Source organism: Hyla sarda, chromosome 1 (assembly GCF_029499605.1).
Source record: "Hyla sarda isolate aHylSar1 chromosome 1, aHylSar1.hap1, whole genome shotgun sequence".
Classification (NCBI taxonomy): domain Eukaryota; kingdom Metazoa; phylum Chordata; class Amphibia; order Anura; family Hylidae; genus Hyla; species Hyla sarda.
In genome coordinates, this window is record NC_079189.1 from 409,812,161 (window position 1) to 410,061,624 (window position 249,464).

The 249,464-nt window shown below is 44.1% G+C and overlaps 1 protein-coding gene and 1 non-coding gene across 2 annotated transcripts; both read left to right on the forward strand.

Annotated features, from left to right (window-relative positions):
- The first annotated feature begins 85,002 nt into the window (after window positions 1–85,002).
- LOC130279165 (acyl-CoA dehydrogenase family member 11-like) lies at window positions 85,003–241,691 on the forward strand. Its single transcript, XM_056528680.1, has 15 exons — window positions 85,003–85,383; window positions 153,977–154,253; window positions 156,226–156,458; window positions 180,603–180,702; window positions 188,510–188,627; window positions 188,705–188,847; window positions 202,442–202,591; window positions 209,875–209,969; window positions 210,055–210,154; window positions 232,216–232,356; window positions 232,443–232,535; window positions 232,612–232,719; window positions 232,896–233,067; window positions 237,705–237,771; window positions 237,868–241,691. Exons 1-15 carry the CDS (start codon window positions 85,364–85,366, stop codon window positions 237,992–237,994), a joined length of 1,944 nt encoding a protein of 647 aa, XP_056384655.1. The 5' UTR covers window positions 85,003–85,363; the 3' UTR covers window positions 237,995–241,691.
- TRNAK-CUU (transfer RNA lysine (anticodon CUU)) lies at window positions 139,872–139,944 on the forward strand. Its single transcript has one exon. It is a non-coding gene; the product is annotated as a tRNA-Lys (tRNA).
- Window positions 241,692–249,464: the final 7,773 nt, after the last annotated feature.

Below are 249,464 nucleotides of genomic sequence, written 5' to 3' on the forward strand. Positions count from 1 at the left end.
ATCCCTTCACATGAGCTCCTTATTGCTTAAGCTTGTCCATCCAGACCAGACGGGCTTTATCAAAGGTAGGGAAAGGAAACACAATGCCCTTAGAATGCTCCACACAATTCATTTTGGCAAAACCTCTAACACCCCACTCATCCTTCTCGGCACAGACGCCGAGAAGGCATTTGACAGAGTCTCATGGGAATATCTAACACGCACCTTAGTCGCCTTAGGATTCCCACAACCTTTTATCGACGGAGTGATATCCCTTTATTCCACACCAAGCGCCCGCATTAGTATTAATGGTACATTATCCCCCTCCTTCCTTATCCGAAACGGGACGAGACAGAGGTGCCCTCTGTCCCCCACATTGTACGTCCTCGCAATGGAAACACTACTGCAAGCCATTAGACAGCATCCGGAGATAATTTAGACAGCATCGTTCGATTTCGCGAACAAGGTTACGATGAAGCGTGTATCAAGAGAGCATATAAACGTGCCAAATACTCGGATAGGGACTCCTTACTACAACAGAAACGATCACGCATCGACGACAATCAGGTGAGATTTATCATGAAATACAACTCACAATCAGGACATATACGCCAGATTCTGTCGAAATATTGGGATATACTTACTGTGGATCCTGTTCTTAGATTATACCTGAAATCACACCCGTCCATTACATATAAAAGAGCACCGAATCTTAGAGATGCTCTAGTTCAAAGCCACTATGGGGGTAAGATACCTCAAAAAATATTCGGATCACGTGGCCCAAAATGGGGATGTAAACCATGTGGCTCATGTGTGGCATGTTGCAATGTAGTGGTGGACACACAATTCTGTGACTCGAAAAAAACTAGAGAATACAAGATCACACACACTATCTCATGTAATACGGCTGGCGTTATATATCATGCTACCTGCCCTTGTGGTTTGATTTATATAGGTCTCACCACAAGGGAATTTAAGAAGAGGATTCGTGAACACGTTTTGGGCATCCGGTCAGCCAAAGATGAAGAAGATGAAACTGCATTGACTACAATACCTCGTCATTTCAAGTCTCTTCACTCCTGCGATCCTTCTGGTCTTCAATTCCGAGGTATTGATCGAATCTTTCCTGGCCAACGTGGAGGAAATTGGAAAAAATTATTGGCCCAAAGGGAGGTTTTTTGGATTTTTAAGTTAAAAACCATCTATCCCCTCAGGCTTAATGACTCACTTAGTTTTTCCACCTTTTTGTGATCCCCTTTTTTCCTCAACCATACCCGGAATGCCTCTTATGAGGTAGATCAGATTCCATTGCCCTCATCCGTTTTCCATCTGTAGTGGAGTTCTTTGATGCTAAATTATTCTTTTCACCCTGATCCGTCCTCTCTTGTTCTGTTGTGACCGTCCTAGGTTAGGCTCTCACAATATTTTTATTCTTGGTTTTTAATCTAAGTTTTATAACTAGTTCTTATTTTGCTTTTCTCTCTTTCTTGTTTTCTACTTTGCAGAGTCGTCTCCTGCGCCTTTGAGCCACCCTCAAGCCTTCTCCCATGAGTCTATCTGTTATGCAATATGCACTAGCACCTTATATTGCCCATATAGCCGTTCAGCCACTTAACCCTTGTAGAATATCAAATTTATGCATAATCTAATTTTGCATTGATTCGCATCTAGTTTACTCCTTCCTTATGTACCGTTCCCCATGCTTCTAGTCATCCGCCTGCTCATCCAAGTATTGCCAGACCTCTTTTTTATTTTCAATTTCTCCTCTTGTTTCCTGTTGTATTTTTTATGATATGTTACCTGGCTCTCACAATGTATACTTACTATGTTTTAACATTTTAATTAACCATTATATACTATTTGTTACACACATACACATATATAGATTTATATATATATCTTTTATACATCTATTTTTGATACTTTTTATAATGTATTTATTACACTTTCATTTTTATTTCACGTTTCAATCACCAGTATCTCAGTGTGTCTTACTTACATTCATACATACACACACGTCTGTTTTTTACCTATTAATTATTATCACACTTACTTACCTTTAGCACATTTCCACTAGCATCTCCAATTTTGGATAGTTGCTTATTTATTCTTTATAATTATTTAAGGCTAATTGATATATTTTACATTCACATTTTTTCACTATTCACACATTTATATTGTTATTCTAAACTTCTAACACTTTAATAATTTTTCCTTATTTATTTATTTTTTTCAATTTTATTTCATTTACTATGTATTTATTATTTATCATTGAATTATTCCATTAAATGAATGAATTTATTTATTCATTTAGGCAGCATTTATTCACTTATACTCTTTTTATTCTTCCTATCTTATTCACTGCATGATTATTATTTGGGTGCATTAGGTCACCATCTATTATATTTTCCTATGTTCACGTGTGGCTTGCTGTGTTTTACTCTTTCACTCACTCCCCTTCTCTCACTTCACTTATCCTCGCACTTTCTCCTTTTTTGATTTATTTCGCTTTGCTCACATGGTACACTTATCACTTGCTTTTACTTCTTCTTCCCCTCTGCGCCTGCGCGCTTTCTTCTCGATTTTTCGCTTGCGCCGTTAGATTCGGAGTGCGCCTGCGCTCTCCTGCTTGGGAGCCGATTGCGATAGAACTCAGTGCGCCTGCGCACGCGTTCTTTAAGCCCGGTCACGTGATCACATTGATCATGTGACTCGGCTCTTTACCGGAAGTACGCCAACGGCGTCCCGGATATGTGAGCTCTGGCGGACACTAGCTCCAGGTAAACCCGGAACATCATTGGATATAGCCGGATCCTATGGGCGGTGATACTTTTTAAGATGTATTGATTGGGGAAATTTATGTCAATCTTGATGTGATGAGATGTAATTGGCTGTGATGCGGCATATAAGGCCAGTGAGAAGGTAGGATAGCCACACCCCCTGAGGAAGCCATTTAGTGGTGAAACGATCGTTGGTGTTGGTAGGTAAGGTCTGGCATACTTGTTCCCTCTGGTCCTTGGGTTTGATCCCTTTGTTTATTCTCTCCCTGCCCTCGTGCTTGCGTTCAGCAGCCATTTGGTGCGTCTCCACCTCTGACATATACTTTGATTGCCCTTTGACCTCGTATTTATATCTATATTTATTACTTCTCTATACTCAGTTCTAGTCCTCACCTACCCATCTGCAGTATTTTCTGGTGCCTTGTTTTTATTATGTACTCGTGCTATCGTCTTTTAATTAATGATATACTTCAATAAAGATTTTGTTAACTTTCTTCCATTTCTTGTCCAGTTATTCATTTGTGCATAATTTTTTCTGTATTTTTGGTGGAGCATCCGGAGATAGTAGGACTCATGGTAGGCGATCACTGTCACAATACTGCAGCCTTCGCAGACGATCTCCTGATCCTCATCACAAACCCCGAGCAAGCTCTACCAGCTATTCAAAACCTCCTAGAGACTTATGGCTCATTGTCCAATTTTAAAGTTAATTATGCTAAATCAGAGGTCCTGAATGTCTCAGTACCCCAACACAGAGCGATGATCCTACAAAAGAATTCCCCATATGAGTGGCCCCCTAAATACGTCACCTACTTAGGTATTGCCTTCCCGCCATCCCTTTCTAACCTGTTTAAACTAAATTACACCCCGCTACTCCATAAAATACGTACACAACTAGAAGCTTACAAGCTGCCTTACCTATCTTTTATGGGTAGACCTACTTCAGACTTATATAATGCAGACCATTCTCTACACTCTACAGATGGTCCCTATCGCCCTTCCCATAACATACTTACTCCAATGGAAAAAGTTATTCATGTCATTTTTATGGTCAGGGAAGAAACCACGCCTCCCTCACAGTTTACTCATCAAACGGAGAAATCAGGGTGGACTGGGGCTCCCAGAAGAACAACAGTGGTACAAAATAATACACATGCAAAGATGGGCGGATATGGTTTCCTCTACCAGTCTCCTACAGGGCACCTCCTTAGAGACAATGCAACTCTCGATAGGGGGAGTCACACCCGAGAGGGCTTTGTGGTTACCAGCTGGCTCCTTTCTATCTAAACTTACTAACCCAACAGTGACCGGAATCCTGTTCCCCTCTTCCTCACTTCATGGGAGAAGGAGCTGGGAATCACTCGCACGGTCGAAGAACAGAAACGGGTCCTGTCATGCCCCTTTGGATTCTCGAGATGTGTTAAATTGCAAGAGGGCCATTACAAATTACTTTCCAGACGGTACCGAACCCCGTAACTTTTACATACCTGGGGTTTGGCCTCTGACGCAACATGCTGGCGTTGTCATAGCGCCGTGGGAACTCTCTCACACATATGGTGGTCTTGCCCTAAAATTACCCCCTTTTGGAGCGAGCTAACCAAACACTTATCAAAATCACAGGTTCACCTGTACAACTATCTCCAACACAAATTTTTCTAGGTTTAATCGGGTCCGACATGCAACCTCAACAGAAGTCCCTAATGCCTCACCTCTCCTCGCCGCAAAGGCCTTGGTCCCGATGCACTGGAGACAAGCAGACCTGCCCATGATATCAGAATGGGTAGGTAAAGTGTCACAAATTTGTAGAATGGAGGAGTTGTCCAGTTGGTCGACTCAGGATCATGACCTCTTCTTTGCCATCTGGCAGCCTTGGAACCTCATTATGTCCTCTCATCGGACACAACCTAGTAGCCCACTCCACTCCCTACATAAATTTCCTCATTGCACCATTACATCCTCATCTTATCCATGCTACTAAGCTTAATCCTTCCAATAGTTATTAGCTTCTGAAGTTGAGTTGTTGTTTTCTGTCTAACTGCTCTCTGATGACTCACGTCCCGGGAGCTGTGCAGTGAAATTCTTCCATTATGCACAGCTCCCGGGACGTGACATCATCATTGAGCAGTTAGACAGAAAGCTTCAGAAGGTAATAACTATTGGAAGGATTAAGATTTTTTAATAGAAGTAATTTACAAATCTGTTTAACTTTCCGGAGCCAGTTGATTATATATAAATATAAAGGTTTTGCCTGGAATACCCCTTTAAATTCTCCCTGTAAGATGTATATACCCTATGGGAATAAAAGGGTCAGAAATAAAAGAAAACCAATATGGATGAATAAAAATGTTAAGGGGGCAAAAAATGACAAAAATGAAAGCATTTAAACCACTAAAACAGGATGGCAGTGAAGAAGCATTAAAAAGCTATAGAGAAAAAGTTAAAATATGTAAAATACAGATAAAAGCTGCAAAAATAGAGACAGAAAGACTCATTGCCAAAGAGAGTAAAACTAACCCCAAAATGTTCTTTAACTATATAAATAGCAAAAAGGTAAAAAATGAAAGTGTAGGCCCTTTATCCCCTTAAGGACCAGGCCCATTTTGGCCTTAAGGACCAGACCAATTTTATTTTTGCATTTTCGTTTTTTCCTCCTCACATTCTAAAAATCATAACTCTTATATTTCCATCCACAGACCCATATGAGGGTATATTAAATGGGAGAACACTTGGAAGGACTGACGGGGAAAAGGACTTAGGGGGTCTTAGTTAATAGTAAACTTAGCTGTAGTGACCAGTGTCGGGCAGCTGCTGCCAAGGCAAATAAAATCATGGGGTGCATCAATAAGGGCATAGATGCCCACGACAAGGAAATAATTCTACCACTGTACAAATAACTAGTCAGACCACACATAGAATACTGTGTACAGTACTGGGCACCATTGTACAAGAAAGATATAGTAGAGCTGGAGCAACCAGAGTAATTCGGGGAATGGGAGGACTACAGTTCCCAGAAAGATTATCAGAATTGGGGTTATTTAGTTTAGAAAAAAGAAGGCTTAGGGGAGTCCTAACAACTATGTATAAATATATCAGGGGGCCATACAGAGATCTCTCCCATGATCTATTTATACCCAGGACTGTATCTATAACAAGGGGGCATCCTCTACGTTTAGAGGAAAGAAGGTTTCTACACCACCACAGACAGGGGTTCTTTACTGTAAGAGCAGTGAGACTATGGAACTCTCTGCCAGAGAAGGTGGTCATGGTGAACTCTGTAAAAGAGTTCAAAAAGGGGTCTGGATGCATTTTTGGAGAATAACAACATTGATGGTTATGTATACTAGATATTTAGGGACAGCATGTTGATCCAGAGATTTAGTCTGACTGCCATATTTGGAGTCAGGAAGGAATTTTTCCTCTAGTATGAGGGTTTTTTGCCTTCCCCTGGATCAACTCAGTAGGGACTCATTAGGGATATAGGTTGAACTAGATGGACTCTGGTCTTTTTTTAACCTTATGAACTATGTTACTATGTTGCTATCTCTGCAGCTCACTGGTTTCTATAGTTGAGCAAAGTTTATCATGTCCTGTGCACCTTTTTAGTAAACTTTGGGCAACTGTGCAAACAATACACCAAACAAACAGGGGTAAAATCTATTCTACCTTACACCAACATTGATAAATGTCCCCCTATGAGTCTAAATCTGATCCTTCTCCAATCATTTCAGAAATTTATAGTAAAAAGGAATGTAGGTGGGTTGAGACTTGTACTTGTGAAAATGCTTGATAAACATACTTCCCATGTGGTGTTTTAATAAAATCATTTTCCTTGGTATACATTCTGCTGTCTCTCCCAGGCACAGGATTAAGTCTACTACAACAGATATTCAGAGTTAATCTCTCTCTGTTTTTACAAAGCAGAGATTGTTCATAGGGAGGATAAGATTTATTTATTTCTGGATCATATTGGGTTCCCGAGGCTAATGGTGGATAAAATGGAGGAGCTTGAGACATCTATAACTTAAACATCAGAAACAAAATGAAGGCAATCCATTACCTAATACAGTAACCCCATTGACATACGATGCTTTTATTTGTCAAGGCCATCGCATTAACTGCTATCCGACAGCGCAAAATGCTTAAGCTGCTGTTGGATAGCAATTTAAGCATCCCGGACAGGTTCACTTACCTATCCCCGCTGCTCCGGGTCCACTTCGCAATCCTCCGGCGTCTTCTGCATCTTCCCCGGGGTCCGAGCCTCACTTTCCGGCATCGTTATTACGTCGCTGCGCACTCCGTCCCGGCGCAGCAACGTAATAATGTAACCAGAAAGCGAAGCCCAGACACCGGAGAAGATGCGGAAGAAGCTGGAGGATCCCGAAGAAGACGCCGGAGCAGCGGGACAGCATCGGGAGCCCCTGGGACAGCATCGGGAGCGGTGAGGACGCGGTCCGGACCGGCGGGGACAGGGGAGTATTAAATGCACTTTTTACATTGCACGAATCCCTCAACATACGATGGATTCAACAAACGATGGGTCGTTTGGAACGAATTACCATCGTATGTTGAGGGACCACTGTATGCATGAGCAATCCTGTGTCAAAGACTAAAATACATACCAAAAATAGCACTGATTACAATAACTGTATAGAAAAAGCAATAATTCTTTATTGAAAAGTTTATTGAATACGAAGACAGACAATCACATCACCCACTCACAACTCACAGTAGAAAGGTAAAACACATTGGCCCTGATTTATCAGTCTGAGACACAAACTGGAGTGATTTTCCCAAGCAACCAATCACTGTTCAGCTTTCATTTTACCAGAGCTCCCTAAAATATAAAACATGAGCTGTGATTGGTTGCTTGGAAAAATCACTCCAGTTTCTGTCTCAGACAGATTGATAAATCAGGGCCATTATCTAGTGGATATGTATCGACACTAAGGCTAATAACAGGGCATACATGATATATACGTCTACAACTCCTTACGAGAAAAGTACAAATGCAAATATATAAATATGGACATATTAGTAGACATAAAAAACAAGAAAAAATGGCCCAAAACAAATAATCAGCCACAATATCAACCATGTGAAGATTCCTATCCTGTAGTGTGTGACTCCAACGTATGTTTCAGTCCTACTGAGCTTTATCAGTTCCATGATGTCAGTAGTAGTAGTAGTACCGCAGAGACAGCGTTTGGCACCACTCACCAGGCTGAAGTAGGCAGCAGAATTCGGCACAGCATGTATGGAGAAGACAAGAGTCTGTTCCATGATGTGAGCAGTAGTACTGCAGCGCTGAGGGAGGGCTCCTTCACATACTCTGGCCCAGGGGCGGACACAGACAGCAGAGGGCCCCTGTGCAAAGAATGTGCCTGCCCCCCCCCCCAGCACTGTGCCCCCTTATGTACCTAGACCCCACCGGAGGGCCTCCACTTACCCCGCGCATGTAGTGTCGCCACTTGCCTTGTCCACCACAGGTGGATGGAACGGCTCCTGAGGTGGGCTCCGGGTGGCCCCTGTCCCTCTCAGTGTGCGGCCCAGTGAGTACTCCCCCGGGTCAGCCTGACCCGTATCTAGCTGGGAGGCAGAGGGCAGTGCTCCCCTTTACATTCACACCCCTGGACTTAGCACGACACCCCTTGGCACCCCCTGGTTCCTTGGCTTCTTATCCTTAGTGATAGAAGTGACTTACAGGCAGGGCCAGACTGGGACCAAAAATAGGCCCAGGCATTTTAAAATAAACAGCCCATTTTTATGGTGGGGGTCTGACTCATGGGACCCCCACCAATCACCTTGGTTCAAGTGGCTCCCCAGATGTTGGAAAGCTGCAACTCCCATAATGTCTGAAGTGACTACAGCTGATGGGACAGTCAGGAGACTACACAATGATATCAGTGACTACAGCTCTGATGGGACAGTTAGGAAAATACACAATGATATCACTGACCTGAGTGACGTCTTCTCTGTTGTCTTTACTTTTCTTCTTTATCTGGTCCAGACACCAGGATTTCTTCCATCTTCTCTGCAGAGTCTGATACCTGGACATCATTGGCTCCTTAATTTGTCAGTAGATCCTCATCCTCTGTATGATGACAATAATAATTATAACCTTGCCAAATACTGTACCCCCTGAATATAATACTGCCAACCACTGTACCCCCTGAATACTGCCAACCACTGTACCCCCTGAATATAATACTGCCAACCACTGTACCCCCGAATATAATACTGCCAACCACTGTACCCCTGAATATAATACTGCCAACCACTGTCCCCCTGAATATAATACCGCCAACCACTGTACCCCCGAATATAATACTGCCAAATACTGTTCCCCTGAATATAATACTGCCAACCACTGTACCCCTGAATATAATACTGCCAATCACTATACACCACTGAATCCCCCCATACACCCCACGCAACCCATCCTCAGTCTCCTCATCTCCCCCATACACCCCACGCACCCCTTCCTCAGTCTTATCCCCCCATACACCCCACACAACCCATCCTCGGTCTTCTCATCACCCCAGACTGCTGAGACACAATTAGCTCCTAGCAGGCTATAACTACCCCTCCCCCTTACTACAATAAATACTTAAATAATAACTGACACAACAACTATTTAACTTTTCCGTGGGTGGGGATCGGCCACAGCTTTATTTATAAAATTACTTATATAAATAACAATTTAACTGTAACAAAGACACCGATTGGCTTCTTACCAACCCGAGAGGTGCTGCCACACCGTCCTGTGTGGAGGTCTACCCCGGGTTGACCCCGCTTTCACCGTCTTCTTACCGCCAAGCTGTGACTTACAATAAACAGATACAAAAAAAAAGAAGGGAGGGAGGGAGGGCAAAACTCCGGGTCCTGGGCAGATGGAGGGGGGAAGGGAGGCACCACAGCTATAAATACCCAGGGGAGGGCCTCTGAAAGCCCGGGAAACTATTAAACCCCTGATTGGTGCATTCCTTCCCCCCCACCCATGGGACATACCACTGTAGCCATTGGCAAGTTTTACAGGCGGGGGACGGGGGCTAAAAACCTTGCCTGTATATTTCTTAACCTCTTACTGCTCACCAGTCAGGGGGCAAGCTAGTTATGCACAGCTTGCCCCTCCATACACCCCACACACTCTATCCTCTGTCTCCTCATCACCCCATGCACTCCATCCTTAGTCTCCTCCTCACCCCCATATACCCCATCCTCAGTCTCCTCATCACCCCATACACCCCATCCTCAGTCTCATCACCCCCATACACCCCACGCACCCCATCTTCAGTCTCATCACCCCATACACCCCACAGAACCCATCCTCGGTCTCCTCATCACCCCATACACCCCATCCTCAGTCTCCTCATCGCCCCATACACCCCACACAACCCATCTCCAGTCTCCTCATCACCCCATACACCCCACGCACCCCATCCTCAGTCTCCTCATCACCCCATACACCCCATGCACTCCATCCTCAGTCTCCTCATCACCCCATGCACTCCATCCTCAGTCTCCTCCTCACCCCATGCACTCCATCCTCAGTCTCCTCATCACCCCATACACCCCACACACCCCATTCTCAGTCTCCTCATCACCCCATGCATTCCATCCTCAGTCTCCTCATCACCCCATTCTCAGTCTCCTCATCACCCCATACACCCCATGCACTCCATCCTCAGTCTCCTCATCACCCCATACACCCCACACACCCTATTCTCAGTCTCCTCATCACCCCATACACCCCACGCACTCCATCCTCAGTCTCATCACCCCATGCACTCCATCCTCAGTCTCCTCATCACCCCATGCACTCCATCCTCAGTCTCCTCATCACCCCCATACACCCCATGCACTCCATCCTCAGTCTTCTCATCACCCCATACACCCCATGCACTCCATCCTCAGTCTCCTCCTCACCCCATACACTCCATCCTCAGTCTCCTCATCACCCCATGCACTCCATCCTCAGTCTCCTCCTCACCCCATGCACTCCATCCTCAGTCTCCTCATCACCCCATACACCCCACACACCCCATTCTCAGTCTCCTCATCACCCCATACACCCCACGCACCCCATCCTCAGTCTCCTCCTCACCCCATGCACTCCATCCTCAGTCTCCTCATCACCCCATGCACTCCATCCTCAGTCTCCTCCTCACCCCATGCACTCCATCCTCAGTCTCCTCATCACCCCATACACCCCACGCACTCCATCCTCAGTCTCCTCATCACCCCATACACCCCATGCACTCCATCCTCAGTCTCCTCATCACCCCATTCTCAGTCTCCTCATCACCCCATACACCCCATGCACTCCATCCTCAGTCTCCTCATCACCCCATGCACTCCATCCTCAGTCTCCTCATCACCCCATGCACTCCATCCTCAGTCTCCTCATCACCCCATGCACTCCATCCTCAGTCTCCTCATCACCCCCATACACCCCATGCACTCCATCCTCAGTCTTCTCATCACCCCATGCACTCCATCCTCAGTCTTCTCATCACCCCATGCACTCCATCCTCAGTCTTCTCATCACCCCATGCACTCCATCCTCAGTCTCCTCATCACCCCATGCACTCCATCCTCAGTCTCCTCATCACCCCATACACCCCATCCTCAGTCTTCTCATCACCCCATGCACTCCATCCTCAGTCTTCTCATCACCCCATGCACTCCATCCTCAGTCTCCTCATCACCCCATGCACTCCATCCTCAGTCTCCTCATCACCCCCAAACACCCCATGCACTCCATTCTCAGTCTCCTCATCACCCCATACACCCCATGCACTCCATCCTCAGTCTCCTCATCACCCCATACACCCCATGCACTCCATCCTCAGTCTCCTCATCACCCCATGCACTCCATCCTCAGTCTCCTCATCACCCCCAAACACCCCATGCACTCCATCCTCAGTCTCCTCATCACCCCATGCACTCCATCCTCAGTCTCCTCATCACCCCCAAACACCCCATGCACTCCATCGTCAGTCTCCTCATCACCCCATGCACTCCATCTTCAGTCTCCTCATCACCCCATGCACTCCATCCTCAGTCTCCTCATCACCCCATACACTCCATCCTCAGTCTCCTCATCACCCCATGCACTCCATCCTCAGTCTCCTCATCACCCCATGCACTCCATCCTCATCACCCCATACACCTCATGCACTCCATCCTCTTCACCCCATACACCCCACGCACTCCATCCTCTTCACCCCATACACCCCACGCACTCCATCCTCATTCTCCTCATCACCCCATATACCCCACGCAACCCATCCTCAGTCTCCTCCTCACCCCATGCACTCCATCTTCAGTCTCCTCATCACCCCATGCACTCCATCTTCAATCTCCTCATCACCCCATACACCCCTCGCACTCCATCCTCAGTCTCCTCATCACCCCATACACCCCACGCACTCCATCCTCAGTCTCCTCATCACCCCATACACCCCACGCAACCCATCCTCAGTCTCCTCCTCATCCCATGCACTCCATCCTCAGTCTCCTCCTCACCCCATGCACTCCATCCTCAGTCTCCTCCTCACCCCATGCACTCCATCCTCAGTCTCCTCATCACCCCATACACCCCACGCACTCCATCCTCAGTCTCCTCATCACCCCATACACCCCACGCACTCCATCCTCAGTCTCCTCATCACCCCATACACCCCATGCACTCCATCCTCAGTCTCCTCCTCACCCCATGCACTCCATCTTCAGTCTCCTCATCACCCCATGCACTCCATCCTCAGTCTCCTCATCACCCCATACACCCCACGCACCCCATCTTCAATCTCCTCATCACCCCATACACCCCACGCACTCCATCCTCAGTCTCCTCATCACCCCATACACCCCACGCACTCCATCCTCAGTCTCCTCATCACCCCATACACCCCACGCACTCCACGCACTCCATCCTCAGTCTCCTCATCACCCCATGCACTCCATCCTCAGTCTCCTCATCACCCCATACACCCCACGCACTCCATCCTCAGTCTCCTCATCACCTCATATACCTTAAGCACCTCATCAGTATTACAAAGCTGACACCCCCTCGGTTCTTCTCATCAACATTAAACCCCCTAATCACTACACCCCTGACCCCCTTCTGGTCCTCCTTATCAACACTACGCTCTCCCAGACCCCCAATCCTTCTTATCATTACACCACCAACCTCTTCAACACCCCTCCTGTCCTCTTCATCATCATTACAATCCCCTCCCCCACCGCCCTGCACCCGACCGTCGCTCTCCTCACCTTATCTGCTCAGCGATGCGGCCGTGTGAGGCGGGAGGGTTTGCTGCTCCTGTCGCTTCTGCCGGGGTCAGAGGCCATGACACGTGACGTCAGGGGCTTGGAACAGACGTGCGTGCCTGCGCAGGGCACGTCTGTTCCCATCAGTCCCTGGCCTGTCCTCTCGCCCGGCCGGTTTAAAGGTAAATTACTGCTGTCAGAGGCAGGTCCGGGACCTGTTGCTGCAGCATATAGTATGAAGTACTGGCAGGGGGCCCTACAGGGGCCCAGACTGTGAGGCCCAGGCTGTGACCTGGGCTACTAGGTGGGCCCCCTAACACGCTGGGCCCCTGTGCAGCCGAACCGGCTGAACAAGTGATATGTCCTCCCCTGCTCTGGCCCCTGAAGGGCCTCTACACCGTCCGGCTGCAGGAGCCCAGGCTCCTTTTTTCATATTACACTGTAATTTAATTCTCCCCATCGGGCCCAAGCAATCACGACTCCCATCGGGGAATATGAATACTGTATTCCAAAGGCAGTTTTGTAAGTCAGGTCTGGGCTGATGTCGATTTGCAGTGTTTTGGATAGGTTTGCGACTTTTTCTGCCACATACGCATTTGATACATTATTTACCACTGCAAAGTAAAAACTGAAATTGCCTTTGGTAAGGCTGTTTGATTTTTTTAGCGTACAGACAAACGTCGCAAAAAAAAAGTTGCAAACAAGAGCTCTAAATCCTTGATAAATCCCCCCATAGTGTTAATTCTTTTAAAAAAAACAAAAAAAAAACAAAGACCCATTACATTTTAAAGGGGTATTCCATGAAAAAAACCTTTTTTTATATCAACCTGGTCCAGAAAGTTAAAGGGGTATTCGAGGCAAAAACTTTTTGTTATATATCAACTGGCTCCGGAAAGTTAAACAGATTTGTAAATTACTTCTATTAAAAAATCTTAATCCTTCCAATAGTTATTAGCTTCTGAAGTTTTCTGTCTAACTGCTAAATGATTATGTTACTTCCCGGGAGCTGTGCATGATGGGAGAATATCCCCATAGGAGCTGGACAGCTCCCGGGACGTGAGTCATCAGAAAGCAGTTAGACAGAAAACAGCAACTCAACTTCAGAAGCTAATAACTATTGGAAGGATTAAGATTTTTTAATAGAAGTAATTTACAAATCTTTTTAACTTTCCGGAGCCAGTTGATATATAAAAAAAAGTTTTTGCCTCGAATACCCCTTTAAACAGATTTGTAAATTACTTCTATAAAAAAATCTTTATCCTACCAGTACTTATCAGCTGCTGAAGTAAAGTGGTTCCTTTCTCTCCGACAACAGAGTAGCAGCAAATCCCCATAACAAACCTCTCCTGTTCTGGACGGTTCCTGAGACAGAGGTGTCAGCAGAGAGCACTGTTGTCAGACAGAAAAGAACTACCCAACTTCAGCAGCTGATAAGTACTGGTAGGATTAAGATTTTTTTGTTAATAGAAGTAATTTACAAATCTGTTTAACTTTCTGGAGCCAGTTGATATGAAAAAAATAAAAAAATATATGTTTTTTCATGGAATACCTGTTTGAGTCATATAAGCCTATTTCTTTGATGGGTGGGTGTGCAGCCAGAGGGACAATAATTTGTGGAGGAGGGGGGGGGGGCAGATATGTATGCAGCCGGAGGGACAGTAATTTGGGGTGGGTATTGAGTTTGGGGTATGTGCAGCCAGAGCGACAGTAATTTGGGGTATGTGCAGCCAGAGCGACAGTAATTTGGGGTATGTGCAGCCAGAGGGACAGTAATATGGGGTGGGTGGAACCAGACATGATGAGGCATAGTAATGTGGGGTTAAAGGGGAGGGGGGGTTGATAAAGCTGATATGAATCATATCAATCTTAATAACCCTCCCCCCAACATCACACTTCTGTCCCTCATCATGTCTGCATCATCACCCTCCCATTACTGTGCCTCATGTCTACATCATCACCCCCCAACCCCATTATTGTGTCTTATTATGCACAGTAATGTGGGAGTTAGGGTAGGGTGGGGAGTAATGCAGACATGAGGCACAGTAATGTGAAGGTTGGGGGGGGGCGCATTGTTTTTATGGGCTACAGCATGGCACTGTATTCGTAGGGTACAGTGTGTGGCAGTATTATAATCAGAGGGCACAGTCTGTGGCAGTATTATATTCAGAGGGTGGAGTCTATGACAGAATTATATTCAGAGGGTACAGTGTATGAAAGCATTGTATTAAGAGGGTGCAGTGTGTGTCAGTATTCTTGTGAATACGGGTAGAAAAACAGACATGGCGCACATCTACAATCTTGTATAATGATCTGTTTGCTTCTCAGCATAATATCAAAAACTAACAGGTTGTTAGTATACATTTTTGATCAAAAAGTACAAGCCCACTCGCCACGTCAAGGCCACCTATCCAGAGTGGGTCCCTAACGTCCCTAGCATAAAATGGCGCAGCACCGGGCGGCGACCACCACCGCCGCGACGCCAATGCCCACAGGGGGGAACAACCCACTGGCAGAGCAGCCCCAGTGCCACTCAAACCAGTCTATGGGCCGCACCCCCCCGCAGACACGGCGCCACGGCAGCAACGGACACCGCACAGCACCACACCAGTGTGAACAGGGATGTAATAGCTCACTTACCATACTCTCCCAGTCAGACTGGGAGGCAGCTAGGAAAGAAATGGCCCATGTGCAGCTAACTACTGCTTATATAGGGTTGGGCTGGGGGGTGGGGAAGAGTGCAGCACAAGTTAAAACAAAGAAAAAGGAGGGGATAGAAATATTAATGTGAATACGGGTAGAAAAACAGACATGGCGCACATCTACAATCTTGTATAATGATCTGTTTGCTTCTCAGCATAATATCAAAAACTAACAGGTTGTTAGTATACATTTTTGATCAAAAAGTACAAGCCCACTCGCCACGTCAAGGCCACCTATCCAGAGTGGGTCCCTAACGTCCCTAGCATAAAATGGCGCAGCACCGGGCGGCGACCACCACCGCCGCGACGCCAATGCCCACAGGGGGGAACAACCCACTGGCAGAGCAGCCCCAGTGCCACTCAAACCAGTCTATGGGCCGCACCCCCCCGCAGACACGGCGCCACGGCAGCAACGGACACCGCACAGCACCACACCAGTGTGAACAGGGATGTAATAGCTCACTTACCATACTCTCCCAGTCAGACTGGGAGGCAGCTAGGAAAGAAATGGCCCATGTGCAGCTAACTACTGCTTATATAGGGTTGGGCTGGGGGGTGGGGAAGAGTGCAGCACAAGTTAAAACAAAGAAAAAGGAGGGGATAGAAATATCAATGTGAATACGGGTAGAAAAACAGACATGGCGCACATCTACAATCTTGTATAATGATCTGTTTGCTTCTCAGCATAATATCAAAAACTAACAGGTTGTTAGTATACATTTTTGATCAAAAAGTACAAGCCCACTCGCCACGTCAAGGCCACCTATCCAGAGTGGGTCCCTAACGTCCCTAGCATAAAATGGCGCAGCACCGGGCGGCGACCACCACCACCGCGACGCCAATGCCCACAGGGGGGAACAACCCACTGGCAGAGCAGCCCCAGTGCCACTCAAACCAGTCTATGGGCCGCACCCCCCCGCAGACACGGCGCCACGGCAGCAACGGACACCGCACAGCACCACACCAGTGTGAACAGGGATGTAATAGCTCACTTACCATACTCTCCCAGTCAGACTGGGAGGCAGCTAGGAAAGAAATGGCCCATGTGCAGCTAACTACTGCTTATATAGGGTTGGGCTGGGGGGTGGGGAAGAGTGCAGCACAAGTTAAAACAAAGAAAAAGGAGGGGATAGAAATATCAATGTGAATACGGGTAGAAAAACAGACATGGCGCACATCTACAATCTTGTATAATGATCTGTTTGCTTCTCAGCATAATATCAAAAACTAACAGGTTGTTAGTATACATTTTTGATCAAAAAGTACAAGCCCACTCGCCACGTCAAGGCCACCTATCCAGAGTGGGTCCCTAACGTCCCTAGCATAAAATGGCGCAGCACCGGGCGGCGACCACCACCGCCGCGACGCCAATGCCCACAGGGGGGAACAACCCACTGGCAGAGCAGCCCCAGTGCCACTCAAACCAGTCTATGGGCCGCACCCCCCCGCAGACACGGCGCCACGGCAGCAACGGACACCGCACAGCACCACACCAGTGTGAACAGGGATGTAATAGCTCACTTACCATACTCTCCCAGTCAGACTGGGAGGCAGCTAGGAAAGAAATGGCCCATGTGCAGCTAACTACTGCTTATATAGGGTTGGGCTGGGGGGTGGGGAAGAGTGCAGCACAAGTTAAAACAAAGAAAAAGGAGGGGATAGAAATATCAATGTGAATACGGGTAGAAAAACAGACATGGCGCACATCTACAATCTTGTATAATGATCTGTTTGCTTCTCAGCATAATATCAAAAACTAACAGGTTGTTAGTATACATTTTTGATCAAAAAGTACAAGCCCACTCGCCACGTCAAGGCCACCTATCCAGAGTGGGTCCCTAACGTCCCTAGCATAAAATGGCGCAGCACCGGGCGGCGACCACCACCGCCGCGACGCCAATGCCCACAGGGGGGAACAACCCACTGGCAGAGCAGCCCCAGTGCCACTCAAACCAGTCTATGGGCCGCACCCCCCCGCAGACACGGCGCCACGGTATCAGTATTCTGTTTAGAGGGTGCAGTGTGTGGTAGTATTATATTAAGAAGGCATAGAGTGTCGTTTTACTTTCAGAGTGTGCAGTGTGTGGCAGTATTATATTTTTATATTCAGAGAGTGCAGTGTATAGTAGTAGTAGTAGTAGTATATTCAGTATTATATTCAGAGGCACAGTGCCTGGTAATGTTATATAAAATTATTGGTTTTCTGGACGTCAAGAAGATTTAGCTGGAAAAAGTCCCGGCGGTATGTACCATCTGAATTAGATAAGGAAAGACTATAGAGAAGACGTCACCTGTAGTCACTGATATCATTGTGTATTCTCCTCACTATAGAGAAGACGTCACCTGTAGTCACTGATATCATTGTGTATTCTCCTCACTATGTCCCATCAGAGCTGTAGTCACCAGTAAGTTTTGCAGTGACGTGTGAACAACAACACCCAGTATACCCTTACCCTTAGGCCACATTGGGAGCTGTAGTTTCACATGTTAAGAACTTCTTCAGCATACTCCGCTTACATGGTAATTGGTATATTCCATTATTATACTTCAAAAAATTTTCACTGACATACAGTCATGGCCGTAAATGTTGGCACCCCTAAAATTTTTCAAGAAAATTAAGTATTTCTCACAGAAAATGATTGCAGTAACATGTTTTGCTATACACATGTTTATTCCCTTGGTGTGTATTGGAAGTAAACAAAAAAAGGGAGGAAAAAAAGCTATTTGGACTTAATGTCACACCAAACTCCAAAAATGGGCTGGACAAAATTATTGTCACCCTTCCAAAATTGTGGAAAAATAAGATTGTTTCAAGCATGTGATGCTCCTTTAACAATCAAACCAAGACGCTTTATTAGAACAGTCAATATAGCAGTTGACATTATAACAGTCAAAATGAAACAAGCAAAGATCCCCAAGGGGAAAAAACTAAACAACAAAAGGCAATAGTCAGTCTTAAAATGAGGAACTCAATGTTACACGGCTTGGCATTATACAGTGTATACCTGACATGTAAAATAAAACCTTACAATCGTATGGTAGCAAGAATACAAGAAACGGGATAGGGATTCATCATAGCCCAACTCTCTAATACAGAGAGAAACTGTGAGACATAGGTGGGCAATAGGTAGAAGAAATCCATGGTTCCCAAACAACATAGCAGAGAGTTTTTCATGCAGCATAATGGAATTAATTCTAGCTATAACAGGGGAAAGGGCTAGGGTGGGCTGTTTCCATTGAGAGGCAATATAAATATGGGCCGCCAGAAGTATATGCTGAGCTAATTTGAACACTCGAAACGGCATTCTGCTTGGTCTATGACCCAAAAGACAAAACATGGGAGTAAAAGGTACAATACACGGAAAAACATCAGTCAACACTTTCATAATTTGGTGCCAAAACGAGACTACTACTGGGCAGCTCTACCATGTGTGATACATGGTTCCCCTCGCACCACACACCCTAAAGCAGTAGGGAGACACTGAAGGATAAATCCTATTCAGTCTCATTGGGACCATGTATGTTCTATGGAGGACCTTAAGGGAAGTTTCGGCAAGGGAGACCTGCCAACTACCCCTACTAGCGGAGTCGCAGCAGGCATGTCACTGAGAAAGAAAGTTCAGAATGGAAATCAGCTTCCCATTCAACTATAAATTTAAAGTTTCCGATCACCGGGTACAGGAGAGTTAATTGTAGCATATAAGGAGGACATAAGGCCTGGACGACTCGGGGTGTAAAGGGCGTATGCCTCAAAAGATGGATGAATCTCAGATCGAGGTCCAAGAGAGGCATAAAAGGACAAAATCTGTAGGGCCCTGTAGCGTTCAAGGGGAGGCACGGAATATTTACTAATGAGGTCTTCCAGAGACATGAGCCGCATTTGGATTAAAAACTTCAACAGGCAAGTCAGATTGGCCTCTATCCACCATTGAAATGCAGAGATTTGAAGGCCAGGTAGAAACAGAGGGTTAGCTAAAAAAGGAAGGAGAGGGGACGCTTGAGATTGAAGAGACAGCTTGAAGCAAACTGCGCGAAACAGAGAAAGTGCCTGAAGGGCAATCCATGCAGAGGAGGGGAGCAGCGAAGAGATAGGGCAAGAAGACCAAAGTAAGGCTGAATAAGAGTAAGGGGAGAAAAGGTGAGACTCGAGGCGAACTCAACGAGGTGCATCCCTAGGGACCTGAACCAGAGCCAACTGGGCCAATCTAGCAGCATAATAATACCGTTTAAAATTAGGAACGAAGAATCCACCCACTCGTTTATGGTAAAACATAAGAGTTCTATTAATCCTCAGGTGGTTCCTCCTCCATATAAATGCAAAGACGTCTCCTTGTAGGAGACTTTAAGCACCTAGAGGAACAGGGATGGGCAAGGTGCGAAATAAGTATAATAAACGCGGTAAAATAACCATCTTGACTACATTTATTCTACCCAACCAGGAGATATAAGGGAGATCCCATTTGCAAAGGTCCGATCTGATGGCCTTAAACAAAGAAGGGTAATTAGCCTGATATAAAAGAGGCAGCGACGGAGTAAGTTTGACGCCCAGATATGGTATGCCTCTACTAGAATCCTTAAAGCCAAAATTTTATAGAATAAGATGTTGCATGGAAGGGGGAACGTTACAGAATAAAACCTCCGATTTGGAGATATTGACTCGAAGACCCGACTGCTCACCAAAAGTAGACAAAAGTTGAAATAAATTAGGGAGGGAGACCAGAGGATTCGTCAAGGTTAGTAACAAGTCGTCCGCAAAAAGACTAGTTTTATATACAGATGGGCCCACCGACACACCCCCTATATCAGGGTGTTGGTGTATAATGGCAGCTAGGGGCTCCATCACAAGGGCGAAGAGTGCAGGTGACAAGGGGGAACCCTGCCGCGTGGCCCGTCGTTCAGAATTGGCTTCGGGCCAGTGGAGGGTAGCTTCAGGTAAGCAGCCGGGTGCGAGTATAAGAGACTAAGGATGTAAACAAACCTGCCAGAAATCCCAAATTAAGATAGGACCGCGAATAGAAACGGCCATGTGATGCTCCTTTAAACTCCCCTGGGGCAAGTAACAGGCGTGGGCAATATAAAAATCACACCTGAAAGCAGATAAAAAGGAGAGTTCACTTAGTCTTTGCATTGTATGTCTGTGTGTGCCACATTATGCATTGACAACAGAAAGAGGAGAACTGTCTGAGGACTTGAGAACCAAAATTGTAGAAAAACATCAATGCAGGATTTTCTGGATGGTGGATAAGCAGCCCCAAACAAGTTCCAAAGATATTCAAGCTGTCCTGCAGGCTCGGGAAGCATTAGTGTCAGCACAAACTATCCGTCGACATTTAAATGAAACGCTATGTCAGGAGACCCAGGAGAAACCCACTGCTGACACAGAGACTTAAAAAAGCAAGACTACATTTTGCCAAAAGTAACTAGAGTAAGCCAAAATTCTTCTGGGAAAACATCTTGTCGACAGAGGAGACCAAGATAGAGCTTTTTGGTAAAGCACATCATTCTACTGTTTACCAAAAATGGAATGAGGCCTACAAAGAAAAGAACAAAGTACCTACAGTGAAATATAGTGGAGGTTCAGTGATGTTTTTTGTTTTTGTTTTGCTGCCTCTGGCACTGGGTGCCTTGACTGTGTGCAAAGCATCATGAAATCTGAGGATTACCAATGGATTTTGGGTCACAATGTACAGCCCAGTGTCAGAAAGCTGGGTTTGAGTCCAAGACCTTGGGTCTTCCAACAGGACAATGACCCCAAACATACCTCAAAAAACACCCAGAAATGAATGGCAACAAAGCGCTGGAGAGTTCTGAAGTGGCCAGCAATGAGTCCAGATCTAAGTCCCATTGAACACCTGTGGAGAGATCTTAAAATTGCTGTTGGGAAAAGGCGCCCTTCCAATAAGAGAGAACTGGAGCAGTTTGCAAAGTAATAGTGGTCCAACATTCCGGCTGAGAGGTGTAAGTAGCTTATTGATGGTTAGAGGGTGTGCAACCAGATATAAGATAAGTTAAGGGTGCCAATAATTTTGTCCAGCCCATTTTTCGAGATTGTTGTGATATGTCCAACTTGCTTTTTTTCCTCCCTTTTTTGGTTTATTTCCAATACACACATAAACATGTGTATAGCACATGTGTATATTATCTGTGAGAAATACCTCATTTTCTAGAAAAATTTCAGGGGTGCCAATATTTACGCCCGTGACTGTACTCCACTGTGGAAGTCCATCACAAAAGGCAAACAAATAACTTTAGGGGGTGGGGACGGCTTTGCTCAGGGGGGTTATGGGTGACACCAACCTTAGCAATGCCACTGATTATTTATCAAATCTGTAGCTATTTATATCAGTGACTCCTAATGTTTTGATGTTTTTGTATAGGAGAAAGTAGTAACAAAATCATTCTGTACACTGATGACATTTTGTTGTTGGTTAGGGATCCTTAGAAGCATATACATCATATTATTAAATCTACTGAAAAATGTTGTGAGCTACAAGGCTACTGCAAATTGGAAGTCCCTCTTAATAAGGACATTGTGGAAACTATAGGAGATCTAAGACTTAACAGGTTTAGGAGTATAGAATATCTGGGTAATAAATATCTCCTTTTCAATGGCTGAATAAATTGTGTTAGTAACGATAGTTGTTTTATGTCCTTAGACGTACATTACCCCTTAACGACATTGAACATAAATGTATGTTCTGTTGCCCGTGTACTTACATTTGTACCATTGATCTATGCCAAGTGTGTTAAAACAACAGGTACACTTTAATTTCTTCTGAACATATTGAGGCAGGGGCGGATCCAGAGTCGAGTCTCTGGAGGGGCACTATTAGAGTTTTTTGTGTTGGCGGACAGAAAATAAGATGTTGCTTACGGAACTTACAATATTATTAAATGTATTATACAGTCCTAACCTTGTTTAAGACTTTTTGGCCGTGCTCACATGTCAGAATAATAATCAAATATACCAATTGCCACAGAATGGGAAAGCGCTAAAGAGGTTTTTACCATTTAAAACTACAGCTTCCAGTATGACCTAAGTAGTGGTAAGGGGATGCTGGGAGTTGTTGTTTCACCCATCATTACTGCAGAACTTACAAGTGACTCCAGCTCTGATGGGACACACACAGGAGGATACATAATGATGTCAGTGATTACAGGTGACGTCTTCTCTATAGTCTTTCCTTATCTAATTCAGATGTACTTACCACGGGACTTGTTCCAGCTAAATCTTTGCAGAACTTGACGCCCAGATAGCTCTTCACTACGATTCTGATCCTCTATATGAAAACAATAATTATTATAAACCTGCCAGACACTGTATTCTTCGAATATAATACCGCCACACACCCTCCGAATATAATTCTGACATACTGTATCCCCTGAATAAACAACACACTGTACCCTCTGAATATAATACCGCGACACACCGTACCCTCTGAATATAATACTATCATACACTGCACCCTCTGAATATAATACTACCACACACTGTGCCCTCTGAATATAATACTACCACACTCTGCACTCTCTGAATATAATACTACCAAACACTGCACTCTGAATATAATACTACCACACACTGCACTCTGAATATAATACTACCACACACTGCACTCTGAATATAATACTACCACACACTGCACTCTCTGAATATAATACTACCACACACTGTACCCTCTGAATATAATACTACCAAACACTGCACTCTCTGAATATAATACTAGGACACACTGCACTCTCTGAATATAATACTACCACACACACTGCACTCTCTGAATATAATACTACCACACACTGCACTCTCTGAATATAACTTGCTGTGCAGTGCACCCTCTGAATAAAATACCCAAATGTATTGTTGCCCATAAAAAAAATGTACCACCCCAGAAATTCCTCATAATCTACAATATACTTCTGAAATACAAAAAACACTCTGTGCCTTCACATATAGTAATAATGCCCCATCTTGTGCCCCTACATATGATAATTATGACCCGTCCTGTTCCCTCCACATAATAATGCCCTGTGCCCCTAACATATATTGCCCCCTGTGCTGTGCCCTTCACATATAATTCCCCCGTTCTTTGCCCCTCACATATAATACCCCCATCATGCATCCCTCACATATAATGCCCCCATCATGTTCCCCTCACATATAATGCCCCCCGTGCTGTGCCCCTCACAAATAATGCTCCTGTTATATGCCCCACACATATAATGCCCCCTGTGCTGTGCCCTTCACATATAATGCCCCGTTCTTTGCCCCTCACATATGCCCCGATCATGCGCCCCTCACATATAATGCCCCCATCATGCACCCCTGACATATAATGCCCCTAATGCGCCCGTTCTTTGCCCCTCACATATAATGCCCCCATCATGCGCCCCTCACATATAATGCCCCCTGTCCTGTCCCCTCAGGGGGCATTATATGTGAGGGGAACAGCACAGGGGGCATTATATGTTTGGGGCACATGACAGGAGCATTATATGTGAGGGGCACAGCACAGGGGGCATTATATGTGAGGGGCGCATGATGGCGCATTATATATGAGGGGCACAGGATGGGGGCATTATATATGAGGGGCGCATGATGGGGGCATTATATGTGTGGGGCACAGCACAGGGGGCATTATATGTGTGGGGCACAGCACAGGGGAAATTATATCATATAATGCCCCGTGCTGTGCCCCATACATATAATGCCCCCTGTGCTGTGCCCCTCACATATAATGCCCCCTGTGCTGTGCCCCACACATATAATTTATATGTGTGGGAACAGCACAGGGGGCATTATATGTGTGGGCACAGCACAGTGGGCATTATATGTGTGGGGCACAGCACAGGGGGAATTATATCATATAATGCCCCGTGCTGTGCCCCATACATATAATGCCCCCTGTGCTGTGCCCCTCACATATAATGCCCCCTGTGCTGTGCCGCACACATATAATTTATATGTGTGGGAACAGCACAGGGGGCATTATATGTGAGGGGCACAGCACAGGGGGCCCCCTGTCATTTGCTCTTCACATATAGTGCCCCCAGTGCTTTGCCTTGCAGCCCCTCACATTAAAAATTCCCCTAAGTTTTTAAATCCCCCTCCCCCTGTACGATATAGTGCCCTTAACAGTGGCACATATTCTGTCCCCCAAATCCCCTGGGCCCTGAGCATACTCTTAGTACTTACAGTATGCAGGCCGCGGGGACGGGATTTCCGGGCGCCGGCGCGATGATGTGACGTCATCGCGCCGGCCTGCAGTGGATCGCGACCCCGCAGCTCACACGCTGTGTACTCACAGCCAGTGGCGTTGCTAGGGTGTGTGTCACCCGTTGCGGTAAAAAATGGTGTCACCACAACATGCTGAGAGTTGTAGTTTTGCAACAGCTGGAGGCACACTGGTTGGAAAAAACTGACATAGATAGATAGGGAATATATATATATATATATATATATATATATATATGACCAGGGGTTCTCACCTATATTTAGTGAGGGTCCGCTTATCCAGGTCTGCCATCCGGTAACGGCCCAAGCTGTATGCTAATGCTTGGTGCACACCTAGCGGCCTCAGCGCCATGAAGGCAATAGCAAACTAACAACAGAAGTGTGGAGGATGTATAACCTGAATACTGCTGCACACTGTAACCACTGGATATAATACTGCCACACACTGTACCCACTGAATATAATACTGCCACACACTGTACCCCCTGAATATAATACTGCCACACACTGTACCCCCTGAAAATATTGCCACACACTGTACCCCCTGAATATATTACTGCCACACACTGTACCCCCTGAATATAATATTGCCACACACTGTACCCCCTGAATATATTACTGCCACACACCACTGGGCCCCTGAATATAATACTGCCACACACTGTGCCTCTGGTATATTACTGCCACACACTGTACCCCTGAATATAATACTGCCACACACTGTACCCCTGAATGTAATACTGCCACACACTGGGCCCCTGAATATAATATTGCCACACACTGTACCTCCTGAATATATTACTGCCACACACTGGGCCCCTGAATATAATACTGCCACACACTGTGCCTCTGGTATATTACTGTCACACACTGTACCCCTGAATATAATACTGCCACACACTGGGCCCTTGAATATAATACTGCCACACACTGTACCCCCAAATATAATACTGGCACACACTGTATCCCTGAATATACTACTGCCACACACTGTATCCCTGAATATACTACTGCCACACACTGTATCCCTGAATATAATACTACCACATATTTTGCCCTGAATATAAACCTGCCACCCACTGTGCCCCTTAAAATAATACTGCCATTCACTGTGCCCCTGAAAATAATTCTGCCACACACTGGGCCCCTGTTATATTACTGCCACACACTATTCCCCTACAACATTACTTGCAGATGCTATGCTCTAACGCTGACTAATTGTACCTCTATGTCTCTTAAAACAATAAAATGAAGCCACTGTGACTATAGAATGAATGACGCCACTGTGACCCCAGAATTAATGATGCCGCTGTGACCACAGAATGAATGATGCCACTGTGACCAGAGAATTAATGATGCCACTGTACCCACAGAATTAATGATGCCACTGTGACCACAGAATTAAAGATGCCTCTGTACCCACAGAATTAATGATGCCACTGTGTCCCACACAAATAATGACACAACTGTATCCCCAGAATTAATTATGCCACTGTGCCTACAGAATTAATGATGCCACTGTGCCCCACAGAATTAATGATGCCTCTGTGCCCCACAGAATTAATGATGCCTCTGTGCCCACAGAATTAATGATGCCTCTGTGCCCACAGAATTAATGATGCCTCTGTGACCACAGAATTAATGATGTCTCTGTGACCACAGAATAAGTGATGCCACTGTGACCACCGAATAAGTGATGCCACTGTACCCATATAATTAATTATGCCACTGTACCCACAGAATTAATGATGCCACTGTACCCACAGAATTAATGACACAACTGTATCCCCAGAATTAATTATGCCACTGTGCCTACAGAATTTATTATGCCATTGTGCCCACAGAAGTATTGATGCCACTGTACCTCCAGAAGTAATGATGCCACTGTGACCACCGAATTAATTATGCCACAGTACCCACAGAAATGATGATGCCACTGTGCCTCCAGAAGTAATGATGGCACTGTGCGTACATAATTAAGGATGCCACTGTGTCCCACAAAATTAAGGATGCCACTGTGACCACAGAATTTATGATGTCACTGTGACCACAGAATTTATGATGCCACTGTGCCCACATAATTAAGGATGCCACTATACCCACATAATTAAGGATGCCACTGTGTTCCACAAAATTAATGATGCCACTGTACCCACAGAATTAATGATGCCACTGTGCCCCAGAATTAATGCCACTGTGCCCCCATATGAACTTTGCCACTGTAACTCTCCATCTGTTGTAAAACTACAACTCCCATCATGCACAGACAAAAGGTCATGATGGTAGCTGTAGTTCTACAATAACTGGAGAGTCACAGATGGGGGAACACAAACTTTTACCTGAGAGCTTAGGCTCGCCCTCCCAGGTCCCGCACTGCTCCGCTGCTCTGGCCTCTTCTAGTCAGGCCTGGCCAGAGCAGATGATGCAGGCAGCTAATCGTGCTGCCTGCATCAAAGGAGAAGCGCAGGGCAGGGACACAGCACTCCTTTGCTCTGGGCCGCGGCTATTCATTTGTATTGGCGTCTCAAAGACACAGGTACAAATGAATAAGGGGAGATCCATCCGGATCTAGACCGTGGTCTGCCAGTTGAGTACCCCTGATATAGGACATAGATCAATGTTTCCTAACCAGGGTGACTCCAGTTGTTGCAAAACTACAAAACTTAGCATGTTGTAGTTTTGAACAGCTGGAGGCACCTTGTTAAGGAAACACTGACCTATGTCCTATCTCAGTGTTTCCCAACCAGAGTGCCTCCAGCTGTTACAAAACTACAACTCCCAGCATGCATGGACAGCATTGTAGCTTTGCTTTGGAGACACCTTGGTTGGGAAACACTTATGTCAGTGTTTCCCCAACCCTCCAGCTGTTGCAAAACTACAACTCCCAGCATGCTAGGAGTTGTAGTTTTGCAAAAGCTGGGGGCACCCCTGGTGAGAAAGGGGTGTGGGGGGGGGGTGAGCAGGGATTGTGCTGGGAAGGGGGGAGGGATGATGCTGGAAAAGGGTGGGAATGAATGGTGGGGGGTAGTTTACCTTATCTGCCTTAGAACACTGCTGGGCTCCTGTATCCTCCAGGCACTTCCTGCTTGCTGGGGTCATGTGATGTTTTGGTGTCACATGACCCAAGCAGAGCAGTAGAAAGCTGCCAATCAGGAAGCAGAGAAGCCGAGTAAGTGCCCAATAACTCCACAGACTCGCTGTGTGCACGCTCCCTCTGCACTGCAGACTGACTACAGTATACAAATATAACTTGTGACACCCCATCACCCCACCCCACCGCACCATTCTAGGGGGCAGCAATCTCGGGGGGGGGGGGGGGGGGGGGGCGCAATTGCCACGTTGCCCCCCCCCCCCTGGATCCGCCACTGTATTGAGGGAGATTTATTAAAAACTGTCTAAATGACATACTGTCTTTGTTGTCAATAGCAACCAATTACAGTGTAGCTATCATTTCTTAAAATATAAAGTCCATAAGAAGCAGCACATCCAGTTTAGGCGAGGTGGGTGCAGGCACAATTGAACCTCGGTGCTCTGGTTCCTCTTGATAGATAAAGTATAACTGCAGCACACCAAAGTAGTGAATCAATATAGTGTTATTTTATTCCAGGGATATAGAGACAATGTTTCAGCGGTCTCTCAGCGGTCTTGAAAATGGCGGTGAGAGACCGCTGAAACGTTGTCTCTATATCCCTGGAATAAACTAACACTATATTGATTCACTACTTTGGTGTGCTGCCGTTATACTTTATCTATCATTTCTTAAAGGGGTTTTCCAGTGGAAAACAAATTTTTTCATATTAACTGGTTCCAGAAAGTTAAGCAGATTTGTAAATTACTTCTATTAAAAAAATCTTAATACATATCAGCTGCTGTATACTACAGAGGAAGTTGAGTTGTTCATCTCTTTTTGACCACAGTGCTCTCTATTGACACCTATGTCCGTGTCAGGAACTGTCCAGAGTAAGAGCAAATCCCCAGACCAAACATCTCCTGTTCTGGACAGTTCCTGACATGGACAGAGATGTCAGCAGTGTGGGCAGACTGAAAATAACTACTCAACTTCCTCTGGAGCATACCACTGGAGTACCCCTTTAAACTGCTCAAGTAAAATGAGGTCCATTGGCTGAGATTTAATTGCTGCTTTTTTTCAGATTACGTTTTAAAATAAAAGAAGCAATCTGATTGGTTGCTATTGGCAGCTGTAACAATCCTACTCTACACAGGTTTTGATAAATCGCCCCTATTATTTAGTGAAATCATCTGGAATGTTGCATTAAATGTCTATTTTGGTGACTGATGCAGTTATTTCTTTCTTCTTGTCAGCAATTGAGAATAAGATGTGTGGGTTGCACGTACTCTAAAAGTTACGCTTTCTTATTCTGTAAAGACTCCTAATATTTATCTAGTCTTTCCAACAAGCATAAACTGTTTCTTTTTACATTTGAACTACAAGCCATTAATCATGATATGTTAGCCCCTTTTATTGAGACAACAGCTCCATTGCCTCACTGTTTCCTGTTAATAATGACTGATAACTAGAACTGCAGTATCTGTTTAGCCTCTGTTCACATCTGCCTTATGACAGGGAAGCTTTCATGATTTGCTGGATCTGATGGATGACAGACACTGGTGAAACCAAACAGACCCAATTTACCTAACAGCATCTGTGAGGACTGCTTTAGGGTGCGTTCACAAGCTTTGTTTTTGCGGGTTTCCCGCTGCGTATTTGAAAGGGGCGGGCTCTTCTCAGCTGTCCATAGCAGATTTTCCGCCCCTGAATTTACGCTGCGGAAAATCTGCCGCAGTCCCTACTGACTTCAATGGGGCTTGCGGCGGATTTCCACAGCGTAAATTCCTCTGTGGAAAATCTGCGGCAGATAGCCAAGAAGAGCCCGCACCCTTTCAAATATGCAGCAGGAAACCCGCAAAAACAAAGATCATGTGAACGCACCCTTAAGGGGTTATCTACCATAAGGGTGACTTTAGTACTTTCCTGCCAGATAGCAATGGACATGCTCAGGAAAGATCTGTGTTTGTCTTGGGCCTGAATGGCTGTGTTGTGAGTCCACTATAACGCTGCTGCTTTCTTTTTTGTGAAATTTCCTGTTGGAGTTCCCCCTCTCCAACTACAAGTCCCAACATCCCTTGTTTGTAAATGTGAGATCAATTTTCTTCCTCCCACATATCAGCCATCCTATTGAAGCACACCTGAGCTATGTGTGGTGTTCATGAAACTACAATTCCCATGCAGCCCTATGATCTCCTTTCCACCCATCAGTCACTCTAACCATTGAAGCAGACAGGTTCCCTTTCAACACCTGACTAGTGATGAAATGTCTTGGGCTGCACTGCAACCTGCGAAAACCTGACTCAATGCTAATTTTGTATGCTGCTAAAAAATAAACAATGGAGCATGATCACATCAGAATTGCAAGACCTGCCATCAAACACAAGTACAGACACTATATTATGAACTACACATGTGGTGTCCCAGTACCAGAGTGCATCCTGTCAGGTAAACATTGCTTCAGGTGCATGAGATAGGCCCTGTTGCTCAGGTGATGCTGTAATATTAATTATGTTTTTTGTTAATTTATATTGTTTTGCACTGTACCTTTAAGAAATGTAAAGGAAATGTATTAGGAGGCATGATGCAGAGTACTCATGTGACCCTGCTTGCTCAATGGGAGGGCCCCCCTAGCTAGGCCATATAAAATGTAGGGGGGGAGGAGTTATTCAGTTTACAAGTTTGAAGAGTCTGTGTGCAGAGCTCAGTGTGAGCTGCAGTGTGGAGAAGAAACAGCAGGAGTGTGAGGTGATTCAAGGGAAATGGGAAGACAAAAATGGTAGCAGTCCTGCTAGGCTAAGGGTGAGTACTAAGGGTGAGAAAAATTGGAGAAAAAGAAAATGGGAGAAAAGAAGATACAGGAGCAGCTGTCCAGTATTAAAATAAAATTTATTTAAATAATGTAATGTGAGGTCTTAAGCAGGGGCCCTTGTTTCAGACGAGTCACAAGATATAATAAAACGTGCTAAAATGTAATCGATAAAGTAAAAAATACATATAAAAGAATGTGAAATAGGTGACACTTGTAATTCCCCTGTAACAGAGTAGGTTAGGACACAGAGTATTTTAGTCTCTGCGCTATGGTTGGCACGGTGTGCTGGCAAGTACTATGGCGATCCTTCCCCGCAAAGAATGAAAGGTGATAATGTCAAAATTTTAGCATGGCATATTCCTGGCACAGACAGCGCTGTGCCTATGTAGTGGATTAGATGCAGAGCTGGGGTGAGATCAGTAACAGTGCTCGTCAGCGCTGTTGCCCACTCTTCCCTGCACAGGGCTGCTGTATGAGTGGTTTGCAGTATAGTGGGGGTTAAGGCTGAATGTCGATCATGTGCGCTTTGCAGCCCTGGAGTCCTCCACTTTGGGACCCTCTTTACCCTGACGGCACAGGGATAGAATTAAAAGTTGTGAGCGAAATAAGTTTGGCACAATGTGCCTCTTACTGGCTTTGCCGATGGTAGGATTGCTGGGCTGTGCTTGCTGTGGCTGGCCACGGTGCGTTCATGTTTAGTGGAGCGTGCTTTCAGTTCTCAAATGAGACGGCAATGGCTCCTGGATTGTGGGGACTCCAATGCGTTCACAATTGGGGTGTTGATGGATGCAGTCTAAGGCTAGACACGTTTCGGGGAACCACGTTCCCTTTTTCAATAGCAATGAAAGTGGGTAGCTGGATTCAAGGGAAGCCTAAAGTAAATCTTCAAGCAAGCGACCACGCCATTCTGCAGGTGTTCCCCGCCCAGGAGGAGTCGGAAATTCCTACCTATGAGCATAATACCCAGTTAGTTGACGGCCACACAGATATATTTTATACCCTGGCAGTTAATTGGACACTATCAGAACCCTAGTCAGTGTGGGAGGCCTCATAATTAAGTCTAAAGTCCCAAGTAAAATACTACAAATCACTGCAAATCTCTAATCTGCACTATGAGGATGATAACATGTACTCCTGCCTCAGTAAAGACAGTTATCTATAACCTGGCATCGGTGTATTTATTATCCTGCACCTGGCCCAGGAAAAGCTGTCCTATTCTCGGACCATGTAGGTTAACAGTGCCCTGGAATCATAAAGTGATACATTTCACCACCCCCGAGTAACGTACTATACAACAGCCTGACTAACTCTCTGTGGCTGCCACACCACACACTAATTGTACAGCCGCTGTAGCAAAGTCAAATAAAAAAAATCCTAGAATACACCTTTAAGTGTCATTTCTGTCAAATGTTACCGTATATACTCGAGTATAAGCAGAGTTTTTCAGCACGATTTTTCGTACTGAAAACACCCTCCTCGGCTTATACTCGAGTGAACTCTCCGCCCTCAGTGGTCTTCAACCTGCGGACCTCCAGATGTTTCAAAACTACAACTCCCAGCAACTCCGACTCCGGAGTTTTCTGTACTTCCAACTCCGACTCCTCTGTATTAATATGGGAATGTATCTTATACATTTCTTGAAGGAAAGAAAGGTAACATACCTGTCATTACCACAGGACTACTGGCTGGGAAGCCAACAGTCTACTGTATTGAACAGTTTGTGTGCTGATCTGCTGCTGAAGATAGGGCAATGGGAGGATCAAGGAAGGGGCATTTATTATAAAACATGATTTCCCTAGTAGAATCCCATAGTCATGTTTAAAGTTTAAAGGGGTACTCTGCCCCTAGACATCTTATCCCTGGGGTCCCGCTGCTGGCAAGCCCCGGGATCGCCGCTGCGGCACCGCGCTTTCATTACTACACAGAGCGAGTTCGGGGGACGGATACAGAGCGATACAGTGTACTGAGCAGCGTAATGTCATAGCTCCACCCCTTGTGACATCACGGCCCGCCCCCTTAATGCAAGTCTATGGCAGGGGGCTTGAAGACTGCCACGCCCCCTCCCATAGACTTGTATTGAGGGGGCTGGCCGTGACATCACGAGGGGCAGAGCCATGACGCAACGGTGCTCCAACCCCTGTATCGCCCCGTCATTACGCACAGAGCGAACTCGCTCTGTGCAGTAATGATAGCGTGGTGCCGCAGCGGCAATCCCGGGGGTCCCCAGCAGCGGGATACCGGCGATCTGACATCTTATCCCCTATCCTTTGGATAGGTGCGGAGTACCCCTTTAAGCTTACAATCAAGTTTACAAGTTTTTATAGCCTTAGCTGAATGGCAGCAGTTTTTCCAATGGTTTACAGCTTCAGTCTTGAATTATTGACCCTCCATTCCCTTCACTTATACAAGTGTCTCTAGTCCTGCAAAAAACATATTTCCTTAACCCCTTATCAATGAGAGGCTAGGTTACCCATGGGTTCCCTGTAACAGCAGAACAACACTATGGAAAGTATAAGTATTGTCGCTCCTAATTGTGCATTGTGTGCCATATAGTAAAACACATGCTTCATCACGGTCACTTAACGTGTTCGTTTTGCGGTTACGTGAGGCACTGCATGCATTGGTCTTTATTCTTAAAGTAGAGAAGTCATTCATTATAAACTTTTCGTGAATTGGGACATTTAAACTTGTTTTTTTTTTTATTCCAATCTAAATTTAGTAGAAGTCGGAGTCGGTGCATTATTTGCCGACTCCGACTCCAGGTACCCAAAATTTCGTCCGACTCCGACTCCACAGCCCTGGTGGCAATAAGGTTTGCTGTGTCTGTCAACGTAGTGGAGACAGGCCAGTACATCAGGAGACGTGGAGGAGGCCGTAGGAGGGCAACAACAAGGCAGTAGGACCGCTACCTCCGCATTGTGCAAGGATGAGCACTGCCAGAGCCCTGTAAAATTACCTCCAGCAGGCCACAAATGTGCAAGTGTCCACTCAAACGGTCAGAAACAGACTCCATGTGGGTGGTATGAGGGCCCGACGTCCACAGATGGGGGTTGTGCTTACAGCCCAACACTGTGCAGGACGTTTGGCATTTGCCAGAGAACACCAAGATTGGCAAATTCGCCACTGGCGCCCTGTGCTCTTCACAGATGAAAGCAGGTTCACACTGAGCACATGTGACAGACGTGACAGAGTCTGGAGACGCCATGGAGAATGTTCTGCTGCCTGAAAAATCCTCCAGCATGACCAGTTTGGCGGTGGGTCAGTAATGGTGTGGGGTGGCATTTCTTTGGGGGGCCGCACAGCACTCCATGTGCTTGCCAGAGGTAGCCTAACTGCCATTAGGTACCAAGATGAGATCCTCAGACCCCTTGTGAGACCATATGCTGGTGCGGTTGGCCCTGGGTTCCTCCTAATGCAAGACAATGCTAGACCTCATGTGGCTGGAGTGAGTCAGCAGTTCCTGCAAGAGGAAGGCATTGATGCTATGGACTGGCCTGCCCCTTCCCCAGACCTGAATCCAATTGAGCACATCTGGGACATCATGTCTCGCTCCATCCACCAATGTCACTGTCACAGTGTGCGCTCCGGTCCCCTCCCCCAGACTGGAGCGCCCACTTCCCCGGCCTCCCTGTTCAGGATCCCGGCGCCTCCCGGTCAGATGCGCTGACCGGGGGCACGGGTTCCCTTGTGTCGGGGACGTGGCTGCCATGGCGGCTGGTCCCCACTCACGTGCCGCGTCCCTGTCTGTCCTACCTGGCTCCCTGCGCCGTCTGTCCCTGCCTCCCGGCTCGCGCGGCCCCGCTCTCTAGGGGGCGCGCGCGTGCCACCTTCTGTAAATTTAAAGGAGCGCCCACTACCATTTTTGTATTGATCAGACTTTTTGATCGCTTTTTATAAATTTTTTCATGATATAAAAAGTGACCAAAAATACGCTATTTTGTACTTTGGATTTTTTTTTTGCACGTACGCCATTGACCGTGCAGTTTAATTATCGATATATTTTTATAATTCGGACATTTTCGCACGCAGCAATATGACATATGTTTATTTTTATTAACACAGTTTTTTTTTTTTTTTAAATGGGCAAAGGGGGGTGATTCAAACTTTTATTAGGGAAGGGGTTAAATGATCTTTATTAACTTTTTTTCACTCTTTTTTTGCAGTGTTATAGCTCCCATAGGGGGCTAACACACAGCACATACTGATCTTTTACATAGATTTTTTTTTATCCCATAGGATAACATAGATCAATGATTCTGCTGCTTGACTGCTCATGCCTGGATCTCAGGCACTGAGCAGTCATTCAGCGATCGGACATCAGGAGGCAGGTAAGGGGACCCTCCTCGTGTCCTACAGCTGTTCGGGATTCTGCGATTTCGCCCCCTGAGCTAACCGGCAGAAGTTTAGTTTCACTTTAGACGCGGCAATCAACTTTCATCGCCGCATCTAAAGGGTTAATACCCCCGCAATCAGTGCTGTGCGCTATTAGCCACGGGTCCCAGCCGTTGCTAGGTGCCGGGCCCCTGCATTATAGTAAGGGAGAGGATTCTTCCTTGGCCCTTAAGGGGTTAAAAATTATCATTTTTTTTAAAGTTGTAAAATAAAACAAAACCTATATGAATTTGGTAATCGTATTGACCTATAGAAAAAAAGTAACATGCAATTTTTACCCCCAAAATTACAGGATTTAAAAAAAAATTTGTTTCACTGTAGATTTTGGAGTAAAATGTAATTATCTTTATAAAATTACAATTGGTCCCACATATGGCTATTATGACAGATCTGTGCAATAGTATGCATATGTCCTACTGATTTCCTGCGCCCCAGGACGCAGTGCAGAAGATTTGTGGTGGGACTCGGCTGTCAATTGCAGCTGAATTTTTATTTTAAATGTGAAAATAAAGGTGATGCCTATGGCACAACATTACACAGTGTAATCGATAATCCACTGATACAACCTAGCTAAGGCAGGTTGCATTAGCGAATTGGCGGCACATAAGTGGACCCTCCTCTGCTATCTTAGCTTATCAAATCCCCGCAATCATGTTGCAGGGGTACTATAAGCTCCACTGAGCTAATTGGCAACTTCGACTTTCACTTTAGACACCATCATTGATCACAGTGTCTAAAGGGTTAATGACAAGCAGTGGCAGGATTGCCGCTGACCGTCATTAGCACTGAGTGTTTGCTTAATGCGTTAAGTCCCAGGCAGCAATGGCGTACCTGTACACCCTATGTCTGAAACAGGTTAAAGGGGTACTCCGGTGAAAAAAAAAACTAATTTTTTAATCAACTAGTGCCAGAAGGGTAAACAGATTTATAAATGACTTTGGTTTAAAAATCTTAAGGGGGTACTTCGGTGGAGAACAATATTTTCAAATCAACTGGTACCTGTAAGTTAAACAGATTAGTATCCTTCATCTGCTGTATACTACAGAGAAAGTTGTGCAGTTCATTCCAGTCTGAACACAGTGCTCTCTGCTGACACCTCTGTTTGTGTCAGGAACTGTCCAGAGGAGGAGCAAATCCCCATAGCAAACCTCTCCTCCTCTGGACAGTTCCTGACACAGACAGAGGTGTCAGCAGAGAGCACTGTGGTCAGACTGGAAAAACTACACAACTTTCTCTGTAGTATACAGCAGCTGAAGAATAATACTGGAAGGCTTAAAGGGGTACTCCGGTGCTTAGACATCTTATCCCCTATCCAAAGGATAGGGGATAAGATGCCTGATCGCAGGAGACAGCTATCACCCCCCTTCCGTAGGCTTGCATTGAGGGGCGGAGCGTGACGACACATGGGGGCAGAGGTGTGACGTCACACGCCGCCGGCGATCAGCCGCCGGCCCTGTGGTCGCCGGTGATCAGACCCGGAGCGAACACGCTCCGGGGACTGATTACAAACGGGGTGCCGCGTGAAAGATCACAGGGGTCCCCAGCGGCAAGACTCCCGCGATCAGGCATCTTATCCCCTATCCTTTGGATAGGGGATAAGATGTCTAAGCACCAGAGTACCCCTTTAAGATTTTTAAACAAAAGTAATTTACAAATATTTTGACTTTCTGGCACCAATTGATTGGAAAAAAAAAAATTCCCCACTGGAGTACCCCTTTAACCCCTTAATGACCAAGCCCAATTTTTTAATCTGGCATGTGTCCACTGCCCCAGCGTTCTGAACATTTTCAGGGGTCGTGACATCAATGTAAGTCTATGTGAGGGGGCGTGGTACAATTTTTGCGAATCATGCTACCTTTTGATCTTTTTTCGACATTTTGGACCAAAATTTGCGATTTTTAGTTGGGGTTTTTTCCGGCGTTCACCGTGCGGGACAAATATGCCATGCATAAGGGTCCTGTTTGACCCGAAACACGTTGGTTTTATGTGCTGACCATTTTTCCTAATTAAAGAATCCTGTTTTGCATCCTACCTCGGACATTCCTTGCTTTGTGCAAGACAAATACCATTATCTTTTATTGTACAAGTCATTACAGATGTGGTATTACCTATTATGTATAGGTTTGAGTGTTATTTTTTTTCTTTTTTTGGGGGGCGATGATAATACATGCTTTTAACACTTTTTTACATAGTAACAGATAGTTCATAAGTTTGAAAGAAAACCAGAGTCCATCAAGTTCGACCTATAACCCTAATGAGTCACTCAAACTCCTGCAGCACATCGTGCTGAGCAGGATATGACCAGGACTTATGCATACCTCCAGTTGCACCAGGATGTATGCATACGTCCTAGGATGGGAAAGGGTTAAGCTTTCTAGTACTTAATGCTTACATTAAAGGGATACTCTGGTGGAAAACTTTTTTTTTTTTTATCAACTGGTGGCAGAAAGTTAAACAGATTTGTAAATTACTTCTATTAAAAAATCTTAATCCTTTTAGTACTTTTTAGCAGCTGTATGCTACAGAGGAAATTCTGTCCTGTCCTGCTGAGTGTGAAATATTTTATCTACTGGAATGTATCCATACTTTGCTTTTTTAATTTATTTTAAAAAAAAAGTGCTATTGTAACAATCAGCTCGTAGTCTGGATAGCAGAAGGTCAGGGCAAGCAGTACAGTAGCGTAGTCAAGACATAGCAGGAGTTCAGTAGGCAGGCGACAGAGGAGCAAGATCAAAGTCACAAAGCAAGGGATCAGATACACGGCAAGGCAATACTGAAGAACGCTTTCTCTAAGGCACAAGGCAACAAAGATCCGGCAGGAGAGTAAGGAGGGTGGAGGAATTCATAAATGAGCCACAGGTGAATTACGCTAATGAGCATACTGGCCCTTTAAATCTTAAAGCTCTGTTGCGCGCACCCTAGGGGACGGGGACACGCGCGCAGGAGAAACACCTGGAGATTGACGGACTGGGGCTCGCATGCGGGCACGTCCCGCAATGCGAGACCACACCCCGTCAGCAGCAGGTAAGGGGACCATGTGCTCACGGCCATAGTGTGCAGGCGGAGCGCATAACATCACAGTACCCCCCCCCCCTTTGTTCTCCCCCTCCTTTTACGAGGGAGGAAACTCCTGAGAAGGTCACAGGCACATGTTTCACAGGACTGAACTTAATCAGAAACATCACGTTCAAGATGGGGCCACCAGTAGTGCCGGGAAATAAGAAGTAGAGTCTTGTGTATTCCAGGATGTCCTGCTGTCAAGGAAGAATGGCCCCATTTCAGGACCTTGCGTCTCAATCTGACGGGCACAAAGGATTTTCCCGGAGGAACTTGCTGAATCTTGGATTCAAACGGTCAGGAGGAATAATATGCCTAGGCGTGGAGTCCAAACCAATGACGTCATAGGACCTGGAGGGAGCATCAGACCTGATGTTCTTGTCTGCTGGACGGAAGTGAATGAAGAAGTTGAACCTAGAAGAGAACAGTGACCATCTTGCCTGGTGGGGGTTCAAACACTGAGCAGACTGAAGATTCTTATGGTCGGAGTAGATGCGGACCTGATGAGAAGAACCTTCCAATAAATGTCGCCATTCCTCCAAAGCTAGCTTAATAGCGAGGAGTTCACAATCTACAATGGAGTAACTCCTCTCAGCAGGAGAGAAGGTCTTGGAGAAGAACCCACAAGTTACACTCTTGCCCTTGCTGTTTTTCTGAGTGAGAATGGCACCCGCTCCAATAGATGAGGCATCAACCTCCAAAAGCAAAAGGCCTCTCCAGATCAGGTCTTGTAAGCACGGGAGCAGAGGCAAACACAGACTTTAAATGGGAGAAAGCCTCTTCAGCCTCTTGAGGCCAAGATTTAGGATTAGATGCCTTCTTAGTGAGAGCCACAATGAAAAATGTGGGATAAATTGACGATAATAGTTAGTGAATCCCAGAAAGCGTTGAATAGCACGTAGGCCTGAAGGACGAGGCCAATCCAATACTGCTGACAACTTATCTGGATCCATCTGCAGGCCATGATATGGAAGACTAGATTTCTCAAACAGGCATTTCTCCAGTTTGGCGTAGAGATGATTCTTCCGTAGTCGCTGAAGAACCAGACGAATATGAGAATGATGCTCCTCTAGGTTGTAAGAGAAGATCAGGATGTCATCTAGGTATACGACAACACAGGTGTAGAGAAGCTCACGGAAGATATCATTGACAAACTCTTGAAATACGGCTGTAGCATTGCAGAGACCAAAAGGCATTACAAGATACTCAAAATGTCCGTCACGAGTATTGAAGTCCATTTTCCATTAACCCCTTCCCGCTATTGGACGTATGCATACGTGCAGGCGAAATACACATTCGCGCAAATGGACGTATGCATACGTCCAAGCGATCTCCTGCTCTGCCACGGGCAGCGCAGGAGATGGCCGGCGGGACTCAGCTGTCAATCACAGCCGGAGTCCCACCGCAGCTGCCGGGGCCGCGATCGCGCCGGTCCCGGCAGCATTAACCCCATAGATGCCGTGATCAGCTCTGATCACGGCATCTATGATGTTTGCAGGGGGAGCCCTCTCCCCCTGCCCACTTACGGCGGCGCCACGATAAAATAAGGGGGAATCGACACCCTCGATCCCCGTGAAGAGATAGGAGTGAGGTGGCAGGGGTGCCACCCCCTCCTATCCCTGCTATTGATCGTCGGAGTGACCGACCAATAGCAGACTGGGGGCAGGGGGATTAAAGTTCGGTTCCCCCCGCTATGCCCTCCCATGGGTGTCCGGGCACAGCGGGGGGGGAACCGTGTAGTAGCAGCGGCGGCGGCGGTCACTTACCCGGCGGCGGAGCTCCAGATGACGACGGCGGCTGTGATCATGGCGGCGGTGGAGGAGAGTATGGCGGCGGCGTGTCCGGGAGTCTGTTGCCTAGCAACATCTGCAGGGAGACAGTTTGGAGAGTGGTCTCTAAACTGTGGCCCTCCAGATGTTGCATAACTACAACTCCCATCATGCCTTGACAGCTGTTTGCTGTGTTGGCATGCTGGGATTTGAAGTTTTGCAAGTCGGGGTTCAGGCTAGAGATCACTGACAGTGGTCTCTAAACTGTAGCCCTCCAGATGTTAAAAAACTACAACTCCCAGCATGCCCAGACAGCAGTTTGCTGTCTTAGCATGCTGAGATTTGTAGTTTTGCAACATCTGGAGGGCTACAGTTTAGGGACCACTGTCAGTGATCTCCAGCCTGAACCCCTCTAAATCTTGCAAAACTACAACTCCCAGCATTCAGGAACAGCAAAAGGCTGTCTCGGCATGCTGGGAGTTGTACTTGCGTGTCTCCAGCTGTTGCATAATTACATCTCCCAGCATTCCCTTTGGGAATCAGTACATTGAGGCACACTGGTTGGGAAATACCGAGCTAGGTAATAGGTTCTATTACCTAACTCAGTATTTACCAACCAGTGTGCCTCCAGCTGTTGCAAAACTACAACTCCCAGCATGCACGTTCTGTCAGTGCATGCTGGGAGTTGTAGTTTTGCCCCCCCCCTCCCATGTGAATGTACAGGTTACATTCACACTGGCGGCGGATTACAGCAAGTTCCGCGCTTCAAGCTTGAGCTGCGGCAAATTTTCCGCCGCAGCTCAAACTCCTAGCGGGAGACACACAGTGTATTCCGCCGTCAGTGTGAATGCAGCCTAAACACTACACTACCACAAAATAAAGAGTAAAACACTACATATACACATACACTGCCCCCCCAATAAAAATGAAAAACGTATCCTACGGCAGTGTTTCCAAAACGGAGCCTCCAGCTGTTGCAAAACAAAAACTCCCAGCATTTCCGGACAGCTATTGACTGTCCAAGCATGCTGGGAGTTTTGAAACAGCTGGAGGCACCCTGTTTGGGAATCACTGGCTTAGAATACCCCTATGTCCACCCCTATGCAAACCCCTAATTTAGGCCTCAAATGAGCATGGCGCTCTCACTTTGGAGCCCTGTCGTATTTCAAGGCAACAGTTTAGGGCCACATATGGGGTATCGCCGTACTCGGGAGAAATTGCCTAACAGATTTTGGGGGCTTTTTCTCCTTTTACCCCTTATGAAAAGGTAAAGTTGGGGGTCTACACCAGCATGTTAGTGTAAAAAAAAAAAAAACATTTTTGTACACTAACATACTGGTGTTGCCCCATACTTTTAAATTTCACACGCAGTAAAAGAAAAAAAGCCCCCAAAATTTGTAATGCAATTTCTCCTGAGTACGGAGATACCCCATATGTGGGCGCAAAGTGCTCTGCGGGCGCACAACAAGGCTCAGAAGGGAGAGTGCACCATGTACATTTGAGGTCTAAATTGGTGATTTGCACAGGGGTGGCCGATTTTACAGCGGTTCTGACATAAGCGCAAAATAAATACCCACGTGTGACCCCATTTTGGAAACGACACCCCTCACGGAATGTAACAAGGGGTATAGTGAGCATTTACACCCCACAGGTGTCTGACAGATTTTTGAAACAGGGGTCTGAGAAAATGAAAAAAATTTTTTTTTAATTTGCACAGCCCACTGTTCCAAAGATCCGTCAAATGCCAGTGGGGTGTAAATTCTCACTGCACCCCTTATTACATTCCGTGAGGGGTGTAGTTTTAAAAATGGGGTCACATGTGGGGGGTTCACTGTTCTGGCACCACGGGGGGGCTTTGTAAATGCACATGGCCAAATTCTCTCTCCAAAAGCTCAATGATGCTCCTTCTCTTCTGAGCATTGTAGTTCGCCCCAAGTGCACTTCACGTCCACTTATGGGGTATTTCCATACTCAGAAGAGATGGGGTTACAAATTTTGGGGGGGTATTTTCTGCTATTATCCCTTGCAAAAAATGTAAAATTTTGGGGAAAACAAGCATTTTAGTGTAATTTTTTTTTTTTTTTTTTTACATAAGCAAAAGTCGTGAAACACCTGTGGGGTATTAAGGTTCACTTTACACCTTGCTACGTTCCCCAGGGGGTCTAGTTTCCAAAATTGTATGCCATGTGTTTTTTTTTTTTTTGCTGTCCTGGCACCATAGGGGCTTCCTAAATACGGCATGCCCCCAGAGCTAAATTTGCTTCCAAAAAGCCAAATGTGACTCCTCCTCTTCAGAGACCTGTAGTGCACCAGCAGAGCACTTTTCATCCCCATATGGGGTGTTTTCTGAATCGGGAGAAATTGGGCTTTAAATTTTGGGGGGTATTTTCTGCTATTACCTTTTTTAAAAATTAAAAATTTTTGCTAAACCAAGCATTTTTGGTAAAACTTTTTTTTTTTTTTTTTACATATGCAAAAGTCATGAAACACCTGTGGGGTATTAAGGTTCACTTTATCCCTTGTTACGTTCCTCAAGGGGTCTAGTTTCCAAAATGGTATGCCATGTGTTTTTGTTTTTTTTTGCTGTCCTGGCACCATAGGGGCTTCCTAAATGCGACATGCCCCCCCGAGCAAAATTTGCTCTCAAAAAGCCAAATATGACTCCTCTTCAGAGCATTGTAGTTCGCCCGTAGTGCACTTCAGGTCAACTTATGGGGTACCTCCATACTCAGAAGAGATGGGGGTTACACATTTTGGGGGGAATTTTCTGCTATTAACCCTTGCAAAAATGTGAAATGGGGGGGGGGGGGCACATTTTAGTGAAAAAAAAATATTTTTTTTACATATGCAAAAGTAGTGAAACACTTGTGGGGTATTAAGGCTCACTTAATTCCTTGTTACGTTCCTCAAGGGGTCTAGTTTCCAAAATGGTATGCCATGTGTTGTTTTTGCTGTTTTGGCACCATAGGGGCTTCCTAAATGCGACATGCCCCCCAAAAACCATTTCAGAAAAACGTACTCTCCAAAATCCCCTTGTCGCTCCTTCGCTTCTGAGCCCTCTACTGCGCCCGCCGAACAATTTACATAGACATATGTGCTTACTCAAGAGAAATTGGGCTAGAAATTCAAGTATAAATTTTATCCTTTTACCCCTTGTAAAAATTCAAAAATTGGGTCTACAAGAACATGCAAGTGTAAAAAATGAAGATTTTGAATTTTCTCCTTCACTTTGCTGCTTTTCCTGTGAAACACCTAAAGGGTTAATACACTTACTGAATGTCATTTTGAATACTTTGGGGGGGGGGTGCAGTTTTTATAATGGGGTAATTTATGGGGTAATTCTAATATGAAGACTCTTCAAATCCACTTCAAACCTGAAATGGTCCATGAAAAATAGCGAGTTTGAAAATTGTGAGAAATTGTAAAATTGCTGCTGAACTTTGAAGCCCTCTGGTGTCTTCCAAAAGTAAAAAACACGTCAATTTTATGATGCAAATTATAAAGTAGACATATTGTATATGTGAATCCAAAAAATATATATATTTGGAATATCCATTTTCCTTACAAGCAGAGAGCTTCAAAGTTAGAAAAATGCAAAATTGTCAACTTTTTCATCAAATTTGGGGATTTTTCACCAAGAAAGGATGCAAGTTACCACAAAAATTTACCACCATGTTAAAGTAGAATATGTCACGGAAAAAACAATCAATCAATCTCGGAATCAGATAAGTAAAAGCATTCCAGAGTTATTAATGTTTAAAGTGACAGTGGTCAGATGTGCAAAAAAGGGCTGCGTCCTAGAGATGAAAATGGGCTGCGTCCTTAAGGGGTTAATCTGTGGTGTCCCGGTACAGGACCTGGTCCTGTTCCTGTCTAAAGTCCCCTCATTTCCATAGGGCTCTCCTGCAGGGCTTACTCCTGATTGCCTCATATAAATTATGTTGATATATTATTAAATGTATAAGATATATAAATGTATAGGACCTTTCCCAGGTCATGTGATGTATAATTGTTTAAAAGGACCTTACTGGTCATGTGATGTACCCAGAGTTCACTGGGTTCAGGACTTACAGGTTTGCTGACCAATGAGCTTAGTCCAGCCCCCTATTATATAAGGGGCTGTAGTCTAAATTCTCTCTTGGTTCATGCACTCTCTTATCTCCTGGACTATCAAGCAAGCACAATCAGCATAACTTCATTCAATTCATCTAGGCCAAAGCCTGAAAGAACCAGCAGCCACTAAAGCCGTGAGTTATCAAGCTCAACCTATCAAATCCTGACTACTATCAGCTAAAATCTTATCATTAGTAGCACAGTGGCCTGCATAAAAAAGCTCATTATTTCAAGTCCCAGCAAAACCTGTGAGGAACCTGCATCCTGGTTCTCTCTGAAAGACTGCATAATTGTAAAGGCTGTTGCATATAAGTTAAAGTAAAGTTTTCCGGTTACTTCATAAAATCTGCTGTGGACATTCCGTTTATTATCCCCGCCGGTTGTGGGACAGTTGGCGGCAGAAACATTACTATTAAGCAAACCTCACCCTGGCGTCACGACAACTAAGGGTTAATACCACCAGACCCTGTAATACTATTCCAACAACCCTACACTACAAATCCTGAGGACCACCACACATCTCCCTTGCGGATACGAATGAGGTTATAAGGACCATGTAAGTCCAACTTGGAGAAGACCTTGGCACCATGTAGAAGGTCAAAAAAGTTCTGAGATAAGAGGTAGAGGGTAACGGTTCTTGGCCGTGATTTTGTTAAGTCCCCTGTAGTTAATACATGGACGGAGTGAGCCATCCTTCTTCCCTACAAAGAAGAAACCTGCTCCAGCAGGAGAAGAGGACTTATGGATAAATCCTTTTTGGAGATTCTTCTGGAACTGATAGAGGGTATATCCTTCCACGAGGAGGAGTGGCACCAGGCAGACAATCAATAGGGCAATCGTAAGGAGGATGTGGAGGCAGAGACTCAGCCTGTTTCTTGCAGAAAATGTCAGAGAAATCTTGGTAAGCTGGCGGCAGGCCAGGAAAAGGAAGAAGATGAGAAACAACTTTACGCAGAATTGGTTGAGTCAAAAATTTTGACAGGATTGTCCCAGGCGAATTATTTCTCCAGTTCTCCAATCCAGTTGCGTGGAATGGTGATGCAGCCAAGGAATGCCAAGTAGAATCTCAGAAGTGCAGTGTGGCAGAACATAGAATTAGATCTTTTCTTTATTTGATACTCCCACTTGCATGACGAGAGATTCAGTATCGAAGATAACCTTACAGTCCAGATTTTGTCCATTAACAGAGGAGATGAACAAGGGCTTGGCAAGCCGAGTAAGGGAAACATGATACTTGTGGACTAGAGATGAGCGAACTTACAGTAAATTCGATTCGTCGCGAACTTCTCGGCTCGGCAGTTGATGACTTTTCCTGCATAAATGTGTTCAGCTTTCAGGTGCTCCGGTGGGCTGGAAAAGGTGGATACAGTCCTAGGAAAGAGTCTCCTAGGACTGTATCCACCTTTTCCAGCCCACTAAAGCCTCATCAATAAAGTCACCTGCTAATCCAAAAATGCTGTAGCCCTGAAGGAAAACTTGGCTGAAGCGAAGACTTTTACAGGAATAGTTAAGCGTGGAGAGGTAGTTTTCACACCCAGAGATGCCTCTCCCATGTACCCTAGGTGCGGGCGAACTGTACAGTCCTTGAGGAAGTTCTCCGGGCTAGCACAATACAAGCACAAATTCTCATTGCGTTGTTGAGATCTCTCCTGTTGCGCAAGACGAGAACGATCTCCTTGCATAGCCTCTTCGCCAAGAGGCACAGGAAACTGAAGAGTTGGACGTTGAAACATGGGTGTCAGGCGGGCAGGTTCCCTCCCTAAGCGCAGTTCCTGTTGTCTCAGCAAAACGCACATCAATGCGTGTGGCCAAGTGGATAAGTTCTGTCAAAGAAGATGGAGGATCACGTGCAGCATCATGGGTTCTTCTAAGCAGTTGTCTAGAAATCTGAAACTGAAAATAGTTGACGATCGCAAAGCAGGAGAAGGCTATAAGAAGATAGCAAAACATTTTCAGATGTCAATATCCTCTGTTCGGAATGTAATTAAGAAATGGCAGTCATCAGGAACAGTGGAAGTTAAAGCAAGATCTGGAAGACCAAGAAACAATATCAGAACAGCTTGCAGGATTGTGAGAAAAACAATTCAAACCCCACGTTTGACTGCACAATCCCTCCAGAAAGATCTGGCAGACACTAGAGTTGAGGTACACTATTCCATAAAGCAATACTTGTACAAATATGGTTTTCATGGAAGAGTCATCAGAAGAAAACCTCTTATACGTCCTCACCACAAAAATCAGCGTTTGAACTTTGCAAATGAACATATAGACAAGCCTGATGCATTTTGGAAACAAGTTCTGTGGACCGATGAGGTTACAGTGGGGATCAAAAGTTTGGGCACCCCAGGTAAAAATGTGTATTAATGTGCATAAAGAAGCCAAGGAAAGATGAAAAAATCTAAAAAAAAGGCATCAAATTACAGATTAGACATTCTTATAATATGTCAACAAAAGTTAGATTTTATTTCCATCATTTACACTCAAAATAACAGAAAACAAAAAAAATGGCATCTGCTAAAGTTTGGGCACCCTGCAGAGTTAATATCTTGTACTGCCCCCTTTGGCAAGTATCACAGCTTGTAAACGCTTTTTGTAGCCAGCCAAGAGTCTTTCAATTCTTGTTTGAGGAATCTTTGCCCATTCTTCCTTACAAAAGTCTTCCAGATCTTTGAGATTTATGGGCTGTCTGTCACGCACTGCTCTTTTAAGGTCTATCCATAGATTTTCAATTATGTTGGGTCAGGAGATTGTGAAGGCCATGGCAAAACCTTCAGTTTATGCCTCTTGATGTAATCCCCCGTGGATTTCGAGGTGTGTTTAGGATCATTATCCATTTGTAGAAGCCATCTTCTCTTTAACTTCAGCTTTTTCACAGATGGCATCAAGTTAGCATCCAAAATGTGCTGAAATTTTATTGAATCCATTTTTCCTTCTACTCATGAGATGTTCCCTGTGCCACTGGCTGCAATACAACCCCAAAACAGGATTTATCCACCCCCATGCTTAACAGTTGGACAGAGGTTCTTTTCATTAAATTCTGTTACCTTTGCTCATTCCGGCCAAAAAGTTCAATTTTAACCTCTTCGGTCCACAGAACTTGTTTCCAAAATGCATCAGGCTTGTCTATATGTTCATTTGCAAAGTTCAAACGCTGATTTTGGTGGTGAGGACGTAAAAGAGGTTTTCTTCTGATGACTCTTCCATGAAGACCATATTTGTACAAGTATCTCTTTATAGTGGAATAGTGTACCACAACTCCAGTGTCTGTCAGATCTTTCTGGAGGGATTGTGCAGACAAATGTGGGTTTTGAATTGTTTTTCTCACAATCCTGTGAGCTGTTCTGTCTGATATTGTTTCTTGGTCTTTCAGATCTTGCTTTAACTTCCACTGTTTCTGATAACTGCCATTTCTTACTTACATTTCGAACAGAGGCTATTGACATCTGAAAACGTTTTGCTATCTTCTTATAGCCTTCTCCTGCTTTGTGATCGTCAACTATTTTCAGTTTCAGATTTCTAGACAACTGCTTAGAAGAACCCATGGTGCTGATTGTTGGGGCAAGGTCAGATGAGTCTGGGCATATAAAACCTTTGAGATTGACATCACCTGGTCTTTCCAGATGATGATTGCAGGATAAGACTTCAAGGTGCGATGGGATTCACTGGCGCTGAGCAGGAGCAGACACGTCAGGTAAGGTGGAGGATGACTTTATTAAAACAATGCTACGCGTTACACCGCAGGTGCGGCTTCATCAGGCATGGTTAACAAGGAAGGGGTTGGTCTTCATATACAGGTAGGGGAATTAACCCTTACCTGAACATTTTGGATTACACATATGGTACAAAATCAATTAACAGTCCACCAGCAGCATGCCTGGCAGGAATTTTTACATAATTAAGAAAAGGTTTCATATAAAAATACAAAATTTTACATTGAAAGAATCTTTTTTCATACACAATAATGATGGGCATTTTATTAGTAATATATGCAAATGCCTATGAGCATGGGCGATTGTACTATAATTTTAATTGTTGGCTTACATTTTTATCTTTTTTCTTTACTCATATCAATATTTGCTATGAGTTCTTATTTTTGTTTTTACGTGCAAATTATTAAGCACACATATTTGGACAACCAAATATGTGAGTGAAAAACTGTAAATGAATGCGCACCGGCATTAGCATTACAACCATCATAGCGATTTATAAAATATATAACTCCACGTGTGTATACGTGTGCAGATGCCCGCAAGCGCCTCCGGGCACAGCCACACACATACACACCTGAAAATCCACATTCACATATATAAAAAAAAAAAAGAAGAGAAAAACATATAAAATAAAAAAAATTTAAACGCATAGTGTGAACAGGGCACCAGGATATTTATCTTTTTCTTTTCAACGCACATTCTCTATGGTCTCATTAAATCCTCGCAGGGATAATGTGTCTAATTTATGGATCCAAAAGGATTCCCGATTAATCAAGCGTTGGTAACGATTGGGAACATTTTCTGGAATTTGTTCCAATATTATCACTCTTAAAGAACTAATATCACCCTTATGAGTAATGGAAAAATGTCGCGAAACACTATGTAGCAGAAAATATTTTTTTATATTAAACCTGTGCTTGTTCGTACGGGATCGCACTGTCTGAATGGTGCGACCCACGTATTGAATATTGCAACCACAGGACAATGGGTATATCGCAAACTGAATCGCAACTGAGATGATCTTTTATAATATACTAGCTGAATACCCAGCGTTGCCCGATTTTTCCTTCCTCATCCTTGTTGGGGAGGAAAATCAACAAAGGAGGAAGCTTTTGACTTCAAATTCTGTCCTCATATATTGTTGTCATATCTCAACCCCATATCCCGTCCTCATACCCCAACCTCCTACCCCGACCTCCTATCCCGACCATCCTGTCCTCCCATCTCAACCTGTAATATGTATACCAGGTATTGAAATATATCCAGCCATACAGAAGTTATGTGAGAACATACATTTCCCATTGATTTGCATGGGACTTTAAGCAAAACCCCCGACCCTCACAAATGGGGGTAGTTAAGGGTTAAATTAACTATCCTATATTTTAAGTGGACATATAACCAAGTAACATGTGACCAATTACTATCGAAATATCTCCAGCCGTTTGGAAGCTATGCAGTAACATGTATTTCCCATAGACTTGTATAGGACTTTAAACATAAACCCCACCCCTGGCAAATATGGGTGACTAAGGGTTAAATCACCTATCCTATGTTTGTTGCTGACATATAAGTAACATGTGTGCCAAGTTTCATGTTAATATCTTTAGCTGTTTGGAAGTTTTTGTGGAACATACATACACACATGTTGAGATATATACACACACACACATATATATATATATATATATATATATATATATATATATATATATATATATATATATATTTTTGTGTTTGAAAAGACATAAAACTATCTATCCTGGTGCTCTGTATGTAGCATACTGCAACATAAGCAGCGCTTTTTATTGCATGGCATACATCCTCCTGCTCTATCTTCACCTTTATCCATTTTATCTTTAGTACTTTTATCTTCTATATTTTTGAGTCTGCTAGGGACTATTCAATTTTTTTAAATTTTTTACGCGCCGATATGTAACCCGGGATGTTTAGGAATAATTTGATTAATAATGGATCCACCATTATGATGGGCCACTTTCTCGCTAGGATTTTTTTCATTTCACTAGCTTTATTATTATAATTTGTACTAAAATTGTGTCTAAATTTGTTCTCTACACTATAATTTGCAATCTTATGTTTATGTATCAAAAAATCGGATAGTTTTTTTCTTTTTACTTTGTTATATGCTGCATTTAATAATCTTTCATGGTATCCCTTTTCTCGGAACCGTTTTTTTTATTTTTTTTTATAACAGCTGCCTGCATTTTGACATCTGTCTCGCTCGTACAATTTTTTCTTAATAATTTTTTTTTACATTTTATATGTCTTTCTCTTCTCTTTTTTTAATATATGTGAATGTGGATTTTCAGGTGTGTATGGGTGTGCATGTGTGTGCCTGTGCCCGGAGGAGCTTGCGGGCATCTGCACACGTATACACACGTGGAGTTATATATTTTATAAATCGCTATGATGGTTGTAATGCTAATGCGCATTCATTTACAGTTTTTCACTCACATATTTGTTTGTCCAAATATGTGTGCTTAATAATTTGCACGTAAAAACAAAAATAAGAACTCATAGCAAATATTGATGAGTAAAGAAAAGATAAAAATTTAAGAAAACAATTAAAATTTTTGTACAAAAAAATTATAGTACAATCGTCCATGCGCATAGGCATTTGCATATATTACTAATAAAATGCCCATCATTATTGGGTATGAAAAAATATTCTTTTAATGTAAAATTCTGTATTTTTATATGAAACCTTTTTTAATTATGTAAAAATTCCTGCCAGGCATGCTACGGTTGGACTATGTTAATTGATTTTGTACCATATGTGTAATCCAAAATGTTCTGGTAAGGGTTAATTCCCCTACCTGTATATAAAGGCCAACCCCTTCCTTGTTAACCATGCTTGATGAAACCGCACCTGCGGTGAAATGCGTAGCATTGTTTTAATAAAGTCATCCTCCACCTTACCTGACATGTCTGCTCCTGCTCAGCGCCATTGAATCCCATCACACCTTAAAGTTTTATCCTGCCATTGTCTAGCTTGGATGGGAAGGCTGCAGACTGGACTTGTCTCTCACTCACTCTGACCACTGTTGTGTGTGAGTTTACACAACCACTCATGGTAAGGGCATTTCCTATTTTACCTGTGGATCCCTTACCTTGCGGTATTACGCTATGGAGCACTCTTTCCTTCTTTTTTTCCAGATGATGATTGAGAACAATCCATGACACTGGCAGGTCTCAGCTTTGCAAAGGTGCAGTGCATGCTATAAATTCTGCAGGGTGCCCAAACTTTTGCAGACGCCATTTTTTTGTTTTCTGTTATTTTGAAAGTGTAAATGATGGAAATAAAATTAACTTTTAATTACATATTATAAGAATGTCTATCTGTAATTTGATACCTTTTGGAGATTTTTTCATTTTTCCTTGGCTTCTTTATGCACATTAAAAGGGGTATTCCAGGCAAAACATACATACATACATCTTAACCCTTCCAATAGTTATTAGCTTCTGAAGTTTTCTGTCTAACTGCTCAATGATTGATGTCATGTCCCGGGAGCTGTGCATGATGGGAGAATATCCCCATAGGAACTGCACAGCTTCCGGGACGTGAGTCATCAGAGAGCAGTTATACAGAAAACAACAACTCAACTTCAGAAGCTAATAACTATTGGAAGGATTAAGATTTTTTAATAGAAGTAATTTACAAATCTTACAATGTGGGTTTGGAGAGGCTCTTGTCAATCAAATAACCATACGACCTGGGCTACCCAATTGTATCACCTATACCCAAGGTGATGAATTAGTTAAATGTAAATAGAAGGTAAATTGGGGCTCAAGGTCTTGAACAAATGGCCATAGAATATAGTTTGATAAAAAAAACTGTTTATTATATATGTAAAAAACTAGTGGAGATAGGTGTACCACAGGGCCCTTGTGATGGCACCACTCCAACAAGTATAACAATAAAATGGTATAGTAAATAATATAAAAATGTGACCACTATAGGAAGGTAGATAAATTCCTCTAAATGATGCGCTCGTTTTTTTCTTTTTCGATTGGCGCAATACTATAAAAATAGCAACTTAATGGCTGTAACCCGTAGCAACCATATGTGAGACTGTCAGCCGGCAGTAGTAATTCTTAATAAGTTCCTTCAGTCCTTAATCAACGATAGATATAAAAAAAGGATATAGAAAATGCTGGCCAGCATAAATATTTCGTTTCAACACATACTTTGAGTTCAAGTCTCTCGCGCAGTCAATTTGTGACAAGTTGTACAGATTTATACTGCTGCAGCAAATAAAGTCTATGATGTTTGTCAACTATGCAAGAGATACTGGCAGTTATGACAGGTAATTTTGTATCTCACCATTCCCGGGTATGTTCGGTTGCGATCACCTCTGCGATCCCTTCTAAGATGCAGTCCTCGCAGTATATTGTATACGCATCAGTGGCGGCGGATGCCGGGTCGCGGACCTGCAGCGCCTGCAAGTGGCGTCAAGACAGCGGTCTCACAGCTCCCACGTCCGGACAGCAGAAGGTGGCGGTGATCGCCAGATGGTGAATCCCCAGATGGTGAATTCGCAGCACCGCCGACAGCAGGTAAGTGGCAATGCTGGTAGCGTCCTCGTGGTAGCAAGGCGCGCGTAGAGATAGTAGGTTGATTGACAGGTATCTCTGCTACTCTCTGGTTGCTTTAGAGATGGAATGTAGCTATATGAATTCCATATGAAAATGGTCTCAGTGGTCACAGGGGGACGCTGGACGCGTTTCAGGACTGTCTCAGTCCTTTCTTCAGCAGCTATGTATATCAAATATAGGTACTAAGTATCGGAATATATACCTATAGCTCCTCCTCTACCGTTCTATGACGTCAGATCCAGAGTAAACATTATAGTATTTAGTAGATTTATCAATGAAATTTGTCAATGGCATTGTTAGAGACTATACAGCTTCAGTTACACACAATAAGATTGGTGTGTATATATATATATATATATATCTATATAACATGTAAAAAAAGAAAATGGCAGCAGCACACTTGGTCAACAAAATGGAGGCTCTTAGCGCACTTTTTGATCAAAACGTGTCCCCCATCCACCACGCGGAGGTGGCCTCTTATCGGATGGGTCCCTAAACACTCACCTACCTCAGGCTGGGTGACATGTTGGATCCACTAACGATCCAAACCACCTCCTGTGAAAATAGGGGAGGGGATGCACGGCTACAGAGGGAGCCACTCCCCCCAAATTTGCACAGCAAAGAAAAAAAACAAAAAAAAAAACTGAAAATGTAGCCAGCACCTAAACCCAATACACGGGTGCACGCTGCTGTGGCAAGTACAAAACATGTAAAAAAAGAAAATGGCAGCAGCACACTTGGTCAACAAAATGGAGGCTCTTAGCGCACTTTTTGATCAAAACGTGTCCCCCATCCACCACGCGTGTTACGCCTAGCGCTCCGGGTCCCCGCTCCTCCCCGGAGCGCTCACGGCGCCTTTCTCCCTGCAGCTCCCCGGTCAGCGCTGACCGGGAGCGCTGCCCTGTCATGGCCGTTGGGGATGCGATTCGCACAGCGGGACGCGCCCGCTCGCGAATCGCATCCCAGGTCACTTACCCGTTCCCGTCTCCTGCGGTCATGTGCTGGCGCGCGCGGCTCCGCTCTCTAGGGCGCGCGCGCGCCAGCTCCCTGAGACTTAAAGGGCCAGTGCACCAATGATTGGTGCCTGGCCCAATTAGCTTAATTGGTTCCCATCTGTTTCCTGGCTATATCTAGTCTACTCCCTTGCACTTCCTTGCCGGATCTTGTTGCCCTAGAGCCTAGTGAAAGCGTTTTTGTGTGTTTATACCCTGTGTACCAGAACTTTGCTATCTCCCCTGACTACGAACCTTGCCGCCTGCCCCCGACCTTCTGCTACGTCCGACTTTGCTTCTGCCTACTCCCTTGTACCTCGCCTATCTTCAGCAGCCAGAGTGGTGAGCCGTTGCTAGTGGATACGACCTGGTCACTACCGCCGCAGCAAGACCATCCCGCTTTGCGGCGGGCTCTGGTGAAAACCTGTAGTGTCTTAGAACCGGTCCACTAGCACGGTCCTCGCTATCCCTCTCTGGCACAGAGGATCCACCTCCTGCCAGCCGGCATCGTGACAGTAGATCCGGCCATGGATCCCGCTGAAGTTCCTCTGCCTGTTGTCGCCGACCTCCCCACACTGGTCGCCCAGCAAGCCCGACAGATTGCCCAACAAGATCACCAGCTGTCGTACTTGACCACCATGACTCAGCAACTCCAGTCTCAGCTACAGCAGATTCAGTCTCAGCTACAGCAGCAGCAACCATCTCCTCCGCCAGCTCCTGCACCTCTTCCGCAGCGAGTGGCCACTCCTAGCCTCCGCCTGTCTTTGCCGGACAAATTTAATGGGGACTCTAAGTTTTGCCGTGGCTTTCTTTCCCAATGTTCCCTGCATCTGGAGATGATGTCGGATCAGTTTCCTACTGAAAGGTCTAAGGTGGCTTTCGTAGTCAGCCTTCTGTCTGGAAAAGCCCTGTCGTGGGCCACACCGCTCTGGGACCGTGATGACCCCGTCACTGCCTCTGTACACTCCTTCTTCTCGGAAATTCGAAGTGTCTTTGAGGAACCTGCCCGAGCCTCTTCTGCTGAGACTGCCCTGCTGAACCTGGTCCAGGGTAATTCCTCCGTTGGCGAGTACGCCATACAATTCCGTACTCTTGCTTCTGAACTTTCCTGGAATAATGAGGCTCTCTGCGCGACCTTTAAAAAAGGCCTATCCAGCAACATTAAAGATGTTCTGGCCGCACGAGAGACTCCTGCTAGCCTGCATGAACTCATTCATCTAGCCACTCGCATTGACATGCGTTTTTCTGAGAGGCATCAAGAGCTCCGCCAGGAAAAAGACTTAGATCTCTGGCCACCTCTCCCACAGTCTCCACTGCAATCTGCGCCTAGGCCTCCCGCCGAGGAGGCCATGCAAGTGGATCGGTCTCGCCTGACCCTGGAAGAGAGGAATCGCCGTAAGGAAGAGAATCTTTGTTTGTACTGTGCCAGTACTGAACATTTTCTGGTGGATTGCCCAATCCGTCCTCCACGTCTGGGAAACGCACGCTCACACTCAGCTCTCGTGGGTGTGGCGTCTCTTGATGCCAAGTCGGCTTCTCCACGTCTCACGGTACCTGTTCGGATTTCCACTTCAGCCAGCTCTCCCCTCTCAGCCGTGGCCTGTCTGGACTCTGGAGCTTCTGGGAATTTTATTCGGGAGTCCTTTGTGAATAAATTCCATATTCCGGTGACCCGTCTTGTCAAGCCACTCCGCATCTCCGCGGTCAACGGAGCCAGGTTGGACTGTACCATACGTTTCCGCACGGAGCCCCTTCTTATGAGCATCGGATCTCATCACGAGAGGATTGAACTTTTGGTCCTCCCCAATTGCACCTCGGAAATTCTCCTTGGACTTCCCTGGCTTCAACTTCATTCCCCAACCCTGGATTGGTCCACTGGGGAGATCAAGAGTTGGGGGTCCTCTTGTGCCAAGAACTGTCTAAAACCGGTTCCCAGTAACCCTTGCCGTAACTCTGTGGTTCCTCCTGTATCCGGTCCCCCTAAGGTCATTAAGGACTCTGCCTGCCACAGGAAATGCCCCTCCCCCCCTCCCAGGCAAGCTTCTGTGTCCCCTCATGGCCCTCGTCCTGGTGTCACACTGCCCCGTGCCAGGTCTCGCCCTCTGCCCTCTCTCCCCATTCCTACTCCTGCGGTTCTGCCTGCCGTTGAGGAATCCCTCCTTCCTTTCCCGGTGTCCTCATCCCAGGGGAGGCAGTTACCCGATAAAGAGAAGGGGAGACCTAAGGGGGGGGGTACTGTTACGCCTAGCGCTCCGGGTCCCCGCTCCTCCCCGGAGCGCTCACGGCGCCTTTCTCCCTGCAGCTCCCCGGTCAGCGCTGACCGGGAGCGCTGCCCTGTCATGGCCGTTGGGGATGCGATTCGCACAGCGGGACGCGCCCGCTCGCGAATCGCATCCCAGGTCACTTACCCGTTCCCGTCTCCTGCGGTCATGTGCTGGCGCGCGCGGCTCCGCTCTCTAGGGCGCGCGCGCGCCAGCTCCCTGAGACTTAAAGGGCCAGTGCACCAATGATTGGTGCCTGGCCCAATTAGCTTAATTGGTTCCCATCTGTTTCCTGGCTATATCTAGTCTACTCCCTTGCACTTCCTTGCCGGATCTTGTTGCCCTAGAGCCTAGTGAAAGCGTTTTTGTGTGTTTATACCCTGTGTACCAGAACTTTGCTATCTCCCCTGACTACGAACCTTGCCGCCTGCCCCCGACCTTCTGCTACGTCCGACTTTGCTTCTGCCTACTCCCTTGTACCTCGCCTATCTTCAGCAGCCAGAGAGGTGAGCCGTTGCTAGTGGATACGACCTGGTCACTACCGCCGCAGCAAGACCATCCCGCTTTGCGGCGGGCTCTGGTGAAAACCTGTAGTGTCTTAGAACCGGTCCACTAGCACGGTCCTCGCTATCCCTCTCTGGCACAGAGGATCCACCTCCTGCCAGCCGGCATCGTGACAACGCGGAGGTGGCCTCTTATCGGATGGGTCCCTAAACACTCACCTACCTCAGGCTGGGTGACATGTTGGATCCACTAACGATCCAAACCACCTCCTGTGAAAATAGGGGAGGGGATTCACGGCTACAGAGGGAGCCACTCCCCCCAAATTTGCACAGCAAAGAAAAAAAAAAACTGAAAATGTAGCCAGCACCTAAACCCAATACACGGGTGCACGCTGCTGTGGCAAGTACAAAACATGTAAAAAAAGAAAATGGCAGCAGCACACTTGGTCAACAAAATGGAGGCTCTTAGCGCACTTTTTGATCAAAACGTGTCCCCCATCCACCACGCGGAGGTGGCCTCTTATCGGATGGGTCCCTAAACACTCACCTACCTCAGGCTGGGTGACATGTTGGATCCACTAACGATCCAAACCACCTCCTGTGAAAATAGGGGAGGGGATGCACGGCTACAGAGGGAGCCACTCCCCCCAAATTTGCACAGCAAAGAAAAAAAAACAAAAAAAAAAACTGAAAATGTAGCCAGCACCTAAACCCAATACACGGGTGCACGCTGCTGTGGCAAGTACAAAACATGTAAAAAAAGAAAATGGCAGCAGCACACTTGGTCAACAAAATGGAGGCTCTTAGCGCACTTTTTGATCAAAACGTGTCCCCCATCCACCACGCGGAGGTGGCCTCTTATCGGATGGGTCCCTAAACACTCACCTACCTCAGGCTGGGTGACATGTTGGATCCACTAACGATCCAAACCACCTCCTGTGAAAATAGGGGAGGGGATTCACGGCTACAGAGGGAGCCACTCCCCCCAAATTTGCACAGCAAAGAAAAAAAAAAACTGAAAATGTAGCCAGCACCTAAACCCAATACACGGGTGCACGCTGCTGTGGCAAGTACAAAACATGTAAAAAAAGAAAATGGCAGCAGCACACTTGGTCAACAAAATGGAGGCTCTTAGCGCACTTTTTGATCAAAACGTGTCCCCCATCCACCACGCGGAGGTGGCCTCTTATCGGATGGGTCCCTAAACACTCACCTACCTCAGGCTGGGTGACATGTTGGATCCACTAACGATCCAAACCACCTCCTGTGAAAATAGGGGAGGGGATGCACGGCTACAGAGGGAGCCACTCCCCCCCCAAATTTGCACAGCAAAGAAAACAAAAAAAAAAAAAAACTGAAAATGTAGCCAGCACCTAAACCCAATACACGGGTGCACGCTGCTGTGGCAAGTACAAAACATGTAAAAAAAGAAAATGGCAGCAGCACACTTGGTCAACAAAATGGAGGCTCTTAGCGCACTTTTTGATCAAAACGTGTCCCCCATCCACCACGCGGAGGTGGCCTCTTATCGGATGGGTCCCTAAACGCTCACCTACCTCAGGCTGGGTGACATGTTGGATCCACTAACGATCCAAACCACCTCCTGTGAAAATAGGGGAGGGGATGCACGGCTACAGAGGGAGCCACTCCCCCCAAATTTGCACAGCAAAGAAAAAAAAAAAACTGAAAATGTAGCCAGCACCTAAACCCAATACACGGGTGCACGCTGCTGTGGCAAGTACAAAACATGTAAAAAAAGAAAATGGCAGCAGCACACTTGGTCAACAAAATGGAGGCTCTTAGCGCACTTTTTGATCAAAACTTGTCCCCCATCCACCACGCGGAGGTGGCCTCTTATCGGATGGGTCCCTAAACACTCACCTACCTCAGGCTGGGTGACATGTTGGATCCACTAACGATCCAAACCACCTCCTGTGAAAATAGGGGAGGGGATGCACGGCTACAGAGGGAGCCACTCCCCCCAAATTTGCACAGCAAAGAAAAAAAAAAACTGAAAATGTAGCCAGCACCTAAACCCAATACACGGGTGCACGCTGCTGTGGCAAGTACAAAACATGTAAAAAAAGAAAATGGCAGCAGCACACTTGGTCAACAAAATGGAGGCTCTTAGCGCACTTTTTGATCAAAACGTGTCCCCCATCCACCACGCGGAGGTGGCCTCTTATCGGATGGGTCCCTAAACACTCACCTACCTCAAGCTGGGTGACATGTTGGATCCACTAACGATCCAAACCACCTCCTGTGAAAATAGGGGAGGGGATGCACGGCTACAGAGGGAGCCACTCCCCCCAAATTTGCACAGCAAAGAAAAAAAAAAACTGAAAATGTAGCCAGCACCTAAACCCAATACACGGGTGCACGCTGCTGTGGCAAGTACAAAACATGTAAAAAAAGAAAATGGCAGCAGCACACTTGGTCAACAAAATGGAGGCTCTTAGCGCACTTTTTGATCAAAACGTGTCCCCCATCCACCACGCGGAGGTAGCCTCTTACAGCTCCCACGTCCAGACAGCAGAAGGTGGTCTCACAGCTCCCACGTCCGGACAGCAGAAGGTGGCGGTGATCACCAGATGGTGAATCCCCAGATGGTGAATTCGCAGCACCGCCGACAGCAGGCAAGTGGCAATGCTGGTAGCGTCCTCGTGGTAGCGAGGCGCGCGTAGAGATAGTAGGTTGATTGACAGGTATCTCTGCTACTCTCTAGTTGCTTTAGAGATGGAATGTAGCTATATGAATTCCATATGAAAATGGTCTCAGTGGTCACAGGGGGACGCTGGACGCGTTTCAGGACTGTCTCAGTCCTTTCTTCAGCAGCTATGTATATCAAATATAGGTACTAAGTGTCGGAATATATACCTATAGCTCCTCCTCTACCGTTCTATGACGTCAGATCCAGAGTAAACATTATAGTATTTAGTAGATTTATCAATGAAATTTGTCAATGGCATTGTTAGAGACTATACAGCTTCAGTTACAGACAATAAGATTGGTGTGTGTATATATATATATATATATATATAAATATAAATAAATCAAGAGTGTCAGATGAGATTATGTTTTTTCTTTGGAATATAGAAAATAATGAAATATAAAAAATATAAAATTATATAAATTATATAAACTATATTAAATTGTGGTTGTGATAGTGTGTGCATATTAATATTAATATAAAATGAATTTTGGTTGTGATTGTATACATATATAAACAAATGTGTAATCAAATCTACCTAATAGAGAATGTTATGGCCTAAAAATTCAACTTTACACATATTAGACTAAGGGGTAATTTATGTGAACATACAAATAATATTAAAAGGAGTCTATGCATTTTTGTCACGATGCCGGCTGGCAGGTAGTGGATCCTCTGTGCCAGAGAGGGATTGGCGTGGACCGTGCTAGTGGATCGGTTCTAAGTCACTACTGGTTTTCACCAGAGCCCGCCGCAAAGCGGGATGGTCTTGCTGCGGCGGTAGTGACCAGGTCGTATCCACTAGCAACGGCTCAACCTCTCTGGCTGCTGAAGATAGGCGCGGTACAAGGGAGTAGACAGAAGCAAGGTCGGACGTAGCAGAAGGTCGGGGCAGGCAGCAAGGATCGTAGTCAGGGGCAACGGCAGGAGGTCTGGAACACAGGCTAGGAACACACAAGGAAACGCTTTCACTGGCACGATGGCAACAAGATCCGGCGAGGGAGTGAAGGGGAAGTGAGGTGATATAGGGAAGTGCACAGGTGATAACACTAATTGGAACCACTGCGCCAATCAGCGGCGCAGTGGCCCTTTAAATCGCAAAGACCCGGCGCGCGCGCGCCCTAGGGAGCGGGGCCGCGCGCGCCGGGACAGGACTGACGGAGAGCGAGTCAGGTACGGGAGCCGGGGTGCGCATCGCGAGCGGGCGCTACCCGCATCGCGAATCGCATCCCGGCTGGAGGCGGTATCGCAGCGCCCCGGGTCAGTGGAACTGACCGGAGCGCTGCAGTGAGGAGAGTGTAGCGAGCGCTCCGGGGAGGAGCGGGGACCCGGAGCGCTCGGCGTAACAGTACCCCCCCCCTTGGGTCTCCCCCTCTTCTTGGAGCCTGAGAACCTGAGGACCAGACTTTTGTCCAGGATATTGTCCTCAGGTTCCCAGGACCTCTCTTCTGGACCACAACCCTCCCAATCCACTAAAAAGAAGGTTTTCCCTCTGACCTTTTTTGATGCTAAAATCTCTTTGACGGAGAAGATGTCCGAGGAGCCGGAGACAGGAGTGGGAGGAACAGATTTGGGAGAGAAACGGTTAATGATAAGTGGTTTAAGAAGAGAAACGTGAAAGGCATTAGGAATACGAAGAGAAGGAGGAAGAAGAAGTTTGTAAGAGACAGGATTAATCTGGCGCAAAATTTTGAAAGGACCAAGATAGCGTGGTCCCAACTTATAGCTAGGGACACGGAAGCGGACATATTTAGCGGAGAGCCATACCTTGTCTCCAGGGGAAAAAATGGGAGGAGCTCTTCTTTTCTTATCCGCGAATTTCTTCATGCGTGAAGAAGCCTGTAAGAGAGAATTTTGGGTCTCTCTCCATATGATGGAAAGATCACGAGAAATTTCATCCACAGCGGGCAGACCAGAGGGCAAGGGGGTAGGGAGGGGAGGAAGAGGGTGACGGCCGTACACCACGAAAAATGGGGATTTGGAGGAAGATTCAGAGACTCTGAAATTATACGAGAATTCGGCCCAAGGTAGAAGATCTGCCCAGTCATCCTGGCGGGAGGAAACAAAATGTCGTAAATAATCACCCAAGACCTGGTTAATTCTTTCTACTTGTCCATTGGATTGAGGATGATATGCAGAAGAAAAATTTAATTTAATCTTGAGTTGTTTACAGAGAGCCCTCCAGAATTTAGACACGAATTGGACGCCTCTATCCGAGACGATCTGCGTAGGCAACCCGTGAAGACGAAAAATGTGTACAAAAAATTGTTTAGCCAACTGAGGCGCTGAAGGAAGACCAGGAAGAGGGATGAAATGTGCCATTTTGGAGAATCGATCAACGACCACCCAAATAACAGTGTTGCCATGGGATGGGGGTAAGTCAGTAATAAAATCCATACCAATCAGAGACCAAGGCTGTTCGGGGACAGGCAGAGGATGAAGAAAACCAGCGGGCTTCTGGCGAGGAGTCTTATCCCGGGCACAGATAGTGCAGGCTCGCACAAAGTCCACCACATCAGTCTCTAGAGTCGGCCACCAATAGAAGCGAGAGATGAGTTGCACAGATTTCTTGATGCCCGCATGACCTGCGAGATGGGAGGAGTGACCCCATTTGAGGATTCCGAGGCGTTGGCGTGGAGAAACAAAGGTCTTTCCTGGAGGAGTTTGCCTGATGGAGGCTGGAGAAGTGGAAATCAGGCAGTCAGGAGGAATGATGTGTTGAGGAGAGAGTTCAACTTCAGAAGCATCTGAGGAACGAGAGAGAGCATCGGCCCTAATGTTCTTATCGGCAGGCCGAAAGTGAATTTCAAAATTAAATCGGGCAAAGAACAGAGACCACCTGGCCTGACGAGGATTCAGCCGTTGGGCAGACTGGAGGTAGGAGAGGTTCTTGTGATCGGTGTAAATAATAACTGGAAATCTTGATCCCTCCAGCAGATGCCTCCATTCCTCAAGTGCTAATTTAATGGCTAGAAGCTCTCGATCCCCGATGGAGTAGTTCCTCTCCGCCGGAGAGAAGGTCCTAGAAAAAAAACCACAAGTAACAGCATGCCCGGAAGAGTTTTTTTGTAGAAGGACAGCTCCAGCTCCCACTGAGGAGGCATCAACCTCCAATAGGAAGGGTTTAGATGGGTCAGGTCTGGAGAGCACGGGAGCCGAAGAAAAGGCAGACTTGAGCCGTTTAAAGGCGTCTTCCGCTTGAGGAGGCCAAGACTTGGGATCGGCATTTTTTTTGGTTAAAGCCACAATAGGAGCCACAACAGTAGAAAAATGTGGAATAAATTGCCTGTAATAATTGGCGAACCCCAAAAAACGTTGGATGGCACGGAGTCCGGAGGGGCGTGGCCAATCTAAGACGGCAGAGAGTTTGTCTGGATCCATTTGTAGTCCCTGGCCAGAGACCAAGTATCCTAGGAAAGGAAGAGATTGGCATTCAAACAGACATTTCTCTATTTTGGCATAGAGTTGATTGTCACGAAGTCTCTGAAGAACCATACGGACATGCTGGCGGTGTTCTTCTAGATTGGCAGAAAAAATCAGGATATCGTCCAGATATACAACAACACAGGAGTATAGGAGATCACGAAAAATTTCATTAACAAAGTCTTGGAAGACGGCAGGGGCGTTGCACAGGCCAAAGGGCATGACCAGATACTCAAAGTGTCCATCTCTGGTGTTAAATGCCGTTTTCCATTCATCCCCCTCTCTGATGCGGATGAGATTATAAGCACCTCTTAAGTCCAGTTTGGTAAAAATGTGGGCACCTTGGAGGCGATCAAAGAGTTCAGAGATGAGGGGTAGGGGGTAGCGGTTCTTAACCGTGATTTTATTAAGACCGCGGTAGTCAATGCAAGGACGTAGAGAGCCATCTTTTTTGGACACAAAGAAAAATCCGGCTCCGGCAGGAGAGGAGGATTTACGGATAAAGCCCTTTTTTAAATTTTCCTGGACGTATTCAGACATGGCAAGAGTCTCTGGGACGGACAGAGGATAGATTCTGCCCCGGGGTGGAGTAGTGCCCGGGAGGAGGTCAATAGGACAATCATAAGGCCTGTGAGGAGGTAGAGTCTCAGCTTGTTTTTTGCAAAAAACGTCCGCAAAGTCCATATAGGCCTTAGGGAGACCGGTTACAGGAGGAACCACAGAGTCACGGCAAGGGTTACTGGGAACCGGTTTTAGGCAGTCCTTGGAACAAGAGGGCCCCCAACTCCTGATCTCCCCAGTGGACCAATCCAGGGTTGGGGAATGGAGTTGAAGCCAGGGAAGTCCAAGGAGAATTTCAGAAGTGCAATTGGGGAGGACCAAAAGTTCAATCCTCTCGTGATGAGATCCAATGCACATTAGAAGGGGCTCCGTGCGGAAACGTATGGTACAGTCCAATCTTTCATTGTTTACACAATTGATGTAGAGAGGTCTGGCGAGACTGGTCACTGGGATGTTGAACCTGTTGACGAGAGAGGCCAAAATAAAATTTCCTGCAGATCCGGAGTCCAAGAAGGCCACAGCAGAGAAGGAGAAGGCAGAGGCAGACATCCGCACAGGCACAGTAAGACGTGGAGAAGCAGAGTAGACATCAAGGACTGTCTCACCTTTGTGCGGAGTCAGCGTACGTCTTTCCAGGCGGGGAGGACGGATAGGACAATCCTTCAGGAAGTGTTCGGTACTAGCACAGTACAGGCAGAGATTCTCCATGCGGCGTCGTGTCCTCTCTTGAGGTGTCAGGCGAGACCGGTCGACCTGCATAGCCTCCACGGCGGGAGGCACAGGAACAGATTGCAGGGGACCAGAGGAGAGAGGAGCCGGGGAGAAGAAACGCCTCGTGCGAACAGAGTCCATATCCTGGCGGAGCTCCTGACGCCTTTCGGAAAAACGCATGTCAATGCGAGTGGCTAGGTGAATGAGTTCATGTAGATTAGCAGGGATTTCTCGTGCGGCCAGAACATCTTTAATGTTGCTGGATAGGCCTTTTTTAAAGGTCGCGCAGAGTGCCTCATTATTCCAGGATAATTCTGAAACAAGAGTACGGAATTGTATGGCATACTCGCCAACGGAAGAATTACCCTGGACCAGGTTCAACAGGGCAGTCTCAGCAGAAGAGGCTCGGGCAGGTTCCTCAAAGACACTTCGAATTTCCGAGAAGAAGGAGTGTACAGAGGCAGTGACGGGGTCATTGCGGTCCCAGAGCGGTGTGGCCCAAGACAGGGCTTTTCCAGACAGAAGGCTGACTACGAAAGCCACCTTAGACCTTTCAGTGGGGAACTGGTCCGACATCATCTCCAAGTGCAATGAACATTGGGAAAGAAAGCCACGGCAAAACTTAGAGTCCCCATCAAATTTATCCGGCAAGGATAGTCGTAGTCCAGAAGCGGCCACTCGCTGCGGAGGAGGTGCAGGAGCTGGCGGAGGAGATGATTGCTGGAGCTGTGGTAGTAACTGTTGTAGCATAACAGTCAGTTGAGACAGCTGTTGGCCTTGTTGCGCTATCTGTTGTGACTGCTGGGCGACCACCGTGGTGAGGTCAGCGACAACTGGCAGAGGAACTTCAGCGGGATCCATGGCCGGATCTACTGTCACGATGCCGGCTGGCAGGTAGTGGATCCTCTGTGCCAGAGAGGGATTGGCGTGGACCGTGCTAGTGGATCGGTTCTAAGTCACTACTGGTTTTCACCAGAGCCCGCCGCAAAGCGGGATGGTCTTGCTGCGGCGGTAGTGACCAGGTCGTATCCACTAGCAACGGCTCAACCTCTCTGGCTGCTGAAGATAGGCGCGGTACAAGGGAGTAGACAGAAGCAAGGTCGGACGTAGCAGAAGGTCGGGGCAGGCAGCAAGGATCGTAGTCAGGGGCAACGGCAGGAGGTCTGGAACACAGGCTAGGAACACACAAGGAAACGCTTTCACTGGCACGATGGCAACAAGATCCGGCGAGGGAGTGAAGGGGAAGTGAGGTGATATAGGGAAGTGCACAGGTGATAACACTAATTGGAACCACTGCGCCAATCAGCGGCGCAGTGGCCCTTTAAATCGCAAAGACCCGGCGCGCGCGCGCCCTAGGGAGCGGGGCCGCGCGCGCCGGGACAGGACTGACGGAGAGCGAGTCAGGTACGGGAGCCGGGGTGCGCATCGCGAGCGGGCGCTACCCGCATCGCGAATCGCATCCCGGCTGGAGGCGGTATCGCAGCGCCCCGGGTCAGTGGAACTGACCGGAGCGCTGCAGTGAGGAGAGTGTAGCGAGCGCTCCGGGGAGGAGCGGGGACCCGGAGCGCTCGGCGTAACAATTTTCATGATATCAAATACCTTCTATGTATATATAAAACCCACATACACTCCTGAAGAATATGTTGGTATCGGAATGTGAACTACAAATATTAAAAAATCCGAACTATCATTATTAAAAATAATAAAAAATTTTAAATTGAATCCAAGGTGGGGATGATGAAAAGGAGAGAGCCCGATAAAGGGTCTGTCGAGGTGCTGATAGACAGCCAGACCTCTACGGACCATCCAAAGGGACCTCACACATTTTAGTCCAAGAAGCCAAACAGTTCAAGATCATTATTCAGGCCCCTAGGTGCCAACGAGCCAAACTCAAAAATCTTGCGGGATTCTGCTCTTGACATCCTGCCAATAAAATTGCCGCCCCTCCAGTCTTGATGTATCCGTTGCAATGCTACATATTTTAATAGGTTAGGATTACCCTGATGGAAAAGTTTGAAGTGTGCCAACAGGGGATGTTTCTCATTCTGCTTTTTTATCTTATATCGGTGTTCAAGGATCCGTATTTTTAATGCACGTGATGTGCGCCCTATATATTGTTTACAACATGGGCATTCTATGAGATAAATCACACCCTTGCTGGCACAATTCAGAAACTCTTTAATGGAAAAAATATAGTCATTTGATGTGGATTTGATTGTCACTGTTCTTTTTTCAAACTTAGTGGATTTACAATTTGGACAGTGGCCACATCTAAAAAAGCCCTTTAGATCCACCAAGGTTGAATCTGATTTTGTGTGTTTTAAATTGGAACGTACCGTGGGGGCTATTTTGATGCCTAGATTTGGAGCCTTAGTGTAAACAATGGGGGGTTTATCCGGAATAAGGTTGCCTATTATTTTATCTTGTTGGAGTAGTGGCCAATATTTATTAATAATTAGATCTATTTTGCGGTATTGGGTATTATACGGAATAATTAGTTTGGCATTGTCTGTACTTGTGGAAGTGACCGATACTGGGGTCTTGGGCTGAAAAAACATAGATCGGTCAAGTTGTCGGACTTTATCAAGGGATTGCTTTAGATGTTCAGACGGATATAATTTGTCTACAAATTGTTGTGTTAAGGCTTCTAGTTCAAATTGATCATTATTGGCACAATTACGTTTGAGTCTACGATATTGACTAGTTGGCACATTGGTCAGCCATTGTGGTAGATGACAACTAGTGTGGAGAATGAACCCATTTTTAGCCACCGGTTTATGGAATGTACTGCAAATTAATTTGTCAATATTAGTGGTTATTAGTAGATCTAAAAATTCCACTGAAACAGTGCTAATGTTGGGGGTAAATTTCTGATTTAGATTATTGTCATTAAGTGAATTGATAAAGGTCTCTAGGTTGGCTTTAGTCCCTCGCCAAATGAAAAAAATGTCATCTATGTAACGATGCCATGGCACCAGGTCCGCCCCCAGCTGTGGATTGATGGTATCAGCTTCCCAACTTGCCATAAACAAGTTGGCAAAGCTGGGGGCAAATCTGGTGCCCATGGCAGTTCCATTTGTCTGTACATAGTAATCTGATTCAAATAAAAAATAATTATGTGACAGTATAAAAAAATATTGCATCAAGAATGAACTGAATTTGTTCTGGCTGTAAGTCAGGTTTAGTGCTAAGAATGGATTGAATGGCCGTTATTCCCTGTTTGTGATGGATAACTGTGTAAAGTGAGCTAACATCAAGTGTCCCCAAGATCCATGATTGTTCCCATCTGATATTTTCAATGATTTGCACAATCTGAGTGGTATCGCGTATATAAGATTGTGTTTGTTTAACATAGGGCCGAAGAAATTGATCAATATATTGAGACAAATTTGCTGTAATTGACCCTATTCCCGATACTATCGGGCGGCCTGGAGGTTTAGTGGGATCTTTGTGGATCTTGGGGATGGTATAAAATACCGGAAGACATTTTGGTGTATTTGTGATGAACTCAAACTCCTGATTAGTTAAAATTCCCTGCTCCTTCGCTCTTGTGCACAATATTTGTAGTTCCTCAAAATATTCAGACGTGGGATCACCTTTTAATTTATGATATGTATTGGTGTCATTTAGTTGTGAAAGACATTCGGCTGTGTATATGGAGGTATCCATCACCACTATACCACCCCCTTTGTCGGCTGGCCTTATGGTGATGGACAATTCTTCTTGAAATTGTCTTATAGCTCTAATTTCTCCCTGTGAAAGATTATTCCATGTGTTTTTAGGGTTTTTTTATTTTCCTTAGTTCACTCTCAATAGCCTTCTTAAAAGATAACATATCAATACTAGTTTCTTGATGAGGAAAAAAATTGGATTTGCTTTTTAGAGATGTATGTTTAAAGATTGATGTATTGTTTTTGGATATTGGGATGGGGTTTTTATGAAATATTTTTTTAAACATCATTTTCGTATGTATTTCTCTATTCCTATATATACCCCAAATTTATCCAAGGGCTGACTGGGTGCATATTTTAAACCTTTATCAAGTAATTTCAATTGGTTTGGGTTCAGAGTTTTGGAGCTGAGATTAAAAAGGGCACTATCTGTTGCTTTTATATTTTGCTCACTTTGGACTTTGGTATCTCTATTTCTTCTATGGCGTCCTCTACGTGTTCTCTTTTTCTGTTGGGGGTTGGTAATACCAGATTGTTGGATGGTGTCGGGTGAATTTGAGCTACTGTCTCTACTGTCTTTATAATTTTGCGTGGTTCTAGGGCTTGGTTGCGACTCGGAACTGACATTAGTTCCTGGAGTTTGTTGTTGTGGTAGTGTTGAGGGATTGAGTGCTGATGTGAGTATTTTTGTTGTGGATATCGTGGTTTGTATGGGGCATTGTATCGTGGTTTGTATGGGTCTGGGTTGTCTCCAATTGGGGTGTGATGGGTATGGTGACTGAGGGCTTTGTGGATAAAAATTGGAATTGTGGTGGTATCGTGGTTGATATGACCTGTGGCCATATTTTGGTTTGTGATTTGTGGGGTAGGGAAAGTGTTGGGGATGTGTGGTATTTGCTCGTTGGGGGGTTCCTCCTAAAAAATGATTTTCAGTGTCTAATGTTGCAAACTTATTAGATGTGGATATATTGTATGAATAAGACTGTGTGTTATCTTGTGTTTTGGTTTGTTCTGTTTGTTTTTTTATGTTCCATAATCTTTTTTTTGTTTTTTTGGTAATAATTTCGTTCTCTATCGAGTCCAATTTTTTGATTAAACATTCTTGATATTTTAAAAATTCAGTTGTCTGTTCAAATGAATCGATTGTCGTACGTAATAATGAAATTTTGGTATCAATATCTGTAAGAATTTCTTGGCGCCGTTCTACAACTAGTTTGGTGGCTTCTATGGAGACTTGTTTAAAAAATATGTCCCATTTTACATTAAAAGTGTCACTATTGAGATCACCTGCTGGAGTTTTATAAACTGTTAGACCTCTTGGAATATTTTCTGTCTGGATCATGTGGGTCAGAGTTTTAATTTCCCACTTTTGTTTTAAATTTTTTATCAAGTAAAACTCTAATTCTCTAAATGTATCTGATAGTAATTTTTGTGGGGGTGCTGTGTCTACAGAGATATTAGTTATGTCGGTAGAGTCAGAAAATTGAAAGGTATCAACATTAGATTGTTTTGTTGCTAAATGTGTCCAAATGTCCATGGTGATATGAAGACAGAGCTCTAACCTCCTAGGTATACTGAATTAAATATTACAATGTGGGTTTGGAGAGGCTCTTGTCAATCAAATAACCATACGACCTGGGCTACCCAATTGTATCACCTATACCCAAGGTGATGAATTAGTTAAATGTAAATAGAAGGTAAATTGGGGCTCAAGGTCTTGAACAAATGGCCATAGAATATAGTTTGATAAAAAATTTAGTTTATTATATATGTAAAAAACTAGTGGAGATAGGTGTACCACAGGGCCCTTGTGATGGCACCACTCCAACAAGTATAACAATAAAATGGTATAGTAAATAATATAAAAATGTGACCACTATAGGAAGGTAGATAAATTCCTCTAAATGATGCGCTCGTTTTTTTCTTTTTCGATTGGCGCAATACTATAAAAATAGCAACTTAATGGCTGTAACCCGTAGCAACCATATGTGAGACTGTCAGCCGGCAGTAGTAATTCTTAATAAGTTCCTTCAGTCCTTAATCAACGATAGATATAAAAAAAGGATATAGAAAATGCTGGCCAGCATAAATATTTCGTTTCAACACATACTTTGAGTTCAAGTCTCTCGCGCAGTCAATTTGTGACAAGTTGTACAGATTTATACTGCTGCAGCAAATAAAGTCTATGATGTTTGTCAACTATGCAAGAGATACTGGCAGTTATGACAGGTAATTTTGTATCTCACCACTCCCGGGTATGTTCGGTTGCGATCACCTCTGCGATCCCTTCTAAGATGCAGTCCTCGCAGTATATTGTATACGCATCAGTGGCGGCGGATGCCGGGTCGCGGACCTGCAGCGCCTGCAAGTGGCGTCAAGACAGCGGTCTCACAGCTCCCACGTCCGGACAGCAGAAGGTGGCGGTGATCGCCAGATGGTGAATCCCCAGATGGTGAATTCGCAGCACCGCCGACAGCAGGTAAGTGGCAATGCTGGTAGCGTCCTCGTGGTAGCGAGGCGCGCGTAGAGATAGTAGGTTGATTGACAGGTATCTCCGCTACTCTCTGGTTGCTTTAGAGATGGAATGTAGCTATATGAATTCCATATGAAAATGGTCTCAGTGGTCACAGGGGGACGCTGGACGCGTTTCAGGGCTGTCTCAGTCCTTTCTTCAGCAGCTATGTATATCAAATATAGGTACTAAGTATCGGAATATATACCTATAGCTCCTCCTCTACCGTTCTATGACGTCAGATCCAGAGTAAACATTATAGTATTTAGTAGATTTATCAATGAAATTTGTCAATGGCATTGTTAGAGACTATACAGCTTCAGTTACAGACAATAAGATTGGTGTGTATATATATATATATATATATATATATATATATATATATATAAATCAAGAGTGTCAGATGAGATTATGTTTTTTCTTTGGAATATAGAAAATAATGAAATATAAAAAATATAAAATTATATAAATTATATTTGCTGCAGCAGTATAAATCTGTACAACTTGTCACAAATTGACTGCGCGAGAGACTTGAACTCAAAGTATGTGTTGAAACGAAATATTTATGCTGGCCAGCATTTTCTATATCCTTTTTTTATATCTATCGTTGATTAAGGACTGAAGGAACTTATTAAGAATTACTACTGCCGGCTGACAGTCTCACATATGGTTGCTACGGGTTACAGCCATTAAGTTATAATTTTTATAGTATTGCGCCAATCGAAAAAGAAAAAAACGAGCGCATCATTTAGAGGAATTTATCTACCTTCCTATAGTGGTCACATTTTTATATTATTTACTATACCATTTTATTGTTATACTTGTTGGAGTGGTGCCATCACAAGGGCCCTGTGGTACACCTATCTCCACTAGTTTTTTACATATATAATAAACTAAATTTTTTATCAAACTATATTCTATGGCCATTTGTTCAAGACCTTGAGCCCCAATTTACCTTCTATTTACATTTAACTAATTCATCACCTTGGGTATAGGTGATACAATTGGGTAGCCCAGGTCGTATGGTTATTTGATTGACAAGAGCCTCTCCAAACCCACATTGTAATATTTAATTCAGTATACCTAGGAGGTTAGAGCTCTGTCTTCATATCACCATGGACATTTGGACACATTTAGCAACAAAACAATCTAATGTTGATACCTTTCAATTTTCTGACTCTACCGACATAACTAATATCTCTGTAGACACAGCACCCCCACAAAAATTACTATCAGATACATTTAGAGAATTAGAGTTTTACTTGATAAAAAATTTAAAACAAAAATGGGAAATTAAAACTCTGACCCACATGATCCAGACAGAAAATATTCCAAAAAGTCTAACAGTTTATAAAACTCCAGCAGGTGATCTCAATAGTGACACTTTTAATGTAAAATGGGACACATTTTTTAAACAAGTCTCCATAGAAGCCACCAAACTAGTTGTAGAACGGCGCCAAGAAATTCTTACAGATATTGATACCAAAATTTCATTATTACATACGACAATCGATTCATTTGAACAGACAACTGAATTTTTAAAATATCAAGAATGTTTAATCAAAAAATTGGACTCGATAGAGAACGAAATTATTACCAAAAAAACAAAAAAAAGATTATGGAACATAAAAAAAACAAACAACAGAACAAACCAAAACACAAGATGACACACAGTCTTATTCATACAATATATCCACATCTAATAAGTTTGCAACATTAGACACTGAAAATCATTTTTTAGGAGGAACCCCCCAACGAGCAAATACCACACATCCCCAACACTTTCCCTACCCCACAAATCACAAACCAAAATATGGCCACAGGTCATATCAACCACGATACCACCACAATTCCAATTTTTATCCACAAAGCCCTCGGTCACCATACCCATCACACCCCAATTGGAGACAACCCAGACCCTATGCCCCATACAAACCACGATATCCACAACAAAAATACTCACATCAGCACTCAATCCCTCAACACTACCACAACAACAAACTCCAGGAACTAATGTCAGTTCCGAGTCGCAACCAAGCCCTAGAACCACGCAAAATTATAAAGACAGTAGAGACAGTAGCTCAAATTCACCCGACACCATCCAACAATCTGGTATTACCAACCCCCAACAGAAAAAGAGAACACGTAGAGGACGCCATAGAAGAAATAGAGATACCAAAGTCCAAAGTGAGCAAAATATAAAAGCAACAGATAGTGCCCTTTTTAATCTCAGCTCCAAAACTCTGAACCCAAACCAATTGAAATTACTTGATAAAGGTTTAAAATATGCACCCAGTCAGCCCTTGGATAAATTTGGGGTATATATAGGAATAGAGAAATACATACGAAAATTATGTTTAAAAAAATATTTCATAAAAAACCCCATCCCAATATCCAAAAACAATACATCAATCTTTAAACATACATCTCTAAAAAGCAAATCCAATTTTTTTCCTCATCAAGAAACTAGTATTGATATGTTATCTTTTAAGAAGGCTATTGAGAGTGAACTACGGAAAATAAAAAAAAAATAAAAACACATGGAATAATCTTTCACAGGGAGAAATTAGAGCTATAAGACAATTTCAAGAAGAATTGTCCATCACCATAAGGCCAGCCGACAAAGGGGGTGGTATAGTGGTGATGGATACCTCCATATACACAGCCGAATGTCTTTCACAACTAAATGACACCAATACATATCATAAATTAAAAGGTGATCCCACGTCTGAATATTTTGAGGAACTACAAATATTGTGCACAAGAGCGAAGGAGCAGGGAATTTTAACTAATCAGGAGTTTGAGTTCATCACAAATACACCAAAACATCTTCCGGTATTTTATACCATCCCCAAGATCCACAAAGATCCCACTAAACCTCCAGGCCGCCCGATAGTATCGGGAATAGGGTCAATTTCAGCAAATTTGTCTCAATATATTGATCAATTTCTTCAGCCCTATGTTAAACAAACACAATCTTATATACGAGATACCACTCAGATTGTGCAAATCATTGAAAGTATCAGATGGGAACAATCATGGATCTTGGGGACACTTGATGTTAGCTCACTTTACACAGTTATCCATCACAAACAGGGAATAACGGCCATTCAATCCATTCTTAGCACTAAACCTGACTTACTGCCAGAACAAATTCAGTTCATTCTTGATGCAACATTTTTTTATACTGTCACATAATTATTTTTTATTCGAATCAGATTACTATGTACAGACAAATGGAACTGCCATGGGCACCAGGTTTGCCCCCAGCTTTGCCAACTTGTTTATGGCAAGTTGGGAAGCTGATACCATCAATCCACAGCTGGGGGCGGACCTGGTGTCATGGCATCGTTACATAGATGACATTTTTTTCATTTGGCTTGGGACTAAAGCCAACCTAGAGACCTTTATCAATTCACTTAATGACAATAATCTAAATCTGAAATTTACCCCCAACATTAGCACTGTTTCAGTGGAATTTTTAGATCTACTAATAACCACTAATATTGACAAATTAATTTGCAGTACATTCCATAAACCGGTGGCTAAAAATGGGTTCATTCTCCACACTAGTTGTCATCTACCACAATGGCTGACCAATGTGCCAACTAGTCAATATCGTAGACTCAAACGTAATTGTACCAATAATGATCAATTTGAACTAGAAGCCGAAGCCTTAACACAACAATTTGTAGACAAATTATATCCGTCTGAACATCTAAAGCAATCCCTTGATAAAGTCCGACAACTTGACCGATCTATGTTTTTTCAGCCCAAGACCCCAGTATCGGTCACTTCCACAAGTACAGACAATGCCAAACTAATTATTCCGTATAATACCCAATGCCGCAAAATAGATCTAATTATTAATAAATATTGGCCACTACTCCAACAAGATAAAATAATAGGCAACCTTATTCCGGATAAACCCCCCAATGTTTACACTAAGGCTCCAAATCTAGGCATCAAAATAGCCCCCACGGTACGTTCCAATTTAAAACACACAAAATCAGATTCAACCTTGGTGGATCTAAAGGGCTTTTTTAGATGTGGCCACTGTCCAAATTGTAAATCCACTAAGTTTGAAAAAAGAACAGTGACAATCAAATCCACATCAAATGACTATATTTTTTCCATTAAAGAGTTTCTGAATTGTGCCAGCAAGGGTGTGATTTATCTCATAGAATGCCCATGTCGTAAACAATATATAGGGCGCACATCACGTGCATTAAAAACACGGATCCTTGAACACCGATATAAGATAAAAAAGCAGAATGAGAAACATCCCCTGTCGGCACACTTCAAACTTTTCCATCAGGGTAATCCTAACCTATTAAAATATGTAGCATTGCAACGGATACATCAAGACTGGAGGGGCGGCAATTTTATTGGCAGGATGTCAAGAGCAGAATCCCGCAAGATTTTTGAGTTTGGCTCGTTGGCACCTAGGGGCCTGAACAATGATCTTGAACTGTTTGGCTTCTTGGACTAAAATGTGTGAGGTCCCTTTGGATGGTCCGTCGAGGTCTGGCTGTCTATCAGCACCTCGACAGACCCTTTATCGGGCTCTCTCCTTTTCATCATCCCCACCTTGGATTCAATTTTAAAATTTTTATTATTTTTAATAATGATAGTTCGGATTTTTTAATATTTGTAGTTCACATTCCGATACCAACATATTCTTCAGGAGTGTATGTGGGTTTTATATATACATAGAAGGTATTTGATATCATGAAAATGCATAGACTCCTTTTAATATTATTTGTATGTTCACATAAATTACCCCTTAGTCTAATATGTGTAAAGTTGAATTTTTAGGCCATAACATTCTCTATTAGGTAGATTTGATTACACATTTGTTTATATATGTATACAATCACAACCAAAATTCATTTTATATTAATATTAATATGCACACACTATCACAACCACAATTTAATATAGTTTATATAATTTTATATTTTTTATATTTCATTATTTTCTATATTCCAAAGAAAAAACATAATCTCATCTGACACTCTTGATTTATTTATATTTATATATATATATACACACACCAATCTTATTGTCTGTAACTGAAGCTGTATAGTCTCTAACAATGCCATTGACAAATTTCATTGATAAATCTACTAAATACTATAATGTTTACTCTGGATCTAACGTCATAGAACGGTAGAGGAGGAGCTATAGGTATATATTCCGACACTTAGTACCTATATTTGATATACATAGCTGCTGAAGAAAGGACTGAGACAGTCATGAAACGCGTCCAGCGTCCCCCTGTGACCACTGAGACCATTTTCATATGGAATTCATATAGCTACATTCCATCTCTAAAGCAACCAGAGAGTAGCAGAGATACCTGTCAATCAACCTACTATCTCTACGCGCGCCTCGCTACCACGAGGACGCTACCAGCATTGCCACTTACCTGCTGTCGGCGGTGCTGCGAATTCACCATCTGGGGATTCACCATCTGGCGATCACCGCCACCTTCTGCTGTCCGGACGTGGGAGCTGTGAGACCGCTGTCTTGACGCCACTTGCAGGCGCTGCAGGTCCGCGACCCGGCATCCGCCGCCACTGATGCGTATACAATATACTGCGAGGACTGCATCTTAGAAGGGATCGCAGAGGTGATCGCAACCGAACATACCCGGGAGTGGTGAGATACAAAATTACCTGTCATAACTGCCAGTATCTCTTGCATAGTTGACAAACATCATAGACTTTATTTGCTGCAGCAGTATAAATCTGTACAACTTGTCACAAATTGACTGCGCGAGAGACTTGAACTCAAAGTATGTGTTGAAACGAAATATTTATGCTGGCCAGCATTTTCTATATCCTTTTTTATATCTATCGTTGATTAAGGACTGAAGGAACTTATTAAGAATTACTACTGCCGGCTGACAGTCTCACATATGGTTGCTATGGGTTACAGCCATTAAGTTGCTATTTTTATAGTATTGCGCCAATCGAAAAAGAAAAAAACGAGCGCATCATTTAGAGGAATTTATCTACCTTCCTATAGTGGTCAAATTTTTATATTATTTACTATACCATTTTATTGTTATACTTGTTGGAGTGGTGCCATCACAAGGGCCCTGTGGTACACCTATCTCCACTAGTTTTTTACATATATAATAAACAGTTTTTTATCAAACTATATTCTATGGCCATTTGTTCAAGACCTTGAGCCCCAATTTACCTTCTATTTAATTTACAAATCTGTTTAACTTTCCAGAGCCAGTTGATGCATAAAAAAAAAAAAGTTTTGGCCTGGAATACCCCTTTAATACAAATTTTTACCTGGGGTGTCCAAACTTTTGATCCCCACTGTATATAAATGGCAAGGTTGGCACCTGTTTTCTTGCCAATCCACTGTTTGGGCCAGGCTGTATACAGTTGTGTAATATGGAGGGGCCCTTAATCTTTATTTTTCAACCCTTAGGTCAGTGGCTCAACCACGTTTAAGCCCTTAAAAGGAAATCTGTCATCAGAATCACCCGCACTAAACCTGTTACACAGGCTTGTAGTGCGGGTGGTCCTGATTAAAACGCTTCTTACCTGGTTAAAAATGGTTCAGCGGTTCTTCAGATATCTATATCTTTAGTTTTCTGTTATTGCCTTGCTTGGGACTCAGTGGGAGGTGTTATCTCGGACTCGGCTATACGTCATTGTAGCTGGGCGGAGCAGCCCCCCGGCTCATGAATATTCATGAACTTATCCTCATAGTCTAACTCCTTTTTCTAGGTCTGGTGGGGGTTCCATACACCCGGAAGCAGCATTCTCCCCCCGGCTTCACTCGAGCTGCGGCCCAATACAAGTAAGAAGACGGGCTGCATAAGTGAAAAGCCGGGGGGAGAACGGCATGCGCGGCCCTCCCTACCAGACCTAGAAAAAGGAGTTAGACTACGAGGATAAGTTCATGAATATTCATGAGCCGAGCGGCCGCTCCGCCCAGCTAGAATGACGTATAGCCGAGTCAGAGATGATAACACCTCCCACTGAGTCCCAAGCCAGGGAATAACAGAAAACTAAAAGATATAGATATCTGAAGAACAGCTGAACCATTTTTAACCAGGTAAGAAGCGTTTTAATCAGGATCACCCGCACTACAAGCCTGTGTAACAGGTTTAGTGCGGGTGATTCTGATGACAGATTTCCTTTAAATTCATCAGTGACTTATTCAAAATTTTGAAAATGCATTTAGTTGGCAAGATTGGCACCTGATTTAATGCCAATACACTGTGTGGGCCAGGCTGAATAAACTTTGGTATTATGGAGGGGCCCTTACTCTCTAAATTCCCACCCTTAAATCAGTGGCCCAATGGTGTTTAATCCCCTTAACCCCTTAAGGGCCAGGCCCTTTTACACCTTAGAACCAGAGCGTTTTTTGAACATCTGACCACTGTCACTTTAAACATTAGCAACTCTGGAATGATTTTGATTATTCTGATTCTGAGATAGTTTTTTCGTGACATCTTCTACTTTAACATGGTGGTAAATTTTTGTGGTAACTTGCATCCTTTCTTGGTGAAAAATCCCATTTTTCGAACTTTGAAGCTCTCTGCTTGTAAGGAAAATGGATATTCCAAAGAAATTTTTTTTTTTATTCACATAAACAATATGTCTACTTTATGTTTAAATCATAAAATTGACGTGTTTTTACTTTTGGAAGACACCAGAGGGCTTCAAAGTTCAGTAGCAATTTTCCAATTTTTCCCAAAATTTTCAAACTCACTATTTTTCAGGGACCAGTTCAGTTTTGAAGTGGATTTGAAGGGTCTTCATATTAGAAATACCCCATTATAAAAACTGCACCCCCCAAAGTATTCAAAGTGACATTCAGTCAGCGTTTTAACCCTTTAGGTGTTTCACAGGAATAGCAGCAAAGTGAAGAAGAAATTTACAATCTTAATTTTTTACACTTGCATGTTCTTGTAGACCCAATTTTTGAATTTTTCCAAGGGGTAAAAGGAGAAAATTTATACTTGTGTTTGTAGCCCAATTTCTCTTGAGTAAGCACACACCTCATATGTCTATGTAAAGTGTTTGGCGGGCGCAGTAGAAGGCTCAGAAGGGAAGGAGCGACAAGGGGATTTTGGAGAGTACGTTTTTCTGAAATGGTTTTTGCCCCCCATGTTGCATTTAGGAAGCCCCTATGGTGCCAGAACCGCAAAAAAAAAAAAATAAATAAATAAAATAAAAAACCACATGGCATACCATTTTGTAAACTAGACCCCTTGAGGAAAGTAACAAGGAATAAAGTGAGCCTTAATACCCCACAGGTGTTTCCCGACTTTTGCATATGTTAAAAAAAAAAAATGTCTCACATTTTTGCAAGGGTTAATAGCAGAAACACACGTCGCATTTAGGAAGCCCCTATGGTGCCAGGACAGCAAAAAAAAAATAAAAAAGAAAAATATAAAAAAAAACACATGGCATACCATTTTGGAAACTAGACCCCTTGAGGAACGTAACAAGGGGTAAAGTAAGCCTTAATACTCCACAGGCGTTTCATAACTTTTGCATATGTAAAAAAAAAAAAAAAAAAAAATTAATGAAATGTGGGTTTTCCCCTAAATTTTACATTTTTTTACAAGGCTTAATAGCAGAAAAGATACCCCACAATTTGTAAATACATTTCTTTGGAGTAAGGAAATACCTGATTTTTGGATGATTTTGGCTCCGCTGGTGCACACCAGGTCTTGGTATAGGCATGAGGTCAGTCAGGGGCCTTGAGCTTTTCATGGCATGTGGGACCCCCCTCAAGGAGCGTTAATGGGGGGGGGGAGCACTGAGCCTTAAAATAGGGGAACACTATGGGGGAAAACGGGCCGTAACTGGGGTATACAGGTGGGGTACAGAGGCCCGTAATATGGGGTACAGTGGGCCAGAAAATTATAAATTATAATAAAAAAGGATATGTTCCCAGAATGATGACCCAGAGCATAGCCAAAACAAAAAAATAAATAAATAAATAAAATGCCCACCCCAAACCCTATGCTCTGAGTCATCATTCTGGGAATGTGATGTGTGTGGCCGTCCCTAACCTGTTGCCTCAAATGCGCACCCTGCTCAGGTGGAGAGAGCGCTGCGCATTTGAGGCAACATAAAAAAGTCCCCGATGATAGTGACTCAATGACCTATGACCCATTTTTGAAAAAACACCCCCAGAGGTTTTATCAGGTTTTTTTTCAGTTTTTTTTTTTTAGGCAATTTAGTGGTTTTAGGAGGTTAACAATTTGGAATGTACTCTGGACTTTGTACATTGGTCAAATTATGGAGAATTAAACTGAAAAGGGAAAATTTAGTGCTCCATGGAAGTGTGATACTCCCTGAAGCAGTCTATGCAGAGGCCCGGATTATCTGGGCAAGTGTCGCACTGATACGTGGTGTCCTTCCGTATCCCCCTCCTGTTACACACTCTGCATCTTTTCTGGGTTCGTCCCTTCTTTCCACTGTGGGGAAATCTCACCTGGAAAGTGTTGGCCTGGGACGATCCTGGCGCCTATAACTCCAGACCCTTGGGAAGTCCGGCCTGATCTTTCCCGGTCAGCAAAGATCAGGAACCTTAGGACTTCTTCTTGGTACTGGAGGAATGTCCCTGTGTTGCCAGCGTACTGGGATAGTACAAAAGCGTTGTACAGGGCAACCTGTACCAAGTAGACCGCAACTTTTTTGTACCATGCCCATGTTTTCCGCATGGCGTTATATAGCTTGAGGACTTGGTCTGAGAGATCAACTCCCCCCCATATACCGATTGTAGTCCAGAATACAAATTGGGCTTGAGGACCGTTGTTGTGGTACCTCGCACAGGGACAGGTGAGCTGCCGTTACCATGAATAGTGGTCAGCATAAGGACATCCCTCTTATCCTTATACTTCACCAACAACAGGTTATCATGGGTGAGGGCACGGGACTCACCCTTGGGGATAGGCGTCTGGACAAAATTTAGAGGGAGGCCTCTCTGGTTCTTCGGCACGGTCCCACAAGCGGACGTGGATCTGGCGGAAAGGGATGTGAAGAGAGGGATGCTGGTATAAAAGTTATCCACAAAAACGTGGAAACCCTTATCCAGCAATGGGTGCACAAGGTCCCAAACGAGTTTCCCACTAACACCCAGAGTGGGGGGACATTCTGGGGGTTCAATACGGGAATCTCATCCCTCATACACTAAACTTGAGAGTGTACCTGGAGGTACTCTCACAAAGTTTATAGAGCTTCACGCCATACCGCGCCCGCTTCGAGGGAATATACTGGCGGAAGATGAGTCTCCCCTTAAAACTGATGAGAGACTCATCTACAGAGAGGTCCCTGAGCGGTACGTAGGCCTCCAAAAATGTGGCCCCAAAGTGATCGATGAGCAGCCTCACTTTGTAAATCTGGTCATGGGCGGGATCACCTCGGGGCGGACATGCCGCATTATCTACATAATGCAGGCATTTCCGAATGGCCTCGAACCGCCTCCGTGTCATCGCCATACTGTAAAGCGGGGTCTGATAGAGGACATTTCCGCTCCAGTAATGACGAGCACTTGGTTTTTTGTCCAGGCCTATATGCAGCGTGAGGCCCCAAGATTTCCAAGGGGGTGGCGCACGCAGCACCCTGAACAGCTAATAGGACCCGGGGTCAGGGATCAGACCCTAATAGGACCCTTGGGGATCTATTAGGGGGTCGGGGGGGGGAGGGATAAGCTGCGGGCAAAAATAAAAATAAAATACGGATGGCGCACGCAGCTCCCTGAACCCCTAATAGGACCCGGGGTCAGGGATCAGACCCTAATAGGACCCTTGGGGACCTATTAGGGGGGGGGGGATGGGGGACCGGACCTAAAACCGTAGTATACTGGTTATTATGGAGGAGCCCTTACTCTTTATATTTCCATACTTAATTCAGTGGCCCAATGGCATTTAACCAATTAAATTCCTCAGTTACTTATTCAAAGTGTAGAAATTGTATAACATTGGCAAGGTTGGCACCTGTTTTCTTGACAATCCACTGTTTGGGCCAGGTTGGATACAGTTGGGTATTATGGAGAGGGCCTTATTGTTTGTTTTTTAACCCTTAGGTCAGTGGCCCAACCTTGTTTAACCCCTTAAATTCCTCACTTATTCAAAATGTAGAAAATGTATATAGTTGGCAAGGTTGGCATCAGTTTTAATGCCAATCCACAGTTTGGGCCAGGCTGGATACAGTTGGGTATTATGGAGAGGGCCTTATACTTTATTTTTCAACCCGTAGGCTGCATTCACATCTTGTTTTGTACATACGGGCGCCGGATCCGTCCGGGAGAGGGGCAAATCGGGAGCTCCCGTACCCCAGCCGGATCAGCCCGTGACTCCATTTACTTTAATGAGCCGACCGGAGTCAAACGGTGACTCCGGTCAGCTCAGTTTTGACCCGCATGCGGTTTTGGACCGGACCTAAAACCGTAGTATACTGGTTATTATGGAGGGACCCTTACTCTTTATATTTCCATACTTAATTCAGTGGCCCAATGGCGTTTAACCACTTAAATTCCTCAGTTACTTATTCAAAATGTAGAAATTGTATAACATTGGCAAGGTTGGCACCTGTTTTCTTGACAATCCACTGTTTGGGCCAGGTTGGATACAGTTGGGTATTATGGAGGGGCCCTTACTCTTTATATTTCAACCTTTAGGTCAGTGGCCCAACAGCGTTTAACTCCGGGAAATCACTAGTTACTTATTCAAAATGCAGAAAATGTATAAAGTTGGCAAGGTTGGCACCTGTTTTAATGCCAATCCACTATTTGGGCCAGGCTGGATACAGTTTGGTATTATGGAGGGACCCTTACTCTTTAAATTTAAACCCTTAGGTCAGTGGCCCAACAGCCTTTAAAGGAGTAGTCCAGTGGTGAACAACTTATCCCCTATCCTAAGGCTAGGGGATAAGTTTGAGATCGCGGGGGGTCCGACCGCTGGGGCCCCCTGTGATCTCCTGTACAGAGCCCCGACAGCCCGCGGGAAGGGGGCGTGTCGACCTCCGCACGAAGCGGCAGCCGACACGCCCCCTCAATACAACTCTACGGCAGAGCCGAAGCGCTGCCTTCGGCAATCTCCGGCTATGCCATAGAGATGTATTGAGGGGGCGTATCGGCCGCCGCTTCGTACTGAGGTCGACACCCGTTATCTGGCCGGAGAGCCTGGCCCCCGTACAGAGAGATCGCAGGGGGCCCCAGCGGTCTGACCCCCCGCGATCTCAAACTTATCCCCTATCCTTAAGATAGGGGATAAGTTTTTCACCACTGGACTACCCCTTGAAATCACCTGTTACTTATTCAAAATGCAGGAAATGTATAAAGTTGGCAAGGTTGGCACCTGTTTTCTTACCAATCCACTGTTTAGGCCAGGCCGGATACAGTTAGGTATTATGGAGGGGCCCTTACTCTTTCTACCCATAAGTCAGTGGCTCGACAGCATTTAACCCCTTAAATACCTCAATTACTTATTCAAAATGTATACGGCTGGCAAGGTTGGCACCTGTTTTCATGCCAATCCACAGCTTTGGCCAGGCTGAATACAGTTGGGTATTATGGAGGGGTCCTTACTATTTCTATTTCCACCCTTAGATTAGTGGCCCAACTGTGTTTAACCCCTTAAATTCATCAGTTACTTATTCAAAATGCAAATTCTTTCATCCATTGTTTAATATTGTTTTTTCAGTAATTACAAACAATCTAGAATTTTTATTTTTTATTAATCTGATTGTTCCCAAATATTCAACATTTATGTATAAGGAATAAGTGGAGAAAAGGTTTATTTGTCATAGTCATGTAAAAGAAACTGGCCGAATAAGAAACCAACTTCATGTGGATGCAGCATTTGAGATACCTGTACGCTGCACACCTATGGAGGAGATAATTTGAGATACCTGCACACCTATGGAGGAGACAACTTGAGATACCTGCATGCTGCACACCTATGGAGGAGACAATTTGAGATACCTGCATGCTGCACACCTATGGAGGAGACAATTTGAGATACCTGCATGCTGCACACCTATGGAGGAGATAATTTGAGATACCTGCACGCTGCACACCTATGGAGGAGATAATTTGAGATACCTGCACACCTATGGAGGAGACAACTTGAGATACCTGCATGCTGCACAACTATGGAGGAGACAATTTGAGATACCTGCACGCTGCACACCTATGGAGGAGATAATTTGAGATACCTGTACGCTGCACACCTATGGAGGAGATAATTTGAGATACCTGCACACCTATGGAGGAGACAACTTGAGATACCTGCATGCTGCACACCTATGGAGGAGACAATTTGAGATACCTGCACGCTGCACCTATGGAGGAGATTATTTGAGATACCTGCACGCTGCACACCTATGGAGGAGATTATTTGAGATACCTGCACGCTGCACACCTATGGAGATTATTTGAGATACCTGCACGCTGTACACCTATGGAGGAGATTATTTGAGATACCTGCACGCTGCACACCTATGGAGGAGACAATTTGAGATACCTGCACGCTGCACACCTATGGATGAGATTTGAGATACCTGCACGCTGCACACCTATGGATGAGATTATTTGAGATACCTGCACGCTGCACACCTATGGAGGAGATTATTTGAGATACCTGCACGCTGCACACCTATGGAGGAGACAATTTGAGATACCTGCACACCTATGGAGGAGATAATTTGAGATACCTGCACGCTGCACACCTATGGAGGAGATAATTTGAGATACCTGCACGCTGCACACCTATGGAGGAGACAATTTGAGATACCTGCACGCTGCACACCTATGGATGAGATTTGAGATACCTGCACGCTGCACACCTATGGATGAGATTATTTGAGATACCTGCACGCTGCACACCTATGGAGGAGATTATTTGAGATACCTGCACGCTGCACACCTATGGAGGAGACAATTTGAGATACCTGCACACCTATGGAGGAGATAATTTGAGATACCTGCACGCTGCACACCTATGGAGGAGATAATTTGAGATACCTGCACGCTGCACACCTATGGAGGAGACAATTTGAGATACCTGCACGCTGCACACCTATGGATGAGATTATTTGAGATACCTGCACGCTGCACACCTATGGAGGAGATTATTTGAGATACCTGCACGCTGCACACCTATGGAGGAGATAATTTGAGATACCTGCATGCTGCACACCTATGGAGGAGATTATTTGAAATATCTGCACGCTGCACACCTATGGAGATTATTTGAGATACCTGCACGCTGCACACCTATGGAGGAGATTATTTGAGATATCTGCACGCTGCCCACCTATGGAGGAGATTATTTGAGATACCTGCACGCTGCACACCTATGGAGGAGATTATTTGAGATACCTGCATGCTGCACACCTATGGAGATTATTTGAGATACCTGCACGCTGCACACCTATGGAGATTATTTGAGATACCTGCACACCTATGGAGGAGATTATTTGAGATACCTGCACGCTGCACACCTATGGAGATTATTTGAGATACCTGCACGCTGCACACCTATGGAGATTATTTGAGATACCTGCACACTGCACACCTATGGAGATTATTTGAGATACCTGCACGCTGCACACCTATGGAGGAGATTATTTGAGATACCTGCACGCTGCACACCTATGGAGGAGATTATTTGAGATACCTGCATGCTGCACACCTATGGAGATTATTTGAGATACCTGCACGCTGCACACCTATGGAGGAGATTATTTGAGATACCTGCACACCTATGGAGGAGATTATTTGAGATACCTGCACGCTGCACACCTATGGAGATTATTTGAGATACCTGCATGCTGCACACCTATGGAGATTATTTGAGATACCTGCACACTGCACACCTATGGAGATTATTTGAGATACCTGCACGCTGCACACCTATGGAGGAGATTATTTGAGATACCTGCACACTGCACACCTATGGAGATTATTTGAGATACCTGCACGCTGCACACCTATGGAGGAGATTATTTGAGATACCTGCACGCTGCACACCTATGGAGATTATTTGAGATACCTGCACGCTGCACACCTATGGAGATTATTTGAGATACCTGCACGCTGCACACCTATGGAGGAGATTATTTGAGATACCTGCACGCTGCACACCTATGGAGGAGATTATTTGAGATAACTGCACACCTATGGAGGAGATTATTTGAGATAACTGCACACCTATGGAGGAGATTATTTGAGATAACTGCACACCTATGGAGGAGACGTCTCTGGAGACAATATGAGATACCTGCACTATACAGACATATGAGAAGCCTGTGACTGTCATATATACAATCTCTTCGTGGCTCGCTTCCCGCCCTTTCGTCACAGGCCACTCAGAATGCACACGATTCTTTCAGCTCTGGCGATTGTATCACACAGCCCCTCCCGCGCCAGGACATCACGTGACTCGAGTCGTGTCCCTCTTACCCCGCCCCTCAGCCGATCACCTGACGTGTTTTCCCGGTCCGTGCCAGAGTTCACGTGAAGGCCTCCAATGTCACGAACAAGAAAAGGGTAATGCGCCTGGGGTGTGGGACTGAGAACGGGGACCGATAGCTGTACGGTGCCCGGTTGTCTGTGACATCTGTAGACTGCCGTAGTAATGCTTGTTAGCGGTCCTGAGCCTGCTGTATACTGTGTCCTTGTGTATCCTGGACACTAGTTAGCCGGAAATGTGTGAAACAATAAAAGTGTGAACTAGCTACGGCGTTTGTTGTATTTTCAGCAGATTAGTCCTTATAAAAAAAAATATGGTATATAGGTCCTGTTCACAATGAAGAAGTTTTGTCAGGTTTCCATAGTTACGTAGAACCTCTTCAGTACAAGTGTTACCAATAAAACTTTTAAATAGATATACCAGCGCTATGTAAATTTATTTTATTTGGGGGATAGATAGTGAATGATATAAAAAAAATCTGAATTTATCTATACAGTGATCCCTCAACCTACAATGGCCTCAACATCCAATAGTTTCAACATACAATGGTCTTTTCTGGACCATTGTAACTTGAAACCAGACTCGACATACAATGTTATGGAATCTGGGAAACGTGTGCATGACTGGAAGAACCGACCAATCAGAATGGATATTTCACTGGTAAAACCTGTGTTTTCCTAAAGTGCATGTACTGACTCGCTGTCTGGTAGCCTACAGTACAGGGAGGTATTACATGTTCTGTACTACTATTTACCTGTATTACTGAAGTGTATGCACTGACTGGTGTCTGGTAGCGCCCCCTACAGTACAGGGAGGTATTACATGTTCTGTACTACTATTTACCTGTATTACTGAAGTGTATGCACTGACTGGTGTCTGGTAGCGCCCCCTACAGTACAGGGAGGTATTACATGTTCTGTACTCTTTACATGTGCCAGGGTTAGCTTCTCCTTTGGGCAACAGGTGAGGGAGGCTCCATGTTACTTTTTTAGCACATTGCGTGTTCTGTGCAGGACCCTGAAGAAGCTTCTGTCCTCTACATAGACCAGTGTTTCCCAAGCAGGGTGCCCCCAGCTGTTGGAAAACTACAACTCCCAGCATGCCCGGACAGCCAAAGGCTGTCCGGGCATGCTGGGAGTTGTAGTTTTGCAACAGCTGAAGGCACCCTGGTTGGAAAACACTGAAATAGACAGTGATTTATAGCTCCCAGCAGATCTTTCTTACTTTTATATGTAAGGATTTGCTTTATCTGTATTGGTTATCTACTTATTTATCTTTAATCCTCACTTTTTCCTATTTTTGGACGCCATTTTGGTGGCTTCAGAACCAGTTACCAGGTTTCCATAGAGTTCTGGTCTCAACATACAATGGTTTCAACATACAATGGTCGTCCTGGAACCAATTAATATTGTAACTTGAGGGACCACTGTATTAGCAACAAGAAGGGGTGATGTAGGGCTCAATATGCAATATTCTCCCAATTGTATAGGTAGCAAAAACAATGTATTAAATGCAAGTCTCAACCTTACAATCCGTGCCGATTATTGTCATAAGAAGGTAGGACAACAAAAAGCACGGTATTTTTCCAATGCTGGTGTTTGCGATGTTCTGCAGCGGGTTTATCTATAAATGACGTAGGATTTTTAGTTATTTATAGATAAACCCGCTGCAGAACATCGCAGACACCAGCATTGGAAAAATACCGTGCTTTTGGTTGTCCTACCTTCTTATGACAATAATAGGTACGGATTGTAAGATTGAGACTTGCATTCAATAAATTTTTTTTGCTACCTATACAATTGGGAAAACATTGCATATTTTATTTATTATTTCCATTTAGGCTCGCACTTTTTGCACCTTCTTACCCATGTATGCAGCTTCCCCAGTAGGGACATCAGCGACCACATAAGTCCATCGCCCAATTTGGTGTGTAAACATACCTTTACTGTTACATCATTGTTATATATCTCTGGAGAAACTTCATTTTCACACATTTCCGATATTTATCTTTTTGTAGCTACCTCACATCGGGAGCAACATTGGCTAATTGAGCCCTACATCACCCCTTCTTGTTGCTGATATAGATAAATTCATATTTTTTATCATTCTCTATTTATCCCCCAAATAAAATAAAAACATATTTATATAGCACTGGTATTTTATCTATTTATTTATTTTTAGAGCTACACTCTATTTTATGGTCTACAGGGATCCATAAAAATACATGGCAGCAATTTCCTTTAAGGGTATTCTATACAGGAAGCGATGGTATAATTATTTAAATGGGCACTGTCATGAAATTTTTTTTTTGATATGTTGTAGTACTTAAGTACTACAACATATCTCTAATATACTTTTATTTAAAAAAAATGCTTTTAAAACATTTTAAAAGCCATTTGAAATTCGGCCACTAGGGGGCGCCCTCCTAGTGGCCGAATGCAGTGCGGAGTGACGTCACTGCAAAATTCTGACTGATTCCGGCAGGGCATCAGTCGAAATTTTGCGCAGGCGCAGTAACAGCCAGGGCTTCGCATCGGCTTCCCGCACTCACCGACGGCCCTGCTGCAAGGTGCTGGGGGCGCGGGGGTGCTGCTCCTGCAAGGTACGGGGGGCGCGGGGGGTGCTGCTGCAAGGTGCGGGGGGGATGGGGGGGCGCTGCTGCAAGGTACGGGGGGGATGGGGGGCACTGATGCAAGGTACAGGGGGCACGGAGGGGTGTTTGGGTGTTACTCACCGAGCGGCAGGAAGAGGCTCCCCCACACCCGTCCCTCCCACATCGGCTCCTGTCTCACTCCTTCCCCCATGAAGCTCCTGTCCTGGGTGCCTCCAGTTGTTTTACCACTACAACTCCCAGCATGCCCTGACAGCCAATAGATGTCAGGGCATGCTGGGAGTTGTATTGGTGAAACAGCTGGAGGCACCCTGTTAGGAGAACTAAGGGCGGAAGTGTCGTCCCCAGCAGGCATCAGTGACGTGGTGCCTGCTGGGGAAGTCTTCCTGATAGTGAGCACACTGCCAGGCAGACTAAATGCCATTTTAAAAATAGTAAAAAAAAATAAAGGCAGGGAGGGTGTTAGGGATAGAAGGGCAATAGGCAGGGACAGAAAAAAAAAACATGATCGGTGAACGGCGTAAACGTAAAAAAAAAGTCAAAAAATGCAGCTTTTTTTGGTCACATTTTATTTAAAAAATGATATAAAAGTTTTATATATGCAAATGCAGTATCGATAAAAAGTTCAGATGACGGCGCAAAAAAATTAGCCCTCATACCACCCTATATACGGAAAAGTGAAAAAGTTATAGGTGGTCAAAAGAGGGTGATTTTAGATTACTGATTTTGTACAAAAAGTTTTCGATTTTTTTTTTTTTTTTAAGCGGTACAAAATATAAAAGTATAATTTTAATCGTATTGACCCACAGAATAAAGAACACGTCATTTTTACCTTAAATTGTACAGTGTGAAAACGAAACCCTCCAAAATGTGCAAAATTGTGGTTTTCATTTACATTTCTTCCCTAAAAAAATATTTTTTGAGTTTGCCGTACATATTTTGGTAAAATTAGAGGTTTCATTACAAAGTACAATTGGTCACGCAAAAACAAGCTCTTATATGGGTCTGTAGATGAAAATATGAAAGAGTTACGGATTTTAGACGGCGAGGAGGAAAAAACGAAAATGCTAAAATAAAATTGGCCTGGTCCTTAAGGGGTTAAAGGAGTAGTCCAGTGGTGAAAAACGTATCCCCTATCCTAAGGATAGGGGATAAGTTTCAGATCGCGGGGGGTCTGACCTCTGGGGCCCCCTGTGATCTCTCTGTACGGGGCCCCGGCTCGCCGGCCAGATAGCGCGTGTTGACCACGGCATGAAGCGGCGGCTGACACGCTAACGCAATACAACTCTATGGCAGAGCCAGAATGCTGCCTTTGGCAATCTCTGCCATAGCGAAGTATTGAGGGGGCGTGTCTGTTTGTGCGGTGGTCAACATGCTCTATCTGGCCAGCGAGCCAGGGCCCCGTACAGAGAGATCGCGGGGGGCCCCATTTGTAAATTACTTCTATTAAAAAATCTTTACCCTTCCAGTACTTTTTATCAGCTGTATGCTAAAGAGGAAATTATTTTCTTTTAGAATTTCTTTTTTGTCTTGTCCACATTGCTCTCTGCTGACACCTGATGCCCGTATCAGGAACTGTCCAGAGCAGGGGAAAATCCCCATTGCAAACCTATGCTGCTCTGGACAGTTCCTGACATGGACAGAGGTGTCAGCAGAGAGCACTATGGACAAGACAAAAAATAAATTAAAAAAGAAAAGAACTTCCTTTATAGCATACAGCTGCTAAAAGGTAGGGGAAGGGTAAATATTTTTTAATAGAAGTATTTACAAATCTGTTAAACTTTCTGGCATCAGTTGATTTTAAAAAAAAAATGTTTTCCACCGGATTACCCCTTTAACCCCTTCCCCCAGAATGTCATATATAAACGCCAGGTTGTGCAGTGCGTTCGCGCATCCCGACGTTTATAAATGACATTCAGTTAACCCGGTGATGCGCAGCATCGCACTTGTTAACCAGCAGAAGTCCCGCTGTTTCCAGCAGGGGACAACTTCTGCTTCACCCCCAGGACCATCCATTGATGGTCCTGGTCAGCGATCACTGTGATTGGTCCCTGTGGACCAATCACAGTGATCTGGGGTGAAAGTTCAGATCCCCCGCACTGCCCGCCCCTGGAAGTCGGGCAGAACGGGGGACGATGGCTGCGGGGGCTCGCGGCATAGGTGGGGGAACACGTGGGGACCGGCGGACTTACCCGAACCAGCGGCGGGACCGAGGAGCAGCGCGGGACCGGCCACGTGGACGAGCAGCGACGGGACCGGCAGGTAAGTATGTGGTCCTCAGAAGCAGCAGTGAAGATCTTCACTTCTGCTTCTAGGAGTCTGAAAACTACAACTCCCAGCATGCCTAGACAGCCTTTGGCTGTCTGGGCATGCTGGGAGTTGTAGTTTTGCAACATCTGGAGGGCCCCAGTTTGGAGACCATTGTATAATGGTCTCCAATCTGTGCTCTTCCAGCTGTTGCAAAACTACAACTCCCAGTATGCACTGACTGTCCAGGCATGCTGGGAGTTTTAGTTCAGCAACATCTGGCCCTTCAGATGTTGCCGAACTACAACTCCCAGCATGCCCTTCAGCTGTCTGGGCATGCTGGGAGTTGTAGTTTTGCAACAACTGGAGACACACTGGTTGGGAAACATTGTCTGTTTCTAACTCAGTGTTTCCTAACCTGTGTGCCTCCAGCTGTTGCAAAACTATAACTCCCAGCATGCACTAAAAGACCATGCATGCTGGGAGTTGTGGTTTTGCAACAGCTGGTGCACCCCCTCTCCCCCCCCTGTGAATGTACAGGGTACATTCACATGGACGAGGGTTTTACAGTGGGTTTCTCGCTGCAAGTTTGAGATGCAGCTAATTTTGCGCTGGGAAACTCGCTGTAATCCCCTGCCCATGTGACTGTACCCTAAAAACACTACACTACACCAACACAAAATAAAATAAAAAGTTAAAAACACTACATATACACATACCCCTACACAGCCCCCCTCCCCCAATAAGAACGTCTGGTACACCAGTGTTTCCAAAGCAGAGCCTCCAGCTGTTGAAAAACAACAACTCCCAGTATTGCCGGACAGCCGTTGACTGTCCAGGCATGCTGGGAGTTTTGCAACAGCTGGAGGCACCCTGTTTGGGAATCACTGGCGTAGAATACCCCTATGTCCACCCCTATGCAAATCCCTAATTTAGGCCTCAAATGCACATGGCGCTCACACTTTGGAGCCCTGTCGTATTTCAGGGCAACAGTTTAGGGCCACATATGGGGTATCGCCGTACTCGGGAGAAATTGCTTTACAAGGTTTGGGGGGCTTTTTCTTCTTTAACCCTTCATGAAAAGGAAATGTTGGGGTCTACACCAGAATGTTAGTGTAAAAAAATTTAATTTTTTACACTAACATGCTGATGTTGCCCTATACTTTACATTTTCACAAGAGGTAAAAGGGAAAAAAAGCCCCCCAAAATTTGTAATGCAGTTTCTCCTGACTACGGAGATACCCCATATGTGGGCGTAAAGTCCTCTGGGGGCGCACAACAAGGCCCAGAAGGGAGAGTGCACCATGTACATTTGAGGTGATTTGCACAGAGGTGGCTGATTGTTACAGCGGTTTTGACAAACGCAAAAAAAAAACCCACATGTGACCCCATTTCGGAAACGACACCCCTCACGGAATGTAATGAGGGGTGCAGTGAGAATTTACCCCCCACAGGTGTCTGATGGATCTTTGGAACAGTGGTCCGTGAAAATGAAAACTTGTACAGCCCACTGTTCCAAAGATCTGTCAGACACCAGTGGGGGGGCAAATGTTCACTGTACCCCTTGTTACGTTCCTCAAGGGGTCTAGTTTCCAAAATAGTATGCCATGTGTTTTTTTTTTTTTTTGCTGTTCTGGCACCTTAGGGGCTTCCTAAATACGACATGCCCCCCGAGCGAAATTTGCACTCAAAAAGCCAAATATGACTCCTCTTCTGAGCTTTGTAGTTCGCCCATAGTGCACTTCAGGTCAACTTATGGGGTACCTCCATACTCAGAAGAGATGGGGTTACAAATTTTTGGGGTATTTTCTGCTATTAACCCTTGGAAAAATGTGAAATTTGGGGGGGAAACACACATTTCAGTGGATAAAAAATTTTTTTTTTTACATATGCAAAAGTCGTGAAACACCTGTGGGGTATTAAGGCTCACTTTATTCCTTGTTATGTTCCTCAAGGGGTCTAGTTTCCAAAATGGTATGCCATATGTTTTTATTTTGCTGTTCTGGCACCATAGGGGCTTCCTAAATGCGACATGCCCCCCGAGCAAAATTTGCTCTCAAAAAGCCAAATATGACTCCTTCTCTTCTGAGCATTGTAGTTCGCCCGTAGTGTACTTCAGGTCAACTTATGGGGTACCTCCATACTCAGAAGAGAAGGGGTTACAAATATTGGGGGGTATTTCCTGCTATTAACCCTTGGAAAAATGTGAAATTTGGGGGGGAAATGCCAATTTTTGTGAAAAAAAAAATATTTTTTTTTTACATATGCAAAAGTCCTGAAACACCTGTGGGGTATTGAGGCTCACTTTATTCCTTGTTACGTTCCTCAAGGGGTCTAGTTTCCAAAATGGTATGCCATTTGAGGGTATTTTGCTGTTCTGGCACCATAGAGGCTTCTTAAATGCAACATGCCCCCCCAAAAACCATTTCAGAAAAACGTACTCTCCAAAATCCCCTTGTCGCTCTTTCCCTTCTGAGCCCTCTACTGCGCCCGCCGAACAATTTACATAGACATATGAGGTATGTGCTTACTCGAGAGAAATTGGGCTACAAATATAAGTATAAATTTTCTCCTTTTACCTCTTGTAAAAATTCAAAAATTGGGTCTACAAGAACATGCAAGTGTAAAAAATGAAGATTGTGAATTTTCTCCTTCACTTTGCTTCTATTCCTGTGAAACACCTAAAGGGTTAAAATGATGACTGAATGTCATTTTGAATACTTTGGGGGGGTGCAGTTTTTATAATGGGGTCTTTTGTGGGGTATTTCTAATATGAAGACCCTTCAAATCCACTTCAAACCTGAGCTGGTCCCTGAAAAATAGTGAGTTTGAAAATTTTGTGAAAAATTGGAAAATTGCTGCTGAACTTTGAAGCCCTCTGGTGTCTTCCAAAAGTAAAAACACGTCACTTTTATGATGCATACATAAAGTAGACATATTGCATATGTGAATAAAAATATTTTTTTATTTGTAATATACATTTTCCTTACAAGCAGAGAGCTTCAAAGTTAGAAAAATGCAAAATTTTCAAATTTTTCATCAAATTTTAGGATTTTTCACCAAGAAAGGATGCAAGTTACCACAAAAATTTACCACCATGTTAAAGTAGAATATGTCACGAAAAAACAATCTCGGAATCAGAATGATAACTAAAAGCATTCCAGAGTTATTAATGTTTAAAGTGACAGTGGTCAGAATTGCAAAAAACGCTCTGGTCCTTAAGGCCAAAATGGGCTTGGTCCTGAAGGGGTTAAGGACACAGCCCATTTTCAGTGTAGGACCCGGCCATTTTTTGCACATCGACCACTTTCACTTTAAGCATTAATAACTCTGGGATGCTCTTACCTTTCATTCTGATTCCAAGATTATTTTTTCGTGACATATTCTACTTTATGTTAGTGATAAATTTTTGTCGATACTTCATTGCATGATTTCTTGGTAAAAAAGTGAAAAATGTGATGAAAAAATTGAAGATTTTGCATTTTTCCAACTGTGAAGCTCTCTGCTTGTAAGGAAAATGGACATACCAAATAAATGATATATTGATTCACATATACAATATGTCTACTTTATGTTGGCATCATAAATTTGACATGTTTTTACTTTTGGAAGACATCAGAGGGCTTCAAAGTTCAGCAGCAATTTTCCAATTTTTCACAAAATATAAAAAATCGGAATTTTTCAGGAAACAGTTCAGTTTTGAAGTGGATTATAAATACCCCACAAATGACCCCATTATAAAAACTGCACCTCTCAAAGTAGTCAAAATGACATTCAGTAAGTGTGTTAACCCTTTAGGTGTTTCAAAGGAATAGCAGCAAAGTGAAGGAGAAAATTCAAAATCTTCATTTTTTACACTCGCATGTTCTTGAAGACCAAGTTTTAGAATTTTTGTAAGGGGTAATAGGAGAAAAAGTCCCCCAAAATTTGTAACCCAATTTCTCTCGAGTAAAGAAATACCTCATATGTGTATGTCAAGTGTTCGGCGGGCACAGTAGAGGGCTCAGAAGGGAAGGAGCAACAATGGGATTTTGGAGAGTGAATTTTGCTGAAATGGTTTTTGGGGGGCATGTCACATTTAGGAAGCCCCACATGGCATACCATTTTGGAAACTACACCCCTCAAGGAACATAAGGGGTCCAGTGAGCCTTAACACCCCACAGGTGTTTGACGACTTTTCATTAAAATCGGATGTGTAAATGAAAAATTTAATTTTTTTAATAAAGGGCAGTTTTCCCCCCCAAATTTACCATTTTTACAAAAGCTAATAGGGGAAAATGCCCCCCAAAATTTGTAACCCCGTCTCTTCTGAGAATGGAAATAGCCAATATTGGGATTTATATTGCTCTGCGGGCGAACTACAATGCTCAGAAGAGAAGGAGTCACATTTGGCTTTTGGAAAGCAAATTTAGCTGAAATGGTTTTTGGTGGGCATGTCGCATTTAGGAAGCCCCTATGGTGCCAGCACAGCAAAAAACAAAAAAACATGGCATACTATTTTGGAAACTACATCCTTCAAGGAACGTAACAAGGGGTCCAGTGAGCCTTAACACCTCACAGGTGTTTGACGACTTTTTGTTAAAGTTTGATGTGTAAATGGAAAATAATTTTTTTTTTCACTAAAATGCCAGTTTTTCCCCCATTTTTACAAGGGGTAATAGAAGAAAATGACCCCCAAAATGTGTAACCCCATTTCTTCTGAGTATGGAAATACCCCATGTGTGGACATCAAGTGCTCTGCTGGCAAACTACAATGCTCAGTAGAGAAAGAGCGCTATTGAGCTTTTGGAGAGTGAATTTGTTTGGAATGGAAGTCAGGGGCCATGTTGTGCCAGAACAGTGGACCCCCCCACATGTGACCCCATTTTGGAAACTATACCCCTCACAGAATTTAAAAAGGGGTGCAGTGAGCATTTACACCCCACTGATGTTTGACAGATCTTTGGAACAGTGGGCTGTGCAAATGAAAAATTACATTTTTCATTTTCACGGACCACTGTTCCAAAAATCTGTCACACCTGTGGGGCGTAAATGCTCACTGTACCCCTTATTACATTACATGTAAGTTTCCAAAATGGGGTCACATGTGGGGGGGTCCATTGTTCTGGAAAATGGGGGCTTTGTAAACACACATGGCCTTCAATTCCGGACAAATTTTCACTTCAAAATCCCAATAGCACTCCTTCTCTCCTGAGCATTGTAGTGCACCCGCAGAGCACTTTACATCCACATATGGGGTATGTTCTTACTTAGAAGAAATGGGGTAACCAATTTTTTCGGGGTGGAGTTCCCTATTTTCCCTTGTGAAAATGAAAAATTTAGGGTAACACTAGCTTTTTAGTGAAAAAAAATTTTTTTTTTTCATTTTCCCATCCAACTTTAACCCCTTCCCGCTATTGGACGTATGCATACGTCCAGGCGAATTACACGTTCGCGCAAATGGACGTATGCATACGTCCAAGCGATCTCCTGCTCTGCCGCGGGCAGCGCAGGAGATCGCGGGTGGAACTCAGCTGTCAATCACAGCCGGAGTCCCAGCGCAGCTGCCGGGGCCGCGATCGCGCCGGTCCCGGCAGCATTAACCCCATAGATGCCGTGATCAGTTCTGATCACGGCATCTATGGTGTTTGCAGGGGGAGCGCTCTCCCCCTGCCCATCAACGGCTGCTCCGCGATAAAATAAGGGGGATCGAGGGTGTCCAAGACACCCTCGATCCCCCTTGAAGAGATAGGAGTGAGGTGGCAGGGTTGCCACCCCTCCTATCCCTGCTATTGATCGGCCGAGCGACCGAGCAATAGCAGACTGGGGGCGGGGGGGTTAAAGTTCGGTTCCCCCCCGCTATGCCCACCCATCGGTGTCCGGGCACAGCCGGGGGGAACCCGGTAGTAGCGGCGGCGGCAGCGGCGATCACTTACCCGGTGGCGGCTGTGATCACGGCGGCGGTGGAGGTGAGTATGACGACGCGTGTCCGGGAGTCTGTTGCCTAGCAACATCTGCAGGGCGACAGTTTAGAGAGTGGTCTCTAAACTGTCGCCCTCCAGATGTTGCAAAACTACAACTCCCACCATGCCTTGACAGCTGTTTGCTGTGTTGGCATGCTGGGAGTTGTAGTTTTGCAAGATTTAGAGGGGTTCAGGCTAGAGATCACTGACAGTGGTCTCTAAACTGTAGCCCTCCAGATGTTACAAAACTACAACTCCCAGCATGCCCAGACAGCAGTTTGCTGTCTTAGCATGCTGAGATTTGTAGTTTTGCAACATCTGGAGGGCCACAGTTTAGAGACCACTGTCAGTGATCTGCATACTGAACCCCTCTAAATCTTGCAAAACTACAACTCCCAGCATTCAGGAACAGCAAATGGCTGTCTTGGCATGCTGGGAGTTGTACTTGCGTGCCTCCAGCTGTTGCATAACTACATCTCCCAGCATTCCCTTTGGCAATCAGTACATGCTGAGAGTTGTAGTTCTGCAACAGCTGGAGGCACACTGGTTGGGAAATACCGAGTTAGGTAATAGGTTCTATTACCTAACTCAGTATTTTCCAACCAGTGTGCCTCCAGCGGTTGCAAAACTACAACTCCCAGCATGCATGTTCTGTCAGTGCATGCTGCGAGTTGTAGTTTTGCCCCCCCCCCCCCCCTCCCATGTGAATGTACAGGTTACATTCACACTGGCGGCGGATTACAGTGAGTTCCCTGCTTCAAGTTTGAGCTGCAGCAGCCGCAGCTCAAACTCCTAGCAGGAGACTCAGTGTAATCCGCCGTCAGTGTGAATGTAACCTAAAAACACTACACTACACTAACATAAAATAAAGAGTAAAACACTACATATACACATGTACACTGCCCCCCCCCACCCCTTCCCCCCCAATAAAAATGAAAAACGTATCCTACAGCAGTGTTTCCAAAACGGAGCCTCCAGCTGTTGCAAAACAAAAACTCCCAGCATTTCCGGACAGCCATTGACTGTCCAAGCATGCTGGGAGTTTAGCAACAGCTGGAGGCACCCTGTTTGAGAATCACTGGTGTAGAATACCCCTATGTCCACCCCTATGCAAATCCCTAATTTAGGCCTCAAATGCACATGGCGCTCTCACTTTGGAGCCCTGTCGTATTTCAAGGCAACAGTTTAGGGCCACATATGGGGTATCGTCGTACTCGGGAGAAATTGCCCAACAAATTTTGGGGGGCTTTTTCTCCTTTTACCCCTTATGAAAAGGTAAAGTTGGGGTCTACACCAGCATGTTGGTGTAAAAAAAAAAACATTTTTGTACACTAACATACTGGTGTTGCCCCATACTTTAAAATTTCACAAGCGATAAAAGAAAAAAAGCCTCCAAAATTTGTAACACAATTTCTCCTGAGGACGGAGATACCCCATATGTGGGCGCAAAGTGTTCTGGGGACGCACAACAAGGCTCAGAAGGGAGAGTGCACCATGTAAATTTGAGGTCTAAATTGGTGATTTGCACAGGGGTGGCTGATTTTACAGCGGTTCTGACATAAGTGCAAAACAATAAATACCCACATGTGACCCCATTTTGGAAACCACACCCCTCACGGAATGTAACAAGGGGTACAGTGAGCATTTACACCCCACAGGTGTCTGACAGATCTTTGAAACGGGTCTGTGAAAATGAAAAATAAAATTTTTAATTTGCACAGCCCACTGTTCCAAAGATCCGTCAAATGCCAGTGGGGTGTAAATTCTCCCTGCACACCTTATTACCTTCCGTGAGGGGTGTAGTTTTAAAAATGGGGTCACATGTGGGGGGGTCCACTGTTCTGGCACCACGGGGGGGCTTTGGAAATGCACATGGCCAAATTCTCTCCAAAAGCTCAATGATGCTCCTTCTCTTCTGAGCATTATAGTTCGCCCCCAGTGCACTTCACGTCCACTTATTGGGTATTTCCATACTCAGAAGAGATGGGGTTACAAATTTTGGGGGGTATTTTCTGCTATTATCCCTTGTAAAAATGTAAAATTTGGGGGAAAACAAGCATTTTAGTTTAAAAAAAAAATAATTCTTTTTTTACATATGCAAAAGTCGTGAAACACCTGTAGGGTATTAAGGTTCACTTTACCCCTTGTTACGTTCCCCAAGGGGTCTAGTTTCCAAAATGGTATGCCATGTGGTTTTTTTTTTCTGTCCTGGCACCATAGGTGCTTCCTAAATGCGGCATGCCCCCAGAGAAAAATTTGCTTCCAAAAAGCCAAATGTGACTCCTTCTCTTCTGAGACCTGTAGTGCACCAGCAGAGCACTTTTCATCCCCATATTGGGTGTTTTCTGAATCGGGAGAAATTGTGCTTCAAATGTTGGGGGGTATTTTCTGCTATTACCTTTTTTAAAAATGTAAAATTTTTGCTAAACCAAGCATTTTTGGTAAAAAAAAAAATTTTTTTTTTTACATATGCAAAAGTCGTGAAACACCTGTGGGGTATTAAGGTTCACTTAACCCCTTGTTACGTTCCCCGAAGGGTCTAGTTTCCAAAATGGTATGCCATGTCGTTTTTTTTGCTGTCCTGGCACCATAGGGGCTTCCTAAATGCGACATGCCCCCCGAGCAAAATTTGCTCTCAAAAAGCCAAATATGACTCCTTCTCTTCTGAGCATTGTAGTTCGCCCGTAATGCACTTCAGGTCAACTTATGGGGTACCTCCATACTCAGAAGAGATGGGGTTACAAATTTTGGGGGGTATTTTCTGCTATTATCCTGTGGGGTATTAAGGCTCACTTAATTCCTTGTTACGTTCCTCAAGGGGTCTAGTTTCCAAAATGGTATGCCATGTTTTTTTTTTTTTGCTGTTTTGGCACCATAGGGGCTGGCTAAATGCAACATGCCCCCAAAAAACCATTTCAGAAAAACGTACTCTCCAAAATCCCCTTGTCGCTCCTTCGCTTCTGAGCCCTCTACTGCGCCCGCCGAACAATTTACATAGACATATGAGGTATGTGCTTACTCGAGAGAAATTGGGCTACAAACTCAAGTATAAATTTTATCCTTTTACCCCTTGTAAAAATTCAAAAATTGGGTCTACAAGAACATGCATGTGTAAAAAATGAAGATTTTGAATTTTCTCCTTCACTTTGCTGCTTTTCCTGTGAAACACCTAAAAGGTTAAAACACTTACTGAATGTCATTTTGAATACTTTGGGGGTGCAGTTTATGTACTGGGGTCATTTATGGGGTATTTCTAATATGAAGACCCTTCAAATCCACTTCAAACCTGAACTGGTCCATGAAAAATAGCGAGTTTGAAAATTTTGTGAAAAATTGTAAAATTGCTGCTGAACTTTGAAGCCCTCTGGTGTCTTCCAAAAGTAAACACTTGTCAATTTTATGATGAAAATATAAAGTAGACATATTGTATATGTGAATCCCAAAAAAAAATATTTGGAATATCCATTTTCCTTACAAGTAGAGAGCTTCAAAGTTAGAAAAATGCAAAATGTTCAATTTTTTCATCAAATTTTGGGATTTTTCACCAAGAAAGGATGCAAGTTACCACAAAAATTTACCACTATGTTAAAGTAGATTATGTCACGAAAAAACAATCTCGGAATCAGATTGATAAGTAAAAGCATTCCAGAGTTATTAATGTTTAAAGTGACAGTGGTCAGATGTGCAAAAAAGGGCTGCGTCCTAGAGGTGAAAATGGTCTGTGTCCTTAAGGGGTTAATGAAAATTCTTCAAACACCTGTGGGGTGTTAAGACTCACTATACCCCTTGTTATTATTCCGTGAGGGTGTAGTTTCCAAAATGGGGTCACATGTGGGTATTTATTTTTTTGCATTTATGTCAGAACCATTGTAAAATCAGCCACCCCTGTGCAAATCACCAATTTAGGCCTCAAATGTACATAGTGCGCTCTCACTCCTGAGCCTTGTTGTGCGTCCACAGAGCATTTTACGCCTACATATGGGCTATTTCGATACTCAGGAGAAATTGCGTTACAAATTTTGGGGCCCAACAAAATTTGTAGTGCAATTTCTCTTGAGTACGGAAATACCCCATATGTGGCCCTAAACTGTTTCCTTGAAATACAACAGGACTCCGAAGTGAGAGAGCGCCATGCACATTTGAGGACTAAATTAGGGATTGCATAGGAGTGGACATAGGGGTATTCTACGCCAGTGATTCCCAAACAGGGTGCTTCCAGCTGTTGCTAAACTCCCAGCATGCCTGGACGTTTTTCATTTTTATTAGCGGGGGGGGGGGGGGGGGGCACAGTGTAAGGGGTGTATATGTAGTGTTTTACTCTTTATTTTCTTAGTGTAGTGTAGTGTTTTTAGGGTTACAATGAGTTTCCCGCTAGGAGTTTGTGCTGCGGCAAAAAAATTTGCCGCAGCTCAAACTTGAAGCAGGAAACTCACTGTAAACCCGCTCGTGTGAATGTACCATGAACATTCACATTGGGGGGGGGGGGGGGGCAAACCTCCAGCTGTTTCAAAACTACAACTCCCAGCATGCACTGACAGACCGTGCATGCTGGGAGTTGTACTTTTGCAACAGCTGGAGGCACACTGGTAGGAAAACCTTCAGTTAAGTTCTGTTACCTAACTCAGTATTTTCCAACCAGTGTGCCTCCAGCTGTTGCAAAACTACGACTCCCAGCATGTACATGCAGTTATGTAGTTATGCAACAGCTGGAGGTATGCAACTACAACTCCCAGCATGCCAAGACACCTGTTTGGGCATGCTAGGAGTGGAAGTTTTGCAAGATCTAGAGGGCCACAGTTTAGAGACCACTGCAAAGTGATCTCCAAAATGTAGCCCTACAGCTGTTGCAAACAGCTGTCTGGGCATGCTGGGAGTTGTAGTTATGCAACATCTGGAGGGCTACAGTTTAGAGACCACTGTATAGTGGTCTCTAAACTGTATCCCTCCATATGTTGCTAGGCAACTCACCGGCTTCCGTAGGATCCAGAGAGCCGCATCGCCGTCCTCTGCTGCCGCCGATCGCCGCCTGCTGCCACCGCCAATGGGTAAGTGGACCTTCGGCGCCGGTCCCCGTTGGTTTCCCCGTTCTGCCATGACAACAGTGGGTGGGCAGAGCGGGGAAACCGAACGACGACCGCCCGCCCCCCCCCCCCCCCCTCGTCCCCGATCTGCTATTGGTCGTTGATTCTGAAAGACCAATAGCAGGGATAGGAGGGGTGGCACCCCTGCCACCTCACTCCTATCCCTTCAGGGGGATTGTGGGTGTCTTGGTCAACCCCAATCCCCCTTATTTTCCGGGTCATTGGACCATTCACCATAACTGGTCAAGACCAGTATATGGAGGGTTAACTTTATTCCAATAGATTCCCTTTATGGAAATCCAAAAATACCCTAATTTCCCATATACTTATTTTATTTTTATTCCCATCAGCTTTAATAATTTCCACACAATTAAAAACTGATAGTGCTGTATGCCCTTGTAATGTACTTTCATTGCTTTGTCAATATAAGAGCTCTGCCGCTGTGCGCTATCTTGCTAACGAATAGTAGCTGAATGTGTCTGCAGATCACATCCTATTGCTTCCTTGATTAAATAGTGCTGCTGCCTAAGGAAGCAATAGGATGTGATCTGCAGACACATTCAGCTACTATTCGTTAGCAAGAGCTCTTATATTGACAAATCAATGAAAGTACATTACAAGGGCATACAGCACTATCAGTTTTTAATTGTGTGGAAATTATTAAAGCTTATGGGAATAAAAATAAAATAAGTATATGGGAAATTAGGGTATTTTTGGATTTCCATAAAGGGAATCTATTGGAATAAATAATCGGGTCATTGGAGACCCGTATGACCCAGAATCGTCACAAATCACGTGAATTCACCAGCGATTTGCAGCAATTACCGACATGGGGCATTTGTACGGGGTGCCTGCTGATAGATAACCGCAGTCACCCCGGTCCGGTCCCCGCCTGGCGTTCGGCGGGGACCGAAATTCCGAAGGGCGTACAGGTACGCCCTTGATCCTTAACCCCTTAAGGACTCAGCCCATTTGGGCCTTTTTACGTTTTTTCCTCCTTGCCTTCAAAAAATCATAACTCTTTTATATTTTCATCAACAGACTACTATGAGGGCTTGTTTTTTTGCGCAACCAGTTGTCCGTTGTAATGCACACTCACTTTACCATAAAATGTATAGCGCAACCCAAAAAATTCTATTTGTGTGGGGAAATGAAAAAGAAAACCGCAATTTTGCTAATTTTGGAAGGTTTCGTTGTCACGCTATACAATTTAAGGTAAAAATGACAAGTTTTCTTTATTCTTTGGGTCAATACGATTAAAATGATACCCATGATAACATACTTTTCTACTACTATTGCGCTTAAAAAAAAATCGCAAACTTTTTAACCAAATTAGTACGTTTAAAATCCCCCTATTTTGAAGACCTATAACTTTTTCACTTTTCCGTATAAGCGGCGGTATGAGGGCTCGTTTTTTGCGCCCTGATCTGTAGTTTTTATTGATACCATATTTGCTTATGTAAAGCTTTTAATAAATGTTTTTATAAATTTTTTGGGGAATAAAATGTTATAAAAATGCAGCTATTTTGGATTTTTATTTTTATATTTTTACGTTCATGCCGTTCACCGTATATTTTTTTAACACTTTTTGGGGGTGAAATATGGAAAATGGGACAATTTACGTTTTTATGGGGGGAGGGAGTTTTTCAAATTTTTTTACATTTTTTTTTTTACTTTTATTTTTACACTTTAATAGTCCCCATAGGGGACTATTTATAGAAATCATTCGATTGCTAATACTGTTCAGTGCTATGCATAGGACATAGCACTGATCAGTATTATCGGTCATCTTCTGTTCTGGTCTGCTCAATCGCAAACCAGTGCAGAAAGCCCGTGGAAGGCAGCGTAAGGGGACCTCCGTCTGCCATTCTGGATGATCGGATCGCCGCGGCAGCGCTGCTGGCGAACCAATCATCCATTTTAGTGACCGCGATGCTGCAGATGCCGTGATTTGTATTGATCACGGCATCTGAGGGGTTAATGGCGGATATCCGTGCGATCGCTATCAGCAGCCGGGACCTGCTGCGCATGACTCGAGCATTGCTCTGATGCTTGCGGTTATGCATAGGACGTAAATGTATGTCCTGGTGCGTTAAGTACTAGCTCACCAGGACGTACATTTTTGTCCGGCGTCACTAAGGGGAGCGTACCTGTACGCCCTTGGTCCCTAAGTGGTTAAAGGGGTACTCCGTTGGAAAACTTTTCTAAATTTTTTTTTTAACCCCTTAAGGACCAAGGACGTACCGGTACGTCCTTGGTCCTGCTCTCCCGATATAACGCGGGGTTACACAGTAACCCCGCGTCATATCACGGCGGGCCCGGCGTCTTAGTGAAGCTGGCACCCACCTCTAATAGCGCGCAGCGCCGATCGCGGCGCAGCGCAGCGCGCTATTAACCCTTTAGCCGCGCGCTCAGAGCTGAGCCGCGCGGCTGAAAGTGAAAGTTGACGGCTAGCTCAGTCGGGCTGTTCGGGATAGCCGCGGCTAATCGCGGCATCCCGAACAGCTTACAGGACAGCTGGAGGGCCCCTACCTGCCTCCTCGCTGTCCGATTGCCGAATGACTGCTCAGTGCCTGAGATCCAGGCATGAGCAGTCATGCGGCAGAATCGTTGATCACTGGTTTCTTATGAGAAACCAGTGATCAATGATGAAGATCAGTGTGTGCAGTGTTATAGTCCCCTATGGGACCTATAACACTGCAAAAAAAAAGTGAATAAAGATCATTTAACTCCTCCCCTATTAAAATTTGAATCACCCCCCTTTTCCAATAAAAAAAAAAAAACACAGTGTAAATAAAAAAAAAAAAAAAAAAAAACATATATGGTATCACCACGTGCGGAAATGTCCGAATTATAAAAATATATCATTAATTAAACCGCTCGGTCAATGGCGTGCGCGCAAAAAAATTCCAAAGTCCAAAATAGTGCCTTTTTCGTCACTTTTTATATCATTTAAAAATGAATAAAAAGCGATCAATAAGTCCTATCAATGCAAAAATGGTACCGTTAAAAACTTCAGATCACGGCGCAAAAAATTAGCCCCATACACGGAAAAATAAAAAAGTTATAGGGGTCAGAAGATGACATTTTTAAACGTATTAATTTTCCTGCATGTAGTTATAATTTTTTCCAGAAGTCCGACAAAATCAAACCTATATAAGTAGGGTATCATTTTAATCGTATGGACCTACAGAATAAAGATAAGGTGTCATTTTTACCGAAAAATGTACTACGTAGAAACGGAAGCCCCCAAATGTTACAAAACAGCGTTTTTTTTTTTCAATTTTGTCACACAATGATTTTTTTTTTCCATTTCACCGTACATTTTTGGGCAAAATGACTGACGTCATTACAAAGTCGAATTGGTGGCCCAAAAATAAGCCATCATATGGATTTTTAGGTGCAAAATTTGAAAGAGTTATGATTTTTTAAAATCGAAAATGCAAAAACGAAAAACCCTCCGGTCCTTAAGGGGTTAAATCAACTGGTGCCAGAAAGTTAAACAGATTTATAAATTACTTCTATTAAAAAATCTTAATCCTTCCAGTTCTTATTAGCTGCTAAATACTACAGAGGAAATTCTTTACTTTTGGAACACAGAGCTCACTGTGGAATCACATGCGCAGTGCTCTCTGCTGACATCTCTGTCCATTTTAGGAACTGTCCAGAGCAGCATATGTTTGCTATGTGGATTTTCTCCTATTCTGGACAGTTCTTAAAATGGACAGAGATGTCAGCAGAGTGCACTGTGCTCGTGATGTCAGCAGAGAGTTCTGTGTTCCAAAAAGAAAATAATTTCCTCTGTAGTATTCAGGGGCTAATAAGTACTGGAAGGATTAAAACTTACGTACAGTAACCCCCCCCCCGACATGCGATGGCCCTGACATATGATCAAATCGGCATACGATGCTTTTATGGCCATCGCATTAACTGCTATCCGACAGCGCAAAATGCTTAAGCTGCTGTCGGATAGCCGTTTAAGCATCCCGGACAGGTTCACTTGCCTATCCCCGCTGCTCCGGGTCCACTTCGCGATCCTCCGGCGTCTTTTTTATCTTCTCCAGGGTCCAGGCCTCACTTTCCGGCGTCGTTATTACGTCGTTACACACGCTGTGCCGGCGCAGCAGCGTAATAACGTCACCAGAAAGCGAGGCCCGGACCCTGCAGAAGATGCAGAAGAAGCCGGAGGATCGCAAAGTGGACCCTGAGAAGCGGGACAGCATCGGGAGCGGTGAGGATGCAATCCGGAGCGGCGGGGACAGGTGAGTACTAACTTCCTATACTTTACATTGCACGGATCCCTCAATATACGATGGATTCGACAAACGATGGGTCATTTGGAACGAATTACCATCGTATGTTGAGGGACCACTGTATATGTTTAACAATTTTTATAATTCGGACATTTGCGCACGCGGCGATACCACATATGTTTATTTTTATTTACACCTTTTTTTTTTAAAATGGGAAACGTGGGGTGATTGAAACTTTTATTAGGAAAGGTGTTAAATGATCTTTATTCACTTTTTTTTTTGCAATGTTATAGCTCCCATAGGCGGCTATAACACTGCACACACTGATCTTTTACATTGATCTGTGGTTTCTCATAGGAAACCATTGATCAATGATTCTGCCGCTTGACTGCTCATGCCTGGATCTCAGGCACTGAGCAGTCATTCGGCGATCGGACACCAGGAGGCAGGTAATTGACCCTCCTGCTGTGTCACAGCTGTACGGGATGCCGCGATTTAGCCGTGGACATCCCGAACATCCCCCTGAGTTAACTGGCAACGTTTTACTTTCACTTTAGACGCGGTGTTCAACTTTGAACGCTGCGTCTAAAGGGGTTAATAGCGCGCGGCACCACAATCAGTGCCGCACGCAATTAGCCACGGGTCCCGGCCGTTGTTAGAGGCCAGGCCCAACCCGCGTGGCCCCGCGTTATAGAACGGGAGCGGACTCATGACTTACCGGTATGTCATGGGTACTGTAGGGGTTAAGGACACAGCCAATTTTATTCTTTGGTTTTTTCCTCCTCACCTTCTAAAATCCATAACTCTTTTATATTTCCATTCACAGAACCATTTGAGGGCTTCTTTTTTGCGTAACCAATTTTACTTTACAATGACATCACTCATCACTAAAATTTATGGTAAACCCCCCCCAGAAAAAATTGTGTGTAAGGAAATGTAAACGAAAATCACAATTTTGCAAGTTGGGGGGGGGGGGGGGGGGTAATTTTGTTCTCATCCTGTAAACTTTATGGTAAAAATGACATGCTTTCTTTATTTTGTGGGTCAATATGATTAAAATGAAACCCATGATTACCGTATTTATCGGCGTATAACACGCACTTTTTAGGCTAAAATTTTTAGCCTAAAGTCTGTGTGCGTGTTATACGCCGATACCCCCCCAGGAAAGGCAGGGGGAGAGAGGCCGTCACTGCCCGCTTCTCTCCCCCTGCCTTTCCTGGGGTCTAGAGCGCTGCTGTCGGCCCTTTTCACCCCCTGGTTATCGGCGCCGCTGCCCGTTCTGTCCCCCTGACTATCGGTGCCGGCGCCGATAGCCAGGGGGAGAGAAGCGGCGCCGACAGCCAGGAGGAGAGAAGGGGCAGCGGCACCCATTGCCGGCGCCGCTGCCCCCCCCCCCCCATCCCCGGTGGCATAATTACCTGAGTCGGGTCCGCGCTGCTCCGCTGCTCCAGGCTTCCGTCGTTGCTATGCGCTGAACGGCGCGGCGCATAGAAACGACGCTGGTCCCCAGCGTCGTTGCTATGCACGGCGCGGCGCTCTGACGTCGTGCGCCGCGCCGTTCAGCGCATAGCAACGACGGAGGCCTGGAGCAGCGCGGACCCGAGCAGCGCGGACCCGACTCAGGTAATTATGCCACCGGGGATGGGGGGAGGCAACGGGGCAGCGGCGCCGGCAATGGGTGCCGCTGCCCCTTCTCTCCCTCTGGCTGTCGGCGCCGCTTCTCTCCCCCTGGCTATCGGCGCCGGCACCGATAGTCAGGGGGACAGAACGGGCAGCGGCGCCGATAACCAGGGGGTGAAAAGGGCCGACAGCAGCGATCTAGACCACAGGAAAGGCAGGGGGAGAGAAGCGGGCAGCGACGGCCTCTCTCCCCCTGCCTTTCCTGGGGATGTATCGGGGTATACACGCGCACACACACACCCTCATTTTCACCCCCTGGTTATCGGCGCCGCTGCCCGTTCTGTCCCCCTGACTATCGGTGCCGGCGCCGATAGCCAGGGGGAGAGAAGCGGCGCCGACAGCCAGGAGGAGAGAAGGGGCAGCGGCACCCATTGCCGGCGCCGCTGCCCCCCCCCCCCCCCATCCCCGGTGGCATAATTACCTGAGTCGGGTCCGCGCTGCTCCGCTGCTCCAGGCTTCCGTCGTTGCTATGCGCTGAACGGCGCGGCGCATAGAAACGACGCTGGTCCCCAGCGTCGTTGCTATGCACGGCGCGGCGCTCTGACGTCGTGCGCCGCGCCGTTCAGCGCATAGCAACGACGGAGGCCTGGAGCAGCGCGGACCCGAGCAGCGCGGACCCGACTCAGGCCTGGAGCAGCGCGGACCCGACTCAGGTAATTATGCCACCGGGGATGGGGGGAGGCAACGGGGCAGCGGCGCCGGCAATGGGTGCCGCTGCCCCTTCTCTCCCTCTGGCTGTCGGCGCCGCTTCTCTCCCCCTGGCTATCGGCGCCGGCACCGATAGTCAGGGGGACAGAACGGGCAGCGGCGCCGATAACCAGGGGGTGAAAAGGGCCGACAGCAGCGCTCTAGACCCCAGGAAAGGCAGGGGGAGAGAAGCGGGCAGCGACGGCCTCTCTCCCCCTGCCTTTCCTGGGGATGTATCGGGGTATACACGCGCACACACACACCCTCATTTTATCATGGATATTTGGGTAAAAAACTTTTTTTACCCAAATATCCTTGGTAAAATGAGGGTGCGTGTTATAGGCCGGTGCGTGGTATACCCCGATAAATACGGTACATACTTTTCTATTATTGTACTGCTTTTGAAAAGACTCAAACTTTTTTTTACAAAATCAGTACATTTAAAATTGCCCTATTTTGACCACCTCTAAGTTCCCCATTTTTCCGTATACATGAATGTGTGAGGGCTAATTTTTTGCGTCATGACCTGCAGTTTTTTTTATTTCCATGTACGAATATGTGACTTTTTGATCGCTTTTTATAATAATTTTTTTTCTTGCATGTGATGTGACCAAAAAGCTGAAATTTTGGACTTTTTTTTTCTTTTCTTCGTTTACGCCATTCACCATATGGGATCATTAAAATTATATTTTTATAGTTCAGACATTTATGCACGTGGCAATACTAAATATGTTTATCATTTAAAATGTTTTACTCTTTTTTGACTAAAATGGGGAAAAGGGGCGATTTAAATCTTTATTGGGGGGGAGTGGCTTAAAAAAAAATCACTTTTTTTTTGTACATTTATTTTACACTTTTTTGGTCCCCACAGGGGACTATATATAATTAACCCTATATATTAGGGATGTAAGAAAAAATCGATTCTCGCGATAATCGCAATTTTTTCATTTGCCGATACTGAATCGATTCAAAATATTTTTGAATCGATTCTTTTAGGGATGTGGAATTTTTATCTCCTGACGCCCGGAACAGCATGTCCTGGGCATCAGGAGATAAAAGTTCCACATTTGTGGAGCCGGGCAGGCCGGATCTGACACGGCGTCGCTCTGGGTGTATGGAGCGGGCTCCGACTCGTGCCCGCTCCGTATTATGCGACCCCCGGCTGATTTCAGTAGCCGGGGGCCGCCGCTAATAGCCAGCATGCGGCGATCGCCGCGGCTGGCTATTAAAGGAGTACTCCGGTGCACACTTTTCTCATGTTATGCAAAATAAAAGAAAACGCACTTTATCTTACCTGCCAACGAGCCCCCGGAGCTCCGGTACAGGTGTTCGGTCCCCGGGCTGTATTCTTCTTACTTCCTGTTAGCCCGGCACGTCACACGGAGCTTCAGCCTATCACTGGCCGCAGCGATGTCGCGCCTCTGCTGGTGATAGGCTGAAGCTCCATGTGACGTGCCGGGCTAACAGGAAGTAAGAAGAATACAGCCCGGGGACCCAACACCTGTACCGGAGCTCCGGGGGCTCGTTGGCAGGTAAGAGAGAGTGCGTTTTCTTTTATTTTGCAGCCCGGACGGGATAAAATGAGAAAAGTGAGCACCGGAGTACTAGATCGCCGCTGTCAAAGCTGACAGCGGCGTCTATTGGGATCTATGAATGCTCCCCGGTGGGCGATGTATCAGGATATATCGCGATGTATCGTCACCTAGATGGTATCGCGATATATCGGGATATATCGAATCGCCACACTGGTATCGCGATTCGAATCGAATCGCCAAATTCTTGGCGATTCACACCCCTACTATATATATTAACCCTATCGAATGGGGATTAGCCCAATCAATAGGGTTAATTCATGTTATGGCTACCTGATAAGTTTCCTGGGTGGAATAAGTAACACATCACTTATTTATTTACTGCAATGAAGATTTCATGTCATTGGTGGAAAAATGCACACTGCACTTTACAGTGTGAATGTATAGTGCATTACATATCTGAATGACTGCAAGGAAATGCTACATTTCCCCTTCAGCACACGCTGCATGGCAAATGTTTGACTTTCCCTAGTGATGGTAAACCCATGAAGATCTGCTGATCACTCATCAGATGCCTTTTAAAGGGGTACTCCGGCCCTAATACATCTTATCCCTTATCAAAAGAATAGGAGATAAGATGTATGATCGCGGGGGTCCCGCCGCGGTGTCATTCTGCACCCACCTTGGTGAGCTCTCCGCAGTGCTGGAGGCTCTGAGTGTGAAGCATGGGCCGATACTCCTTCACTATGGTTCATTAGGGGTACTTATTCTAGTCCAACAGTGTAAACGTAAATAGCAACAGGAATAACAAAATGGCACTTTCCCATATGCCTTGCAATAAATATTAACCAATAAAATGTATGACAAAAACACTGAGTACTGACGCTCAAGATCTTTCAGATATAAAGCAAGATACTATTGTTTGTTAACCTGTTAAAGATGAAAGGTGTACAGGTACTCCCTTGCGCCTGAGTCCTTAAGGATGCAGGGCATACCTGTATGCCCTGGTCCCATTACCAGCCTTTAAAACATGCTCACGGGCTGAGTGGGTCCCAACTGCTATGAGTAGCCAGGACCCAGGATTAATGCTGGGCATTAACCCTTTAGAGCCCTCTATTAAAGTTGATTGCGGCATCTAAAATGAAAGTGAAACCATCCCGGCAGCTCAGTGGAGCTGGCCGGGACCATTGCAATGAAATCGCAATGTCCCTATCAGCTGAGAGGACGGTCGGAGGGCCCTAACCGGCCTCCTCGCCGTCAGATCAGTGCTCTGCTGATCCAGGAAGCTTTAAGCAGACTGGAGCAACAGAGCACCAATAACACTGATCAATGCTATGCTATGGCTTAGCATTGAACAGTATAGTCAATCAAAAGATTGCATGGTATAGCCCCCTATGGGGGCAAAAAAAAAGGTTCATGTGCATAAGCATTCATGTGCATCATGTGCATTTCATATTTTTAAAATAAAATAATGTAATAAAAATAATCATATGAGGTACTGCCGCGTGCGTAAATGTTTGGATTATTAAAATATAAGGTTAGCTAAACTGCACGGTCGATGGCGTACACGTAAAACAATACCAAGTTCCAAAATTGTGCATTTATGGTCACTTTATTTACCATAAAAAAATTAATAAAAAGTGATCAAAAAGTCCCATCAAAACAAAAATGGTACCGATAAAAACTACAGACCACGGCGCAAAAAAATGAGCCTACATATATCCCTATATGCGGAAAAATAAAAAAGTTATAGGGATCAGAAAATTACAATTTTAAACATTCTAATTTTGGTGTATGTAGTTAAAAAAAATTTAAAGGGGTACTCCGGTGCTTTAGACATCTTATCCCCTATTCAAAGGATAGGGGATAAGATGCCTGATCGTGGGACCCCCGTGATCTTGCATGCGGCACCCAGTTTGTAATCAGTCCCCGGAGCGTGTTAGCAAGATCACGGGGGTCCCCAGCGGCGGGACTCCCGCGATCAGGCATCTTATCCCCTATCCTTTGGATAGGGGATAAGATGTATAAGCACCGGAGTACCCCTTTAAAGTAGTAAAATGAAATAACACCTATATTAATTGGGTATCCTGGGTATCCTTGTAACCGTATGGACCTACAGAATAAAGATAAGGTATAATTTTTACCGAAATGTGCACTGCTTAGAATCAAAAGCCCTAAAAAGTTACATAATGGTGTGTTTTTTTTTAATTTATTTTATTTCACAAATAAGTTTATTTTTTGTTTCGGAGCAGATTATGTTATAACCTAAGTGATGTCATTACAAAGTACAATTGGTTATGCAAAAAACTAGCCCTATGGTTCGGTAGGTGCAAAATTGAAAGCATTATGATTTTTAGAAGGAGAGGAGGAAAAAAGAAAAGTGCAATAATGAAAATCTGTATCAGCAGCTGGGAACCCGCCGGTAATGGCGGACATCAGTGATCGTGTCGATGTCTGCCATTAAACCCTCAGATGCTGTGATCAATACAGATCACGGCATCTGCGGCAGTGCAGGCAGAAAAATGGATGATCGTATCGCCCAAAGTGCTGCCGCGGGAATCCGATCATCTATAATGGCGGAAGAAAAGAAAAAAAAAGTCAAAAATTTCTTCTTTTTTGTCATATCATGACAAATTTCTGCTTTTTGTCACAAAAAAAATATAAAAATGTATTAAAAGTATTATATACGCAAATGTGGTATCAATAAAAAGTACAAATCACGGTGTAAAAAATTAGCCCTCATACCACTGCTTATGCGAAAAAATGAAAAAGTTATAGGTCGTCAAAATAGAGGGAGTTTAAACGTACTAATTTGGCTACAAAGTTTGAGATTTTTTTTAAGCAGTACAATAACAGAAAAGTATGTAATCATGGGTATCATTTTATTTGTATTGACACACAGAATAAAGAACATCATTTAAGTAAATTGTACAGCGTGAAAACAAAACCTTCCAAAATTAGCAAAATTAAGTTTTTCTTTTAAATTTTACCACGCAAATAGTATTTTTTTGGTTGTGCCATACATTTTAGGGTAAAATGATTGCTGTCTTTACAAAGGACAACTGGTCGTGCAAAACACAAGCCCTCATACTCATCTGTGGATGAAAATACAAGAGTTATGATTTTTAGAAGGCGAGGAGGAAAAATCGAAAATGAAAAAATAAAATCAGCCTTGTCCTTTAGGGGTTAACCCCTTCCTGCTATTGGACGTATGAATACGCCCCAGAATCCGATACATTTATGCGCTGGGATGTATGCATACGTCCTAGCGATCTCCTGCACTTCTGCGGGAGCCAGCTGTCAATCACAGCCGGAGTCACCCCGCAGCTGCCAGGGCCGCGATAGATGCGACCCCATAAATGCCGTAATCAATCCTGATCATGCATCTATGGTGTTGACAGGGGGAGCACGCTCACCAATGGTGGCGCCGCAATACGATTGCGGGTCATCGTTGGTTGCTATGGCAGCAGGTGGTTAGATCATGACCTTCTGTCTGCCTGCGACGGAAGCCTGTGAGATCCAGTGAGATCCAGCTGTACTGTGTCATACTGTGCTGCAGTACAAATGTATTGCAGCATAGTATAACCTGTAAAAAATATATACAAAGTTCTTAAATAAAAGTATGAAGTGTAAAAATAAAAGCCCTGTATTATCACCAAAAAAGATCAAAAACGCAAATCATATACATGATAGGTATTGCCACATCTGTAATGATATGTAATATAAAACTATAATTTAAATTATCCCGTACGGTGAACGCCGTAAAAAAAAACTACAAAAAAAGCGCAAAATTCACCAATTTTGGTACAAATAGCGGAATAAAAAAGATCAAAAGGTAGCACGTATTGCAAAAATGATACCGATGAAAAGTACAGCTCATCCTGCCAAAAAAAAAGGCGTTACTCAATGGCGTCAGACGAAAAATAAAAAAGTTACGGCTGTTGGAAAATGAACGGCAGAAAAATTATTTTGCTCAGAAAAGGAAAAAGAACATAAAAAGCTATATAAAATGGATATCACCATAATCATACTGACCCACAGAATAAATATAACATCACTTTTACCGCACAGTGAACACCATCAAAAAAATTATTTAAAAACCGCCAGAAATGTTCCAGTTTTTCACAATATTTTGGAGTTTTTCCACAATATTTTGGAGTTTTTCCACAATAAATGCTGCATGTGTCAACAAAAATGCACCATTTATATAAAGTACAATATGTCATGAAAAAACTATATCAGAATTGCTCCGCTCAGAAAAAGCATTCTAAAGTTATTACCATTTAAAGGGACACATGTCAAATAAAAAAAAAAAGAGCCTGGTCATTAAGGTAAAAAATGGGTCCGTCCTTAAGGGGTACTCCACTGAAAAACATTATTTTAAATCAACTGGTGCCAGAGAGTTAAACAGATTTGTAAATTACTTCTATTAAAAAATCTTAATCCTTCCAGTACTTATCAGCTGATTTAAAAATACAGAGGAAGTTCTTTTCTTTTTGAATTTCCTTTCTGTCTGACCAAAAGTGCTCTCTGCTGACAGTTCCTGAAATGGACATAGGTGTCAGCAGAGAGCACTGTGGTCAGGCAGAAAGGAAATTTAAAAAGAAAAGAACTTCCTGTGGTGCATACAACAGCTGATAAGTACTGGAAGGATTAAGATTTTTTTTATAGAAGTAATTTACAAATCTATAAAAAAAAGAGAGTACTCAGTCCTCAGTCTCCCACCTGTTCAAACAGGTATGTGATGGAGGAATGGATTCACTAGACAATATTGTAAAAGATTTATTATAAATATAACCAATCCACAAACCGCAGGGCCCTACGGATGTGTAATGGAATTGCAGTAAAATGGTTACAAATATTGAATTTAAACAGTACAAATGGTAAGTGATAATCTGCTAATAACAAGGAATAATGATCTCATCTGTAAAAATGAAATATGTCCTAAACATATATCCTAAAAATATCCTGTGAAGAGTATCCTAAAAGAAAAAATAGCCTGCAAAAAAGAAAAAATTTCCACAAATGATATAAAATCTGTCCTAAAATAAAAACCAATAATGTGGCAAATCTCTGGATATTTTGAATCAGTTCCACAAATGGCTTGTAACAGTTCCACAGGCAATTTATATCCAAGGGTAAATTTATAACAGTTTTTCAATCCTGTAAGAAGCATATAATGTTTCTCCTGTGCGGCAATAATATTATACTGTATATTTTCTGGTACAATAAGGCATTTAGTCGTCTCCGCTGTTAATCCTAAAAAGGAAGAAGTTCTCGGCACTGTGTGCCACTCACCACCCTTATTATTCGGGGTCCCGGTGTCTGAAGGTTCAGTCCGTACGCTGGAGGCTGCAGCGGTAGTAGCCGCTGCTCACAGCGCGTTCCTCGGTAATCCCCGGTGGCGTGTGATGTCACGGGTCAGCTGATTTCAGTCAGCTGACCTCTAGAGCCACTGTGAGCCATATACAGGCAAGTAGATAGGGACTCCAAGGGTGGTTTCAATGGTGTATATGATGCAAATGATCATATACTTTGCATTTTATTTGCGATTTGTATGAAATAATTGTTTGGATATAGTCTGGACATTATTTGGACGTTTTTTGATGGAACATTCATTGCTATAGCTGTGACAGAAACAAGGGACTTTTTATCTCCATCTAGTGGCACGGACTACAAGTCCCAGTGTAACTTTCTAATTCCGTGTACAATCCTCCGCTAATCTGCATCATTTGCATCATATACACCATTGAAACCACCCTTGGAGTCCCTATCTACTTGCCTGTATACTGCTCACACCGGCTCTAGAGGTCAGCTGACCCGTGACATCACCGGGGATTACCGAGGAACGCGCTGTGAGCAGTGGCTGCATCGAGACACGTTACCTCTGCAGCCTCCAGCGTACGGACTGAACCTTCAGACACCGGGACCCCAAATCATAAGGGTGGTGAGTGGCATACAGCGCCGAGAACTTCGTCCTTTTTTGGATTAACAGTGACTAAATGCCTTATTGTACCAGAAAATATACAGTATAATATTATTGCCGCACAGGAGAAACATTATATGCTTCTTACAGGATTGAAAAACTGTTATAAATTTACCCTTGGATATAAATTGCCTGTGGAACTGTTACAAGCCATTTGTGGAACTGATTCAAAATATCCAGAGATTTGCCACATTATTGGTTTTTATTTTAGGACGGATTTTATATCATTTGTGGACATTTTTTCTTTTTTGCAGGCTATTTTTTCTTTTAGGATACTCTTCACAGGATATTTTTGGGATATATGTTTAGGACATATTAAATTTTTACAGATGAGATCATTATTCCTTGTTATAAGCAGATTATCACTTACCATTTGTACTGTTTAAATTCAATATTTTTATGATTACACATGGGCAGAAGTTATTGAGCAAATAACCATTTTACTGTAATTCCATTACACATCCGTAGGGCCCTGCGGTTTGTGGCTTGGTTATATTTATAATAAATCTTTTACAATATTGTCTAGTGAATCCATTCCTCCATCACATACCTGTTTGAACAGGTGGGAGACTGAGGACTGAGTACTCTCTTTTTTTTTTTTTATAGATTTATACAATTTTTGCTTTTTTTTGGTGAAAAAGCATCTGTTAACCTCGCCCCCTATTTTTTGTGAGCTGCACACAATCCACATTATTTTTTTTATTTACAAATCTGTTTAATTTAACTTTCTTGCACCAGTTGATTAAAAAAAAAAAAAAAAAAAAATTTTTCCAGCGGAGGTGAAAATGGACTGAGTCCTTAATATGTTTAAAATCCTCCAAAAAAACTGTAATCCACCATACCCACAGGCCCTTGCAGGTTAGCAGACAATATTATGCCTTAAGATAGCTGTATGTGTATTATATATAATAAAAGATACCATAAGTAAATAGTAACATATAGATAATCCTAATAAAGAAATCCAATAGGGTTAAATCTTGGGAACACACCGCCAGTAGCGATAGGTTCATAAAAATGCAATATAACTGTCCTGCATAGTCACAATCTGTTGCTGCTGCACGGAAATGCAATAGGATTTGGTCCTGCAACTGAACAGTTTTTGCTGACGATGAACAAACAGTCCCAGGTAGATATTATGGATTTTGCAAAATATCACTTGCGGCAGTCTATAATCCACTTAAGGTTAAATGTCCATCTCTAATTAAAGGAGAACTATCAAGTAGAAAAACTTTGGATAGGGGATAAATTTGAAATCGCTGGGGGGTCCAACTGCTGAATCTCCATTCAAAACCGCCTACTATAACGTACCTATTTATCAAGGCTTTCAAATGTTTATTTTTTTTTTTTTTTTTTTTTTTTTTAGGAATGGCAGTTCTAGGTGGCATATTTCATTTTCATTTCAGATTCTCACCCTTTGGTCTCTCCATGGCTCCTTGGGTTTTTACAAAAATCATAGAAAACAGTGGCTCATGTAAGGGAGAGAATTCTTTTTTTCAGAAAAAGATTCTTTCTGTAAGGTCCAGAAAATTCAGTCTTTACTTCTGACTTGCAGAATAAAGTTAAAAGGGTACTCCAGTACTTAAAAACGTATCCCCTATCCTGTGGATAAGTGTCTCATTGGGGGTGGTCCGTCTGCTGGGACACCCTGCGATCTCCTGCCTGGTGCCCCAACTCTCCCCATGCACTGAGTGGGCACCACTCTGTGTAGCTATGTAGACCACTGCACGAAGAGATGGCCTACACGCCTGCTGATGCATCTCTATGGGAAAGCCGAAGATACAGCACTCGTGTATCTCTGGCTTTCCTATAGAAATGCATAGAGTGGTCGTGTTGACTTCTGCTTTGTGAGGTGGTCGACACAGCTCCATGAGGTGGTGCCCGCTCAGGAGATCACAGGGTGTCCCAGCAGATGGACCACCTGCAATTAGACACTTATCCCCGATCCTTTGGATAGTTTTTAAGTACTGGAGTACCCCTTGAACCCCTTAACGACGCAGGACGTACTCACACGGCCCCTTTTCCGAGTCCTTAAGGACTCGGGACGTTTCAGTACGTCCTGTCCCTTCCCGGCCCCCCACCGCAAGCCGGAGGGGAGCCGGTGCCAGATGCCTGCTGAAATCGTTTAGCAGGCATCGCGGCATATCGCCCAGGGGGGTCATGATGACCCCCCATGTCGGCGATGGCCGCAGATCGCTGGACAATTCAGTCCAGCGATCTGTGGCAGATTCCGGGTCAATCGGGTCTCCAGTGACCCGATGACCCGGAATTACAGGCTGTTCTCCAACGGCCCCGAACAGCCATAGCCAGCATGGGTGAGGTGGCACTGGTGCCACCTCACGATCGCCCTGATTCGTCGGCCGGTTTACCGGCCGACCAATCAGGGCACCTGCTGCGGATGTCACTCCCGCAACCCGCTCCGCCCCTCTTCCGGAGCACGTGAGCGGGTGCGGGACGTGGACCCCGGGAGCTGGGGACCCCGATCCCCGGCGTCAATGTTGGGATCGGGGCCCCAGGAGCGACGGCGGCGGGACTGACCTGTTCCCTGAGCAGCAGCAGGAGGTGAGTGACAGCCTCCTGCTGTTGCTTAGCAACAGCTCAGAGCATACAAAAAGGTCATGCTGGGAGTTGTAGTTATGCAACAGCAGGAGGCACATTTTTTCTATGGAAAAGTGTACCTTCAGCTGTTGTATAACTACAACTCCCAGCTTGCACAATCAGCTAAAGTGCATGCTGGGAGTTGTAGTGGTGCATCTGCTGGTTGCATAACTACAACTCCCAGCATGCCCGTTGGCTGTCGGTGACTGCTGAGAGTTGTAGTTTTGCAACAGCTGAAGGCACACTGGTTCTGAAACAAGTAGCAAACCAGTGTGTCTCCAGCTGCTGCATAACTACAAGACCCAGCATGCCCTTCCGCTGTCCGTACATGCTGGGGGTTGTAGCTTTTGCAACAGCTGGAGGCACACTGGTTGCAAAACACTGAGTTTGTTACCAAACTCAGTGTTTCACAACCAGGGTGCCTCCAGCTGTTGCAAAACTACAACTCCCAGCATGCACTGATAGACCGTACATGCTGGGAGTTGTAGTTTTGCAACAGCTGGATGTTTCTCCCCCCCCAATGTGAATGTACAGGGTACACTCACATGGGCGGAGGTTTACAGTAAGTATCCGGCTGCAAGTTTGAGCAAATTTTCTGCCGCAGCTCAAACTGCCAGCGAGAAACTACTGTGAACCCCCGCCCATGTGACTGTACCCTAAAAACACTACACTACACTAACAAAAAATAAAATAAAAAGTAAAAAACACTACATATACACATGCCCCTACACAGCCCCCCTCCCCAATAAAAATGAAAAACGTCTGGTACGCCACGGTTTCCAAAAAGGAGCCTCCAGCTGTTGCACAACAACTACTCCCAGTATTACCAGACAGCCACTGACTGTCCAGGCATGCTGGGAGTTCTACAACAGCTGGAGGCACCCTGTTTGGGAATCGCTGGCGTAAAATACCCCTATGTCCACCCCTATGCAATCCCTAATCTAGGCCTCAAATGCGCATGGCGCTCTCACTTTGGAGCCCTGTTGTATTTCAAGGCAACAGTTTAGGGTCACATATGGGGTATCGCCGTACTCTGGAGAAATTGTGTTACAAATTTTGGGGGGTATTTTCTGCTTTTACCCTTTTTAAAAATGTAAAATTTTTGGGAAAAGAAGCATTTTAGGTAAAAAAAAAAAATTTTTTTTTTACATATGCAAAAGTCGTGAAACACCTGTGGGGTATTAAGGTTCACTTAACCCCTTGTTACGTTCCCCAAGGGGTCTAGTTTCCAAAATAGTATGCTATGTGTTTTTTTTTTTTTTTTTGCTGTCGAGGCACCATAGGGGCTTCCTAAATGCGGCATGCCCCCAGAGCAAAATTTGCTTTCAAAAAGCCAAATGTGACTCCTTCTCTTCTGAGACATGTAGTGCGCCAGCAGAGCACTTTTCACCCCCATATGGGGTGTTTTCTGAATCGGGAGAAATTGGGCTTCAAATTTTGGGGGGTATTTTCTGCTAATACCCTTTTTAAAAATGTAAAACTTTTGGGAAACCAAGCATTTTAGGGAAAAAAATGTTTTTTTTTACAAATGCAAAAGTCGTGAATCACCTGTGGGGTATTAAGGTTCACTTTACCCCTTGTTACATTCCCCGAGGGGTCTAGTTTCCAAAATGGTATGCCATGTGTTTTTCTGGCACCATAGGGGCTTTCTAAAGGTGACATGCCCCCCAAAAACCATTTGTCGCTCCTTCACTTCTGAGCCCTCTACTGCGCCCGCCAAACAATTAACATAAACATATGAGGTATGTGCTTACTCGAGAGAAATTGGGTTTCAAATAAAAGTAAAAATTTTCTCCTTTTTACCCCTTGCAAAAATTGGGTCTACAAGAACATGCGAGTGTAAAAAATGAAGATTTTGAATTTTCTCCTTCACTTTGCTGCTATTCCTGTGAAACACCTAAAGGGTTAAGACGCTGACTGTCATTTTGAATACTTTGGGGGGTGCAGTTTTTATAATGGGGTAATTTGTGGGGGTATTTCTAATATAAAAGCCCTTCAAATCCACTTCAAACCTGAACTGGTCCCTGAAAAAAAGCGAGTTTAAAAATGTTGTGAACAATTGGAAATTTGCTGCTGAACTTTGAAGCTCTCTGGTGTCTTCTAAAAGTAAAAATACGTCAATTTTATGATGCAAACATAAAGTAGACATATTGGAAATGTGAATAAAAAAAATTATTTGGTATATCCATTTTCCTTACAAGCAGAGAGCTTCAAAGTTAGAAAAATGCAAAATTTTCAAATTTTTCATCAAATTTTGGGATTTTTCACCAAGAAAGGATGCAAGTTACCACAAAATGTTACCACTATGTTAAAGTAGAATCTGTCACGAAAAAACAATCTCGGAATCAGAATGATAACTAAAAGCATTCCAGAGTTATTAATGTTTAAATTGACAGTGGTCAGAATTGCAAAAAATGCCGAGTCCTTAAGGTGAAAAAGGGCTCAGTCCTTAAGGGGTTAATATTTTATGCAAATGGCAGGATTGTAGGTTTCTGTTTTTTTTCTTCTTTATTCTATTTAAAATAATTTTTCAATACATAATATGGTACATTGTCATAAAAAGTTATCGTTAAGCCGAGGAGGGGGCTGATAATAAAAATACCCTTATAGATGGTATCATTTAAAGAACTCATACGGCTTTGGCGGTGAAGAAAAAAAAAGCGTGGCTCTTGGAAGGAGGGGATAAAAAACTAAAACGCTATCCTCAGAAGTTGCTGTGGCTTGTAGACTATAGACCTAAATCTTATGTCATTCCTTGCTTATTAACAAAACTCTGTATAGGCATGGAAGCACAGAATAGTCATCTTACACCAGAAAACAAATAAAGCTGTGTCCGTCAACAAATTATAGAGTTCAAACTTAATATGGTATTAGCGTATCGGCGCACAGAAACAATAAAAAGGTATATTTAAATTTGCTAAGGTTGGCCGTATCCTTGATATAAGGAGCCGGTAAGTACTTAGACTATATTACTGATGATAATTCTTGTCAGATATACCAAAAATTAATTAAACCTAAATGTCCATGGATTTAATAGTGCCTAAAGCAGAAAACCGGATGATGACAAAGAAATTTGAAAAAATACTACGTTATTTGCAACTGACTTGCGATCACAGCATCCCGTTACAAATGTTGCGATAATGTTTCCAATGTGAATACAATGACTACAATCTCTGACAGAAATGTGGCAAGAGCCAAGTATTTCATAAAAAGTGAACCGGTACCTGTAAGCATACAGCGCTCGTGTTAGAACTGTGGCCCGGAGGTTGTTTCCCACTTGTGATCCAGGTAGGAACGTAAACTGAAATAGATATCCGTGGTGGTTTATGATTGGAATTGATGTCCGCTATGGTTCCGAGGAGCCGCAGAGAGCTCCCTTCAATACGGGTTTTTTTTGCAGCGATTACACACACCGTGAGGATCGCTCCGGCCGGATAGCGTCTCACCGGTGTGGCGCGCTGAACAACGGATCGTGTTGCGGTATTGCCTGGGCGCTACTTAGTGACGTCACTATTGTTGTAGGGCACAGAAGCCGGGTCAGATCCAATGCATTTCGGATAGTTCGCTATCCTTCCTCAGGGATGGGTGATCCCCCCCCCCCCCCAGGACAATACCATTTATAATGTCTACTCTTCAATAATCCGGCGTTTGAAGGGTACTTCCACTAATCCGCAAAACTTCATAACATATGCATTCTTAATATGAATAATACCTAGTGATAGGAGCTTCTTTACAGTTTCTTCAATATAGAACAATGTTTTAGGAACCTTTTTTAGATAAGTGTAGATTTTAAATTTCTTATATTACAAAAATAGGATTTAGGGGTAGTAGATAGCAGTGGACTGCACCCTATGGTGCAAAAAACGCATCAAAAACGCATGTTGAAAAAATGCAGTCTGAACACTGACTTATTTTTTTCCCCTCTTTTTTATGTTTGAAAGACATTGTAGGTGGAATTATAAGATAGTGTTGGACTAAATAAAAGCAAAAAGTTCGAAATCGGTATTAAGACCAAATGGTGTCATAGAGTTCAAATTAAACATCCATTATAAATATGTTCCCCGGTTGCGTGGTCTGCATGGCGGCCTGATCGGACATGTGAGAGTGGCGCTCCTGCCATCCTGCTTGATTATCCTTAAATATCCCTGCCATCCTGCACTGAATTTGCTCCTGTCCCTCCCTGGACGTCTCCCACCACCATAGGGACCCCAGTAGTGGCTCCATCGGGAGATTTGGTGGAGTTTGAGCGGGGTGCTGGAGCCGGACGTGTGCTAGGCCACAAAGCCTGCGGCCTCCCGTATCCTCCTGCCCGAAACTGCTGGCTGCTGCGCTCCTGGGGGAGCTGAAGATCCACTTACCTATTCCGGGGGCTCACATCCGGGGATCCTGGTGCCCGGTCTGGACTGTGGCGGCTGGAGTGGGCGATCGGGTCCTCCGAGCTGCGGGGCCTTCCTCAACTTCCGGTCCGGATCGCGGCGGGTGGTGAGTGGCGCTCCGGTGCTGTGGAGAAGCGGCTGCCATCCTCAGTAATCCCCGTGGGCCCGGTGTGTCCTCCGTAGTAGATAGCAGTGGACTGCACCCTAAGGTGCAAAAAAACGCATCAAAAACGCATGTTGAAAAAATGCAGTCTGAACACTGACTTATTTTTTCCCCCTCTTTTTTATGTTTGAAAGACATTGTAGGTGGAATTATAAGATAGTGTTGGACTAAATAAAAGCAAAAAGTTCTAAATCGGTATTAAGACCAAATGGTGTCATAAAGTTCAAATTAAATATCAATCGGCTCTCTGACCTGGACATAGCTGCCAAATGGTCACCTCCTCTCCAGTGTTGTTTAATTTGTTCTATACCAAAGAACTCTGAATTTTTGAAAGAGGCATCGTGTTTATCCAAATAGTGTTTAGACAGCGGGTGTCCAGCAAATTTCCTTTCAATATTATAAAAATGTTCTCCAATCCTGGATTGGAGAACATATTTTTTTTTTTTTTTTTTGTAAACACATGTTAACAATAACATACAGTCCCCAACAACCCCCCCCACACACACAGAACCATTCCGTCTCAGCCCCACCCCATCAATGTCCCACTACCTTCAGCGTACATAAGTCAGAAACTATAAACCAGTTTCAGCAAATCCCCACCAAACACAAGTTTGAGTAAAAAAGAACAAATTAAAAAGAAAGAAAAAAGGGGAAAGGAAAAGGATAGAAACACTTAGACCCCCGAAGTCATGGACATTAGTGTTCGCAATCACATTCCACTAAATCCCCCACACAGCCATTCTCATACACATCAGGGAGGGAGACGCAGCACATCAGGGCACTCCAACCTTAGCTCTCTTGTCAGCCCTTCCATTCAGAACCACATATTAGAGGACCCATCCCAAGCTAAGATACTTCTGCAGGGGGATCAAAGCTTTGCACCCAGGGACCCCAGACACCATCAAACTTCCTCTCCACTTTGCGCTTAGTATAGATCCCCTTTTCAAGTTTCACTATGTGAACTACTCTTGCAATGAGATCAGCCACTCCCGGAGGAGAGGATCTGATCCAAAACTGTGCGATCAACTTCCTGGCTTGATATAAGATTCTCAGGATCCCAACCTCTGCCAGGGAGGGCTCCCGACCACAACCTATAAGTCCAAGTAGGCATTCCTTGGGAGTTCTATTAATGGTCACCCCATACACTGTTCTAATGAGCTGCAGCACCTCAGTCCAGTAAGTCAGCAAACAAGGGCACGTCCACATCATGTGTACCAGGTGAGCCTCTAGCTCACCACATCTCGGACAGGCCGAGTCAGACCTAACCCCTATTATATGAAGAAAAGAGGGAGTCTTATATACCCTATGAATAAAGAACAGTTGAGCCAGCCTATTAGATTCCGATAGAGACAAAGAAGGGGTAAGTGCCAGCACAGTACTCCATTCCTAATCAGTCAGGATCCCAAGGTCCCTCTCCCACTTAGACCGAACCATCAAAGGGAAACCCTCATGATGGAAGCCAAGTAGTTCCCCATAAAGCCAAGAAATTACGCCAGCAGAATCACGTTTAGTCACAGTAGATTCCAGAACCCTATTAGACTGTACCCGTAATTCCCTCACCCGATTCTGCGATTCATAGGCATGGCGAATCTGTAAATAACGATAAAATGAGGAGCGCGGTAGGGCAAACTCCTCCCGTATGTCTTCAAATGACCGAACAACCCCCTGATCAGCTAACTGACCCAACTCACAAAGTCCCCTCCTCTCCCAGAACTCGGCATCAGCATAGGATTTAAAGACCGGCAAGCCAGGATTATGCCACAGCGGAGTAAATTTTAAATAGTTGGTAATACCCAAGAGTTTTCTCGCGTGGCCCCAGAGCTTACACAGTAGGCGAGTCGTAGGAGAGGAGTCAGGAGGTCTGGTAAGGGCCCCAATCTCCAAAATGTGCAACTGTATCCTACCCCCATGTTTGACCATAAACAATCGACCAGTAGGTCCCAATGTGGAGCGAGCTGCCCACCCCCTCACCTGATGCAACTGCGACGCGAGATAATACAACCATGGATTCGGTAATGCAAGCCCCCCTGAAGCTTTACCCCGCTGTAATGTTTCCAATTTAATCCTAGCTGTCCCACCCCCCCAAACCAGTAACCTGAATAGTCTCTGAATTCTCTGAAAGTGAGCCATCTCTATCCACACCGGGGAATTCTGCAATATGTATAACAGTTGCGGCATAAGAACCATTTTGACTAGATTAGTACGTCCAACTACCGATAGTGGGAGCTTACACCATACGGACACTTTTTGGGAGCTTTTATCTAGAATGGGGAGTAGATTGCGAGGAACAAAATCATGTAAGGAGGGAGTAATGTGAATACCTAAATATTTAAAGCTAGAGACTATTTGTATCTTAGAAATAGTTATCTGAGGCACCTCTGGTAAAGGGTCCAGAGGTAACAGGACCGACTTGTCCCAGTTAATGAGTAAACCTGAATACGACCCAAATTCTGTAATGAGGGACATCACCGGGGCCAGTGAGTGAGCTGTGTCTCCCAAAAACAACAACATGTCGTCAGCATATAGAGCCACCCTTTCTTCCAAAGTCCCATACCGAAACCCCCTTACATCAGGTGACATCCTTAGAATGTTAGCCAGAGGTTCAATAGCTATGGCAAAGAGCAGGGGCGACAGGGGACACCCCTGTCGCGTACCTCTCTGCAGGTCAAAGGTCGAGGAGGTCCTGCCATTAATTCTGAGACGGGCAGTCGGGCACCGGTAGAGAAGCTTAACGTAAGAAAGTAATCTGTCACCAAACCCCATGGCCCTCATCACACTCCACAAGTAGTTCCATTCGACACTGTCAAATGCCTTGGCAGCGTCCAATGAAAAAACCGATCAGGCCCCCGCACCATCCGGGGACATCTGTAAATTGAGATACACCCTCCTAATGTTATCAACTGTGGATTTGCCTGGCATAAATCCAGTCTGATCCCCATGGATCAGTGAAAGTATGACCCCAGCCAGCCTGTTAGCGTGTACCCGAGCCAGCAGCTTCACATCTGTACACAAAAGTGAGATCGGCCTATATGAACCCGCACAAAGAGGGTCCTTTCCAGGCTTAGGAATAAGTACAATGATGGCTTCCATCATGGAGCGAGGCAACGAACCCTCTGAAACCGCTGACTCAACCACCCGCAACAGCTGCGGCAGTAAAACACCTGAGAATTTTTTATACACCTCACAAGGGAGACCATCCGGGGCTCTTTCATTATTTGCATCTTTCAATGCCTGTTCCAGTTCCTCTAGAGAGATGGGAGAGTCCAGCTCTCCCCTCTGCTCCCGAGTAAGGCAAGGCAAACTAGCACTGCGGACATATTCCCCCAGCGCCCCCTCGGAACAGGAGACCCTAGTCGAATACGCATCCTTATAAAAAGCCAACATTATTTCCATAATCCCATTATCATCAGTGACCTCGCAACCCTGTTCATCCCTCAAACAGCTAATAAACGAAATCCCCTGCTGCGCTCTAGCAACCGAGGCTAGCAATTTACCAGTACTTTCACCACATTCAAAATATCTCTGCTTAACAAAAAAGCGTTTAAACTCAGCAGCTTCCTCCAAGTCCACTTTATAATCTCCTTGTACCTGCAACCAAACCTCTTCCGTCATCTGGGAGGGAGCCGAGACATACGCATGCTCAGCTCCCACCACAGACAATCTCAGCTTCTCCCCTTTCTCCCTTGTGAACAATTTATGTATACTTATATCACGTATAAAAAGCCCACGCAAGTAAGCTTTAAGGGAATCCCACACCGTAGAGACTGAGGCCGAACCCATATTCAGGGCAAGATACTCCCGAATCTCTGCACAGACAGTGTCAGCAGTAGTCAGTACCTGCAACCAGAACGGATTCAGTCTCCACAGGGGGCGCACCCCTCCCGCCCCGCCCGTGAAATCCAGGTGAAGCCTGATAGGGGAGTGATCTGAAAGGCCTCTAGCCAAATATTCTACCTTCCTGACCATTCTAGCCATTTCCCCATCCCCAATAGCCAAGTCTATCCTAGAGAGGTTCCTATGCGTGGCCGAATAGCAGGAGTATTGCAGGACTGAAGGATTGCGACAGCGCCACAAGTCAAAAAGATCTACTTCAGATATTATATTAGCAAGGCCAGTCGGCCTAGAGTGAGGGGGGGGTTTGAGATCCCCAAAACCTATCCACCGAGGCATCCAAGACCTGATTAAAATCACCATAGATAAGTATTGGGGCCACTGGGAAACCCGAGATTATAGAGCGAACACGGTGCACAATAGTACTACTATAAGGGGGAGGGATATATAACCCCACTAATATAATCATGCGGCGAGACACCTCACCCAACAAACAAACATATCTACCCTCCGGGTCAATGCTAGAGGAGAGGACACGAAACGGGATAGATTTATGGACCAATATACTAACTCCTCTAGCATGAGAAGAAAAGGTAGAATGGAACGAATGACCAACCCAGGCTCTATGAAGAACCTCAGTGGTGGTTCCTGTCAGATGGGTCTCAGTAAGACATAGTATCGCTGGCTGAAAATGCCTCACCGCATTAAGAACAGCATAACGTTTAGATACATCCCCCAACCCTCTAACATTCCACCCTATAAAATTAAAGGTAGCCATCCTAATGATGTAGATAGGCAGACATTAGCCCCAGAGTCAGCAAGCACACTCACGGGGCCCGGGAACAACCACACGGGGATCAGAAGCACAATCAAAAGGAGCAATCGCAGAGAGCAGAAAGCAGCGGAGGGAGAGACGGAAAACACACCCAACAAACAGGTTAAAACAAACCAACATCCAAATGCAACACCCCAACATAACCACACCAGTCGCCGCGGCACACGGCATCCAGGAGCGCAAACATACCCACACCAAACATCCACACAGTTGAAACATATCCAGGGAAGAAACCAGGATGAGAGGATGAAGGTGAGCGCATATCGCAACCAGTCAGACAGCAGGCCACACATACCCAAGCATGCAGTAGTGGAGCCCCTTCTCCTATGATACCAATACTGGACATATCCCTTCTGAACATTGGTAGTAGATCCCAACCCAGGGGACCCCCACCCACCCCCAGAAAATTAAACATAACATCTCCAAATTATACAAAGAATAATGCAGACCCGCCAAACCCCTACCCCCCCCCCCCCCCCCACCCCCAGCCACAAAAGTAACAGTATCAGGTGTCCCCACTCAGGAAAGGTCAGGTATAAGAACTGAGACAAGTCATAACAGCAAAGCACTAAGAGCACATATCCGACAGGGCAGTACAAAGTCAATCCGGATCAGGTTCCGGTGAGCCCCTGCGGGCCCTCCGGCGCAATTGAGCTTCATGTCAGTCCAACCAACGGACCGCAACATCCACTCCCTCAAAGAAATGGGTAGTCCCCAAAGCAACCACCCTCAGCCTGGCAGGGTAGAGCATAGAATAGGGCAAATCCAGGGTGCGCAGTCTTTTTTTCACATCCATAAAGGAGGCGCGTTTCTTCTGCACCTCGGCCGAGAAATCCGGAAAAAAGGAAATAACATGGTTGTCCACAGTCACTGGTTGCTTTTCTCTGGCCAGTTTAAGAATTAAGTCTCTGTCACGGTAATGTAAAAGTTTCACTAGCATAGATCTGGGCGGACCGCCAGGAGGGAACGGTCTCATAGGGACCCTGTGAGCTCTCTCCACAGCAAAGAGAGGGGTCAGATTATCAGCACCAAACACTTCCTTTAACCAGGTTTCCATGTACTCTGTTGGTGTATGGCCCTCACACTTCTCAGGCAGTCCTATTATCCGCACATTATTACGGCGCATACGATTTTCCAAATCATCTGCTTTAGCTTTGAGAAAATCAATGTCCTGACTGTGTCTAGTAGAGTCTCGAACTATAGGCACCACAGTATCCTCCACATCACTAATCCGACTCTCTACAGCAGAGGTGCGCTCCGTCACTTTCTGTAAATCATGACTCAGTAAAGAAATAGCAGACTGTACTGTGCCCACTTGAACGGTCAGCTGAGATAATGTAGTGTTACATCGTTGTATTTCTGCAAATACTGCGGCCAAAGTAGGTTCAGTGGCAGGGACATCCGGGGCACCAGCCTGCGCACCAGATATAGCAGGAGGAGTATTCGGCAATGATATATGTGATTCCACAACAGAAGCTTGCAGAAATGTGTCATAGTCCTCCAGAGGGTCCAGGGGGGTCCCTATATCTACCATAGGAAGAGGGGCTCCCACACAGACCGGAGAGTCGGAGGATGACCGTCGTAGCGCAAACTTCTCCAATTTAGCCGCTACCTCCTGCTGAAGGGTTAATGTATTCCTAGATGATGAATGCCCGCTGGTTCCCTGCTGTGAGGGACCAGCCCCCTCCTTGTTTCTCCGGCCCATAGCAAAATGCAGTCAATGAAACAGTGAAAACCCACAGAGTGGTACCCCTCAGGTCACTAACTGCGCACCAGCCAGGTACTCAGCTCACAGTGGTATATGTATGAAATGTCCCAGCAGATGTAGGGTGAGGGGGGTAGGGCACACACGTACCAGGAGCAGGGGCACTGGAGGGGCAGCAGGAGAGAGAGTACAGCCAGTACCTCCAAATACTTGTAAAGAGTCCAGTCCCAGAAGTAATAAGGTAGTCAGAGGAGGGACCCCTATTGCAGAGCAGCAGTCCAGCGGGGCAGCCCCAGCAGCTCCCAGCGATATAGGGGCAGGCCCACCGCACCAGAGGGAGCCCCAACTCCCAGGGACGTTTCCCAGGTGCGCCCCGAGGAGGACAGTCCGTTGCACAGCCCCGCAGCCCAGCTGGGCCTATCGGGTACCTTTAAGCAGGGACTCCGGCAAGAGACCCCGCAATTCCGGCAGCAGCGCAGCCTTTCCAGCAGCGAGGTCCCGAACAGCAGGCAGACGGAGGACACACCGGGCCCACGGGGATTACTGAGGATGGCAGCCGCTTCTCCACAGCACCGGAGCGCCACTCACCACCCGCCGCGATCCGGACCGGAAGTTGAGGAAGGCCCCGCAGCTCGGAGGACCCGATCGCCCACTCCAGCCGCCACAGTCCAGACAGGGCACCAGGATCCCCGGATGTGAGCCCCCGGAATAGGTAAGTGGATCTTCAGCTCCCCCAGGAGCGCAGCAGCCAGCAGTTTCGGGCAGGAGGATACGGGAGGCCGCAGGCTTTGTGGCCTAGCACACGTCCGGCTCCAGCACCCCGCTCAAACTCCACCAAATCTCCCGATGGAGCCACTACTGGGGTCCCTATGGTGGTGGGAGACGTCCAGGGAGGGACAGGAGCAAATTCAGTGCAGGATGGCAGGGATATTTAAGGATAATCAAGCAGGATGGCAGGAGCTCCACTCTCACATGTCCGATCAGGCCGCCATGCAGACCACGTAACCGGGGAACATATTTATAATGGATGTTTAATTTGAACTCTATGACACCATTTGGTCTTAATACCGATTTCGAACTTTTTGCTTTTATTTAGTCCAACACTATCTTATAATTCCACCTACAATGTCTTTCAAACATAAAAAAGAGGGGAAAAAAATAAGTCAGTGTTCAGACTGCATTTTTTCAACATGCGTTTTTGATGCGTTTTTTGCACCATAGGGTGCAGTCCACTGCTATCTACTACCCCTAAATCCTATTTTTGTAATATAAGAAATTTAAAATCTACACTTATCTAAAAAAGGTTCCTAAAACATTGTTCTATATTGAAGAAACTGTAAAGAAGCTCCTATCACTAGGTATTATTCATATTAAGAATGCATATGTTATGAAGTTTTGCGGATTAGTGGAAGTACCCTTCAAACGCCGGATTATTGAAGATTAGACATTATAAATGGTATTGTCCTGGGGGGATCACCCATCCCTGAGGAAGGATAGCGAACTATCCGAAATGCATTGGATCTGACCCGGCTTCTGTGCCCTACAACAATAGTGACGTCACTAAGTAGCGCCCAGGCAATACCGCAACACGATCCGTTGTTCAGCGCGCCACACCGGTGAGACGCTATCCGGCCGGAGCGATCCTCACGGTGTGTGTAATCGCTGCAAAAAAAACCCTTATTGAAGGGAGCTCTTTGCGGCTCCTCGGAACCATAGCGGACATCAATTCCAATCATAAACCACCACGGATATCTATTTCAGTTTACGTTCCTACCTGGATCACAAGTGGGAAACAACCTCCGGGCCACAGTTCTAACACGAGCGCTGTATGCTTACAGGTACCGGTTCACTTTTTATGAAATACTTGGCTCTTGCCACATTTCTGTCAGAGATTGTAGTCATTGTATTCACATTGGAAACATTATCGCAACATTTGTAACGGGATGCTGTGATAGCAAGTCAGTTGCAAATAACGTAGTATTTTTTCAAATTTCTTTGTCATCATCCGGTTTTCTGCTTTAGGCACTATTAAATCCATGGACATTTAGGTTTAATTAATTTTTTGGTATATCTGACAAGAATTATCATCAGTAATATAGTCTAAGTACTTACCGGCTCCTTATATCAAGGATACAGCCAACCTTAGCAAATTGAAATATACCTTTTTATTGTTTCTGTGCGCCGATACGCTAATACCATATTAAGTTTTAATTCATTATCCATGTGAGGAGTGGTCATGACCCTCTCAGCGTTATCTTGGCAGCCGGTAACATACCATTCCAGCGCTAGTGATACCTATACAAATTATAGAGTTCCAGTAGCAACAATCAAAATCCAAATGCTATTTAAATCTGGCTATACACCAATACAATATGAAGGAGATTTATCAAAACCTGCGGAGAGGCAAAGTTGCCCAGTTGCCCATAGCAATCAATCAGCTCGCTTCTTTCATTATTTCATAGGCCTTCTTAAAGGGGTACTCCAGTGAAAAACATCCCCTATTAAAAGGATAGGGGTTAAGATGTATGATCGCGGGGGTCCCACTGCTGGGGACCCCCGCAATAACCTGGCCGGCAGCAGCGGAGTCCGGAGCACAGGAGCGTTGAGCTCCCGTGTTTGTGACGCCATGCCATTCCCCTTCCATTCATGTCTATGGGAGGTGGCGTGGCGGCTAGTACGTAGCCATCACGCCTCCTCCCATAAACCTGAATGGAGGTGGCGTGGCGGCTGTAGTTGCCAGTCATCCCGCACGGAGCTGAGTTCGCTCTATGCACGGATGACCGGGTCTGTCGCGCCGGCGATCGCAGGAGCTCGTCTTGTTCCTGCACAGCCAGCCCTGGCTGCAGAGCATATGATTTTATTGAAACTGCTACTGAAAGACCTACAGCACAGCTTGACATCCTAAGACCCTAGGAACATACATCACAGCTGTGAGGCTCATATCCAGTGCTTCATGGGACTTGCCTGACCCTGACTCTAACCCCCTGCACAGTTAGTTTATAAATGAGATGCAACACTGTAGATCACTGTAGAGGTCATTATATGTACGTTTATAACTTTGTTCAGTAAAGTAAATTATATGAATTTATGTATATAATGTTTGTTCCTATATGTGACTGTTCAATGCAATGTTTTTACGGTAATACTGCAGCTCTACTTCTCCATGTTCACGTAATATGAACACAGCCTCTGTTCAACAGCTGGTATTATTGTGTGAGCAGCTTGAAAGTGTTTATATAGCAGAGGTGACTGTACACAGAAATGGTCGTGTTTGCACATTCAGTTCTGATACATTTGCTTCATATACCTGCACCAGTTAGACAAATGTAGCAGAGATGACTGGGTACACAGAAAAGTTTATTTCTATTTGCAGATTCAGCTCTGCTACATTCACTACATATGCCTGCACCAGTGAGGGACATTTCTTTAGGTAATTGCAATATCTGATAAGGACAAGAAGGAATGTACCTAATTGGTGCAGGTATATGAAGAAAATGTAGTAGAGCGGAATGTGCATACACAAACATTTCTGTGTACACAGTCATCTCGGCTACAAATTTCTCATATATACAAGCCTTTTAGGGATATTCCTTTAGGTAATTGTAATACAGTAGAATCTCCCAATAGCGGACAGTCATGGGGAACAAAAAAAAGTGTCCGCTAGTGAGAGATGTTCTTTATTGAGAAATAAAGAACATCTAAATGACCGAATACTGTACTCACTCCAGATTGTAAATACCTTTAAAACATGATAAAAAGCAATATTACAGTGGAATCTCCCAGTGACGTTTAATTCCCCCTCTGGATCCCTCCAATGCCACCTCATTCTTCCCCCTCTGAACGCTTCTGTGCCATTTCATTCCCCCTTTACACCCTGTGCTACTTTATTCCTCCTGTGCCCTGTTCCAAATCATCCCCCCTACCCAGTGTCACATAATTTCCCCTTGATTCCCACCCCCCCTTGTGTCATATCATTGCCCCTTTATTACCCTCTGTCCAAATGCATCACCCCCTTTCTTCTACCCCCTGTGCCATTTAATTCCCCCTTTAAACCTCTGGGCCACTTCATACCCCCTTACCTATTGTGCCACATCACTTTTCCCCTTCCCTCCTTCCCTTGTTATTTTTCTTACCTGGCTAGCAAGCTCAGGTGCAGGGGTTCTCAGCTGGTTTGACTTATTCCTGATGTCCTCTGCACTGCACTTACTGAGAGCAGAAGCAGCGGCTGCAGGCACTGACCAGTGACGTCAGGTAAGGCTGCACGATATGGGGAAAATGTGCGATTGCGATTATGGGCCTAAATATTGCCTAAATAAATAAATGGTGAAATCCCCCATTTCATGTCCAATCGCCTCCATTTCACATTTCCACCTATTTTATGCCCACCCTCCTCCCCCTGTCACATTCTCCCCCCGTCACATTCTCCCCCCATGGTCGAATTTTCCCCCATCCCATTCTCCCCATAAGTCACACTCCCTCTACACATTCCCCCCCTCCCCCTGTCACATTCCCCCCTCCCCCTGTCACATTCCCCCCTCCCCCTGTCACATTCCCCCCTTCCACCTGCCACATCCCCCCCCCCCCCCCCACAATGGTCACATCTCACCCCCCCTTTCACATTCTCCCCCACCTCGTCGCATTCCCCCCCCCTAGTCACATTCTCCCCCTGTCACTCCCCTCCATGTCACATCCCCTATGTCACAATTTCACCCCCATGTCACAATTTCACCCCATGTCACAATTTCACCTCCATGTCACAATTTCACCCCATGTCACAATCTCCCCCATGTCACAATCTCCCCCCCATTTCACAATCTCCCCCCCATTTCACAATCTCCCCCGTCACATTCTCCCCCCATCACATTCTCCCCCCTGTCACATTCTCCCCCCCCCCCCCAATCATTTTTTTCCCTGTGCCCTTTTACTTAGCTCAGTGTTTTTCTACCAGGGTGCCTCCAGCTGTTGTGAAACTACTACTCCCAGCATGCCACAGCTTTTGGCTGTCCAGGCATGCTGGGAGTTGTAGTTTGGCTGTCCAGGCATGCTGGGAGTTGTAGTTTTGCAACAACCGGAGGCCCCCTGATTGGGAAACACTGACTTTTACTATTTAAATTTTGTTTTTACCTGCTCTGGCCAGCCCCTGCCTGCAGCAGCACACAGGAGCCGGGCCGAGCAGATAATCGCAAGTTTTCCCGGTGGGCCATATCGCAAAAAGCAAAAAATCGCGTTTCGATTGCTTTTGCGATATATCGTGCAGCCCTAACGTCAGGAACATCACTCATCAGTGCCTGCAGCTGCCGCTGCTCACAGCTTCTCAGTGAGTGCAGCACAGAGGACGTGAGAAGAACGTCAAACCTGCTGAGAGCCCCTGCACCTGAGCCTGCTGGCCAGGTAAGAAGAAAAACCGGGGAGGAGGGAAGAGGAAAAGTGATGTGGTAAAAGGGGTGTGGGGGGATGATTTGGAACGGGGCACAGGGGGAATAAAGTGGCACAGGGAGATAAAATGGGATGAAATGGCACAGTAGGAATAAAGGGGGGAAAGAAATGGCACAGAGCGCGGTAAAGAGGGGGTGATGAATTTGCACAGAGGGTAATAAAGGGGGAATGCAATAGCACAGGGAGGATCAAGGGGAAATTATGTGGCACAGGGGGTTATAAAGGGAGGATGATTTGACACGGGGGGATTGTGGGGGGGGGGGGCATACGGACGTACAGAAGCAAGACACCACTGTTTAAACAGCAGTCTTCTGCTTCTGTGCTGGGGAGCCTGGGCCCCTTATTGGGGTAGTGGCTGTACCCTCCTGACGGCAGCCCTGTGTACAAGGTAGAGTCGGCACATAAGCCTGGTTGTCCCCTATTGGGAGTGTTTTGTCCCCTATTGGGTGTGTCCATGTCCACTATTGGGAATGTTCTTTATTCGGAGGGTGCAAGTACATTGTCTTATGGGACTTATGGGCCAGGGAATAAAAAGCTGTCCACTATTAGGAGGTGTAAACTAAGGAAGATTTTACTGTATATTATAAGCAAAGACCAGGATTGCCCCTCACTGGGGCAGGATTATGAGGCAAATGTAGCAGAGCTGACAGTGTATGTACACAGTAAAGATTATTGGCACCAATTAAAGACCTTCCATGACATGGAGGGCAGTGCTTAGAGCACAGCAACATCAGCTGTGCTTTAAAGGGGTACTCCACCCCTAGACATTTTATCCCCTATCCAATGTCCGGGCCGATGCTGGGGGGGGGGTTATGGTCACGAAGCTTTTCATCTACTGACCTTGTTATGAATTACATTTATGAATTATTTTAACTGTTTCATATGCATTGGAAAGTATAAGCGCTAGGGCCCAGCGTTTCCTGTTTTATATTATTAAATTACAAATAAATTACGCTTTTATCTATCCAAGTAAGAGCCTTTTCCTTTATTTTCACCATCCTCTATCTCTCTTTCACCATCCCCCCTTTCCACTTTCTCCTTTAATCATTTCCTTCTCCCCTATACACTGATCAATATATACACACACCTCCTGCAGTTTATACAGAAACACCTATCATCACAAATATTCATTATATACATGCATATTCTCCAATTTATACAGTAACACTTACCATCACCCTCTCCAATCATTCACAAACACCTATCAAGATACTTTTCTCCCCCATATTTTCCATCTCTCCTATATACACCGATCATTATATACAGATTCTCCAGTTTATACAGGAACACATATCATCACCCTCTTGAATTATTCATTACATATATACATACCCTCAAGTTTATACAAACACCTATAATCACCCTCTTTAATTATTCATAAACCCCACTATCATCATTACATATTCACAGACAAAACCATTTAACACATTTCCATCACACTCAAGACCTTGAGAACCAGTCACCCCCATTTACCTTTACGAATTTTCTGTTTAATCAGGGTATACAGGAGATTATACCCAGACTGAAGTTCTCGGTCACCACACCAGATTGAGTACATCTCACAATTCCTTAATCTTTTTCAACTACTCCCATCATGCCTGAACAGTCTCGGGCATGATGGTAATTGAAGTTCTATTATTATTATTATTATTATTTTTTTAGTTCTTTAAACCCTCATTGCAAGTATCCTATCATTACAGAAATCTCTGCTGTCTTATGTGGCACATGGCTTGTTTATAGAGAACTCTCAAACTATTTGTTGTAATCTGTCATTTTGTTGTTAATTATTCACATCATTCCTGTTAGCCTTTACCTGGTAAATATTAACTACCATATTCATCTTCCATATTTTTCTTATGTATAATGTAGTCTTAGTAATAATTGTTCATTTTAAACCCTTTCAGTACTGGTGATACCCTTTGTGCCTCCGTGCAGCACTGTTGCCCCCTCAGCGACACCATCTCAGTAGTGTTGCCTCCTTTTGTGACCCCAGTCTCGTTACTGTTGTCTCATTCATTCCCCCTTCACAGTACTGGTGTGCATTTTTTATTTAGTAGAGATGCCATTCAGACAAGCTAAATATTAGATATAACCTCAGTCAAAAGCTGATAGTTGGAGTTACACTTTGTTAGTGCATTTTTCTTGAATACTTTATCAGCCACATCTTTTTAAGGAAACTATGCATTTTCTGTGTGCTGTTGTTTCTGATTGTTATCAATAATTGTAGATAGGTTATATTGTAAGGACAACACTTAACAGGCACCACAAATATTTCTGTTATGCAATTTTTAGTGTGTTTAGGAGTTCACTATCTTCCTTTAAGAGCTAAGATTGCGTAAGTTCCATGACAGTTTCTTTCTAAAGAAAAATATGTTTATACAGTATTCTGTTTTGCATCCAGGTTCCTGTATTTTTAATCGGTTTATGGAGCTTGGCTTAAGTCATGCATTGTTTGCAAAAATTAGTTCAATATGGTTCTGTGTATAACAACGCAACTGCACTTTTGCATGTATGAGTTCCATGTGGTGTTCCATGTGGGTACGGTATGAGTTCCAAAGTCATTTCAAATAGTAATTGTTGCCAGTAGTCTAGGGTAGAAAATAATATTCCCACTGAACTTGTATAGAGATTTTTTATACAGGGCTTTGTACATATGAATGCACATTTTAATTCTTCATTAATTTTCATGGGGAAAATACCCAGCCAGTGGAGCATGGCACCATTTTTATATGTAGTGGCACATAGATACCTCTCTAACTCTTGTTTTGTGGACATTGTGGGGGAGATTTATCAATATGTATCTGTGTGCAGCCTTCACGGTCTTTTTCTTTGCTGTGCTTTTGGCTTATGTTTTGGCTTATTTATCAATGAATTTATAACGGCGCACAGACTTAGATGAATTTTTCACAAATGAAAAATCACCTCAGAACTTGCTGTTGGATGTCATAGATGGCAGAGGTGGTATGAATTTGCGTTTTTTTGAACATTTGCGCATTATTTTTGCGCCTTATTTTTGTGCCTTTTTAAAAAGACACAGTTAAAGGACATCTGCAGCGTGTTTAACACTTATCCCGTAAGGATAGGGGATAAGTGTTTGATCGCGGGGTGGTCCGACCGCTGGGACCCACTGTGATCTCCTGTACGGGGCCGCGGCTGTCCCATGCAGGGGGCGTGCCGGCCGCAGCATGACGTTGCATCCGGCCCACCTCCTCCATACATCTCTATGGGAGAGGCGGGGATGCAGCGTTCGTGCCTCCCCGTCTCCCCCATAGAACTGTATGGGGAGGAGACGGGGTGTCACCGTCGACCTCTAGGTCGACGCTACGCACCTTAGCGCTCACCATGAGCGCTAATGGCGGTGCCCCGTTAGGGAGATCGCGGAGGGTCCCAGCTGTCGGACCCCCCGCAATCAAACACTTCTCCCCTATCCTGTGGATAGGGATAAGTGTCATACCGCTGCAGTTGTCCTTTAATAAATCTCGTCCATTGTCAAGAATAAAGCACTGCATCTCACACTCACTTTTTGCCAGTTGTCTATTTTGAAATTTCACAAAATTTTGGTTCAAAAACTGACTGTGCAAAAATTTTGCACCAAATTTCAGCCAATAAAATATCAGGAAGGCAGTAATAAATTTCCCCCTTTTATGTATATAAGCATTTTTAGGCCTAGGCGAGGGACTCAACAGGTAACAGAAGGTTTTACATAGGAGGCTCATGTTTAATACTACCCTAGTCATGTTTCATACCACCCTGCCAATACTGGGAGAAAAAAAAGGTTCATACTCACTTCTAGTAAGTTACAAATAACATTGAAGACCTGAACCTTACCTTACACCTCTTGAGATGTGTATATTAAAATGACACTAGTTCTAGGGGTACTCCGATGGAAAACACTTTTTTTTTTAAATCAACTGGTGCCAGAAAGTTAAACAGATTTGTAAATGACTTCTATTTAAAAATCTTAATCCTTTCAGTACTCATCAGCTGCTGTATGCTCCACAGGAAGTTGAATGGTTCTCTTCTGTCTGACCACAGTGCTCTCTGCTGACACGTCTGTCCATTTTAGGAACTGTCCGGAGCAGGCTAGGTTTGCTATGGGGATTTGCTCCTCCTATAGACAATTCCTGACATGGACAAGAAAACCACAATTTTGCTAATTTTGGAAGGTTTCGTTTTCACGCCGTACAATTTACGGTAAAACTGACATGTGTTCTTTATTCTTTGGGTCAATACAATTAAAATGATACCCATGATAACATACTTTTCTATTACTGTTGAGCTTTAATAAAAATAAAAAAAAAATCGCAAACTTTTTAACCAAATTAGTACGTTTGAAATCCCCCTATTTTGAAGACCTATAACTTTTTCATTTTTCCGTATAAGCGGCGTTATGAGGGCTCATTTTTTGCCCCGTGATCTGTACTTTTTATTGATACCATATTTGCTTATCTAAAACTTTTAATCCATTAATTATACATTTTTTTGGAATAAAATGTTATAAAAAGCAGCTATTTTGGCCTTTTTTTTTTTTTTTTTTTTTACACGTTAATGCTGTTCACCGTACGGTATCATTAACATTTAATTTTAATAGTTCAGATATTTACGCACGCGGCGATACCAAATATGTATATAACATTTTTTTTAACACTTTTTGGGGGTGAAATAGGGAAAATGGGACAATTTACGTTTTTATTGGGGGAGGGGTTTTTTCCCTTTTTATTTTTTTTAACTTTTTTTTATTTTTGCACTCTAATAGTCCCCATAGGGGACAATTTATAGCAATGATTCAATTGCTAATACTGTTCAGTTCTATCGGTCATCTTCTGCTCTGGTCTGCAGGAAGGCAGATCAGAACAGAAGATGCCGGGGAGGCAGGTGAGGGAACCTCCGTCTGCCGTGCTGGATGATGTCTAAGCGCCGGAGTACTGGACCAGAGAGTTTTTTTGCACATCTGACCACTTTCACTTTAAGCATTAATAACTCTGGGATGCTTTTACTTTTCATTCTGGAAAAGTTTTTTCCTGGAATACCCCTTTAATTTCCCTTCTGGAAGTGTTAGCTAATTGTCTCTACACCAACATTTATGGTATCTCTTTATGCCATAAATGTCTATGGTGGGAATAAATTAATTCTTGGCTTGGTTGGCATGGCAGGACAAAATAGAAAATCAATTACACAAACCATCACACTTTGAGGTATTTGGTAAGGCTTTTAAAATCTTCTGGGTCCATTTGATTAATAGAATCAAAGTACTAGACATCTTTTGTTCTACACATTAACCCCTCAAGGAACGTAACAAGGGGTACAGTGAGCCTTAACACCCCACAGGTGTTTGACGACTTTTAAATTATTATTTTTTTTTCCCACAAAAATGCTGGATTTTCTTCAAATTTTACATTTTTACAAGGGGTTATAGGAGAAAATGCCCCCTCAAAATTTGTAACCCCATCTCTTCTGAGTATGGAAATACCCCATGTGTGGACGTCAAGTGCACTGCGGGCGCACTACAATGCTCAGAAGAGAAGGAGTCACATTTGGCTTTTGGAAAACAAATTTTGCTGAAATGGTTTTTGGGGGGCATGTCACATTTAGGAAGCCCCTAGTTGCCTGGCTAGCTCAGTCGGTAGAGCATGAGACTCTTAATCTCAGGGTCGTGGGTTCGAGCCCCACGTTGGGCGATGACTGGTAAGTTTTAGTTTCTGGCTGTGCTTACCTGCATCACCCCACCAGCTCACAGATACAAGCCCCTATGGTGCTAGGACAGCAAAAAAACACATACTATTTTGGAAACTACACTCCTCAAGGAACGTAACAAGGGGTACAGGGAGCCCTAACGCCCCACAGGTGTTTGATAAATGTTCATCAAAGTGGGATGTGAAAAGGGAAAATTTTTATTTTTTACACTAAAATGCTGGGGTTACCCCAAATTTTTCATTTTCACAAGTGGTAATAGGAGAAAATGTCACCGTAAATTTGTAAATACATTTCTTTGGAGTAAGGACATAACTCATATTAGGACGTAAACTGCTCTGCGGGTGCACACCAGGTCTCTGAAGAGCAGGAGGGCAGTCAGGGGCCTTGAGCATTTACTGAGCTACTTTGGAGCCAGAACAGCGGGACCCCCCCTCAAGGAACCTTACATGGGGTACACTAAGTTAGTAAAGTGGGGTACAGTGGGCCGTAAAATGACAAAATAAATTATGTTCCCAGAATGATGACCCAGAGCATAGCCAAAACTAAATTAAAAAAATATATGCCCACCCCAAACCCTATGCTCCGAATCATCATTCTGGGTGGAGAGTGGAGGTGGAGAGAGAGAGCGCTGCGCATTTGAGGCAACATTAAAAAAAAAGTCCCCGATGCTAGTGACTCAGTGACCCATGACAATTTAGTGGTTTATGGGGTTAAAATTTGGAATGTACTCTGGACTTGGTACATTAAAATCAATAGGGAAAATTGTGTGTGTGTGTGTGGGGGGGGGGGGGGGGGGTGAGTGTGTAGTGTATGTGCTTGGTGTGAACTGTATATAACTGTGTGATTATAAAACATAATAAAAAAAATATTAAAAAAGGGGGGGGGGGACAAATGCGGCGCAAATTTATTTATTTATTTTACCCCCTACCTGTCCCTGTACACTGAAGCTCACACCCTGCACTACACAGCTCTTCTTCAGCCCTGAGTGGCACAGATCTTGGCAGAGGGGGGTCCCTGGCTTCTTCTCTCAGCTCTGCCCCCTGACTGAACTCAGTGGGCTAGCAGAGCTGAGAGAAGGGAACATTAACCCCTCCTCTGCCAGCTGCTATTGGTCGGACAACACCGCCGCCAATCACCTGCTAATCGCCTGCCGATCACCTGCTAATTCCGGGTCATCGGGTCATGACCGGAATCGCCGCAGATTGCCGGTCTGAATTCACCGGCGATCTTCGACGATCACCGACATGGGGGGGGGGGGGGGGGGGTTTGCCCCCTCGGAAATCATTTAGCAGGCATCCTGCTCTGATCCCCGCCAGGTGCGCGGCGGGGACCAAAATTCCTAGAGGCGTACCTGTCTGCCCTGGGTCCCTAAGGTGTTAAGGAACGCTTGCGCCACTCAAAATAATGATGATACAGTAAATACCTTGGTAAGCTCCTTGGATTAAACAAAAGGACATATGATGTGCCAATGCCTATAACGTATAACTAATCTGCACACAAACAAATATAGACCACAGATATGTGAAAAAGAACAGTGCAGTGAATATCCAAAACATTATAACAAAAAAAAAAAACAAGGAGAACATATGGTCTCAAATACTGACATGGCAGGGAGCCCTAAACAGCTTCTTTCAACTTGTTAGTATTATCGGCCAGTATCTCAGTACTCCACACTGAGACCCTGCCAAATCCAAAGTTTTGATAGGTCTCTGTGGCTTTTCATAAGTGTTCTTTACACAACAGGGGACACTTTAATGCAGAAGTGTTTCCACAAATGAATGGAGTGTCCCTTGCTTCCAATTATCATTTATATGTATTGAATATGTGCAAACATTTGGTAATAATCAGAGCCTCATGATAGATTTCTCCAGATGACTTTCATTATAGGACTATATGCATTATGTTATCATTTTGTTACTTTATTTTAACATTTTCAACATTAAATTTTGGTTAGCCTTCATACCCATAGTGTCATCTTCCATATCCATTCCTACTCCTTGTTTTTTGAGTGTGATTAGGCCATTTTGGAGTTCCTTTAAAGGTGCTCCTCTTAAATCTTCAAACTAATCTTTAGTTAAATCCTTTCAACTTGGAACTTGGTCCTACACACAGGATACCTGTTGGCATGCCATCAATGTCTTTGATGGAAATACCATTTTCAGTTTTTGGTTGTCCTTAGCTTGCAGCATTGCAGAATTCTCTGACACAGTTGTTTGACACACGTCAAGTCTACGTCAAAGGGGGGGGGGGGATGGCCTGGATGCCGGTGTGAGCGGCCACACTAAGTGAGGGCTCCCGCTATGAGTTCTCCAGACAGCAGGACTGTCCTAGGGGTGACTCTCCTGATCCACCTGTCATTGTTTGAGGGATCTCCGACTCCTCGGCAGCGACAGTCCTCTGAAAGGCCTGTCTATGATGCGACTGCTATGGACCATCGGTTCTCTGGACTTTTGGCTGCCTTTACTTCCTGTCAGTGATGGTGACTAAAGTGGATAAACTGTGGCAGGAATATGTTATTCTGTAACATGAGACCCAGAAGATACATGAGCGCACTGAGGAGGTGGAGCGTAGGGTATCTGCAGTGGAAGATACTCTCCATCCTTTGCTGGACAGAGTTGAATTACTAGAGCACCAGATGACAAGAGTTCTGGGCCCAATGGATGATATGGAGAACCGCCTGCGGCGCAATAACATCTGGTGGGCCTTCCTGAAAAGGTGGAAGGGAATGACCCTGTGTTATTCCTTGAAGCATGGCTGAAGGAGATTATTCCAGTGGACACCTTCTCTACTTATTTCTCTGTTGAACGGGCCCACAGGTTCCCAGTCAGGCCTCCTCCTCCCTGGGGTCCTCCTTGTCCCTTCCCGGCCAAACTTCTACACTTCAGAGACAGGGATGCTGTTCTGCGTGCAGTCCGACTCAAGGGAGAGGTCATTTGTGATGGGAGCAGAATCTTTTTACCCTGACTTTTCCATGGAATTACGCAAGCAGCGAGTGCAGTTCACTGAGTCCGGTCGAAACTGCCAAAACTGCCAAGGTATACCGATATGCGATGCTATATCCTGCTCGCCTGAGAGTGGTGGATGGAGCCTCTACTAAGTTCTTCATCTCCCCTACTGAGGCTCTTCATTGGGTTGATGCTGCCACCCCCCCCCCCCCCCTTGCTTTCCTCTTAGGGTCTCCCTAGGTTCTGGTTCTCCCTAGGGTTTCTCTAAGTAGTATTCCGTAGTTACTGGCCATTTTAGTGTTTGTGGCTGGGTGGCGGGAGGGTTTTGGTATTAGTAGTGTTTTAAGTTTACTTGGCGTATTTCTGATGCTCGGCAGTACTTTGTTAGGACGTAGAAGTTTTACTATGTCCCGTTTAGCGTTAGACAGGGAATTCTGGGGAATGTTTTGCTTATGCCTTGTTGCATCTGTTTCTGTGTTTTGTGTTTGTGCCCTGTCTGTTTTTATGTTGATTGTGTGTGGTGTGTGTGGTCCCAGTGCTCTGTCCTTCCTTGATCTTGTCCTCCTTTGGTCTGTCCTGCTTTTGTCTCTGGATTTGTCTAATGATGGGGACCCTAAAAGTTATTAGCTGGAATGTTCGGGGGCTTAAAGGGGTTATTCGGAAAAAAACTTTTTTTTTTATATATATATATATCAACTGGCTCAAGAAAGTTAAACAAATTTGTAAATAACTTCTATTAAAAAATCTTAATGCTTTCAGTACTTATGAGCTGCTGAACTGAGTTGTTCTCTCTGATGACACCTGTCTCGGGAACTGTCCAGCGTAGAAGCAATAGAAGAAAATCCCCATAGCAAACCTCTTCTACTCTGCAGTTCTCGAGACAAGCAGAGATGTCAGCAGAGAGCACTGTTGCCAGATAGAAAAGAACAACTCAACTTCAGCAGCTGATAATTATTGGAAGGATTAAGATTTTTTTAATAGAAGTAATTTACAAATCTGTTTTAACTTTCTGGAGCCAGTTGGTATTAAAAAAAACTTTTTTCCTGGAATACACCTTTTAACTTTAAGGTCAAGAGGGCCATATGTCTGGATTTTGTGAAGCATCACTCTCCCCACATCATATGTCTGCAGGAAACTCATATTAAGGGCCAGAAAGTTCTTGCTCTGAAGAGGAGGGCTTGGATAGCGCAGGGCTATCATGCCTCCTATTCTAATTATGCTAGCGATATCTCTGTTTTAAGTCTTTGCCATTGGTTGTTTCCCAGGTAGCATGTGACCACTTTGGGAGGATTGTGATATTACATTGTTCTCTGGGTTCTTTCTCCTTCGTTCTTACCTCCGCTTATGTGCCTCCGCCTTTTCCCGTCTCTGTGTTGGAGTTGATTACTAACAAACTGTTGCCTTTTCCCTCCGATCCCTCCTGATTTCAATGTGGCTCCTGATCCTCTGCTCGACCGCACCACTGCTACTGACCCTGGCTCTTCCTCTTTTAATACCTGGCGCTTGGCATGGGCCTGACTGACCTCTGGAGGTGGAAGTACCCGACTGCATATTTTTTTTCCTTTTACTCTGCCGCACATAGGTCCTTTTCTCGCATTGATATTGCTCTGGCGTCCTCCAGGCAGTTAGAGATGTTTCCTACACCACTAGGGGATCTCAGAACACTCTGCTATACTTGTAGTCCTTAACCTAGGTCCTAGTCCCCCTTCCTGTGTTTGGTGCATGCATCCTGGCTGGCTGCAGGCCGAGGCTGTTGTGGAGGCTTTGGGGGTTGCCCATGCTGAATACTGGGAGCATAATGCTGCTTATCCTGACCCTTTAGTTCCATGGGATGCGTACAAGGCCACGGTGAAGGGCGCTTTTATAGCAGATGTACCGGGTCAGAGGAGAATTAGGTCGGCTATGGAGAGCAAGTTTCTGAAGGACGTGAGTGCTTTAGAGGCAGCTTATATTAGGGATCCCTCTCCTGATAATGAATGGGTGTGGGTTAGTGCTGGGCGGCATACCGGTACATACCGAATACCGAAATTTTTGTGCTGCACGATATTAATTTTTCCCATACCGCAATACCGGTTGGGCCCCTCCCCCTCGAGAATGAATTATCAGCGCTGCGCTGTCCTCATCGGGGAACTAATCCTATGTGACCCGCGAACACTGTTCTGCCCCCCCCAAAAAAACTCTGTACTGTATGCTGTATCCCTATGCCCGGGCTGCAAAAGATAAACAAAATAAACTTTAACGCACCTTCCTACGTTCCCCCATCGGTCCGGACCTGCTTCCTGGGGACGGGAACGTCGGAGAACCGTCAGCCTATCACCGGCCGCAGCGATGTTCCGCCTAGGCCGGTGATAGGTTGAGCGCACTGTCATGTAAGAAGCCGGCCGGTTTCTTACATGACAGTGGGCTCAGCCTATCACCGGCCGAGGCAGAACATCGCTGCGGCCGGTGATAGGCTGACGGTTCTCCGACGTTCCCGTCCCCAGGAAAAGCGGGAGGCCGACGTAGGAAGGTGCGTTAAAGTTTATTTTGTTTATCTTTTGCATCCCAGGCATAGGGATGCAGCGTACAGTATAGAGTTCCAACGCGGCGGCCCGCAACAAACAGGGGAACCAGGAGGGCAGCGCTTGCGGATGACATGTGATTAGTTCCCCGATGGGGACAGCTCATCGCTAATAATTAATTTGGGGGGGGGGGAGCAGAACAGCCCTCGCGGGTCACATATGATTGGGGGGGGGTAGAGAAATACTGTTATATACCATGGAACCGCCATAAGTTACAAAAATACTGTGATACACTTATTTGGTCATACCGCCCAGCTCTAGAGTGGGCCAAGGCTCAGAGGTCTCTTTTAGTTGTCCAGAAGGATAGGGTTCAGTTGCAGTTTTCAGACAGGGAAGCTGCCCTAGTTGAGTTTGGGGACAAGAATCTGAGGCCTACTTGGTGAGCTAGCCGACCTTCTGCCACTATCCCATGTATTAGGGGCGGGGATGGTTCTGTAGTGTCTGACCCCCAGTTGATTAACTCAGTCTTCAGGGACTTTTACTCCTCCTTGTATTCTGCCCCTTCTAAGCCCTGTCAGGGGGAAATTTTGTTTTTCCTACATGAGCTATCCCTTCCCATGCTCAGTCGTGCGCAGGCGGAGGCGTTGGATGCTCTCTTTACAGTTGAAGAGGTGGAGCAGGCCATTAGTGATCTTCCTCATGGGAAAACGCCGGGTCTAGATGGGATGATTGGCGATTGGTTTAGGATGAATGGGGAGAGGCTGGCTCCTATCCTCCAGCAGCCATTCGCAGTGACCCCATTATCTGTGGTATCCCCAGGGGTTCTATTGTAGAGAAGGTTTCCCTTTATGTGGATGACACGTTAGTGTACTTGGCGGAGGGGGTCTCTCCTGTCTCTAATTGACCAATTTGGTTTGATTTCAGGCTTGCGGGTCAACTGGGCTAAGTCCTTTCTAATGGTGCTCTCACCAGGGGTTCCCCTTCCCTCCTCTCTTCCACAGGGTGTACAGGTGGTCCATCATTTTAGATACCTACGGGGGGGAAGTCACTGCGTCCCTGACGGATTATTTTTTCCTAAATTTGGAACCACTCTTATGCACCACTGTGGAGCGGTCCTCACTCCCTCTATCCTTAGCTGGCAGGATCAATATTTTCAAAATATTTTACCTTCCTAAATTATTTTACCTCTTTCATTTAGCTCCCCTGATTCCTCCTAAGAAATATTTTAATACACTGTGTGGTGCTCTGGGATCCTTCTATTGGCAGGGAAAGCTTCCCAGACTTGGTCGGGCCCTTCTCCAGGCTCTTAAACAGCAGGATGGCTTGGCTGCCCCTGACTTGTATAACTATTTTCTTGCCTCCCAACTGGTCTATGCAGCGTGGTGGCTCGACCTGGATCTGTCGAATTCGGCTACATCATTGGCTGGAGCGCTTATGGGATCCCACAAAGCTCTTACTAACTCACTCTACAGATTTCTGGGTTACCGGGAAGTGTGCTTGAGTGAGTGCTTGGTTGTCTGTCTGTGCTGGGCCTTCTGCGGTCGGGTCTCAGATGTGCCCTTATTTACTGTTGACTAATGTTTATGCATACCTTTGACTTCCTGTCATTATTGTGAAGTTGGTCTCTGGGACCTACAGAGGCTGTTGTTTATGTTCTTTTTACCTTGTTGGAAATGTCTGTCCTTTAAAGTGCAAAATTAAATAAATACTTTAAAAAAAATCTATGTCAAAGCAGCTTTGAACACAATTTTTTTTTTTTTTACCATTTTTACCATTTTTAGTTTTGATTGGTAGAGACGATAGTTCAGCAATCAAAGATAAACACATGTTAAAACTGCAATAAAAGTGCATAGTGTGAACCCAGCCTTACCCCTTATCAGGTGTCATTGTATGAAGATATTCAATGTTATTAATTTCACATTTCCGTGGTTCTTATGTTGTGGCTAATCAGTGTAAAACTGACTTGATTACTGAGCTGGAGCTGTGACGGGTGTTCCGTGGGTAATTTGCAGCAAAAAATCTACAGCATATCACATTGGCCTCAATGGGATATGCTACGAATATTCTACTACAGAAAATCCGCCACAGCTCAAACCCACAGTGGGAAACTCGTGGGTAATCCACCCATGTATGTGTACCCTTAGGCCGCTTTTACACATGGCCGTAAGAGCCTGCATCTGCTGAGTGTAATCATTGCACCTGCAGTTGTCGTCCAAATCCCAGCCTCAATGATCAGAAATCTCGAGCGCTAGAGCCTAGTTGTTAGATAATTGCTGCAATATTATTGGACCATTTGGATTAATTGCAATTTGGCTTCTATAAGTAGCAGAGCATCTTTTCATTAGAGATCTGCTTTACATAACGACCATGGGAGAGGGAATATTTATCATATCAAAAAGTAACCTTCTTCATAAAGTGTGGTCTGGGCTAGAGTGAGATTGTGCTACAATATTAAATTGTCTCATTTGATAAATCAGTTACCACTATAAAAGTCAAAGAAAATTTTACTCCATCCTAAGGAGTTTTCATAAAACATCAATATAAATAAATAAGAAGTGTGAAAGCAAGAAAAGTCACAAAATGGTTTTTTTTTGTGCAAATCACCATGTACAATATAAATTAAACAAATTCTGCAAATCACCATTGGGGAGATTTATAAAAACCTGTGGAGAGGTAATATCACATTGTATAACACGTAGAATTCACACTAGACATTGGTTCATCTCACAAACTTGGATTGTTATATTCTATACTGTTATGTCTCTACACATGACAATTCATGTTCTATACATTGTAATGATGATAATTGTTATACTTTGGTTACTTTGCTTACTTCTACACTGGAGATGACTTTATACTTTCTTGCTTTATCTTTTACATGATACTTGATATGTATAAAATGTCTTGGAAAATATTTCTATATAAATAAACAGTTATTTTTAAAAACCTGTGGAGAGGCAAAGTTGCCCATAGCAACCAATCAGATCGCTTCTTTCATTTTTCACAGGCCTTGTTAAGAATGAAATAAGCAATCTTATTGGTTGCTATGGGCAACTGGGCAACTTTGCCTCTCCACAGGTTTTGATAAATCTCCCCCCATGTGCACAAAAATGTAACAAAAGTACACAAAAAAGCTGTGTAAATATAATGATAAATCCAAGCCCCCCCCCCCCCTTCCCCGATATCTTGTCCTAAATATGGGGGATTTTCCAGTTATGTATTAATATGTTAGTATCTACTTAGAATGATTAAAATTGTTATTTATAGATCCTATGACTTTTCTTAGTCAGAGCTTGCTTTGTCTACATGATCATCAATATGAGGGCATTTCCCAGGCTCAGCCTACATTTTCCTTGAAACATGTCATGGATGTGTCTGCCTGCTTTTCCTTACTCTCCACATTCCAGATACTTTGTTAATCAGGAGGTGGGAAGTTGGCAATAACCTGTTAACCTATTAAAATTCTTTGACTGCAGTCCAGATGATGCAAGACTTCCGGGTCTGCATGAAAAAGATCTTTGTTTTGTTTATGACACATCCCTTCAGCAGAGAAAAGACAGGCCTTGATAAAGGAAGAATAGGCAAGCAGATTAGATGAGCAATGTTGTAATAATATAGGCGATATGCTGTTAGGAAGCACTACAGTTTTATTTAGTTTTTTGTCCATATCATGCACACTCACCATTACTAGTCTTACAGTGACATTTGTTTACTGTAGCACAACTGCATTCATGCATTTCATTACGGTAACTGGATCGTGTGATCACCAGTATGATCCACAGAAAATCGCAGTGCTTAATGTGTCATAAGAAGGGGTCATTTCTTGTTCGGAGTCAACTGACTTCTTGTGAACTTGACATCACCAATGAGATCAATCCTGCTAGCTCCCAGACCCCTCTCCATCCCTCCCAGCTCTATTCGTATGATTGCTGCTGAGATCAAAATATATAGTAGTTACACACCTCCCCTAAGGCTGTATTCAAAATTGCATAAAATGTTGTGCTTTTTATTCCTGTGTAAATGTGTTTTAAAGCTTGTTCACCTTTCACTTATGGTAAACATTCTTTGCTTCTCTTCTATGTAGAATATGTGCTAATAGCTAGTTGTCAGATATTTTCATGTGACTTTACACAAGCACCTGTGATTTACCTCCTTATTTTTGGAATAAAAATTGTATGACACTTGACAGATTCTATATTGTGTCCTATTTACTTTTTCCATAAACTTTAACCTCTTAAGGACGCAGGGCGTATGGATACGCCCTGCATTCCGAGTTGTTAAGGACGCAGGGCGTATCCATACGCCCGTGGGAATTCCGGTCCCCACCGCTAGCCGGTTGGGGACCGGAGCCGGATGCCTGCTGAAATCATTCAGCAGGCATCCCGGCATATCGCCCAGGGGGGGGTCATTATGCCCCCCCATGTTGGCGATGGCCACAGATCGCTGGACAATTCAGTCCAGCGATCTGCTGCGATTCCGGGTCAATCGGGTCTCCAGTGACCCGATGACCCGGAATTACTGGCTGATCGGGGCCGTCTCTGACGGCCCCGAACAGCCAGAGCCTGCAGGGGTGAGGTGGCACTGGTGCCACCTCACGATCGCCCTGATTCGTCGGCCGGATTACCGGCCGACCAATCAGGGCGCCTGCTGCGGGTGTCACTCCCGCACCCGTTCCGCCCCTCTTCCGGATGACGTGAGCGGGTGCAGGAAGACGACCCCGGGTGCTGGGGACCCCGATCCCCGGCGTCCATGTTGGGATCGGGGCTCCAGGAGCGACGGCGGCGGCGAGGGACTGTCCTGCAACGGAGCAGCAGCAGGAGGTGAGTTACAGCCTCCTGCTGTTGCTTAGCAACCGCTCCCAGCATGCAAAAAGGGCATGCTGGGAGCTGTAGTTATGCAACAGCAGGAGGCAGACCACCATAACTCCCAGCATTCCCTTATGGGCATGCTGGGACTTATGGTTTTGCAACAGCTGGAGGCACATTTTTTCTATGGAAAAGTGTACCTTCAGCTGTTGTATAACTACAACTCCCAGCTTGCACAAACAGCTAAAGTGCATGCTGGGAATTGTAGTGGTACATCTGCTGGTTGCATGACTACAACTCCCAGGATGCCCGTTGGCTGTCGGTGACTGCTGAGAGTTGTAGTTTTGCAACAGCTGAAGGCACACTGGTTGTGAAAACCATTTTTTTTTTTTACCTAACTCAGTGTTTCACGACCGGTGTGCCTCCAGCTGTTGCAAACTACAACTCCCAGCAGTCACCTTACACCATGCACCGTACATGCTGGGAGTTGTAGTTTTGCAACAGCTGGAGGCACACTGGTTTCGAAACACTGAGTAAGGTCACAAACTCAGTGATACATAACCAGTGTGCCTACAGCTGTTGCAAAACTAAAACTCTCAGCTTGCACAGTCTGTCAGCGCATGCTGGGAGTTGTAGTTTTGCAGCTGGATGTCCCCCCCCCCAATGTGAATGTACAGGGTACACTCACATGGGCGGAGGCTTACAGTAAGTATCGGGCTGCAAGTTTGAGCTGCAGCAAATTTTCTGCAACAGCTCAAACTGCCAGCGAGAAACTACTGTGAACCCCCGCCCGTGCGACTGTACCCTAAAAACACTACACTACCACAAAAAATAAAATAAAAAGTAAAAAAACACTACATATACACATACCCCTACACAGCCCCCCTCCCCTCCCCAATAAAAATGAAAAACGTCTGGTACGCCACAGTTTCCAAAACGGAGCCTCCAGCTGTTGCAAAACAACTACTCCCAGTATTGCCAGACAGCCACTGACTGTCCAGGCATGCTGGGAGTTTTACAACAGCTGGAGGCACCCTGTTTGGGAATCACTGACGTAGAATTCCCCTATGTCCACCCCTATGCAATCCCTAATTTAGGCCTCAAATGCGCATGGCGCTCTCACTTTGGAGCCCTGTCGTATTTCAAGGCAACAGTTTAGGGCCACATATGGGGTATCGCCGTACTCGGGAGAAATTGTGTTACAAATTTTGGGGAGTATTTTCTGCTTTTACCCTTTTTAAAAATGTAAAATTTTTGGGAAAAGAAGCATTTTAGGTAAAAATAATTTTTTTTTTTTTACATATGCAATAGTCGTAAAACGCCTGTGGGGTATAAAGGTTCACTTAACCCCTTGTTACATTCCCCGAGGGGTCTAGTTTCCAAAATGGTATGCCATGTGTTTTTTTTTGCTGTTCTGGCACCATAGGGGCTTCCTAAAGGTGACATGCCCCCCACAAACCATTTGACGCTCCTTCCCTTCTGAGCCCTCTACTGCCCCCGCCGAACAATTAACATAGACATGTGAGGTATGTGCTTACTCGAGAGAAATTGGGTTTCAAATACAAGTAAAAATTTTCTCCTTTTTACCCCTTGCAAAAATTGGGTTTACAAGAATATGCGAGTGTAAAAAATTAAGATTGTGAATTTTCTCCTTCACTTTGCTGCTATTCCTGTGAAACCCCTAAAGGGTTAAAACGCTTACTGAATGTCATTTTGAATACTTTGGGGGGTGCAGTTTTTATAATGGGTCATTTATGGGGTATTTCTAATATGAAGACCCTTCAAATCCACTTCAAACCTGAACTGGTCCCTGAAAAAAAGCGAGTTTCATAATTTTGTGAAAAATTGGAAAATTGCTGCGGAACTTTGAAGCCCTCTGGTGTCTTCCAAAAGTAAAAACTCATCAATTTTATGATGCAAACATAAAGTAGACATATTGTATATGTGAATGAAAAAAAAATTATTTGGAATATCCATTTTCCTTACAAGCAGAGAGCTTCAAAGTTAGAAAAATGCAAAATTTTCAAATTTTTCATCAAATTTTGGGATTTTTCACCAAGGAAGGATGCAAGTTACCAAAAAATTTTACCACTAAGTTAAAGTAGAATATGTCACGAAAAAACAATCTCGGAATCAGAATGATAACTAAAAGCATTCCAGAGTTATTAATGTTTAAAGTGACAGTGGTCAGATGTGCAAAAAATGGCCGAGTCCTTAAGGTGAAAAAGGGCTCAGTCCTTAAGGGGTTAAAAAAAATTAAAAAAAATTTAAGCAAAAAGTAATTCTACCACCCTCTGTGTTTGTCCCATCTTTCTATCACCCACAACTCTCTCCAACTAGTTTGTGGCCACCGGAGGTGTCAGTATCTGAAATCAGGCGAATGGACTGTTTAAACAGTTTATGTAATTCTTATAGAAGTTGGAGTAACTGTACAGCATAGCTCACTCTACTACACACAACTCCCATTAAAGGGGTACTCCACCCCTAGACATCTTATTCTGATCTCTGGCCCAACACCCTGGTGTTCTGAATATTTGTTCAGAACCGCCGGTTGTGCTAGGCAGCTGGCAGCCGTGGTCATCACACCCCTTCTGTTAATGTCTAGCGTTCGCTCTGTGTATGTTGGTTGTGGGGTGCTGGGCCGTTGTAGATTGCAGGGGGGATCCCAGCAGCCAGACTCCCCCGACCACCGCTGGAGGCTGCACCCAGACCAGAGATGGCCGTTGGGCCCTTAAAGGGTACCTCTCATCAAATAAACTTTTGATATATTTTAGGTTAATGAATGTTGAATAACTTTCCAATAGCATGTTAATTAAAAATATGCTTCTTTCTATTGTATTTTTCCCGATCAGTCCTGTCAGCAAGCATTTCTGACTCATGCTGGAGTCCTAAACACTCAGAGCTGCCAGCCTGCTTTGTTCACAGCCAAACAGGCTGCGAACAAAGCAGGCTGGCAGCTCTGAGTGTTCTCCTTTGTGAACAAAGCAGACTGGCAGCTCGTAGTGTTTAGGACTCCAGCATGAGTCTGAAATGCTTGCTGCCAGGACTGGTAGGGAGACCCCTAGTGGTCATTTCTTCAAAGTGGAAAATTAAATAGAAAGAAGCATATTTTTTAATAACATGCAATTGTAAAGTTATTCTGCATACATTAATCTATAATATATCAAAAGTTTTTTTGATGAGAGGTACCTTTTAATGAAGTTATGTAGGAATAGAAAAACACAGATAATTTCTTTATTTCTTTCAAAAATAGTTCCATGTCTTCAGGTTGGGTGTGGTTTTACAACTTGGCTCCATTAACTTTAATTGAACTGAGCTGCAGAGCCACACCCAACCTGGAGACAGACGGGGAGTGGTTTTTAAAAGAAAGTAGCTCTGCTTTTCTATGCCTAGATAACCCCTTTAATCTCGAGGATATATCTCTTTAGGATATGCCATAAATGTTCAGATGGTAAATACCCTTTGAACAATGGAATTATTTGACATTTTACAAATCCTATTGGTATAAGCATTATTTTTAATGAATTATTGTTCATAGTAGGTTTTGCATTTGTAGAAGCATATGTCACCCATCTTTTTTCATGATTGGTGCATCTCTAACGGAATACCATAGCAATGCAAATGTTCTTATATATAATTTCATCCTGCGGGTATAGAGGAAAATTTGTCATACGCAGAAGTATCATATATAATTACATTCAGAGCTATAAAATACATTTATTTGTATCCTGTTTACTTACTTCAGTAATTTCACTTGCATTGCAGGGTGAAATTATTCAGCCTTCTGCAGGCACAGCATTCTGGTAAGAAAATATGCCGCCACATACAGTACCAGACTGCTAACAACATGAGTAGCAAAATATTTGGATCTGCTGCTGTGAGTCAAGAAGACCTCCAGCCTCTTTCAGTCTTTGAAGAATTGAAGATGCCCTTTTCCCGTGCATCGATTGGAAACTTTTTTCAGGATCAGCCTTGTTTGGGGAATCAGTTTCTGGAGGATTCTCTCCTTCAGGGTTACCTCAAGAGACATCTTCCTCCTGTGGTATGCATTTGTGTTTATTTTTTGCTGAACACCTTACATCACATGTTACATACTAGCAGTTATGTGTTTAGTTTTGCTTTTTTGGAGGGGAGACTTGTGGCAGATGATGCCATACCAGCCTATAATGTTGTCAGCAAATGAACAATGCATTAGAGCGCTGATTCATAGAGATTGTCATGGTGATATACTAAGCTGTATCTGGAGCCAATTATGCCTTTCCTGCTGAACTGACCTCATCCACTCTCTCCCTTATGAAGCATTGCTTCCATTTCCCTCTGTCTGGATCCACTCATAACTATTCTATGACTTGTACACATGGAGTAGCATGTTAGTGGGTATGATGCAATTCACTGTATATACATCTACCCCTTAAATGTCACTAAACAAACCTAATCATTCATCTCAGTCTAGTGATTGTTGTTTTTATTTTTTTATTAGCAGTACATTCCAAATTGATGTCAGATGATAAAAGGACTCCGATTGTAAAAGGACATCTCCCATTCAGGGTTAGGAGAGGCTGACTGTAGCTGACCAGTTCCGAAAGAAGGTTTTACTTTTACACTCCAACGACCATTATCTCTGCATCTCCCAGAGTTATCATATACTATTTGAATGTGTATAGTCAGTTTAAGGCTAAACCAGAGATTTAATAGGATACAATATGATAATGTGTGGCATTGATATTATGAGACACTATAGCATTGCTTCAGTGCCCCAATATTGGATAGTACTTAGGACAAACAAAAGCCTACCATCCAACTAAAATGGTAACCATGCATCATCCTTCATCCACTGCAGCAGTAAAACTTCCAGCAGGTCTGTAGGTGGCATATGTTACCATATAGTTCATGCACTACTATCGGTATCCTTACAACTGGGCAACAGTGATGTCCATAATGACATACCATCTTTTTCCAACTTGCACTTAGTTTGTTCCCTGTAAAATGTTGCTGATGCTAGAAAAAAAGCAGAATGAAAACTTTTTTTTTTATAAGATAGCTTTACTGAAAAAAGAAATACCTCTGTTATAAATGTTAAAGCACCCCATTTTTATTTGTTTTTGTTAATATCATGCATACTCATCACCACTAGTTGTACAGCCTCATTTGTTTTATTCCATAACAGCTGCATCCATGCATTTCCTTACTGTAACTGAGTCATGTGATTACCAGTCTCTTACCCACAGCAAATCACAGTGCTTAAAAATGTCAGAGGAATTTGTCCATTCTACCTTAGCTGACTTCCTGGGAACTACAGGGTTACATAATAACCAATGGGATTGCACCTTCTAGCTCCCAGACCCTCCCCCTCCCAGCTCCAGCAGCTATGTCTATGGGATAAGGACATAGGCAACATTATGAAAACCTTTCAGTGATGTAATTTTAATCAGTATGGCTGCAAACACATAAGTGCCACATGAGATTAAAGGAAAACGGTCATCCTGTTCACCCACACTAAACCCAATACACTGGGTTATAATGCGGTTGAATTGGAGACCGATGTAGGGTTTCTGACTAACATACGTACCTGCAGCCCGGAACGGAGTCCCTCTGAAGGTCCGCTTCTTTCTATGGCAAATTGCACACTAGAGGATGTGGTGCTGGTCATGTTTGCACGTTGCGACTACTGAGCGCTCATGTGACCAGCACCCATGAATATTCAAATTCACCCAGCGGGCCCGCCTCCAGTGCGCAATTCGCCAAAGAAAGAAGTGGAACCTCAGAGGGACACCACTACGGGCTGCAGGTATGTATGTCAATCAGAGACCCCACATCGGTCTCCTGTTCACCCGGACTATAACCCAGTGTGTTGGGTTTAGTGTGGGTGAACAGGATTACTGTTTTCCTTTAAAACAGCTAAGCATAAGACATGAACAAGTATAATCCCTAGAGAGCTTTTTAAATGATAAATGATTTGTGTTTTTTGGAGTTATATATATATATATATATATATATTTTTATATTTTATGTAGGTTCTGGAAGAAGCAAGTCAGGATCTCGAACGTTTTGGACAACGTTTAGTAGATGAAATAGACTCCCTTGGACGTGAATGTGAACTCAATCCACCATACCTGCAGCATTATGATGCCTGGGGCCGTAGAGTTGATTGCATCATCACATGTCCAGCTTGGCAAAAGATGAAGGTGGTGTCTGCAGAAGAAGGCTTAGTGGCAGAAGCATATGAAAGAAAGTACTCTAGCTGGAGGTAAATATATGTATTTTGAGACTATAAAGATAAAGGAGGCAATTTATCAAGGTTGGTGTAGGTTTTTCTACACCTTTTTAATTTGTGTGATGGCAAAGTGTACGTGCACCATATTTATCAAATAGCTGCATAGTATGTTATTAATATATGGCGCTATTTACACCTCTTTTTTTAAATTACACTTCAGTACATCACTTTGTATGGTTCCTCCTTTGCAACTTTTTCTATGACTTTTTAACCTGTTGCGACAATTGTGCGACTTTTTACTAATGCTGTCCACAGCCAGTTTTGTATGCCAGGCCAGGGCATATAAAGATTTGAGACGAAAGTCACACATAATAAATTCATGACCACTGCAGAAAAACAATTAGATTTTCACATAACTACACAATCATGAGAGATTTGTCTACTTGAAGAGTCACAAAAAGGTTATTCAACAAACTCAGAGAAAAAATATAGACTACATAGAATGATAAATCCCCCCCATAATGTTTATGTGGAGAGCTGTTATACATCTTTATAACATTTTGTTATACTGGTCCCTCTCTTATAGTTAAAAATAAAATAAAAGCGCTCCATAGCATAATACCACCAGTACATAGTAAATGCTTAATGTGATCTAGCCCTCATCAAGGATGGTTGTGCGACCCAAGCACAACAGTGGATAGTGTATAGGATATTATCCAAGTACTTTCTGCTGCCTTTCCATCAACAACAGTACACCAAAAATAGCCTTGTTCCTCCAAAGAATAAGGGTACTTTCACACTGCGGAATCTCTGCTTGCGAAATTCCACAAGCGGAGATTCCATCTGGTGGCGGCCACCGAAAATGCTTTGGTGGTAGGACCGCATGGCACTGCGCCGTCACCATTGACTGCTATGCAGTGCTCGCAGAATTCCGCACAAAGAAAGAACATGTTCTTTCTTGGCGCGGAACAATTTCAGCGGTGGAATTGTCCGCTGCTGAAATTCCTCAGTGTGAACGGGTCTCACGGAAGACCCATTCACACTGATGGTAATGTTCACTGCGCAGAATTCCACTTGTGGAATTCCGCTCACGGAACATACCCTTATGGGGAAGCTGTTGTTGTTTTACGGTGAAACACGTTGCATTCTGGGGAAAAAATAGTTTTGCCTGATCCTATAGCAAAGTTCCTCAGTCCTCAATTTACCATCTGTAACAAATACTGATGTATGATGGATGTCTGGAAATGAAACAGTGTATAATTCAACACTAATATTTATTAAAAGATTGGACGGTTAATAATACCACAAATCTAATGATGGATTCACAAACCGCAGGGCACTACAGTTGTGTAAAAATTAGTAATGCCCCTCCTATGCACACATATATATGGCTGCCTATATTAAATGTGCCTTATAAAAACAAGTATACTGCGTCAATGCTTCAACTTGTGTTGGACTCACAATATGGATAATATAGCCCGCTGTATGAACTATATAGTTCATTTGGGTTGCAACATATACATACTTAAATATGAAAAATAGTATTGATATCTTGTATATATTGACTGTTCACAATTCCTGTAATGAAAAATGAATATACAACAATAAATATTCCTCTGTGTGTTATATGCAGATCCTGCAAAGAAAGACAGTCCTCTGTTTGCTATTGTGCATACAAAATACTAGAAAAGAAAGTATGCAATACTCCTTTGAATGTGGCAATCAATATATGGTTGACAATTTTGGGCCTTTCTCAGAAAAGTCCAGCTGTTAATCCTATAAAGAAAGATATTGGCACTGAGTGCCACTCACCACTCCCGCTACACAGCCGTCAGCATCCAGTCTCTGGGGTGTTGAATTATACACTGTTTCATTTCCAGACATCCATCATACATCAGTATTTGTTAGGCTGCTTTCACACTATGAGCATTCATCCGTTATTAAATGTCTGTTTTCTGTGTAAAAACGGACGTTTAATAATGGATGAAATAAAGGGTGCTAACAGCTGAATAAATATTCATTTGTTACCCTTATCCCTCATGTATGGCCAAACACCTCTGCCTACAGACTCCCACAGCCAGGACTACTACTGCTCCCATCATGGAACAGACTTGTTTCCATGATGGGAGTAGTAATTCCCCGGCTGCAGGAGTCTGCAGACAGCTGGGGAGGCTACATTAGTGCTTGTACTACTACCCCCATCATGGAACAGACTCTGTTCCATGATGGAGGTTGTAGTACAGGGGCTGAGGGATTGATCGCACCGGGTTTCACTTCTGAGACCCGATTCGATCAAAAGTTATTAAGCAGGGGAGCGGGCGGCATGCTCCGCAACCCTGCGATGTATCAGTGTGTTTTAACTTTAATTTTTGAATCCCCCGCGGGGAGCTCTGAATAGCCGATCAGGGCTCTCAGCGAGAGATTGAAAAATTAACTTTGAGAGTAGCAGGGGCCAAAGAGCACTGTGGGGGGCAAAATATATAGCGCTGCAGAGGGGGCAGACATATAGCCTATATATCTAGCCCCCCGCAGCGCATTAGGTATGAACCCCGCCTGCGCATTAAATATATACCCGCTGGCGCATTAAATATACTGTATACCCCCCGCCGGCGCATTAAATATATACCCCCGCAGCGCATGTATATGTGCCCTCGCAGCTCTTCTATATACATATGCCCCTACCGCTGTATGAATGAAAAGTATTTCTATTAGCAGCACATAGAGCCGGGAGCCGGCACTATGTGCTGCTAATAGAAATACTTTTCATTCATACAGGGGCAGGGGCATATGTATATAGAAGTGCTGTGGGGGGCAGACATATAGCGTTATCTGCCCCCCCCCCCCCCCCCCCCCCCAGTGCTTCTACATACATATACCTCTGCTGCCATATGAATGAAAGGTATTTCTATTAGCAGCGCATAGTGCCGGGAGCCGGCTCTATGCGCTGCTAATAGAAATACTTTTCATTCATACGGCGGTAGGGGCATGTGTATATAGAAGAGCTGCGAGGGCACACATACATGCGCTGCGGGGGTATATATTTAATGCGCCGGCAGGGGGTATATATTTAATGCGCCAGCGGGTATATATTTAATGCGCAGGCGGGGTTCATACCTAATGCGCTGCGGGGGGCTAGATATATAGGCTATATGTCTGCCCCCCCCCCTCTGCAGCGCTATATATCTTGCCCTCCACAGTGCTCTTTGGCCCCTGCTACTCTCAAAGTTCATTTTTCAATCTCTCGCTGAGAGCCCTGATCGGCTATTCAGAGCTCCCCGCGGGGGATTCAAAAATGAAAGTTAAAACACACTGATACATCGCAGGGTTGCGGAGTATGCCGCCCGCTCCCCTGCTTAATAACTTTTGATCGCATCGGGTCTCAGAAGTGAAACCCGGTGCGTTCAATCCCTCAGCCCCTGTACTACAACCCCCATCATGGAACAGACTCTGTTCCATGATGGGGGTTGTAGTACAAACACTAATCTAGCCTCCCCAGCTGTCTGCAGACTCCTGCAGCCGGGGAATTACTACTCCCATCATGGAAACAAGTCTGTTCCATGATGGGAATAGTAGTCCACCCTCAGCACTGCAGGAGTCTGCTGATGTCACCTCTTCTGAGCATGCTCAGAAGTAATAACGGATATAATAAACTGTGTGCAAACGGATGACATAAAGGCTCATCTGTCAGCCATAGACTTCAATGTTAAAAATAACGGACATTAATTTACCCGTTTCTTGTGACGGAAGAAAAATTAGTGCATGTGCCGTTATTTCTTCCGTCACAACTAACGTCTGTTATTCATTACGGACTATAACGGGTCATAAAGGATAATCAAAAAATCCCATAGACTTTAATGGGATTCTTTAACGGCCGTTTACCAGGGCTTTTCTAACCGACGTTTGTAACGGATTAATTTTTATAGTGTGAAAGCAGCCTTACAGATGGTAAATTGAGGACTGAGGAACTTTGCTATATTATCTATTTTTATACCACTCTCTGGGTGTGAGAGTATCTCAGTTAACCTCATTTACTTTGTGAGCTGCACATACACCTATTTTCTATTACCTGATCCTGTTGTAAAAGATCTCTCTTATAGTGTCATCATTTACAAAACACAGAAAAGAAAAAAAAATATGAAATATATATAAATGCTAAATCATTATTTTTATGCATACATTTTAAAGGAATACTGCAGCCCTAGACACTTATCCCCTATCTGAACGATGGGATCCCCCACAATCTCCTGTACGGGGCCCCAGCTCTGCCTCGGCTCTCCCGTGCAGGAGGCGTGTCGTCCGCAGCATGACGCTGCAGCCGGACCAGCCCCTCCCATGTATCTCTGTGGGAATGGCGGGTATGCTCCCATAGAGCTGTACGGAGGGGGGCGTGTCGTTGACCTCAGTGAGGTCGACGACACGTGAAATAGCTGCGGATAGGGTATAAGTATCTAGGACTGCAGTACTCCTTTAATGCTTATAGTTTCCTGATGCATTCAGCAAGCTATACATAAATATAGCCTATAAGCAGCTGCCATGGTGATCAATAAAGCTGCTGGCTAGCTTCTACATATTGTTACATCTAGCACACCTAGCTCAGATAAATATTACCTGAACACTTGCTGTCTTTTTTGTGGAGTTAAATGCTTCCTTTTTCTAGCCTTGTGGTTTCTTTTCCATACCCTCTCAGCTATTTTCTGCAAATTGGTTTGTAACCAAGTACCACTAAATGAAAAATGAAAAAGAAATGAAGTCATAATATCACTTCTGTGCTTCTGCACAGAGATAGCAATCCAACTGTGGAATTGGATTGTATATTTGAAGTTGTTTAAAGAATAGCATTCTATGTGGATCCTCTGAACTGCAGTTGATTTGGCTTAAAGGAGTTGTCCGGTAAAATTTCTCATCTCCTTTCTACAGGATGCCCCCGCAATTTCCGGAACAGGACTTTGCTCTCAAAAAGAGTATGTACTGTAGATGGCACATGCTCCATTTACTTCTGTGGGAGTGCTGAAGTTACCAAGGTACAGCACTCGGGCATCTCTGACGCTCCCATACAAATGCATGGACATGTGCTGTCTACTGCTTTCTCTGAGAGCTGGGATCCCGCTCTGGAGATTGTTGGAGGACCCATCAGTCGGACCCACCACGATCAGATACTTATCCCCTATCTTGTCGATAGGGGATAAGATGTTTTTCACCGGACAACTCTGAAAAGTAGAGTATAAAGGACTCCCAATTTCTTTACCCACTAACCCCCCCTACAGGGTTCTAGATATTACTACTGGGAATCTCCAGGTCACTACTCCCTGTAGCACCTTAGAAACACAAGACCAAAAACTGAAAATGTTAAGCGTAGTTGACAAAGCCTAAGTCTGTATAGGCAGAGTTCCCTCAATAACGTAGGCAATCAGTGGTCAATATAGGTGACAGCTGGGTGAGAAAGGCTATGGAGCACCTTTGCACTATGACAATTACCTTGTCAATCATCCTGCTGTGTGAGCCTGGAGCATTTCACAGAACCTCAGTATTCAGAGACCTGCTTGTCCTGCACACTGTCCTGCTTGTCCTGCACACTTCCTGCATTTTGTCTCTGCATGGAGACACACAGCCAATAGCTGCAGGGACAAAATAATACACATTTTTTAACCAATGTATATTACAAATATCCATATTGGCCCAGATTTATCAAACTGCGTGAGATATAAAAATTTGTGATTTTCCCACAGCAACCAATCACAGCTCAGCTAACAAGCTCTGGTAGTGAAAGCTGAGCTGTGATTGGTTGCTGTGCGTAAATCACTCAATTTTTTCTCTCACACAGTTTTATAAATTTGGGTTATAATGTACATAATATAAAAAGTTTTTCAAATGACAGATACACTTTAAGTAGCCTGGGGATGACAGTTGATTAGCAAAGGAAGAAATATTTTGGTGCATGTTAGAGGCCATAGATCCCAGCCAAAGTTCAGCGCTGACAAACAGAGTGTCGAGCAGGAGGACACAATCGCCATGAGTAGGAAGGAGAACAACATCACCAACCAAGAAAGCACCAGGTGAGTGTGACAATATGCCGATCTCTTGCCAACTTAATCGCATCTACCATTGTTAACACAAACCTTTCATGATGATAAGGCTGTCAAATCTGCAGGCAGCTTCTTATGAAATATGGGCCATGATTACTAACAATGAAAATTAAACATTGTTTGCCACACTATTTTAACCCGTTCAGGACCCATGACATAACGTTACGTCCCGACACCCTGGGTCTTAAGGACCAATGACATACAGTTACATCATGGGCAGTTCCGGTTCCCGCCGTGCGCCGGGCGGAGATCGGACCGGGATACCTGCTGAAATCATTCAGCAGGCATCCCGTGCAAATGCCCGGGGGGGTCATCAGACCCCCCCATGTCGGCGATCGCGGCAAATCGCAAGTGAATTCACACTTGCGATTTGCGCGATTCCGGGTCATTACGGGTCTATAGTGACCCGGTGACCCGGAATGTAAGGGGGATCGCGGGTGTCTAAGGCACCCAGGATCCCCCTGAAGCAATAGGAGTGAGGTTGCACGGGTGCCACCCCTCCTATCCCTGCTATTGGTGGTCTAGACGCGACCACTAATAGCAGATCGGGGGCGGGGGGTTTACTTTCGTTTTCCCCGTCCTGCCCTCCCACAATAGGCGGGACAGGACGGGGAAATGACGTGCGGCTGGATCCGACGGAAGCCGGTGAGTTGCCTAGCAACATCTGGAGGGTACAGTTTGAGACCATTATACAGTGGTCTCTAACTGTAGCCCTCCAGATGTTGCAAAACTACAACTCCCAGCATGCCCAGACAGCTGTTTGGGCATGCTGGAATATGTAGTTCTGCAACAGCTGGAGGGCTACAGTTTGAGACCACTATATAGTGGTCCCTAAACTGTAGCCCTCCAGATCTTGCAAAACTACAACTCCTAGCATGCCCAAACAACTGTTTGCTGTCAGGGCATGCTGGGAATTGTAGTTTTGCAACAGCTGGAGGACCACAGTTTGGAGATCACTTTGCAGTGTTCTCTAAAACTGTAGCCCTCCAGATGTTGCAAAACTGCAAATCCCAGCATGTCCAAACAGCAATCAGCTGTCTCGGCATGGTGGGAGTTGTAGTTGCGTACCTCCAGCTATTGCATAACTACTTCTCCCAGCATGCCTGTCGGCGATCAGTACATGCTGGAAGTTGTAGTTTTGCAACAGCTGGAGGCAGACTGGTTGGAAAATACTGAGTTAGGTAACAGAACCTAACTGAAGGTTTTCCAACCAGTGTGTCTCCAGCTGTTGCAAAAGTACAACTCCCAGCATGCACGGTCTGTCAGTACATGCTGGGAGTTGTAGTTTCGAAACAGCTGGAGGTTTGCCCCCCCCCCATGTGAACTTACAGGGTACATTCACACGGGCAGGCTTACAGTAAGTTTCCTGCTTCAAGTTTGGGATGCGGCAAATTTTTCGCCGCAGCTCAAACTCCTAGCGGGAAACTCACCGTAACACGTCAGTGCGAATGTACCCTAAAAACACTACACTAACACATAATAAAGAGTAAAACACTACATATACACCCCTTACACTGTCCCCCCCCCCCCCCCCCCCCCCAAATAAAAATTAAAACCGTATTGTATGGCAGTGTTTCCAAAACGGAGCCTCCAAAGCATTTCTGACAGCCACTGACTGTCCAGGCATGCTGGGAATTTAGCAACAGCTGGAGGCACCCTGTTTGGGAATCACTGGAATAGAATACCCCTATGTCCACCCCTATGCGATCCCTAATTTAGTCCTCAAGTGCGCATGGCGCTCTCTCACTTCAGAGCCCTGTCTTATTTCAAGGAAACAGTTTAGGGCCACATATGGGGTATCTCCGTACTCGGGAGAAATTGCACTACAAATATTGGGGGCTTTTTCTCCTTTTACCCCTTATGAAAAGGAAAAGTTGGGGCTACACCAGCTTGTTAGTGTAAAAAAATAAAAAAATTTACACTAACATGCTGGTGTTGCCCTATACTTTTTATTTTCACAAGCGTTAAAAGGAAAAAAAGACCCCCAAAATTTGTAACGCAATTTTCTCCTGAGTACAGAAATACCCCATATGTAGGCATAAAATGCTCTGCGGGCGCACAACAAGGCTCAGGAGTGAGAGCGCACTATGTACATTTGAGGCCTAAATTGGTGATTTGCACAGGGGTGGCTGATTTTACAGCGGTTCTGACATAAACGCAAAAATATAAATACCCACATGTGACCCCATTTTGGAAACTACACCCCTCACGTAATGTAATAAGGGGTACAGTGAGCATTTACGCCCCACAGGTGTCTGACAGATTTTTGGAACAGTGGTCCGTGAAAATGAAAAATTTAATTTTTCATTTGCACAGCCCACTGTTCCAAAGATCTGTCAAACGCCAGTGGGGTGTAAATACTCACTGCACCCCTTATTAAATTCTGTGAGGTGTGTAGTTTCCAAAATAGGGTCACATATGGGGGGGGGTCCACTGTTCTGGCACCACGGGGGGGCTTTGTAAACGCACATGGCCGCTGACTTCCATTCCAAACAATTTTTTTCCCAAAAGCTCAATGGCGCTCCTTCTCTTCTGAACATTGTAGTGTGCCAGCAGAGCACTTGACGTCCACACATGGGGTATTTCCATACTCAGAAGAGATGGGGTTACAAATTTTGGGGGGTCTTTTCTGCTATTAACCCTTGCAAAAAATGTGAAATTTGGGGGGAAGCACACATTTTAGTGAAAAAATTATTATTTTTTTATTAAGGCTCACTTTATTCCTTGTTACGTTCCTCAAGGGGTCTAGTTTCCAAAATGGTATGCCATGTGTTTTTTTTTTTTTTTTGCTGTTCTGGCACCATAGGGGCTTCCTAAATGCGACATGCCCCCGAGCAAAATTTGCTCTCAAAAAGCCAAATATGGCTCCTTCTCTTCTGAGCATTGTAGTTTGCCCGTAGTGCACTTCAGGTCAACTTATGGGGTACCTCCATACTCAGAAGAGATGGGGTTAAAAATTTTGGGAGGTCTTTTCTGCTATTAACCCTTGCAAAAATGTCAAATTTGGGAGGAAACACACACTTTAGTGAAAAAATATTTTTTTTTTTACATATGCAAAAGTCGTGAAACACCTGTGGGGTATTAAGGCTCACTTTATTCCTTGTTACGTTCCTCAAGGGGTCTAGTTTCCAAAATGGTATGGCATGTGTTTTTTTTTTTTTTTGCTGTTCTGGCACCATAGGGGCTTCCTAAATGCAACATGCCCCCAAAAACCATTTCAGAAAAACGTACTCTCCAAAATCCCCTTGTCGCTCCTTCGCTGCTGAGCCCTCTACTGCGCCCGCCGAACAATTTACATAGACATATGAGGTATGTGCTTACTCGAGAGAAATTGGGCTACAAACATAAGTATAAATTTTCTCCCTTTACCCCTTGTAAAAATTCAAAAATTGGGTCTACAAGAATATGCGAGTGTAAAAAATGAAGATTGTGAATTTTCTCCTTCACTTTGCTGCTATTCCTGTGAAATACCTAAAGGGTTAAAATGCTGACTGAATGTCATTATGAATACTTTAGGGGGTGCAGTTTTTATAATGGGGTCATTTGTGGGGTATTTCTAATATGAAGACCCTTCAAATCCACTTCAAACCTGAACTGGTCCCTGAAAAATTGTGAGTTTGAAAATTTTGTGAAAAATTGGAAAATTGCTGCTGAACTTTGAAGCCCTCTGGTGTCTTCCAAAAGTAAAAACACGTCAATTTTATGATGCAAACATAAAGTAGACATATTGTATATGTGAATCCCAAAAAATTTTTATTTGGAATATCCATTTTCCTTACAAGCAGAGATTTTTCACTAAGAAAGAATGCAAGTTACAACAAAATTTTACCACTATGTTAAAGTAGAATATGTCACGAAAAAACAATCTCGGAATCAGAATGATAAGTAAAAGCATCTCAGAGTTATTAATGTTTAAAGTGACAATGGTCAGATGTGCAAAAAATGGCCGAGTCCTACAGTGAAAATTGGCTGGGTCCTTAAAGGGTTAACAGTTTTTCTTGCTATTTAAAAATGAATGAAGTTCCTGTTATAAAACCATTTGACAAGTTAAAAGTTATGATTAAATCTTTGCTACTTTATCTTTTATGACCAAAGACCAAAGCTACATATTACTTATTTCTGGTTACATCAAATTAAGAGAACATCTTATCTGATACTGTCCACAGTCTAAAATGCTTATACATTGGTTTTCTATTTTCCTAACAACAAAAAATGTGGTCTCAAATGGCTGGAGGTGCTCAACCCCAAATGCGGTTGTGCATTTATTCTGGGGGAGCAGATCCTGCCCTTGTAGTCCGTTGCTAGGGGCGATCCCCAGCATAAAAATGCATACAATGGAGGATGCTTGCAGCGGACTACAAGTGCCACAATAGAATCCTACACCAGATAGATGGTGTGGATGCGTAACAATGAGAATAATACAATACAGGAATATGGGTGCACTACTGTGGTAGATGTATACAATGACATTGGCTATCCCTCAACACTGATGTTAAAATTGAGACATTCGCCAGTGTATCCTTGTATGAAGGACATACCAGAGCCCGCACACCAATGCCAAGGTTTCTCAAAATGGTGCGGGACCTAACGCTAACCTACCTGTGCGTGATAAGCAAAACAGGGGCCAGTGGGCAATTACGGCAGCATTCGGTCGACTCACAGGCAAGCTGCAAGCCCCACCTGAGTTGGCTAATATAGGTGCATGGCCTCACAGGTGCTACCTCAATGCTGCCTTGAAGATATTCAATGCGCTTTAACTATGGAGTTTACACAACTCCAAGTATAAAATTGAAACAAACAACAAAAAACGTGGTCTCAAATGGCTGGAGGTGCTCAACCCCAAATGCGGTTGTGCATTATGCTGGGGGAGCAGATCCTGCATTTGTAGTCCGCTGCAGGCATCCTCCATTGTATGAATTTGTACTGGGGATCGCCCCTAGCAGTGGACTACAAGGGAAGGATTGCTCCCCCAGCATAAATGCACAACCGCATTTGGGGTTGAGCACCTCCAGACATTTGAGACCACGTTTTTTGTTGTTTGTTTAAATTTTATACTTGGAGGTGTGTAAACTCCATAGTTAATGCGCCTTGAATATCTTCAAGGCAGCATTAGGGTAGCACCTGTGAGGCCATGCACCTATATTAGCCAACTCAGGTGGGGCTTGCAGCTTGCCTCCCTCCTCCCATTGTATGTGTGCTCAGTCACGCTGGAGGGTACCTGGGAGGAGGCTGTGAGTCGACCGAATGCTGCCGTAATTGCCCTTTTCTATTTTCCTGTAAGCATTTTCTTGTCCATCTAGATAAAGGAAACCCTTTTATACATGCAAGTATGTATTTATAGAATGGAAGGAGTTCTCCTAATTGTTGAATGGGTTCCTTGGCAATAAGCAGATACCCCTGCAAGGACCCCCAGTGATCAACTGTAATCTTCAGAAGAACCTGGCTATAAGTGTTCAGTTTTCCTGCTACGCCACCACAAGGAAAATAAAGCATTATACAGTGCCCATTTAGCTCAGAGGGTTGTCTGTGTAATACAAGATAGGAAAGGTTCTCCAGAATAAGCGATGGTCTACGTAACTGTTTTCCCTTCTTAAAACGATAGCCTGGTCCGACCATGCCCATGTGGTGATTAAATGGGTACTCCGGTGGATTATTTATTTATTTTTTTAAATCAGCTGGTGCCAGAAAATTAAACAGATATGTAAATTACTTCTATTTAAAAATCTTAATCCCTCCAGTACTTATCAGCTGCTGTATGCTCCACAGGAATTTTTTTCTGTCTGACCATAGTGCTCTCTGCTAACACCTCTGTCCACATCAGGAATTTTCCAGAGCAGGATAGGTTTGCTATGGGTATTTGCTCCTGCTCCTGATAGTTCCTGACATGGACAGAGGTGTCAGAAGAGAGCACTGTGGTAAAACAGAAAAGTAATTCAAAAAGAAAATCCTCTAGAGCATACAGCAGCTGATAAGTACTGAAAGGATTAAGATTTTTATATAGAAGTAATTTACAAATCTGTTTAACTTTCACTAGTTGATTTAAGTTTTTTATTTTTTTGCCACCGGAGTACCATTTTAAACTCTGTGACTCCTTAGCAAAAGCCTCACATCGATTGTAGTGGGTCAGCTCCTATGTATTTCAGCAACCAGGTCTTAACCCCTTAAGGACGCATGGCGTACCCATACGCCTCCATTTCCAAATCCTTAAGGACTCAGGGCGTACAGGTACGCCCTGCGTTCTTCAGGCCCCTGCTGCTCGCTGGGCGGGGATCGGACAGGGATGCCTGCTGATATCGTCCCCTCATATCGGCGATATCCGCAAATCGCCGATCAATTCAGATCTGCGATTTGCAGCGATGCCGGGCAGATTGGGTCTCTGATGACCCGATAGGTATGATTGGAGATGTCAGAGACATCCCCGATCATCCTGAAGGATAGGAGTGAGGTGGCAGTGATGCCACCTCCTCCTATCCCCTGCCATTGGTTGGTTAGGACTAACCGACCAATGGCAGTTGGGGCGGGGGGTACAGTTGAAATCCCCGCTCTGCCCGCCCCTGGATGTCGGGCAGAGCGGGGGAAAGATGGCGGCGGGTAGCGGAGCAGTTTAGGATGGCAGCGGGATTGGCGCAGGCAGCGGCGGGATCTGCGGCAGTGAGGAGGCGGCGGTGGAGGCAGCAGTGAAGATCACTGGTAAGGGACCTTCACTGCTGCCTTCTAGGAGTTTCCAAATTACAACTTCCAGCATGCCCAGACAGCTAAAGGCTGTCGGGGCATGCTGAGAGTTGCAGTTTTGCAACATCTGGAGAGCCACAGTTTGGAGACCACTATACAGTGGTGCCCAAGCTGTAGCCCTCCAGATGTTGCAAAACTACAACTCCAAGCATGCTCAGACTGTCCAGGCATGCTGGGAGTTGTAGTTTGGCAACATGTGGCCCTTCAGATGTTGCAGAACTACAACTCCCAGCATGCCTGGACAGTCTCGGCATCCTGGGAGATGTAGTTTTTCAACATCTGGAAGAGCACAGTTTGGAGACCACTATACAGTGGTCTCCAAACTGTAGACCTCCAGATGTTGCAAAACTACAACTCAAAGCATGCCCAGAATGCCCAGGCATGCTGGGAGTTGTAGTTTGGCAACATGTGGCCCTTCAGATGTTGCAAAACTATAACTCCCAGCATGCACTGACAGACCATGCATGCTGGGAGTTGTAGTTTTGCAACAGCTGGAGGCACACAGGTTAGGAAACACTGAGTTAGGAAACAGACAATGTTTCCCAACCAGTGTGCTTCCAGCTGTTGCATAACTACAACCCCCAGCATGCACGGACAGCCAAAGGGCATGCTGGAAGTTGTAGTAGTATGCCTCCAGCTGTTTCATAACTACAAGTCCCAGCATGTCCTTCTGCTGTCCATGCATGCTGGGGGATGTAGTTTTTGCAACAGCTGAAGGCACACTGATTGCGTAACACTGAGCCTTTGTTACCTAACTCAGTGTTTTGCAACCAGTGTGCCTCCAGCTGTTGCATAACTGCAACCCCCGGCATGCATGGACAGCCAAAGGGCATGCTGGGAGTTGTAGTTTTGCAACAGCTGGAGGTTTGTCTGAATGTACAAGGTACATTCACATGGGTGGGATTACAGTAAGTTTCTCGCTGCAAGTTTGAGATGCAGCAAATTTTCCACTGCAGCTCAAACTCCTAGTTGGAAACTGTGAACCTCCGCCTGTGTGAATGTACCCTAAAAACACTACACTACACCTAAACAAAATAAAGGGTAAAACGCTACACATACCCATACACAATAAAAATGAGAAACATCTGGTACGGCATGGTTTCTAAAATGGAGCCTCCAGCTGTTGCAAAACAACAACTCTCAGTGTTGCTGGACAACCATTGACTGTCCAGGCATGCTGGGAGTTTTGCAACAGCTTGAGGCACCCTGTTTGGCATACACTGCCGTAGGGTAATTTTGGTATCAGAGGCAAGTGTAATTCTCGCATCTGGGTCCGTCCCTATGCAAATCCCTAATTTAGGCCTGAAATATGCATGGCGCTCTCTCACTTCGGAGCCCTGTCGTATTTCAAGGCTACAGTTTAGTGCCACATATGGGGTATTTCTATACTCGGGAGAAAATGCCTAACAAATTTTTGGGGGGCTTTTTTTCCTTTTACCCCTTATGAAAAGGTAAAGTTAGGAGTCTACTCCAGCATGTTATTGTAAAAAAAAATGTAATTTTTTACACTAACATGCTGGTGTTGCCCCATACTTTTCAATTTCACAAGAAGTAAAAGGAAAAAAAGACCCCCAAAATTTGTAACGCAATTTCTTCTGAGTGCAGAAATACCCCATATGTGGACGTAAAATGCCCTGCAGACGCACAACAAGGCTCAGGAGTGAGAGCGCCATGTACATTTGAGGTGATTTGCACATGGGTGGCTGATTGTTACAGCGGTTCTGACGTAAACGCAAAAGAAAAATGTGACCCCATTTTGGAAACTACACCCCTCACGGAACATAACCAGGGGTATAGTGAGCCTTAACACCCCACAGGTGTTTGAAGAATTTTCGTAAAATTTGGACCTGAAAATGAATTTTTTTTTTTATTTCACTAAAATGCTGGTGTTATCCCAAATTTTTAATTTTCAGAAGGGGTAATAGGAAAAAAAGCCCCCCAAAATTTGTAAACCCATTTCTTCTAAGTATGGAAATGCCCCATATGTGGATGTAAAGTGCTCTGCGGGTGCACTACAATGCTCAGAAGAGAAGGAGCGCCATTGGGCTTATGAAGAGAGAATGTGTCTGGAATATAAGGCCATGTGTGTTTACAAAGCCCCCGTGGTGCCAGAACAGTGGACCCCCCCCCACATGTGACCCCATTTTGGAAACTACACCCCTCACAGAATATAATTATTGGTACAGTGAGCATTTACACCCCACTGGTGTCTGACAGATTTTTTGAACAGTGGTCCGTGAAAATGAAAAATTTTATTTTTAATTTGCATAGCCCGCTGTTCCAAAGATATGTAAAATGCCAGTGGGGTGTAAATACTCACTGCACCCCTTATTAAATTCTGTGAGGGGTGTAGTTTCCAAAATGGGGTCACATGTGGGGGGTTTCTGCTGTTCTGGCACTATGAGAGGTTTGTAAATGCACATGGCCCCTGACTTCAATTTCATCAAAATTCTCTCTCCCAAAGAACAGTGGCGCTCCTTCTGTTCTGAGACCTGTGTGCACCAGCAGAGCACTTAATGTCCACATATGGGGTGTTTTCTTAATCGGGAGAAATTGGGCTTCAATTTGGGTCCATTTTCTCTTATTACCCCTTGTGAAAAAGAAAAATTTGGGGTAACACCATCATTTTAGTGTTAAAAATTACATTTTCCATTTTCACGTCCAACTTCAAAGCAAAGTCGTCAAACACCTGTGAGGTGTTAAGGTTCACTATACCCTTTGTCATGTTCCTTGAGGGGTGTAGTGTCCAAAATAGTATGCTATGTGGGGGTTATTTTGCTGTTTTGGCACCCGGGGACTTTCTAAATGCAAAATGCCCCCCAAAAAGCATTTCAGCAAAATTCTCTTTCAAAAAGCCAAATTTTGCTCCTTCCCTTCTGAGCATTGTTGTGTGCCAGTAGAGCACTTAACATCCACATATGGGACGTTTTCTTAATCGGGAGAAATTGGGCTTCAAATTTTGGGGTCCATTTTCACCTATTACCCCTTGTGAAAAAGAAAAATTTGGGGTAACACTTCATTTTAGTGTTAAAAATCAAATGTTCCATTTTCACGTCCAAATTCAACGCAAAGTCGTCAAACACCTGTGAGGTGTTAAGGTTCACTATACACCTTGTTACGTTCCTTGAGGGGTGTAGTTTCCAAAATAGTATGGCATGTGGGGTCATTTATGGGGTATTTCTCACAGAAAGGCCCCTCAAATCCACTTCAAACTTGTCCCTGAAAAATTCAGATTTTGAAATTTTCGTGAAAATTTTTAAAATTGCTGCTATACTTTGAAGCAATCAAATGTCATCAAAAAGTAAGAACATGTCAACTTTCTGATGCCAAAATAAAATAGACAAAAAAGGGCTCAGTCCTTAAGGTGAAAAAGGGCTGAATCCTTAAGGGGTTAAAGAACACCTGACTACTCAGATTCTTTTTTTTACCTTAAATGGGTGGAATTTTTTTTCTCAAATCAGCTGGTGCCAGAAAGTTAAACAGATTTGTAAGTTACTTCTATTTAAAAATCTTACCCCTTCCAGTACTTATCAGCTGGTGTATACTACAGATAAAGCTGGGTAGTTATTTCCAGTCTGACTACAGTGCTCTCTGCTGACCCCTCTGTCCGTGTCACTCCCTTAAAGGGGTATTCCAGGCAAAACCTTTTTATATATATATATCAACTGGCTCCGTAAAGTTAAACAGATTTGTAAATTACTTCTATTAAAAAATCTTAATCCTTCCAATAGTTATTAGCTTCTGAAGTTTTCTGTCTAACTGCTCAAAGATGATGTCACGTCCCGGGAGCTGTGCATGATGGGAGAATATCCCCATAGGAACTGCACAGCTCCCGGGACGTGAGTCATCAGAGAGCAGTTAGACAGAAAACAACAACTCAACTTCAGAAGTTAATAACTATTGGAAGGTTTAATATTTTTTAAAAGAAGTAATTTGCAAATCTGTTTAACTTTCCGGAGCCAGTTGATATATATTTAAAAAGTTTTGGCCTGGAATACCCCTTTAAGACACGGGGGTGAATGCCATGTGGACCTGGTAATTTGTCTATTTAGATTTTTTTGGTGTTACATAGTACTTTGTCATGAGTTAGACAGGTGACATATACTCGGGAATTTACCTTCTCCCATTTAATTTTCCTCTCTGAATACAGTGGGGGAGAATCTCTTTAACCCCTTGGGGACGAAGCCCATTTTGACCTTAAGGAGGAGGCCAATTTTCACTTTTGCACTTTTGTTTTTTCCTCCCCTCCTACTAAAAATCATAACACTTTCAATTTTGCACCTACCGACCCATATAAGGGCTTATTTTTTGCATCACCAATTGTACTTTGTAATGACATCACTTATTTTATAACATAATCTTCAGGGAAACAAACAAAAACTTTAATTGTGGGGTGAAATAAAAAAATGCCATTTTGTAACTTTTGGCGGCTTCCGTTTCTACGCAGTCCACTTTTCCGCAAACGGGCTATATGAGGGCTCATTTTTATGTGCTGTGGTCTGTAGTTTTTATCTGTATCATTTTAGTTTTGAAGGGACTTTATGATCGCCTTTTATAAAAAATTTTGTGGTATATGAAGTGACTAGAAATGCACAATGGGAAGGGGGCGTGACTTCTGGACGCTGCGTGCGGAGCTCCGAAAGGCAGGGCAGCGCACAACCCCTTTAACTTTCTGGAGCCAGTTGATATATAAAAAAAAGTTTTTTCCTGGAATACCCCTTTAACTATAAATAACATCCTCTGCAGAGCCCTTGCATCGGATGCGACACATAAAATACAGTGAAAATAAAATAGAGAATGGATGGTTGAATCCAAAGTTATAAAATTTATATTATAAACTTATAAAACATATGAGATGATCCCCAACCAGCACAATTTATATATCAGTTTGGCTGTAACTTGTGAGATGGATATCGTTGTAGGTACAGATAATTTGTACCACTGCAAGTTCCTTGTGGCTCAGACAGCATCAGGCCGTTGGGACATAATGTGTCACAAAGATCGCACTCTCTGTTACACAGAGAGGGAGAGCTATGAATAGTGAAAGCGCTCGACGGCACTGTAGATACCAATGTCTTATTCTATTTCACTTATATGGCCCAGATGGCATGGGGCTGATATAATATATAAAAATCACAGGTACAGTATGTAGTAAAGGCACTCAGCAGTGCTTTAGATCCCTTTATCACAGGTACAGTATAGAGACATAGCACTCTGCAGCGCTGTAGGTCCCTTATCCTTTCCCACTTTACTTGATTAGCCCTGATAGCACAGGGCCGAAGTTATAAACAAGTCACAAGTGCGATACTGTTTGGGGCTGGTACTATGTACCACTTACCCACTCCTGGTTAATGGATCGTCTGTGATATAAACTCGTTCTGCAGGTATCCACGTGGACATTTATGCAGGCGGTGGTACCACATATGATTATTTTTATTTTATATTTTAAAAAATGGGAAAAGGGGGGGGGGGATCCAAACTTTTATTAGGAAGGGGTTAATCGACTTTTATAAACTTTTTTTTAACGCTTTCATTTTTTTAGCCCCCATAGGGGCCTATAACATGCAATCTTTTGATTGCATACACTGAGCAATGCTATGCCATAGCATAGCATTGATGAGTGTTATCGGGGCTCTGCTGCTAAAGCCTGCTCCAGGCTTGGAGCAGCAGATCACCGATTGGACGGCGAGGAGGCAGGTAAGCACCCTTTCGCCGTCATCTCAGCTGATCGGGAAATCACGGTTTCACCGCGTTGGTCCCGATCAGCTCTGCTGAGCTGCCAGGACACTTTTACTTTTGCTTTAGACGTCGCGTTCATCTGGGATCGTGGCGTCTAAGAGGTTAATGCCGGGAATCTGCCCGATTGGTGATGACCGGAATTAACCCTGTAACCTGGCTGCTGGTAGCAGTCGGGAACCACCGGGTTTGAAGAGTGCTCAGCTCGTGAGTGTGCTTCAAACCTTGGGAACGGGATGAAGGTGTACATATACGCCCTCTGTCCTTAAGTACTGGGACGCGAGGGTATATATATATATTTGCTTTTTCCTCATCTCCATCTATAATTTCTCCCTCATTACTTTTAAAAAGGGCCAACACTTTCATTTTTAACATTTTTACTACTTATATAATTAACCCCTTAACGACAATGGACGTAAATGTACATTTACGCTCCGTGATGACCGCGAGCACTGGACCGGTGCTGGCATCATACACGACAGGTCCTGGCTGCTCTCAGAAGCCAGGGAGCCGCGGGTATTGTCTGACATCAGCGATCGTGCCGATATCTGCCATTAACCCCTCAAATACAGTGCGGCACTTAAAATGGATGTTCGGATCGCCCGCAGCACTGCCGCATGGATCCGATCATCCATAATGGCGGACAGAGGTCCGCTCTGGTCTGCTCGATCTCAGAACAGAGCAGAAGACCTCCGATAGAGCAGAAGATCACCGATAACACTGATCAGTGATATGCCCTGTGCATAGCACTGTTTAGTATCTGCAATCAAGTGACTGCAATAAATAGTCCTCTATGGGGACATAAAAAATGGGGAAAAAAAAGTACAAATTGTGAAAAATCCCCTCGCCAATAAAAATCTAAAACGTCCCTTTTTCCCATTTTACACCCAAAAAGCATAAATAAATAAACTAATAAACATTTTTTATCGCCACATGCGTAAATGTCCAAACTATCAAAATATAATGTTAACTATCCCGTCTGGTGAACAGCATAAACCTAGGAAAAAATAAAAGTCCAAAATTGCTGCTTTTTTGTCACATTTTATTCCCCAAAAAATGTATTAAAAGTTTTATATAAGCAAATGTGGTTCAGATCACGGCGCAAACAAATGAGCCCTCATAGTGCCGCTTATACTGAAAAATGAAAAAGTTGCAGGTCGTCAAAATAGAGGGATTTTAAATGTACTAATTTGGTTAAAGTGGTGCAATAATAGAAAAATATGTAATCATGGGTATCGTTTTAATCGTATATTGACCCACAGAATAAAGAAAACGTCATTTTTCATGTAACAGGGGTGTGAAAATGTAATAAAAATTTACTTGTCCCTCATGACGATCCACTTGTCCTGGCCAGTTTTTCGCTTTTACACTCTAATTTTTTCCTCCTCGCCCTATAATGGACATAACTACCTACTCTAATGATACCTTTTAATTTTTCAATAACATATTATCCGAACCAAAAAAAAAATATATATATATATATATATATATATATATATATATCGGTGAAGTGAAATTGAAATAGTAAAAGATAATTTAGCAAATTTGGTGTTTTTCTTTTCTACGCCATTTACCTTGTGGTTGAGCTAACATGTTGTTTTGATGCTTTAGACCGGCCTGATTACAGCGATACCAGATTTGTATAGTTTCCGTCATGTTTTACTAATTTAAATTCTGAACTTTTTAGAATTTTTTTAATTGCCATTTTTTGACTTTTTGACTTTTTCTTTTTTTTTCCGCATACCAGGCTATATGAGGGCAAATTTTTTGCGCCATAATCAGTTTTTTGAATGGGTACCATTTTGGTATTGATCTGACTTTTTGATCGCTTTTTAACTTTTTTTTTTTTGGGGTATTATAAAAATTGCAATTCTGTGGTTTGGTATTTTTTTTATTTTTTTTACATTTACGTCATTTACTGTATGGGATACATAATGTTATATTTTAATAGTTTGTACAATTACGTACACAGCGATGCTATATATATGTTTTTAAACCGGAGACAAAACCGTGGTCAACCACGGTTTTGTCTCCGGTCTAAAAACCGTACTACAACTGCATACGTTTTTCTTTTTTTACATGGACGTCAATGGGAAACGCACATGTATACGGTTCCATACGGGAAACCGTATACGGATTTTACTTTGCACATGCGCATCCTAAAGTACCCACCCAACATCCCTTCCATTAAAAATGGACAAAATTTTCAAAAACTTATGTTTTTTTTCCATAAAAACGGACGGTACCGTATGCACTTTTAAAAATGCATACAGTTTACTTGTTCCCATAGGGTTCCATCCGTTTTTTTTGCCATACGGTTTTCTGTTGAAAAACTGATTGAAAATAGTATGGCAAAAATGTGGTGTGAACCCATAGCAAATCACTCCTGCTCTGGACAGTTCCTGATATGGACAGAGGTGTCAGACAGAAAGGAAATTTAAAAAGAAAAGAACTTCCTTTGCCATTACAACATTTGACCATACAGAATGTGTTCTGGCCAAGAAGGGAGACCCCTGGTGACCAGAAGTATACCGCAGAAAAACTAACATAAAGTTTTTTTTTCTTTGTTTTAATGGAAGCCAATTACAAAAGTTATTTATTTGGTATAAGGAATCAAATATCAAAAATCATGTTAATGACAGTGCCCATTTAAAGTATTCTGAGATTCGTACAGAAAATACATACTGTTTCTATTGTAGATCAAGTTTTTAAATGGGAAGTGGAAACCCTGTGTCAGTTTTCTCACTTCCACATGAATGTGTTCTAGTACTAGCCACAGTAGTACCATACATAACAATTAGAGATGAGCGAACTTACAGTAAATTCGATTCGTCACAAACTTCTCGGCTCGGCAGTTACGGACTTTAGCCTGCATAAATTAGTTCAGCTTTCAGATGCTCCGGTGGGCTGGAAAAGGTGGATACAGTCCTAGGAAAGAGTCTCCTAGGACTGTATCCACCTTTTCCAGCCCACCCGAGCACCTGAAAGCTGAACTCATTTATGCAGGCTAAAGTCAGCAACTGCCGAGCTGAGAAGTTTGTGACGAATCGAATTTACTGTAAGTTCGCTCATCTCTAATAACAATGTCACTCAAATGGCATGCGCCTGAACAGTGCCCCCTCACTGTATAGTTCAGTGCCAGCTAGTGCCCACCAGCAAAATACTCTCATCAATTCCTTACAGTTCTCCTTACAGTACAGAGCTCTACTTTCTGTCAGTGAGTCTAACCTTTCTTGTTTGCATACAGAGAACTAAAAACCTGGCCTCACCAATGCAGTGCAATAGATAGATTTATACCCATATTAGTTGGATGTGATGCTGATGGATTTTCCACTGGATACAAACATAAATAATTCACAGATTACTGGCAAAGTTCTTGAAAATGGTGAGGAATTAAAGACAACTTTGCACTCTTTGCACAACTTTGTAGGTAATAAGTGTATTCTTTTGATGTCAATGATCAGGGCTTTCGCTTTGGTAGAAATGCACAATTGCTGTGGTCGCACATTTTTCTTTGACTCTTTTAATTTAAAGAGTACCTGTCATCAACAAAAACTTTTAATATGTTGTTCATAATCATTAATGAAGACATATTGTAATATATCTTCATTAAAAAATATTGATATTTATACCAGTTTTTTCTAGGGATCGACCGATTATCGGTATGGCCGATATTATCGGCCGATAATCACGATTTTGGCCATTATCGGTATCTGCAATTACCTTGCCGATAAGCCGATAATGCCCCGCCACCCGCACCGCCCCCACCGCACCGCGACCGCCACCCCCCCGACCCGCCGCACCGCGTCGCACCCCCCACCGTAGTGCTGGGTGGTATACCGGTATAGATTTTTGCCCATACCGCTATACCGGTCGGGCCCCTCCCCCACCCTCCGAGTCAATAAAAAAATTAAACTTACCTGTAATGGGGGTGATCCGGGTCATCCATCCTTCCTGTAGTGTCCGGGGGCGTTCCGGGTGAAGAGTGAACCGGTCCGGGCTGTCCTTCTCCGGCGGTCATCTTCTCCACTCCGGGCAGGCTCCGGCCTAGTACACTGCATAGACGCCGCTACACCGTGACGTCAGGTGCGTCGCTGCGCACGGGCGTCACTGCGCAGCGGCGTCTATGCAGCGTACTAGGCCGGAGCCTGCCCGGAGTGGAGAAGATGACCGCCGGAGAAGGACGACAGCCCGGAGTGGAGAAGATGACCGCCGGAGAAGGACGACAGCCCGGACTGGTTCACTCTTCACCCGGAACGCCCCCGGACACTACAGGAAGGATGGATGACCCGGACCACCCCCATTACAGGTAAGTTTAATTTTTTTATTGACTCGGAGGGTGGGGGAGGGGCCCGACCGGTATAGCGGTATGGGCAAAAATCTATACCGTCGGGGGTGTGGCGGGACACTAAAGGAAGGATGGATGGCCCGGACCACCCTGACAGGTAGGGGGAGAGAAGCGGGTGGCGGCGGCGGCGGCCTATGGCCCCGCAAAAGCCACTGCAGATCATTGATTTAAAGCGCCCGCTTTAAATCGGTGATCTCCAGCGGTGTCGCAGGGGGTTAAATAGCTGATAACTTATACCGGAATATCGGTATAAGTTATCGTCGATCAGCCCTAACCTGCACCGATTATCGGTATCGGCCCTAAAAAACCGATATCGGTCGATCCCTAGTTTTTTCATTTTATACTTTTGGCCACTAGGGGTCTCTCTTCTATGCCTGGTCTGCAGGCAGCTTCCTATGCTTTTCATAGTAAGTGTACAGCTTTTAGGACTAATGCTGGAAGGGCTCTGGTCCTTCCACAGGAAGTTCAGTACTCTCAGCTCAGGACTCGCTCCCAGCCTGGAGCAGCACTGTGAGCTACAAGCCTGCACATGCCTCTCATATAACAGAGGCCAGTCACCTCCCCCTCCCCCCTGCTCTGTTTTCTCCCTGCCCCTCACCACACGTTATCTTATACATTGTATTATCTCACTGCACTCCCTGCTCTGTGCCCCCCCCCCTGACATTCATCTTAATTACTGCCTCTGTAATTGCTCCCACCGCCCCTGGTTCTCAGCATTGACTTTTTAGTGCAGAGAGACACAGGAGAGAGAGAGACAGAGGCTGCCGTCCCTCCCCTGTACTTAGTCTGTATGCACACTGCAGAGCAGTGTTTTCCAACCATGGTGCCTCCAGCTGTTGCAAAACTACAACTCCCAGCATGCCCGGACAGCTGTTGGCTGTCTGGGCATGCTGGGAGTTGTAGTTTTGCAACAGCTGGAGGCACCCTGGTTGGAAAACACTGCTGCAGTGGGAGAGCAGCATACAGGATGACTGGCAGAAGCAGAGTCCCGGCCAGGCTTCATGTGACATCATGCCTGCTGGGACCCGCCTCCTTTCACCCCTCAGAAAGACAGTGCTCCTGAGCTAATGAAGAGGGATAAAAAAAAGGTATTTCCACAGCGTTTTAAACCTCAATAAACACAGGGATAGGCATAGTTAGAGTAAGGGACAGATGGGGAGGGGGATCAGGGAAAGTTTAGTTGATGACAGGTACTCTTTAAAGGTTATCATTTTGCTTCAAATTTGAATAATTACTGGAGCTATGATTTCAATAATTTATGTGTTGTAAATTTTACAGCCGCCTGATCCAGATTGTAAAGCTTTATCTCTATGCACCATCCTCTGGATATTTCACCTGTCCTCTTGCTATGACTGATGGTGCAGCAAAGGTCATAGAGGTAAGCGGATGTATGATTAGTACTATATAGTACAGTACACTGTATTCTGATATTGATTAGGGACTGCTTAAAGAGGACATGTGGCCTCCCCAAACATTATCACTTTTTAATAAACCCTGAAGGCTTAGGCTACTTTAACACTGCCGTTATGTCCCGGCAGTACACCGGCCAATGCAAAGTGACGGGAATATAGCGGGAGAAAAATTAGTGCATGTACTGTCTTTTTCTCCCACTATACCCTGTTATAATCAATGGCATCTGGCTGTGCCCGTTGTGACCCGTCCCCATAACAGCTGCTAAAGGCCAAAAAAAAAGAGCCTAACGGACCCATTGGGTTACAACGGCAGTGTGAAAGTAGCCGTGGGCTGTCCATTACAATACTGTGTGCGGATGCTGCTGTGAAGAGCAGTGATTTATATAAGAAGCATGCTTTAGCCGGCTGTGTGAGTCTCAGGCAGGAAGATGTAATGAGATGTATGTCTTCTCATACTATCCTGCAAGTGTAGGGGATAATGGGGGTAATAGTCCCTGCACAATCCTTTTCTCTTCTGATTTCCCATGTTGTTTCAACTCCCTAGCTGCATGGACTGCGCCTTGGGCTGCAAATAATTTGTAATGTAAAGGTCCTGTCAGTGTGGAGCCCACGCTGTCTACATTTCAGTGCCCGATTCCTACTTCCGCTCTAAACGGTGACAGGACCTACAGGCTGTACACTACAAATCATCGCCTGCATTGGACCAAGCTAAAATCTACTGGAAGCTGGCTGCCTCTTCGCTTGTCTCTGGGGAGTTGAAACAACATGGGGGATCTGAAGGGAAAAGGATTGTTCAAGTACTATTACTCCCATCATCCCTACACTTGCAGGATGGTATGAGATCACATATATCTCATAATATCCTGCTGCCTGACTCACTCAGACTCCAGCACCCCCCCCCCCCTCCCCTTTTTTTGTAAATCACTGCTTCTAACTGCATCATCAGCACACACATTATTATAATGAAGGAATGAAGGATACATCCATCTGCCAGATTCACTAATAGAAGGGATACAAAAACCCTCATATCTGCGATTACAAATCCTGCGCATCTGCAATTACAAATCCTGCACAGGATCCTGTATGTGTGAACGTACCCTTAAGAAGTATTCCAATTTTAGAAAGTGATAGCATATCACTAGGTTATAGTATCACTTTCTGATCAGAGGAAAAGTTGCTGAGTTGCCCATAGCAACCAACCAGATTGCTTCTTTCATTTTTCAGAGGCCTTTTAAAAAATGATTGGTCACGATGGGCAACTCAGCAACTTTTCCTCTGCACAGATTTTGATAAATATCGCTCTTAATGTTTGAATGCTATGAGCCCCAGGATTATTGGAAATAAACAGGTTAAAGCACTCCTTTAGTGCTGCACTCCCTTCAGACTTTTTCCCTTCACAATTGCTCTCTTCGTTAAAAGGATAAGCAAGATGGTGCAGCAATGCCCCATTAACTTGAATAGAGGTAAATTGCAGCTGCTTGCACAGTATATAGGTGTGAGAACATACAAGTGCTGCAGCCCATTACTTCTCAGGATTAGGGACCCCTACCGAATGCAAAAGTGATGTCTTAGATTTGTAATATGACTCAAACAAATTTCATCCCAGAAAGTGGTGGCAAATCTGTGATGGTTGAGTTAATAATAGAAGCCATTATGCCAATGTGAACAAACCTTATTAAAGGGTACCTCTCATCAAAAAAACTTTTGATATAATATAGATTAATGTATGCAGAATAACTTCACAATTGCATGTTATTAAAAAATATGCTTCTTTCTATTTAATTTTCCACTTTGAAGAAATGACCACTAGGGGTCTCCCTACCAGTCCTGGCAGCAAGCATTTCAGACTCATACTGGAGTCCTAAACCCTTCAAACTGCCAGTCTGCTTTGTTCACAAAGGAGAACACTCCGAGCTGCCAGCCTGCTTTGTTCACAGCCTGTTTGGCTGTGAACAAAGCAGGCTGGCAACTCTGAGTGTTTAGGACTCCAGCATGAGTCAGAAATGCTTGCTGACAGGACTGATCGGGAAAAATACAATAGAAAGAAGCATATTTTTCATTAACATGCTATTGGAAAGTTATTCAACATTCATTAATTTAAAATATATCAAAAGTTTATTTGATGAGAGGTACCCTTTAATTGTATGTTAGGCTGGGTCCACATCAGCGTTTTTAATCTCCTTTGCTCATCTGCGTGGAAATGAGCAACGGAAATAAAAATAAATACATTTAAAAGACTTAACAGATCTCATTCATGTCAATTGGCTTTTTTAAATCACCTCTGTACTGTTGTTGTCTGTTGCGTTCAATTTGCTTTATTTTTAGCTGAGAAAATACTTTTTTCCCCCGTCATAAATAGCGTATATAATAATGGATGTAAGAGGAGAAACACTTTGCTCAAATCTGGTCTTTTGTAAGCTCTGAAAAAATGGTGAGAGAGCGTATATAAAGAATTTTGTGCGTTCACAGTTGGTAAAAACAATAGATATTATATTGTTTTAAAACAAATATATGTTTATTGATATAATTGTCTATGGCAACTGCCAGCAGGGCCCTTGTAGTAGTGTCAATAGATACAAACAAATATAAAATTAATAATATAGAATATAAAAAATAAAGATTATAAAAAATTATTATGCAGATAAGTAAAAAAGGTCCATATTATGCAATAAAAAGGATAGGCAGCGATTACGAATGCAATATTACACAATTTGTAATCCAGTGGATAAAGTTCCGTATAGCTTAGAGAGACTTCAACAATCTTATGTAATGATATTGAACAAAGTTTGGAAGTTTCAGAACAGTGTTGGCTTACCTGTCGTGACGGGATCCCACGGCGCTCTCACTACTTACCCACAGTGGTTTCCGAACCGGACGCCTAGTCGCTCCTTGGAATGGCGATTCGTCAGCGTCGGTGAGCCAGGGGAGGGAGAGGTCTGCTTTTCGGCGTGGTTGCGAAGTTCTATGCGCATCAGGAAGTCTACTTGCCGGCGTGGTGTTATGTAGCTTCATGCGCTATGCGCACCAAGAGATCTGTTTGACGGTGTAGTGATCTGAAGTTTTGTGCGCTGTGCGCACCAGGAAGGTTGGCTTGTCTCTGTAGTATAGTTTGTGCGCTGCGCGCATCGGGAGGTTATAGGATGCTGCAAATACCTATAGATTGCTATGGATATAAAGGCTAGACGCATTTTGAGACCGGCTGGGTCTCTTTTTTAATAGCAGTGTCATAATAATGGATGTAGTCGTTTAACATTGAATGGTGATGCAAGTAACTCCGTTATTCTCCTTTTTTTTATCCGTTATTTCATCTTTATCGCTACTGAGCATGCTCAGAAAAATTAAATAACTGGTGAAAAAAATAACGTACATTAACGGAGATAAACAGATGTTTTAATGGCTAATAACGGATTTTAACGGTCCGTGAGAACCGAATCAATATGACAGTTGCAGTAAATATAAAAGCGTAAATATATAACCAAGGTTATATGGAAAAAAAAACTTCCAGGTAGAGACAAGGCAACTCACCAAAGCAGATGTCTGTAGAGCAGTGGTTTATTAGATTTTGCTTAAGCAGAAATCACAAGTCCATGCTGACATGCTATCATGGGAGTGAGGGAGAGTAGAACAGGTTGGGGACAAGGCAATGTCCATTTCACAAATGATGCTTCTTCCGGCATTGTTCTACTCTCCCTCACTCCCATGATAGCGTGTGTGCATGGACTTGTGATTTCTGCTTAAATGGGCACTGTCAGATACAAAAAGTTTGATATGTTGTAAAGCATGCTAAACCAATAGGTTTTGAAATTGCTTTCATTAGAAAATTTTCAGTATTTCATACTGAAAAAGCTAGTCAAACAACTGTCCCCTGCCTGCTTGGACACATACTAGTCCTGCTGTGTCCATGCATCATCACCTACATCATGGACACACTTCCTCCCACTGTCAGGTTGTGTCCCGCTACTGTCAGTGAGGACAAGCTGGGACTTGTAGTTTTGCTGATGCTAGGGGAGATGTGAGCAGACAGCATACTGAGGGAGGGGGCGGAGACCTGCACAGTGAGGCCACGCCCCCTCCCTTTGAGAGGAATTCAGACTAGTGAGCTAAATTAAAAGTGTAATAAAAAAATAAATATAAGTGCTAGACACACAAAAAATAGATGTACATGGTCAGGATTAGGTAAATTGCGCTGCCCGCGGCTTCAATACACAGCTGTCATAATTCATAATCCCCGCCGGAACACGGGAGCTCTGATTGGAGAACAACTATTGACCAATCAGGGCTCCCCTCTCCCGGCGGGGGCGATTATTAATTATGACAGCTTTATATAGAAGCCGCAATGAAGACGCGTGTACCGCCGCTTTGTATAGTTAATAAATGTGGATCACAGCGGATCTTCAGAGCATGCTCTGCTGCGATCCGCATTTAAGTTAGTAAGCCGGGCGGGACATGCGTCTACATCGCGCTGCCCGTGGCTTCTATATACACTGACATAATTCATAATTGCCGCCGCTGGAACATGGGAGTTCTGATTGGAGAATACCTATTGACCAATCAGAGCTCGCGTCTCCCGGCGGGGATTATGAATTGTCAGTGTCACGGGCAGCGCGATGTAGCTGCATGTACCGCTGGCTTGTTAACTTACATGCGGATCGCAGCGGGTCTCTGCAGAATGACCCGGTGCGATCTGCACCTCAGCCCCTGGACTACAACTCCCATCATGGGACAGAGTCTGTCCCATGATGGGAGTAGTTGTAGTACCGCAGCGCTGCTGAGGGATGGCACTAGCACATCCCCCGGCTGCCGGACTTTTAGGACTACTACTCCCATCATGGCCAGACTCTGCCCATGATGGGAGTTATAGTCCAGGGGCTGAGGGGCAGATCGCATCGGGTCATTCTGCAGAGACCCGCTGCAATCCGCATTTATTAAGATAACAAGCCGGCGGTATAGCGTCTACAATGCACTGCCTGCCGACTTGTATATACACTGTAATAATTCATAATCCCCGCCGCCGGGAGAGGGGAGCTCTGATTGGTCAATAACTATTCTCCAATCAGAGCTCCCGTGTTCCGGCGGAGATTATGAATTATGTCAGTGTATATAGGAGCGCAGTGTAGCTGCATGTAACGCCGGCTTTTTAACTTAAATGCAGATCGCATCAGATCATTCTCTGGAGATCTGTTGCGATCCGCATTTATTAAGTAAATTAACGGCCTTACATGCGTCTACATCGCGCTCCCCGACGGCTCCTATATACACTGTCACCATTCATAATTGCTGCCGGAACACGGGAGCTCTGATTGGAGAATAGCTATTGACCAATCAGAGCTCCCCTCTCCCGGCGGGGATTATGAATTATGACAGCTGTATATACAAGTCGGCGGGCAGCGCGATGTGGCCGCATGTACCGCTGGCTTGTTAACTTAAATGCGGTTCGCAGCGGCTCTCTGCAGAATGACCCGGTGGGATCTGCACCTCAGCCCCTGGACTACAGCTCCCATCATGGGCAGAGTCTGTCCATGATGGGAGTAGTAGTCCTAAAAGTCCCGCAGCCGGGGGATGTGCAAGTGCCATCCCTCAGCAGCACTTCGGTACTACAACTACTCCCATCATGGGACAGGCTCTGTCCCATGATAGGAGTAGTAGTCCAAGGGAAGAGAGACAGATCTCGGTTCACATTATGCATTTTGCATAATGGGAACAGAGCCTTTCTCCCTGTGTTCCCAAACAGGGAGACTCCAGCTGTTGGTTAACTACAGCCCCCATGATGGGAGTTGTAGTTTAGCAACAATTGGAGGCTTCCTGTTTAGGAACACACTGCATTATGTGCGCTCTTCCCAGGGGAGAGCATAAAAAAAAAAAGTACTAACCCATATTTCTTGTTTTTCTTTTCTTCTCATTTCAGATACGTGAATGCGGAGGACTACGTCAGATTCGGTGGACTGCGACGATGACCAGCATTTTTTTTTTAAATAAAATGGTTAACGAGGGTTGTGGGGGGAGTGTTTTTTTTTTTTTTTTTAAATAATTTTTTTTTTCAATGTGTCTTGTTTTTTAGAATTGAATTTTCAGGGTTAGTAGTGGAAGCTAGCGCTAACCCCCAATTATTACCCTGGTACCCACCGCCACAGGGATGCCAGGAAGAGCCCGTACACCAACAGGCCCGGAGCGTCAAAAATGGCACTCCCGGGCCTAGGCGGTAACAGGCTGGCGTTATTTAGGCTGGGGAGGGCCAGTAATAATGGTCCTCGCCCTCCCTGGTAACGTCAGGCTGTTGCTGCTTATTTGGTAATTGGCGGATACTGAAAATAGGGGGAACCCTATGCGTATTATTATTATAATTTTTTTTTTTATAAATAAAAAAAAGTGTGTGGTTCCCTAATTTTTTCAGTATAAGCCAGATACCAACCAAGCAGCAACAGCCTGACATTACCAGGATGGGCGAGGACGATTGTTACTGGCCCTCCCCAGCCTAAATAACGCCAGATTGTTACCGCCTAGGCCCAGGAGCGCCATTTTTGACTCTCCGGCCGTGTTGGTACCAGCTCTTCCCGGAACCCCTGTGGCAGTGGGTAGCGGGGTAATAATTGGGGGTTAGCACTAGCTGGTTTGGGGGCTAACGCTAAGCCCCAGCCTAGTAATAGATTATGTCTACAAGATGCCTTCCACTACTAAGCCTGAAAATTCAATTACAAAAAAATACAACACATTGAAAAAAATTTTTATTTAAAAAACACTCCCCCACAGCCCTCGTTAACCCTTTAATTGACATTTAAAAAAAAATGCTGTTCATCATCGCAATCCACAAAATCTGACATAGCCCTCCGCATTCACGTATCTAAATTTCGGAGAAAAAAAAAAGTTTAGTACATTTTTTGGTTTCCACACACCAGCAAAAATGCAAGAAAAAAAAACCAAGAAAAACTGACAAAACGCAGGAAAAAGCTGGGACAGTTTTTCTAGCGTTTTTTTTATGATGGACAAAAAAACCACAAAGGAAACCGACCTGAAAGCAATAGAACAAAATCCTAACGTCCACTTTTCCTGTGAGGTAGAGAAGGAGTGTACGGTAGAGCATTTCTATATTTCCACAAGATTTATCAAAGGAGTGCACAGCCTTAGTAAATTCTGAGCAAGAGTGTACAATAGACAAGAAGTGTAAAGGGGTAGAACTGTGTCTACAATAGACACATATTGATGACCCCCCCCCCCCATATACACACCTACAAAAACCTTGCCTAAAAAATTATACCAACACTAGATATGGAAATAAATCAATCTTTATTAAATGGCAATAATAAATACCAAAAGTATCCTTTAAACATGTGAACACAGCAGACATTAAAAACAATTGATGGTGGGAAAACACAAGGAATCAATACAATCAAGAATACAGTATTCATGTGATTCATTTGCAGAACTATACATATTAATAAAGTGAAATGTGACTGAAATTACAGGTAATAGCTTGCTAACTATAGGGCAATGAATGCTAGTTGCAGCCCCAATAAACTAACAAAAATATGGTTCCCCACCTCACTCTCCGAAGAGTTTTACTACGGCTTTATCCAGTATAAACAATGCTGTTTGGATTCACACGTAAATGCAGAAGAACTGCTACAATTCTTATAGGAACAATATATGAACTTATCTAAAAAAAAAAAAAAAATCCTGATTAACATCTGAACAACAATTTTTAATTATTTGTCAAATGTATTTTATTCTGTATTTGTTATAGCAGTCCTTTAAAATGTTTGCATCTTCCATTCACAGTCACTGGGTATTCCGCATGCTCTTCAGGATGCCTTCACACACCTTACCTCCAGAGACCCTAAAATGTTTTGGACATCAGGCCAGTGGATGACAGAACGCAAAGGAGGATCAGATGTTGGTGGGTAACAAGTAAATCCAACAGTAAGAAAAGTACACACAAACAGCAAATAAATGTTTAATATTTTGTGTTTTTAGCAAATGGCACAGAAACAGTGGCTCGTGGCCAGGCAGATGGCACTTACAAGCTTTATGGATACAAATGGTTTACATCAGCCACAGACTCTGACATGACTTTGACTCTAGGCAGAGTGGTAGATGCACAAGGACAAGTTATACAGGTAAATTCAATTATAAGCCCCCTGAAATAGATGTACTAACTGCAGTATCCATTTAGCCTAGTGTACGCAGGACCGTATTAAGGCAGGGACTGATCGAGCTACAACTCCAGGGCCCTAACTAAAAATATGTCCAGCCAAAAAAAAAAAAAAAAAAAAAAAGATGTTTGCTAGCCAGGGAATACAGGACACTTGACATTGATCCCCAGGCCACCAAGCTGAACCAAACTGTTGGTGTAGGCCACAGCTTAAAGTCAGCTTCAGGCTGCCACCTACACCAGGAGCAGAGTATGACCTTTGCCCTGAAGCAGGCGGTGACATCACATGTCATTTCTGCCTGCATCAGAGTGGAGAAAGAAGGACTCTGCTTGCAGCTGTTCTGCACGACAAAGGAGGTAAGTATGATATAGTTTTGACTATTTTAGTGTCAAACAACCAATTTTATTGTAATAGGCAAAAAGGTAGCAATACCAAAGTAAAGCAGAAGTATCGGGACGCAGCCCGAATCAACAAAAAGGCAAAATCAAATGAATAAAAGGGAATAGGAAAATGAACAAGTCCATGGGTCAGACATGTGTGGATAAAAACAGACAGCAGGGTAATAAAACAGAACGGGTGTTGTCAGTGATTACGTTAGAGACAAAGTATGGCGAATCTCCGGGCAATAGGAGGATGATATCCAAGGAGACCAGACCCTCTCGTAGGAGGCCATTATGTCGGCGCGAACCGCGTTAATTTTTTCAAAGATCAGAATATCATTAACTCTATCAATTACTCTATCAATAGACAGGACTGGGCTCTTCCAGCATGTTGCTATATGGATCCGCGCAGCCAGCAGTATGAATTGCGCTAATCTAAATTGGCTGTTGGGCATCCTGCGCGGCCGTCTGCTGAGGAGACAAAAAGCAGGTTGGAGGGGACAGCGAAAAGAGAGAACAGAACGAAGAATAGAAAGAACAGATGTCCAGAAAGTTCTGGCGAGAGGACAGGTCCACCACATATGAAGCATGGTTCCCCTATCTGCGCAACCTCTAAAACATAAGGGAGAGGCACAGGGGAAGATGGAATGTATTCTCGTGGGAACATAATACGTCCTATGTAATATCTTCAGTGACGTCTCAGTAAGGGACACTTGCCAGCTCCCTCTACTCAAGGTATCGCAGCACTCCCTCCATTCCTCCAGAGACAGCTCCATATGGAAATCAGCCTCCCATTAAATCATGAACGACAGTTTAGTGTCGGGTGGGGGAGAATTTAGTATACCATATATTATGGCTAGAAGTCCTCGTCTAGAAGGACTATATTGCATAAGACGTTCAAACCTAGTCAACTGTGGTATGGTGCGTGCAGGAAAATTAGAATGTAGGAATGAAAAGATCTGGTGCATTCGGAAGAGTTCTGAGGGTGGGGGGCGAAATTGTAGAGCAAACACTTCCTTTGTCATCAGAACCCCTCGAGTATGGAATTGATGAGCAGTAGTCAGGGACTGTGAAGTCCACCAACGGAATGAGGAATGAGCAAGACCGGGTGGAAAAAAAGGGTTACAGAGGAGGGGAGGAGGGCAAGATTGTAGGTGAAAGCGAAAGCGGACCAGTCGCCAGAGGGAAAGGGAATGGAGAGTGAGAAGAGCAGAGTAAGGGACGTATTTAGCGACAGGTTGAGTAGACCACATTAGGGAAGAGAAGGAGTGGGGAGAGATGAGAGAGGATTCGAGGTGAACCCAGATGGGGGTATCGCCATCCGCCAGGAACCAGGCCATCTGTCCTAGTCTGGCAGCATAATAGTATTTTTGGAAGTTGGGGACGGACATACCACCTAAACGCTTATGAAGGTACATTACATTACGTGCTATGCGGGGGGTCTTGGATTTCCATATAAATCTAAAGACATCGGACTGAAGGGACTTGAGATCCGCAGTCGAGACCGGAACTGGAAGAGTGCGAAACAGGTATAGTAGTTTAGGCAGAATCACCATTTTAACCGTGTTTATTCTTCCGATCCATGATAAGTATGGCCTGTCCCAAGTGCGGATATCATGTCGGATAGATTTGTATAGGGGCGGGTAGTTCGCACCATAGAGGGAAGCAACCGCCGGGGTTATACGAACACCTAAATAGGACAGGGCAGGCATTGGAGGGGGAAAGTTAAAGTTAAGGGAAATCAACTTTTGCGTATGGAGGGGAACATGTATATAGAGTGTTTCAGACTTAGATGGACTAATCCGGAGGCCCGAGCAAGACGAGAAGTCTGTGAGTAGGCGAAACAGGTTAGGTAAAGATGATAGGGGGTGTGTCAGGGATAGAAGGAGGTCATCGGCAAACAAACAAAGTTTATGGATGGAGTCCTTAATCGTGACCCCCAGTACAGTGGGGGAGGCTCGTAGGGATCTCGCCAGGGGTTCCATCGCCAGAGCAAAAAGAGCAGGGGACAACGGGCATCCCTGGCGAGTGCCCCTCTTAATAATAATCGGGGAAGGGGAAGAGGTAGGGAGTTTGAGAAAAGCCGTAGGATTGGAGTACAGCAGGTGCAGAAGGTGTACAAACGGCCCAGTGAACCCCATTTTAGAGAGGACCCCCCAAAGGTATGGCCAGAGAACTGAGTCGAAGGCCTTTTCTATGTCTAAGGCCAATAGCATAACAGGAGTAGAAGTGGAGGAAGCCCAGTGTACTACCCCCAGCACCTTTCTAATATTGTCCGCCGCCTGTCTCCCCGGTATAAAGCCCACTTGGTCAGCGTGAATAACACGGGGCAATATAGTGTTCAGTCTGCGTGCCAGGATAGACGTTAATATCTTCGTATCCAGATTAATTAAGGAGATTGGGCGGTAATTTGAGACCAGGGATGGGTCCTTCTGGGGTTTGGGGATCACCGTTATAAGGGCATCTAAGTATTCAGGGGGTAAAGAGGGAGCCTTAAAGAGGTTATTATAAAGGTTAACTAGATGGGGAGAGAATTTCTTATAATACATTGCAGACAGGCCATCTGGGCCAGGGGCTTTTCCCAATTTCAGGGACGCAATTGTATCTGATACATCTTCGTATGAAATTGGAGAATTAAGGAGATCCCTCTCGGGGTCAGTGAGAGAGGGGAGGGAGGTAGAGTCAAGAAAAGAGTTCAGACTGGGAGTAAAGGTAGGCGACTGGTCAGGGATAGAATAAAGTCTAGAGTAGTAAGAGTGAAAAGTCTGGTAAATCTTGTCGGGGTGGGAAGACCGGGAACCAGGGTGCAACTGAATGGTGTGAACATAATTAAGCCGTTGTTTGCTGCGGAGCATATTGGCAAGCAACCTATCCGGCTTATTGGCATAGCGGTAGTATGTGGCCTTAGTCCACCTAAGCGCTTTTTCCACTCCGGTGGACAGGACAGCATCCAGGCGCAACCTGGTGTCCCGGATAGCATTGTGGAGATAAAGAGAGGGGGCACGCTGGTGAGCCAGGGTGAGTCGAGAAAGCTTGTTGTGTAGTGTATGTTGAAGGTGGGAGCGACCTCTTTTCATGTATGAGGCTAGCGATATGAGCCGTCCCCTAATGAAGGCCTTGTGGGCAGACCATACCCAGATCGGGTTTGAATTCGGAGTAGCGTTGGTGGAGAAGTAGGATGTGAGATCCGCTGTAAGAGAACGTTTAACTGTCTGGTTAGTCAGCATAGACTCGTTAAGTCTCCAGGTAAAAGGTGTGGTAGGACCACCTATAAGATCCAGCTCTACACATACCATCTCATGGTCAGACCAGGGAGAGGCAATGTGTCTCGCGTACAGGAGGCACGGCAGAGTAGAGGTGTTGAGAAGTAGCCAGTCTATGCGAGTGTAATTTTTCTGGGAGGATGAATAGTAAGAATACCCCCTCGACTGACCATTGTGCTCCCTCCATGCATCCGCAAGTTGAAGTGAATGGAGGGCCGAAACCAACCTTTTCTGCAACGCTCTAGACCTACCTAAGGGACTAGGGGAGGACCTATCCAAGACACCATCGTAGACGAAATTAAAATCGCCCGCCCACACCAGAACATCATAAGAGTATGATAGGAGTAAAGAGCAGAGAGAAAGAAAGAATGAAATAGGAGAAGAGTTAGGAGCATAAGAGTTAAGTAGACAGATCTGCTTACCATACAGGGTGCCCAACAGCAAGACATACCTGCCTTCGGAGTCTGTATGAACGCGGGTCACCTCGAATGGCAACGTATTTTTCAAACAAATCAGTACCCCCCTGCTTTTGGAGACAAAAGAGGAGACATATAACCGGGAGTACTGGGAATGGAGGAAGCTAGGGCAGGAGGACTGGGAGAAGTGAGTCTCCTGAATGCAAATTATATCAGGGCGGTAGCATCTATAATCTATGAAAGCTTTCCTCCGTTTGGAGGGGGAATTAAATCCCCTAACATTATGGGAAATTATCTTACACATAAGACGGAAGACCAGGCAATGCGGAGACGGGACAAACACGCAAAGACAGAACAACCATAGAACACATGGACCCACTGACGAACAAAAATGAACAACATCAAACCACAAACAAAACACTGAACAAACAGAAAAAGGTCAAACTGGAAAGCGAAGCCGTATAATATAGCGGCTCCGCTTACTTCCATCTCTTGAAGTAAACGAAGGACACATCAGTCCAGTCACACCAGCCCTTCTAGGATCGGTGGCTTCAGGGTGCCAGGTGAGAGGGGGTCACTGGCAACGGTGAGTCAACCTTCCGGGGCCATCCCCAGGCACCGCTGTGATTTACGCTGGGCCGAGGGAACACTGGTCCAGGACTTGGAGGGTCGGGGGCCCCTTCGAGGCAAGTCGGTCGCAGGAGGCTGTTCTGGGGCAGTCCAGGGGATACCCTCTTTAGTGAGGGTAGTTTGGGCCTCAGTCAGGGAGCGAAATTGGTAGGGGCGCCCCTTAAGTTGGCAGATGAGGGAGAATGGAAATCCCCATTTATACTTCACCCCCTCCCGGACCAGGGCCAGCGTGATGTGGCGGAATGTCCTGCGCCGTTCCAGCGTGGACGGGGATAAATCCGAGTAGAGGCGCACTTCGGCGGGCATGCCAGGTAGCGCTGTCAGGTTGCGGGCAGCAAAGAGCAGGGGATCTCTCACCTCCGGGTAGTGCAGTCAGAGGACCACGTCCCTCGGCATTTCAGAAGATCTCGGGCGACCCAGGGCTCTGTGGACACGATCCATACGGAGAAGCTCGGGCTCATATTGCGGCAGTAGGGCCTGGAACATCGCATCGACCGCAGATTTCAGGTTAGTCTCCGACTCAGGTAGTCCCCGAATGCGAATATTGGCTCTGCGGGAGCGGTTCTCCAGATCTTCAAGTTTGAGGTCGATAGCATCAAGCTTGGCCGCATGTAGATCGATATCCCGGCGGTCAGACTCCGCGGCCTCTGCTAAGTCGTCCAATTTGTTTTCATTGTCGGAGACTCTCTGGCCCAGATCTTGAAGTTGCGCTGCAAAGTCTGAGACAGCTTTTCTGAGCTCCAACTGGAACATTTGCTTGATCTGGCGGAACATATCTGCCGGGGACATCTGCGCTAGGTCCGGCTCCCCCTCTTCATCGGACGCCATATCAGAGCAGTGTGGGGAGGCTGCCGCCGCCGCCGCCATATTGGGTTTCGGGGAGGCTCTGAAAAAGTCCGGAATGGACTGAGAAAGACGCTGAGAGAGGTTCTTATTTCGTGACCGCTGCCTCCTGGGCATGACCAGGTCCAGTTCGCACTGAAACCACAGCGTGTGGAGCCTTTAGGGCGCTGATTAGGGCTTAGATAGGTGAGACTGGCGCGGAGCTTACATCACCCACGTCTCTTCCGGTAAGCCGCGCGCATGCGCCCCCCAGTTTTTACTATTTTAGTAGATAGTTTGCTGGTGGTGTCTGCTGGTGGTAAGGAAATATTACCTGGGGACTACCTGCCTACTGGAAGGGGGATTACTTAGGGACCACCTGCCTACTGGGGGGGGGGGGAGAGTGGGGAATACCTTTGGACTACCTGCCTAATGGGGAAAAGTCGGGGGACTACCTGCCTATTATGGTGGGGGTTACTACCTGTCTATTGAGGGTACCACCTGAATACTTGTGAGACATACCTTCCTAATCAGAGAACTACCTAACTGCTCTAGGAGTCATAACAGGAACATGTGTACCTTATTGAAGACTTATTTAACTTTTATCTGCCCACTTTTACTTTGCGGGGCACCAAGGGGGGCATTTTTATCATTTGGAGAACAATAGATGGGTAGGCATATAGAGGTAAGCAGGGCTGCCATCAGAAATTTTGGGGCCCCTTACATGGCTCAAGGCCTGGGCCCCCCCTCCTGTGGCCCACCACCAAGTCTGACCCCAGTGTTCGCCCACTGTTTTACCCATCGTCTATGAAAAAAATATTTTAAAACACAGGACAATAAAAAAAAGAGCCCTTTAGTTCAGTGGGAAAGGAAGGAGGAAATATCACCATACATATCACCTCCATACTGTTATGACTAAATCCAGTATTTTGAGATGAATATTATCAGTATACAAGGAGGAATATAATCACCATACATACAGTGGGGATCAAAAGTTTGGGCACCCCAGGTAAAAATTTGTATCAATGTGCATAAAGAAGCCAAGGAAAGATGTAAAAATCTCCAAAAGGCATCAAATTACAGATTAGACATTCTCATAATATGTCAACAAAAGTTAGATTTTATTTCCATCATTTACACTTTCAAACTAACAGGAAACAAAAAAATGGCGTCTGCAAAAGTTTGGGCACCCTGCAGAATTTATAACATGCACTGCCCCCTTTGCGAAGCTGAGACCTGCCAGTGTCATGGATTGTTCTCCATCATCTGGGAAGACCAGGTGATGTCAATCTCAAAGGTTTTAAATGCCCAGACTCATCTGACCTTGCCCCAACAATCAGCACCATAGGTTCTTCTAAGCAGTTGTCGAGAAATCTGAAACTGAAAATAGTTGACGCTCACAACGCTGGAGAAGGCTACAAGAAGATGGCAAAACGTTTTCAGGTGTCAATATGGTCTGTTCGAAATGTAATAATCGGGCTAGCAGGGACAGACCGACTTCCCCCCTATTTTTATTTAATGCTGGCGTGAGGCGCAGGAGCGGATGCAGACTTGCATGGGATGCAAGTCTGCACCTCACACCGGCACTCAGGGTATATGGAGGGGGGCGGCGGCCCCCAGCTGATTTCAGTAGGGGGGGGCCACTGCTCAGAGACCCCATCACCACCCCCCCCCCCCACCCATCCGCCAGCGTTTCTGTGGTACAGGCCTGTCTACTGAATTGTTGCTGGGAGTAGGTTTTCAGACGTGCGCTGCGCAGTCACGCACAAGTCTGCTCGTAGCCCCTGAGGTGCCAGCTGGTGGGTCCTTATTGTGGGTGAAAAGAGTTCATGCGGCCTAGTCGCAAGCGACTGAGCACAGCCCCCGAAGCTATTGCGCCGGGACTACAGTTCTGATGTCCTCTCTTGGCCGGCTCAGGTGAGGAGGCCGAGCAAGCAGGCGGCGGACGACGGCGGCGGCAAGGGTGGTTTTGTATATATGGTGTGAGTGTATCTGTGATGTGTGTATGTAATGTATGATGGGGGGGCAGCGGCGGGTGTATGTATGATGTGTGCATATGTATGGTGTGATGAGTGTATATATGATGTCTGTATGTTTGATGTAATATATGATGTGGGGGGCAGCGGCGGGTGTATGTATGATGTGTGTATGATGTATGTGAGTGATGTGTGTATGTAATGTATGATGTGGGGGGCAGGGGCGGGTGTATGTATGATGTGTGCATATGTATGGTGTGATGTGTGTATGTGTATATATGATGTATGGATGTATATATATGATGTATAGATGTGTGTATGTAATGTATGATGTGGGGGGCAGGGGCGGGTGTATGTATGATGTGTGCATATGTATGGTGTGTGTATGTGTATATATGATGTATGGATGTATATATATGATGTATGGATGTGTGTATGTAATGTATGATGTGGGGGGGACAGCGGCGGGTGTTGTATGTATGATCTGTGTATGTATGTAATCTATGATATGGGGGCAGTAGCCAGTGTATGTATGATATGTGTATATATGTTTTGTACAGGGGCTGACTGACACAGGCACTAGGGCAGTGCCCAAGGGCCCGTGTCACGGGGGGGGGAGGGGGGCCCGCTGCTGCTGCTGCCGCCGCCAGTTGTGCTATCTAATTTTTTTATTTATTTTTAGTGGCTTCTGGCCACCCACACTAAATTGCACCACCAGAATCCCACCCCTTCATACTCACCCGCCGACCAAGAGCCCCACGAATGCACGCAAACACGCCCGAACCAAAACTACAACTTTCAGCATGTTGCACCATAACCTAAACTGTAGAACTATAAAGTGTAACATGCTGGGAGTTGTAGTGTTGGTTCGGGCCAGCTGCAGAGCCATAGGCTGCATCAGGACATGCTGGGTGTTGTAGTTACTAACTGCAATTCCCTGTATTCCTTGACACAGACTATGGCTCTGCAGCTGACACGAACCAAAACTACAACTCCCAGCATGCTGCAACACCCACACAACCATAGGCTGTATCAGGGCATGCTGGGTGTTGTAGTTATCTAGTAACTAAATGCAACTTCCAGCATTTTCTGACACATAAATTAGAGTAAATAAAATGCACCACATAAACTGGAGAAGCAGTTTTTTCCAATCAAAAGACTCCTATGAAGTCCCTATGAAGACTAAAAAATAGTGAATAAAATATTTTTACAAGTGCTTATATATGTGAATAAGCCCCTTTCCTAATAAGTTTGCAATATTCTTTTAAATAAAAATAATGTACAAAAATAAACAGAAGTGGTATCGCTACATGTGGAAATGTCCAGGCTATTAAAATATGATGTTAATTAAACCGTGAATGGTGTAAATGTAAAAAATAGTCCAGAATTGCTCATTTTGGTCACTTCATATGAGAGTTGTTTTTATAAGGTGATCAAAAATTGCACTCATACATCCCTGTATATGGAAAAATTGGAGTCATAGGGGTCAGATGGGGGAGGGGGGGCTTGCCTCGGGCGTAAAAGGAGATAGCTACAGCTCTCCCGCCGCTAATATCCCGGAAAGCTGCGATCGCCGTGGCTGGCTATTAAACCATTAGATCCCCGCTGTCTAAGTTGACAGCAGTGTCTAAAGGGATCTTCTAACCATCCCTGGTGGTCTAGTGGGGTGGATCATACTATTTTGTTTGAAATTATTTTATCTACCAGGACAAGTGGATTTTCTTGAGGAACAAGTAGATTGTGTTCCGCTTTAGTCTCTTGGACAAGTAGTTTTTTTTATTTTTTATTTCCACACCCCTGAGATATGAGATAGAAAGATAGATATGAGAGATAGATAAATAGATATGAGAGATAGATAGATATTAGATAGATGAGATAGATTCGATAGATAGATATTAGATATATGAGATAGATTGATAGATAGATAGAAAGCAATCATAGGGCAGCACTCCTAGGTAGCAATGAAGTGGGTGCACGCAGTATATCGGCCAGGTCACAGGCACAGGTAGCTAAATAGTAGAGAAGCACTGCAGCACACCAGATAAACGGTGAAAACAACTGCGTTTATTCCATAGATATATAGATATGACATAGATACAGTAGATAGATATAAGATAGATAGATAAAGAAAATCAAGCAGAACAGCACAGTCAATGTAGATGAAATGGTAACAGTTGCACGCAGGTACTTGAATCCAGGTAAAGGATTCCAACTTCAGACAGCAAAAAGTAACAACGAGCAACGTTTCGACCAGCTTACCTGGTCTTGAGAAAGACCAGGTGAGCTGATCGAAACGTTGCTTATTGTGAGACACTTTTTTTTATGAGATAAACACCAAAGTTTTTTCACCTTAACGTGGGCTGTGGGAATCTACTTTTTGCTAGATAGATATTAGATAGATGAGATAGATATTAAATAGATGAGATAGATGGATAGATATTAGATAGATGAGATATATAGATATTAGATAGATATAGATATGAGAGAGATACATATGAGATAGATATTAGATAGATAAATAAATAGATATTAGATAGCTGAATATTAGGTAGATGAGATACATAGATAGATTAGATAGATAGATTAGATAGATAGATTAGATTAGATAGATAGATATTAGATAGATGAAATTGATAGATATTAGATGAGATAGATAGATATTAGATGAGATAGATAGATATTAGATGAGATAGATAGATATTAGATAGATGAGATAGATATTAAATAGATGAGATAGATGGATAGATATTAGATAGATGAGATAGATATTAGATAGATGAGATATATAGATATTAGATAGATATAGATATGAGAGAGATACATATGAGATAGATATTAGATAGATAAATAAATAAATAAATAAATAGATATTAGATAGCTAGATATTAGGTAGATGAGATACATAGATAGATTAGATAGATAGATAGATATTAGATATAGATATTAGATAGATAGATAGATATTAGATAGATGAAATTGATAGATATGAGATAGATGAAATATAGATATGAGATAGATATGAGATAGATATGAGATAGATATTAGATATATGAGATAGATAGATATGAGATAGATAGATAGATATTACGGTAGATAGATATTAGATAGATGAGATAGATATTAGATGAGATAGATAGATATTAGATAGATGAGATAGATATTAGATAGATATTAGATAGATAGATGAGATATATATTAGATAGATAAGATGGATAGATATTAGATAGATAGATATGAGATACCGTATTTTTCGCTCCATAAGACGCACCTAGGTTTTAGAGGAGGAGAACAAGAAAAAAAAATACCAAACCCCCCTTGTGGCCAGCAAAAAACCCCTTGTGGCCAACAGGACCCCCCTTGTGGCCAACAGGACCCCCCTTGTGGCCAGCAAAACCCCCCTTGTGGCCAACCGGACCCCCCTTGTGGCCAACAGGACCTCCCTTGTGGCCAGCAGGACCACTACCGCTGCCCTGTTCTGCCGTCCGCATAATGGAGTCTATGGAGGAGCATGTGACGCACACGTCACTCTGCTTCCTCCGTAGCGTTATACTGGGCGCAGGGGAGGAGGTGGAGTGACGTGTGTGTGACATGCTCCCCCATAAGACTCCATTATGCGGACAGGAGAAGGGGACAGCGGCAGTAAAGGGGATGAAAGAATGGGGCAGCGGCGTGAATCAGAGGCAGCGGGGCAGCAGAGCACTTCGCCGTACAGACCCAGGAGCAGGTAAGCTTAGCAGCCTCACCTCTGCAGCCTTCCCTGCACTTCGGCACACACATTCGCTCCATAAGACGCACAGACATTTCCTTCCCACTTTTGGGGGGAAAAAAGTGCGCCTCATGGAGCGAAAAATACGGTAGATAGATATATATGAGGTAGATAAATAGACAGACAGATATTAGATAGATATCAGATATCCAAACAGACAGACAGATACGGCCCGCCGCCAGTCCTGGCATCTAGTGAGTATGGGCCCTAAATAAATAGATAGATATAAAAGTGTTTCCAAAATAGGGTGCCTCCAGCTGTTGCAAAACTACAACTCCCAGCATGCCCACACAGCCAAAGGCATGCTGGGAGTTGTAGTTTTGCAACAGCTGGAGGCACTCTGTTGAGAAACAATGAGATGGAGGTAAATAGTCACTATTTCATTATTTGTTTTTAACTTTGGTGCCTCCAGCTGTTGCAGAATTACAACTCCCAGCGTGCCCACACAGCTAAAGCCATGCTGGGAGCTGTAGTTCTGCAACAGCTGGAGGCACCTTGGTTGAGAAACAATGAGGTGGAGGTAAATAAACAATACCTCATTGTTTCTCAACGAGGGTGCATCGAGCTGTTGCATGAAATGGTGCCTATTTACCGCCAAATTGCATCCTCCCAAATCACCCCCCTCTCCCTCCCCCAGAAAGTTAGTTACTTTGATTGGTGGGACCCAGCTGTGGGCATGGGAAGTCTTCCTGTTCCCAGTGGCAACTGGGTGTCAGGGTCTTTGGTGGAGACCCTGCCTGCTCTACCAATAGTGTGAGGGCAGTCCCTCTCTGCTCTCCTTTTCTGCTCTTCTCCTACCAGACTGTCAAAGCAGCTGTAGCCCCTACGCTCATATTACAGGGCGTGCATGCCGCAGGTAATGTCTCTGGCAGCGTCGCGCCCCCTTTGTCCACTGCTTTTGTGCTGGGACTGCAGGCTGCTGCAAGGGGGTGCAGCTGGGGCCCAGGCCTCCTGGAAGCTCGGGCCCCTTACTGGAGTACTGGCTGTACCCCCCTGATGGCGGCCCTGGAGGTAGGATGCAAAAAAGAGTCATGGCTGGAAAAAGTTGTCATGGCGGTTTCGGTGAAGAAAAAGGAAGAAAATGGCTCCAAGAAGACGTCACCTGTGAGTCACTACTGGTATCTACTGCTATATGATCATTATATGGAGAATATAAGTGTAGGTAGTGGGAGCCAAGGTCCAAAATTTGCCCTGGAGCTCATGAGGTTCTTGCTATGCTACTGGATAGATAGCTACTATAGATGGATAAGGTAGGTTGATATATCACTGATCTCCAGTTGTTGCAAGACTAAAACTTTCAGCATGCACTTGCAAACTCCAAGCATGCACTTGTAAGTGCAAGCTGGAAGTTTTAGTCTTGCAACAACTGTCAGGGAATGCTAAGAGGTGTAGTCTTGCAACAGCTGGAGAGCCACAAACTAGAGATTACTTTCTAGGTAGATATGTGGCTTATAGGATTAGGGCTACACCGTGAGTGGGATCACACTACGAAAAATTGCCATGTCACACCTAATGTAAGTAAATGGGGGCAGCACTGCGACCCACAACTGATCGCTTCATCTGTCGGGTCGCAGCCACAAGAATCCTTAAAGGGGTACTCGGGCCCTAATACATCTTATCCCCTATCTAAAGCATAGGGGATAAGATGTATGATCGCGGGGGTCCGTCGCTGGGGACCCCCGCAATCTGTCATGCCACACCCACCTTTGTGAGCTCTCCGCAGCGCTGGAGGCTCAGAGTGTGAAGCATGATGACCATGGGACCAGAGTATCGTGACGTCATGACTCCGCCCCATGTGACATCATGCCCCGTCCCCTCAATACAAGTCTATGGGAGAGGGCGTGAGCCTGCAGCGGTGTGGAGAGCTCACAAAGGTGGGTGTGGAATGACAGATTGCGGGGGTTCCCAGCGGCGGGACCCCCCGCGATCATACATCTTATCCCTTGGATAGGGGATAAGATGTATTAGGGAAGGAGTACCCGTTTAACAAGGCACCCATGTTGCTCATAACCCGGCCCTGAGTGTGCTTAACAGGAAATTCAACTTTGTGCATTTTATTATTGTTAATATTGTAAATTTAAGTAAAGTATATAGCAAAGGTATGTTTGGAAAAGGAATTTTCCCATTCTTGTCATGTTTTTACTGTAATTTTTAGACCTTATGAAAACAGCTGCGTTTTTGCTTTGAATATGAAGAGTGCTGCAAAAATTTGGCAAAGCTATAAGAAAAGTCTCATGTAGAGGAAGACTAAATTCATTTAATGTTATAATTAACTAACTGTTAACTGGCCATTTACACTTTGCAGGGCACAAAAGGGTTAACGCTTTTTTACTTGGAGGTCAGAGATGCAGAAGGACGGTTAAATGGAATAGAGGTTCAGAGGCTTAAAGAAAAGTTGGGTACTAGGCAGGTGCCAACAGCAGAATTGCTTCTGGATGGTGTAAAGGCTCTACAGGTAAGAGTTTCTGATCTTCGTATTGCAATATAAGAATTGGGTAGGACGTATATTGAAACTGTGTATGTATGTTTTGCCTTTTTTCTGGTGTCACGATAAAAGAATCACATGGCTTGTAATGAGAAAAACATAGGTAAAAATGCCAAAAAAAAAGACTGGCCAGAGAAGCCAGGAGTAAGGAGATGGGACAACACCTTTGGGTTGCAGTACCCAACACCTTTGGGTTGCAGTACGGTTTTTAAACTGGAGTCAAAACCGTGGTTGACCACGATTTTGTCTCCGGTTTACAAACCGTACTGCAACCGCATACGTTTTTTTTAACATGGACATCAATGGGAAACGCACATGTATACGGTTCCATACGGGAAAAACGTATACGTTTTTACTTTGCACATGCGCATTTGAATCCTAAAGTCCCCACCCAAGACCCCTCCCATTAAAAATGGACAACATTTTCAAAAACGTATGGGGTTTTTTTCTATAAAAACTGACGGAACTGTATGCACTTTTAAAAACAGTATACTGTTTAAAAACACATACGGTTTACTTTTTTCCATACTGTTTCATCCGTTTTTTTGCCATATGGTTTTCTTTAGAAAAACGGATTGAAAACCGTATGGCAAAAACGTAGTGTGAACCCTGCCTTAAAGGGGTTGTCCAAGACAGAACATTTATCATCTACTTACAGAATAGATGATAAATATGTGATCACTGGGTGCCCCAGTAGGAGTTTGCTTGGGAAATCAAAGTCTATGGACAGATGGAGGCAGCAGCTATAACTTACAAAATAGTGTCAAGACTAATGCTTGACCTTCCTAGATCTAAATGAGCATGAGGGAGTGGGAGCGCTGGACCACAATTCTAGTGATTGCTTTCTATAATTTGTGGCTCACATAGGCTTTGCAATGCCTATATACAGTACAGTAGACATAACAGCAAACTAGCATTAGATGGAATCTGTCTTGCAGGCATGTATGTGAAAGCTGGTGCCTCATGCCTGGCAGATGATTTACTATCCTCAGTCTTACTGGTGAGCTAGGAGAGAAGGAGGAGCACTCAGGCTTTTCCTCTTCTGTAGCTGTGCCCCCTCCTTCTCTCCGCCTACTTGTACACGGGCACGTTGGGTAGTGATTGGCCTCTGGGATTATTTGTAGTTGTTCCCTTCTCCCACCCCCCTGTCCCCTACATCTGTTTCTCATATACTGCTCATAATAGCCAAGCCACGTCAGGCTGGTAAGGCTGTATTGCTGGGTCTGTGTGACCCATAGGTGCAGCTACTACAGCTGTATAATGGAGAAGGGGAAGGGACCCACTTCAGGGAACTTTGCACCCCCACTCCCCAGGGTGAACCGCACCCCTCCATTGATTCTGTGTCCGGGTAAAAGTAATAATATGCCTAATATAACATGCCACAGACATCTTTTTTTTCAGAAAATTTCTGATAAATATGGAATACAAAAAAATTATGACAATTTTCAGAATGATAGCTTACAGTTTTCATAGATCAGTAAGAGCTGCATCAGAGTCTCTTGTGGATGAAAACACACTTTCCCCCACGCATTTCTGTTTCAGCTTTAAATGATAATGAAAATTACATGTTTTGCCAAGAAAAGAAAAGAAAGCAATAGGAGAGGACGCAACAATTCTGTTAATCATTTGGCAAAACGACAGACACAAATACAGCCACACCAACAAACCCTAACAGGGAACATTACTATGTAAAAAATATCCATTAACAAGATAAAGATAGCGCAACTCAATGATAGCCTCCGTAAAACTGTCTTTATTCCAACAGTGTGCTGTACAACAGCAGTACCCAGCGGGTGGGATGTAAAGTACACGCTAAAGAAACAGATTACAGCTGTTTTGTGTGACATAGCACGCTTCCTCAAACCGTTAAAAATAAAATAAGTTATTTAAACACATACTGGAAAGTTACCCTAGATTTCCGTGAGTGTCCCTTTTGACATTTTTTTGACATATCAATTAAACATAGCTAAAAAAAACAAACACTGGTATGGGCCAGAAAACACACCCATGCACCACTAAGGGTCAGTAGATTTTCAGTAGCAACCAATCAGATACCATCTTTAATTTTTAAAAAGAAGCAATCTTATTGGTTGTTATAAGCAACTGGTGACCTTTTCTTCTGCACAGGTTTGAATAAAGCTCCCCAATATACACCTCAGATATTATTGTTTAGAGCCATGATTACAACATTTTACAAACCTGTTGCTCTGGATCAGCTTACAAATCACATCACCCTGTGAAAAAAGCCAGTGATTGTGCAATAATACAAGCTGTTGTTTATTATGTCTTATTTTTTTTTCTTGTACAGCTAGGTGAGCTGAATAACATTGTTTATTTTGTGATGTTTACAACTGTCGAGGGGTGGGATATTTTGGGCATTGAGTGAACAGTCAGTTCTTCAAGTTGAAGTGTTGTAATTAGGGAATATGGTGTAAAGAACTGAGTGACTTTAAAAACTGACAAACCTTGAACATCAGAGCATTTTCAGAGCAGTCTAAGGAACAGCCACCAGCCCTGGGTTACGGGTGCAAGAGACATATTGATGCAGTTAAACGAGTAAAGGCTAGCCCATCTGGTTAGATCCCAAAAAAGAGCTCCTCTAGCCCTAATATCTGAAAACATTAAGGCTGACTATAATAGAAAGGTGTCAGAACACACAGTGCATCACAGCTTGCTGCATAAGGGGTTTTGTAGCTACAAAACAGTCAGAGTGCCCATGTAAATCTACTGCAGAAAGTGCCAATAGGCATCAGAATGGGATCATGAAGCAGTGGAAGAAGGCTGCCTGGTTTAAAGAATCACATTTTCTTTTACTTCACATGGATAGCTGGGTGTATGTGTGATGCTTATTTGGGAAAGTGATGGCACCAGGATGCACTATGAAAAGAAGGAAAGCAGGAGTAGGCACTTTGATACTCAGGATAATGTTGGTTCCTGGCATTCATTTGTATATTACTTTGCCACTTACTACTTATGCATACCAAGTAAAGCCCTTATAGCAGTGGTGTTAACGATTTTCAGTGGTCTCTCCAGGGTAATGCACTGTATTCATGATGCAAAAATTGTTCAGATTTAAATCCGATCCGACATCCATGGGTTTTGCTGGAAAAACAGATGGCTAGCGACAACTGCTCAAATGTTTGTCCAAAGTATATTTGCAGTTAAGGTATTGCTTTTATAGCCGATTTAGGTTAAAGGTTTTTTTTGACCCTTCACTTTGGATGTTGCTTAAATTGAAATATATATCACCCATTAAAGGAGAACTCCAGCAAACAAAGTGAAATTACATTTATATAGCTGCACATGTTAAAGTTATATAACTTTGTAATGTACTTTGTAACCTTTGCTGAGCACATACACATTCATGCAGCTTTTCCTCCAGGCAGGAATCCCAGTAGTTCTTATCACACATGATAGCCCCCTGCACAAACCAAAGTACTCTAATTTAGTTTTTTTTTTTTTTTTGGGCTGGACATCTCCTTTTAAATCCCTACTTTGTCCAGTGCTGCCTCTCTGGTGCTCCACACTAGCTTTGTTTACTTAGCTGCAATTTTTTTTTTTTTTATATTTATTTTAATTTTGCAGTTTATATAACAGACACCACCAATGGTGGAACGTAATAGAGCAGAAACAACAACAACCCCAAGGGCCTGCTCAACGGAGAAGTAAGGAGAGAAAGTATCCACAGGAAGAATCTCCTTCAGCCAACTCTCCAGGAACCGCACAGAGTCGTTCCCCTCCACCTTCTCAGGGAGGCCCATAAGGCGTATGTTATTGCGCCTCAAGCGGTTATCCATATCATCCATCCGACTTAAGACTCCCGTGACCTGACGCTGCAGGGAATCACCCCGAGGCCAATCCTGCTATCTGGAGAACTGTCTCAGCATCTTCGCCGCCTGCACAGAAGCTTTGGAAGCAAACGGAGTCTGTGCTCCAGGATCACGATGAGCAAGGCCACCGGAGCGGGAGGACCCTTCATCAGAGGAGGCTTCCCCATCAAATGTCTGCTGAGAGGCCTCAGCATATACTTTGGATTTCTTATTTTTGAAACGAGGGCCATCCATGACCAACAGGGTGTCACTCAGAGCAGGCAGAAAGTTACTGGGAACACATTCCAGGTAGTGTATGTAACTTCTAGAGTACAGCATGCCCGCAGCACCACAATTCCAGTAGCAGGTCAGGCCACACACAGAGCAGGTAGAAATACACCAGGTGTAAAAGGCAGGCCAGAGGAGACCCCCATAGAAGAGACAGACCACAGAAGGCAGCGGCAGCACCACAAGTCTCATAAGTCCCTTGTCTTACACAGAGCAGGAAGAGAGAAACTAGGTAGATATTGCAGGCAGGGGTTGGCACTCAAGTGATAGAGGTAGTCCTCAGGAGATCAAAGAAGCACTATAAGGCCCAGCAGGCCAAGGCCACCCAGAGGGCATACAGACAGAGGGGCATCCCATGCACACGGCCAGCAGCAAGGGCTCCACTGGTGGTCTGGCAAGCCACAGAGAGCACCAGAAGCGCCACAAGTCCTAGCAAACCTGGGGCCCCCCAGGAGGAGAGAGTCCCTAGGCATTTTCTCAGGCAGCAGGAGATAATGCAAGGGGTTGGCAGATCCCAGAGGCCAGTATAGGCACTACAAGTCCCAGCAAGCCCCCAGCCAGGGCCTAGAGGTGCTCACTGTGCTGTGATAAGTATTCAGGGCAGAAAGGAGTAGCAGGCCCCAGTACAGCACACAGTGTGACGTCAGCCGCTGGTTACTTTCCTGCCAGCGGGAGCAGGTATGGTCCTTGCAGGGAAGCCCCGCCCACGGAGGCTAACGATGGCGCCCAGTATTCCGGATGGCCGAGGGTCCGAAAGCCAGAGAGTCCAGAGGGGGGAACCCCCACCGCTCACCACTGCACTGCCCGGCTCAGGCAAGTCAGCCACCACAGTCCGCACCAGTTCCACTCCTCCGATCAGCGCCGCCAGGACCACCTAGCTCCATAGGAGACAAACCCCAGCAGCTCCACACTTTCCGACACCCATGGGGATCACTTTGGACAGAGACCGGCCGCAGCAGGGTGAGTATTCAGGGTAAATTTATGCAGAGTAGCGGGAGCTCCGAGAGCGTGCGTCCGCTCACACCGGCATCCAGGCCACGCCCTACTTAGCTACAATGTTGACGTGCCGTATACACATCAGCACTGCAACCCATCACTGACCTCAGTCGTCTCAAGCATTATATACTACTGAGGCCCGTTATTGGCTGCCACTGTAACATGGGTATACAGGCGTGTCATCACTGCAGCCAAGTAAACAAAATGTGACTGGAGAGGACTGGATTGACACCACTGGCCACAGTGTGAAGTAAATAGGTTAATGTAGTTTATATTTTTTCTTAGCAAAATCCTAAGCAGTGGGGAAATTTTAGAAAAAAAAGTTGGAAAACCCCGTTAGGTGATTCTCAAAGCTCTTGACTGTTTATAGCAATGTATGATCATATTTACGCTTTGAGAAAAAAATAATGATGAAGAAACCTACAGAAGCACAAGGCAAATACTGAAAGATATAAAGCCTTGTAATTAGAATACAATCTCAAGGACCCAGAGATAAACGCGGAGCACTGTGCCAAAACATGTAGTCATTTAGTAGTAAGCAGCAGATTGGGGATCCTTTTTTATCCTGAGAACAACAAGAATATTTTTTTTTCAATGGGAAAATCTTGTGCATAATAACATAGTAATGTATATTATCCAAAAACATAAATGGCAGTGTTTAGTATTGTGCTTATCTGTGGTCTATGCTGTAAATAGCTCACAGACATATCTTGACTGAAAACATATAAATATTTCCCTTTCTGGAGAGGATATTTGTTATCTTGAGCTCTTTTTAGGGCATGTTCACATGGACTAAAATTGCGCTGAAAATTCCACATTAAAATCAATGCTGATTTTATGTGGTTTAAATTGGTGCTAATTTATGTGGTTTTTCAGCACAACTTTTCTTAATGCACCCATTGATTTTTGGGAGCTCGAGTTGGCACCTCATGGAAGCTTGAGTTTAATGGGCCTAACGTATGTTTAGTCCATTTCCTGCACATACCGGTATATGTTTTTTCTTGCTTTTGAGTCCTGCAAAGTAAACGTATGTCTGTGGCAATAAACAGAACATAGCTTCTTGTTATCTACGTTTTGTATGTTAAACTCAATGAGCCTGCTGCTAGTACCTCAGATGTATACATCAGCGTACCTCTCTAACAAGTTGCCAAAACATACTTGTAATGTTCTGTTTAAATACAATGCGAATTCTGCCTAAGTTTAGGTCTGTATTTTTAGCCAAACCAGGAGTGGGTCCAAAGTTCTCTGTGTCAGTTTCACTCCTGGTTTGACCAATGAGATTGCCAAGTCAGGCCTGTGGCACTTCCAGGGCTGTGCAAAAAAATTTGTTATTTGTGTGTTATTAGGAACAACAAAATTTGTTTTAGTTGATTTATATGTCACATTTCAAGCTACGTAGAACATTGATAAATCTAAACCGTTTTTGGTATCGTTTAGTTATCTAATGCGAAAGAAACCCCACCTGCATGTGATGACCAATGGCTGCATGATTTTGCTGGTGACACAACAGTTTTACCAGCAAGATTGTTTGCCATTGCATGTGGGCTGCTGCATCTTGAGACTGTACTCTTATTCCAGAATATGCATAAAAAAGAATATGTTGCTGGAGCCTGTAGAAAAAAATGCCATACATACCTACCCCCTGTCGCCTCCGTTTGTCTCTTTACAGTCCCCCAAAGCGTCTATCTTCTTTCCGTTTCCAAGATGAGCACTTGGTGCCGGACCTGCCCACTAACCAATCATTGGTCACAGCGATGTCCTGTCTCAATCAGTGATTGGCTGACAAGTCCTCTCACTGGTTGAGAAAGGACATCGCTGCGACCAATGATTTGCATAGTGGGCAGGTCCAGCACCAAGTGTTCATCTTGGAAACAGAAAATATAAGCATCAGGGGACAGTAAGGAGAACAGGACCTGCAGGGGACTGGAGGTAGATAAATATGGCATTTTTTATGGGCACCTGCAACATATTCATTTTTATGCAAAGTTTAATAAAGCCTCTTTCCTGTCAAGGTCAGTTTATGCTAAATGTATACCTGTATATTGATGATATCCTTACTAGGGGACATTTTCAGGAGAGAGGTACTTCAAATATTTCTGGTTACCATCCCTATGTAAAGAGCAGTGACATATAAATATATATAATTTTTTTTTTATTAAGATATCACCTGAAGGTCGGGGTGTTGCTTCAATCGCCAATATGTTAACCATAACCCGTATTCACAACACCATTGGTGCAGCTGCTGGCATGAGAAGGTAAACTTTCTTAATAATTTCAATGTATATACATTGCCTATAACCTGGGAGATTACTGAGCATTAACATTGTTTCCTAAATCTAGAATAATCAATCTGGCCAGGGAGTATGCATCAAAGAGATTTGTGTTTGGAAGTATGATTAAAGACCACCCTTTGCATATGCAGACTATGGCACGTATGGAAGTAAGTGTTTTTCTTTTTAATTACTGTGTGTTATTCAAAAGTAACAACTCTATTGTCACCGTTTTCTTTTAAATGTACTAGCCAGCCTGTGCTGTTCTTTGTTATGAAAATGCTATAGTCACATGTATGCCACATCACATGCATAGCTGTTTGCAATGATTATATCAGGAACCAAATGGCTACCAATGACATGAACATCATATCATCATGCCACTTTCAGTACCAAGATTGGCAAAGAACTACTGAAAGCAGATGCTGAAGAATGGATCAATGAGTTCATATAAGTAAAAATTAATCATTTTTGCATGGGAGGCTACTTTAAGGAGGTTTAACCACTTAGGGAGCCATGGCGTACAGGTATGCCCTCGCTCGCTGGTACTGAAGGACCCAGGGCTTACCTGTACACCCCTGGGAATTTCGGTCCACGGGGCCCGGACCGGGATGCCTGCTGAAATCATTCAGCAGGCATCCCGTGACCCCCCCCCCCCCCCCCCCCCATGTCGGTGATCAATTCAGACCGGCGATCTGTGATGACCCAGAAAATAAGGGGGATCGGAGCTGTCCAAGACACCCACGGTCCCCCTGAAGTGGCCGACCAATAGCAGATCGTGGCCTCCGATGGTAAGTGACCTCCAGCACCGGTCACAGGACAGTTCCCCCGTTCTGCCCGGACTACTGTGAGTGGGCAGAACGGGGGAACTGTCCTGTGACCGGTGCTGGAGGTCACTTACCATCGGAGGCGGCGATGTCATGCAGGAAGCCGGTGTTGCTATGTATAGTTTAGTGGAGCTACCATCTGTGATAAGACTATTATGCAAGGAACTCAATTGTTCTTGTTTCAAAGTTGTAGTTTTGCAACATCTGTAGGGCTACAGTTGGGAGACCACTATACAGCGGTCTCTAAACTGTAGCCCTCCAGATGTTGCAACAATACAACTCCCAGCATGCCCAGACAGCTGTTTGCTGTTTGGGCATGCCGGGATTTGTAGTTTTGCAACAGCTGGAGGGCTACAGTTTGGAGATCACTGTGCAGTGGTCTCTAAACTGTGGCCCTCTAGATCTTGCAAAACTACAACTCCCAACATGCCCACACAGCAGTTTGCTGTCTGGGCATGCTGGGATTTGTAGTTTTGCAACATCTGGAGGGCCACAGTTTGGAGATCACTGTGTTGCGGTTTCTTAACTGTGGCCCTCTAAATCTTGCAAAACTACAACTCCCAGCCTGCACCAACAGCAAACGGCTGTCTCGCCATGCTGGGAGTTGTAGTTGCGTACCTCCAGCTGTTGTATTACTACAACTCCCAGCATGCCCTTCAGTGATCAGTACATGCTGGGTGTTGTAGTTTTGCAATAGCTGGAGGCACACTGGTTGGAAAATACTGAGTTAAGTTCTGTTATCTAACTCTAACTATTTTCCAACCAGTATGCCTCCAGCTGTTGCAAAAGTACAACTCCCAGCATGCATGGTCTGTCAGTGCATGTTGGGAGTTGTAGTTTTGCAACAGTTGGAGGTCCCCCCCCCCATGTGAATGTACAGGGTACATTCACACGGGCAGGGGTTTACAGTGAGTTTCCTGCTTTAAGTTTGAGCTGCAGCAAATTTTCCGCCGTAAACCCCCACCTGTGTGAATGTACCCTAAAAACACTACACAACACTAACACATAATAAAGGGTAAAACACTACATATACACCCCCAGTAAAAATGAAAAACATATCATACGGCAGTGTTTCCAAAACGGAGCCTCCAGCTGTTGCAAAACAATAACTCCTAGCATTTCCGGACAGCCACTGACTGTCCAGGCATGCTAAGAGTTTAGCAACAGCTGGAGGCACCCTGTTTGGGAATCACTGGCGTAGAATACCCCTATGTCCACCCCTATGCAATCCTTAATTTATTCCTCAAATGCGCATGGCTCTCTCTCACTTCGGAGCCCTGTCATATTTCAAGAAAACAGTTTAGGGCCACATGGGGTATTTCCGTACTCGGGAGCAATTGTGTTCCAAATTTTGGGGTGCTTTTCCTCCTTTTACCCCTTATGAAAAGGAAAAGTTGGGGTCTACACCAGCCTGTTAGTGTAAAAAAATAAAAACTTTTACACTAACATGCTGGTGTTGCCCCATACTTTTTATTTTCACAAGAAGTAAAAGGAAAAAAAGACCCCCAAATTTGTAACGCAATTTCTCCTGAGTACGGAAATACCCCATATGTGGGCGTAAAATGCTCTGCGGGCACACAACAAGGCTCAGGAGTGAGAGCGCACTATGCACATTTGAGGCCTAAATTGATGATTAGCGCAGGGGTGGCTGATTTTACAGCGGTTCTGACATAAACGCAAAAAAATAAATACCCACATGTGACCCCATTTTGGAAACTACACCCCTCACGGAACGTAACAAGGGGTTTAGTGAGCCTTAACACCACACAGGTGTTTGACGAATTTTCGTTAAAGTTGGATGGGAAAACGAAAAAAAAATTTTTTACTAAAATGCTGGTGTTACCCTAAATTTTTCATTTTCACAAGGGAAAATAGGGAAAAAAAAGCCCCCCCAAAATTTGTAACCCCATTTCTTCTGAGTGAGAACATACCCCATATCTGGATGTAAAGTGCTCTGCGGGCGCATTACAATGCTCAGAAAGAAGGAGCGCCATTGGGCTTTTGGAGAGAAAATTTGTCCGGAATTGAAGGCCACGTGCGTTTACAAAGCCCCCATAGTGCCAGAACAATGGACCCCCCCCCTTCTCTTCCCCACATGTGACCTTATTTTGGAAACTACACAACTCATGGAATGTAATAAGGGGTACAGTGAGCAAACGCCAGTGGGGTGTAAATGCTCACTCCACCCATTATTAAATTTTGTGAGGGGTGTAGTTTCCAAAATGGGGTCACATGTGGGGGATCCACTGTTCTGGCACCACGGGGGGCTTTGTAAACGCATAAGGCCCCTGACTTCTATTCCAACCAAATTCTCTTTCCAAAAGCTCAATGGCGCTCCTTCTCTTCTGAGCATTGTAGTGCGCCAGCAGACCACTTGATGTCCACACATGGGGTATTTCCATACAAAATTTGGGGGGGAATTTTCTCCTATTACCCTTGTAAAATTTAAAAATTTGAGGAAAAAACTGCATTTTAGTGAAAAAAAATGTTTTTTTCATTTGCACATCCGACTTTAACAAAAAGTCGTCAAACACCTGTGGGGTGTTAAGGCTCACTGTACCCCTTGTTACGTTCCTTGAGGCTTGAGGGGTGAAGTTTCCAAAATAGTATGCCATGTGTTTTCTCCTTCACTTTGCTGCTATTCCTGTGAAACACCTAAAGGGTTAACACACTTACTGAATGTCATTTTGAATACTTTGAGGGGTACAGTTTTTATAATGGGGTCATTTATGGGGTATTTCTAATATGAAGGCCCCTCAAATCCACTTCAAAACTGAACTGGTCCCGGAAAAATTCTGATTTTGAAAATGTTGTGGAAAATCGCTGCTGAACTTTGAAGCCCTCTGATGTCTTCCAAAAGTAAAAACATGTCAACTTTATGATGCAAACATAAGGTAGACATTTTGTATATGTGAATCAATACATTATTTATTTGGGATGTCCATTTTCCTTATAAGCAGAGAGTTTCAAAGTTAAAAAAAATGCCACATTTTGAAATTTTTCATACAATTTTGACATTTTTCACCAAGAAATGATGCAAGTATCGCCAAAATTTTACCACTAACATAAAGTAGAATATGTCATGAAAAGTAAAAGCATCCCAGAGTTATTAAAGGGGTAATCCATCCCTAGACATCTTATCCCCTATCCAAAGTATAGGGGATAAGATGTCTGATCGTGAGGGTCCCACCGCTGGGGACCCCCGCCATATAGCATGCCGCCCCCACCTGTTTCTGCTCCAGAAGCGCTGGAGGGTCTGGGTCCTGACCACCGGAACGTAAGTCCGTGACGTCACCACCTCGCCCCCGTGCGATGTCACGCCCGTCCCCCAATGTAAGTCTACGGGAGGGGGCGTGACGGACGTCATGCCCCCTCCCATAGACTTGCATTGAGGGGACGGGGCGTGACGTCACACGGGGGTGGAGTCGTGACGTCACGGACTTCCGTTCCGGTGGTCGGGACCCAGACCCTCCAGTGCTTCCGGAGCAGAATCAGGTGTGTGCAGGGGATAAGATGCCTAGGGGTGGAGTACCCCTTTAATAACTCTGGGATCTTTTTACTTTTGGAAGACATCAGAGGGCGGGACCCCAGCGATCAGACATCTTATCCCCTATCCTTTGGATAGGGGATAAGATGTCTAGGGGTGGAGAACCCCTTAAATGCTTAAAGTGAAAGTGGTCAGATGTGCAAAAAATGCCTGAGTCCTTAACCTCTTAAGGACGCAGGGCGTATGGATACGCCCTGCATTCCGAGTCCTTAAGGACGCAGGGCGTATCCATACGCCCGTGGGAATTCCGGTCCCCACCGCTAGCCGGTTGGGGACCGGAGCCGGATGCCTGCTGAAATCATTCAGCAGGCATCCCGGCATATCGCCCAGGGGGGTCCTGAGACCCCCCCCATGTCGGCGATCGGAGAAAATCGCATGTCAATTCAGACATGCGATTTTCTCCAATTCCGGGCTGATCGGGTCTCTGGTGACCCGATCACCCGGAAAATAGGGCTGATCGGAGTTTTCAGCAACACCCCCGATCAGCCTAAAGGATAGGAGTGAGGTCGCAAAGCTGCGATCTACTCCTATCCCCTGCCATTACTCAGAACGGAGTTCTGACCAATGGCAGCACAGGACAGGGGGTTGCCATGGCAACCCCCCGTTCTGCCCGCCCCTGGATGTCAAGGGGCTCTGGAAAGAAGATGGAGGCCGTACCTGCAGGAGAAGATGCCTGGGGACCTGGGATCTTCGCTGGAGCCTGCAGGATCCTGATCAGGTAGGGAATCGACAGTGGGGGGGGGGGGGGGGGGGATTGAAAGTGAAAGTAAATCGATCTTTACTGTGGCAACCACTAGGGGGGCCAAACTGCAACTCCCAGCATGCCCAGAGAGCCAAAGGCTGTCTGGGCATGCTGGGAGTTGTAGTTTTGCAACATCTGGAGGGTCACAGTTTGGAGACCACTGTTACAGTGGTGCCCAAACAGTAGCCCTCCAGATGTTGCCAAACTACAGCTCTCAGCATGCCTTTACTTCCCAGGCATGCTGGGAGTTGTAGTTCTGTAACATCTGTCCCTTCAGATTTAGCAATTTTCATGACATTCTTGGAAATTGCTGCTCTACTTTGAAGCCCTCTAATTTTTTCAAAAAGCAAAAGTATGTCCATTTTATGATGCCAACATAAAGTGGACATATTGTATTTGTGAAGAAAAATAAAATTTATTTGGAATATCCATTTTCCTTACAAGTAGAGAGCTTCAAAGTTAGAAAAAGGCAAAATTTTCAAAATTTTCATGAAATTTGGGGATTTTTCCCCAAAAAAGGATGCAATTAACGCCGAAAAACAATCTCAGAATCAGAATATTCGGTAAAAGTGTTTTCGCGTTATTAATTGTTAAAGTGACGGTGGTCAGAATTGCGAAAAAGGGCTCAGTCCTTAAGGTGAAAAAGGGCTGCGTCCTTAAGGGGTTAAAGGAGAACTCAAGAGTATAAAAATTGTCGCCCATACTGCCGGCAGTAAAAAAATAAAGATGTACATACCTTCCTCCGCTCCTGCGGGGCCTCCGATAACCGGCTCCGGTTACCGCCGTGATCCTCTTCCTGGTTGACAGTGGTCAGAGAGTCTTACTGCGCTCAGCCAATCACCAGCCGCAGTGAAGTCCCGACTCGGCCGGCGATAGGCTGAGCGGCAGTGTGACGTTTTCGGCCCCGGCAGCAGGTGTCGGTGTAGTGAAGAATTTTGTGTCCTGAAGCGTTCTCACACTGCCGCTCAGCCTATCACCGGCCGAGTCGGACTTCGCTGCGGCTGGTGATTGGCTGAGCGCAGTAAGACTCTCCTACCACCGGCAACCAGGAAGTGGATCGCGGCGGAGACCGGAGCCGGTTACCGGAAGCCCCGGGGGGAGCGGATGAAGGTATGTACATCTTTTTTTTTTTTTTACTGCCGGCAGTATGGGTGACAATCTTTATACTCTGGAGTTCTCCTTTAATGTGAAATGGGCTGGGTCCTTAAGAGGTTAAAGAAAGGTCTAATGTAAGTGGTTAGCATGGTTTAAAAAGTATTTCAGGCTGCAATCATCTTTCCTTCATTAATTTTCAGTCCCCCTGGTACAAAGTTTGCAATCTACTCCTATTTGTGAAACCTTGGAATTTAGGGAACCACATAGAATTTAAAAAAATTAAAATAAAATAAAAATAATTATAAAAAAAATTAAAAATTTTATAAATTTTAAAAGAAATATAGAGAACTAAATCAAATAAATGATTAAAAAATATTGGACTTGGTAATTTATTTTAGAAAAATTATCCAATATTACATTTTGTGAGTGGCAAAATTATGTGAACCTTTGCATTCAGTGCAGCAATAACTGCATCTAAACATTTCCTGTAACTGTTGATTAATACTACATGTCGGCTTGGAGGAATTTTAACCCATTCCCCATAGAAAACAGCTTTAATGGGGTTATCCAGGAATAGAAAAACAGAGCTGATTTCTTTCAAAATACTGCTCCCCGTTCCATTAAAGTAAATGGAGCCAAGTTGCAATACCACACCCAACCTAGGGACAGATGTGGAGCTGTTTTTGAAAGAAAGTAACTCCTTTTTTCTAGTCCTGGATAACCCCTTTAACTCTGTTATGTTACGTATGTGGAAGAAGAGTAACAGTGTACCTTAAAAGACGGGACATGAGATGGGGCGCAGACTTCTCAGGCAATGGTAAAATAAATGAAATTTATTAGATAAAATGCATTTTATCTAATAAATTCCATTTATTTTACCATTGCCTGAAAAGTCTGCGCCCCGTCGAATGTCCCGTCTTTTAAGGTACACTGTTACCCTTCTTCCACATTGTTATTCACCGGTACCATCCCAGGAACACCGGAGGGGCGAGGAGGCTGCGACTCCCTATTGATTCTCATTCAGATGTTATGCTCTCAGCATAACTCTGCAAGGTAAGGTGCCATCCTTTTGCCTTACTGATTCACTGACGTAATTAATTATAGCAAAAAGGTCTCGGCGAGATGCAGCAAAACAGTGCCAACCCATGATCCTACTACCACAATTCTTCACAGATGAAGTTTTTATGTTCAAATGCAGTGTTTGTTTTTTAACAAACATTATTTAATGCATCTAATGAAGGGACAGTCAGCCCAGAAATTTATGATGTGAGATCCTGAATAAAGTCTTCTGTGAAACACCACCAGTTCCATGTGCATACGGCTCATTACTAGCATCAAGAACGTTTCACCACAAGCTCCAGGGTATTTCTTCACATACAAAATTTTTTTTTCAAATACTTTATTTTATACCAAGAAGTTCCATTTTGGTCTCATCTGTCCATTAAACATTTGTTCCAATAGCCTTTTGTCTTGTCCAGGTGATCTTTAGCAAACTGCAGGAGGGCAGCAATGTTGGGGCTTTGTCCTTGCTATCCTGCCATTCACACCATTATTGTTCAGTGTCCTCCTGTTGGTGGTTAGCATTATACCTTTAATTGTTTATAAATTACCTAGGGTTCCTTTGTGATGTTCTGGACTGTTATAGGTCTTGCTTATGGCTTGATCTTTGTTGGGTGACCAGTCCTCATGAGAGTAAAAATGGTCTTGAATTTCCCCCATTTGTACATAATCTGTCTAACTGTGGATTGATGGAATCCAAACTATTTAGAGATGTTTTCTAGATCCTTGTTCTGCCATGATATATTTCCACAAACATGTGTTGCAAAGACCAGACTTTGATAGATCCCTCTTCTTTAAATAAAGCAGGTCACCCACTCGTACCTGATTGCCATTCCATTGATTGAAAACAGGTGACTCTAATTTTCCCTTCAAATTATCTGCTAATCCTAAAGGTTCACATACTTTTGCTATTCACAGATATGTGATATTGGATCATTTTACTGATGCTAAATACTGCTGTGTGAAGCCAGCCTAACACCATACTTAAAAGAGGGAGAGAAAAGAGAGAGCAGTCTCTCAGTAAGGGTACATTTACACGGAGGAAATTCGGAAAGTAAAATATCCTAGCTTAATTCCATTCCATTCCATTGATAATTGGGAATTCTCTGGCAAATTCTGACAAATTTCAATTCCTTGTCGGAAAGTATGTTGTGTCCGTGTGAACACAACAGAGGAATACCCATTGTATTCAATAGGACTGTGATGCAAGGTGGAATCCTCAAGACATTCCTTGTAATTGGGTAGTGTGAACGAGCCGTAAAGCTGATAGATGATGTCAGTCTTAAGCCAACATTAGTCAGAAACAGTGTGCTGTCAGTCTCTATAGTAATGGCCAGAAAATGAAGTATTTCTCACAGAAAAGGATTGCAATAAGACACGTTTTGCTTTACACATGTTTATTCCCTTTGTGTGTATTGCAACTAAACCAAAAAAGGGAGGAAAAACTGCAAATTGGACATAATGTCACACCAAACTCTGAAAATGGGCTGGACAAAATTAATGGCATGTGATGCTCCTTTAAACTCACCTGGGGCAAGTAACAGGTGTGGGCAATATAAAAATCACACCTGAAAGCAGATAAAAAGGAGAGAAATACACTTAGTCTTTGCATTGTGTGTCTGTGTGTGCCACACTAAGCATGGACAACAGAAAGAGGAGAAGACAACTTGAGAACCAAAATTGTGGAAAAATATCAACAATATCAAGGTTACAAGTCCATCTCCAGAGATCTAGATTTGCCTTTGTCCACAGTGTGCAACATTATCAAGAAGTTTGCAACCCATGGCACTGTAGCTAATCTCCCTTGGCATGGACGGAAGATAAAAATTGATGAAAGGGGTCAATGCAGGATAGTCTTGATGGTGGATAAGCAGCCCCAAACAAGTTCCAAAGATATTCAAGCTGTCCTGCAGGCTCAGGGAGCATCATTGTCAGTGCAAACTCTTCATTGACATTTAAATGAAATTAAATGCTATGGCAGGAGACCCAGGAGGACCTACTGCTGACACAGAGACTTAAAAAAGCAAGACTACATTTTGCCAAAATGAACTTGAGTAATCCCTCTGGGAATACGTCTTGTGGACAGATGAGACCAAGATAGAGCTTTTTGGTAAAGCACATCATTCTACTGTTTACCGAACGTTTTGGGGTTGTTTTGCTGCCTCTGGCACTGGGTGCCTTGAATGTGTGGAAGCCATCATGAAATCTAAGGATTACGAACAGATTTTGGTCACAGTGTACAGCCCAGTATCAGAAAGCTGGGTTTGCGTCCGAGATCTTGGGTCTTCCAGCAGGACAATGACCCCAAACATATGTCTAAAAGCACCCAGAAATGGATGGCAACAAAGCGCTGGAGAGTTCTGAAGTGGCCAGTAATTAGTCCAGATCTAAATCCCATTGAACACCTGTGGAGAGATCTTAAAGGGGTACTCCGCCCCTAGACCTCTTATCCCCTATCCAAAGGATAGGGGATGAGATGTCAGATCGCCGGGGTCCTGCTGCTGGGGACCCCGGGGATCACTGCTGCAGCACCCCGCTATCATTACTGCGCAGAGCGAGATCGCTCTGCACGTAATGACGGGCAATACAGGGGCCGGAGCGTCGTTACATCACGGCTCCGCCCCTCGTGACGTCACGGTCCGCCCCCGTCAATACAAGTCAATGGAAGGGGGCGTGGCCGTGATGACATGAGGGGCGGAGCCATGACGTCACGCTGCTCCGGCCCCTGTATCACCCGTCATTACGCACAGAGCGTACTCGCTCTGTGCTGTTATGATGGTGGGGTGCTGCAGCGTCGATCCCGGGGGTCCCCAGCAGTGGGACCGCGGCTATCCAACATCTTATCCCCTATCCTTTGGATAGGGGATAAGATGCCAGGAGCGGAGTACCCCTTTAACCTCTTAAGGACGCAGGGTTTTTCCGTTTTTGCATTTTTTCCTCATCACCTTCTAAAAATCATAAGGCTTTAAATTTTGCACCTAAAATTCCATATTATGGCTTATTTTTTGTGCCACCGATTCTACTTTGCAGTGACGTTTGTCATTTTAACAAAATATCCACGGCGAAGTGGAAAAAAATTCATTGTGAGACAAAATTGAATAAAAAATGAAATTTTGTAACTTTTGGGGGCTTCCGTTTCTACGCAGTACATTTTTCGGTAAAAATGACATCTTATCTTTATTCTGTAGGTCCCTACGGTTAAAATGATACCTTTTGTATTACTTCTAAAAAGAATCATAACTACATGCAGGAAAATTTATACGTTTAAAATTGTCATCTTCTGACCCCTATAACTTTTTTATTTTCCGTGAATGGGCTGGTATGAGGGCACTTTTTTTGCACCGTGATCTGAAGTTTTTATCAGTACCATTTTTATATTGATCTGACTTTTTGATCGCTTTTTATAAATTTTATCATGATGTAAAAAGTGACCAAAAATACGCTATTTTGGAATTTGGAATTTTTTTGCGCGTATGCCATTGACCGTGCGGTTTAATTAACAATATATTTTTATAGTTCGGACATTTCCACACACGGCGATACCACATATGTTTATTTTTGTTTACACAGGTTTTTTTTTTAAATGGGAAAAGGGGGGTGATTCTTACTTTTAATAGGGAAGGTGTTAAATGATCTTTATTAACGTTTTTTTTAACACTTTTTTTGCAGTGTTATAGCCCCCCTGGTGGCTATTTCACTGCACATACCGATCTCATACACAGATCATTACCGTGCATTGACACGGCAAAGATCAGTGTAATCGGCGGTCGACTGCTCAAGCCTGGATTTAAGGCTTGGAGCAATCAATCGCAGATCAGACGCGACGGAGGCAGGTGAGGAGATGCACGCTGTTAGCCAAGGGTCATTAGCCACCAGGACCCACCCGGTATGACGCAGGGTCATGGCGTGACCCCGCGTTTTATACCGAGACCGGGCGCAGGGCGTACAGGTACACCCTGCGTCCTTAAGAGGTTAAAATTGCTGTTGGGAAAAGGTGCCCTTCCAATAAGAGAGATCTGGATCGGTTTGCAAAGGAAGAGTGGTCCAACATTCCGGCTGAGAGGTCTAAGAAGGAAGCGACTGGTTATAGGAGAGGTTATAGGAAGCAACTGATTTCAGTTATTTTTTCCAAAGGGTGTGCAACCAAATATTAAGTTAAGGGAGCCAATACATTTGTCCAGCCCATTTTTGGAGTTTGGTGTGATATTATGTCCAATTTGCTTTTTGTCCTTCCTTTTTTGGCTTAGTTCCATTACACACAAAAGGAATAAACATGTATATAGCAAAACGTGTTACTGCAATCCTTATCTGTGAGAAATACTTCATTTTCTTGAAACATTTCAGGGGTGCCAACATTTACGGCCATGACTGTATGTGCAGGAGTTGAACAGACTCTATAGCAGCCAAATAGTAGACTACCGTATTTTGAAAGTTTCAGACTTTTACATTTAGGACAAAAACCAAAAATTGAAAATAGTGCAAAGGTGTCCATAGCCTTTAAATTTTGGTCTGTATGGCAACATCAATTCGATCTTACTTGTACTGCATTGCATTCACAAAAACATAAAAGGCATAAATATTCATTTTATGTGTTTTTTTACATTATGCAAATAAATGTCTTCCAATTGGAACTGCCAAACACATTGATTTTAATGCATAGTATTGATCAATTAGATCGCTGCTCTGCTAGGACAGTCTGCCTGAGGAATGCAGCAATCACAGTAAAACACTGGTCTTGATAAACTACCCCCCCCCCTTTCCTTTTGTATGTAGGCTTTCATTATTTTACTATTGACTCTAAACAGACAATGTCCTTTAAACAAACTTTGCATAGATCAATAGTACAAGCGAATATAGGAAACTTTGTAATATATCTTATTAGACAAACATGCTTCTTTCTCCTGTTGTAACACCCCCTCCCCCTTCCTCTTTCTCTTTCCTGCTGAAAACCAAAAGCTTTGTCCAGTGTCTGCAAGGCAACAATACAAGCCTATGGAGGGGTGAGAAAGCCCACCAGCTCTGCGAGAGCTGCAAATCCTTTGGATAGGGGATAAAATGTCTAGGGGCGGAGTACCCCTTTAAAATTGTCCTCTTCTGACCCCTATAACTTTTTAGTTTTTCCACATACAGGGCTGTATGAAGGCTAATATTTTGCACTTTGATCTATAGTTAGTTATGGTGCCATTTTTGTTTAATGGTAGATTTGATCACTTTTTATTATTATTTTTTTCTGCTGTATGAAGTGACCAAAAATGCACAATGCTGGGCTTTGGTATTTTTATATTTAAAAAAAAAAAAATTTTTGTTTTGTTTATGCCATTTAGCTATGCGGTTTAATTAACATTATATGTCAATAGTTCAGATATTTACGCACGTGGCAATTACACATATATTTATTTATTTTTTACATTCTTTTAGTTATAAAATTGGAAAAGGGGGGGGGGGATTCAAACGTTTATTAGGGGGAGGAGTTATACACATTTTTTACTAAATTTTTTCTTATTATTTACAATTTTTTAGTCCGCATAGAAAACTATTACATGGAATCTTTTTATTCCTAACACTGTTCAGTGCTGTTCTATTGCACAACATTGATCAGCGTTATCTGCCCTCTGTTGCTCTAGCCTGCCAAAGCAGGCTAGAGCAACACAGAAGAGATCAGACAGCACGGAAGTAGGAAGGGACCCTCTGATTGTCATGTAAGGTGATTGGGACCCCAAGATTACCCCTTGCCGGTCCTCAACAACAAATCGTCAACATAGAATTGCCGACTTTAGGTCCTGCGATTGGCTTTGATTGTGGGATCTAAAAGTTTAAAGAATAAGCCTCATGCTAGAACTTAATATTACGTTTTAGATCGCGGGGAGGGGGTCCGAGCGCTGGGGACCCCTGCAATCTCCTGTATGGCCCGAAGCGGAGGCCGCCACGCCCCCTTCCTAAAGCTCTATGGGAGAGCTGAGGGTTCCTGAACGGCTGTCCCATAGAACTATATGGAGGTGGTGTGGCGGCCTCTGCTTCGGACAGGGGTCGTGACGCCCTCCTGTGCTAAAGCACAGAGGGCTCCGTACAGGATATTGCGGGGGGGCCCCAGCGCTCAGACCCTCCACGATCTAAAATGAGACTTATCCTTTAGTAACCCTGCTGCAGGCCAGCTAGGGGCTACGTGCCACGGAGTGGGATGATGTCACAATCCCACGTCGTAGCTGCCCCCCACCTTTCCCACGACATATCCATATGTCCTGGGGAGGGAAGGGACTAAAGGGATTGTCCCACAAAGCGAATTTTGAAAAATCAGATGTGTACAACATACATGTATGTAAAGGAGCAAAAATGTGCAGTTTTTAATAAAGTAACTCACATGCTTGTAGAGTTATCCTACCCCATGGATCTGATCACTTCCTAGTTTCCTCCTTTAATGGGGGTATTAGTAAGCTTATATCTCTCAAATAGTACATCTTCAAAAAAAGCTTGTATACTTGATATATGTTGAATTTTACTGTGGTGGTCCTCAGGATTTGTAGTGTAGGGGTGTTGGAATAGTATTACAGGGTCTGGTGGTATTAACCCTTAGTTGTCGTGACGCCAGGGTGCGGTTTGCTTAATAGTAATGTTCCTGCCGCCATAGGTTGTTAGATTTGATAGGTTGAGCTTGATTACTTACGGTTTTAGTGGCTGCTGGTTCTTTCAGGGTTTGGCCTAGATGAATTGAGTGAAATTATGCTGATTTGCGGATTGTGCTTGCTTCATTGTACAGCAGGGAAGAGAGAGAATTTACAGACGACAGCCCTTTATATAATAGGGGGCTGGACTAAGCTCATTGGTCAGCGAACCTGTAAGTTCTTAACCCAGTGAACTCTGGGTTAAACAGCTATACATCATAACTGTACATCACATGACTCGGGAAAGGTCCTATACATTTATATTTCCTATACACTAAATAAAATATCCACATAATTTATACGAGGCGACCAGGTGTAAGCCCTGCAGGAGAGCACCTATGGAAATGGAGGGACTCTGGCTGAGGGGATTTTAGACAGGGACAGAACAAGGTCCTGTACCGGGACACCACATTAAACATCAGTTTAGACCTATTTTTTTTCATCGGACAACCCCTTTAAGAAGGACACTGAACATGTTCTTCAAACAGCATCTTTGTACTGTTTCTGTAATAAATATGAGAGACAACAGACAAGAGTACTCTTGCCTCAGGTATATTATTGGATATGAATTAGTAAATACATGTCTGCAAATCTCAGTGGCTAGACAGTTAGTCATCCCACATCATCCAGGAGATCTATGGTATCAATTATCAGTGTAAGTTTATAATTATTTGAACATATGTCTGTTATATTGCAGTGTGGAATGTTCCACTCCCAGGAGTGGAAGGGATCTAACAGTATAGCTAGTATGAATGTGACAGGAAATTGGATATCAATAGCCTTTTAACTGGTACATGGATGTGTTGTTTAGATCTATTCCTCCTATATATATATATATATATATATATATATATATATATATATATATATATGGCATATGTATAGTACAGTACAGACTGCAGTCAAGGTAAATACTTTTAATTTTGTGGACAATGTAAGTTAAACAAAAAGTCTTAGAAGGAGATTTATCATTCTTTTCAAACATATGGCTTTTTATAAGACAATTTTTTAACTTACTTTTGCTTACATGCGACCTATTTATCAAATAGTCGCATAACCATGATAAATAAATCGCACGTAAGCAAAACCCGGGAAACCCGCTTACAAAAGCATTTTTTAAAGCAGAAAAGTTTACCCTTATGTTAATAGCTGAAGTTCTTTATCTACCCTTTATTACCAGTAGCGTTGCTAGAGAGTGACGGGGAGGGGGGGGGGGGGTGCGTACCGCATCGGGTGACATGCTGACTGGCCTGCCCGGCACTCAATAGCTGCACTCCAACTATCCCGCAACAACCCATCCACCCTCCTCAGAAATTAAAATCATACTATGCCGTACAATGAATATCCTTACTGTGGACGCTTTTTTGTTTAATTTTGAGCCCACGTTTTGTGACGTTGGTGGGCGGAGTCTTGTGTCGCTGCGCTGAGGCCGGAGTTTACGTCAGGAACGAAGACAGCGCCGCACCAACAGGCACATAAACAATAGTGAAGCCACAAAAAAAAAGCTTGTTACGTTAACCACCCCAAAGTGTGCATGAAGCTGTATTACTATGGATGTTTCTTTTATTTTTTTAAGGAAAAATTTTAGTGCCAAATATGGGTTATTTACGTAGTCTGTAAAAATTCTTACACAATTATTTTGTGCCTTATTCTATTTTACCACAACATAAATTTTAAAATTTAGTCGGTACACCAGCATGTACGTGTCCTAAAATTAACAAGGTGTGCAGTGTGTCGGGTGTAGAGACGTACTTGGAACAATAGACTGCTTGCTTAGTTTTCATTTGCCTCATATAGTCAGAAGTGAATACATTATTTATATGTTAGATGTTTACAGATACTTACCATACATGATGCAGAAAAGTGTATGATGCAGATTTTAAGTATAATGTTTGGTTAAAAAGACTTTGTTAGTTTAGACAAGATTATTAATGATTCCAAAGTCAAATTTTATTCAGCCCCCTCAACTGGTCTGTCCTGGGGTCTTCTTCCATAACACAGTATATCTTACAGGAAATAGGCAGCTCTTTCTCATCTTTGGAGTGTATGGTAAAGCTTAGTTTATACCAATTTGTCCTTATTGTGCTCATTGTTTTATGATTTAAAAACTAACGACAAATGAGGAGTAACTACCTTTAATATTGACCTCAGTGTAAATCCGCATTGAAGTCACTGACTTTTTCTATATTGATATACATTCAATCATCCGTCATCTATCTTGTGCATCCATCACCAGTGTTGAAAAGAATGGATAGATTGATATACATTGTTTATTCTGGACAGGAACACTTTGCATGCAACACCTTCCTGTCAATTGTTATGACGGCTGCACATGCCTTTTGTGCAAAACCCAGTCTCACTGAAGCAAATTTGATCCATCATGATGGATGAATTGCTTTTGTGGAAATACTTCAGAAACGGACAGAAAAAAATGAAAAACTTGGATGTAAGGTTTCAGCTTAGTTTTAAAAAAGACCAGTGACATTAGCTTTTATGCAAAAGAAATTTCAAGCAATATTCTAAATAAAATGTAATACACTGGGTAAAAACAGAAAATGCACCTCTTGTCATAAGAATTATGTAACTATGTTCAAGCTAAGTTTCCCTTAACGGAACAATTTCATTCTGGAAATATCCCTCTGTCTTCTATTAAGTAAAAGCTGAGAAAATCTGAACAGCATGAGTCATGTTATACATTGAGAGAACGTCTTCAGAGAGGACTCTAGGCTTTGTGAGGCCTTAGGCGAAACCTGAACATGAGGCCCTCACTGACACTCATAATTTAAAAAGATATGCAAGCTGCGAGTTGGTTGTGGTGTAGCAAGATGTAACAACTTGGCATGGCTTGAAAGCACCTGGGCAATGTATTGTGCACCCATAAACCCCCGACAGTACATGTAAGAAAGGGACAATGCATACATTGTATGTACCGCCGCTCACCAGGGGTGCACACAGGTTTTTCTCAAGGGTTGGGATTTATAAAAAGACTAGCTGAGTACCCGGCATTGCCCGGTTTTTCCTTCCTAATCCTTGTTGGGGAGGAGAATCAACAAAGGAGGAAGCTTTTGCCTTCATATCCTAGCCTCATATTGTCATATCCCATCCCCATATCCCCTCCTCATATCTCAACCTCATATCCCGTCCTTATATCTTGACCTCCTATCCCGACCTCATATCCCATCCTCATATCCCGACCTCGTATCCCATCCTTATATCCGTCCTCATATCTCGACCTCATATCCCGTCATCCTATCTTGACCTCATATTCTGTCCTCATATCCCGACCTCATCTCCTCACCTCATATCCCGACCTCATCTCCTCACCTCATATCCCGTCTTCATATCCCATCCTCCTATCTCGACCTCCTATCCCGTCCTCCTATCCCGTCCTTTAATCATGTCCTCATATCCCGACCTCCTATCCATTCTCATGTCCCAAACTTATATCCTGACCTCCTATCCTATCCTCATATCCCGACCTCATATCCTGTCCCCATATCCCGTCCTTATGTCCCATCCTCATATCCTGTCCTCAGGTGGGACTGATTTGTGATGAAGATATTGTAAGCTGAAAATAGAAGGAGAAGTGGCTTTGTGGGACTGGGCGTGATTTTCTAGCCAGAGCGATGCACAAAAAGGGTAGATATTAAAAGAGGTAGGGCTTAAACAGTGGGCATGTCTTTGTGAGATGGGTTGTGGCTGGTATTATTGAAATATCTCCAGCCGTGCGGAAGTTATGTGGGACTTTAAACAAAAACCCTGACCCTCACAAATGGGGGTAGTTAAGGGTTAAATTAACTATCCTATATTTTAGGTGGACATATAAGAATCATGTGACAAAGTATTATTGAAATATCTCCAGCCGTTTGGAAGTTATGCAGTAGCATATATTTCCCATAGACTTGTATGGGACTTTAAACAAAAACCCCAACCCTGGCAAATGGGAGTGAGTAAGGATTAAATCACCTATTCTATGTTTGTTGTTTACATATAAGTAACGTGTGCCAAGTTTCATTTTAATATCTTTAGCCATGATGCTGGAACATACACACATGCACACATTGAGTTTTATATATATATATATATATTAGCCGGCGTTGCCCAGTTTTTCCTTCCTAATCCTGGTTGTGGAGGAAAATAAACAAAGGAAGAAGCTTTTGACTTCATATCCCGTCCTCATATATTGTTGTCATATCCCAACCTCATATCATATCCTGATATTCCGTCCTCCTATCCCGTCCTCCTATCTCATCCTCCTATCTCGACCTCCTATCCCATTCTCCTATCCCATCTTCCTATCTCATCCTCCTGTCCCGTCCTCCTATCTCGACCTCCTATCCCGTCCTTCTATCCCGTCCTCCTATGCCGTCCTCCTATCCCGACCTCCTATTTCGACCTCCTTTCCCGACCTCGTATCTCGACCTCCTATCCCTTCCTCATGTCCCATCCTCCTATCCCGACCTCCGATCCCGACCTCCTATCCCGTCCTCCTATCCCGTACTCATATCTCGACCTCCTATCCCGACCTCCTATCCCGTCCTCCTATCCCGTCCTCAAATCTTGACCTCCTATCTCGACCTCCTATCCTGACCTCCTATCCCGACCTGTAATATGTGTACCAGGTATTGAAATATCTCCAGCTGTACAGAAGTTATGTGGGAACATACATTTCCCATTGATTTGCATGGGAGTTTAAACAAAAACCCTGACCCTCACAAATGGGGGTAGTTAAGGGTTAAATTAGCTATCCTATATTTTAAGTGGACATATAAGTAACATGTGACCAAGTATTATGGAAATATCTCCAGCCGTTTGGAAGTTATGCAGTAACATATATTTCCCATAGACTTGAATGGGACTTTAAACAAAAACCCCACCCCTGGCAAATGGGGGCGAGTAAGGGTTAAATTACCTATCCTATGTTTGTTGTTGACATATAAGTAACATGTGTGCCAAGTTTCATGTTAATATCTTCAGCCTTCTTGGATGTGATGCTGGACCATACACACATACATACATAGAGTTTTATATATATAGATAAGATATAATGATAATCTAACCCCCCTCCCCCCTTGCAATATAAATGGAAATTACTCCACTTTTCAACTTTTTCAAACAAAAAAGTAAACAAACAAAAAAAAAAGTATCTTTTATCTCCTTAACGACGAAGGACTTCTATTTACGTCCTTCGCTGGCTCCCGCGATATGCCGCGGGGTCACACGTTGACCCCTCGTGATATCGGGTTGGTCCCAGCGGCCATCAATGGTGATGCCCTGTATTAACCCTTCAGATATGGCAATCAAAGCTGACCGCTGCGTCTGAAGCGAAAGTGAAACTATCCCGGCTGCTCAGTCGGGCTGTTCGGAACCGCCGCGGTGAAATCGTGGCGTCCCGAACAGCTTATAGGACGCCGGGAGGGACCCTACCTTCCTCCTCGTGTCAGATCGGCGAATGACTGCTCCGTGCCTGAGATATCCAGGCAGGAGCAGTCAAGTGCCAATAACACTGATCACAGGCGTGTTAATACACGCCAGTGATCAGTGTAAAACATCAGTGTGTGCAGTGTTATAGGTCCCTATGGGACCTATAACATTGCAAAAAAAAAAGTGTTAATAAAGATCATTTAACCCCTTCCCTAATAAAAGTTCGAATCACCCCCCTTTTCCCATTAAAAAAATAACAGTGTAAATAAAAATAAACATATTGCCGCGTGCGCTAATGTCCGAACTATAAAAATATATCGTTAATTAAACCGCACGGTCAATGGCGTACACGTAAAAAAATTCCAAAGTCCAAAAAAGCGCATTTTCGGTAACTTTTTATACCATTAAAAAATGAATAAAATGTCATCAAAAGGTCCGATCAAAACAAAAAATGGTACCGATAAAAACTTCAGATCACGGTGCAAAAAATTAGCCCTCATACCGCCCTGTAAGGGGAAAAATAAAAAAGTTATAGGGGTCAGAAGATGACATTTTTAAACGCATACATTTTCCTGCATGTAGTTATGATTTTTCCCAGAAGTACGACAAAATTAAACCTATATAAGAAGGGTACCATTTTAACGGTATGGACCTACAGAATAATAGACTTGTATTGAGGGGGCAGGCCGTTACGTCACGAGGGGGCGGAGCCGTGACGTAACGATGCTCCGGCCCCTGTATTGCCCCTCATTAAGCATGGAGCTCTGTGCAGTAATGATAGCGGGGAGCCGCAGCAGAGATCCCGGGGTTTCCCAGCAGCGGGACCCCGGCGATCTGACATCTTATCCCCTATCCTTTGGATAAGATGTCTGGGGCGGAGTACCCCTTTAAGTTTTAAATGGAAAGAATAGAAATTTGGTATCGTTTGAATCTTACCAACTGAGGCATACAGTACAGATAACATGTCAAAACTACTGCACAGTGAAATGCGTAAAAGAATGCAAATCTCACAAATATTTATTTTTTTGTTTTGCTATACATTATGGTAAAATGCAAGGTGTAATTACAAAGTACAATGGGTCAAAAACAAGCCCTCATATGGCACTATAGATGGAAAATTGAGTGTTATGACTCTTAGAAGGACTAGATGGGAAAAAAATTAAAATGCAAAACTGAAAATTGAATGTGCCTTCAAAGGGGTTAAAGTTACTGCTCCAAAAAATAGTAGCGGGACTAGCTGAAAATGGTGACAAGATGTTAAATTCTTGTCGCCATTTAAAAAAAAAAATAATCTTGGGTACATAGGGAACTATTTTGCTCACCTCCTAAAGCTTACATTGGATGTATTAGTATGTGACCTCCCCATACAGTGTATACTGTAGTGTACAGGATAAAAATATATAATTAAAACCAGTTCCTCAAAGGTATAGGGGATGAAGAAATATTGGATAGAATGAGTTGTCCAATAAATAGGGTCAGAATAAATGCATATAAATAATAATAATTTAATATAAATAATATACACATAAAGTAAGAATACCGTCGCAGGGCCCTTGCGGCAGACTCAAATGACAACAATGGGGGACATTTATCAAAACCTGTGCAGAGGAAAACTTGCCCAGTTGCCCATAGCAACCAATCAGATTGCTTCTTTCATTTTTCACAGGCCTTCATAAAAATGAAAGAAGCGATCTGATTGGTTGCTATGGGCAACTGGGCAAGTTTTCCTCTGCACAGGTTTTGATAAATCTCCCCCAATATAACAAATTAAAATAAAATAGATAAGACAACCTCAATATTATTGCTTCCCCAATGGTAGTATCAGAATAAAGTGTCCATATGCCGTAATAATAATAAAGTGTCCATATGCTGTAATACAGTGTCAATAGCGCTAAATGGCCAAAAACACAGTCAGTAGAATTGATAGTCACATAGATTGCACCGCGGTGTGCAATGTGCACCACAGTGCAATCTATGTGACTATCATTCCTATTGACTGTTTTTGGCCATTTAGCGCCATTGAGACTGATTTACAGCATATGGACACTTTGTATATTTTGATGTTATCACACTTGTACACTACCAATAGTAGTAATGTGTGACCCCCCCTATTAATTATTATACAGTGCACAGGGGTGTCAATTACAACTGTGTACAGGAGTGTGACCTGTCTCTTTATGTACAGTATATAGTGATATTTGGTGCGCACCCCCTATGCACTGTGACACTCTGTACACTGTATAATACAGGAGGGGAAGGTTCTGGTTGCACATCACTATATACAGCATTCAGGAGGAATTGCTAAATACAGGCTGCCAAATCTTATGGTTGGCAGCAGGTCTTCAATGAGGAGGCTCTTCCTCAGCCACAGGAAATTTCTTTCTGCAGCTCCACCAAATAGCATTCTTTTAGTAAACAAACATAATTTTCATATGTGGGACGCCGTGTGACTTGCAGCAGCATTCGCCTCACAGAGAGGGGCGAGTTAAGTGTCCGCTGCTGCCTGGCCTGCCTGATGGTGGAGCCGCCTTTGAACATCTTAAACAATTTACTGTACTTACGACTGGGACTTGATCACCATTATGTGGACAAGGATAGCCCGTTTTTTATTATGGTTATGGCAACATTTTAGTCTATTTTACCACATAACAGTTGCACACATTGGGGGAGATTTATAAAAAATCAAATAAGAGGGTGCAGACCTACTAGGTAGATGTACTTGCTGAGTTGCCCATAGCAACCAGTCATATTGCATCTTTATTTTACAGAGGCATTTTCAAAAATGAAAGAAGTGATCTGATTGGTTGCTATGAGCACCTCAGCAACTTTTCCTCTGTACAGGTTTTGATAAATCTCCCCCATTGTTTTTTCCTTTTAGGTGCAAGCTCGGGGAGCTTTTCTTCTTCTTATGGAGATTGCGCGTTTGCTGGGGCTGGAAGAAACAAACATGGCAACTGAACAGGACCAACATCTTCTCCGCCTTTTAACTCCCATCGCCAAGCTCTACACAGGGAAGCAGGTACACTAGTCCGATCACTTTGCTGAAGTACACTTATATATTGGAATATGTACATTGTCTCATATATATATATTTGTACACACAAGGCTGTCGCCGTCATATCAGAAGGGCTGGAGTGTTTTGGAGGACAAGGTTATATGGAGGACACAGGTTTGCCAACTTTGCTGAGAGATGCTCAAGTAAGTGCTATGTTACTAGAGTGCAACACTGTAAAATAGTTGTTCTTCGTTTTACCTACTTATATCTCTGTAATAGGTACTAACAATCTGGGAAGGAACAACCAACATTCTATCTCTTGATGTCCTGCGGTCAGTCAGCAAGAGCCAAGGGAAGGTTTTAAGTGCTTTTTTTTCTTCTACTCAGGTAATAATTATAAATGACCTAGCATAACCATGTTGCCTAAAATTTGTGGTCACTGCTTGATTATGTGTATTATTTATAAATATTTAAGTTGCAGGCTGTCAACTTTTATTTTCACAATACAGTCCCCCGGAACAGTGTTTACATATGAAAATGCTATGTGTATTTCTTTCCTGCAGGAAAAGCTAGAAGCTGTATCTAATATTCCCAGTCTGTCCCAATCTACTTCACGGCTGCTGCAAGCTCTGCAGGACTTAAAAGACTTCACACAGAAGGCAGGAATGAGAGGAAAGAGCTTCACAGAGCTGGCAGCCAGAGATTTTGCTTACAGCCTTGCTAAAATCTACATAGGTAATCAAAGCATTATTACTCACACCAAAAATCGTTTTTAAGGGAAACTAAGAGCAGGGTTGTCCATACTAATTTGCTGCTATAGGATGTTAGAGCTTGTGACACTGATGGTCATAAAACTTTTATTAATCATTAATAGCATTATGCAAATGAGTGAGTTTCTTAGCCCCTGCATAAGTACACAACTAGGCCCACCCACCAGCTCTGCTAACAAACACCTCCTTATGTACAGTCATGGCCGTAAATGTTGGCACCCCTGAAATTTTTCAAGAAAATGAAGTATTTCTCACAGAAAAGGATTGCAGTAACACATGTTGTGTTATACACATGTTTATTCCCATTGTGTGTATTTGAACTAAACCAAAAAAGGGAGGAAAAAAAAGCTAATTGGACATAATGTCACACCAAACTCCAAAAATGGGCTGGACAAAATTATTGTCACCCTTAATATTTGGTTGCACACCCTTTGGAAAAAATAACTGAAATCAGTCGCTTCCTATAACCATCAATAAGCTTCTTACTCCTCTCAGCTGGAATGTTGGACCACTCTTCCTTTGCAAACTGCTCCAGGTCTCTTAATGGAAGGGTGCCTTTTCCCAACAGCAATTTTAAGATCTCTCCACAGGTGTTCAATGGGATTTAAATCTGGACTCATTGCTGACCACTTCAGAACTCTCTAACGCTTTGTTGCATCCATTTCTGGGTGCTTTTTGATGTATGTTTGGGGTCATTGTCCTGCTGGAAGACCCAAGAACTCGGACACAAACCCAGCTTTCTGACACAGGTCTGTACAGTGTGACCCAAAATCCATTGAAAATCCTCAGATTTGATGATGTCTTGCACACATTCAAGGTGCCCAGTGCCAGAGGCAGCAAAACAACCCCAAAACATCATTGAACCTCCAACATATTTCACTGTAGGTACTGTGTTCTTTTCTTTGTAGGCCTCATTCCGTTTTCGGTTAACAATAGAATGGTGTGCTTTACCAAAAAGCTCTATCTTGGTCTCCTCTGTCCGCAAGATGTTTTCCCAGAAGGATTTTGGCTTACTCAAGTTCATTTTGGCAAAATGTAGTCTTGCTTTTTTATGTCTCTGTGTCAGGAGTGGGTCCTCCTGGGTCTCCTGCCATAGCGTTTCATTTATTTTTAATGTTGACAGATAGTTCGCGCTGACACTTATGCTCCCTGAGCCTGCACGACAGCTTGGAACTTGTTTGGGGCTGCTTATCCACCATCCAGACTATCCTGCGTTGACACCTTTCATAAATTTTTCTCTTCCATCCACACCCAGGGAGATTAGCTACAGTGCCATGGGTTGTAAACTTCTTGATAATGTTGTGCACTGTGGACAAAGGCAAATCTAGATCTCTGGAGATGGACTTGTAACCTTGAGATTGTTGATATTTTTCCACAATTTTGGTTCTCAAGCCCTCAGGCAGTTCTCTTCTCCTCTTTCTTATGTCCATGCTTAGTGTGGCACACATACACACAATGCAGAGACTAAGTGAACTTCTCTCCTTTTTATTTGCTTTCAGGTGTGATTTTTATATTGCCCACACCTGTTACTTGCCCCAGGTGAGTTTAAAGGAGCATCACATGCTTGAAACAATCTTATGTATCCACAATTTTGAAAGGGTGCCAATAATTTTGTCCAACCAATTTTTGAAGTTTGGTGTGACATTATGTCCAATTTGCTATTTTTCCTCCCTTTTTGTGGTTTAGTTCCAATACACACAAAGGGAATAAACATGTGTATAGCAAAACATGTATAGCAAAATGTACATGACTGTATATTACACCACCTCCCCTGCAGAGACCTAGCTGAATACAGCATTACAATCTCTCTCTATCTCATTTACAACTTAGCCATGATGCATGGCACTGTATCTGTGCAAGCGTTAGATTTCAGCACTATATTTAGCCATGTCACTGCAAGGGAAGGAGGATGAGAATATCTATACAGTATCTCACATAAGTGAGTACACCCCTCACATCTTTGTAAATATTTTATTAGTTCTTTTCATGTGACTACGCTGAAGAAATTACATTCTGCTTCACTGTAGTGAGTGCACAGCCTGTATAACTGTGTTTAATATCGTGTCCCCTTAAAATAACTCCACACACAGCCATTAATGTCTGAACCTTGACAACAAAGTGGAAATGTCCAAAGTGGGCCTAGAGTATCAATATTATGTTTGGCCACCATTATTTTCCAGCACTGCCTTAGGCCTCTTGGGCATGGAGTTCACCTGAGTTTTACAGGTTGCTACTGCAGTCCACTCCTCCATGTACTGGAGACATCACAGAGCTGGTGGATGTTAGAGACCTTGCGCTCCCCCACCTTCTGTTGGAGGATGCCCCACAGATGCTCAATATTGTTTAGGTCTGGATGCATGGTTGGCCAGTCTATCTCCTTTATCAGCAGCTTCTTTAGCAAGGCAGTGGTCATCTTGGAGGTGTGTTTGGGGTTGTTATTATGTTGGAATACTGCCCTGCAGTCCAGTCTTAGAAGGGAGGTGATTGTGCTTTGCTTCAGTATGTTACAGTACATGTTGGCATTCATGGTTCCCTTAATGAACTGTAGCTCCCTAGTCCCAGCAGCACTCATACAGGCCCAGACCATGACACTTTTACCACCATGCTTGACTGGAGGCAAGACACACTTGTCTTTGTACTCCTCACCTGGTTTCCACAACACCTTCTAGACACCATCTCAATGAAATAAGTTTATCTTGGTCTCTTTAATCCATGTCCTTAGTCTGCTTGTCTTCAGCAAACTGGTTGTGGGCTTTCTTGTGCCTCATCTTTAGAACAGGGTTCCTTCTGGGATGGCAGACATGCAGGCCAGTTTGATTCAGTGCTCAGCAGCATATGGTCTGAACCCCCCCCCCCCCAAAAACACACACTCCCTTCAACCTCTGCAGCAATGCTGGCAGCACTCATAGGTCTATTTCCCAAAGACAACCTCTGGATATGATGCTGAGCACGTGCACTTAACTTCTTTTGTCGACCATGGGAAGGCCTGTTCTGAGTGGAAACAGCTGTATGGTCTTGCGCACCATGGCCCTCATTTACTATTGCAAACCCGACATGTTTTGTCAGGTTGTGCGCCAAATTCTGTTGCATTGTGCTAGAAATTCTGTCTGCGCCAGATTTTGCGTCAGAATTGAAAAAACCCGACTAACTCTCCATTTTGCAAAGAAAACCCGAAAAGGGGCGTGGCCGCAGGGGGGGGGGGTTTGGGTGGGTTAAAAGGGGGCGTGGTCTCTGAAAAGGGGTGTGTTCCCGACATTTTCACAAAAACCCAACATATCTACAAAGGTTTCCACATAAAATGTGGTGGATTTGAGCTGAGTAAAACCAGACAGATCAGAGCAGGTGTAAAAAAGGTCATGTTTTCTGGATTTCCTTAGTTATTTACAGGTCATGTAGCTGTGGTGATGCACTGACCATAATTATATCACCTGTGAAAGATTAAAGAAATCCAGAAAATATGACCTGTTGGGGGGTGCTTGAGGAACACTGCTCTAATTTGCATTCTGTAATTAATAAATTTTTCACAAAAACAGTTCTGTTAGCTTCCCTTTCATATAGCCCTTTAAAAGAAAAGTTTGATCTTCTGGACATATTATTCATTCACTTCCTTGCACATACATAATTATTTTACTCTCATAAGATAGTTGCATAGATGGCATTTATTGATATTGCTGAAACAGCTCTCTTTGCAATCCAAAAAGAAAGAATAGATGTCCCGCCAGCTAATACACTGTAGCTTACCGTCTGCAGGTAGATTTGCAGCTTAGCACCTGCTACTAGAGTGAAAATATCTTCTTAATATGTTACTGCGTGGAGCCACCCCATAATGTTGCTCTACCTTTCACTTGACACTTTCCAGAATTATTTAAACATCTCCCTAAGGAAGGGGAAATTAACATTCAACAAGTATGTTGAAAAAAATTCTGCGACTGATTAATATCCGTTTCACATATCTGAATGGGGTTGTTTCTGTAAGCCTTATTTTGATAATGTCGTAGAAATTTGTGCAACAAATCTGGCACATGTTATTTCACCCTGATAGTTAAAGGGGTAGTCCAGTGGTGAAAAACTTATCCCCTATCCTAAGGATAGGGGATAAGTTTGAGATCGCGGGGGGTCCGACCGCTGGGGCCCCCTGCGATCTCTCTGTACAGGGCCCCGGCTCTCCGGCCAAATAGCGGGTGTCGACCCCCGCACGAAGCCGCGGCCGACACGCCCCCTCAATACATCTCAATGGCAGAGCCGGAGATTGCCGAAGGCAGCGCTTCGGCTCTGCCATAGAGTTGTATTGAGGGGGCGTGTCGGCCGCCGCTTCGTACGGAGGTCGACACGCCCCCTTCCCGCGGGCTCTCGGGGCTCCGTACAGGAGATCGCAGGGGGCCCCAGCGGTCGGACCCCCGCGATCTGCAACTTATCCCCTATCCTTAAGATAGGGGATAAGTTGTTCACCACTGAGTCACCACTGGACTACTCCTTTAATAAGTACTTACTATAAGAGACTTTATTTGGGAAATAGGGGAGAGCTCATCCTCAGAGACTGATTTGTCATGTGTTTACAATTGGACTTTCACATGTTACAATCATAGTGTATTCCCCCTGTAGGTTGTCTCTTTGTGGACCATGCAGCTTGGTCTGGAGCAACAGAATCAGAAGTATATTGTGCTCAAAGGTAATTTCCAAGAGGTCCTGGCCCAGGCTGTCATTATTAGCCTACAGAGAAAAAGCAAGTGTATTTCTATTTATATTGTTTTTGGTCTCTTCTCAGATGGAGTGAACAAGATCTGTGTCCTGTCAACACAGCTGAAGCTTCTGGATGCTATAACTCAGATGCAGCCTCCATGAACAGACAGCTTGTGTATGGAGAAAGTCCATCTATAAAGGGAAAGCTATAGGTTATAGATTTTTTCTGATTTGCCTTTATCATATTAATGATTTTTTTTAATAGATTCCCACCTAACATTCTTAGTACAAAAATAGATTAATATTTATGATGAATGCCTAATTTCAAAGTTAGAAAAAATGTCAGCCGATTTTATAGACTTAGTATTTAACAGCCACATACAAACTGAAATAGTGGTATGAACCATAGGTGCAGCCCTTTTATTAGGGGAGAATGGATTTATCAAGGCTTAATACCAGGAAACTATCGTAAAAAAAAGTAGCACTTCTTAATAGAAATGAATGGACACAGAAAGTCCTACAGCACGTGCTCTGACAGAGAGCCGGGGTCCCATTTAGGAGATTGCGGGGGTACTAGCAAGTGGATGAGATTTTATAAGTCTTATCCACCTACTGCAGACTATTTCCACTGTAGCATGGTTGAAACCTGCAGTGAATCCACAGCACAATACACGTTACACATGTTAGAAAATTAAACTGGTCAGAAACTGCCCAATTTATTTCAGTAGCTCAGGCTCCTGCTTCTACAAATCAGTTTTTACTTACGACACTTCTCTGGCATAATTTATATTATTTAGTATAATGCATCAAAAAATGCAATATATCTGGCACAAACTGTTGATTAAGGTGCATGGTGAAGTATGCAATTATAAATGTGGTGTAGGCTCTGTTCTTTAGAGAAGTTTTTGCCAGAATGCTGGCTGTTTTGCTTATCACAGTGACAAACACCCTTCATATTGCCTAAATCTCACAGGTTTACATTTTTCATTAAAAAAATACTCTACCCGAGTGAAGAATCTAGGGAAATTGAGCATGTGAGTTACTTTGCAGATTTCACTTCTACACTGCAGTTTAGCAGGGGTGAAATCTGTCAAAAAATCCACAGCACAATCTGCATGTTATACATACTGGAAAATAAACAGAAAGCAGAAACTGACAGATTAATTAAGTGGCATTACTTTTTGCCTGGTTAAGTTACACCAGCATTTTACATCAAAAAGTGATGTGGGATGTTAAAGGGGTATTCCAGGAAAAAAACTTTTTTTTTTCATATCAACTGGCTCCAAAAAGTTAAACAGATTTGTAAATTACTTTAAATAATCTTAACCCTTCCAGTACTTATCAGCTGCTGAAGTTGAGTTGAGTTTCTACTCTGGAAAGTTCCTGAGACAGACAGAAGTGTCAGCAGAGAGCACTGTTTGTCAGACAGAAAAGAACAACTCAACTTCAGCAGCTGATAAGTAGTGGAAAGATTAATATTTTTTAATAGAAGTAATTTACAAATATGTTTCACTTTCTAGAGCCAGTTGATATGTGGAAAAAACATTTTTTTTTTATGGAATATCCCTTTAATAAGGCCAGTATCACTCAACTATAATGTGTGTGCATTTCTGCATCCTTATCCTCACAAGTCCTGGACTTACCACAGTTCTAATGACCTAAACTGACAGTAACAAATGGATCTATGATGCTTTTAGTTCAGGTCATTAGACCCATGATAGGCCCAGGTTGTGTGGCACAAATGTATTATGCTCATGTAAAACAGGCCTAAATATGACAGATTCTACAAATCTTCTGAGACAGGCCCACTTTTTTGTGAGCTGAATACAGAAGCTAGATACATAAAAAAGACATGTAAAGCATGACCTAGTGAGTAACATATATAAGCACTGAATATTTTTGCGGCAGCACATGACTGCCAAGGCAAGCATCGGCTGTAACGTCATGTGCATTATGTACACAATGATACAAAGTTATGAATCTGCCTTAAAGCAGAACTGTCTGGTTTTCCCATAGTAACCAATCACAGCTCAGCTTTTATATCTTAGCAAGCTCCGGTATAATGAAGTCTGAGCTGTGATTGGTTGCTGAAGGAAAAACAAGCCATGTTTTGGCTTTTGACAGATTCATAATTTTGGGCCAATATTATTGCAGCATCCCAGGCAAGGACCCCAGCAGGGACAGCAAATTTGGAATTTTTTTCCTAGTTCAAGCCATAGGGGTTTTTTTTTTTTTTTTGAGCTACCTGAAATCCTCTGGAACATATATATATATATGTTTTACATGTCTGATCAATACTACCCTACCTCAGGGAAGAATCTGTAGAAGGAGTAGTTAAATACTTTGTAGTGTTTACACCTATCAGCAGGTCCTCAACAACTCATAGTCACAACTTATAGGTGCTTAATGGCTCCAGCAAAAAAGCTGCGCCGTATCGATTGTACATTTTTTTTCTATAAGGCTGCGTTCACATCACGATTTCTCCATCCGACTTGAGTACACGATTTAATAACTTAAAATCATATGAAATCGAATATAAAGTTGGATCCATTGACCTCCATTAAAAAATCAGATCCCAATTGGAATAGTTTAGATAGTCTTATTAACTTGTTAGGAAAAGTAGGTAAAAAGAGTGGATCAATATAAAAACAGATTAATTATGTAATACCCTTTGGATTACATAATATATAACAAAGAATTAGATTGGAAAGAGTGAATGAGTAGATGTGTGAATGTATTGTTCCTCCCTTCTTTTCTTTCTTCCTCCCTTTTTCTTTGGATCTTTCTTCTTTTTTCTCTATGTGTAGATAACTGTTTTATACATATTTGTTTGCTTTGTCTATACGTGTTATGGTTATTAAAATTTTGAAAAAATATAAAAATAAATCGGATCCATTACACACATCCGATTTGATCCACATCCGGGCAATGGATCCGACTTTATATTCGATTTCATACGATTTTAAGTTATAAAATCGTGTACTCAAGTCAGATGGAGAAATCGAGATGTGAAAGCAGCCTAATAGAGACTGTCTGGGATTAATTATAATTTCAGAGAAATAACTAACTAAAAAAAAACTAATTATTAATTATAATTTCAGAGAAATAACGAATCTCAGTATAGTAAATCAACGAATTTTAGAATTTTTACATTGTTCTTAATCTGTATTTGTTTAAGTGAGTGCAGTTATAAAGCTAACACAATATTGATTTGACTTTGATAAATTTCTGAATGGTAAACCATTTTTATAGAAGGTTCAAAACATAACAATAAATATCCAAAGTCTATTTTTCTTTGTGCACTTGTGTTGATATTTTAATATTTTCTTTACTTCCTACTTCCCTGAGGAACATTCTGGTTTATGTCCCTTTTTACAATACTGTTTGCTGATATGCTCCACATATACATCGGCATTCTGTCAAAATAGGATGTCAACGTATGTTTTCCCTAATCGACCAGGGCCTAAACAGTAATCAGCTAGCAATTACATTCAGGTCATTTTCCAAGCATACCAGTGTCTGGGCTAAAACCATAAAGCATAGATAGCTTTTCTTTATGGTTTGAGTCAAAATTTGGAAAATTAAATAAACATAGTCACTAGTGGTCTTCTTTTGGGCAATTAAACTTAATGGGATCTGTACATGCAAGTATAACGCAGCGTCCCATTTTGACAGGATGCTGATGTATGTCTGCAACGTGTTGGCTAATCATGTTGTGAACATGGCCTTACTATAAGTAAAGTTATTCTGAGTTGCGGTCTAATTATTGTTAACCTATGCTTGTTCTCCTGAATCTGATCTTGACTGACCCCTTTGTACTGTACTGACTTTCCTGTGCTTGACTTAGCCTTGACTCTCTTACCTTTGGTGGTCATTTGGTGACACTTTGTCCACTGTGCCAGCTGCTCCCCACACCAGATCACTTTAGAAAGTGACAGCTTCCACATCCTGGACAAGAATAAAGGATGAAAACCTAATAGGTACTTAGACTCTGCTGCAAAGTGTGGCCCAAAACTGGTTGGATAACACAGTGTGTCCACCTGTTTCTCTGTAAGGCTTTGTTCCCACTCAGTTTTGTCCCAAGCTCTTTCTGGGGCCTCATTTTGGTCATTATACTTTTTTTTTTTTTTTTTTTTAACAAAAACAAGGAATGAGTCCAAAACACAAAAAAAGGTTCAGATCTTTCCATTATAGGTTTCTTATTGTCAGTTTCACAAGGCCATTTCTTCACCTGCCACACCATAAGTTCCAGGATCCCTGGCACTCTTTACAGCACTATGTTCACTCATGTCTGGAGTTCAACTGTTATGATGTATGGATTCCTCAATCAGTGTCTAATCCACTGTGGCAAGTAACGATCCTGAAACCACAGATTTACAGACTTTGGCAGCCACTGTTTTTGGGGAACCAATATAAGCAGCATCTGCTTTGTCTATGCTTTCTGATCATGGGGCAGTATGCTATATTATTATGCACTTTGGCAGCCAAGTTGTTCTGGAAGGTTGAAGCCCAGGTAGGGTCTTCAGGGAGGGTCTCGCGGATAGCATTAAGGTTGAGCTAGCCATTAAGAAATTATCCTGTTTCCATCAGAGCCCTGATCTCCCTCGCTACCTGCACAGACATGAGTTTTAGGTGACACTCCAGGGAAACTACCTGAATAAGGTCTCTGGAGGTTGATGCTGCTTCCCTGCCTTCTGAAAGGCTGATGCCAATGGAACACCATAAGCTGTCTAATCAGGCACAACAATAAAGGTAAGTTTAAATCCTATGTATTGTCGCAGCAAGGCACATTATGGCCACAACTGTCTGATGAAGTCAGAAAATGTAACTTCCTAGTGTCTCTGGGAGAGCTGATGCTAGCCAAAAGGAATGCTCTCTGAAACACTGTGGTCTAGTTTTACTAAAACTGTCTGAGATTAATTCAGAAAACTCTAATGCCTAGGGTCACTGGGATAGGTGACCCTAGGCAAAAAGGACTGCTGTCCAAAACTTTATAGCCCGATTTTCCAGTAGCAACTAATCAGAGCTCAGCTCTCATGTTACCTGAGCACTGAGAAATGAAAGCTGAGCTGTGATTAATGACTATGGGTAAATTAGACCTTGTTTTTGTCTCCACTTAGTTAATCTGGGCCTATGTACCTGGGACCCTTTCCAGTTGGAATACCTGTTTTTCTGTCTGCATTTTTGGATTTGGGTGCAGCTGGAAACTTTACTGATCTAGTTAGTCCTTGGTGACCCATTATAATCTTCCTAGTGTATGCTTAGAAATACCACAGGTGGTGACAGTTGTAAATGAACAATATGAAAGTAGACTTGGCACTCAATCGATGAATAACTTTTTAAAGTTTCATCAATCTACATACATAAATCTGATGTTTCGGTCTCAATGGTCCTTCATCAGAAATCCAGATTGCTGTGGAAGCAGGTGTAGATGGTAGGTACTTCCTTGACTTCCATGATTATGACACTGGTGACTCACCTTGTCACACACATACTGTTTCTCTGTCTCACAGTGTATGTCCTTTTCCTACTATCTACACAAGCAATCTGGATTTCTAATGAAGATCTATTAAAACCTAAATATTACATTTATGTATGTGGATTGAGTAAATAAAACTTCAGTTATTTATCAGTTGAGTGCCAAGTCTACTTTCATATAGTTATGATTGGGATCCTACTTGAGCACCATTCAAATATTTTCACATATTTTTGTGTCTAGCTGTAAATGGACAATCACTTCTTGAGCCAGTCCAACATGTCTGTCACAGCGCCTCTAAGTTTGAAAGTCATTGTACTCCCCTCTGAGCAGATTTTCTTCTATTGCGGCCATCCTTCTGGGCCAAGATCGTTTTCAAATTGAACCTGCATGAAGCCCATAACCTGATCTTTATCCATGAGGACGATGAGTGGAAGGTGGTCTTTAAAACTTGTGGTAGCTATTATTATGAATACCTGATCACGTCCTTCAGCCTCTGCAATGCTTTAATGGCATTTCAGGAATTTGTAAACCACAGTACAGCTGTGTGGTAAGAGAGCTAGTTGACATCCTGATTTAAATATCTGACCTAACCTCCACAGAAAGCATATTAGTCAAGTCTTTCAGCGCCTACAGAAGAATAAAAATCCTTCCTACCTTATTAGGGTTTATTGTTTCATTCACTGGTCTACACATGGACTTGGAGAACATGGCTGTGGTCCTGAATTGCAAAGCAGCTCTCTCATGCCACCTTCCCCATAATGTCAGTGTTTCACTACACCTTAGAGTCTTATAATATATGCCAAACCAAAGATCTCTCCAGAAGACAGAACATGACTGAGAATTACCTCATCACTTCTTTGCCTTTTGGTAAAGATCAAGTGTTGTTTCTGTTCTTACAAATGGTATAGCCTGAACCACGGAGACAGGATGGATATTGTTACACATGGAGTTGAAGCTTCAAGTAAGAGGCTAATCCAATGGCTACCCGTGTTTGCCCCATCCCACTGGATCTAGACATTAGGTTTTGATTGGGTTGAAGTCGAGGTGCAGGTCTGTCCTGGGAGTGGTGACCATATGGTGCCTAAAGTCATTGGCTAAAGTCACTTGAGTGACAACACTTTGCACGCACTTCACTTGCACCCTTTTAAACACAAACCTCTAGTTTCCTGGCCTTCAGGTTGCTATAAGATATGTTTATAAATCTAGGTGTACTCTACAGTAATAATCTGATTATGCATTCTTTTTGTCACTGTGTGTTCACTTTTTATATGTGTTAGACAACAAGGATATTTCAAGATGCAGCACCCTTTTGTAATGTCCCTCCTGGAGGTCTAGGAGTGGTGTGTGTAGCCATCAGGTTCCTTACCTTCCTGCAACCATGGTCCTTGATTTTTACAAGGATGTTGTATGTTTCATGGGTTCATGTTACATGTTGCAGTGCTTCATGGGTTGACATCGAAGGGGATGGCAGGAACTTCTGAAAGACTGCACCATGTGAACATTTTTGTAATATGTATGCACTTGGTTAATAGAGCACTACCACAGCTTTTAAATAATATCTCTCATCAGAGCAAAAAATAATAATAATCATTGGAGTCTAATCCAGGACTCCCTGCAGCCATAGCTAAGGAAGTGTGGAAATATGTGGCATCTAGCAGGATTACCAGCAAGCACAAAAACCAGGCATGGATGGTTGCCCAGGAGCACCTGCGGTTGAAAACATTAAAGCTTTGGGCCTGTAATTCCCTTAGTGTCTCCCCCATCTTATAACACTAGCCTGTTGTTCTTGACATGTGATGCTTTATTGGCCTGTGAATGTAGTGCAGACGTAAAATGTACGATATGTGCCTTTGCTGTCTGTTGTACTTTTGTGCTACATATGAAATATTTTTTGCACCAAGATCCAGACTGTGCTGTGTCTTTGTGATTGTGATTTTATAAACAGTTGTAAATAAAGCTGTTTGCAGATTTATTCTTTGCTTCTGGAGAGATTCCTGGTTTGGCATACATTCCCAATCATGTTCTAAGACTCTTAAAGGGGTACTCCACCCCTAGACATCTTATCCCCTATCCAAAGGATAGGGGATAAGATGTCTGACCGCTGGGGACCCCCGCAATATAGCATGCGGCACCCACCTATTTCTGCTCCGGAAGCGCTGGAGGGTCTGGGTCCCGACCACCGGAACGGAAATCCTAGACGTCACCACTCCACCCCGTGTGACGTCACGCCCCGTCCCCTCAACTGCCATCACGCCCCCTCCCATAGACTTGCATTGAGGGGACGGGGCAGGACGTCACACGGGGGCGGAGTCGTGACGTCACAAACTTCCGTTCCGGTGGTCGGGACCCAGCGCTTCCGAAACAGGTGGGTGCCGCATGCTATATTGCGGGGGTCCCCAGCGATCAGACATCTAGGGGATAAGATGTTTAGGGGTGGAGTACCCCTTTAATTGGAGTGAAACACTCTTTCAGACAAGGGGTGGGAATGTCCAGCCTGCAAACCCTATAGTGCCTGTGAAATCAGTTGGTCTGGCCCTACCAAGGTAATACGGGGAGATCTTACTAGGTAGGGCAAGTTCAGGGGGGAGTTGTCACCTGGTCCACCTGCTAAATTCAGCTTCTGGATCAGAATGAAAAGCTAGAGAGTATGTTCTGGCATGCTCAGAAGCAGAGTTTAACCCCTTAAAGGGGTACTCCGGTGAAAATCTTTTTTTCTTTTAAATCAACTGGTGCCAGAAAGTTAAACAGATTTGTAAATGACTTCTATTAAAAAATCTTAATCCTTCCTGTACTTATTAGCTGCTGAATACTACAGAGGAAATTTTTTTCTTTTTGGAATTCTCTCTGATGACCTCACGAGCACAGTGCTCTTTGCTGACGTCATAATAATAACTCTTTATTTATTGTTGTCCTTAGTGGGATTTGAAACCAAGGCCGCAGCAGTGCTACCCACTGAGCCACCATGCTTCCCTTAGCATACATCTGCTATGCACGGTTGCTAAAATGGACAGAGATGTCAGCAGAGAGCACTGTGCTCGTGATGTCATCAGTGTTCCAAAAAGAAAGGAGTTTCCTCTGTAGCATTCAGAAGCTATTAAGTACTGGAAGGATTAAGATTTTTTTAATAGAAGTAATTTACAAATATGTTTAACTTTCTGGCACCAGTTGATTTAAAAGAAAAAAAAGTTTTCACCTGAGTACCCCTTTAAGGACTTAGCATTTTTCAGTTTTTGCATTTTCGTTTTTTCCTCCTCCACCTTTTAAAAAATCATAACCTTTTCAATTTTCCACCTAAAAATCCATATTATGGCTTATTTTTTTTGCTCCACCAATTCTACTTTGCAGTGACATGTCATTTTACCGAAAATCTACAGCAAAACGGAAATAAAAAATCATTGTGCGACAAAATTCCGTTTCTACGCAGTGCATTTTTCGGTAAAAATTACACTTTATCTTTATTCTGTAGATCCATACGGTTTAAATGATACCCTACTTATATAGGTTTGATTTTGTCGTATGTATATGTTTAAAAATGTCCTCTTCTGACCCCTAAAACTTTTTATTTTTCCGCATATGGGGCAGTATGAAGGCTCGTTTTTTGTGCCGGGATCTGAAGTTTTTATCGGTACCATTTTTGTTTTGATTGGACTTTTTGATCACCTTTTATTAATTTTTTTAATGGTATAAAAAGTTACCAAAAATAAACTATTTTGGACTTTGGAATTTTTTTAAGAGTACGCCATTGATCGTGCAGTTTAATTAACAATATATTTTTATAATTTGGACATTTGGAAAAAAGAATCGCACTGACGAAAGGAAGAGGTGACGGAAAGATAAGTCTGAACCACTCAAACCACATCCAATTTGTGAAGCAGGCGCTCCCTGGGATGAGAAGGAGCGGAACAAAAAGGACGGAAGGATGATGTCCTTGTTGAGATGAAAGGCCGAAACAACTTTAGGCAAGAAAGACGGATCTGGCCGGAAAACAACCTTGTCCTGATGAATTATCAGGAAAAGGGAACGGCAGGAGAGAGCTGCCAGTTCAGAAACTCTCCTAATGGAGGTAAAAGCTATAAGAAAAGCCACTTTCCAGGAAAGGAGGCGAAGGGGCACCTCCCTAAGGGGCTAAAAGGGTGCACCCTGGAGAGCGCCTATAACTAAGTTCAAGTCCCAAGGGGGAGGGAGAAGGGGACCGGTAAGGAGGGGCCGCATGTGCCATACCTTGGAGGAAGGTCCGGACATGAGAATTGGAAGCCAGAGGACGCTGAAAAAGAATAGAAAGGGCCGAAATCTGACCCTTAAGGGAACTTAGAGCCAGCCCTAGTTCCAACCCCGACTGTAAAAAGGAAAGGAGACGGGGCACGGAAAAGGAAACTGGAGAAAAAGAATGAGCTTTGCACCAACGAAAGTAAGACCGCCTGGTACGGTGGTAAATTTTCGCAGAGGAGGGCTTGCGAGCCCTAAGCATGGTGCGAATCACCTGGGAAGAGAAGCCGCGGGCCCTTAGAACCGCGGTCTCAACCGCCATGCCGTCAAATGCAGCGACTGTAAATTGGGGTGTAAAAGGGGACACTGTGACAGTAGGTCTGGACGAAGAGGAAGGCGGAACGGAACATCATCCAGAAGCCAGACCACGTCGGCGTACCAAGCCCTTCGAGGCCAGTCTGGAGCCACCAGAATGGCAGGGACTCCTTCCGCCTTGAGCTTCCTCAGAACCCTGGGAAGGAGGGGGAGAGGAGGGAACAGGTAGGGCAGGACAAAGCCCAACCACGGAATCACTAAGGGCATCCGCGGCTAGAGCCAGGGGGTCCCTTGTCTTTGACACAAACTTCGGAACTTTCCGGTTGTGTTGAGACGCGAAGAGATCCACGTCCGGGGTCCCCCAGAGGTCGCAGATCTGCGCGAACACCTCCGGAAGAAGAGACCACTCTCCGGGGTCGGCTGAGGACCGACTGAGGAAAACCGCTTCCCAATTGAGAACTCCCGGAATGTGAATCGCCGAAATGGCTGGAACCACTTGTTCCACCCAGAGGAGGATCTTTGACACCTCTGACATGGCCGCAGAACTGCGAGTGCCACCCTGCCGATTGATGTATGCCACAGCTGTGGCATTGTCTGACTGGACACGGACAGGGTGACCCAGAAGCAGGGACTCCCAATGCTTCAGACACAGATAATCGCCCTCAGTTCCAGAATGTTTATGGAAAGAAGGGCTACTTGGGGAGGCCAGAGGCCCTGAACAGTCTGATCCCTGAAAACACCCCCCCAGCCCGACAGGCTGGCGTCCGTCGTGACCACCTGCCAGTGGAGGGGGAGGAACGAACGCCCCTGAAGAAGAAGAGTAGAGCGGAGCCACCAGCGCAGAGACCGCCAAGTCCGGAGCGGGAGAAGAATCTTGCGATCGAGAGAGAGGGGACCTGTCCCATCGTGCAAGTATCGCCAGCTGACGAGGATGGTAATGAAACTGGGCAAAGGGTATGGCCTCCATGGCTGCCACCATCCGACCCAGGACTTCCATGCAAGTACGGATGGAGACCGGGGATGGTGTCCGGAGGGAGCGAACTCCCGACAAGAGGCCCAGACGTTTGTCCGGCGGAAGGCGAATCCGAGCCGAGGCAGTCGAACTGAAGCTCCAAGAAGACCAGAGACTGGGTGGGGGAGAGAACTGACTTGTCTCGGTTGACCATCCACCCGAAGCAACATAAGGTCTGAAGAGTGAGACTCACATTCTCCAGAGCCTGGGCTCTGGTGGAGGCTTTGATGAGAAGGTCATCCAAGTAGGGTATCACTGAGACCCCTTTTGACCGTAACAGAGCTACCACAGGCGCCAGTATCTTGGTAAAAGACTCGTGGCGCTGTGGCCAGACCGAAAGGGAGAGCCACAAATTAATGACCTTCCGGAACCGCAAAGCGGAGGTACTGCTGGTGTTCGGGAAAAATTGGAACATGGAGGTAGGCATCCTTGATGTCCACTGAGGAAAGAAACTCCCCTTGATCCATAGATGCCACCACCGAACGGAGAGATTCCATTCGGAAATGGCGGATAAGAAGATAAAAACCCCGAAAGCGTTCCCTTGAAGGAACTGGGATAGTGACACCCTGGACGAGAAGGGACTGAAGAGCCTCCCGAAATCCCCTCGCATGCGAGGGAGATCGGAGAGCATGGGACTGGAAAAAGCGATCCCTCGGAAGGGAGGCAAATT

Coding starts and splice junctions, on each gene's coding strand:
- LOC130279165 (XM_056528680.1), top strand. CDS start 85,364: ATGTCACGAACAAGAAAAGG. Junction 202,592..209,874: donor ATGGTGTAAAGGCTCTACAG/GTAAGAGTTTCT, acceptor TTTTTTATTAAG/ATATCACCTGAAGGTCGGGG. Junction 232,536..232,611: donor CTTTGCTGAGAGATGCTCAA/GTAAGTGCTATG, acceptor TCTCTGTAATAG/GTACTAACAATCTGGGAAGG.